The sequence below is a fragment of the Catharus ustulatus genome, chromosome 12 (genome assembly GCF_009819885.2).
Source record: "Catharus ustulatus isolate bCatUst1 chromosome 12, bCatUst1.pri.v2, whole genome shotgun sequence".
Lineage (NCBI taxonomy): Eukaryota > Metazoa > Chordata > Aves > Passeriformes > Turdidae > Catharus > Catharus ustulatus.
Window position 1 is genome coordinate 15,085,611 of NC_046232.1, and position 259,657 is coordinate 15,345,267.

The following is a 259,657-nucleotide window of genomic DNA, read 5'->3' on the forward strand; positions in this document are numbered from 1 at the left end:
CAAATCCCCGATTTTCTAATATAATAGTTAACAGAACAAAGCACTGATACCTAACTATTGCAGTAAAATTCATAAATTTGTTGGGTGCCTGAAGAACAGAAATAAGTCAGCCTGCTCAAGTTCATTCCCAGAATTCAAGGGAGTCATTACCACACTGGCCCTCTACTGAAAGCTGTCTTGAATCATTAGATTTATGTGTAGCCATACGTTATCTTGAAATTAATAGTTCTCCACTTTTCAGGATAAAAATCCCAAATCCTAGGCAATAAACATCAATCCATTATAAAGAAGGAATGTAGGACCATGTAGCTATGTGAGGGTCATGAGAACACTGCTTATATCAGAAAAAATCAAAGCTGTTACTTCCATCTTATTCAATCATGCCCATGAACTCAGAGATCCTTGAAATTCCCCTCCTGCATTTTTCTTGCATTGATTTAACAAATCATTCTCACTGGTTTTATTAACTGGAAGTGTAAATCCTGCCCTGACTGACTACATCCCAGTCAGTAGGAAATTTTATTTATCAGTTGTGAAATTAATGCTGGAAAGGACACAATAAACCACAAAGGAAGAGTGGGAGAAAGAGCAAATATCAGGGAAGGAAAAAACCCAACCAAACCCCAAGAGACAGGGTTGCATTAGGCTGTGTTTGATTGGAAATGCCTCTCTGATGGCAGCACTCTGCATATTGTTCTTCAAGTACTCATGCAATCAAAATGTGGGAGCTCTCCCTTTGGAATGGGAATGAACTCTTCTTCAGCTGCATGTGAAATGGATTTTTTCCATATTTCAAAAAGTTTGATTAGCTGTGCCTGCCTTCACATCCCTTTGTACCAGTGGTGTTTTACTGGTGCACTTGTTTGCAGGTGAACTTGGCCAAGAAGTGCTGCAGTCACTCCACAAGGGCTGGTGAATCCCCAGACCCCAAAGTGCCATTTCCTTTGCCATTCCAGTTGTTGTCAAACACCAGATTTCTGCAGAGAGCCCTGTGTGATAGCAGCTCCTGGATGCCTTTTCCTGCAGCTTGTCCCAGTAACACAGCAGAGCTGGGTTTCACCAAAGCCTGGTGATGAAGGGCTCTGTGATGTATCAACCAAGCCTTACAAAGCCTCATCTACAGTAGAATTGTATATTTACAAGGAATCTGATTTTAAGAGCAATGTATAAATATATGAGCTTGAAGAAATTCTCTTAAGAATGGCTGATTTCTGCAAACTTCTTCAGCTTTTATGGAACAATTCTATAGAAATCCAAGGGGAAAAATGAATGTCTTTGAAGAAGTTTGGGGTGAGAAGGTTAATAGAAAAATCATATCTCTGGTGTGGAATTTATTTTTTTTCAGTGCACCTCGGTGTGGCATTCTGTAGGCAGCTAAAAGGGGAAAAAAATCTATCAGAAAGTAACATTTTCTAATCTAGCTGGCTGTAGTTCAGCCCTGCAAAGAAATAAAGACTCTCTCATCCCAGGAATCTAGCAAGTGTGGAAAGCAGATAGGAAATAATTTGTCAATAGATTTGCAGATATCGAATGGATGTGAGAGGTTAGAGCAGCACAAACCTCTGCACAGAGCTACAACTTGTCTAACATTTTCTTCAGCTGCTCAGGGGAAGCAAATAGTTTTCCATGAACCTTTTCAGTGGAGGGCAATAAAGAAGCAGTCCCTCAGCAGCTGCTGCCTTTAATTGCTTTTCAGGTGTTCTCAACACAGGCACCTCTTCCCTGCTGCATGGACCAAAATCCAAAGGAATAATTCAAGTAAGAGACCAAGGGAAAAAAAAAATCTCCCCGGTTTAGAAGTCTGTTCAGTAGGTTTCCTGTTGAAAACAGGGTGTACTTTTTCAAAGTTTGCATTTGTAAGGCAACTGTGGGCATCCTGATGACCAAAATAAGTCAGTGTGGGCACTTAATTCCTTTGGCCCCTTGCAAATTCATTCTAAGATTGCTGATCCAACAACAAAGGGAATGCTGGGAGCTGATCCAAGCAAAGCTCTGATTTAAGCTACTCTACACCAAATCACAGCAAACACTCCAGTGATTTCATCTGCTGTGAAAAGAAAGCCCTAAACATCAGTAAATGCACCAGAAATTAGCTTTCCCTGGCAGAAAGGTTTTGTGGGTTTATTTATAGCCTATTAGTGCTCATGGAAGGCAAGGAACAATAATCTAAACCAGAGTCAGCAGTTCTGCTGCGAGTTAGAAAATATGCCATTTTAACAACTCTGTTTGCTCCTGGTCCAAACCCCCTTTGCCTTTCCCTGCTCTCCTGCCTGTTCACCCTCATGCACTTCACACCATTTTCAACTGGGCTAAGGGGTCCAGGCTCCAGGAATTTGCATCACTGCTGAGCAATTTTCACCACAGCACAGAGAGCACAGAACTGCTGAGAAGGCACAGAAGGTGATTGTTCTCTCCCAGAAACACTCCGGTAGAAGTATTTTGTTTTTTTCTCTCCCTTTTGGATCTAACTTTGCCTCACAAAACCTTCAACATTTTAGGTGAAAAGTGTTCTCTTCCCATGAAAAGGTCTAGTCTATCAAAAAACCCTCTTGAGAGAGAAGAGACAGGCTCTAAGAGATATTCTCTGGGTAGTGACATGGTATTATCAGAGCCCCACATCAGCCCCTAACTAAAGAACTCCCTTTCTCCATCCAGCAGCCTCCAGCTTGTTCCTTGGTTTGCCTGTGACAGAGAGCAGGAGGGTGTAGGGAAGCTATAAATAAAACTGCAGCAGGCAGCACCAGCCTTCTTTACCACAGAATGAAAGAAGAATGCAGTTGTTCTTGGTTACTGATAGAATAACTGAATTGCAGAGGCACCAGAAACCCCAGGGCTGGGTTAAGTGATGACCAGGTGCTGTGGAGGAGCTCTCCTCCTCTCTCTCTGCACCTCCAGAAAAGAAAGAACCCAAATTTTCAGCAGTTCTGTGCATGAGCATTGGCAGTGAGAACTAGAGGGAGAAAAAAGTTAATTTCTGCAGTCAAGGCTCTGGAAGTGATGCCACTGGGTATTTAGAGTCAGCTTCTCTTGGCAGACACTCTCCCCCCGACAGCAGGGATGGATGCACTTCGCAAACCACACTGAGCCTGGTTCTGGACTCCTGTCAGGGCACCAAGGCATTTTCCCAGGGATGGAAGTGAAGATGATTCCAGGCTGCTCTGAAACCTGCTGGAGAGCTTCAAGGAGAAAGGAGCAGCAGGGAAGAGCTGGCCCAGACCTGATTACAACAGGTTGGTTAGAGCAGAAGCAGAAGAAAGGGCAGGAAGATGAGTTCTGTGTTTCTGGAATAAAGCTGAACACCCAGGGTCTGTCTGCTTTTGGCTTAGAGGGGACAGATCAGCTGTAGGGAGCCGATTGTGGAGGGCTCCCTGTTGCTGTTTGAAGCTGCTGGATGAGAGGAGTGTCAGGGGTGCAGGGTGAGGAGAGGAGGTGGGAGGTGAGCTTTAGGATCTCATCCATGGTGTGGCAAAAAAAGATTGACAAGGATGGGCTGACTTGTAAGACCAGTTCAAACAAGAGTATTCAACATGGAGAGATTCTTTCCCTAGACCCCACTGTAGCAAACTATAAGTGGAAAAACTCCTCCAAGGCACAAGAAATGTTTTAAATTCATGCCAAGCAAACCTGCTTTGAGCATGTAAAGCTCCAGGCTCCTAAGACAAAGGCTGACACAAATTACCTGCTATACAGCAAAAAAAGCTGCTGTAGTCACCAGCACGCTGTGTCTCACTCCATGAATCCCAGCAGAGGCAGGAGGACACATCATGTCCCACTGGAGCTGAGGCACAGCCCAGAGGCTCAGCTGTGTGCCAGAAGACATTCATGGCACATGCCAAGGCCTCCAAAATCCTGTTGTTAACCTCAAACTGACCTCTTCCCTCTCCCACCAACAGCAATAGCACTGCATAGTTTCTCTTCTGTACCCACAATTTTTACTTTGCTGGAAATCTCAGGTTTGCATTGTTGTGGAGCTCTAAGCTGTCTGGCAGGTTTCATCATTGAGAGGGTAATTCTGAAAAGGGCACCTGGGATCCAGATTCTGATGAACAGAATTTATTGTCTGTATGGCCCACAGAAGAAAATGGTTTGGCTGTTCCCATTAAAGCAGCAGCGAGCAGCAGAGCATAAGGAAAGGAAATGCAAGGTCTTAAATGAATCCAATTACTCATGCCATTAATTTAGATTTACTTGAGTAGTTAGAGCATGCTAAATAAACAAAAATTGATTAGTTAGATCATGTTCATTTGAAATCTGACCATGAGTGGATGGATATTTATTTTCCAGTCTAATGGTAAAGGTTTGCCAATATGTTTCTGTGGTATTTAAAAGGAGGCCACTGGATTTTTTTTCATCTTGGATTTGCAATTATTCCCAGGATCATTTTCATCTGCAAGCCTTTTTTCCTAGATAAGTTCTGTGCTGATGACAGAAGTAGGTGATTTTTTTTGCATGTTTCAATCAAGCTAGACACAGTTACAAAAGAGTGTGTGTGGAATGAACCCTAAGGTTTGCCTCTAGCCCATGTGAAAATCAGCTACTGCCCACAGGAGCCAGCTCTGATTTTTAGTCTTGTGGGAAAAAAGCAAAATATTACTTGAAACCTGAATCAGTTACAGAGCTACAGCACAGGGAGAATGGAGTCTGAATGGGCTTTGAAATTAAATCAACCCAAGAAAGTGCTGGTGTAGTAGACATGCATGCTGAGGCCGCTGAAGAACAATATTTCATATTGACTGCATCCCATGCGTTAGGAGGTGGGGGAAGAATTGATGTTTTTATTTAGAAACAAGGAATATTTCCCTAGCTCCCATTTCCTCTTGATGAAATCACTGCTGGCCCTGTAACTCACACATATCTGGAGGTGGGGACTTTTCTTTCTCTCCATCACACAAAAAATGGATGCAACTTTATCCAAAACTTCTGTGAAATGTTCTACCACAACCTTTCCCTATGTTAAACTCAGCATGTACTATCTCCCCTCTGAATTGTTCTAGGTACTCGATCTCTGACAAGAAAAGAGTGAAAAACAATTTCTCCTGTGATTTAAAAATCTTAAACTGAACCCAGGTAAAATGATTATAATGTGCTTCTTAACCACATTACTATAGGCCAACATTTCCTGTCCATTAATAAGTTTCTGAGATTGCTTCATCGATAAAAAAGGAATTTAAAAAATAATTTATTATTTCCTTCACTGGAAACAGAGTTAGGAGGCATGTATATGTAAAAATAGAGTATTCACTTATGATTGGGGGTTGGGGGTGTCTGCATAATCTTCTCTGCAGAGGGTACATCTTGATTTTCATCAGACATTGGTGACATATTGTGGGTATTTGTTCTCTCCATGAATACTGTATTCAGTTCCAGTCAATCTGGTTTTTGTACACTGTTTTTAAGATGGAAATACCTTGATAATATTGAGATAAAACCCAGTTCTCCCAGCCATGGAATATGTGTAGGCAGAGCAGAATATTAAAATAAGCTCTGTATTGTGAATTGCAGTAGCATTCTACCCGTGGCTTGTAGAAAAATAACAAAGGTTTAGGTGGCAAAACTGGGCTGTTCCTTTGCAGCTTTTATTTGCTTATTTCATTTGGTGGTCATAACTGTTTTTCAACTCAGTTGGTTTTAACTTTTTCACTTTCCATGTCTCGTAGTGCCTGAGTCAGTCTTCCTTAAAAAATGCCCTTGTAAATGAAATGTTATCCTTGTCAATGTACTTTTAAAGAAATTGAAATACTCTTTAGTTCCTACTTGGAAAACAAAATCAGATCTGGCAGTTTAGGATTATTGCAGTTGTGTCAGGTTGTATTTCAAGAAGACAGCTCTATGTGCAATCTTCTAATTAAAATGAAAAGATATTATCAACTTATTAAATTAGCTTCCCATCTGGTAATTTTGCCATTTAAAATAATTTTTTTTGTTCTTCAAAAAAAAAAAATCTGAAACCAGCATAACAAGTGCTAAACTGATCTTAATACTGGCACTGTAACAAAACTCTTCCAAAGGATGAGGGTGACATTGGTGTAGGGAAAAGAAAAGTTGATAATTCTCACACAAAATGTAGAAATAGGAGATGAGGGCCACTAGTGGGGAAGGGGTGACAGTGATGAATGTTTTACTGACTCTAGATCAGGTTTTATTGTAAGGATTTTCTCTAAAACTCACAGAATCCCCCTTCTATCAACCTCTGTGTATAACATGAATGACTCCTGCCCCTGTTGTAAATACTGGATTTAGAAATAGAGGCATCTCATTAGTGTGTATCACGTGAATATTTGATATGCCAAAAAGGAGGGAAATTTCAACTAAGTAGTCAGTGTATTTTGTGCAAAGCCATTCTCACACCCCTCAGTTTGCTCTTGGTACCCTCCAGCAGTGGCAGCAGTGACCCTTTGGTAGGGGAGGTCCAGTGACCCTTTGCTAGGGATGTAATGGTTTTGAAAGCAAAACCAGTGAGAGACTCCAAGTCAGAAATACAACTTAATAGGAAAAAAGAGAAAAATAAAATACATGCAACAGTACAAAAGGAAAACCACTGACAGAGTCAGAATACAACCTGACACCCTGCTAGTTAGGGTGTTGGTAGCAGTCCACTCAAACGGTGGCTGCAATCCTCCTGAAGTGACAGATGTGGTTCAGTTGAAGCAATGCTCCTGTAGAAGGGTGCAGTTTTCCTCTGAAGGTCCAGTGATGATGTGGAAAGATCCCGTTTTCCTCTGGAATCCAGTGGAAAAAGGTGTTACAAATGTTAGTTTTTATCTAGGTAGGAAATGTTTGGCTCCTCCCCCTGGCTGGAGCATCTCCCAATGGGATGCAATTTTATCAGTCATGCAGTGGCACTCAATGGCCCATTAACAGGAGATATCTCCTGGAGGAAGGATGGGTTGTGAAAAGCTAAAGAACACTGCCCCACCTGGTTTTTAACAGATGTCCCATTAACAGAGGATATCTCCCACAGAGATAAGGATCACTGCCCCACCTGGTTTTTAACATCTGGCCCATTAACAGGAGAGATATCCCACGGAGATAAGGATCACAGCCCGACCTAGTTTCAGCAGATAGTGATGGAATACAATTTTTTGGGCACATCTTCACATTGTAACCCAGGACATGGGGTCAGGTTGTCAGGCCTGGGCTCAGCTGCCTTGCCATGTGTCTCCTCCTGACAGGGGTGTCAGGAATGTGGAACTTCCCTGCAAGCTGTGACACTGCCAGCACTCAGCCTGGGCTCACATTTGCCCCTGCCAGGGTCAGCACCAACAACACTCCAGACCAATCTGTGTCGCTATTCTCTCCTTCATCCCAGCACTAAGGGATGTGCTGAGAGCCACATCCTGGGAGCTGAGATGTCTCCAGATGCTTTGGGACCAGCATCCACCCTCCAGTGCTGCTCCCCAAGGAGTACAGCAAGAGCAATTACTTCTCAACAATTATTTCAGAGTGTTCTGATCCTTTTAACTGAGGGATTGGCTTACTCGGGAAAAAGAAATACAAACTTAAAAAAATACGAGGAAACTCCAATGCAGTCTAGCTACATGAGTTATCACTTTAAAAAGTCCTAAAACAAGGCTGAAGCTTGAATGCTCTTTAATTGAATTAATTCTTCTCTATTTTGTTTGTTTGCATCCATGGGAATTTGTGTGTGTAGCTCGAAACAGATTTTTTTCTTCTTTCTTTCTACTTCTCATCTGGAAAATCACATTCTGATGCCTTGCAGATTTCCCAGGACTATCCATGGCTTATCCAACAAGGTTCTGGCCAACCAAGATATTAATAAAGAAGACCAGCTCTGCAGTCATTCATACTTGTTTCCACTGCCAAAAGCTACACAGCAGGAAAGAAAGAGTTGACAAAATAGGAGTCCACAGTCCTGAATGTTTTATGAATCAGAAGAATTTCTGGGAAAGTAAAATCTAACAGATAGCATCTGCTGTACCTGGCAGCAGCAGCCTAGAATAGATTCAAGCCCTTCCAGGCTCATTGCTTGTGACTCAAAGCCACACTCCTGAAGGTGCAGAGGCTGTAGGGTCTCAGGGAGGAAGGATTGGAACCCAGTGCACCAGGGTGACAGAATGCAGGCCAGGTGATGCAGACAGGTCCATCATCTCAATATTCTCACTTTTCTTGGCTTTCCACTGCCTGGAGCCAGGAAACAAGGAGAAAAATTACAAAGGAACAGCTACAGACAAACACCTGCTGGAAGAGAAAGGAATACAACAGGAAGAATTACACATCTGGCTGTGAGAATAACATTTAGTCAAAGTCCCTCCCAACTGCTGTGTTCATGTCTGAGATGGAGATGCTGAGACAGGGCAGAGGGACAGAGTGTGATGGGTGAGAGCTGTCCCTGCTGGCAGCACAGCCAGGAGCCCTGCACTGCTCCCTGCAGGCGTTCTCCTGTGCTCAGCTGTCAGCAAGGGGCAAGAGCACAAGCTGCACCTTTGCAGTTTACACCAGTGACAATTTCAGCCATTTTTCCCATGAGGAAAACCCACAGGGATTTCTATGGCAGCTTAATGGCCCTTAGCTGAGCTGAGTGGCCCTTAGCAAAACCTTCACTGTGGCAGAAGAGCTGTTGAGCTGTGTTAAGGAAGGGATGATTTTACTTCAGCTCTCTGCTACACTCAGAACACACTTTTTTCCCTGTCGGTGAGTGCCCCTATCCAGTCATAGAGTGCAGATTCAGAAGAATGTGTTTCCATCCAGTAATGGGTCTGGGATAAAGACCTCATCAGTCTGATATCCAGTTGGGATTCCGGCTCAGTGGTGATAAGGCAGTAACGTTAATGCTGGATACTAAAGCAAGAAAGAGAATTTTGGCCCTTAAATTATTGTGTTCAGCTCCCTCCCCAACAGCCCCATCTGCACAGGAATGGAAAAATAAAATCAGAGAGAAGAATTCTGTTAGCAGACAAGGCAAGAAATTCAATACAGATGACATTTGCTTTGCAAAGCAATAAAATAAGCTCCATCTGTTTAACAGTTAGGTACTTTCAGATAGGATTTAGCACAGAACATTTAGAACACTTTCAAAACATTGCAACGTTAAACACTCAGCCCTGAGGACAGATGTGGGGTGGAGATGAGGAACTGGAGGCAGAGGGGTTGAACTGTGGCAGAATTCCAATTAGGACTCTTTAAGGTTTTATCCCAAGAGCAGAATGTCTTATTCTGGTTGCTGGCTGAGGCACCCAGCATGGCAAAGGGCTATCAGCATTTCAGCAGCAAACTGGGCATCTTTTGACTTGTATTCACCACCACAAGAGGAGTGGGAGCTCAGGGAGGTGACCCTACATGAGCCATGGTGCCTCTCACCTGCCCAGCTGTCAGGATTCCTTGGGCCCCAGGGCTGTGGACCATCTCCTGCTCCTGTCTCAGCAGCGCTGTGCTCATCACAGCCGATGTTTGCAGCCCTAGCCAAGGCTTCCCTGCACGTCACACTGATGTTCCTGTCTCTGCTGCTCATTCTTCCAAGTCACAAACACCAAAAATCTGGTTTTAAACAGGGAGCTCTTTCCTTATTGCAGAGGAGTGTGCCAGTGTTTAGCGTATCAGGGCAAGTCATCCCCACAGAAGTGCACATCTGCTTTCTGCTGAGATAACATGAGATCCCCAGCTCAGCCTTGTGCAGGAAATGATTCAATTGTTTGTAATTAGATTCAAAGAGCAGCAGTTCCCACTCTTCTGCATGGACAGGGAGGTCCTAGGAAGGGGTACCAAGGAACCAGAGCAATTAGCAAGAGGGCACCTAATCAGCTACTGCAAAATGGCCTGAAAAACAAAGCCTCAGCACATGCTATTTCTTACACAAACAAAAGCTTCAATTAATTTTGGAGCAATATGCAAAATACCTATCACAGTTTCATGGATATTCAGAAACAACAGCTGCTCTTTTTGTGGCTGTTTGTGGTTGAGACCTAACAGAGGTTAAAAGTTCATTGTTTCCATTATCCTCAATATATATGTATATGTGCTTAGCAATTCACAGAGGTATGGTGAGGCTGGGTGCATCTATTGGCATTTTCTTCCTAGACAGGGGCATGCCTGTGTATATCTGCATGATGGAAAGATCTTGTTCATTAGCTCAGGATGCTCATATTATGTATATTCTATTAAGCACATATTGAATATGCATCTCATTTTCATTTCAATTAGGATCTGAGGGCTGATTTCATTCATGACTATTGATTCCTTCCAGGCCATTTGCATTTTATTCTCTTCATTATTATTTATAAGCTCTGTGCTCTCTGAGGAATTCAAACATCCCTCTCGTGATTGCCCCCAGGTGATGAATTACACACCGTCCAAAAACCAACATGGCAAGCCCCACGTTAATCCCCTGCTCTTTCTGTGTATTTATGGGGCTTTCTGTGCTGGCTCTGGTGCCTTCTGTTGGGCTGGCAGCAGGTGATGCTCTGCACGGTGAACTCGATTTACTGCATGACAAGCTGTGGTACCACCCGGAGTTTTCCAGCAGAAAGGCATATTTCACCCCCAGCTCTGCTGGGAAGTATTTCCCTGCCCTGTCAGGGTTGCCAGGAGCGGTTGACAACGTGACAGCTGAATCACAGATACCTCCTCTCTTCAGGAAATCACTCCCGGCTTTTGTCCCTGACTCATGAACCAGGACAAGAAACACTTCACTCCCAAATCCTCTCTGTCCCCAAGGACTCCCTCCTGCCTGACATTTCACAGTGTCATAGGATTAATTACATGCACTCCCCCTGTTTTTATAGGAAGGCTGAGTCCTTTCAGGCAAGATACTGTGTTTTAGAGAAAGGTTTTAGTTCAGTGGTTTGCACACACTCATGTGTGTGACTGGATTTGCTGGTCCCTGGACTCCGTGGGGCGAGCGAAGAACTGGAGATTCTTCCTGACACGTGGAGGCTCCCCAATGCCTGTTGAAGATTTGACAGGTACTCTCTGAGATCAAATTTGCACAATCCCTAGCTTGGAAATGAACAGACAGGAAACTTCAAAGAGCCGGAATTGCAGTTTAAATTGAAAACAAGTTGTGTTTTCATTGGAAGAGCTATGCAATAATTAATTGCTTACTTAAATGTAAGCTTAGATCTGAAAGGTCTTTTGAGAGATTTAAGAAAGTCTACACATTAAATCTGATAGGAACATATGCTCCTAGATTGTTTTGATCTATGCTAACAGAGCTGGAAGGACACTAAAGTGCAATAGAAAGTAAAATACAAACTGTTTTTTTCCTGAGGTAGAGGAAAGCAGTTTGCTTGACAGAGTTTTGATGCAAATGGATAAAAAGAGGAGAGGAAAAAGACAAAGGGCATTAATTTTTCTTTCTACAAACTCTGTCCGCAGCTCAGGGTTTCACAGAGCCATCAGCTGAAGCAGTGGCATCACACCACTTGTGCAGTCAGACAGGAAAAAGGAAACCCTGGCTATCAGGTCTGCCAGTGTTTTCCTCCACTCCCAGGAGGATTCCTGTGTGATCATATCAAGGTGTAGCAGAAGACACAAAGTCCCAAGACATTTCTCCACAAACTCGTGTTAAGGGCAGGCTTAAGTTGGATGGATGTTATCTAGAGATTACATCCCTGACTCTCCAGTGACTGATTAATAATTACATCCTGGCTGCTCCTAAGGGGGATTAACATGGAAGGAAAGAGCTCAGTGCTGAGGATTCCCACACCAAAGCAGCTTCTCAGCCCACAGGCATACAGGATAGATGGATAGGAAAGAAGGGAGTAGGAATGTAACAAAGAGAGGAAATTAGTAAAGCCATACCAGGCATCATGTAATAGAACAGAAAAAACAAGATGTTGGCCAAACTTTTAATTTCTTACAGCAAAGGGTACATAAGAATATATGTGCACTTGCAAGGAGGGAGCAAGGGCTCCATAAGATGCCTCTGGTGTTTGCTATTTCTTATTTAAGTCAAGGAGAGTAAGTTTCTAGAATTTTCAGACACATCCTGCTCTGAAATCCCAGCCAATTTCTGGGGCATACTTGTGAAGAAATCCATCATATTATTTGAATTTTCAGGACGTTGTAAGCTGGGACACCCAGCCTTAATTACAAACTTCTATTATAAAAGTTGCTTATTCTTGAAACTGTGGGTGGGGAGGATTTATTTCCAAATAAATTATCAATTTTGCCTGTACAGAGCTGCATCTGAGAAGATCACCTCTTTACTGGCAGCTCCTATTAGTAGATACATTTCCCTATTTTATTGTAAAAGCAAAAGCCCATTTATATCAACATACAGAGGGGCTCTCTTAACAGCAGAGAATACTCTTGGTTGGAGTCAATTATGTTATACATACCCCTTAAAAAAAAAAAAAAAGTTTTGTGATTCTTTCATACGCAAACTGGGTATTCCCTAATTTGTCTTAAAATAAATGCCATTAATTTGTCTTGAAATAAATTCAATTTATCTTCAATAAATGCTGTAACGCATCAGAGTGGATCAAAGGGCTCTGGTCCTTGCCTCTCCACTGAAGATGCCAAAGTGGTTCATGCTTCCCAAAACCACTCAGTGTGGATATTTCACTCCTTGAGTGTAAGTTACCAGCACCCTGCACACAGGCAGGGCTGGGGGCTGTACCATGGAGATAAGACCCAGAACGAAGCACTCACAGATGGCAGTTGCCATAGAAGGTAAAAGGATTCTTTAATTAAGTCTTCTCTTCCCCTTATTAAAATTCAGGAGAGATTACCAAGGAATTTGTACTGTATCTGGAAAACAAATCATAACAATTACAGCAGACTGCCCCAGGCTGGCTAGATTGTAGCTTATTATTCCACAAAGGCTTGATAAATGTGTAAATTTATATAGAAGGCTTCTGCATGTCATCATCGCCGTGCAAAGACTTCCCGCTTGCTGTATCCAGTTTTAGAAGGAAGACCAGCTGGCTACAGTCCCTTGAATTATTTGCTGTTGTTGTTGAATTTTTAAAATACATATAAATTATGTCTCACATTTACAGTTTATCTCCAAGCTGTCAAACGGGGACTCATTCCTGCTCTTTTTGATGCCGGCTGAAAAAACATCCAATTCAGTTAACTCTCTGGCCCCACATCCCTCAAACATCACCAAAAACACTGGATTTAAGATTCTAAATGTGTGGTTTTTAAATGCCACAGGCTTCCCCTTAAGGAAAAATCAAACTTTACAGCATAATTGTTTTATACCTAAGAGCTTAATTGCTGTACAGTCATAAACCAGGAGATTTGCACATGTGCACATCCAGAAGGACAGTCTGCATTTCCCCCCTGACTGATTAAAGGTGGGTCAAGTGGCGTGGGTGAATCGCTCATTATATGCATTTCCTCTTAAAAGGGGAGCTTTGAACAAAGATCAGGGCTGGATTTGATCCTCTTCATCACATCCTTTGCCCTGTGATTCCACGAAGAAGGCTGGAGCACTGGTGTGATTTATTGGCAAGGCTTATGGATTATAGTGCCACAAGGGACTGTCAAGACGATCTTAGCCAACCCCCCTGCATAAAGCAGACCAGAATATTTCTCTGAATTAATATCTAGATGAAGGTCAGATGTTGGAAAACATGTCCACTCGTAATTAAAGCCTATCCATCAGCAGATAATCCTCTAACATCCCCAGGGAAAGGAAGCAGGAACATCGTTCTGGGACATGCACCCACCTGACCCAACATCCATGCCTGGTCCATGTCTCTGCTTTTGCTATTCTCCTGATTTTACACCTGAGACCTCAGGCTCCAGCATTGCTTAGGGAACTCCTTCACCATTCTCCTGGATATATCACTATTATTGCAAGTTTAAAGCCATTTATATGAAACTAGTTCAGTGTATGTTTGCTGTAGAAGAGAGGAAAATGTAGATTTTTGAAAGATAGTGCTTATGTATTCTGTTCCCCAAATGCAGTGAAATAAATGTGAGGTTCTTAGTCTGTCTCCTTCCTGGCTGTGGTGGCTTCACCTTTTCTTGCAAGATTTTAAATGTTAAGATACATGCAAATCCCATTTGCAAAGAAAATACCAGGCACTTCCAGAATGCCCGAGAGCTCAGAGCACTATGTGAGCACTTTGCAAATATTTTAAATTCTGCTCATTTTGCCAATGGCACCTTGAAGCCAGGACTCCAGGGTCTCAACCCATCATGTTGGCAGCCAAGTTTAGCTAAATCAAACAGATCCAAGGTACAGCACTCCACAGCCTGCAGGTAGAGGCATGGGCTGGAATGTGATGTGACCACAATGGGAGTCTTGGCAAAAAAAAAGAGAGGAAAAACTTCCCACAGGACAGAAAAAGACATAAGGGATTCTGGGCTTGTGGTGTTTTGGTTTTGATTTTAAACAACATTTCTCATTGCATTGCTGTGTAAATAATCAAAAGAAAATATATTCAGCAACCTTCTCCTGAGCTGGTCTTTATTCTTGCTTTTATTCAGAAACACTCTGGCTGGGCTTGTCCAATAAATCAAAGTCTTCAGCTGATGATGAAATTAATAAATAAGGTGACACATTTGCTCTCCACTGCAGATGAGATTTCCCATTTCATGCTTCAGTTGCCTGGAGTAAGAATGCAAGAGAGGGAGATTTTTTCCTGTGGTGGTAAGGAAAGTTGATGAAAGATTACCTTAAAATCCCTCATAAGGGACAACCAAGCAAGAGACAGGTTTGTTTTTTTCCCCTTCACTTTAAAAAGATAAAAGCAAATAAATAAATAAAATAGAAGGGAGCATATTTTATATTGATTTTTCTGCTCTGCCTGGAGGAAAGCATCAACTCTCAGGGACTGCAGGGAGAGAGGAGCTGGGATGAAGAGATGAGCAGATGTCCTGGGGATGTGGGCTGGGCACCAGCCCTCGTGGGGCTCCTGCTGGTGACTCCTGCCCACTCAGGTCTCTCCACTGGGCACTCACAGCCCTGTCCCTGAAGATGTGCTCATTTAAAAAATGGGAGGCCTCCAGTGCTAGAAGAAGAAGAAAGAAAAAAATATTTGTGTCGGTTCAGAGGGGGTTTAGATACTTCTGCAGCATCTGGAGAGTGTGAAGCACATTTTGAATTTCAGCTGAACAAAGAGCCTCCAGTTCCTTGGGTGAAAATTGTTCTGCAAAGTTGCAGGGTGGCACAAGAGAATGATGCACTTCAAGGATTTGGGAAAGCAATTCCAGCCCTGACTCATATTCATGAATATACATGTACATGACCCTACCACGTATTCTTTACTAAAATGATCTCATTGATAAACACTGAAATAAATAAATAAATAGATAAATTAAATAAATATCTAATCAAAGTAGCTACAGCATTTTAAAAAAAAATTATTTAATAAAGGGAAACAGGAGGAGGTCTGTGAATTCTGAAATATATTCTTTGCAGGGATAAAAGCATCTGGGAAAATACAAGACATCATTACTATTACTTAGAAGATGGCTTAATTATATTTTTGACAGAATGTTTGAAGTTGGATGGTGTGGTGCATTCTTCAGCAGCTAATGAAAGATTGCAGCCTTCCCTTCAGTTGATGGATTTGGAATGTCTGTCCTATTAGTACAAGGAGAGAAAATTTCTGTAAAGTCTTCTTAAGGCAATGGGGAACTTCAAAACAGAAAATATCTCTTTCATTTACAGGACAAAACAAATTAATATGGTCAGTGTTTCCTTGTGCAGAATACCAAAGTGTTCACTGGCACACAAATCTGTATCTCTCCAATATAATTACTTTTTTTATTAGTGTTAAGAAATAGTGTTTTTCTTTCAAAATATATGGAAGAGGAGGGAACCATAGAGACCAGTAAAGCCATGTTTAAAGGAATAGATTTGCATTTTGTCTGAAAAATAAGACAGGAGGAGAGGTGTGATTTTGGAGGAGCTTGGTCACTAGTGGTCATAACAGTAAGAAATGGTGCTGCTGACACACAAACCCCCAACCCTCACATATTCATTTTTATTTGCATAAAAGACCTTGAATGCTTGTTAAAGGCTAATTTGTAGGTTAGAATATGCACTGAGTGCAAAAGTTTTTAAAGTCATGACTAAGATAACCAAAGTGATTTTGAAACATATTTCCAAGATCACTGTCGTTTGAATTATTATAAGAATAAAGAAAAGATGTTGCTACAAATGAATTAACTAAGGAGTAAAATAAGCTATCCCAAAAGTTCTGTGAAATAATAGCAAATAAATATGCAAATTCAATTATTTGTTTTCTAGAAGAAATTGACTTGGAAGGTGTTCCTAGTATTTTGTTCTCTGTCCTGCCAGAGGAAAGACACTGTATGAAAGATTTAACAAAATGTTAGAAAACATCTGATTAGTCCTAATTCTTTGATTAACAGTAATTAAGTGCATCAGGTTCACATTTTAGTTTCGGTTTAAAATACTTTTACCTTTTAAATTTAATATGGTTAATTACAAACACTTAGCAATAATGACAAGGGTTAATTTATTCTTTCCTTTCTCAGTCTAGCCTTGGTATCAGGGACAGCCTGGATTCCTAATTCCTCCTTCAGCAGGAATGCAGGGATGCTGTAGGATTTGCATCCTACAGCAAAAGGCTCATTATCACTCACTGTGGTGATGAATTCGTGAGCTGAGCAGAAATTTCTCAGCTGTTAAAGAATGCATTAAATGCTCCCAATATATATTCTAGCAAGTTAATGAATATATATATATGCGTGTGTGTATATAAAAATGTTAACTTATAAATAAATCTTCCTCTCCTCTATGAGTTTTTATGGCATAGTAAGTTAACCCCATAAGCCCTGGTTAATATTATTTTATAGAATTTCTGTTTATGCCAAGGGAATTACAGGCTGGTTGGTGCCACCCCCGTGTCCTGGTCTGGGTGAAATCAGGAATTATGAATCTACAATTCATGGGAGCTTCTCAGAAGCTGAATGCAAAAGACAAAACTGTTGTTAACAAGCTGCAGATGAAAAAGAGACAGGAGTCTTCAGACATGGCAAACTAGCTAAACCTGGCCTCCTTGATTCATAGCCACCACTCATATTAATCCAGCTGCTCTGCATGAAGGATATTCCCTGTTCTCTTGGATGTCCAACCTGTACCAACAGCACAGCAGGACCCTTCCATCTGCAGTCAGGCTGGAGATCAAGAGCTCTCAGCTTTAGATAGAGCTGATACCACCCCATCTATCTGTATCTGGCATTTCAATATTACTGACTGAGCATTACTCACTGTATCATATTTTTAGTCTCCTTACAGAGGAAGAGACCAACAGCACATTCAGGCAATTCCCAAATGATGAAACCCAGACATGGTCCCTGCATCCTGCTCTTTCTCCTGGCTCCATCTGAACCTTTGTTTCAGGACAAGGCCATCTCTACAGAGCTGAGGCACTCTTATTTCACATTTCAGCTACTCAGCCTGGGGTGAGATCCTAGCAAAAATAAGCTGTTCTGTACTTTAGAAGTAAAGCTCCTTCTTCAGACTTAACTCTGTCTTGGAGTTTAACATGACTCTCTCAGACACCTGAAGCCAGCTCCATCCTCTCTAATAACAGAAAAAGTAGAACAGATGTCTTAGTTTATTACTTTTTCCTTTCCCTTGTTCTATTGGAACCTCAGTTTTTCAGAAAGTAGAGTGTAAATCAATGAGCCTTTTCCCTATAATTATCATCAATAGTTGTACACTACAATTTCCATCCCAGAAAGCAGACTCTGCCTTTCCTGTGGTTTGATCCCCTCTCCTCTGCATGCTGCTGCCTGTAGGAGATTCAGAGGGCAGCAAGGCTGTGAAAACTGTGTGGGATGAAACCCTAAACAGGAAAGGATCTGTTGTGCAAGATGCCTTTTGTCAGCTGAAAATTGCACTTGTAAAAAAACACAGAAACCCCAAAGCTTGTAGTTAAAGAGTAACATCTTTAGCCCTAATTTATACTGACAGCACAATGGAGCTATTGCTCAGGCTCTGCCTGCTCTCTCTCCATCACAGCAAGGGTTTTATTAAGTGATAAATCAATTTCTACAAGGCAAACTGGAGATTAAGTCCTTATCCAATGTTCATTTGCAATTGAAAGCGAACAGAAATACCCTGGGACAGGGGCTTGGTGACCCTTTTCAAGGGCCAAGCTTGAATAAACACCCCACATGCCAGCACAAGGCTGAGATCATTATTGCAAGTCCTAAGTGAATGCTGTTTCTCAGAATCTGATCGACTGATGATTTCTTCTTTAAATTAATACATTCCCTGAACAAATAATTTGGGTTTAAATGGTCACTGTTGGAAGAAATGTCATTCTTTGGTTCTGATGGCAGGTCTCAGCAGCTGGAAAGCAGTGCCCAAATAGCCAGATTGGCTTAGACCAGGACCTGTCTCATCTCAGATTTCTGCTGAGGGGCAGAGCCTGGTATTTCAGAAGAAGACACAGGGAAGCCTCTCAAGGAGCAGAGCTGTGAGTGACCTGCTCATGGACTCTCTCTCCAGGTCCAGCATCAGCTCTTTGCCATGTGAGGCAAGAGCATCTCCCTTTGGGCAGTCTCTGTGCTGGTTAAATCCTCTCCTGCATCCAGGGAAAGCTGGTGTGGAAAACTCCCCACATCTGTTTACAGTGCCAATAACAAAAACTGAATGGAAGAGCCCCCTATCCCAGCTTTCCCAGCAATTTAACTGGTGGTGCCATCCGTGGAACGGAGCCAGAGAGCAAAGTTGGGAAAAGGGAGAATTGTTCCATTCAGCCTGAAAGGGCCTCCCTTTGAGGGGGTTCTGTGTGCTCAGGCAGCAAAGAGGGGAACAGGGAACACCTGTGAGGCAGGAAGTGACACTTGGTGGAAATGCAATTGCTCAGAAGATCAAGGTGAGCTGTGAGGCAATGCCTGCTTTCTTCTCCCTGCCAATACCCCTTCAGCAGTGCTGCAGGACGTGGTGACAGCCTAACATATCTTTTTCCCTTGGCATGAATCCAGCTGCTCAAAACATGTGATTACCCTTCTCCTTTGGCTCCTGTGTTCTTTGAGGAAGAATTTTGGCACCATTTGTCACCCCACCAGTTGTGCTTCCCCAGTTCAGTGACCCCTAGCATCTCACCCAGCTTAGAAGTGAAGGACACACATCTGCAGCCATTGCAGGAGTTCAGAGATGACCTCTGGGTCACTTTAGCTCCAGGTTTAATCTTAGAATCTTCCACTAAGTCAAGTGAGTTTTTCACTTTGTATTGGGTTTATTTTTTCAAGGGAATCTATAACTGATCCATCCTTGAGTGTGGTAGAAAAGCAGGAGAGAAAACTGTCGCAGTATGGGAGAGTGGCACAGGGATTAGTGGTTTGCAGGCAAACTCATTTCAGAAGCCATCAGAGGAGGTAGGAAATCCTGCCTTTCAACTTCTTCCTTGGTGTGCCCCTTGCAGAAGGAGCAGGCTTTCAGTAATCCAGCCCTTGCTCGGTGGGATGGGTTAGGAAGGGCTGCAGTGAGCAGGGAGGTGTGAGGGGGTGGCAATCCCTGTGTGCCAGGGCTCAGTGGAAATTTCCACATCTGGCACAGAGGGTGGGAGCTGAGGGGCTGCTGGAGCTGCGGGTGCCCAGCTCCCTGCAGGCTTTTCCCCATCATTAATGGGCTCTGTGTGTTTCTGTGGTCTCATTAACGGTGCAGCAGCCAGAGCAGGGCCATTGCTGTAAATGGCACCACTTCAGATCATTACTATAGATTGCTGTAGCATTATCTCTCTCCCAGCAACAGTTTCATTTGAGTTCGACCAGATTCCATCAAATATTCAAATGCAAACAGATATTTAACTGCAGTGGATGGTGGTTTGCTGGCAGTGAGTCAAGGCTTTCAAATGTCTTCATGCTTTTTCAATCGTTCCCTCCATTCCTGAGGTGTTTATTGTGAATTACTAGGAGGGAAGACATAACTTAGGAATGAATGGGGGAAGGTAAAGAGAGCAGAACTCTAAACCACAGCCGAGCAATAAGCAATTCACTTCGTCCTCAGAAAACTGTTCTCAGTGTTTCTGTTTTCTTTAGAGCTGGTTATATTGTGATTTGAAGAACAAAAATGCCATAACCTAGAGTCCTGTGGCTGGCGCATTCAACCTCTTTTCATCTCACCCCATACAGGTTAACTATAGTTTAAATTAAAAAATTTACTGCTGTTCTGCACTTCATAAAAGCACACAAACCTTGAGAAAAATCTATTGCCTTCCTCTGAATCCTTGATGTTTACATGTTTTCCCACTCATCTGGGAGCTGCCCTTGCTGGACTTACCATCAACGCAAGGAGGACTTATTCTCAGGAACAAAAAAGAGTAGCAAAGGTCTAGAAAAGACCAAAATGACACCAAATCTCTATGAAACCCAAAGCACACATATATTTTCAGTGCTCGATACAAATGCCAGGTTATCACAAAACTGGATAGAAAGGCACACAAGAGATGGTGTCTGTGCTGGGACGGAGCTGAGGTCAGGTCCCCAGGGAGGAACAGGGAGATGGGGCAGGAGAAGGAGCAGCAAATAAACCAGACTGCACACAAAGTGTGTCCAAGTCAGACACCAGAGCTCCATGAGGACAGGGGTGGGTGGAAAGAAGGTCACCTGGAACAACTGAGCTCCTGCTCCTGCATTCAGGCCATGGTCCTTACACCTCCAGGTCAGCAGCAAAAGCAGGTGGGGAGGTGGCAGCACTGCAGTCCTGACCTCTCAGCACCACCCAGCCCTGCTCAGCTGTGCCAGCAGGGCAGAGTCCTGGCAGCTTCCCCTTCCAACCTGCTCTCCCTAACCTCTACACCCTTCACAGCAGTGTCTGAGACAAAAAAAGCTGTTAACCTGAGGCTGTTCCTGTTGGGGCACAAATTGTAGAACAAGCCAGCAGCACTATCTCTGCTCAGAGATCCAGTCTTTATCAGAGATCCAGTCTTTCCCATTCACGTAGCACAGCAATTTGTTAACCAACAGGTAGAAGACCATAAATAAAGAGCACACAAAGAGGGGAAGGGAGATGTGAACAAAGGCATCTGAGCACAGTTCACTGCTGGGAATAGCAATGTGAGAGCATTCCAGCATGCAGGAGATTTAAGTTTTACATCTTTGTGTTGGAGAATTTGTTGCACAAAAGACAACAAAAATAATTCAAAGCAGTTTTGCCCCCATTCTCTTCGTGATAGGAATCTGTTCCTTTTGCAAATAAGCCATGTTTTCCCCAGCTCATCCCTCTCTGAATGGAGGAGCAGGCAGAAACAAATTAATCATGCTTACACTGCCTATTTGGTTTTTGCTCATTGCTCTAAGCTCCTTTGTGATCTCTCTCCAAATATTTTCATCTATTTGTTTAGAGAGAAACTTTCCTCCAGGCAGTAATGCATAATACAGTAAAACAGGACATTGCAGGAAATTTCATGTGGTAAAAAAGCCCCCAAAAACTAGGTAGATTTGGTCTGGTCTCCCATTTGAATTCCCATTCACTTACCTAAACAATAATGCTCTTATCCCCACTGTGAAAGGAAAGTCAATACATTGCACTTAATGATGTTTTTCTGTGGTCTGTCTATTCTCTGCATTTTAATTTTCAATGTTAACTTCCAGACACATCTAATGTTTCATAAAAGGCAATGATCCATTTGAAATTCCTTGGGACATGTCTCATTTTCTGAAAGATGTGTGTTGTTTACTGCTGGCTGAGAAAAAAAAAAAGTCTTATTTCTTGCGGCTGGCCTTTATATCCCTGATTTTATGTCTTTTTAAATCCTGATGGAGAAAACAGAAAAGGTGTTGACCCCCATTTTATGGAATTTCTACCCAATCAGTTTTTCTCTCACTGATTCCTTAGGGTTAATTGTACATCCTGCAAGTGATGTTTTCCAATTGTTAAGGGCAATATTTTCGTAATTGTAGCATTTAGGTTGATGCTTGGGGTCTTGGCTGTGTTTAGTGACCATGTTTATCTGGTTTGCTGTCACTGTCTCAGTGCTGCTCCTCTGCTGCTCCACAGCTGCTCCGCTCCATTGATTTAATGAAAAATATCATCTCTTCCTCTGCATCTTCACTCACTCCTTTTCTGGGAAGCATTTCCAAGTCCTGCTAACTGCAGGAGGGATGCCCTTGGACTTTCTGCACATTATTTCCCAGTTAGATAGAAAAGCACCCCTTTTCCAGGGGCAGAGCTGGGCCTTCCCTGAGGAAGCAGAGTTTACAGCTAATACCTTCCCTGTGTTTTGATGTAGATACCTTGACCCACCTCACTTGTCCCAGTTGAGTCTGCACAGCTTTTTCACTTATTTCCAGGTCCTAGGGAATACAGCAGAGGAGAAATCAGAATTCTACAAAGTCCTGCTGATATTCCAGGAGATGGAGGGGCAGGGAGGGCAGATGAAGAATATCCCTGGGGGATTCCCACCAGGGGTGATGCTCAGCACACCTCCACAGCCCATGACCCCATGGAGCCTCTTGGCTTGTGCTGGCACAGGGGGGAAACCAGAAATCCAACCAGAATGACAGCTTTGCCTCTCTGTCCTTTACACAGCACAGAGAACGACCCTTGACACCCTCAGTGATGCTCAGGCATCAAAGTCAAATAAGTACCAGCTTTATAGAGGGTTTTATGTATTGATTTCTAAATAGACAAACCAATTTTGCCTGACTCCCTTGAGACATTATTGATATTTTCTGCTGTAAAATCTTCTTTTGTGTATATTTATCAAGGACAAGGCAAATAAATGACAAGATTGGTTTCATAAGGGTAGCTGTGGAATGGACTGTCAAGGATTTTGTTTCCTATTTCACTTGCTGAAGTTCAGTTTTAAACTGATATTATATCATATCATATCATATCATATCATATCATATCATATGACATTACATTACATTATATTACATTATATTATATTATATTATATTATATTATATTATATTACATTACATTACATTATATTATATTATATTATATTATGTTATGTTATGTTATGTTATGTTATGTTATGTTATGTTATGTTATGTTATGTTATATTATATTATATTATATTGTATTGTATTGTATTGTATTATATTATATTATATTATATTATATTACTGATACTATATAGAAAAGGGTAGAATTCTTTTACCCATTCTCTATTGGTTTGGTTACATTTTTAATTGATCCAAAGTTTTGGGAGTCTCTCAGCCTCTTATATGAGTCCCTTGCATTTGCAGATTGTTGGTTATTCACACAGAACTTCTGAGAAAATAGAAATAAGATTTAATGTACATCTTTTGATCTTTAATTCTCAGCAACAGAAGGACAATGCTTTGGTGAGGAGGGACATTCTGGTGCAGGACACCCAAGAACTGATGGCCCAATGCTCAACACTTGGGTGATTTCTCTGCAGGCAGGAACCACAGTTAATTAAATTCAGGGAGTATTGAAGGTACACATTTGCTCAAAAATAAGTAAAAAACTCAAAAAACCTTTAGTATATTAACAAAATCTATTGAAATCTGTTGTGCCTTCCACAGGTACTGATTATTCAGGTTTAGAGGAAAGTAAATCCCCTTGTGCTCCATGAGTGCAAGGCTGTGGGGGTATCCAAACACTCCCAAGCAATGGCTCACTGGATATTGAAATACAGCAGGGAGCATAATTCCCACTGCTGCTGTGTATTAGATTAAACCCTAGCCCTTTGTGATCCTGGCACAGAAGATTTTCTAGCTGAGAATATCCCAAGTGTTTTTACTAATTAACCATTTCCAGAATCTACCATCCCTAACACATGAGTCAGATTCCAAGAAAGCGTGATATTTTAACTTTTTTTTTTAGTGCACCTTCTGCTTCCTAAAACCTAGCACTGAATTCAAGCTTTTCTGTGGAATTCTGTAGCTTAAATTTCTATCTAATCGTGCAACTGCAGGAGATTCAGTGCTGAGAAAAACATGACATATCATAAGAGTCAGTGAGTTTCACTCTGACAGTGAAGAAAAAAAATCTGTATTTCCATCATTTTCCTCCAGGATGCAGATTTTGCAGTGCCATTCCAGGGTATTTCAATGTATGAAAAGATGGGAAAGACCTCTGTTGTAAGAGACGCAGACAGGTTATTTCAGGAATCTTGATAGAATTGTGCCACTGACTGAACAGGAGAGCACCAAGCCCTGTGTGGGCAGGGTGCCCATGAAAAGTCCTGGGCAGGGTCCCAGCCTGTTTGATTGGCTCCCAATCACCTGAAACAGCAGGGTGAGTTCTTTCCTCTTGCTCTTGCCTCTTCTGGCCCAAAAGCAAATGCAGTTACAAGAGCCCAAAGCAGCCAAACTCTTCACATCAGAGAGAACATCAGTTTGCACGATACAGGCACATCTCACTGCCAAAAACTCACAGACATAATAAAAGAAGGCATAATTTTTTATCTCCCTTTGGACAATATTAAAACAAGATTCTAAGGGGATGGAGAATTAAAATCCAAATGCAGATGTTCAGCATGGGGTGGGCTGTGCTTTTCTATTTAATTATCAGCTGCTTTCTGTTGGGGACAAAATATCTTTTCATCTCTTGAAGAGCTCCAGTCCTTTACACACCATCTCTTCAGCTAGGAAGGAATTAACAACTATTGTGGATGTTTTGGTGGTGATGAAAGCTTCAGCATTCATCATGCCTATTCATGGAGAAGCTGGTCTGTGCTGCTGGAAAACTCCACCAGCTACCCCTCTCTTGGGTGATTGTGAAGTGTCTGTGCACAAAGGCAGTTCAGCTCCATCTCCCTGCCCTGCCCTAATTGTGGGAGCCAATTTCTACTGAAATCAAAAGCAAAAGGCAGGAAATAAAATTTATTGTGGGGGGTGGTCCACAAACTGAAAAACTTCATTTAAAGAGGCATTTTTCATCCACAAAGGACAGCACTCAGGGTCACCCTGTGCCATCTCTCTGCATTAAACATTTTATTGATTTTATCTTTCTCGAGTCTGAAGAGTCTTTCAGATGATTAAAATTCAGGTGAAAGCAATCTGAGGGAGGGGAAGGTGTGGTGGAGCCAAACTTCCTCCTGCAGGGCAGCCACATCAAAATGCCTACATAATTGTCAGTTGGAAGCCGTTTCTTTGGAATCCTCGAAGCAGCTTAAAAAATAATGATGACCCTCTGTCCTTCTGCTCCATTACCCTCAACATACTTTTTCTTTCACATGGATACATGCCATGACATGGACAAATACCAGGGAAAGTGAGTCTGTGGAAGAAGTGCTGTTTAAATCCAGGGCTAAGCCATTTCCACATGAACAGGCTAAGAGGAATCCGAGATGAGGAGGATGTTAGTTATCCTGAAACATTCATCAGCACTGCCAGCACAGCTGTTTGATGGGAAAGAATCCACTGTCACTCTTGGCTGCCAGTTTGGAGCTCATCAGGTGGAGAAAAAGTAAAGGTGGTGTGTGCAAAACAGCACAGATGTACAGTGACTCCAGCACTGCCAGGTCAGGGTTTGGGGGGTTTGGTTCATGCCCTGATCCAAGCTCACAGGAAGGGGATGGCTGTGAGGATGGCAATTCTCCTGACAGCTGCTGCAGGGTGGCTCTTGCTGATGAGAGAAGCCTCCATGCCAGGGGTCACAGCAGTTTTGCCAAGGAGAAAATTGTCTCTTTGGGGTGCCAGAGGGTTTGTTAGGAACTCAGCATCTGGGCACCTACTTGTATTTGTGGGGAAAAGCTTCTTACGTGGCCTATTGTGATAGGAAAAGGAGAAATTGTTTTGCACTGAAAGAGGGTCAATTTAGGGTAAATGCAAGGAAGAAGGTTTTTTTCAGTGAGGACAGTGAAACCCTGGCATGGGCTGCCCAATGCCCCATCCCTGGGAGCAGTCAAAGCCGAGCTGGATGGGGCTCTGAGCAACTTGATCAAGTTGAAGATGTCTCTGCTCTCTGCAGAGGGGCTGGAATACATAGGCTTGAAGGGTCCCTCCACTCCCTGTGTTGATGTTCACAGAGAGACAGAAGCAGGTTTGGAGTTTACTTAACATTTGTTTTATTTCCATGAAAGATGCAGGTGTCCTGCTAATTGCTGGGATCTGTTTCCAGAGGGGAATGGAGACTAAGATGGATAGCTGCTGTTAGCAATGCCTGCTTCATTTCCAAAGACAGATTTTTGCTGTTGTTTTCTTTTGGTTGCCTGTCTAATAAGTGCAGAGCAAGTACCAAAGTCATTACACTCAACAGGAAATGGCTTTGGGCCACAGCAAGCTGGGGTTGTTTTTGAGCTGGCAACTGAAAATGAGATTTCTGTGTGCTGTTTACCAGCCCTCTGCACCTCCCACTCCCCCCCCTCCTTCCTCCCTGCCTTGCCCTCCGTCACACAGTGGTGTGGATCTGTCATTGATGGATGATATCCAAAACCAGGTCCTGTCCCCACCATCAGTTGTGAATGTTGGGCAGATGGTGACTGCTGCACAAAGAGCGGCCCCAATTTAAAAATGTTGAGCAAAAGCAAATTCTCATCCTATGAAATAATTACTGAAAAGGGAAGAAAAATAATGTTCTGTTGCTGCATGTTTGGCTCCTTCCTCCTTCTGTGGTTCCCAGCACTGGCTCACCATCATCCTGATGGTTATTGACAGCCTGGGGGTGCTGGTGCAGCCACTCTTCCCACACTCCTCCACTGGGCTCTCCATTCCCCCCCTACAGATCATTCCATCAGCCTGCATGAAGGGAAGAAATGCTGTCTCCTGGAATGCAGAGGGTCTTTGTGCAGCCAGAGGCTTTCCTGACCCCAGCCTGGGATGTGGGTTCCAGGAGCTCAGTGCAAAAGAGTAAATGCCCATGTTCCTGGATCGTAAGGGGGGAGTGGATTTCTGATGTTCAAAATCAAGTGGTGGAGGAGGAGAGGAGCCAAAGACGAGCAGGAAGAAGGTGGGGAGTGAGGAATGTCTGCAGACAACAGGAAGGAGTAATGGGGTAGTAATGGCTGGAGGATAACAGTGACATAAACCATGGAAGAGGACAGGGGAACAGTGCCCAGAGCAGGCAGGGAGCAAATGGACTGTTCAGAGCTCACTTGCTCCTTTTGGCTCATAATGCAGCTGATAATCTTTTCCTAAATGCATTTTCTCTTCATCATTTGCCCACACTAACAGCCCTGCTTCTAATCCACAGGAAGGTAACATTTGTGGATAATTTGCCAGCCAAAATACTTTGGGCGAGAAATTGAACAGGTTTCAGGATGGAGCTTGCTAAATGTATCAAAGATATTAAGTGGTGGATGTGCCTGAGAGATTTGGTACCCTTGGAGTCCCCTTTGGGCCTGTTTCCTAGGTTCCTATCTCAAAGCACTCTGCACACATTTAGCCTGTAAGCCTCAACAACTGGCAAGCTGATATTATCACTTCTATTTTTTATCTAGGGAACATTAGACACAGAAAAGAGTTGGGAAAATATTGTTGCCAATGAATTTACTGGAATTACTAACTCCTTAAAGAGAAGTATGTGCTTCAGTGCTCAGGGTCAGAGCTTCCCTCGTGCTCGCTTAGACCCATTTGTGCCTTACAAATGACTCCCTCTTAAGACACCAGCTGGCCCCTCTGTTTCTGAGTTGCTTTAATGTGTCCTGTCTTTCCACCACTGCCTTTCACATTCCCAGTCAGATGGCACTGGGCATTTTAATGCCTTTGACAGCTAGAGGGGTGTAGGAATGCATCACATGTTGTTCCTGATAGTTAATGGAGAACTAATGAGACAACAGCTGCCAAAAGGCAGCAGTGCCCCTCGCTGCCCCCCGCCCTGGTGGGCAGCAGGGGCTGCAGCAGAGCTGGGGTGCTGCTGGGGCTGGGGGTCAGCATGCAGAGCAGCCCCTGCCCTTGGGAGCAGAGCAGACCTTCCCCCCAATGCTCTGCTCTGCAGCTGTTGCTCCACACAAATGGGTTTTTCCATCTGCCTCGCAGGCCTTGTGCAGCTCTTTGCAGAGAGAGAACAAACTGAAGCAGGGAGGGAAAGGGAGAATCCCATGGAGCTCACTGCTGGTTCTACATTAGTCAGGAGCAGACAATGACATCTACAGCCAGAAGTGAGCAGTGGTTACTCAGAGCCCAAACATTATATTTTTTCCTTTCCTGCTTGCTCAGTTATTCTCTTTTTGGTTGTCATTCCTAACGCCCAGTTTGGAAAATACAGCCTGCAGCTCCATAAACGTTCAAGGCTCTTCACCTCCAAAGACAGTTACTGTATGCTGCAGGGGAATGAGCAGTCACTGCCCTCCATTTCTACCTTGTAAAGCAAGAATGTCTGATCAATAAATTTTACTGCTGTAGCAGTAACTGTGGTAGTAACTAAACTAAAGCACAGGAGCTGACAGAATAGCTGGATTGATATTCTGTCAGGAGGAGAAAGAATTGCCAGATTGGAAACTCTTTAAATGTTCATGAACAATCAACCATATGATATTTCTTCCCATGGGACATTTTTTCAGGAGAATAAATTAGCTGCATGAAAATATTTGTTGCTCAGAGCACCTGACTGAAATGATATTGTGTAGATGTGTTTCATCTTCTCAGAAGTCCTTTACTGCTTTTTTAAAGGTGCATCGTGAAAATCCTTTGCACAGGTAGCTGGAGTTGGCCCATCTGCCTATTCTGCATGACTGCATGTTCAGGTCCACTGCTAAAACCTGCAAGGAGATGCTGGAGATTTATTTCTGACAAATTTAAAAGCCAGCTGAATTCAGAAGGCTTGAAGGTAAAGTTCCTTTGTAATTGTTGCAAATATTGATTCAGTCTCCAAACCTCTCTGGCACCAGAGCAGGGAAGAATTACACTGAAAGCAGACCACTGTCTGCATCACAAGAGTTCCTTTCTGGGCAAAAAAATTGAGACTTTTGGAGGTGAGAATTCAGGAGACAAAGTTCCACTGAAGCACAGGCTTCTCAGAACCACATTTTGGCAAGTTCTGATAAAGGAAAAACACTCTTTGCCTGTAGCTGCTTATGTCTCTTGAATAATTCTCTGCAAACTCATCACCATTTGTCAACAGCACTTCAGCTGAAATAATGCATGACCCTCGTGCATCGATCCACTGGCTTGGCCAGGGTAAGCCCAAAGTACCAAGTTAAATTTCCATCATTGAAGTCTTAAATACAATTTACTTCTTGATCATTTGTAGGCAGCCTCTCTCCATGCAAACTGGCTGCTTGCTCTCAGAACAAGGAAAGGGTAACAACTTATTTAACACCCTCTCAATCTGTGTTCTCAAAGGCCTTTTCTTTTTGTATTTACTGCAGATAAAGGGCTCTGGGATAACCAAACAAACTGTTGGTACTTATCCAAATTGAATGAAATCTTAGGAACTTTCCCCTCTTTTCTTGCAAGTAAATCCTGGCCACGCTGCAATGAAAGGCAGAATTCCTGTCACTTAAATGGGGCTTTAGTCATTCAATCCCCATGTTCCCAGCAATTACTCCTGGGAGTGGGCTTGACCCTTCCCATTCCACATGATGGATTGATCCTTGCTCAGGACACTGAGGGGTCCCTTTGCCAAATGTGAAGGGTAGAGCAGGGCTGAAACAAGATGCTGTGCCAAGAGAGACAGTTTTTTCCAGCTGCCCTGCACGTGCCTGAGCAAGAAATCAGGGTTCTTCCCTTTCCTTTCCTTTCCTTTTTTTTTTTTTTTTTTTAATTTTTTGTTCTTTTCCAGAAACTGCTGGGTCTGAGCAAAGCTATTTGCAGGATGGGTTGGCAAAATTCTGGTCTGCGTATCACTACTGGGGGCTGGCATCCTGCCTCTCCTAACTCTGCTCCAGTGCATCACTCCTTGTGCAGGTACCAGAAACAATCTCACCATGGTCTGGGGAGCAGCACCTTCCTTTCACAGATAAATACCAGCGTTTATCTCCACATTAAGTGAAACAACCTAAAATATCTAATAAATGGTGGTGTGCCCTGTCTTCATAACATTTTATGAGCAGTAATTATTGATTCATTAAAATAACACGTGGGTCTCTTGTTTTTCCGCACAGTGCAACATGTGAAAGCAGCATCCACCTTGAATATAAATGGATGAATCATTTAAACAGTTTACAGCCTCAGTTCAGATCAACAATTAAGTGCAATCCAAGTCTTGTTAGAGTAAAAGGAATATTTGGGGAGGAAAGAAAGCCAGCATTTACAGCCATGACTAAAATGCAATCAGGGTATGGCAATAAGAAGATGGGAAAAGGGTTTTGTGAGCTTTCTGACTCAATCTGGGTTGTCAGCATCCAGATCAGCTGGGTGAGAGGCAGTCCTCAGCCTTTGCCTTTTCCTGGGTGCTTCAGTATTTCCCAGTTACAGATCAGACTCTGACCATCAGTATGGTTGTTCCAGCTGCACCAGTACCAGGTTGCCAGAGGACACCGACCCTGAGGCAGCTCCCATACCTGACAAGAGAGATGTCCAGAAGGCACATGAGTCAGGGAGACTCCAAGAGAACTGTGAGCCAGAGAAGCCCCAGGGGAGTGAACCCAGCAGAGAAAGCACCATGTCTAAATACCTGAGACTATACTGCTGTCAGCAGCAGAAAGGCCACCACATTATCAAGCTGTGATGATAAAATCTAGGGCATCCTGCTCTGAAAACTTTTTTTTGCTCTCCCAGGTTACAGGCACTTTGAGCACATGCCAGAAGGAAAAACACTCTGAATGTGGACACAAATCCTGCATTTCCAAGAAGTCCAGCCCCAGTCCTTTATCTGGACAGAGCAGCTTGAAACATCACTATATTCAACAGGCCTAAAGATAAAGTGCTCTGCTATAATATAAAGGCACTTGCAGCAATGAGCTGTGCTGGGAAACCTTGGGAGCAGACTCACAGCTCAGTGGATGGGATTAGCAAGGGCTGGAATTGCTTTTACAGCCTGGCTTCTGGTTAACCCTGTAGTGCAGTGGGTCTGCAGCTCCTCTGCAGCTCTTTGTGAGCAGTGCAAGGCTGGAGGCAGCTTTGGAGATGGAGAACCAGCCTGTGAAAACTTCCTGCTTGTTGGGAGAGAGGAGGCAGGAAAAGCCAGCTGGGGTTTTCCCAAGGTAAAGTATTTGCCCAGCTGTCTGGTCACAATATTCTTTCCTATCCAAACAAGGTTGTAAAGTGTCTGCCACCAAAAGCTGCCTAAAGAACTGAGTAAGGAGTGGATCTTTATGCACACACACAGATATGCCCAATGCTTTTCCAGGAACAATAAAACTTGTGGAGATTTATTAGTGTTTTCTCTCACCATTCCTGGCATACAAGCTGGATGTGGCATTTTGGAGTTTCTTTGAGTGAAAGCCTCTACCTTAGCTATTAAAAATATTTCATTTATTTCATACTGTTACAATGTCTAGGTCTTCAGCATTCTGTGCAATTGTTCCCCACCTGTTGGGAGGAATATTGGGACATCTGTGTTCTCACATGTGTGATGCCAGTTCCCAACAAATCTCACTGCATCCACACAAGGGGATGAAAACTGATTCAATGAGGGTTCTGGGTTACTCACTAACAGCATGGATGTTTTTCTGACAGTGAGCAGCTTGCAATAGCCACAGACCATGAGTTAGGACTTAGCAAATATTTTTATAGGCAGGAAACCTTCCACATGAGAGCAGTTCCATTAAACTCAGAGCAAACACTTAAGGAAGATAATTTCTTTATCATATTTTTATTTGCTGTGGCCATTTCTAAGAGAAGCATAAGACACAAATTGAAATAAATGCATCACATGTCGTAAAAATTGTTTCTAGAACTCATTTTGCTGTGTTTTGACATTTTCATTGGCCAGCATCCCTCCTGCAGAGAACAAAATCAGTGTTTAATGTGTTCCCTCATAGCTCAGTCCATCACTGTGGACATTCCTTCCCTATAACCCATTGGTCACGGCTAGGGTGAAAACTATGTTTTCCCTCTACTTCTGTTGTCCCCAGTAATAAACCAGAGAAGATTTATTACCAGATCAAATGGTGACCTGCTGTGAAACTTCAGACCCTGGCTATTGATTTGTGTGTGCTGCCTGCCTGCGTTAACAAGCCCAGCACAGACTGAGTGGTGTGCTCAGTCCCCCTGATGCTGCTGGGTGCAGCTTGCCCCTGGCAAATTAGACCAAAGCAGCCCCAGAGAATATTTTCAGACTGGATATTTTCAGACTGGAGAGCCAGGGATTGGGAAGGGGATTTCTGTGCCAATCTGGGCTGTCATGCTAGTGGGGTAGATTTTTTTGTGAACCCATTTTCACTGTCACTACTTTTTTGTCCTTCCTGTGAGTAGGAATGAGTTGGTGCCAGGGTTATGTTTTTATCATCTCCCCACTATCATAAAGCTCTGGGATCAGGTCTCATGTCCACAGTGTGTGCCTGGTGCTACAAGGCAATGCAGAAATTCCTCTTTTCCCTCCCTGCCTTCCTAGCACCAAAGCCTGCTGAACTTAACCTGTTTTCTTCAGTGTGAGAAAGATCTTTTAGATTTCTTTATGGAAGCCCTGTAGCTCTTTTGACTTGTTAGGAATAATTAAGAAAAATGAGAATGTGAGATTTGGCAAAAGGGATAAATCAGTGTAATGGGAAATACCTAATTTGAGAGAAAAGCAGAGACCTTTGCCCAAGTTATTCTAACGCTGTGGTTCTTAGGCATCAATATTTCTTTCCTCCTAAGAAGTTGCACTTCCCTGAGGAAGAGACAGGAAGGCAGGATTCTCCTGGGGCTGGCTGGTAATTGATATGCTGTCTGCTTTCTGGGCACTTGAGATGGAGGAGATAGGAAATATTTTCTTTGCTAAATCTAGGCTTGACCAACTTCTCTGGTGAGTGGCTGCTTCCTGTTATCCCCTTGGAAATTTTCTTCCCCAAGACTGAGACTTCAGCCCTCAAAGAGGTGATCCTCACAGAGCAGAGAGCAGATCCTGTGCTTTGCTTCCCTCCATGTGGAGTTGACAGATAACAGTGCCAGAATAATCAGCTGTGTTTATCATCAGGAAAAGTGACCCCGTTTTCCATCCTGAGTGGTGAAGTCTAGAGGAAGAATGGTGTAACACAGGTTTACCTCAGAGCACCCTGTTAGCTCTGCTGCCCCTGGACCAGGAAAACCCTGCATCTGTTCCTCTGAGACATGCTGCCCTCAAGGTTGTACCTTGGTGTGGTTGGTCTCCTGACACCAGAGCCAAGAGTTCTGTTCCACGTGTGCTAATTCCCCTGATGCTGAGAGCTCTTGAGAGAACTTTGAGGAGGTGTAAAGCAGCAGATTTTTTTTTTGTTAGTTTTTTTCTCTTCTCTTCCTCTGAGAATTAGGTTTTGGCAGTGGCAGTAGGCTCTTTAAAGCACATGCTGCTTTATTTTTCACCAGATACAATAGCAAAAGGAAAGACGGACCAGTGAGGGAGGATTTATTTGTGCGTGCAGTGTGGATGTGACAATCAGGAGTAGTGACAAAGATTTTGTCTGAGCAACTGTCCAAGTATTATGCAAACAGATCTATCCATCTCTGCAGCACCAGGCAGCTGACTTTGTGTTGTCTGGTGAGGGGCTTAAATGAAACACAGAGCAAAATGAGACTGAGAGCATCATGAGTTACACATCTCTGAAGAGGGTTTTGCTTTTTGCTGCTCAGATTCCTAAAGACTAAAGTATTTAAAAGCTGTGTGTGCCTTAAGCACATAAGGATATGCAGTAAAAGGTGGAAAAAAGGTGGGATTACTGCTTCTGAGGGGAAAAAACCACATTATTTTAAGGCTTTCTGGGAGAGCATCTCAGCTGGGTGAGTAACTGCAAACTGAGAAAAAGGCAGCATGAATTTAGATACAAGTTGGATGGACTAGAGGAGGTCCCCATTGCCTGCACCACCACATTGATGTGTAATTTCTGATAGGGGTGGCTCTTATGCAGTTCTGGCCTTTTGCAAGGCCATGATCCAGGGGTCCCCTTAGGTGCAAAGAGGACTGGGGAGCAAAAAGCTCCTGCCTGAATCATGCAACATCACCTTTTTACCACCAGCACAAAATTCTACCTTTCTCTCCCCCATTATTTTGGCAAAGGTTTAATATTTTTCAAAGGGAGTTGGGTATTAACTCCCTATTCCAGTGCCTGAATGTTCTACCTGCTCCTTAGTGCCTAAACCCAGCAGAGATGTCTCTGTGCCTTAGCTCTGCCTCATCCTTCTCTCAGGCTGGCCTGACTGCTTATTTTGTTCTTCTTCCTTTAACAATTGCCCACTCATCTGAGCAGTAATCTTTTGTCTCACTGCAAAGGTGTGGAGAGAGATAAAACAAAAGCACTGTAGTGAGAACAGAAAAGCCTGGCTGTGAGCAAGGGTCTGTTCTGTGTTTGCAGTGCATCTATCAGCCATGCTTGGCAGACCAAGAAAATCAGTCCCTTGCCTGTATAAATATGAATTATGTAAAAGGAGGATTAGATGCAATAAAATACCCTGGTTGTTTCTCCTGCTTTATTTACTTTGTTTTGTTGCTATTCACAAGTATTTTGTGCAGAGGATTGAAGTGTTGCTATTGCTCTACAAAAGTACATGTACAGGTTTAAATAAAAATAAGGGTTGTTTATCCTAAACTCTAGTGTTTATCCTAAACTCTAGTTTGCTTTGGCCTTTGGCTGAAAGCACATGTTTCTGATTTCATATTTCTGTGTGGGTATGCACTGGGTGTGCTATCCAGACATGAAAACTGGCATTGGCAGAGGTTTAGGGTGTGAATTGATGCTGCATCTAAGCAGGACCCTGCTAGAGTAAAGTGCAGCCATCAAAAGTGCAGCTCCAGCAGCTCTCAGCATCACCCTCCTCCTCCTTCTCCTTCATCCACTCAGTGCAAATTAGATCAAGAAACTGATCCCCTGGAAGAATTCTCTCATCTTTTCTTCCTCCTCATGTCAGCACATCTCACTGAACTGACTCAGGGGCTGCACACCCTGCAATGCTGGAGAGCCTTTGGAGGACAGCTCTGCTCACACAGCCCTGCTGCAGGCTGGAATGAGTGCTGGGAGCCCTGGAACACCCTGAGCTGGAGCAGCTCACTCCCCAGAGAGCAGGCTGCCTTCCCTGGAGCTAACAGGGCTGCTGTGGTGAGGCTTGCATCAGGCTGCAGTGATGTGCTTGGAGGGAAGCACAGATTCCCCTTGCCCCAACATTTATCACTCACCTTCCCCCAGTGAGCTGATATCCCAAGCACGGGCATTATTAACACATAATTCCTTGCTGGAATTGATGCATCTCCTCGGGAGCCTCATTTTGCAGTGGGGTGGAATCCATGAAGGAAAATCATGGGTTCAGTAACCCCCTGTGCTGGGGCAGTGGGGACCATCAGTGTGATGAAGAGGGAAAAGCAGGACAAAGTGGTTGCAAAATTTTCCCTGGCCACAAGAGGGTGGCCTAAGGTGGCACTTATTCTGACAAACATCGTGTTTCAAAGTTAGAAAAAGCTCTGTTTATGTGCATTTTTCTAATTCCAGCCAGAAGCACAAGTGCTGAAATAGGAGAAAAACTGATTTCGCTGTGATTTTCCTGCTGTGGCTTGAGGATTAGAGGAGTTTAGATAGTTTACTTGGGGGAGTTTTGCATAAACTTTGAGACTTTCTTGGTGCTTATCAGCATGATGTTAACTCCAGCAGGAATGAAGGATGTTCAAAATCCTAAACAGCTGTTGAGATTTTAACCTCCAGCTGAGTAACAGAGCTTAAGAAGCTGCATTTGTGATATGCAGAGCTCCAGAAAGAGGGATGGTTTTTCACTTCCACGTCTGGAAAAGAGGAAGCATAATAGTTTACTTTCTCCTCTTTGTTTCCAATGAGTTCAACTTCCTCAAAACACTTCTATCTTCTCTTCTGCCTGTATTTGGTTATTATCTTTGCTACCATGCTTTCCAGGTCTCATGAGATAAACCATCCTCACATGGCAGAGCAGTGAGATTTTGTGCACTTCTCCCAGCTGGTACAAGCACAACTGCAATTAGAGATGTCTTGTTTTTGTGCTGAACCAGGGGTTGAAAAAAACCCTTTTAATGGGTATTCTCTCCAAGATAGCTGATGTCAATCACATCATCACTGTGGGCTTTGCTACCTGTTCCTCAGCATCAAGCTGCAAAGAACATCCTGTTGTCCCAAGAGTTTTTGTGATGGATTGGTTGAGTAGAAATGAGGGGAGGGGTGTTCTGCACTTTGTATTGAAGTGGTACTTTTTAGTTTATATTTATCCTGGATTCTTTTCTTATGAAGAACAGTTATTATAGCTGATGGGAAAATCTGCAGAGATGCAGTTTAGCAGCAGGCAGTGAGGTGGCTTTGCAGGGAAGGGAGCTCCAGGTACCTGGAATCCTTGTTTCAAAGGGCTTTGACAGGTGGCCAAGCTGTGGTGTGGGATGTCTAAGGGTGCCTCAGGTGGGAGACAACAACAGGACTGTTGTCCTGGGGGGGAAATGGAGTCATTTGGGCACTGAACTGACCCTTGGCAAAAGGCAAATGGGAACTGCTGGTGGCTGGGGAGCAGGATGTGAACAGACAGTAGCAGGTTCAAAAAGGGTTCTAGTGTCAGCTTTGAGGGCTTCATGGGAGGATTCAAGTTCAAGTCAAGCAGCTTCACCCTACAAAGCTTCTGAGGCTGATTATGCTCATAACAGCACTTGGCTGCTTCACAAAGCATCCAAGGCAGATGTTAAAGCCCGGGAACACAGATTTTTCCTGCAGGGGGTTAATTTACCTTCTTATTGCTTTATTTTTTCCTTTGCTAGAAAGGTGTTTTGATTTGCAAAGCAGGCAAGCCATCACCTGCTATTGACAGGGACAGTCGTAGGGACTGGAGGCTTCACAAAACTGCTCCCCACAAGCAGCTGCAGCCTGCCTGGGATTTCCATGCCTGTCTGGAGATTAGTGGAGTACTGATGAAAAGGAGCTAAAAAGAACCTGGGAAGCAATTGTACCATGGAACTGAGCACAGATGACTGCAGTAGAATGGGTTCTGTTTCTGATTTCCCCCTTCAGTGCTTAATGATTACTAATGGAGAGGTATTCCTTGGAGCCTGGGCTGGGAGCACCTTCCCTGCAGCTGGCTGGGTTTGTGCTGCTTGAGCTCTGTTACTGCAGCTGCAGTCAAGCTTTGCAAGCTGAGCACTCTCATTAGTGTGGGTAATGTTGATGAGGAAAATGCCTCAGCTTTTCTTTGCTCCTGGGTTTCTTTGGAAAACTGAAGGAGGGAAGGTTCTGAACTTGCATCCACATCTTGGCAGCGCTGTCTCACACCTCGTGGTGGGATGCACCATGTGAAAGGTGCTCATCTTCACCCTCCTCACTGCACATCCATACAGGACCCACCTCAAGGTGAGTCAGAAGAGGGGTGAGGAGCTGATCCTCACTTGCCAATGGACACACAGCTCCTGTCCTCCATTGCATGACAGCTATGCACAGGTAAATGGACTCCTAAGACCCTTGGAATGAGGCTTTATGTTCACTCTTGTAGGCTCTTTGTAGCCTGTTACAGGGGCAGGTTCCATTTTTAGGAGGAAAGTGAGACATTGTCATAAGGAAGAATGCAAAAAAAGGAAATAATTACCAAAATAAAAAACCTTGCTCATTTTGGTTTTTGTCTGAGTGCCACCATAACTGCTGATGCTCTTGTATTCAAATGTGTGTTCATGCCCTACACTTCTGTTTCAAAGTAACAAATTCAAACCAGAAGTAAGCATGGAGATGGCTCTGAATTACATTTGTTTCCATGTGCTTGTTTCAACTGTGAATTCGTGTTGGAACAAGTGGAGTTTTTATTCAAATCATTATAAAATACCTCTGTGCTGCAAATGCTGGGTTCTTTCAGGCATCTTTTAAATATTATTGCCACTATCTCATTAATTTTATTCAAATTCAACATAATTGCCTTTTCCTATCCTATTAGTGAATATATAACAGCAAGTAAAAATCATGAGATGACAAAAATACGCCAGTGCCCAGCTGTCTCTGCTTCTCCAGCACAAAAGATCCTGCCTCTTTTAAGTACAGCTTCTGTTTGTCTGTAAGTGAACCTGCTACAGGACTACAATAATGGACTCTTTCAAGGGAAAACAATGAGCATGGTATCAGCTGACAGATGCTGTCCTTCCTGCCTGCAGTGTTATATCCATTATTCAATAAGATGGACATGATGTTCAGGAGAGTGATGAGGTGTAACTGGATCTTCCTGCACCAGGAGGAACCTCCAAAGAGATTAATGGAGGAGGAAGGAAGGGAGGATTTTTCCTTTGGATTTCTGGTGTCTTATGACTGCAGCTTTTGGTCTGCAGGCAGGGCTCTGGAGGAGTCCTACTGGATGAAGATTGAGATGCAGAAAGCTGCTAGTGAGTTGTGGTTTGGGGTTTTTTTTCACCACTTTGGCAGCAAAATGTGTTTTCTTTCTTAGTACTATTTTTTCCAAACTTTTCTGCAAAACCGAGGTCAAGTCATGTTCAGTTCAGGTGTTCTTGGTTCTGTGGATGAGCAAGAGGCACAGGGATAAATGTGTTATTACTTAGAGCTGAAGAAATAACCTTGGAGCAGCTCCATGCTGAAGGTACAGACTGAGGACATGGATCAGCGAGTGTGACTCACACACATCAGCTGTTCTGGTACACTGGGGTTTCCTTAGACTGGAAAGTCTTGGAGAAAATGAATTTTTGAAGCCAGTATACATATGAAATGAGAATGTGTGTTCTGAAGTTGGTCTTAATAGTTAATGAGTGGTGCAGGGACAATTAGAACAACAAGCAGAGTCCTTTTGACTAAAGAAGGTGCAGATTTTGGCTGTGCTGTTTTCAGCTAGATGAAATTTGGGAGGTTTCTAGGTTCTGGGGAAGTAGATCTAAGTCTCATCTCTAGGAATTGATTTGATACCAGTGGTTTTTTTTTCTAAGCAGTCTGCTAATAAATTCTATGAACAGGTGTAAAGTAGCTCTTAGATGTGAAAGATGATGATGCTCACATGAGAGACCAAACATAGCAGGTAGTCCATATGTCTAGACTGGAACAAGAAATGTATGTACACCAAACCCCTTGGTTCATGCAGGTCAGCTCTATTTCAGAAGCAGGCTTTGTGCCTGGCTGCTGGGATATAAAGCTGATCTGGCTCCCTGCCAGCAGAAAACAATCCCTAACCACCCCTGGCTTTCTTATCACAAGGCAGCACACCCCAGGCATGCTGACTCCCTCTGATCTGGCCGTAGGTGCTCAACTGTCAGCAATTAGTCTCCCTGAATCTCATTTCTTGGGTATTACAGTTCTAAGGAAAGGGCCAGTGCCTGATTCTTAAGAGGGCAAGGGGTTAACGTGCTTAATAAAAATACCTTGACACTATAAAAAGCTGTTTCCTTATCTCTGAGAGCAACATATTCTATTACCCTGGAAATGACTGATTGGCCCTAATGAAGCTCCATGGGGAGAACATACAGCAATATGGCTGGCTCTGGTTACCTTAGCAACTCTCTCCTTGAGAATTCAGAGGCTAAATTTGTATAAAATTGGAGGTCTAAAAACACCTGACAATATTCCAACAGAGAAAAATGTTACCCACTGAAATTAACCTTGATTAAGAAGGACGATGTTGCTCTAATTGACACTGTGTGTTCCTCCAGCAGAAGGGCTCTGAATGCCTATTGTTGTTGTGAGGCAGGGAAGCAACAGGCAGCTCTGAAAGGGCCCAAAGGAGCATCCAGGGGAAATCAGTGGGGAAGCTGTGGAGTTAAAATCAGTGAGATGGGGAGTAACTGCCTCCAAGCTATGTAAGTGTCCAGCTGTGAGTGCTTTTAGGGCTTGCAATCACTGTTTGTATACAATAATTTACGTTGGAAAAAGACTCTAAAGATCAAGCCCAGCTGTGAAGTTCCTATGATTTCTAGGATTGTTCTTTAGTTTAGAAATTCTCCAGGTCTCAGGCAAGGTCTGCTCTGCTCTGCCTGGTGAAGCACTCACTTGTCTCTCCAGCTAGAGCAGAACTGAAGTTTGTCAGTAGTGAATCTGTTCTTGTAAACCAGTTAGATCTATACACATATGACTGCTTGTATTACCAGGGTCCTGGTCTGATTTGTATTTCTCTGGATGTCAGTGCAGATAAAATCTTTTACATCAGCCCCAATAATGCTGGATAACCCTTGAGAAAGGATTTGGAGAATAGTGCTTTCAATTCCTCATCTACCTTTCAAGAACGTGCAGTTTGTGATCATTTCAATGGTTCTGCTTATTGTCTTTAATAATTTTAATGATAGTCTGGATGGATTTAGCTTTTAAGGACTGAAAGGAAGACTGTCTGAGGACTCAGTAGGGAAAGGTGAAGTGGCAGGAGAAACCCTGAGCTCCCATGGGTGAAGTTTAAAGAGATGCTCCTGGCTGGGATCAGGGACCAAGCCACTCTGGGCTGTGAAAGCTGTGGTTGATTTTACTTGTGGAATTTGTTGCTGGGGGAGGTCAGCAGGCCAAATACTCCAGTTGGGTTTTAAGTAGGGCTGGATAATTTCTTGATGTCTAACAACATTTGCAGCTCTGCAAGGCAAGCTAACGAGGTTAATCAAATCTTATGCTTCAGGGAACTGCCTTGCCATGCAGGCCTGCTTCTGTGTAAACACTGCAAGATGGTGCATCATGGGTGTTTGACCAAAAATATCAAGAGTCTGCATCAGTGAGCCAGTTTTGTCCTAAGCTAGAATGATCAAGGATTTGATCTAAGATAGAAAAATGGAATAACCCTCATTACTTCTCAGCTATTGCTCTCTGAGATGCAGCTGTGCTGGAATATTATAAGAAATCAGAGCACATGTGCAGGCACAAAACCTTGAGGAATTATCAGTTACACTCCATTGCTGATGAGTGAGGCTCTTGGTGATTGCAGTCCCTGTAGTACCTGAAGCCAGTGCTCCTAGGGCAGTGCTTTCCTGCTGTAGTGCAGCTTCTGCTGGGTCAGGAGCTCAGCAGCAGATCAGGAAATTGTGCTAAAAACTGGAAGTCCTGCACAGGTGAGGCAGGGCATGGCTGCACAGCCTGTCCTCCCTCACTTAGTGAAACCAGAATAATTTCATTTAAATGGCTTCTCTGTGAGTCTTGGCTGTGACCCTGGCAGGCTTAGCTCAGCACAGGCAGTGTCACAGAGCTTGGGACTCTGAAAGTGGAGCAGACCCTCTGCTGTGTTAATGTGGAGCATCATTTTGATGAGCACCCAAACTGTTTCTGATTTAGGGAAGAAATGGATGGAAGATCTCAGCCTTTTATTCCTATTTTGATCATCCACAAAAGGATTATACTGTTAAAAATCTATTGAGTCATTTAGGATTTATTCTCTGAAAATTGGTGGCAGGGTTTGGCTGGCTGCTTTTGTTTTTTCAGCTATTTGGCTCTTGGATGGGATACTTGTAATTGAGAGCTGAAAGCAAATGGAGTGAGCTTGGCCACCAAACAGCTTCACTTCTGGTCTCTTTATTTGCACAATGTTTTCACTGTCTTGAAAGGAATATGGAGGGGAAATGTTCCTGGCTTGATTGTGGCTTTAATCCAGGCTGAGCCAGGTGGGTCCAGCTAAGTTTGGCTCTTCAGCTGTATCTAACAGGTCCAGAGCCATGGGAGAGAGCAGAGCTGGAAGGCAGAACACATTTCTACATATTTACCGCATGGTGTCCTTCCTTTGCCCTTGCTGCTTAAAGTCCCTTCAGTTTCTGAGCATTGGCTGGAGTGTGTTAGTGAAGGCTGAAAAAAGCTCAGAGTTTTCAGGGGCTTTCCAATATTCTCACTGAAATATTTAAAGGCTTGAAAATCTGAAGCAAAATCTTCTGGACTCCCCTAAATTGTCATTTCCTTAAAACTCACAACAAGCCAGTATGTTTATAATTACCACGTGTTTAAAAGGGGAACCAAAAGATTCCCCTGTGTAGGGGAGGTCCAAGTTTCTCTGAACCTAAACAAAAAGGATTTCAGTTTTTGGGTTGCAGATGTTTTCATTATCACAATGATTAGTTCTTCACATATTAAGTTATTGTTTAAAAATAAACTAATAGATGCAATGTACCTTCAATTCATGGAAATATAATTTGATTGTAGCTTCCTTTTTTGTTTTACAAATAATTGCATGATGATCAGGCAGCAAAATTTTTTTGAGAATTAATTATGGAAAGAACATTCAATAAGAGCTCCCCTCTGCATACTTAAGCCATGCTTTGAGCTTCTGGAGACAGCACATGATGCTGACCCCTGCTTAAGTCAACAGAGAAATACAATAACTCCCATAAAATGACACTTGCATTGTGTGTGTTTATGTATATATAAGTGTACATACATTTATATGTAGCACATAATTGTTGTGCAGGATTGGATTACATAGTCCTTTCAAATGAACACTTTCTCCAGTGCTGCCTCTCAAGTGGTTCTATCCCAGAACTTGCATCTCAGCAGAGTATTGTCTGACAGTCAAGAGTTTCTAATACTCTGTTTTGCCACTTCAAAATAATCCTGAGAATATTCCTCTTGAATTAAATAAATTATTAATGTCTGTGGTACATTAAAGGGAAGAAAAAGTATAATTTCTAGTTAGAGTTTAACTGATGATTTACCCACCTGATAAGAGAAGGTGTTGCCAGTCAGGAGTGAAGAGGAAGGTGATGGCTTGTGTGTGTGTGACATCTCATGGCATTGCAGTGGGTGATGGTCTCCTGTCAACACCTCAGCTCAGAGCCAGGATCTGCCACAGGAATTTACAGAGGGAAACTTCCTGGTTGTCTTTGAGCCCAACACAGTATCCTCAGGCCTGGCCTGTCTGGCCAATAATGGATTTATGGATAGGGCACTGAATGGTGTTAATCAGGGCTGTTTCCCTTTTCCTACAGAAAGGAAGGAATTGGTCCCTGCTGGGGAGGGACTCTGCAGCCTCCTGTTGGGAGGGTCTGAAGCACCCCAGCCAAGCTGCACCAGGAGCTAAGGTCACACTTACCCTGGGACAATGCATGCTTTGCTAAGAAGGGTAGCTTGAAAAGGAAAAGCTCTGGAGAGGCAAATATCCAAGGAATGAATCCTATATCCCTATGCCATACTCCCCTTGCCCTGTCCTGTCTAACCAGGTGATGGAACTGGGAGGGTCACAAAGTCCCAGCAACACCATCAGCAGCATCACCAGCTCTGCTTCCTGCTTAATAAAAACTGGTTATAGAGTATTTATAACCTCCCACCTGACCTCTTGCTACCCTTGACGCTTTTGAGTGATGTTTTTAATCACATTTGACAGTGAGATGCCCAGCTGTATGGTTAAAAAACACAAACCTCATCAGACAATCCAGAAACTCATCAAGATCTTTCTGTTTGCAAAGCAGGTTTTGAGATGTTTCATTCTGCCACTGGCCACACCTGTGGTGTCTCTGTCACCTTCCAGTACATGCTTGTCACTCAGTAAAGGGTGTGGAGGAGCAACCTGAACATAAGAAGAAGCCCTGGATAAAAGGAAATTGAAAATGAAAGTCCCTGGCCTCTGGAATTAAAGGACGAAGCAATCTCTGGTTAGCTCATTCCCCCTAGGGAAGTCCTCAAGCCTCTTGCAGCCTGCACTGTAAAGAAGATTACAGTAAAATATGCATTTCATTTTATTTTGTTGAGAGGAAGAAGGGCAAATGAAATGGCCAGGGGAGAGATGAACAGAGAGTGGAGCAGAGTCGGCACTTCCCATTATGTTTCAATTTTCAAGCCAGTTAGTCTTGCTGCAGGAATAATCTCAAGTTCTCTGCCTTTTTTCCTCTGGACATCTGCTGCCCTTTTGCAGTGATTTATCTCCTTGCTCCATTCCTGCTTTCTGGGTGGGCAGAGAAGGTGGTTTGGGCTTGCCTCTTGTGCAAGCTCAGTGCTGCCCCTGAACCTGCCTCAGCTCAGAGCCAAGGTCTGCCCTGGTTTGGCTGAGGTTTGGGATCCTTGCTGCTGCTGTGGGGAACCTAAAGATTTCTCTTTTAGGGGGCTCTTGGCCAGCATCTAGGAAATATCTCCAGTTCTGTTTTGAATTGGGTTTGTCACAGCACATCTCTAAAGAACTGGGTGCACACCCCAGAAACTGGTTTAGCACGTTCTTCCCTCCTAAAATAACCATGTGATGTTTCTAGATGATGGAGTTTGTGACATAATTGAACTAAACCTCCTCCTTTCTCACTAATAACAGCATTTTCCTCTCACATGCTGCCCTCTGCTCACAGAATGCAGGCTGTGGTTGGATTCTGTGAATTCCTGCATCTCCTGTCTGATGCTGCAGGCTCTGCAATCCATCCCCCAGCTGAACTTCATGCAGGTTCAATCCTCAGCAGAGCTGAACTGCTGTGCTGCTGGGAGAACTTAGAAGCTGTTGCTTACACAAAAGCTGGCAATTAGCAGATTTTGGTAGGGACATGAAGTAATACTTGTACCTGTGCTCAACTCCCTGCAGGGGCCAGTTTACAGTCCAATTAAACAATTATGAGTCATTAGACTGAATCTTCAGAATCCTCTGGGCTCTCTAAATTCCTATTTACATAATTCTACAGCTAAAAATAATGAAGATAAAGTAATCAGGTGGCAGTGGAACATCATTTCAAGTATATGAGAAGTTAATTGCCTTCACTTTATTCCCAAGTGTGCAAACACTGTCTTGTTAGATAGTGACAAATATAATTTGGGGGGGGTATTTTACCCACCTGACATCTTCAAGAGGGTAAAGGCTGTGCTTAGTTGCAGAGTTATGATCTTGGAGAAAATATTATTCTATACCTGTCTATCACCCTGTAGTGTTTATTAAGAAAATATGAGATTGTTGAAAGATGTAACTTCCAAATTAGGCTCTGCTAGACTTGACAAATAAGGAAAAGCTGGAGTGAACTTTCCAGGTTTAAAGGCTGGTCAAAAGGAGGTTTGCTTTTCCTTTTTCTTTCCTGCTTTGAGGCTGTCCTGTGCAGCAGTAGGAATTGTGCTTTGATCCTTGTGGGTTCCTTCCAGCTCAGGATGTGCTGCAATTCTGGTTCATGTCATTCAGATCAGAAAAAGCCTTTTGTGCTCACATGGATAGCAGACTTTCAAAAGCTCCATTTGGAACTCTCTCGGTGCTGTTCTTCCCTGCCCTGAAACTTTGGGCAAGCCCTGCCAGGCTTACCATGCTTTCACCTATTCCCTTCACCACAGTGGAAATACAAGGCTGAAATGAAAAGATGACATTTATCTTAAAGGCCATGCTTGACTTCAATTGGAACTTCCCAAGTGCTCAGTGCTTTGGAAAATACATTCTTCAACTGACAATTTGATGGCTTATCCCATGCAGGACATCTTAAATGCTTTATGAAACAGAATGGCTTAAGCATCTCATTAAATGCCTTGCTGAGTACAGAGTTAAATAGCAATTATTTTGCATGACTCAGTTTCTCTACCCACCCAGAAGGAAGTTTTTGAGGACTCTGTACAGCATTACAAGGAGATATGGTGTAATATAAGTGAACTATTGTACAGATACAAAATCCTGCACTTAGCATTAGATTTGCCTTGCTGTGGAAAGCTCAGATAATTGTTCTTTGCAATTAATGATCATGTTTCTTCAGAATGACACCAGTTCAACTGCAAAACAGAAGTGAGTGTTTGGAAAAGAAATTGCTGTGAACTGAAAAATAAATGTTTTTTGTCCAAATACTTCTTGCCCAGAGCTCCATGTACCTTTCATCAAATTTCATGGAAATGAAACCAAATTAGCTCTAAATTACAGAGCTGAGGACTGGCACCTCAGCTGTGAGAATGGTATGTTTGTTCTCTTCTGCAGTGTGTTTTTAGGAAGAATAAAAAAAGGCATTAGGAAAGTGATGTGAAAAGGAAAAATCCCACTGTTTGCTTGTTCAGTACCTCAGCAATATCACGACATAACTTATCTTTGTACCAAAGTTTTTAACTCTTTGGAGTTGCTCTTGGAGCCCTGAGTTGTTCTGGATCTGTGCTTCTGTTCTACACCAAAAGAAAGGATCCACTGCAGGAACAAAGCCAAAAACCCCAGTTTTGAGAAAGAAGGAATTCTCTTATCCCAGTACAGATCTAGGGAAGGACTGACATGCATTGCAGTGATAGCTCCATATTTCCCTGATTTCACAGTAAGCTGTACCCTTGATGCTAACAATTCAGTTCAGTTGGTTGCAGCCCTGGTCTTAAAGCTCTTTGTTCCTTCACCCAAACTCTCCAGGGCAGCAGGGACCAAGGGCCAAAGACTCTGCCTGAGTTGTTATTCTCAGAACTGATATCCAGTCTGGGATGTGTAGGAAAAGCATGTGGTACAGGGCTGGAGCTGACTTCATTTCCAGCTCCCTTTCTACCAAGGGACACAAGAAGAGGCACAGATGTTGTGTTAAAGAAAAGTGGGAGTGACAGAGGTGGCCTCTGGAGATTCAGCAGTACACAATGTCTGTTCCCATCAAGGTGCCACCCTGTGTGGGTGGCTCTGGGACACTGAGCATCCCAGGAGCTGCAGAGCAGCACAGGGAGCAGTGGGACCAGTGCCCACAGCTCGGTGCTGCTGGGAAGGGATTCCTGCAGAACTGCATTGGAACTGTGGCTGCACACAGCTCTGCTGGCTGATGGCACCTTCAACAGGCACAAACACCTGCCTTGGTGACGCTTCCTTATCCTGAGCTCACCTCTGCTCCTCCCCACAAAGTGACAGACTGCTGCAATTAGAAGCACATCATCACTCCAAAGTGACCTTGACCTGCCACAGCCTGTGACAAATCTTGTAAATCAAAAGGCACAGTGGTTACCAGCATTGGGCAAGTGATTTGGGATTGTTTTGGGTAACAGCATCTCTGCAGGTTCTCCTAGGGATTTCTCAACTTCAGGAAAGTAAGACTTAAGGTTCTCTCTGGTGTCCTTTGCTAAACCTTTTATTGCATCTTTTGGGCACATTTCACGATGATCCTGCTTTTCTCAGAGCTTGTAATGACCATTGCTGGCTGGGAATGGCATCAAGGGGCTTTTTTGTATTGAACAATGTGATATTTTATTTACAGCATCCTTATGCTTGGCTATGATCTTGAGTAGAGGGACACATAATCTAGCAAGCTGGAGAAAGCTATGACTTGAAAAATGTGAGGTTTTCCTGATTTCTGTGCCTTTTCAGGAAGTATTGCTTACCTGACTTTAATTTTGCTATTCCTACAAGCACTGGATTCTGCCAACTGGGTTTTATCCTTTAAAGGATAAAATTTCCCCATTTGGTGGAGTTGAGAAGCCCATGAGAACAGAGATAAAATGAAAAAAGGACCAGAACTGCTGAGCAAATTTGCTGAACAAAACCAGAAACAGCACTTTGTATTTCACTGGTGTAATTCTGCTTGGTCTCACACTTCCAGGTGAATTAGAACCCTTGAGACAGAATATTACTTGTCTTTTTAACTTATGGAGAATTTAACCTGCCTGTGGAAATTAGTGTTTCTGAGTCTCAGAGATGTAAATGCTGGGGATTCCCTGTGCAGGGATGAGTCAGCCAGGGCCCCCAGCTGCTGCTCCCTCAGAGCAGCTCCAGCTCCCCTGTGATGTGCCTTCTGGCCTGACTAGGAGGATGAATTGACTCCTGAAGTAATAAATAGAGAAAACAGTGAGTTGTCTGGAAGAGGGATGGGAAACCCCTGTAATCTCTGAAGCCCTGCTCACCTGCTGAAATGCTCTCCTTGTCTTCATCTGAGCTCCAAGACACTGCCAATATTTCCACATCACCTAAATCTCATTTTTCAGTATGAAAATATCATCATTAGTAATAGAAGATATTCTAGCACTAATTAAGAAATGGCTTAAGCCCTCTTGCCAAAAGAAGTCCTCACCCCAAACAAGGTCCATTAGAAACTCTTGAACTCATTCAACCCTGAAATCCCAAATTCTGTTTAAAAATCCTGCACTGTGTTGTTTGCTTTTATTTTTTTTTCCTTCAGTGGATCTGTCTGAAGCTGTTTGTACACCCCTGGAGGATGCTCTCCCCCAGCTGGGGATGTCTGCACCGTGGTGCTCCTGCCCTCTCTCATTCCAGCTGTGCCTGCTGCTGGGCAGCCCCACTCAGCAGGGCTCAGGCTGCCCTGTCTGCCAGCCCAGATGCCACAGGCTGTGCCAGGAGACACTGCCTGAGCTGGATCTGTGTCTGAACTCACTGCCTGTGCAGGATGTCATCCTCCAGAGTCCTGCCTCTTGCTTGAGAGCAGAAGGCCAGGGTAAATCTCACATCCTGCTTTCCTGGTACAACAGCATCCTAAAAGAACAAAATCCTGAACTCTGTGCCTGACCTGCCTGACTCAGGATGTCTGCTGGAGAGGCCACAGGCTTTTTGATGGGGTTTTCCTAACAATAGGACAGCTTCAAATAAAGCCCTTGCTCAGAGAGATGTGTAGCTGAAATTTCTCCAAACTGTTCAAGGAAGGAAGTTGGGTCTTAGGAGGAAAAGTCTGTCTTTGAGTCATGTTTCTTCTACTTCCTAGGGCTATTTCAGAATTATATACAGAACAGAGAAAACAAAACCAAAAAAAGCAAGGTTTAGGTTGATGATTTTTTTTTTCTGCTTAAGCATCCCTTGTGTCACAAGGAGCTTTGCCATTCATTTCAGTGAGAGCCTTCCATTTCTTCAATTTGCCTCCAGCACTGCAAAGTAACCTGCAGTGTGTTTTGTCTTTCCTGGGGGGTGTATTGAACTCCACATCCTCTTTTGTTCTCCCCAAGAACTGAACAGAGACTTTTCAGTTTTGTTTTAGAAGCTGCATTTGTACTGCACCAGTGAACAGGGCAGGTCCCTGCAGTCCCTGTATCCCACTCTTGTACAGCTGTGTAAGGACAAAATGTCACTGTCCAAACATAACAGATCCCCTGCATGGATGTAAAGGACCCCAAAGCACTGTAGAGTCACTCCTGTGGTGGTGTGACTGTTCTGCAGTAGTAATCCAAAATCTGTAGGAGTGTTACTAGTACAGGAAACCTGCAGTGGGATGCACGAGGTCTGTGTTTGAAAGGAAGAAAATTTGCAGTTGTAAATCTCAAGGTGGTTGTTCTTTCCTGCCAAGTGTCTCCTTGTTATTTCCAAAACCAAAGAATGTCTGCTCTGCATTGCTGGATGTCTCTAGGTCATTCAGTGAGGGCTTTCTCTTTGATTGAGGTTACCAGAGCGGGAAAACCACAACATTTTTACCCTGAGCATTGAAATTTGTAGTGGGATCCAGCTCCTGGAGTTATCATACATAAAGAAAGCCAGCTCATATACAAAAAAAAAAAAAAAAATAGAAAAAGAAAGGATATTTTGAGCCCTTTTGGCTGAGGAGGAAAGCTCTCAGTGGTATCCTGAGGACTCTAAAGGAAAAAATAGAACTTGGGAGTTGAGTTATTTTTAAATTCCAGATTGCTAAGAACTGGAAAAACAAACAAATCCATGAAACTGCCTCAGAAATACAGAGCACATAAGGAGAAATGCTGTGCCCAGGCAGCACCCTTATCCCATCTGTTCGACACTGGCAGAGACAGCTTTCCCATTTTACCTGTGGGTAACTTCTTGCCCTCTTGATAATTTCCTGACTGCTAAGGACATGTAGGGAAAGCTGCAGGAATCAGCTCGTTCCCATGTATCATCCAGCACGTTTTTTTACCCTGCTGCAATATTTCTCACCTGTCCCATGCAGCAGATTCAAAGAAGTCAAACAGGGGCCAGGTCTGCAGTTCCATTTATCATTTCAGACAATATAGAAAATTGTGTTCCAACAGAGAAAACCACTAAATCACCCATAATTGCTCTGATAACGACTTAGTGAAGGTGACAACAACTAGGGAATTCTTTCATCTTCCAAGGTTAAACATCTTAGAGTTATTTGATCACCTCTTCATGTGAACATGCGTATTTTCATCCCAAATCTTTTCTGCACAAAGCAACTCACAGAAAAAAAAGACAAAAAAAAAAGAAGTTTGCTTATTTATCAGTGTGTAACTAAGGGAGGATTCCCTGTCTTATGGGGGGTGTGTGTGACACTGAGGTCACACTGCAGAAGGCAGGTGCAAAGTTGTCACTGTCCCAGTGCCACAGCAGCAGTGACACTCTGAGATGAAGGACCTTGCCCAGGACTTCAGGAAGTCTTTGGTAGATGCCATGGCTGGGTTCAGGTTGGTCCCAAACCCCTGCTATGAGCAGAGAAGCTCCCTCATCCCTAAGACAGTCTCTTTGGTTTCACTGATTTCAAAGTTAATGTTTTCAGTAATTGAAATCTGTTTGGTTGCTGGTGTGTGGAAAGCTACAAGCATTTTATCTGTGCAGGACTGGAGGAAAAGGCACTTTGAACCATTGACTGTCCCCCCCACCCTCAAAATACCCTTTTAATTGCCCTGCAATACTGAAACTTCAGCAGCTAGAAACTGTCATCAAGCTGCTAAGAAAATCAGAAGAATCTCATTGTTAGAGTTTTAATGAGACTTTTTTTTTTTTCCTGTGACACTCCAGCTTGTAGCAGCCAAAAATAGAGCTGGCAACTGAGAAGTGTGCAAGGAACTTGTCTTGCTGTTCACTCCTTTTCCCCCCTGGCAGGGTATGGGATGCCCAGCAAACACCCACTTCCACAGGCAAAACCTCATTGCTGAAAGGATTTCTCTCTCCCTGGACACCTAAAATCGTGTACAGCTTCCTCAGAGTGAGCTGTGCAGTGGCATTGGAGCAGGGAGTGGGTTCAGTGTGCTGGGATCTGGGGATAACTCTGGGATATTGCTCTGGCTCCAGTGCACTGGGGGTGTCTGAGCACATCCAGGTGGGGCCAGCCAGGGCTTGCTCCCTTGGGAAATGCCATTCCCAAAGGTCAGGGCTGAGGGCAGGAGGAAACCCCATCTCAGCCAGGCTGCTTTCCTTCATTGTGTCTGCTTCTGTGTCCAGCTGTGAGGCTTATCTTAGAGGAAAGGGTGGGGGTTTTCCAAAGAGCTGATTCACTTCTGATTTTCTCACCCTTGGGAAGATGCCATGCATCCTTGCTGCCTCTTTGCAGCTCTGACTGCTCCAGGAATTTCCCAATTGCTTGTGGGAAGGTCTGCAGGAGGCTGAATGTGGCAGTGGTGGGAGCAGGGTTTTCAGGCAGGTGGGGAGATCTGCCCCCTGTTTTTCCTAAAGAGGCATGGCCCACAGGTAATTTGTCTCACATGCAAAAAAAACCAAAACAAAACCCCACAACCAAATGACAGAAAGAAGTAGCTTAAGAAAACAAAAAGATGGCAAGAAGAGGTGGGGAGGGAGAACATGGAAAAAAATCCCATCATTAATTTTTGCTAGGTGTAATGGCAATGCCAACACCCAAATCTGTCACTAAACCCAGGGATGAGGGTCTCCCCTCCATGTACCAGTGGGTTTGGGGGATGCTGAGCTCTAAAAAGGAGCTGCATCCTCCTCAGTGCAAAGAGCAGATAAGATCCATACCATGATATTTTCCAAAAATGACAGCTACCTTCATCCCTGGGGCACCACTGAGTGCTTCACCCTGCCATGGGCAGGTCAGGTGGGGAATGTGTCTGCAGAGCCTCTGCTCTTGGGTTTTGACTCGTTCTCAGCACCAAAAATGCAACACAGGCATGTCTGCCAGGTGTGAGCTGATGTGCCTCTTCTGCCATCCGTGGGGAAGGTGTTCTCCCTTCTTCTCCTCCCCAGGTCACTGAGACACAGCACAGCTTATTGCATCACCATGGAGTATTTGAGCACAGCCAGGATCTGTGAAATGCCAGAGGAACAACAGAGGGGGTGGCTGGATGGACAAAAGTTGGCCTCACTTGGAAACACCTTGCCCAGTTTCAGGTAGTGTGGATATCAGTCTAAATAGATTTGTTGCTGGCAGGACTCTCAGTGAAGATGAATTCATTTTGGAGCAGTCTCAACCACACAACTCCTTAGAGGACACCTTTGCTTCTCCCCCAAGCAGCAGCATCCCCACCATGATGACACCCATCCCTCACTGAATATAACATTAGAACCAGCAAACCAGTGAGTTTTGTGTAATGCCACATCCTCAGCCAGGCTGCTGCCCCTCTGGGTAGTTTTTCTGGACTCAGTTTCCTGATAAACAAAATAAAACAAGTAACACTTCCTTCTCAAGCTGCTGCAAATCTTCAGCTTTGCTTCAAAGATGCTCTGGCCCCTTTAGATTAAATTCATGGATCAGCTGCAGTAGCCTTCTTGGAGTTATGATGCCATTCTTTATTTTGATATTTGCAGTTGTTTTTATGGTAAGATGTTTCCTCAGAAAACAAAAAAACAGGTGTGCCTGTGATAAAAGAATTTCCAGCAGTTATTTATCTGACCCTCTGAATTTTCATGCTTTATGGATGGATGGGAAATATTTCTCTGTTTTTGCTCTGGGCTTCAATGATGGGAACTGTGTTCTCCAAGGCTTTAGTGAGAGTTAGTCTCAAGTCCTACTTCAGTCCCAGAGGTACAGCAGAGCAGGTTATTAAAATATGGAATATTTTATGAATAGTTTACAAAACAGACTGTGTAGATTTGTTTTACACTTAACAATTTTACAAAAGCAATAAAAACAGTCTTAGAAATAACCTCAAGTTTGCAAGACTCAAAGTCTCCTAAGTCAAGGAGTCGTGTGGCAATTCAAAAACCTGTTCATCCATTTATCAAATTCCATTGTATATATGTTGAGAGGGAGGGTTGTTTTTGATTGGTGCCTTTTCTATGGGTGAAATACACTTTCTAAAAAATTTTAAACCTGCTAGGATAAATTGGGCCCAAGACCTGACACTTGCTTCCCCTTCTTTTCTCAGCCACACTCATTTATGCGCTCAGTGGGGTGGAGAGGTGAGAGGCACCTTCTGCTCCTGGAGCTCTTTCAGAAAGCAGCACAAATTTATACTAATAATGGTGGGGTTTTAAATCCAGTGCAATTTGTAAATGTGCATTTCCATGGTAACACGTAGGTAGTGAAGTAATCCTCAATTCATCATCTTCCATGAAATTCCAGCAACTATTCCTAAACATTCATCCTTTTCTAATCCCAGAGCTGTTGCCATGGAAATGATCAGATAAGATACAGGCCTTTAGGCAGATGGGTCTATAAAGGATGCTAAATCTTGCCCCATTGAAATCCTTATTTAAAAGCAACATAGCATAGTGATTTTTCTTCTGATTGTTTCAAGATTAATTAAATTAACTTCATATTACAAAAGGCTTCTTTTCCAGTGTTCCCTGGAAACTGAAGTGTCTCTGGCCACAGCTCAGGTCTCTCCTCTTTTCTGTGGTGCCAGGGGCTTCTGCTGCTCCTGCTTCCTGCTCCCATGCATTTCTCTCCACACATGGATAACTCAAATTCTCACTGGCTTTGCTCACAGGCTGGGGTTTAGGCCTGCTTTTCAGATAGTTTGCTCTGCAAAGGAGCTTATTTTTATTTTTTACCATTCATTGGAGCAGAGGACAGCATCCAGGAGATTACATCCAACACCCAGAGGATCTCTGCTTTCCAGTGCAGCAAATTCTCAATTTCAAAACCTGTGCAGCATGAGAGGTTTGCACCTGCACAGGAACCTTCTGAGCAGTTTTCCAAGCTGGACCTGGAGGTGTGTAGATGACTGTTAAAGCGGGATTTGGTTTCTATGTTCAGTGTTCCTAAGTCACAAAGGTGTGTTGAAAGTCTTCTGTCTCCACCAAGACATTTCAATGCAGGAGGACACAGTAATTTTTGCCTTCTCCTGAAATGTAAAGGAGAGAGTTTCAAAGGCATGAACCACTCTTAGGCATGAGTTTTCCTGATTTTTAATAAGGGCTGGGGATCCAATTCCCATATATACCTTAGGCATTTTTCTGCAGTGTTTCTTTATCTCTCCGCACAGAAAAAACCAAACAACAGCCTGCAAATTAATCTGAACAGAGAACATCTGAATGCCAAGTGGATTTCTTGTTATTTTATTAGACTTTAGGGACAAGAGTCAGAGGGTAAGAGGTACCCTAGGAAGAGAAATGCTGTAGAGACACCAGTGGTGGTTAAAGAGCCCTCCCTCAACCAGCCTGCTTCTTACCAGGTTTTGGGGGAGGTTTTTCACCTCCTGAAAGGTTGTGATCTGAAGGGTGGAGCATGAGTTGAAGAGTAGAGAGTGTTCCTCACCCAAGGTCCCACCAGAGTAGGTTTGCTTGTTGAGGGAGGTCAGGGGGTGTTCTCTGCCCTGAAGGATTAATGAGATGTGGAGATAAGATGTGAGAATTGGGAATGGAGGGCTGGAAACATCAGGCCAGAAGGGATGGTTTAAGGGGAGAGGAAGAAAGTGAGAAAGGAAAGGAGACAGATCACTGGGCCTGGAAAGCAGGCAGGAGAGGAGGAAGGGCTCTGCCAGAAGCTGCTCAGCACATGAAACTCCAGGGAGAAAAGCAGATAATGTTACAGCATCAGTCAGTGTCTGCACAGTCTGTTCCTCACCCCCTCTGCAAGGCAGCAGTTTTGTTTTCATTATGGGGGGGAAATTAGAGCAATTACACCCCCAGAGCCACTGCCCAGTCCCTGCCAGTGCTGCTGGCAGAGGCAGCCCAGGGCATGGAGCCCCAAAAGCTCTGCAAATAAAAGCTTCCCTATTTGCCTTCTTGCAGAGGGGTACTTTGGAAGATTCCCCCATGGATGACCTAATAATTCCCATTAAAAAAAACCTCCATGCAATTCTTTATAGAGCTTAAAAAAAATCAATATCAGCAGCTCTGCCTGTGTTTAAATCATTCACAGACACTGTTTATTGCCTAATAATAATATTGCATGGATTGCAGCTCCTGTGCCAAGCACATCACAGCCTGGAAGGAAAAAGGGGGAATAAATTCAGGGAAAATGGCATGTTATAGCCAGGAAGGGCAGCCAATGGCCTCCACCAGAAAATTTGGCCAGTTCAACTTCTCACAGAGGAGGTTAACAGCAATCATAGCTGGATTTATATTGTGCCCTGAACCCAAGGAACACATGGCCCCTATTTATATTTTTTCCAGCTTTAGCTCATAGATGAGGAAGAAGCATCAGAAAGAGGCTGAGTCACAAAAGCTCATGAACACTGGCAGGAATCAGACCCAGGTGTCTTGGGCTCTGGTCTGCAGCTGTAATTCAATATATGATATTTATCTAGACACCCAAGAGAGTTTGGATGGGAGATGCTGATGAAAACAGGAGAGCAGAAAGGCGAGGGGTGATGAGTGTGATGGGAAGGAAAAAGGAAGGGGAAAAGAGGGGCAGCAGAGGAGTGTGCAAGACTGCAAGGTAATTTTCTAGTGTCTTCAAGTTAGTAGGAGTCAGAGGAAGAAAGGAGGTTGGACCAGGGGTGGAGGAGAGATGGGCTTGGAAGACAGAAGAATCACTGAGCTGGTGTGTAGGAATGGTCTGTACAGCAAAGATTTCATGCTGTGGTAGCCAGTGGAGAGCTGCAGACTTTGCACCTGCTTGTGGAGCTAAGATGTGAGCTGGGCACCATCAGAGCCTCCCACATTACTGCAGGAACACTGAATCTTCTGCAGGGAAGCAAAACATCCATCTCCAGGGAGACAGCTTGGCTAAAGTCTCAGACAACATCTCAGTCTCTTTCATTATGCCCTAAGTAGCAAACTGCTGTGATTTCAGCAAATTCCCTAAAATATCCCCTTGACTAGGCCTGGCCACAATTGCCTTGATTTGCAGATCTGCAAAAAGTAGATAAAAGACAAGTGTGAACCATGTGCTGTCATGCAATCAGAAGGATGGGAATGTAGTGGCATTTTTGTCTGGTTCCTCTACCTCCCTTTCCCTTCAGAGACACTTTACCTGTTTGCAGCAGTCTTGTCCAAATGCTGCTTGGTGATCTGCTAGGACTTCCAAAGTGGCTGCAGCTGCTGAAAATGGAATATAATTTTTTTCTTCCCCTCAGTGCTTGTCCCTTTTCTCTCCCAGGGCTTGGAGAAAAGGGCAAAGTTTCTGATCCACACCTTTCTCTAACCTGCAGACACAAGTTTATCATCAGCTTGCAGAAAGGTTTGTGGCTTTGTGTCCAACTGGTGCCCTCTCCCTCCTCCTCTGGAAGTTTCAGGAAGAGCTGCTGCTCCCTTAGAACTTCTGAGACAAAAAGAAGGAGTGTCATGTCATGTAGAAATAGGGTTTGGGAGCAGCAGTGCTTTTCCCCATGAGGTGAAAAGTATTGACCTACAAATGCCACGACTGCCCATGGACTGCCAAGGAACTTATCTCCCAACCAGCCACAGAGCATCCAGTTCTACCGCCACATCCCTGATGTCAAACTTACTCTGGAAGTGAGGACACTCATTCAGATAAGCATTAATAATTAGGGCTGATGACATTAATAATTAGGGCATGGTCCCCATGCACCATGAGGACGCCCTGGAGGGTCCTGATTCCCCTCCTAACCCACAAGATGGAAGAGGTGTTGCAAGTACAGCCATTCCTGGGCAAAATAGGGACCCTTGGGTGTGGGTGGCAGCAGCTTCAGGACTGAGCCTCCCTCCTGCAGCAACACCTCACCTGGCCCAGAAATACCTGTGCTGGGAGGAGGGGGAAGTATCTCCCTCATCTCTTGCACCAGTGCTGTTAGCAAAGGTTCAGGGAGCTTTGCAGGGTGTTTTTCACTTGGAAACTTCCATGTAACTGGGTTTGAGGGACACAGGTTTCCTTACAGGTCTGTCATGCGAAGGGACTTTTTTACAGAAGGGTTTTTGTGAAGTGTTTCCCAAGTTTATCCCATTTTCCAATCATCATTCAAAAGCAGTGTACATTAAAGAGCCTCTGGTGCTCCTGATGTCACAAAGACTGGTTGGGAATGTAACATCAAATGGCATCACCAGCAGGGTCTGAGTCCAGAGCCTTTGGCACTGACTCCTGCCTGAGCACAGGGAACAGCATCTCATCTGGTAGCTGTTGGAAGTTATTTACTATGTTTAACAAAATAACAAAAGTCCCACTTTCTCCAAAGGTAAAACACTTTGAGAGTTTGATAAGGAGGTCTCACCACGTTATCTCTGTGCTCCAAAGCAATGCATCTGTGTGCGCTCACAGCCAAGTGCACCATGAGCTGCCTGCAGTGTTTCACAAGCTGGGTCTGCAAGCTGAAAACTCTGGAACAAGTAGCTTATCACTTAAGCTGCTTCGAGGATTTAGAGTGGTTTAAATTACTTAAAGTGCTCCAGGGACCCGATCCTGCACCCATTGAAACTGCTGGTGATTTTGTTGAAGACTTACAAGGGACAAGGATTTGGCACTAAAGGCTTAGAGAGCTGAAGTGGATAAAACCCCTACAGCCCTTTAGAGATGGCTAAACCATTCCAAAGCCTCAGACCTGCCCACAGCACACAGAGGTTGGCCAGTGACAGGGAAGCTTTAGGAGTGGTCCAAACATCTTCTGGTGTTTGCATTTGATTTACATTTACTTACATGATGTTTACGTTTTCAAGTCATCTGATTGCAGCAACTCGTCACTTTTCCATTTCCCATTGACAGCTGTGGTCCCACCCTGCTCACAGCAGCACCACTGGGCACAGAGAAAGGAGGTGCCTTGTGCAGAGTATTGCAGAATTGATTGGTGATAACCAGACAGGAGCAGAATCTGGGCCCAAGATGGTCAAAATGTTTCCTCCTTTTGGTTTTTGCATAAGGACTCTTCTTTAGTCCTTTTTGTTGTCCATTTCAATACTTTGCAGTCATTTGTTTTGATCCTGTCTTCCTTCCACATACCTCTTAGATTATTTTAAACTGTATTTAATGCTGATCCTTCCCTTCCTGTCTAAGAAAGTACCAGCATGCACCCTGGGGTTTAAGTTGTTAGTTAGTGTATTTCTCACAGGCAGAAGAAAAGAAAAATATGAAACCCATCCAACTTTTCACAATAGTAAAAGAAAAAAAAAGTGTGTTTATACCCATTGCAAACCTTGGAGATTTATTGCTCCCTGGAGATCCAACCTTCCAGTTATTCACAGGCCTATTTTGCTTTTCATGCAGAGTGGAATATGATCCCAGCTACAGTGGCAGGGAGTGTTGAGGGACCTTGGGAAAAGCTGACATGGCCTTGCAGGCACAGATTATCATCTGCAGAGGACACATGAGACCGAGGGACTGAGCCAAACTCCTCCAGATCAGCACCCAGGGACCCTCAGCAATGCCCAAAACCATTCACCCAACAGGATGTCTTCCCCTGTCTTTCCAGCTTTCTCCTACATCCCATCCTCATGGGCAATAAGAGTATAAAATCTTAACTTCCTAAGGGGAAATTGAACTATCCACAATATAATACACCAGGGGATGAATTCCTGAGAGGTCCCTTTTGGTAAAAAACCTAAGAGGAGCTGGTGTTGTAGATGATAGCATGGAGATAAGAAAAAAATTTAAAACCTTCTTGTGCAGCCATTGCCTGATAAGGTGTTCCTCCTTTTCCAGTTACCCTTCCCATCTCAGCAATCCCCTGGGATTTGGGTTCTCATGCCAAAAAAAGAAAGAGAAGAGCTGTAGTAATACCAGGAGAGGATTATATTCCTGGGGACTTCAAAAATTTTTTCCCAGCATCTTTCTTTCCCAGAATCTACTCAAACCCTGTCAGTGCAGTAAAAGTCAAAAGAGCTGTAGAGAAGCATCTAGGAACCACCATACCAATAGAAATGTTCTTTTGATATTAAAAAACCAAAACATAGTTTAAACATTTTTCAGCTCAGGAGATTTCCCTTGGTGGAACACAGTAATCTGGACAGACTGACTAGAAATATAAGTCAAAGAGACTAATCTATTTCCATATATACACCAACCTAGATGTATATATTTTAGATTTATAGTGAATAGCTCAACAGTGTCCCCTGAAGGATGCACTGTAAATAAGAGGTTATGAAAGAGGCAAAAGAAAACAACAACAAAAAAAGAGGAAAATAAAGAATAGGGAGAAGTTTGTGAAAACCTTTTCAAGAAATAATTCCAGCTACATGTAACATCTACACAATTCTGGAGTTCTCCAGATCAGTTAGACAGCTGTGCCCAAGAAACCTCTCTGTCTTTTCAGAGGGCATTTCTGTCATGGCTAGGTGAGGCTGGTGCAGGGAAGCAGTAGGTTTTGGTCAGGGTGGTCTCATTAAAATCCCCATCTCACTGTGCACAGGGAACGCTCTCAGTGACTGTCCATGGACACCACGATGACAATTTGGCTGGATGGATGCTGAAGTCATCCAGGCATGGAGAGCCACGTCCCTCAGTGCCACCAAGCACCTGTCTTGGAAAGGGAAGTGTCTGCAGCATCTTGCTCTGAGCACTGAGGTCTCTGTTCAGGCAGGACTGCTCTGTGCATCCCTGTGCAGCTCCAGGCCACAATCCTGCAGTGGTGCCTGCTGTGAATTCCATGTGGGAATGCAGCTCTCAGTAACAGCCCCAGCAGGATTAGGAAGTTCCCTCAATTCATTTAATACCACTGTGGTTTTTTTAAACTGCATCAATGAGGTTTTCTTTTTTTTTTTTTTTACGCAAAGGAGAAACAATCTGACCACGACGAGTTCAGCTCTGCAGTTTTCTGTAGGGAATCTATTTGCTGAGCCACTGGCTCCACTGGTGCTTTGCAGCAACACCAGCACTCAGTAAATATTGGCCACTGTGCCTCTAAGTACTATTAATGAAGTTAATTAGCAACAAAAGTTTTCAAATGTTAAAAAGCTGCAGGCATAGCCATGGTTCATTAAGTTTCTCAGAAGCTTCAAACCAATCTTAACTGCATTTCTCAGGGAAAAAAGAACACAACTTTTTCCAAAGAATTGAAAGACTTTAGCAGGTCTTCTCTGCTTTATGAAACCAGCATTTGATTCCTGTGGGTATGAGGAAGGTGGGTCCTGCTTTTCCTGGGAACACTTCCCTCCATGAGGACCCTCTTCCTATTCAGATGGAGCTGGTGGAGCACTCAAGAGGTGTTTAGGAAGGAAAGATCATAACCTTTTTAATTTGGTGTTTGCCTATGACAGTGCTGGCCAGTCCAGCATCTCTCTCACATAATTAATCAAGAACCCAGCACTAGATTTGCTGTGTTCCCATTTCACAGCGTTATGGAAACCCAAGATTCAAGCCAGTGCTTTAATGTCCCTGCCTTGTTTAATACCATTACTGCATTACAGATTTAAGGGAGCTCTTAGGTGGTAAATTTTCAAAGCAGTCTGTGGGACTGAATGTCTCCAGAAGATCCATCACTAAGTATTTTGTTCTGCTTTAAAGATGTTCCTCTTAACCTCTCACCTGCAGTTTAATACCTGGGCTAAAAGGAATGCTTTTAGGGTATTCCTCCTGTCAGTGTATTCCCTGGAGAATCACAGACTCTGACACAGATTTCATCCTGATGGAGAATTCCCCGTGGTCCAGATCTGGGGTAACAACTGATAAGCAAAGATGCAGTGCTCACCTTTTAATTTTCTTTGAACTGCATGGTTTCTATCTTAACCAAGAGAGAAGGGGTTTGTGGTAGGAAATGGGGAGAGGGAAGTATCAGATGCCTCTTCTTCCCTTCCCCATCCAGGAAACACAGAGTTTGCACAGAACTGGTGCTGCTGCTTCGTGCCAGTGTTTGAAGTCTTTCTGATTCAGGTGTCAAGATCCCACTGACAGCTACATGACAACATGTTTTCTCCTTGCTGCTTTCAAATTGAAAACAAAATGAGATTTCCTTTGCTGTGCCCTGTAAGTCTGTTTTTCTCCATTTTTAAGTCTAAGCTGGATGCAATAATTATTCCTTTAAAATCAAAGTTTATTGTACCACTTCCAGCTGTGCAGCTGAAATGTTACCTAAACCTCTTTAGCTGATAAGCAAGAATCACTCTCTAACAAGGAGTGAGACTCAATTTCCCAAATAATATCCCTCCTCAAATAGAAACCTAATCAAACACTTTCCACATTCTCATTGGTCACCTGAGCCTATTTCCCAATAATCTGTCTTTCTGTGCCAGAGTATTCAGTCTGGTAAAGTGAAAAAAGAAATTGTGGAGGAAATTAAAGTTGGTTTACTGTGGCAGCCGTCACTTCTAGCTCAGCCAGCTGCATCACTCTTTGCTGCTGTGAAATTGATTTTGGAGGCAAAATTCTGTTATTGCACCCTGATATTTCCTCAACAGTTCCCTGAAATATATGTGAATTGTGACAATTCACATCTGTGACAGAGTTGTGACAAGGGTTGCAGGGTCAAGCTAAAGATAACCATAAGGAGTTAATATAAGAAGCTATGCTATTCCATGGTCTGTATCCCTGGAGCACTGCATGGAGCCTCCCAGCAAATAAATTTTGATGCAAATGGAAATGTTTGTACCTGAAAGTAAAAAACTGTACATATTTCTCAGCCAATTGAGAGATAAAGCCAGTATTCTGTTGTCTACAAATCTGGCAAGATTTAAAACCCATGCTGATCTCCTTGCAGATGCATCACAAATAGTTTTCTCACATAGAATAAGAACAACACGAATCCTTCTCCAGAATTATTGACTGAATTACTTTCCATGACCAGTCATCAAAGGAGAAAGCAAAAGAGTAATGAATTGAGAAGGAGATGATGAGAAGCTAACAAAGTATTCATGTGGTTTTATTCCTTTGGGCAAAACCTTTATTCCACCAAAATCAATGAGAATAGAGTAGGATGAGTTATGATTTATTGGTACAGTCAGATCTCATTGTGCTGCATTAAAGAGGTTGTGATGATTGCAGGTTTTCTCTGAACATGCCACAAACAGCAACATATTTAGAAAGCATCAGATGTCAAACACCAAACTGTTTCTGAGAGAACTTTTAAAACATCACGCCACAAAATGGATCAAAATAGTGCCTTTCCCAGTTTTTACTTTGTTTCCTTTTGGCAAGCACGAATTCCTCAATGTGCTAATCCCAATTCTTTCTTGATGTGCAGCCCTTGTAATTCAGTTCTGAGGAGGACATAGTCACACTAGCCCAAGCCTGGCGAAGCATGTGGCATCTGGAGCATAAATCAACGTGGCTGTGCTTGTTTCCTTCCTTGATCCTGCACCAGATAATCAGTGATGACTCAGAATTACTCAAAGAGTAGCTATTGCAAGTTCATTTTGTTATCCTCAGTGTTGTCTCGCCTGTGTGTGCACTAATCAAGCTCCAGGGTAGCTGGATTTAATGACAGTGTCATCAGAAAGTGGTAGTGTCTTTCTTGAATTTTTGGTGACAATATAAGCCCAGCTGATGTATTGTTAGTGATATTTTTCTGCTTATATCCTTAGCATGGATGGTACCAAGATGAAAGCAACACTGTCAAGCTTTTTTGGCTGTAGCTAAAATTCCTATTTGCTATCAGAAGAGATTATGTTAAACCAGTGTAGTGGGGCCAGAGGTACCTCAAAGACATACTGCAGTGACAGAAAGCATTACCAGCACTGAGATGCAATTGCCTTTCATGGGAGCTTAGCTCCCAGGTATGACTGATTGTTTTAGGGCAGCACTCACAGGCTGGGCTAATTTTATCAGTTGGAATTTTCCCTCTATTTTTGATTTGTTTTATTGGAAAATGTTCTCAAAACGTTGATGCAGGGGGTTCTGTATATTCTGTATATTATATCCTATTTTTCTTTGCTGGAAGGGAAGTGTCAGGATGTCGAAGTCCATCTGCTTTTAAGAACCAAGCAGCGACTTTCCAAGGGAGAAGGAAGGACCTGAGCACTGTTCTCATCAGATTTCCTTGTCACCAAGAAGCGAGGGAGTCTGCAGGGTGCTCACAGTGAGTGGGCACAGGAGGCTTTGAGAGGAGCTTCCTCCAGGCTGGGAATCTCAAACCCTCACTGCTGCCAATCACCTCTGCTGCTCTCCAGAGCACCTCAGCTCAGACCACCACCTGCTGCCCATGGATGCTCTGCTGCCTCTGGAGAAGAGCACAACAGGAGCAGAAAAGGAAAATGATCAGGAGCTGATGAATACCAGAAGTACTGGATGTGAGCAGGGACTGCAGGGTAAGATCAGTGATGGTTTGTGAACCCTTTGGTGCAGCTGGGAGGAGCTCCCCAGCACTGCTAGAAATGTACCTCGTGTTAGTTGAGAGTTGATGATGCTTGAAATGATTCTTTGAGGCAAAATAAGTGCATAAACTTGTATAGAGGTTCAACCTGAAATAAATTAATGAACAATTTTATTCTCTTAGGTGATTATTTTATTTAAGAGCTGAGTTCCCTTCTTTTATTCCTGTAAACTGTTTATAAGGTGTTCTCAACCACCTTCCTTCTCTGATTCACCCAGCTATGTCTGGGGAACATCCTTGGTGTGTGCATGGCTGGGGGGAGGCAGAGCGAGGGGCTGCTCTCTGCTGCTCTCCTCAGTTTGCTGCAAAGCAGTGGGCAAAGTTCTGTGATGCACAGCAAGGAAAGGAGGGCTCGAGCAGTTCTTGGCAGAGATGTACCCAAATCCCACAGGTGTGCACACTGCTGTGTCACTAATGTGCTCGGTGGTGTCCCAGGAGCTCCAGACACACCTGTGTATGTTGAGAGTCTCTGGGTCCCAGCCCAAGCACCAGAGAAAGAGTCTGGAGACATCTTCTGTGGTTTCCAGATTGTTTATTTTATCTAATCTAAAAGTTCTTTCCCTGACCAGCCAAGGTCTGATCAGCAGGTCAGTCCCAGGCACACTGCCCACCCCTGGGATGGCATTATCTTTTTACACTATAAACTACATAAACATTATTTACAATTATCTTCCAATACCTATCACTTATATTGTACAGTCTAGTTCTACTCTAAACCAATCCAAAAATGCCAACATCACCCAAAAGATGGATGCAGGAAGAAGGAGAAAGAAGGACAGAACATGCCCAGATTCCCCCATCCTGACCCCAGACCCATATTCTAAAAAATCTTAAAATTCTCCTTTTTCACCTTTTGATAAACTAACTTATACTCTACTTATTTTTTGTGACTTGTAATTCTTCATGCAAAGGTGGTAATTTTCCCCAGAGGCTAAAATCAAAAGCACAGGGGTTTGGGCTGTGTGCCAAGGCTTCTGAGCCCCCTGCCAGGGTCTCAAGCCATTCAGGGTGCCCAGAGGGATGTCCTGAGTTCCCACAACTAATGCTCTGAGGAGGTTGAAGGTAAATATTTTTCCTTTCCCCTGAGAAAATTCTTCCAGCTCTGGTCTGGAACTTGGAACAGAGTGGGCACAGCCCTGAGGATGCCATCCCAGCAATGTCCACTTGCTGGAACTGAGGCCATATCCCTGTTGATTGACCATCTTTGAAATGAAGTGTCTGTGCCTAGGGTGGAAAGAGAGCTGACAAACAGAAGCAGCCAAGTTATGTTTTATGATCATGGCACTGCTTCCCTGATCTTACAGGAAAGTGTTCAGGCTGTGTTCCTCAAAGCAAGAGCTAATCTGCCAAAAGCATTTGGCATGGACTCACTGACTGTCCTCACATCAAATTCTGATCTTTTGATCTGCTCATGCAATGTCTCCGGTATGTGGTAGTGCATTTTCCATTGTTGGAAGGGAATATCTACTGATATTGTGAAGGTCAGATCCCCTTTGTGGCCTTTCAAACAGACCAAATATTCAGTAGAATTAACTCAGTGCTTCCTGAGCAAAGAAAATAGGCAATCCTGGGACAACTCAAAGCAAGGAAAGTTCATAGATCTCCAGTTATGTGAGGAGAGAATAGAGCCTGAGTGAGGAAAAATTCACTCATGCATTTAATTATCTGAGTCAGCCTAAATAAATTGGTCATCCTAGAAGGCAGCAGGGATCCAGGATCACAACCATCATCAGAGGTCCATCAGCAAACATTTGTCATCTTCCAATTAGTGCTGCTCTGCTGGCACAGATTCCCAGACTCAGCCTGAGATGGGGCCCTCCCTGGAGATCCCCTGACACATTGAGCTGAGAGTGATGGGCTGTAGAAAATGGAGCACAGGTATAAGGGCTGAATCAGGACTGCTTAGGCAAGCTCAACTTGGGCATCTCTTACACATGGTGCACTTGGCTGGACTGTATTAATGTCCTCCTAATGCTGTTTCTTTATCATTTCAGAGATGAAGAATGAGGAGAATGAAGAGTTGTGTTCACAGAAGAACAAAGAACAAGTCAACAAGAAAGCAAATGAGACAGCACGAGGCAAACTTTCAGTGAGAGAAGTCTCAAGATAAAGCCTGGCATGGTTCAGCTACAAAAGATATGCTCTAGTGTGCTGTGAAGAAAGGATAAACTTCTATGAAAAAGGAGCTGATTTTGCTCTGTATTGAGCTTGGTCTACTTAATACAGTGCCAGATTCAGGTCAGTAAATATCCTTAGACCCTTAGAAATTAATAATCTTGCTTTTTAGAGACAGATTAGTATTGAGAAGTAGAAGAAAGACATTGGCACAAAATTTCAAGGAAGGAGATGGAGTTTGCTTTTCCTGAAAGCATTATCTTCTGTTCTTCAATTAAGAATTAACATCAAGAAGGCTGATGATTACCTGTGGTTTGTAGTTCCCAAACTTTAGACAGCAAAGAAAGATTGATTGCATGGTTTTAGTTCCAAGACTTGGTGGGAGGTCGGTGAATTAAAAATTTGATTCTAAATTAACTGAACCATATTCAGTATTGTGCACTTAGCTGTAAAGCTCTGAGGTAAAGTTAACAGTAGAAAAGAGAAGTTATTAGATGAGCATGGGAATGAAACAGAGGTGTGCAACTTGCCTGTCCTTGCTGCTTTGTTTCATTTGTACGTTCATGTCTTTGAAATGAGGAGCACATCATTCCATTTCTCTCTATCTTGGGTCTCCATCACTAGGGAACAGTTAAAATTCCTTTTGCTACTCTGCTGGAAATGCCATTCATTTTCAGGCTGATACCCTAAAGGCACCCATACCTTGAATTTATAATTGCATATGGCTAAAGGCAGCACTAAAATCTCATGTTCTCTCTCCAATTCTTGCAAGTTCTTCTGCAGAGGAAATTTTTAAGGGGAAGAAAAGAAAGTAATTCAGCTTATCTCTTTTTGTCTTTTCTTTACAGACATTTCCAACAATGGAAAGTTTCACAAGAGGTACACCCACAAGAGAGCAAGAAAGAAGGAGAATATTCTAAATACAACTTTTGCCAGCAAAAAAGAGAACAAAGCATATCTTTAAAAAACTTGTATTACAAGTTTTCTTCTTGATCACACTGTAAAAATCTTATTAATTTCAATGGAATTGCCCTAGTGTAACTTCAAGGGGAATTTGGCTTATGTGGGATCAGGGCAGGAGACTCAGGGATAGAGGCTGGCAGGACTCCTCATTCCCTGTGCCTCCTTTTTCTGGGGAGGAGAGTGAAAGGGAGAAAACCCTACAGCACACGTACTCAAAACATTTCATCAAACAGATCACTCATGCCAGCCAGAGTCAAAAAGTTCATTCTCCAGCTCCTGTGATTAACACACAGAACCCTGAGTGAACAGATACTCTGAGCTGGAAATCTGGAGCTCCCCTTTCTCCAGTACAAAATGAAATCTAGTAGAGAGAGACAAGAAGTGACATTTCATGAAGGAGAATTTCTGTTTGGATGCTGGGGGGTCACCGTGCTGTGCTGACACACCAAGCATGGAAGCAGTGCTGCTCTCCAGTGCAAAGCACAGCCTGAGCTGCTGAACCAGCCCTGCTCAAGAGTGACTGCAATAATCCCTGCTCTCTGTGCTGTGTATCTCCCTGTGGATTAAACACTCACCACCAGCACCTAACTATAGCTTGAAGGTATCACAGCATGGCTGCATGTCTGGTTGACTAAACTCTCCAGTGTTTTGTCCAAAACTCCCCCTGACATCAGCCAGGCACAGTCTGGGTGTGGGGTCACTGGGATCCCCTGAGGATGAACAATTACAATCCGAGGGATTAGAGCTAAACCAGTGGTGCTTATGGCACTGGCTCCGTGGAAAGATTTATGAAGGGTTGGCAATTGCAGCCTGCCAGTGAAAATACATGTTTTAACAGTACAGTGACTAAAACTAATGTTGTATTTTCTAGCTGCTGTCTGGGAGTTTGCTGATGTATTTAGTTCATAGGTTCAGGGCTAGGGGACCTTACTCATCACAGCTCTTAATGCTCCTACCCTTCTGCACAGCCTGGCACCTGACTTGATGAATCGTTACTGGAATTAATCATCAGAGGAGACCAGTTTCTTCATCATACATTTGTCTGAAAAATTGCTCTCTTTGTGGAAGCTTTTAATGGATTTCTCAAGTCTTTCTGAACCGTGACACATAATGCCTGACATTCAATGGAAGCGACAAATGAAAGGGATGAAAACTGAGGTGGAAGCGTAATTACTGCATATCAAAATATAGAGCTTTGGTAACTGAAATTCACAGGTGATGTGGGACAGTTTAACACTGCCAGGGGCTGACAGTCCCCTTCTGCACAGCCATCCACGCTGCTACCCTGCTCTCCCTTCCCCAAACTTAATTGCCTTGCAATTATTGGCTGGGAAAAAACTGTAATCACTAGTGATTAATTGCCCGTCCCTGGAACTGACAGGAAGAATGGTCTCAGGGCTTCTGTCCATAGCATCATTTAGCAGTGAAAATACAGCAAGTTGTTTTGGAAATGTCAGGGGGAAGTTGCCAGCTCTGCTCTTGGGCTTGGATGGCTGCTGGAGCACTGCTCTGCCATTTCCATCACAATGGGGCACAAATCATCTCATTTTCACAGACAACAATGAGAAACCATCTCCGGGACTAAAAGAGATTCTGTGTTGCATCTCCTCCTGCAGCGAAGTGGAAACAGAGCTCACCTCACTCAGGAGTAAAGGAGGGGAAAAGTGATGCAGAGCCCTGACCTGCAGTGGGACTCTGCCTGTTTTGGAGAAGGCAGGAATGGGATTTTACTAAACCTGCCTTAGATTTTCTCACTTCCATCTTTTATACCCTGCATCAAAACCCCTGTGCCCTCATGATCACTACTCACAGATTCACCTTTCTCTCCTGAATGACAGGTTGTCACCATGAGCTCAGTTTGGAAGGATCAAAGCTGTCTTTTAGAACACTAGAGAGAACACCATTATTTGTCATCCAGAAATAAGGGGAACAGGATTCCTTTCAGGTTATCATACCCACGTTATTTCTAATTCCAGCAGAGAGGAGCAGACCATATCTCTGCTGTATTTCCATGCCCATGTAGTTTCATTTCACACCTCACAAACTTTCCTGTCTTGCTATATGGTGGAGCAGTATCCAGCATATTGTTAACTACAATCAGGCACTTAATAATTAAAAAAGAAAAAAACAACAAAAAAATCAGTGCAGGAAAATCATGTGTCCAATTCTGAAATCTCAAGTGATTGGGGAAATTCTTTACAAAAAATGTTACCAACCACACGTACAAGGATCCTGTTAGGGGAGTTAGAAAAAATGCAGCCACCACATCAGTGCAGCACCATAATTTAGAGGCTGAAATTCTCTTTCTGGGGTATGTGCCATAATATTTAATAAAAACAAATCTAAAATAGAGCTACTGCCAAGCAAAGCATTACCAGGGCTGCCAGAAGGCCTTCTGAGGAGCCAGCCCTACACAAAACCAGGCAGGGTTTGGACATGGCTGGTAAGGAAGGTTTGTTTGGATAGCTTGTGGATTTGCATGGGAATTACAGCAGACTGAGATGATTCTTTTTTGCTGAATTGGAAAATATTTGATGGGGTCTAACACCAAATGGCAACTAAGCCCCACATATCTTTCTTCTACCCAGTGGGATGGAAGAGAGAATCAAAAGAGTGAAAGTGAGAAAACTTGTGGGTTGAGACAAAGACAGGTAAATGGGTAAACCAGAAGCTGTGCATGCAAATAAAAAGCAAAACAATGAATTCACTTGCCATTTTCCAAGGGCTGGCAGGTGTTCAGCCATCCCCAGGAGTGTTCCATCAAATGTAATGATGATGTGGAATGACAAACACCATCACTCAGAATGTTCCCTCCTTCCCCTTTCTCCCTCCATCTCCACACACTGACCATGAGAGATGTGGAGATTGGTCTGGGACATCCCTTGGGTCAGTTGGGGTCAGCTGTCCTGGCTGTGCCCCCTCCTAACTCCTTGTGCCCCAGTCCTGCTCACTGGTGGGGTGAGAAGAAGAAAAGGCTTTGGCTGTGTAAGCACCACTCAGCAAGGAAAAAACACCCCTGAGTTACCAACAGCACAAATCCAAAACAGCCCTATGCTGCCTACTGTGAAGAAAACAAACTTTACTCCAGCCAAAAGTAGTACAGGGAAAAAAGGATTTCTGAAAATTCACAGCCTCTCCTACTATGTTTTACACAGCAGCTGGGAACAGCTTTTCCAGATGGTTTGAGGTAGGAAAGGAAAAGCACATTTGTTATATGACACTGGAAAGTTCACAGAGCCAGATGATAGACATGAACCTGGTTTGGGGACAGGACTCAGCAGTGACACATGGAAAACTTGGCTTTTCCCACAGCACTTTCTGGATCTGTTCTTATAGCTGTCTCTGTTGGGTAAAAAATTTTCCGTGTGAGCCTGTTGTACTAAAAGATATCCAGACAATTAAAACCAGACTATTACAGCACAGAAAATATATAAGTATTTTTTAAAAATGCAATAAGTGGGTTGTAAACCGTTTAAGTTCTGCAGTTTTTGTTCATGCCAAACCCTGAAGTAATGGAAACTGGATTTCAACTGACCAAAGCAAGACCTTGCCAAAAAGTCTTTTGCCTAGTACACTTGCTGCTTTTATTAAACACAAAGTCCCTTCTGGAGAAGATCAAGCAGAGTAGGTGGCAACAAATCCTGGCATCACTTTCTGAGATATTAGTGGCCTCTCAGATTGCCTTGTGCACTGGATTTTTTATCTCACTCGCCAGAGCACCACTGAAGCAGAGTTATTAAACAACTGATTGAGTCCCAAACACGTATGTGATAAGCTACAGGGCCCCCCTTCTGTCTTGATGTTTGTTACATGACATGATTTTTCTTTCTGCTCTGCATCTTGAAAAGGAAGTTCAATGTTGTGGAGAATTTAAAATTGGCTCACACCGCAGAGGAGATTTCATTACCAACATATCAGCCCTCAAGGTACCCAGTAATTCTCTCCCTTACATTACTGGAATTTTTTGTATCTTTTCTAGGAACTTGGTATTGATCCCTGGAAAATGAGGAACACTTAAAATAAAATACAGACAACTGCAATCCCAGTGGTCCCATTAAAGGATGAAATGCTTCATTAACACCTCGTAAGAACATTTGGAACACGAGGGGATGGCAACTTTCCTCTTTCATCACTGGGGCATAGTATCCACACAGGAATGGCTCTTAAACTTCCCAGGATTAGTCTACACACAAATTGCTATAGCACAACCAGCACAGATAGAAGTTGCAGTGCTGTTTCCTATCATATCAAGATAGTTTTTCCCTTAGAAATTGTTTTATCACATTCCAGCCTAAATCGGCTACTTAGCAATTTAATCTTAAATGAAATAGAGGAAAAGTAAACCTTCACAGAAACCATAATTAGTTTGACAAAACTAGGTTAAACTATCAATTAAACCAACACAACTTCATATATCCACATGCCCTTGAACTTCTTGAGTGTGAAGAACCTGTATCAAATTGCTGGACGTGATTTCCCTTGAAGTTTCAGCTTGTAGGTTTTGACTGGGAAAAAGCTCTTCACTCTAGCAGAGGTAACAAATCTGACTGACATTTGAGAAGTGTAGAAATGCTGAGTGTCTCCACATGACTACATAGTTTTCTTGTATTTATTTGAGCAATGAAGTGAAGACAAAAAAGAGCAATATGAGGTGTCCTGCTGATTTCCGTGGCACAAAGGTACCTCTGAAAATTAAGTCCCCAAGCATTATGCAAGTCATAACTTGCACATCAGGTGGTGCCTGCCTGGAGTGGCTGGAAGCACACACTAAATTAGCAGGCTTATGAGAGTATAATTAGTTTCCAGTGAGGGCCCCAAGAGAACATGTCTCCAACATGATTTCAGGTGCTAAATAAAGTGCAATAAAGCCCAAGAGAAGTACTCAATATAGGGACTGGATGCACCTGAGCTACAGTCTCCTATATCTCCCAAGCCTGCAAGAGGTTGTAGGGGCTGTCCTAAATCCTTTTCCACCCACCCAGCATGCAAAGGATGCCTGGATCACAGCTGAGGGGGTGAATGTCCCCTCCAAAACTCTGTCCCAGCCCACAGAGACAGAAAATGGATCCACCTATGGGTCTGGCTTCCTAATGCCCAGAACAATCTCATCCTGCATTTTCTGCCACGTTTCTTATCGATTATTTCATCCAGCTAGGGACTGATTATACCTGAGACATCAATGGTGTTATGTAAATATCTGTCCTATACAATCAGTGTTATCTACCTAGGGCTTCTGAGGTTTCTGGTTTACTTCTGACAGGTTCATGAAGAGTAACTCAAGCTAATGATCCACGTCAGTTGGCTTAAATTCCTCAGCTGGAAAATGCTCGGGGGGGCTGCAAATCCAAAAAGGTTGAAAACTGAGGCAGTCAATAGACAGATAGTGTCAGTCAGTCAGTCTGATACTCTCAGTGTCTGACAGAAAAAATACCAATAGCTGGCATGACTGATGAGGAATGAAGGAAATACCACCCACAAACAAAAAGTAAATAAACACGATCTGAAAGGGCGGTGTTGCATGTATTTTGAGACTTCTTCATTTTCCCTTTTTTACGCTGATTTGATTCCACTCCTTGGTGTAATCCTTTCATCCAAGCATACTTTATAATAAAGAATTATATAAATTCATACATACAGAGTGGCCCTCATGGCAGCACCTTTAACATGAGCTCCACTCCCACCTGAGTAGAGCTTCTGTGAACTGCCATGAAGAGGAATGGAGATAAATCTTCTTATATTGAGTGACCTCTGTGTAATTAATAGTGTGTTGTTTAACGCCTTGTAAACATATAAGTTAAAAAATTAAAGAGAGGAAATTATGAGTAATTCAGTTATTTTAAAAAAACAAACAAACCAAAAAAGGTCATTCTTGTATGTGTTCATCCCCTCCTGGTGTTTGAAATTCTGAAATGTTAAACCATTTGGAACCATAGCAGAGTTTTTGGCTGGAATCTGGGTGTTTGAATTCTGCCAGGCTATAAATAAACATAGATTGATTTACATATTTATTAACTGCATTTTTACAAGGTTGAAAGCATTTCAGGTCTTTCACATACTGTGGTCAAAATGCCAACAAGGTCATTCTGGGAAATACAGAAATTCGCCAAGACATTTCCCAGTGTCAGAAATGCATCAGTTTAGGAGCAAGGAAAGAGATGAGAGAAGGCATCACGTGGTGTCTGTTACAAGTACAGGTGGGGAGTATCTGAAGGAAATTCATGGAAGTGTAATATCATTAATAGGCAAGATATTGATGGATATCTTCCAGTTGCTGGCACTGGAGGAGTGTGACCTAGATAAATTTGTGGAATAGCATCCACAATAGTTCAAACAGATCAAATCACATGGAAGACCATGCATGTTGCCTCAAGGAAGCATGAAGAAATTCAGGGTGGAAAAGAATAGAAAGAAAAGCATGTGATTCCAAACATACACTGCTATTGTTTAAAATGAGCCACTTCCAGGCACCTCTGAGGAAACAAAGCCAGGTGAACTGTGATCTCAGCTCTTGGCAGAAGATCAATACCAGTTGCACAGAGCATTTCAGCAGGAACTCAAAGTGTGATTTCCAAAGAGGCTGGAGTCTCTTTCCCAAGGACCCATATCTCTTCTCATGTGGAATGAAGTGTTCTGATTTTTCAACCAATACACCTAGAGACTGTTTGTACCTTTATCTGCCTTCCATCCAGCAAGTATTTTGAGGAATCATCTCAGACACTCATCTTTTTCAGCCAGTCCTCAGTACTAACCCCCTGTCTGCTTGGTGCCTTGCTCTAGGCTGGAGCAAACTACGTGGCTGGCACAAGTGAAAACAATCTGGGGTATGACAAGAGGAGAAAAAGCCTGGCTCAGCCTGGCAGGCCAGCTGTGAGCAGATTGTGCCACACAACGTGACAAACTCAAGTGCACGCTGGCGTCTTCAACCAGGACAGTACACTGCCAACACATGTTGGGAATGAGTGATGCAACTTTTTGTTGCTACTTTCCTTTCACACCTTCAAGTCTTTTGTCCAAGCACATCATTCTCTGGAAGGGTGAGGAAATACTGCTATTCTGAGCAGGAAAGAACAAAGTCAGTCCCTGAGCCAACATGTAGATCACTGAAGATTTTACGTATTGTCATCAAGAATAGAAGCCAGAATCTGATGTCTTTGATGTCCCATCAACAGTCTAATCATCAACATAAAGCCATCACAGAATGGAAATTATTTGTCACACTCTGAAAGAGTGACACTTGACATCTGGTTTGGCAGGTTACAAGGCACCCTTGTAAATGAGGAAATTCAGTTCATTCATCAGAGTGTATAAATAACACTTCTGTCATCCAGAGGTTCTGGGATCATCAAAGGTGAGTTTGGACCTCACCCTGTGAGGCCACCTGGCGTGCTGCACCCCTCCCTTCACATCAGGAAAGAGAATTTCTAATTGCCTCTCAACTCACACCTCTGAGAAGACCCTGAAGCCAAAGGATCAACAGGCATAGAAGATACAAGGGTAGACAGAAAATTGACTGGAATGTCCCATGAATAACCTACCAAACACAATGGTCGTGTGTTAAATTGTTGGGACATAAATCAGATATTAATAACCATCCCACTCACTGCAGGATGTTCCTAAATACTGATGCCTGCAGAAGAAAATGTCCTTTCAGCAGCAGTCCTGGTGCAGCTCTCCATCTCTCAGGGATGTAGGGACAGACAAAGGTTAGTATCTGGTACTACTGCGAAATGCAGAACAGTGCAGCACTTCACAGCAGTTACAAAGAGATAAGGTACCCTGCTTAGAAGCTGTAACAGAGCAACAAGATCATGCCAGCAAGCTCCAGAACACCCTAACTGAATTATCTTTTAAAGAACGAAGCACTTGTGGCAGCCTCCTGGTTTTGTGTGCAGAGTTTCACAGCACTGCAACGTGCAGAAAAGGCTCCTTCCTCAAGGTCACTGCTGATTCTATGCTCAGTGATGTTCAGGAGGGTTTTGATGGGCAAAGTCTGCAGAGTTTTTTCCTCAAATCAATTGTCCTGATAAGAACTTGCACAAATGGCTGCATGGGATCAGAGCAGAGATCTGTCTAATCCTCTGTCCCCTTCCTCATCATGGTCAAAAATCAAAAGATATGCTGGACTCCACCTGATAGCCTTCCTGGAACAGAGTCAAACTCAAGTACATTTGCTTTGCACTTGTGCATCAACAGGCTGAAATTCTGGAAAAATAACAGGGGACATGTATTAAGAGCTGGGGGTTTTCCAGTAATAACTCCTGTAAACCAATCACACCCATTGAAATCAACCAGGCATGCCATTTATTTGGTGTTTTGATAAATTATAGCCCCGGGGGGCACTGAGGGCCAGATTTTAAAAGCTGTTCAGCTGTTTAACTCTCATTGATTTCAGTGTAATTGATTTCAGTGGGAGTTAGGGGCCTGCATTGCTTCACACTTTGGGCCAGGCCCTCCTATGGTAACTGCACCAATTAGGCAGGAGAGCCATTTATCAGGAGTCCCATTAAACGGAATCAGAGGTGCCCAATTCCATCTCAATTACCAGTTCAGCCCCCCAATTTTCGAAGGGGAGGGATGGTTGTTGTGTAGCACAGGCACCATCACTGACAGGGGAGCATGTCTCCCATTGAATCCCACTTAGAGCAGCACTCATCCAGGGAAAACATCCTGCAAACATCCTGCTTCCTCCATTAACCCACGAGGTATTTTTACCCTCCCACCGGGTCACTCTGTCACTGCAGCAGCCTAATGGTGTAATGGATACCAGCAAGAAAAGCAGACTGAGTCCAAGCCTAAATGAGTGGGGCTTACATAATTAGAGGGTGAGAGAAAGAGAAGCTAGAATCAGAGACAGGGCCTTTTCAAGGTTTCCAAGGCAGCAAGTGACTGCTTCTCACGCAGCGTGCTCCACAATCGTGTTCTCAATTCTACAGCGTCACTTTCCCCTATGAGGAAGAGAAAAGAAATGCCCACTCTTTTGAAATGTGAGTGCTTTTGAAATAATAGAGAGAAGGTCTGGGACATTATGCTCCACATGAGTAGTTGTGGTGATATCTTCATTTATTTGATATCATCTTCTGACATTTCGTTCCATTTGCAGGCGAGTCATTTGTACAAAGGATTCCGGTGCCATGATCTTTAGCTTCTACCCTGCATTTAATACTAAAGATCGCTCAACCATGATGAAACCAGCTGGATGAAATTCCTCTCCTGCAGGACATGAAGGCCAATGACAGTATGAAAGATGTGGGGCTGCTTTGTCATTTATTGCTTCATATCCCATATGTTTGTCTGATTGGTGAAGGGAAAGGTCTGGTTATTAATACAACAGTTCATGTGAATTGCAAGCAGCTGAATGAAAAAAAAAAAAGAATAAGAAAAAGGAGGAAAAAAACCAGCCAGGAAGGTAATACAATGACAGCAGGACAGCCTTAAGGGAGTTCCCAGGAAGCTGCTGGAAACCACATAAGAATGGCAAGTTTGGGTGGCTAAGCCTTCCCTACCAGCATGTTGGGAAATAATCTTGGGGGAAAGGGTTCTAGCAGGGGGAAAAAATATCCTTTTGGTAAAAACACTGAAAATTTCTCTCAGAATACCAACAGGTAAAGCAGGGGAAGAAGATGACTCTAGGAATTATAGAAATATTTCCCTGGACAGATGGATTGCTCTATATAGGTCAAAAATTTGTTTTCTGCCAGCCTTCTTTCTCACTCCTAGGATGACACCAGCTGCACCACATTGTGCTGCTGGTTCCTCATTCCTGAAAGCAGTTATTTCCAGGTGCCAAGCCAATCAGAACAATGCAGGTAGCTCAGGGGATGACAGGAACCCAGAGCCAATGTATTGGGAAGAGTAAAATCCATAGAGAGCACTCCTAGAATCGACACCATCAGGAGAGAGACCTCCTGGCCTGCCTGTACCACCAGGACATCCCTCCCAGCTCTAAAGAGTTGCACTCCCAGGAGTGTCTGGAAAAGGTAAATGCTGACTAGATCTGCTTCCTTTTTAGATCAGCTGTTAATGAAAGCTCCTTGTTACCCACAGCCTTGCCCCAGCATGAATGAGCCAGTTAACACACTGATGGAGTGTCAGTGCCTCACTGTATTCCCAATTCAAGATTTAATGCTTACTACTGTTAAGGGGAAAAAATATGAATAACTCATTTAGCTAGATTTAATTTCCTTACTCTCTGCAAAGTCTACAAATTAATTCCTCAGTGTATTTCTGTTCCAGCACTTAACCTGGTCTTTTCAGACACAACAGTGATCATTTCTCTTATTCTGCCTTATTCTGCAAGAAAATAGCTCCATAGTACCCTGCCTTCTCTGATCTAGCTTTGGTAGAGCTCTCACACTCCTATGCCAGAGAGAACAAAAAATAATTTTATATATTTGGGTGAAATGTCCAATACTACAGTGGTTGTTTATTATCAGAAAAAACTCCTTTTTCTTCATGGGACCAAGATCAAACACCACCATTAATTTCCCTTACTGGGTACCCAATCCAAGCACTCATCTAATTTCAGCTAATGCTGGGAAAAATAAATTAATTTTGCTTTCCTCCACCATGTTATCCTGATCCATTTTTTCTCTGTTCTTTACCCAGCTAAATTGTTCATTCACTGTTGAGTCCAACTCTTTTTATAACGTGCTGGTCTTCATAGGTGTGGGAGGGAGGGCATGGAGACTAATGAGACTCGTAATAACTCCAAGTCTGTTACTTGTGGAATCTGGCACTTGGGAAAAGCTTCAATGGTATTTTTTCTTGTGATGATGAAAAAAAAAAAAAGGTGGTGCCGCTTGGCCAAAGGTTTCATGACTGAAATCATCCGTAGCTCAGGGTGAATGCTGGCTTTCTGCTTCCTGATGAGCTCATGTTTTCACACATTAGGCTATAAAAGTGTTATGTGGAGTACTAGGGCCTCTGGTTTCTCACTGTGACTGACACAGAAGGGCACTTCCTTGCATGGTAACAAGCCAAAGACACAGCGTTGTAGCCAGGGAATGCACACAGGTAAAAGCATGGCAGAAACAGTGAAGGGGTTGGTTTATTCATCAGGACATGTTTTTAGAAAACCAGGTAGGGGGAAAAAAGACAAAGTCACTGATATTGCCTGTTCACTGCAGAGAATGTGTCAGGACCTGGTGCTTCCATAGATGTTGGAGTGGATGCAAAGTGAGGCTGGGATTGCTGAGTGCTGCCATGGGGTTATCTCAGCCAGGAGTCTTGAGGTCTTCTTTCTCCAGATTTTTTTTTCAATATATTTTCTTTCACACTTGTAAAACTTTCCATCTATTATTCTTACTTATGGAAGTTCTCTATTTCTCAAGTAGTTTTCTCTACCCCATCCTCCTTAAGACAAGATTCTCTTGAGCCATAAATGCCCCTGCTTAGCCCTGAGATCAAACTCCTGTTTCAGTTAATGAGTCCTTGGCCCAAATCAGGAATGATGCCAGGATCTGTGGCTCAGGAGATCTCTGAGCAAGACTTCAGCCCAGGTTACCACTTTCATTTTTAAGTAAAACATCTCTCCAGTGCCTCCAACAGAGAAGTGTGTCTGCTAGCCAACAGCTTTAATCCTTCCCAGAGGCCTTTTGCAGTTGGTCCAGGCTGGCTAACAAGACTGGAGCTTGTGCACAAGCTTTTAAACATCTGCTCTAAGGGCACCATTTTAGCCCTTTGAGTTTGGCCTTACACATGCTATTTTTGGCTTGTGCTAGTGACTGACATGTTGTCCTGCTGACTGTGTTATTTCACATCCTGGAAACACTGCAGGCTGCGAGCTACAGGACTCTTGGTTTGGGAAAAACACAGGTTTCTTTAAATCTCCATAGTCTGAGCGTGTCCTAGCAAGAGTCACCTAGCAATAACAAGAAGGGAAAGAAATTAAATGGGTGCTGCAAAGCATTAAAACATAATAAACAAAGTAATGGCATAACAGACAGAATTTGATCAGCTGGAATGTCAAATATTGGTGTAGAAATGGAGTATTTATAGATAGAGGCTGCTCCAGCCCTGTTTAAAAATACTGGATGAAAAACCCAGATTACTGTGTAGGGTGGAAATGGCCAACCAGTGTAACATTTGCAAGTCTCTGGAAATCTTTGGGATTTCAAGCAGCTTGGGGCAAAGTATTCTGCACATACATGGTGCCTGCCATGGCTCAGCCCTCTTCACTCAGGCCAGCTGCCAGGATTTGTGTAGCATGTGTGAGGATGTGTTTGGATAAAGCATTACTGGAAAGGGAACTTATGCAAACTTCACTGAGCTCACCTGAAAAATTTCCACACGCACCTCTAACACTGTAGTTGTTTAATAACTCGAGCCCAAATGACGCCACTATAGAATTTTTAACCTTTGTGACTGTCCCTACCTTTCCAGACAGGGAGGGTGTTTTTCTGTACTTCACCAGCTCAAAATTCATACATCACCAAGTTCAAACATCTCTTGCATCTTTTTCAGGTTCCCATTCAGGTGACTCCAACCTAGAGCACACAAAACCTGCAGCAATGTTGTAGAGATTGTGCCACGTTGCCACTAAATAGTTCCCATTTCCTCAGACACAGGCAGAGGTAAAGTGCTCAGGGTATTGGAAGGACAGCTGAGTTGGACACAGGTTTCATTAATTCAGGGGATAACAATCCTTCCTCTGGCAATGCAAATAGTCTTGGCGGTGCCCAAAATGTCTTTGTGAGTGCTGAGGAGGTGCCAGCAGCTGACATGGTGGGAGATTGAATTCAGCCTGGGGAAGGGGGAGGAACATTTCTGGTTGTAGCTGCAAAACAATAAGGGGTGAAAGGAGAAGGGCAGGAACATCACTCCAGTTATGTGGCTTTACCCTAAGTTGACCCCTGTGGACCCATTTTTTCTGATTTCTTTGAATTTACCATTTGTTTGCTGGCTTGTATTTATTTATTTTATTATGATTTTGTGTTTGCTTCTTGCAGAGCTTCTGAAGGTTCTTGAGACCATTCTGTTTGCATATCCTTATTCCTATGTATCTAACCTGACCCCAAACTATCCCCAGGCTTGATGGGGCTCTGGTGAAGGTCCCTGCCCATGGCATGGGGGTTACCAGATGGTCTTTAGGTCCCTTCCAATGACCACTCTGGCTCTTTGGGTCAGATTCTGCCAGATGTCAGCTAAATCCAAGTTTCAGCTGAAGAAAAGGCACAACCATGGTTTTAATATTTATTAGAGCACCAGGGAGTGTGCTCAGAAAAGAGACAGCAACAAACTGGAGCAGAGTTCAAGTCTCAAAATACAACCAAATCCAACTGCTCAGCACACTGTCGTAGAAAGCCAAGCTCCACTTTACAGTGTTTGACTTTATTTAAAAATGCAAATGGCTGCAGCCCCCCATCCATCTGATCTGCCAGAGAAGAGGAGTTTGAGGAGGTACAGCAGAGCACACAAAAGTGCTTTCAGTACATCTTGTTATGCTGCAGCAGAAAACTCCAAAATGAAGCCTAAAGACTTAATATTTCAATGAACACTGATTTTGCCTTTCACTGAAGGTACAGAAGAATCTATAAACACTTCTCTAAATCCTGTAGAGAGTCCCTGCACAGTTGTTTGCAGACACTGTCTCCCCAGATGATTAACAAACAGCAGTAATGGGTCTGTATTTGAGCACAACGCTGCTGGAGTTAATATCCACATCCTTCCCTGTTTGGGAAAGGCATTTTCTAGGTGTTTGAAAATGGGCTGGTTAATCATCAAAACTGGAGTCATTCAGGCAAGAGGTACTTCAGAGATGAGACAGCAGGGATAAAAAAAGGCTGCTCTGTTTGCTAAAGGTGACAGATTTGACAACATTTTGTTTCTTCTGGAAGACAGATGCTTCATCTGAGTTGACATCAGGGAGTATGGTCCTGTAAGATTGTGTAGACTATGTTACTGATACTGAATACAGGCAAAAAAATGTGGGTTATTATATTTTTTAACAGCCACATTTTGCAAGACTGTGGATAAAAAGAAACACTGCATAAGCAACTCTTAACAATTAACCAGGATTCTTGCACCAACAGTGCGACAGGGCACAAAATCTCCTCTCATTATACCCAGTCTGGATTTTCCACACTTGATTTGGCTTTCTGCCAGCAAGAGCACTGGGCCAACACCATTTTCTTTCGACCTTTCCTACTAAAATTGCCAGACACAAATTTCTGTCAAAGACCATTTGCTGGCCTGGAGAGGCGATGTGTGTTGGTGTTTGTGAAATGCTGTGAAGGTGCAGAATGCTTCAGGAGGGCTGCTAGGTGTGAAGGAGGGCCAGAACAGGTGGGGATGCACACTCAGGAGGAGGAGGAAAGGTGTGTGGCTGCACAGGAGGCAGTGCTGAGGTGTGGTGAATTGGAGGGAAGAGCTCCAGGGCAGCGTGCTGAGGCGTTTGGGAGAGCAGAGCTGCTGTCAGCCCCCTCTCCAGATCTGAAGGCATTTGTTACCGTGACGAGGCTAACACTTTCTCTTTTGTGCTAACTTTGGTTCCTTGCAGTGCACATCCTCCCCCTCTCCTCCTCAAGCATCTGCTGAGGTCACATCTTCTCCTCTGCTCCCCCTGCCTCCGCATTTTGGGGATGAACACTCATTGCTTACCCCATACAGCACCCAGCCCGTGCCCAGCCTCTCCTCCAGGACTGGGACACACGGCACTGCTGGGACAGAGTGGCACTTACCCTGGGGACAAGGACACTGTCAATGCCAGCACAAGAAGAGCTAAAGAAGCACCCACACTGTGCATGCTGTGCCCAGGCAGCAAGGCCAGCTCAGGACACTGCAGCCCTTCCCTGGGCTGGGCAGGCAGGACTGGCTGTTTGCTCAGGGTCTGTAGCATCTCCACATGGCTTTGTTCATCTGGCCCCTCCTCAGCACCTCCCTAGGGGGAGGAAGACATTGGATCAAGAACTGCACACAGTTGCTGGGCTACATCCTATTTTCTCTTCTAAATTCAGGATGAAGGGCCAGAAGTAGGGAGCCAGAAGATACTGCATGTCCAATGGAACAACCGTCAGTATTTTTTCTCTGCTACAGGTTCTGGTCTGCTGGACCTTGGGCCACCAGCCTTTCCCTGCTGCTTCATTTCAGATGCCTTATGTAAGCCATTCAAATTCCTTTCAGTACCTGCTTTGGCACCCATGCAGCAGGTTTTCTCTGTTGGTATAGGCACTCAGTTTGGTGACAACAGTGGAATTTCTGTCCTGCACATCATTGCCTGGCTTGTGCTTCCATGGTCTATATGTACCACCTACAGACAGGGATGGGGAGCTGGCATGCTGGTGAATCCTGCCCTGGGAGCAAAGAGAGCAGGAAGAATCTCTCCAACAGAAAATTCTCACCAGACTAACTCTAAATTAAATCCTTCTTTGTTCTTCCCAAAATCTAAGTAGCCCTTGCTGAAGCTTTTATTTTTCAGCTTAACTCTTCGGGTATCTTACATATTCTCTACCTAGGGAATATCTACTAATAAGGTCTGAGCACACTCCAATTTCTTTCAAAGCTAACTAACACTAATCTATCCCTTCAGGACTCCACCTTAATTACTATAACTCTGCTGCTACTCCTGGCTTATATAATGCTGGTCTGTGTTTCAGATTGGTGCATTCTTTCCAGATGGGGCAGGTTCTGGGATTTGGGGGAGTGGAAATCGTCTGTGAGATAGGGGGAGAGGAGGAGGAGCAAGAAATGGTCAGATAAGTTAGAAAATTCTGCCAGTCTACCAGCCCCAAAATTTCCAAAACAAGGGAATAAAAATGAAGACAAAACAAAATTGGAACCTCAGGATTTAGGGGATTTAGGAGCTCCAGAGGAGGATCCAGCTGATTTATTTTCTGCAAGAAAATTTCCCTAAAATAGCAATTCAGGTGGAGTGAGACAGTGCACGTAAGCTGACTTAGGCTAACATTACAGACTGGAAAAACTGAGTGCAACAGTTTTTATATATTAACTTCCATGTACACATTTTAAAAAACAAAATATTTCAGTGCAGGCATGCCAGTTGCAGGGGTATGTTTTCAAGCTGAAAAGGCTGGTCTCTTCATGCTGAGACAGGAATTTTTACTGGAAAATTGACCTAGAAGTGTTTTTTTTAGCAGAGAGAAAAGTTTATAATGGTAAATAATCCAAAGTTGAAGAAAACTATTTTTCTGAAATATCCATTTTTACTTCTGCTAAACTGATTTTCTCCAACACTCTTATTTTCTATTTCTGCCATTAAATTCCAAAGTCAGGGTTTTACTGTGCTCAGCCTTTCAGGCTGTGCTATTCTGACTCCTCAGCACTCCATGGGCCTTGCAGGAATTAAGTGCCTCTCACAATAGGACACATTTCTAGGGTGAAGGTTTAATTTGGTTCTGGGCTGTGTGACTAAGTGGATGAAAAGGCAAACAAGAACTTCCCCACGTCTCTCCATCAGTTCTGCTAATGGGAGCTCTAAGAGTAAATGAGTTGATTTGCTCGGTTATGGGTGGGAAATGAACTGAAGCAATCCTCCACCCACCACATGTCCAGCCAAAAGCAATTTAGCCAGCTAGCAAATAAGGAAAACTGGGATGTCCTGCTGGTCCAGGGCAGCCATATGTTGTTATCCTGCCCAGGTGGGAAGGCAATGCCATGGAAGTTCAGATCACTGGGACTCCACGGCCCCACACTTGTGCTAAAAGAGCTTTTATAGTGAACACAAGAGTGTTTCTAGGTTTAGATGGGTTGGTCATGGCTTTCTGGGGCAGCATATTCAATTTATCATTTGTTGAGCACAGAGCAACAGTGAGCTACTTCAGCAACTCAGTATCCCACAGACTTTCCCTTTCCCTCCTGGGGAATCCTTCAGGGATCCTTGGTATGGGCCTGTCCAGTGGTAGCCCCCAGTTCTGCCCCTGGAGGATGATGCCCAGAGCTGTATTTTGCTGTCAGCTCTGCAATCCCATGCACAGGTAAGGGGACACCAGGAGGCATTCTTTCCTAAAAACAGGGAGGGATTGTGTTGCCATCCTAGCCAGCAGCCTCACAACACCCACCTGAAGCAGGGAAACTCCTTTATTTAATAGAGATGTGTTAGCTGGGCTGATGTGACCATCCCCAAGGCACATCCAGGCTGGGCTGTCCTGCAGCACAGAACGCAGGGCAGGGATGCAGGATGTGACTCCCAAATTTGTGCAATCACTTTGGTGTGTGCCATGCCCAATCCACCCTGGGAAGCAGCTTGGACAGCACCTCTTTGGGGATCCCAAGCAATGCACCCCTGTCTGGGGCTCCCATTCCCTTAGACAGTGAGCAGCACGGATAGCAGCACTGCCTGAATTTCCTGCTTTCATCTTTGTCAGCAAAACTGTGCTTCTGTCCTGGGAATACCCCAGTGATGCATAGCTTCTGCTGATGAGCTAGGATTAGAAGGACTTTACATAAGGCTGTTTGATTAAGTGGCTATTATCAACGAAAAACTTAGTGCTTCCCATTAAGTGCTCTCAAATGTGTGTCCTCATTTTACTTACTTTGTGCTTGCATTATGCTTCACAAGAGGCAGCCTGGCCTTTTTGCCTCATCCAAGCCCTTTTGCCAACACTAATAAGAGGTTCTGTCTTGCTCACTGCTAGTTTAAGGAATGCAGTGCCCTGATGGAGCCCTTCCTTAAAGGTGTTTCTCTAAAATCAGCACATCACCCTGTAGTTACTGTGCAAATTGGCCCAGCCCTTGTGAACTTTCTGCTCCCGAGCAGATCCTTCAGCACCTCTCCCCGAGGCAGCTCTCTGCTTCCAGCAGATCAAAGCCTGCACCACTGACAAAGGACTAAAACAATAAGGCTCTCACCTTTTGTCTTTGTTTCTATTGCTGTGCCAGTGATTTGATTTGCTCTTTTGCAGCATCTGTGCTCAGGCTTCACTGATTTCCCATAATAGTCCAATATACTTTTCACGACCCATGTTCAATTTATACCCACACCCTACTTTAATCCTTCTGTCCAGATCAGTTATTTCATACTTTTGTACATCAAATTGCTTTCACCATCTGTTGGCTCCATTGCCCTACATAAGCCAAACCCTCTGAAGGTATAATTGCAATATTGTTCATTATTTGCTCATTCCCCTTCCTCCCAATATACATAATGACAGCAAAATGAAGAAATAACTTAAAGCTAATTTAAATTCTCTTCAGGTTTTTTACACTGTGCTGATCAAAATAGTAGCTAGGGTCTTCAAAAGAAGAAGCCATCCATCTCAGAAGAGCCTTGATGCCCTTGGATAGCTATCTGTGAAAATGAGTGAATTTCTGTGGGACTGGAGCACCATGTACCAGCATTTAACTAAGCTGATGGCAAATGCTATCAGCACATCAGCATGCTGTTAAATCATTGCACAGAAGAATTCCAATCTGGTTAAACAGGATCTGATTTTATACTGCCACTTCCACGAAATAAATGTACTAAAAACATTATTTCTTCTTGACTTATCTATTTCCATCTCTGTTTCAGCTGAAGCTCGTTGTGCTGGGGCTGTGCACTGTAAATCGTGCTTGGGCACTTTTTCAGGCATCTACAGAGAAAACCTGTAAGCACCAACCCTCTTCCCCAGGGATAACTATTCCTTGAGCTTTGATTTAATTTTTCCTACAGTCAGGAGGCCACCCACAGAGCTCCAGTTCTGCCTGACCTGTTTCATTTCTGCCTCAGCATTAACAGCAAGGGCACAGAGGGGCATCAGTGTCTGGCAAGATTCATAGGTTAATTCAGACCTGGGTTTGTATTTACCTTTAGGACTTTCAGTGGGGAGGAAACTGCTGCAGAGCTGGGGGAAATATCCCTGACCAGCACAAGACTCACACTCCCATGCAATGCATTCCACCAGCACCCAGCTCCTGCAGGAGTAACTTCAGTGGAGATAAATAAGACATGTAATTTCTTGTCAGGCTGTTGCATTTCCCACTGCTCGTTTTAACAATTACACTCTGTGACTTTTTTTATTAAACAACCGAAAAGAATAGATTTGTGTAACCCAGGAAGAAAAATTGCCTGGAGAAATGAAACATACCCAGACTTAATTTTCTCTCCTGCACTTTTTGAGGTGTTGGAAATGAATGTGTTTTCAGTGCAGCAGTCAGTAACAAGACCTGTGGTTTTGGCACTTCTTTGCCACGCTCACCTCTTCACCAGCCAGTTTTGTTACAGATGAACCCAGGTGGAATGAAAGAGCCCATCCAAGCCATGGCACAACTTTCTCCTCCTGAAACCAATGGGAACACTGCCATAGTTTACAACAGAAATCCCAAAATCCCCCCATTATTTCATATGCAGCTTTCTCCAAGCCTTATTTTTAAAGCAATTAATAGAAGGAGTGCTTGACCTTTAGCGAGCCATATCCCAGTGGGATTTGTAATCAATGCTTCTTCCGAGTGCTTCTTTGCATTGACATCTGTACCAATTAATGGCTTCTTCTACAGAAAGGTTACACAATTTTATTTCTTATTATTAATTATTTTTCAGACAGGGCCAGGTTTTAAGCGACTGCCTGGACTTAAGCTTCAATATTGGATTTGCTCTTGTAAGAAGCAGGCTGCTTTTAAAACTGACCTGGAAAATAGATATTCAAAGATCAGACATGCTAAAAGAGCTGAAGCACTTAGTTTTGCTTTCAAGACCAGAAGGTTGCACATAAAACACACTCCAATGCGCATTACTACAACTTCAGTGTTTTTTTAGACAGTGATGATTCTGAACTCAAGAACAACCTGTTATAAACATAATCAGACCAGTCTGAAACCCTCTTTGTTTGTTCAACTGGTGCATCTTTGAAACAAAAATAAAATGTAGAGGAATAAAACTGAACTTTATCTGAAGACCAAATAGAGAAGATACCGAGACATCAGCCTTTCCTCTAGAACATCTCTGTTTATTCCAATTCAACAGAATGCAACATGGTATCATGGTCTCACCCCATCAGGACTGGGAGGACAATCAATAAAAGGTAAAGCTGATGGGCTGAAAAAGGAACAGTTTAATAAGTGAAATAAAATAAAATATGCTAATAATACTATCTACAATAATAACAATAATAATTGTAATGAACCTTTGAAAAATGGGGAAGATTGGGAAAGGAGCTTTTGTTACATGTGATGTCCAAGTCATTAAAATGCATCTCACTCTACCTGGAATATTTCTCTTGTGACAGAATACAATCCCCTTGAAACAGCTACAACAGTTTTGTTTTGTGTAATTTTTTTCCAGGCAGAACAAGCTGAATCTTCCCTAGTATGATTATTTCTGTTGGAATTGGTGCCTGGCAGAACACGCCCCACCTCTTGGCTGGGGCAGGATGGGTCAAGACCTCCACAGAGGAGACTGCTGCTTCAAAAATCAAGGACATTGATGAAGTTGGAGAAAGGCTTGGAGGAGTAAGTGCTCAGTGCTACTACTATTGAGTTTCAGGGCAATTTTTAAGGCAACATCTAGGTTATAAACATGAAAATATGGCATTCCAGAGTCACAGCCATCTGAACGTGGCTGACGGTAAATGCTCATTTCTCCCATTTCTCACCAGGGTGAGTATTGATTTCATTTCTCACACTACACTAGTCACTTGACCAAGCTGCAATCCAATATTTAACGTGTTAGTCACACTGGCTCGTGGGGGCCTGTGGTCTATCATATGGTGACCTTTATGGTGACTGGCATAGCCTTAATCATGATAGAAAACACTGATATAGAGGTATTCACATCATCATTTCTAGCAGTGGCAATAGGATTGTTGAAGAAGTAAGGTAGAGTAGAGTGGCATTTACTACTCCCTGTGGACAAGTGCAGTGATTTGTTGTACAGTTTAATATTGTGAGGGGTTTTTTTAAGGACAAGGACAAAAAGTTGGCTGCATAGGCAGCTGAGAGGAGGTAAATGCTCTGCTTTAGGTGAAGGAGTGCTCAGAACAGATGTATCAAGGCTGAAATTCCTCACATTAACTGCTTGCACAGCTTTTCCCAGCAACCTCATTCCCCTCCAAAAGCACTGAGCAGAGAGTTTGAACCTCAGAATGAGTGACATAGTTGTGAAGTCCTGTAAAAGCTTCATGTTATGCTCAAGATGCAAGATGCTCAGATACTCTGGGAGCACACAGACATTAAAAATGTCCAGGAGAGCCCAGCCCACAGGGGGTTTGCAATATTAGCAGCTGACCTATGAGCTGCAAGGTCTCTGCTCCCATGAGGGGCCCTGACAGCAGAAACTGCTTTTCATTCAGACCAGTCTCACCCCTCAGTGTCCTCTCCCTGTAAAAAATAAATGAAAGGGATCAATACTCTTCTATGCTAATTTTGCCATTTTCTAGCCTTCCTTGTAATATTTGAACTCTTTCCACCTCCCAAACTATCTTTCCCTTCTATAAACATTATCATCTGTTCAAAACATTTTGCAGTTATTACATGAGCTGGATCAACATCCTTCAGAAGAATAAGAAGCTGTGATTGATGGTGAGATCCTCACCACTGTGAAGGGTTAACCTGAATCTCAGGTGCTACTCAAGCTCCCAGGCTGACCCTCAGTGAAAATTAATAGCTGGTATCTGTTTAATATTCCTTTCCAGTACATTGTTAAATCGTTTCATCTGTGCTTAAATGGATCAGTGGTTTTCATCTTCAGTGCTTCCTCATTCTTCTTTTGGATTTTACTAATTCTTTGTTTGTAGGTATTTTTAAGATCGTAGAAGAAAGTTCTTTTGTTCATTGCTTTTATTTTTATATCATAAGGTTTTCAAAAAATTGGAGGTAAAGTACAGACATCACATTAACAGATCTGTGTTGTCTTGCTCCAGCTAAAAAAGTGGACCACATCTATGCCTTTTATAAGTTGCATTACAGACATGGCAGTGTCATCATTTGCAGCTAATCAAAACATGCCAGTTGGGCTCAGATTTTCTAAACACATGTATCAGTCTTATTTGTCATGCAAGTCATAAATTTAAACTGATGCATCTGTTACAACCATTGGTGCAGGAGATGGAAAAGATCCATAGGGAGGCTTTCAGCTTTCCATTTAGTGCTAAAGTGGAACAGAACTCTATCAGATGTATTATTATTGTCATTATTATTTAATATCCCCCTCTGCCTCCCCCATGCATTAGCCACTTAACAGAAAGCAGGAGCAGCCCTTGTCTCAGTCTGCTTGCCATCCAAGTGACAGACTGGTGTCCAAGGGACAATAAACCATATTTCAGAGAGGATGGCCAGGATCCTCCTGGAATGGCTGCAGGAGAGGGGGGCCAGCTGGCTGGTGGACACAGAGGGATTTGGGGGTTGGTGTTGCTGCTGAAGTGTAAACATGATGGTTCAGCCATGAGGTTTCAAGAGTGGCACGATGATGAATTAATTCAAGGAGTGGTTGTGAGCACTGATTGTTCATTAGCATCACACCAAAGAGTGACAGAAAGAAAGAAGTATAAAGAAATACATTGCAGATGCTGATAACAGAGAGGTGATAAACTGACCCAACTGCTGCTGTAAATCCAGTCCATTGGCCTGGGTTCAGATGCTCTGCAAGCACTGGGCAGTGCCTGAGCCTTGCATGCCCTCAGCCTTGCATTAGCCATGCTTCCAAGCTCAACAACTTCTTTCTTTCAGCATGTTCCTGACAACTCCAGCTTGAAGTCTGTTCTTGTGCTGTTTCTGCAGAACTTACATGCTTGACTTGGGGAAAAAAATCCTTTCTTCATCACACTTTGCAGGTCACGGAGTTACCAAGTTTCCAAGAAAACTTTATGTACATCACCCTTGGGCAAAGGCAGGGGACATTCTTTGTGCTTCCAGGTGACCCCTGGAGCCCAGTGATGGCCACATTCATCACCCAGATGAGCTTTCCTCGGGAAAGCATCCTTTGAATTTGTTCAGACCTTAACGAGTTATCTACAAACCATCAAATATTTCACATTCCATATGGATCATCCAGGTTTCCTCAATGACACCATCAGCTAGGGTGGCTGCAAGGATCATAAATAACTCCCTCAGTTTAATGAGTTACAGTCTGAGGAAAGGCTGCTCTACCAGGTAATGAGTCACAGCTTCACTTTGTTGTAGATGAGGCACTTGATTTACTGTGAGGGCTTCCTGTATTAAAACTAATCAGAGGCTATCGAGGAAACCCAAACAGACCCAACCTACCACAATTTCATCTCCCCACAAATAGAACCGACTCATAAATCAGAGCCAGCATGTAAATGTGTCCCTCTAATGCTTCTATTAGGAAACCTAAAGCCACAAAAAGCTCAGTAGGATGTGAAAACTGTGGTAATGTTGGTGGTATCAGGCTAATCATAGCACAGAAAGCGATGTAAGATACATTCTGATGGCTAAATAATCAAGATAGAGAAAGTAATTTGACAGATATGTTAAAGTATCTGTTTTCATTTTGAAACGTAAAATGGGAACATTTTTACACTTTTATTGACCTTCCCAGAAAAACAGAGAGAAAATTATAGATAAAGGTATTAAAATTGTCATTGTAATTTTTACTTACTGAAAGGAGAATTCTAATAGAAAATCCAGTAATCAAAACATACTGCTTTTAATAAAAAATGACATAAAAAGCTGAGTTTCACAGAAATATGTTGAATTGAATATTATGGTTGAAGCATCTCTCTAGATCAGCTCTGGTAATGAGCTTTTCTCAAGCAAACAACAGCAACAGTTCATGGATGGAGTTCTGCTTGATTGAGAAAGGCATGTTGATACAATGGAATGACTGGAGTGACAATCACTCTCTTGAATAATAATTATCATATTGTTTTGTCCAGGTGGTAAAACAATCTCCACAGAGGAGAGCTGAGACTGAGCCTTTGTTCAGGAGCTTTAGTTCACCTCCAGAACTTCAGTCCACAACAGACCAGGTGGGCACTACTGCAATTTATGTAAGTCAATCAAGTTGAATATTTAAAAAGTCACATCTTTTGTAAAGACCTTGATTCTCATCCTCTCAGTAGATGTACAACTTCAGTTCTCTGTTCCAGAATGGCACTTACAATTTTGTACAAAAGGAAAGAATAAAGATCCTTCTTGATACACGTCCACATGGAGGAAGTTTTGTTGAGTACACTGGTTGTCTTAAGGTGCCATGCTCCATTTTGCTTCAACGTGATGTGCACAGACTATTAATAATAGTAAATTATTGCATTTGGGATAAAAATTCAAGGAAATAATTGACAACAAAATCTGCATTCAAGCCATCTCTCAGCTTTCACATACTGGTCATAAATCACCAGAGAGACATTTATGATTGATTCACAGGAGAGTTTTATACTACCACAGAAAAATAAAAATAATAGTTGCCTTCTGAACAGCTGTCCTTCATCCTAATTATGCAGCCAAATATATCCTTCATAATTGACAGTTAGGATGTTTCAGAAAAGAGACTTTGGAAGTCAGAAAGGGAGCTAAGGTGTGGGTGCAAAGTTAGAATCTCTGAATGATCATTTCAAAAGTTTGTTGTTAAGCAGTGGGAAAATGCTCCCATCTTTGGGGTGTCCATACAGGTTGTGGTGTCTTTGTGGCACCAGATCCCACTGAGCTCTAAGGAATATCGCTGAAAACAATGTCTCAAGATGATTTCTTTCTCTAGATTAGATCCTGTCTGTAACTTTCCTGGGTAAGTGCATATGGTCTGCTCTGGGAAGATGAATAATTTTGTGGCAGAGTGAATCCCATCAATTCATGCCCCATCATAAATATAAAAGGCTGGAATTAGTTTCTCAATCTAAAGGGGAAGGACATTTAAATGAGTAGTGAGAGATTATTTATTTTTCAATCCATTTGAACTAGGCACCCCATTCTCTGATGTGAGATGATAATTATCATCCAAACCTGCACTACTGCACCCTCAGCATTAGCAGAATGTCGTTCTTGGCTGAGGGACAGCCCTTCACACCACAAAAATGTAGGAGATAGAAACTGTGTCTTTTTCTCAATGAAAAATAACTGCTGAGAGCTCACCTGCAGGCCACTCTACCCAAACAGCAAGCTTTCAGGATATTTGAGAGCTTTCAGGATATTTCCTGTAACCCAATTATTTTCTTTTTAAAATAGCAATGAAAAGTGGAGCAGGAATGTAACGCTGTTAAGAACCTGTCAAGCTTTGCCTCTCCTTGTTGCTCCATTTTCTCCATGCTTATTGAACACTCTAGAATTAGCATCAGGCGAGGCTGTGTTTGAGAAGCGTCAAGATAACAAGCTCACAAATCTCCTTTAAGGACACCTTCCTTTCCCACACCCTGAGTGTTTGTTACAGGAGAGTTGTTCTGTTACACCAACCAAAATATGGGCTCTGTCTGCTCACAGTGAGTAAATGAATCAGACATTTTTCTCCTTGAGGGCCTTGATTATTTCAAGGTCAGGCACAGCAACTCTTTGCTGCCTTACTGAGGCACTGTCAAATAACTTGGTTTTATTCTCTGCCTGCCCATTGCACTGCCCTGTTTTCATGTTGGAGGTCAGGCCAAGAGCAAGTGAATTCCTTTATCTTTCACTGACTGAGGTAAGTTCCACTGAGGTCAACAACTCCTCTCTCTCTCCCCTGCATTCCTCCCTCCTGCATTTTTATCATTGCTTCAGAGTTATTACACTCCTTCATTCCAAACACTGTAAGGATCCTGCGTAAGGGGAAGTTCAGCCTCCAGGACCAGGGGGATGAGAAGGTGCAGCAAGACTCTGGTGCTCTTTGGATAAAGTTTGCCTGCAGACCCTCAGGAATGCTCTGCAAGAAATTCTGCAGTGACTTCAGGAAAGGCTCCCCTCACAGCTGAGTCTTTACATCAGATGACCATTGCCTTAAATATCAGTTTGTGTACTCAGAGATTATGTACTACAAGAGGCTGTTATATTCCAATTTCACATAGGCATGAAATAATTTAGGGATTCTCTTAATTCTAAAAGCTTGAACCAATAAAGCACAATAAACCCCTAAATCCCCAATAAAATAAGTTTAAAAAAAATTCAATTCCATTCTTGAAGTTCCTGCTTGCTTCCATTAGTCTGTGTGCAAACCTTTGAGGACCAAATGTTGTCAAGAATGCTGAAATTCAATTATAACAGGCTATTACAGTAGAGTGCAAGACAGAAGAAAAACATTTAATTTTGGCCAAAATGCTCACTATATACTCGTATTGCTGCCATTTTTCAAAGGCACATTGTTACTTATCAACATGAACCTAAAAGATTACAACTCAACTCAGGGTTATGTGCCCAGCCAAAAAAGATTGTGACTGACCTTACAGTACCCTGAGGCATCAGGATAGCTAAGGTGACAAAAAGGTTTTCTTTTACATCAAGCTCACCCAACTGAAATTACATAGGTATATAAGGTAACACCCAACAACACTGTTAGCTGCTCCTAAGATGAACTTATTTAATTGAACTGGGGTCATGCATCAGTTAAGGGGTGAGAGAACTCAGTTCTGGCCAAAAAAAATTAAAAGTCTGATTTTGAGGAACTGTTCCACAACATCTCAATGCCATCAGTGAAGTTCCTCCCTTTTCTGTCTGTACTATCCTATTATGTATTTGCAGATTGCCTTGATTCTTTCCTGGACAGCATAGGCCACTATTTTAATTATTATCTATAATTATTTAGCTTCCCACTCCCATGAACAGCTTTGCCTCAACCTCAGAGATGGAACACCCTTCAGAGTGCTCACTTTATCTGTGACTACAGTGTGTCCTAGAGAGACCCTGGTACTACAGATTCACCACAAAATCCCACAGGAAACTCCCATTGGGAAGACACAGCTAATCCAGAAAAGCCCTAAGCCAGGTTTTTACCAGCTCAGAGATGTTAATAAAATCTATTCTGCAAAGAGATAAAACAGGCATTTCAATAAACCCAGGAACTAGTACGATGAGACAAATACAATGCTCTACATCATGTCTAGAGAAAATAATAGGACTGGGCTGAAAGCAAGCAATGTTTGATTGAAAGTGTTCATGCCAAGCTGCAAGATCCACTGGGAATGTGGTCATGGACAGTAAATAAAAAGCTTCAGGGGAAGTCAGCCCATGCAAACCTGGCTGGATTTCAAGATGCCACTGAGCATCACTGTAAACAACTTTGTTATTAAGGGGACAGTCTGATTTACAAGTACTGGGTCCATCAAGTCATTATCTAGCAAGAAGTGTCAGGGCACAACTGTTAAGTGACTGGGTGGAACTCAACTTGTTTACAAAGTATTTATAGCTCCCGTGGTCCAAAGCACTTCACAAACTTTCATATAAAAGCTCTGCTACATTTTGCTATTAAAGGAAGTTACTTACAAGGTGGACACGTAGAAGGAGCAAATTGTGTCTAACAAACACCAAAAAGTCCCCAAAGGAAGTGGTCAAAATGGAATCACAGCAATGAATTTGGGCTGACTGCTAATACTGATGTTCAGAGTTGGGCAGATGTGTCCATGTGTCACCAGCAGCTGTGTGAGAGCTTGGTGTGACTTCCTACACAAAAGATGTCACCATCACTCCTCATGCTACCCCACCACCTGGAAGAAAAATTCTTGCAGGCTCCAGGGAACATTGTCTTCTGCTGCATCATCAGCCATTGACAGGTCTGGCCAAGAATATTTTCCAGAGTGTAACAGTGACAGGAAAGCAGAACATTTGTAATAAGGTGTATCTTAGTTGTTTCACAAATGCACATCAATATATAAAATACAGATGACATTCCTTTTTTAGATTGACTAAATAGAATTATCTTCTAGAATTAATTTCAAGGTCTCATCCTTACAACAAAGAAATTAAATATTTTTATTGTATATTAACTTACAGTTTGGAACCAACATTGTTTTACGAGATGCTGATTAATAGTCAGGAAAGCAGCAGTCTATTGTCCAGTGATTTACTTTTCATTTTCTGATTCTGCAAATTAACTTTCCTACTAAATGAGGCGTTAGGCTGATATCAATATTTGCAGGTACTCCACAATTATGCTGTGTTTGCTAAATGACATTGCTTTAATTCAAAAGTCATTCAGATTTGCATTTAGACCGTGATCCTGATGGGTGCCTAGTTCTGCTGTGAAAGTGTTGCATGCCCTCAGGTCTCGTGGAGTCAATGGCACTAGAGATTACTCAGCTGCCTTTGGATCCAAGTCTCATTTATTTGGGAAACCGTAATTAGAGATTAGGAGCCAGGTTTATGAAATTGTAGATTGTAGACAAGATGTGCAATGTGGATTGAAGACAAGACACCCAATTCTTGCATTCGGGAGTCCCCTCTCTTTTTAAACTCTTTTTCTAGATGGAGATTTCAAGGTGAAACTTGACCTCTTGTTAAACTAATGTGTCCTAATTTTCTGCATTTTTTAGCTTCAGTGAGGTGTTCTCCATCCTTTCATCATCTGGGGGGAGGAACAGCTATCTAATCTGCTTGTCTGAAGGAAATGCCTTTTTAATGAGTCCTAGTCTCCAGCAGGACTCAAAATAGCAAGGCAGTAAAGTCAGAAGTGTTTATAGAAAGAAATTGCTTTAAAACTGTTAGTGTCATGATATCTTGGAAATGTCAGCTGCTGATACATCCACAAGCTGTCCCAGACCCAGTTCTCCTTACTACCATGAACCCTTGGCTGGTGGGCACGGTTATACCCCCATTCTACACTGGTAGGTGATTAAAATCCCTTCCTGTCTCCTCCCTCCTGTGCCAGCTGGTCCACAGGAGAATCACAAACGTCATTTCAAAGCCATCCCAAGGAAAAGCCTCTTGGCTAAAGCCCTGGGACCTCATATTTATTTACATTTTTTCCCTTGTCCTTTGAACATATCTGAAGTTATTCCTTATTTTCTTAATATGTAAGCCTACCCTCAGACAAATGCACCAAGCAGGACCAGCCAGGGGTGCAGAGCTGGTGCCAAGGGGATATGATTTACGTTACATGCAAATCTGTTTTGGCAGCACATGAGCTCTCCTTTCATCCAAATGCCTTAAAGCAAATGAAAACTGGCCCGAACATGGAAACGCTGTCCTGGAAAGAAACCCAAATGGGTGTAGTCTGAGACTGGTGTCTGAGAGAGCTGTGCCTGATTTTTAACTTCAGTGGTGGGATTTTGAAGGGAGCAGAGTGCAAACCTCTCAGGACATTATTTTCCTGCACCTAATGCAGCGCTGTGACACACTCGCAGCCAGGTGAGAACATCTTCACCAGAGCAAGGGGCAGAGCAAACCCGGCAGACTGAGGCTAGCACGCCTGAGGGCAGCTCTCACGATGATTTCCTCAGTCACCCTTGCAATTATCTCAGATTAGCAGCGATTTACAGCCGGGCTGGCACCCAGGGGCAGGAGAGCAGCCCCAGCACTGCACCAACACCTGTCTAAAACCATAGCCATGGGCAGGGGTGAGGATGCAGACACTCGGGTAGTGTCAGACCGCAATAGCTGCTCCTGACCTACAGCAGTGGAGAGGAGAGCAATGAAGTGCAGTCACCCTGCAGTGAATATCCACAGCAGTTTTGGTGGCAGAAGTCAATAGTCACGGTTGCAGCACTGCTTTGGTTGGGTATTTTTTTTTCTAAATATGTATCACAGGTCTTCGTTTTCTCTTAGCACCTGTTCTTGGCTTTCCCTGCTGCATCCTCAGCAGGAATAGGTGCAGTGCTCCAGTGTGGCTGTACCGGACATTAGTTCCCTGGACTGTAAAATATGTCTGGAAGGTTTGGGATGACAATTCCAATAGCAATTGTAGAGATGCCTAATGATACAGCACATTTCACAGGAGTGGTTTCCACCAGCTCTGCTGAAGGGAAATCATCTTCTCCTGTTCCTTCTCCTGTTACCCACACTGCTGATGGCCAAGCTTAGATTTTCAGTTTGCACTTTTGCCCCTTGGTATCTTACACCAGTCAAGCACTTCACTAAGGTCCTCACCCAGCTCTCTCTCAGTTCCTCAGTGCCACACACCCCATACACCACAGGCAATGACTACACATGGATCCAAGAAGTTATGCCTGCCTAGTATCAAGACACAGGATTATACAGCTAATTTGCAGTAATATTGTCACCACGTACAGTAACCATGAACAGGAAGCGGGCAGGAAGTGAACTAAAGCAGAAATTGTTTCAGCATGGTGACAGATTCAGAAAACTCTGTTTGCTAAGGTTACCCAGAGGTGAATGTTGACACAAGCCCAGAGGTACTCAGCAAGGAGATGTCCTGAGACAAGGTGTAAGAGATGGGCTCAGGGAGCTGGCTTGTTTGAGATTGGAGTGCCCACCCTTATCTAGGGCAGCACGCTGCCTCCCAGCAATGAATGCTGGAGTGTTTGTTAAAAACCTGACAAGGTATCTGCAAGATGTTTTGGTACAATTTACTGTGGGGGAAAATGCTTGCTTTGGTCGTGGAAATAGCTGAGAACTGTGTTGGCAAAACTGCTGAGCCCTGAGGAGAAGGGACTATTGCAGCTATAGAGTGATTTTTCATTCTAGGCTAATGATACTCCAAGAACATTAGTATTCCACACATTAGTAGTTAAAGCTGAGTCAATTTAGGCCAGAAAAGCTGTTTGGGTATAGCAATAATTAACTATTAAATCCAACCAGGTCACTTGAAGCATTCTACTGAGATCTCTCAGGAATGTGGTCTGTTTATAGGTGGCAAAAAGCAAATTCAGGTCCACCAATGCACTTCAGTGGAGATGCAAGACCCTCACTCTTTCTTTCAGCAGAGCAACCCAGGAGGAATTTTTCGAGAGGAAATAAGTGTGAGTATACAACATCAATAACAGAAAAAAAATCCAGGCATTCTGTCTCTTCTGAACAGAAACTGAACTGAAAATTGTATTCTGCTGCAATAAACCAAGCAACCAGATGTTTCAGATAATTAGTATTAGAGTCAAATTTTTGTAGCAGCTGTTTTCCTTGTGAAAGACAAGCAGTGCATCAGCCTGGACAAACTCTTCCAACAGGATGTCTAAGACGTGATCGAGACACAAGATGTCATTTGCATATATTAGATATATATATATATTCTCAAGAGCTTCAAATCATCATCTTGAATATTGGTAACTGCAGTAGCACATGCAGAAGTTTACTTCTGCCTCCAGATACAAACTTTGGTGAGTTAGATGAGTTTTCAGAGCTTTATTGCCTTTAGCATCTAACCTAGAACAGGCAAAGGATGACTGGAAAGACCAGAACGCCCCAAAAATGTGTATTGGTTCTGTTGGATGGGTTTTTTCCCCAGGAAATTTTAAGGCTTCCCCTAGCATAACTCTGTATGTTCAAGTATTTTAAGAGACACCACTCTGGTTTCACCTATTTAAAAATCTGTGAGCTTGTCCATCCTGTTTATAACGCACTACAGCATCCACCTGGAGCAAAGCATCTGTCTAGTCACGCTAATTGAATTAGTCTGTGAATTTACCCAACTAGAGATAGAGACCTTGCTGGCTTCCCAACTTCAGGATTTCTATAGAAGAAGTGCCTAAACAAACATTTTAGGAAGGAGATGAGCACTTTTGTTGTCTAATGAGATTTCTGGAAAACTTGCCTTTTTGGGGTTTCTTTGGTGGAAGAACCAGTTTTTTCAGGACAGAAAACAAACACCTTATGAACTGGCAGAAACCTGTATGGAAGAGCCAGTTTCTCATGGCCTCATGCAAAAACCTTGGCAGTTGAGGCCTCAGGTAGCTTCTAATGTGCACCTTGTGAGGCTTTCAATGTCTGGAGGACTGATCTGTATCTCATTAAAATGAAGACCACTCATCTACAAGCACCAGACTGTTCTCTTCACTAATATAAAATAAATAAATAAAATAATTATTTGATAACGATGGCCCAGGCCATTAATATTGGAGACTGTGTCCCTGAGGTGGACTGGACTATTGACACCTGTTGATGTGGCACAGACCTGCTGGAAAAGATGTGGCAAGACAAAGTTCAGCATGGGAGGAACCTGTTGGCAGCTGATGGTTGGCAGAGCGAAGGGCAGCAACTGAGCCTGCCAGGTCTCTCCATTTTCTTTCCAGCAATGGTTTGCAGTTCCACAATGTGCACCAGCTAGTCTGAGAAAAGATTTGTCAACCTTGGTGGAGACTCTGCTCAGAGATTTTCAGCATCGTGTTTAATATGGTTACTCAAGTAAAAATAGGCCAAAATAAAAAGCCCCCAAGAGGTGATAAAATTTTGGGAGAAGGGCTCAAAAAGTGCACGGGAAGAAGAAAGGGCTCATTCAAAATATCAGTTCTCATGACTTCCTGGTGCTGACTGGTTTATGCCCTGAAAATTAGAACAGTCCTAAGTTCCATATTTAAAGATGTCTTCTGAGGTGTTCAGGAGCTTCAACTACCTTTGAAAATGAAATTTAGGATGCAAATCATGGAGTATTTCTGAAAAATTATTTCCACAGAGAATTCTTCCTCTCAGAAGCCATGGATCATGGATTTAAAGTTCCACTTAACTTGGAGTTTAATAACACAAGGAAGCAGAACAGCCCCCAGTGTGGATCCAGAAATGAACTAGGAAAGTGCAGGCAAAGAGTGAAACAGATCAGGTTTTGCAATTACACCAACAAGGAATGTGATCTGTAATAGTAGAAGCGAAGATTAGTGGTTTTTAACAGAAGATATCTCTTGAAATTAGAACTCGAGGTGGGGCTGGCCACAAAGCGCCCCAGGGAAGGCAGGTGGCAGGGACACGGAGCATGGCCAAGGCTGGCGCACGTGGCAGCGGCAGCGCGACGCAAGTCACCTCCTGCTGGATTTGCGGAGCCTCCGTTTCCCTGTGTAAAGGGGCCCCTAGAACTGAATGGAACAGGGGACACACACCGGCAGGGAGTCGCCGGCCGGGCCGATGCGGGGGCAGCCTGCCCTCAACCTGCGGGGGGCATCCCCGCTGCCAGCGCCGCCCGGGAACATCCCCGCTTCCCACTCCCTGCTGGAGCATCCCCGCTCCCCGGCAGAGCATCCCGATCCCTGCTAGAGCATCCCCACAGCCCGGCAGAGCACCCCCGCTCCTCCCTGGAGCATCCCCGCACCCCAGCAGAGCATCCCCGCTCCCTGCCGGAGCATCCCCGCTCCCTGTCCGAGCATCCCCGCTCCCCGCCGGAGCATCCCCGCTTCCCGGCAGAGCACCCCGCTCCCTGCCGGAGCATCCCCACTCCCTGTCGGAGCATCTCCGCTCCCAGCCGGAGCATCCCCGCTCCCTCGGCCGGCGGGGGCGCGGCCGCAGCCGGGGTAGCGGTGTCGGGGTCGGGGCGGGCGCTGCGGTCGCTCCCCCCGCCGTGCCCGCAGCCCGGGACGGGGACGGGGCCGCCCCGCCCGCCGCCGCCGCGGAGCCTCCGCCAGCCCCGGCCCCAGCCCCAGCCCCAGCCCCGCGCCTTCCCCGCCCCTCGCCGGCGGGGACGCGGATTCGGCCTGCGCGGAGCCGGCGGAGAGAGGGAGCGCGGCCGGGCGAGGGGAGGAGAGAAGCGAGGAGGCGGCGGCGGAGGCGGCGGCGAGCTGGCCATGGCAGCAGCCCGCGGGCGGAGAGGCAGCCGCGGGTTGCCGCTGTGATTGGCACCCCGAGCGGGAGGAGGAGGAGGAGGAGGAGGCGGAGGAGGAAGGCGCGGAGCAGCCGCGGGCCCGCCATCCCGCGGCGGCGGAGCGGCGGTGCCCGGGAGGATGCCGGGGAAGCGGGGCTCGGCGGGCGGCGGCGGCGGCAGCGAGCTCCCGGGGGCCGGCGCGCCGCGGCAGCGCAGGCGGCGGAGGAAGGTCTCCTGCTTCTCCAGCATCCAGCTCTTCCTGGTGTCCGAGTGCGCTCTGATGCTGGCCCAGGGCACGGTGGGAGCCTACCTGGTGAGTGCGGCCGGCCCGCAGCCCCCCGCGCCGCCGGGGCTGAGCCGCGGGCGGGGGTGCGCAGGGGAAGTTCCAGCTCTGCGGGCAGCCCCCCAGCCCGGGGGAGGTCAGGGCAGCCCGGCGTTCGGCGGCTGAAATGACTCAGCAGTGCCGAGGGGTCACCCACCCGCTGCCGCCCAAGTTGTGCGGCCGCTCCGCGGGACTCCCGAGCGGCCGGAGCGCGGCCGTGCCCTGCGCGGGCTGGCACCAGCGCGGCTCCCCGGCCGGCCGAGCGCTCGGCTCCAGCGCCAGCCTTTGCACTTCGCACCGAGTAAATACCGGCACAAGCTAGTGGGGCATTTATTTCGTGCCTCCCGCGTTACCGCTTTTCCTCATCCTCTTAAGTGATGCAGCGGTGCAAAGCGCAGCAGCCCCGAAAGTCCCGGTGTCGGGTACAGAACAATCCAAATAAGACTTTGGCACTAAATCTGCATAGTGAGATGTTGGTGTCAAAGGCAGAAGTGTAGTAGAAGAGTTGGGAAGATGTCCATACGGCTGTGCTTGTGCCTTGAAGTGTACAGCCTGTGGAAATGTTCTGCTTCCAGCAGATGTAAGTGTATAGTTGATTTAAATTTCTCAAAATAGCTTCTTGGATTTGAGAATTATAGTTTCCATGGAAAAGAAATGTATTCGTAATCTCTGAGGCTTTTTGAGGCCATACACATAATATATTCCACAGTAAATGTACGAACTCTGCATTTGGTACTTGTATTCAGTATTTAGCATTGCTTCTCTCACATGCTCAAACTACTTATGCAAATTTGTACTGAACGTGATCTATAATTTTTCAAGGTATGTGACTAAACTAACCATGGTTAATATTCCCTCTTAATATGAAATGGAAATTAGAATTCATCTCCATATAATAAAACATAAGTTTGAAACATAGTTGTACTTCCAAAGGAAACTGCATCAGATCTGATGAGATAAATTCAGCAGTTCTATACCCTAGGTGAGTCTATGTGGATATAACTTAATTTGTAGGAGCCTGACAGGAACATGCCTGTTTTATGTGAGTAACACCTTAGTAAGTAAATAGATTGTTTCCGATGAGTTACTTGCAAAATGAGCTGTCAGTGTGAATGAGTGTAGGATAATCCTTCCTCAAAGTAATAGCCAAGGAAGAGCCCACGGGTGATGTCACCCAGTGGGCACCTGTGTGCCAGGAATGCATGGATCTGCTAGAGGGGTGTACCAGGGATGCATGGATCTGCTAGAGGGGTGTACCAGGGATGTGTGGAGCTGCTGGAGGACTGTGTATCAGCATGCTTCACTGGCATGTTTGAGAGTAGGATCAGCAGCATTAGTCCCTAGCGTGGCATTTTCCTCAAACTCCTTTGCATTGCTGACTCCTCACCACTTTAGCATTCCTTTTCCTGTTTTCCTTAACTCCTGGGGCGTGCTTTGTACCGGAGCAGTGTTGCGGCTCCTTAGGAGTGTTTCACACATCCCAGCTCCATTCTCTGGAAATGAGCACTGCGATTCACAGAGTCCTCCCTCCTCCAAGGGGTGAACTCCTCTGAGGTGCTGCTGTCTCCACTCTCTGCCTTTCTCCAGGGCTGTATCCTGAGCAGCATGACACTTGCCTCATGGCCAGCAGGATCCACAGGCAGAAACAGACAATTGGGCAGTGGGGGGAAAGAAAAAAAGGCAAATTAAACTCAAAACAATCCCTAGCATGCATAAGCAGCGGCCCAGCTGCAGTGGGCAAGTGTTCCTCTTGTTCCCTGTATAATTTATCCGCCGTCGTTGCAAATACCACAAAGCTCTTCATACAATGAACAGATGCAAATGTGGAATTGTCATTGCAGGGTGAATCTGTGCTTAAAGCAAATCTGCCCAGCACGGTGCTTACAGGTGCTGCAGGGGAGTGAGAGCAGGAGCAGCAAAGATGCTTGGTGGAAAGGACTTAATGGTTTTTGCAGACCGAGTGTCCCGTGGGGCCAAGTGCTGTTCTCAGGTGCTGCCGTGGGGTGGAATCCGTGGAGGCACTGCAGAGTGGCCCAGCTGTACCTGCAAGTGGATATTCATTTGCTCAGGCCCCTGGGATGAGTAGGGCTTGGTGGTGGCTGCTGGGCTGCTCCCCGAGGGACAAATTAGCAGGCGAGACGAAGTGGAGAGCAAACAGAAAGACAGACAAGATGCTGCATAGGACAGGCACAGGGTGTAGTTCTGGGCAGTTGAATAAACTACTAATTTTAGCTTGTCAGCAGCGAGGGAGTTCTGTATTCATACTTCTGCTTTCCTTGGCCACATGTGTGACTTTCCCTAGTTATTTGTAACTCAGGAAGAGAAACCTTTTTTTGCCTTATACGGCGACAAGTTGGTTTCCTCCGATTTTTGTCTTGTTCGGCACAGGGAGACCATGAGAGCAGAAACTCAGCTTGTTGAGAGAACAAGCCAGGGGCTTGGCTTCTCAGGAGTGATTGAAGAGCTCGGTTTGAATTTGGCTTGGCTTTCATGTCAGTACATTTGGAAGTGGCTATTGTTACTTCTTTTCAGAGATGTAAAAAACCGCCCCTTTTCCATGTTCACTGTGCAACAGACTAGCAGCAACAGCTTGAATGTATGTACAAAGTATACATTCATTCATTATGTGGTTTTTAAGCAAGAATCATTCACTTTTATTTGTTCATAAACATTGTGCTTGCCAACAGGGCTTTATAAATAATAAATGCTGATAAAAATCTATATAAAGTCCAATTCTTTTCCCACAGAACTCAGCAGTGAAAATACCTCAAGGTACCAGCAGTAGATGTCTATGTTTAAATAGTGTGATGTCTCTGAGGTTCTTCATGTGAAGTTTTAGGGAGTACTTGATCAATGTCACGTTCCAAAATATTTGTCTATTATTATGCTTGCTGTTTGCAAAATGCACATGTTCCAGAATTACTTGGTGCCATATCCTGCATAGTTTATGCAAATACAAGCCTGCGCTGCTGCTTTAATTTCTGGGGCTGCTGAATACACCCTATTATTTGCATATTCGTGTAAGGTTTTGTGTACACATTTATTTGGCTTCATCTAATTACTCCTGCGTGCTTTTGGAAACTTGGATTTCCCAGCAACTGCAGTGGAGAAAATGCTGCTTGTAGTCTGCAGGCATTCCTGCTGCAGAAGTTACTCAGGATTTTCACAGCAACTTTGAAAAGCCCAGCTGATTTCCACCTGCAGTCGCTCTCCTGCAGCGCTGGGCAGTGGATTAAAGAGCTGAGGGTGAGTGGTGCAGATGGCACCAGGAGGGAAGGGCTGGAGCCCTCCTCCAGCTGGAGCCCTGTGCCTTTTGGGTGGATGCAGCAGTGTGATCAGTCATGCCAGCCGTGCAGCGATGAGGATTTCGATAAGGCTGATTCACATACCTTGGCAACACTTTCCTGCCTGTCTGCCTCCCTCCCCATGAATTCCTACGTGCACTATATTTTGGAATATTCTTACTGGTAATAGCGTTCCAAGTGTTCCTGATGGTTCATCGCTGAGGCATTTCATCACCCTGCCAGTCCAATCTTTTGCCTAACCAGTGGTGAAATCATTGCTTGAGCAGAAGGCAAGGAGACCTCAGTTTGACAGTCACAGTTTGTGGAGCAGGAGGAGAGTTTAATTTCTCTCCCTAGCCTTTAGCCTCGACTCACTCTGGTTCAAACTGACCTAGTTGCAAGCATCCAACATCTGCCAAAGTCACGGGCTTCTTTAGATAAAGGGCATGCATATGGGAAGCACGTTGGGAACCAGTTCTGTGGTGTGCTCTGGGGAGCTGTTTTTACAGAGCTTTACTGAGCTGTCTCTGTTTGCTACAGCTCTGAATGCAGCTATTCATGTGTTTTATCAAGTGATAGAGGATGACTGGCCTGAGCATGGGATGGAAAGGAAAATAATTGGTCCCTCCCAAGGAGGGTGCATTGGTGTTTGCGTGGGAATGAAATGCCAAATTGTTTCTTGTTTTGCTGAATGAAAACTTTTGAGCCATGCTTAACTTTCTAGGGAGAGCTTTGCCCATGCAGCGGTGTTTGACTGCAGCCTGTAAAAACTCTTTTAACTAAGTGCCTGCAGTAAAAGTGTGCAGTGTGACTCCAGGTGAGAGAGTGTGTGTATGTGGTCTCTGAGACTGGCTCCTTCTGTGCAGTTTTATTGCTGCTGCGGTTTGAGATATCAATGCAAATCTTGAAATTTCATCTTCAGGAAAAAGATAAGTACCAAAGATAAATACAGAAGTTAATCACCAAAGGGTTCCTGATGGAACAAACAGAAATAGGGGCCCTGTGTGATGAACAACTGGGAACTGAAGGGTTAACAGCAGAATCTGACTCTTGGATTTTTAAAATTTGTTTTGCTGTCCAACCCTTTCCCTTCCCATGCTGAATATAACAAATACAATCCTGTGTTCTGTGGTACAGATTTGAGCAAACCCTCCTTGAAATCTGGCAAGATCTGCATGGAGGATGTCATTAAAGTCAGTTTTTGGAATGCTGCAGTGCTTCAGATCTTTCTGTTGTCCTTGGTGCTGCACAACTGAATTTGCCTCTGTGTATTTTCAGTCTGAATGGATGGGGTGGGAGAAGTGTCACAGGTGGGGAAACTGAGGCAGAGATTAAGAACTTGATTCTGTTTCTGAAATGATTGATAAAGAATTTGATTGGTTGGCAGCAGCAAAGCCTGAATAGCTAAGGCATGGGCAGACTTAATGCAAGAGCAGTTTTTCCTTTTTAATTTATTTTTGTTTTTAATGAAGTATTTGTTTTCCTAGAACAAGAATCAGTTTGAAAATACTGCTCTTTTTTTTCCCCTCCATCCTCAGTAGTGCTGAGTAATAAATTAGCTGTAATGTTCATAATTTATTTGTCACTAGGGTAGTTAAAGGGGAAGAAACCCATGGAGTGAAAATAAACGTTTTAGTGGGGGTGAATATTGCCAAGCATTGGCTGGTTATTGCTTACTGTTCATTTTCCCTTAATGTATCTTTGCTGGCAATGTTATTTCTGGAAAGTTGTTTCTGGTGTGCCTTCCCCTTAGAGAATATTGTCTGTTCTGCAGCTGAGTTGCACAGAAAGTTGTTCTTAACTAGGTCTTTTGACTACATTCATGTTTCTTTTTGAAGAAGCCTTTTGATATTTTTGGGGGTCTCTGACTGCAGGGTGGAGCAGAAACCAGATCCAGCTCTGGGTTCTGATGCTTTCACGCTCCTGTGGGGTGTGCATGGAGAGTGTGGCATGGACACATTAGCATAAAAACTTTATGTTATAGAAATAAATTCCAATCTAAGTGTGGATTTTTGAGTACCAAGAACACTTTGTAACTGGCATGTATGTGTCGATTGGGAGAAAGGTTTTTTATTTGCTACTAATAGATGAAATGGTGTGGAGGTAGCATGCTTATCTCTTATGTATTATGTGAAATTTGCAACTTAACAGTTTGATGTCTTCTTGGTTAAATGCATTTAAAGGCAAAATGCACTTGATGTCTAAATGTGGACTAATTGATTTTAGTGTTTTTATTATTTTTTAGCAGAAAGTTTGGCAGTTCTTCCATTTCTCTGTAAGGCCCAAGTGATGTTTGTAAGCCCTGAAAGAAAGAACAGTTAGAAATGCTATGGTCCATCACAAAACCAATGTCTCATTTCTTCTGGCCAGCCTTTGCTTCCAGAATCCCTCCAGCTCTTGCAGGGTGCCTGTGTGACTGGCTCTGGGTGGTTTCATGGCCTGCAGTACTCCTGCAGCTGAGGTTTAAAGGGATCTTGGACTGGAGCAGAGAATGCACTGCTCTGAAGGGCTCCATTCGTGCTTAGGAACTTCATGCAGTGTCACTCTAGTGGTCCTGCAGCCCCAGGGAGAGCCCAGTGGAACTGTGATCCCTCCCCTTCTCTGCAAGGCAGAGCAGATACTCCCTGTTACCCAGGAAGGGGTGTTTATCAGGTTTTCACCAGATTTTTTTCCCTTACTTTCAGGATATTGTAAAGGACCAAAAGCCAACTTCTGTCCTGCTGCAGTAGTGTAAATGTATTGCTTCAGAAGGGTTATTCTGCAATTCATCAAGAAGAATTTGTCCTCTGTGTATTATAATCCTTATTTGTAGACTCCTTGGTCTCCCTCTATTCCTTCACAGGAAGATCAAACAGTGACAAACTATTTAGTGGGTGAGGTTGCACCTTGGATGAATTAGTGTAGCTTTGTCTCCTGATCAACACCAGATGAAACTACAAGTGTTATATTTTAAGCATCATCCAAAGAAGTTTAAATAAATGTGATAATACCTTTTGTAGTAACTCCTTTAAGTGCTCCAGTGAAGTTTGGAAGACTTAATTTTCCTATTGTACAGAAAAATGGGCCACTGATTTTGATTTACAAGGCTTCATTATAGCTCTGCAGCAAAACCAGGACTAGAACCCCATGAGTCTCGTCTCCAGGTCACCTTGGAACAGCCACTAGACTCTGTCTCTGCAGACAGTCAGGGCAAAGCAAATAGTGGAGATTTCACACTGCCCTGCTCCATATGCTGTCAGTAGGATCAATAGTGATTGCAGGCTGTTGAGGAAGCTCCTGGAGTGTCTGTCACTCCTCCCATCCCTGCTGGGAAGGCTCTGCCCTGTTATGGGAAGCATTCTGTAGTGTTCAGAGAGGTGGTCCCTGCATCCACACTGTTTCTGTTTGAGAGGATGGGGAAAAGCAGCGTTCCTTTTCCCAGATGTTAAGCAGGTATGCAGTTGTAATCAGAGGTAAGGACTTACAGCACAGGTCTGGATCTGCCTCTCCTCACTCAGCAAACTAGGAAACATTCAGAACTAAGATCAGATTTTCTAAGCTCTCCAGTTAGCAACATTTTTTTTTCCTCCCAGCCTTATTCTTGATGTGCTTGAGCATTTTGCCACCTTGCTGAGGTGCAGGCAGCCCCCTCCTGCTATTGCCCAGTGCCCACCGTACTGGAGATCTTTCACTGAGCTGCTGTTGCAGCAGTGCCTGAACACAGTCTGCTATTTTAGATGACTGCATTGTAAAAGCAAAATATTTATTTCTGCTTTCCTTCAATGTTTACCATCATTGTTATTTTCAAGAAGAAAAAGAATTTGCTTCGGTTTCTATTTTTCTCCTCTGTTGCCTCTCCCTTCAAGTAGCCTTTTGAAACCTCACCAAGCAGCCAGCTGATTTCCCTGTATTTTTTAACACCATCTTGGTGTCTGCAGCTATCACTTGGATGATTTCTGCATGTTTGCAGGAACAGTGGCTGTTAGATATGTGGCTGTGAGGGCCAGTGTGGGAGCACAGGAGTTGTTATTCCATGCTACATCTGTTTCCTGGGCAAGGATTTCTGGAACTGGCTTATTTTTAATATTTAAGTGTCCTTTTGAAACACTTACCATGCTGTTCACTGTATAGTTCATAATTCCTTAGTTTACTGAAAGTGAAAAAAACCTTAAAATTTAGTTTATGGTAATCCATCAAACAACAGTGAAGTTTTTGACAGAACCTGGATAATTCAGTTGTATTGAGGTCTTCATGACTCACCCAGTTTCTGAAGCAGCTATGGCAGGTTTGTTTTTTGGTGCTTTGATGTTTGCATCTGAATCCAACCTTTTCTTTAGTTATTTTTTTTAAGGGCAACGACAAACTCTGCCATAAGGAAACTGAAAGAAAGCTCGGCTGTTGAGATGTGTGGTGTGGGTGTGGAAGAATACAGAAACCTTTCAGAAATGTTTCACTTTTCATTTTCAAAGATGAATAGTGGTGAATTTGTGGCATGCTTTTTTTTTTCCCCCCACTGAAAGACTTTTGGCTGAATTGAAATCAGCATTGGGTTTATGTCAATATAGAAGAAACAGCCTTGAAATGCATGTTGCATGTGTGTATTTTAGGATGATACCTAACATTTTAATACCTGCAGAACTGCATGAAACAATGTGGAATTGCTTTGTAGTGGAGGGTGGGTAGTGGTGCCCTCTGCATTCCTAAAACAGAGTAATTCCTCTATGAAATGATGTTTAAGGTGAACAGTAAATATTTTTCCTTGAGTCTTCTTGGTACAAATATTAGATGGAGCTTTTCATGCTTTCAGCTGGCAGGAGCACCTGTGTTCAAACACAGCATGGCCTGAGATAGCAGTGGTGGACCTGTTTGCCACAGCAGCACAGAGTTCTGAGTTTTCTGTAGTTTCAGATGTGTTTCATCCTTTTAATTCTCCAAAGGAATAACAAGGAGTGAGTAAGCATCATAATTTAATAGTTTTGCAACCTGTCCTGTTAAACAATGAACGGTATTTGTTTTCTCTGGTGGAACTTTACCAGGAAGGGCTGCAGAAAGATTTTTCTGGAGTTCTTGTTTTTTCTTTCTGAAAAGGAGGATATGAAATAGTTGCTACCTCTTTCCACTTCTCAGCTTCATGCAAACATAGTTTGGCACATCATTAGCAGGAGACCAGAGATTTGCTTGGGAGAGTTTTTGGTGCTGGAATGTGGATTAAACCTCACACCTTGGCTTGAAAGGAATCTCTGAAGGGAGATGCAGGAGGACTGGCATGTGCCTTGCTTGGGACAGTGACAGGGCAAGTCCCTGTACCTCTGAAAAATACCAGGGGTGTATGTGCACATGTGCCTGTCTACACTGAGAAATGCCAAGAGAGAAGAGTACAAGCATTTAAAATTTTCCAAGAGAGAAGCTAAAATACTGACTGGAAGAAAATTATTTTGAAAAATATGAAAGGGGAATGTCCCAGTGGTGTCTTGCTGCTTCTTGTGCCCTTATAATGAGTTTCATCTGCTGGAAACATGCTCACTTCTCAGCCTGACATGGTCTGAGTGTTGTATAATGATGCACTGAGGTTTCAAATTTGGGATGGATCCTTTCTTACCCAGTAATTTGGAAACAACAGAAAAATATCAGTTTATAACTAAGGTTTGATTTTTAAAGAGGAAGAACTTAAGACCTTCAGTTTTTCAATCCTACAGCTTGCTTGTCATCATCTCACTGAGCTCAGGAAGAGCTGTAATTGTTGTGATTTAGGAAAGCTATTTTCTCCAAGTTATTCTTCAAGCTTTAACTCCTTTCTTGTTAAAGGGTGTCCACTTTGCTTGGTGAGATGTTGTGGTGTGTTAACCTTGGTCTGCAGCCAGATCTCCACCCAGCTTCTTTCTCACTCCCTCATCAACACAGTGGGGGCAGAGAAAGAGGTGAAAAAGCTTGTGGGTTGAGATAAAGCAATTACTGTCAGGGATAAAGCAGGCTTAACCTGGGAAAATTGATTTTCATTGCAAGTTAAAATAGATTTTGATGTTCAAAACAAAGCCAAAAATCAAAGCACCATAGCCCCCCATCCCACCTGTTTTTTCCCCTAGGCTCTCTGGGAATATCTCTCTGTCAGATCCTCACTGTGCTGTGCTGGGAGAGCATCCACCCTGGCCATGAGCTAAACCATTAATCATGCTTGAGCACTGATGTGCTCTTTGCAGAAATGTTGGCTGCTGTTGGGTAAATGGTTTCCCCTGTGCTTGGGTCCTGTCTGCACTTGGTGATCAGTCACTGGTTTTTGTGGTGTCCCACTGGGCAGCAAGGTTCAGCCCAAGGAGAAGCTGTCTGTGACCAAACAGGGTGGTGTTCTTTCTGTCCTGCAGGGATTGTCTGTAAAATGTGGTTTTTGTGGGAGTTAACCTTCCCATAGCCTATGCCAAATGCTCCAGCTTGTGATACAGAAAGTGCTGGACCCTTTATGAGAAATTGTGGGCAGTGTTTTTAGGGCTTACCAGCACAGGAAAACTGTGGGTTTTGTTTTTGTCTTGTCCAGCGTACAGGGCTGAGTGTGGTTAATTACAATGGGCCTTTCAGCCTCTGCATGAGATGCACACTTTGTTTCCTGCTGCCTATGGCTAGTTATAATGCAGGTCCTTATGTCTGAAGTCAGTGCAGCTGCTGGCTGAGGGACAGGAGCTTCAGCTGAAGGGATGCCTTGTCTGGGGGTGCTTGTTTGTGATGGCTGTTTGGGTGATCCTGTAGATATCTCATCCGAGGTGCTCAGTGCAAGGAATGCCCACTGAGCTCAGCTGTGCTCCTGCAGGAACCTGCCTTGCCTTGTGTTCTCCAGCTTTTCTCCAAAGAGGGGTGCTTGGATCACAAATTTCTATTTTTGATACCAAAACCACATGGCTACTTGAGTCCTTGGGTAACAATTCAGTCTAGATGATAGTCTAGGTTGGGTTTTGGGTTTTGTTAGTTCTCTTTTTATAGTCTGTGGTATTTAATACTATTAAAACAATTGTAGCTCAAGGGAGCTGCTGAGGGTTACTGAAAAGCTTTCCCCCAGTCTTTGGGATTCAAACCTGCCAACTTCAGAGGGCTTGAGAGCAAAAGCTGGAAGTATTCAAGTATTCTATGGAGCTAGATAAACCCTTCACTTCCATGAGTTAATTTGCTTAATTGAGGCTGCTTCTGCTTTGACAAACCACTGTGTGAGTGAATGGATTTCAAAATCAGCTTGGGAGTTTTTTGATGGTTATTGAAGTTAAGCCACACTAGCAAGCCATGTGCTAGAGGCACAGTTTTGTGGGTTTGCTGTGTCATTTGGCAAAACTGCACAAACTTTCTCAGATGCTGGCCCTGTAAAGAAGTTCTGTGTTTTCCATGGATCAGGATGCATCAAGACTACTGTTTTGCACTTAATCTCAGTTCTTGCTCTTTCTCAGCAGGAAGGCAGAAGTTTCAAATTTCTTATTGCTGTTTCTTGTGGAAGCATTTGGGCCTTATGGTGTAGCCTCCCTTATTTAAGATGGCATTTATTGATTTGAATTATGCAGCTTAATTCAATGCTGGACAAGCTTTATGCCAGAATTTTATTTTGCCTCCTTATATAAATTGATCCCTGATGGATTACTGTAGTTGTAAGATCCCTAATGAATTACTGTAGTTGTATATAATGACTCTTGGGAAATACTGGATGCAGCTCTAGAATCTGTTCTGTGTGTTTCCAGATTGCAAACTTTTGAAGTCTATCCCTGAACAGTGCCCAGGGTCCCTTGTTGTTATCTGAGTTTTCCAGATACTCCCACACTAACAGACTGCATCTTTGGTATCTGTGGGCAGGTATCCAGTGAGGAATTGGTTAGCAGGAGGTAACTGGGTACTGGGAGGTAAATCTGGATGCAGAGTTCTTTCTGGGATTTGGTGTAAGGGTGTATGGTCTCATGCATGGAAATTTCTTCCCAGGCTCTCCTACAATGTTTCCAGCTCAATATTTCTGTACCTCTATGTTCAAACCAACTTGCTCTGAGTTGCCATTACAGTTTGGGGGAGTAGTTGGCCATAATAGACAAAAATGTTCTGCAAATAGCTTGTGGCAAAGTGTGGTCTCCTGGTATAGCTAACATGAATGGAGTGTGTCTGGTTATTCCAATACTTGTACTCAGGTTACTGTTGATCAAATCTTTATAGATTTATGTCAGGCACCACACTGAGGCCTCAAGGAATGGGATCTTTAAGAGGTGCACAGAACTTTGCTACATGGAAGTGCAGATGAAACTAAAATGACATTTGCTTTCTTCTTTATTTGCCCCCTGTAGTGCATAGTGCATAGATTCAGACACTTTCAATTTCATTCTCAGCATCCTGATTGTGTTCAGAACTCTTGGTATCCAGACAGTGTCACAAAATATTAGGTTCATGGAGTGTTTCCAGGAGTCCTGTCACTGTGCTTTTCCCTGACCTCTTCCTTGCCCCCACTGTTCAAGCAAGTGAGAGATTAAATGATGGAGGAACAGCAACTTGATTCCTCTGAACCAGTACTGGAGAGGTAGATTCTGTTGATGGTGGCATCTTGGCAGGAACAGAGGAACATTCCTACCACATGTGGGTAATGTTTTCAAGTCAAGCTCTTACTTTGCATCTGGCTGTCCCGACCTGTCATGTCCAAACCGACTCCCTTCATCAGTCAAGACTAATATTTGTGCCCAGAGAAATCTGGATTTATTCTTATTGGACAATGTGATATGTGGCAGACTTGGGAGAGGACAGCTTAGCCCATGGAGCTGGCTGAGGAACAGCTACTGTTTGTATTTCTTGGTGAAGGTGCAGACCAGGCATGCTTGGGCTCATTGCCTGGCTTTGCCATAGACATGTCTTTGGCTTTCTCTTTCAATCAGCAAATGTGCTACTGTGTTATTGTCGGGTTCCATGGCCATCTTGTGGTGTAGAATAATGGGCACTGAGCTCCTCCAGTGATGCTGACTGGGATGAAAGAGGCCCCCAGGCTTGGGTCCTGAACCAGGTCTCTAGCAGTTATCATAACAGGCTGAACTAAATTAATCAATTAATGGTAATTGGGTGCTATCATACCTGTGATGATGCAGCCTTTTTGCTGAGTGTTATCCCTGTTTCCTTCACACCTGCCTGAAATGTCAAGGCTGAAACATTTAGCCTTTTGCTGTTCGAGGCTTCACTGGAAAAGACTACTTGGGTCTGCTTTACTCACTCCTTGGTAAGTGATGGATTTTAAAAGAGCCTGAGGGTGTTATTTTCAAGGATGTTTTCTGAGCTGTACTGTCATTGACAGACGGGACTTACTCCAAGTGTCTCTTTGAAAATGGGACTCTTGTTCCAAAGCCACTAAAGTGCTTTTGAAAAATATCCTTCCTTGTTACTGACTGCAGTGGACTGTCTCAGTGGTGTCTAGCTTCCTTTAAAGCAGGGCAAAATTAGAGTCTAAATGTTATGTGCCTGGCTAATAAACTGTATTGTAATTAGTACCTTGGGGAGGCAGGAACCAGGGAGAAGCTGAGTATAAAGAGAATTAACTTCATGTAGAAGCTGTCTGAAAAGGAGGAGTGAAGAACTGGAAGGAGATGAAAATGTGGGATTTGAAATGGCTGTGGAGGTTGAGAGAACCCAGACTGGGGAAGTTCAAGGAGAGGAGAGAGAGCACTCCTGTTGGCTGCAGTAACCATTACTTAGAGGATGTCTCTGGCTTTGTGTTGAATGCTGAATGCAAAACCATTCCCACTCTCTAGTGCCTGAATGATGGATTCCTCCGTTATGAATTTTGCCTGTCTCTAGGAACAGTGATCCTCTACAGGAACCCCTCTCCTGTTGTGCTTTTGCTCATGTCAGACTCTCTTAGGTAAATAGAAGAGGTGGGAACTTGTTTTCCTTGCGTGTGCTCATTAAAGTTTTTCAGGGTCTGGTGATTCTACAGTAAATAAATTTAAGATCCCCTTCAAGCCCTGACTTGCCTATTTGCACCATGGCCCTCCTTGCTCACCTCCCAGCCTGCCTCTCCCTTTAGTGGGAAGTTTGGCAGCAGCCAGCACGTGGCTCCTGTTTGTACCCTTAGTGCTGCACAGAGACAACGTGGAAGGAGAAATGAGTTTGTGAACAGCTTTGTAGGAGGGTGTTACTTAGCAAACAAACAGGATGACACGGACAGTGCTTGTGTGGGCTCAGGGTGTGAGGTGGGGATAAGCAAGCAGCACATGTGGCTCTGGGGCAAGCTTGGGGTGTTGCTAGTTAGGTGCCAGAGAGACCTCAATTCCACGTGCAGAAGTTTGTAGTCATTCAGTATTTATTTTATGAGTTCTTACAGAGTGGTATGGCATCATAATGTGGCCATTTTGTTGTTTCCCTTTTAAATGGCTCCTGTGTCCCAAGGCTTGCTAAATTAAAGCATTTGATGCACTGGTTGATGAGAAAAGCCTCAAACTTCTCCCTGAGCCGAGTTCCCATTTGCTGCAACCTGGCATCCTTTCTGCTGGATAGGGAGGAGAGCAGGAGAGATATCAGCAGAGCCAGAGCAGGAGAGGAGAAAAGTAGTAGGACTCGTCAGAAAAACTAGAAAAGCTCCTCTCCCAGTATATAGCCTTTATATAATCTCTGCTGTCCTCCAGCCGTGAAAACTGAATTCAACTTCCTTCAGAGCTTTTATTAATGCTGCCTCAGAGTGTCCTGCCTGTGTCACTTCTGCCCTGCTTCACGCCTGGCAGCTGGGAATGCTTCAGCAACCAGCTCCACAGGCCTTGCTGCTTCATCTGCACAGTGCCATAACTCGGGAGAAGCCCTTAGCCCCGAGTTCAGCTCTTGATCATAAATTAAGATAACATGAAGCCCTTCGCACGACCGGTTCCCTCGCCAGGCTTGCATTATGGTTTCTGCGTGGTAAGTGCCCTGTTTGTAGTAGAAAGCCTTCTCTGCAGGCATGGAAGTGTTGTGGTAGGAAGTGTTTTATTAGATGAACAAGCAAACCAGCATTCATTTGTGGAGGTGGAGAAGAGAGCTGTTGCAGTGTGACAGCTTGGGATTGTGCCTCTCCAGTGGTAGTACATAGTCTGTGTAATAGTATATAGGAAGGGGTTTTTCCTGTTAACATGAATTTAATCTTCTCCTCTCAGCTGGAGCCTAGCATGGTGGTGCCCAGTTTGCAGAGTTCCAGACCCATGTATGGATCTTGCTGACAGGTTTGTATGTGGCCAGGAGTGCTGTGGGAGCCTATGTTTAAATTATACACTTTGGATTCCTCTTCATCTGGCTTTGTACACCTGCTTGCTGGCCATGAGGACAAAGAAAGAGATCCATCCCTGAATGTGCCAAAGATGTTCCAGCAGCTTTCCCTTGGCTGTTTACTTTGACACAGAGATTGGCTTCCCCTGCTCACCAGCCCCTTATTCCACATGGAATTCTTCATCCCCCAGGTCTGAAATGTGCCAGCAGTGCTGTTCTGTGCTACAGTTTTTAAAGCATGCAGAAATGCAGCTACAGGGCTGAGGTTTGTTCTTCTTTGTGTGTTTATGATGTGTTATTTGGCTGCCAGTGAAGATGACATAACATTTAAAAATAAGTAAGGATTCACATATCTACTGGCTTTGTTGTAAGTGCGCTACTCAAGGAAAGTTTGTGCTAAAAATGGATTCTGGCACTGGGTGTTTTTATGTAGATACCTTGTCAGGGACTAAAATACCACCTGCTGTCACACAGTGAGGTCAGTATTGAACAGCAGACTTGGAAGCAGAAAGCTGGTGTGGACACAAGGTCTGTGGTTGTGATTATAATATCACTGTAGAGTGGGGCTTTAAAAGGTTAAAAAACTAGATTTTTGGCTGTGGTGTGCATCTGTTTCAGAGCAACAGAAAAAGCCTTTCAAGCTCTGCTTAGGCAGTTCTGTGTGGCCTGGCTCTGTACCTGGGTCTGCTTTGAGCTGTTGGTGACTCAGGCTGACTTTCCATGATGAAGGTGAGGGGGGAGCTGCAAACAACACCCCAGTGATCTTTTTGTTGACACGGCTGTAAATGGGGCACTGCTCCCTCCCTTCCTCAGGGAGCTGGGAAAGGGGTCAGCCCACTGTGTCCTGTGCAGGATCTGCAGGAAGCAAATGAGGAAGGTATTGACAGCCCTGCCTGCATTGCTGTTTGCTGCAGTGAGGGTTGGAGGTTAGGTTTTTATGCAGCATATTTGGCCAGTGTGATCCCAGTTTCACCAGAGTAGTGGAAAATGTGTGTTTACCTTTCTTCTGGTTTAAGCTGTTTTGGAACAAACTGTGGCTTTGCACTGATATATCAGCTTCTGACCAAACAGGATATCTTCCATGGGTGCTGAGTACTCTTTGCTCTGTTTGCAGTGTGCAACAGCCTGGAGCATCACTGTGTTTGTGGTACAGCTGTGAAACCCTGAAAAGGTGCCCAGGTACCCTTGTTTGTGCCTTGTGTGTTGGCCAAGAGGCACAGGATGCTGTGGCTGCTGAAATGTGGCGAGGAGATGCACAGTGGGCTACAAGAGATGGCAGGAAAGTTTTCTGCTTGATGCTAGAAAGAAGAATGTTGCCAAAAATGTGTGCCTTGCCTCATCTAGGAGTGTGATGTTCTGTTTCTCTTGCTGTGTGGTGCAAAACTCTCTCTTCTCAGGACCTGAAAATCCTGACCTTGAACATGTGCTTAATTTGGACTGTGTCAGTAACCTCAGAGCTGGTCACTAGAATATGAAATGAATTTTTCACACCAGTGAGGCACAGATCCAAGCTGCAAACTCCTCATGGCAGCAGTACAGTAACTTGCAGATTTTTCGAGTGCTGGCCTAGAAACAGCACAGGCACATGCAGCAAGTGCCAAGCTAATAACACCCTACTTTCAGCAGGGGTTCAGCTGTGGCATCCATTATCCCTGTCACATGAATGCAAATTTCTATGCAGAGTTGATTTCCAGATCTTAAGCAGAGCCAGCTTGGGTGTGTTCATACTGCCACTTTTTTTTGCTTTCCCTTATGTTCATGTGCCCAAAGCCAGCACAGGTGTTGGCATCTGCACTGAAAATGTGTTTTAAGTTTTGACTGCACTGGTCCAGGAAAGGTGTTCAAACAAGTGATCAACAGCCCGAGACAGGAAGTCCTGATGCCCTCACTACTTCAGTGGGGTGAGGAGCAGCAAGAACTGTTCCCTGGGTTTGGGCAAAGGGTATGAAGGTTGTTGCCCCCTCCCCAGCCATCTGATGGGGAAGGAGCGGGCAGAATGCCAGGGAAGTGGCTGCCTTTTTAAAAGTTTGGCTCGACCACAAGTGATCCATCTCAATTGTGGAGCAGGAAGATGTCAGAGCAGAGGATCAGCATCATTCCCATGGGCTTGAAGGCTGAGCCTGGTGGCTGTGGGAAGGAAGAACCAGCTCCACAGGAGCTGTTCAGAGTCTCCCAGCAATGGGATCACATTTGCCCCATCCTGCACAGCTGCTGGAAGAGAGGACGAGGTGACACCTGAAGAAGTGGGTGAGACACCTGGAAGGAGTGGCACACCTGGCATGGTCCCTTTGGCTCTTCAAGGAGCCTTGTGTTTCCCAGCTCTGTAATGGAGACTGTGGGAGATGGTTTGGGTTTGTTTTCCTTTGGGAATGTAGTTGCCAGGCAATTATTTTACACCCTGTAGCACTGCAGACATGTCTCTTCAAGTCCAATCTCTTACCACATAACTGAGAAAATGTATTTTACATTAAAAAGAAGCCTTTTGAAAAGGCCCTTCAGGCATAAAGTCAATGTGTTTTCTATATATAACCCAGTATTATTAATACAATGAACTTAACTGTAGACTCTGTGGGTGAATATGACTTGATCATTGGAGATACGAACAATATGATATTCATTTTCAATGTACTGTGTCTCTGGCTCCATCATGGTGCTCCAGCCTTCAGTTCATTTCTTAGTGATAAAGTGGGGCAATAGGGTGAAGCAGGTTCATGGATTGTATTTTTGCTGAGCACTAATATAAAATAAACAGCCTATAGAGAAAACAAATTTACCTTGGTTAAGAAAGGCCAAGGTCTGTAGATTTGGGACAGACAGGAATGATGAATGTGAGTGTGTATTATTGAAATAAGTCCAGAGTGCCATGGCATAAGCTTCCGTGGATTTAGGTACAAAAGTTGCGGTACAAATTGCTTTGGCTGGAAAATTTTAAGGTGGTGATTGATTTCTTTCTTCTGATGTGGGTCATTTATCACTGTGTGCATTATGTGAGACATTTTCCTTTTTCAATCACTGCAGAGTGTTTTAGGGAGGTGTTAGGAGGCCCCTTTAGCCCAGACCTGTTTGATGTCAGTTATCTGATCCAAATGTGTGTGTGCAGCCTGCTGTGGCAGTAAGGGGAGACAGTGCAGGCATGCCAGAAGTTTTAATCATTTCTAGTTCTTGAATGTTGCAGGGTGTTCACAGAAAGCCAGAAGGCTGGGTTACTGTGGGTACTGGGTTACATAATCTTTTCTAGATGCCCAGCCTGCTCTCTGCATGAGCAAGGTGTGCAGGTGCCCAAACTGATGCAGTTTTCAGTGGTCCAGCTGGCTGATCTGCTATAGACCCAGTCTGGAGGAGCATGAACTTGTGGAGTAACAACAGCCACACAGCTGATCTGCCTAAGAGCTGCATCCTAGTGGAGCTGCTGTTGAAAACAGGGTGGGAGATATCTGGAGTAGGTGAAATGGGAGTCATGGAAGAAGACAGCAAAGCTGGCTCGACAGAAGGCTGAGCACAGTGCTGCAGTTCAGGTACTGGCTGGTCAGAGCCCCAGTGACCTCTAAGGGACAGATGTGAGCACACAAGTGTGGCAGGCAGGCACATGGCCATAGGCAGCTGTGGTTTCAGTGCTGTTCCTATTTTCCTGACATGAGCTGGCCCTGCCTCTGTCCTTGTGCCTGCCCTGGACCTGTCTGGTCCTGTGGGTGATTTCTTGGGGTCAGACTGCATAATCTGCTCTATCTTGCCTACGTGGGTTTTACTGGGTGCTGTCTTTGCTTCCTGGTAACCATTTTGATCTTGGGTTAGAAGCTTTTTTTAACTAAAAACCCTCTTAGTTGATTCTTCCCATCCCTCACTAAACAGCTGTGTAGGTTGACAGGGGTCAGGAAGTAGCAGCTTCACAGCTGTGGGCTGCTGGTGTTTCCCTGCTGTGCTTTAGCAGGAGGTTGTCCATCTGAAGCTGCTGTGCTGCTGCACCATCCCATGCCCACGTCCTGCTCTGAAACAGCATCCACGTGGGCTGTACTCTGTGGGATCAACCTGGCATCAGCACAGGGGCTTCTTATAATCCCCACAGCCTTTTCACATGACATTAGTATTTTACAGGGACCTGTGGTGTCTTTTACAACATTTTATGCAACTCTGGATAAACAGAGTTAGTGTCTGGGAGTGGTGATGGTTTGTCTGCTGGGTATCAGGATTGTGAAAGGAAATATGGGCTGTACACTGTTTTTATCCCACAGTGACAAGGGGGCACTGGGAACATCCCACACAGAAACTGCAAATTTAGTCAGGTTAAACCTTATATGCTGGGAGTCCCATAAAGGTGGAGCATGGAGGGTGGGGAAAAGATTTTATTCATGGACAGGAGTTTATTTTGCATAAATGTAGGTAACATCTCTGCTATGCTAATGCTGATTTTGTAGCTGGTCTTTGTAAGGTCACAGCCAATGTCACAGTAAGAGTTTGGGGTGTGCTGTGTGGGCTGCAGACACCCTGGATAAAATGCAGTTGTGTTCCTGTTGTTCTCTGGCTAAGAATCTGCATGTTGACAGTTTATTTCCCAGCCCTATTTTTATTTTGGGATTTTTTTTTCCCTCGCTGTGACTGTCAGTTTTGGAGGCTACTCTGCTGATGCTGGTCTCAGCATTTTGTACTTGGATGCTATTTTCTTCTGGATGCTCAAGGCTGGTGTGATGGATTTGTTCTTTCACCACACCCTCTGCTCCTCATAACCCATTTAGCAAAAGCAGAGCTGGGAGCACTGGGTAGCAGTGCTACAGCCAGAAGGAGCAAACTGGGAAATGCAGTGTGGTCTGGCCAGAGGAATAAGGAGAACTGCCAGCTTTTTTCAAGAGGGTTGGAATTTACCTTGTGTTGTTGTCCTCTTCCTGCCTTTGTTTCAGTCTTTTCCCCAAAGTAAAGCAAGGAAGTATTAGGGGATGGTGAGATGCTTTTTCCCTACTGTGAATGGGTTAGCTTTTACAAAAAGGAAAAGAATGGCTGAAGTCCCACTGAAATAAGAGTGAAATGAGAATTGGGACTCTGGTTTTAGTTCCCTGGTTTGCCACCAATTGACTGTTGCTGTCACTGTGAATTGCACCTGGAAGTGTGCGGGTTTTTGTGTCTGAAATCCAGTTGTCCAAAATCTGACCCTTTTGAGATCTGGCACCCACGTGTGTCTAAACACCATCCTGTTTTCTTGTATATATATGTATGGGAAAAGCCTAAAATTTGGCAGCCAGGTCAAAATGTGGGAGACTTCCATCCAAAGCTAGTTAATACCAGTTGGCCTTGGGGAATCCCTTCTGTTGGCTTTCAATCTTCCAGCCTAAATTATTCCATCAGAAATTAATTTTGTTGACTGTACTTGACTCATTAATAGTTGGCTCTCTACCTCAGTTTACTCAGCTGTAATGAGTAATCATGAGTTTCCCATCTAGGTACAGCTCAGAAATGATCACCACAGACATCATTTTGCATATTCAGAGCTATATATTGATCTTGGAGAGATTCCCCATTCTGTCAGAATTGGTGTTCATGGGCCCCTATTAGACCACATCTTGCAATAAAACCATGGATGATAAATCCTTATCCATGGTGGAAGGCTTGGAACTATAGATGCTCTTTAAGGTCCTTTCCAACCCAAACCACTCCATGGTTCCCTGTCCCAGGGGTGCCTGGTGGATGTGCCTGTGGCTGTGGGATGTTGTCTGTATCCCCCCTCCTTGGCTGGAAACACCAGTGCAATGTTTTCTAGCAGTGTCTGTGCTGACCTGCTCAGCTCCCTCAGAGGGCTGGGAGCTGCAGTGTCCCTGTAAATGTGAGCTGCAGCACTGCTGGCCAAGGCTGGAGCAGGGACAGGCTGTGCTGTGCCCTGCACAGAGGACACTGCTGTCCCTCCTGAGTCACAGAGCTCTCCCATCCCAGCAGGGACCTGCACCTGGTGTTGCAGGTGAAGTGGTGATCTCCTCTCCCTCTGACATGCACACCTGCCTTTGGCATGGGAAGGGTTACTGCTCTTGCACTGCCTTTATTAACAGGATTTAATATTTAGGTTTCTTTCTCCTTGCCTTCCTGAGCTCTTTGCTCTTTAGCTGGTGAGGATTTCATTGATGGTAGTATAAAATGATTGCTGCCTGTATGAGAAGAAGGCTGGATTTTCAGAAAACATCACAGTCCAGTTTTGGAGATCTGACTTGGACACTTACCACAGTCAGGTTTGGGAGCTTTTGCTCATGCAAAGCAACAGAAGTGGGTTGTTTCCATTTTCCATTTTGTTGCCAAGGGGGCTGTCTTTGTCCAACTGTGCCCTGTGTACCCTAGCAGAGGCAAACTGCCCCCGGAGAAGAACTGCTGTCAGAATACTTTAAAGTCGGTCAGGCTGGCTCCTGCTTCGTGAGGTTTATCAGCAAAGATTTTCAGTGCCTCCAGTGGGAGGCTATTTTTATTCTATCCAGGGGCTACCTTCTTCTCTGAGGTCTTTATCACTTTTTTTTTGGAGTAGAGAAACCTGCCTCTTTTAGGACAACCTTAAATACCTTCATCTTTTGCAGCCTGAAAAACCAGATAGTTTTTTATTCAAGGTAAAAGTTTTTGGCATTTCTGTGACACTTTCAAGATTTCTTTTGTTGCTTTTTTACTGTAGAAGAGGGACACTGCCATAGACATGAGAATACTCTGTTTTCTCTCTTGAGCAGGGCTGACAGCAAGTGAGGTACTTAATGGTGCATCCTTCATGCTTTGATCAGTGCCGTGACTGTTGCAGAAAATCCACATTGTGTTTCACTGCACCATGTAATCAAGATTGGAAGAGCTCTCAAGAGATGATCTTGTTCATTTTCCTGCCCCATGGCAAGATCAGTCATACCTGTGTCTTTCCTGACAGATACTGGTCTGTGCTCTAAGACCTCTGCAGCCTTTCCAGGCAGCATATTTCAGTGCCTCACAATCCCTATCAGTTAAATGTGGTTTCCTCCCACCTTTTGTCCAACCTGAATCATCTCTGCTGCAGTTTAAACTTGTCACTTCTTTCCTGTTCATTTTGAATTCAAAGAACAGGTCATTCCTTTTTGCGGCAATGTTAAATATTTGAAGACTATTCATGTGCTTCTCTCTTCTTAGTGTTAAATACCCACAATTTGTTAAATCATCCCTTCTTCATGGTGGATTTAAAACTTCTATGTAAACCTTAATTGGCCTGTCTTCTCAAAAATACTCTGTGACGATCCCAGTCATTAACTAATCCACAACAGTTTAAACCCTTTGATCAGCATTTTATTTATATACTTGAGTAAAAGCATTCAACGCCAACTAAACTGCCTGTGTGTACATCACTGTCTCTGAGTGGCTTGATGGCCTTGTGCTGGTGTGCAAGCAAAGCATCTGCAGGGTTTTCTGCTGCTCCCTAATTGCAGTTCACTCCAAGGGAAAGGCTGGGTCCTGGCAGGATGTGAAGCTCGGTGTGGTTTGTGCCTTGGTTCCGTGGGACTGTGCACCGTGAAGGTTGTGCCTTCAAATAGAAAGGAAGCCCAAAGACAGACTAACAAATCATGGAAACATGGGTGTCTGCAGGCATCCAAAATACACACTGATGGGCACAGGAATTCGGAAGTGACATGTGCTCAGACAGGTGGTAGGCTGTGAAATGTCACTTGGCATTAGGACCTTCTGCTGTGGTGGTATTTGAGCAGTCAGGTCGTGCTTGGAGGTCAGCTACTGTGCTGTGATTTGGATGTCCTTGGTGGATATGGTTTCAGCTCCAAGAAAAGTCAAGGAAATTTACACTTTAGTACATGGGGAGAATGGAAAGCATGGAATGTAATTTTCTCTGGATTTCTCTGTTGCAGGTGAGTGTTTTAACCACCTTGGAGCGGCGATTCAATCTCCAGAGTGCCGACGTGGGCGTCATTGCCAGCAGCTTCGAGATTGGCAACCTGGCGCTCATCCTCTTCGTGAGCTACTTCGGAGCCCGAGGACACCGGCCACGCTTGATAGGATGTGGAGGGATAGTCATGGCCCTGGGTGCCCTCCTTTCTGCCTTGCCTGAATTTCTGACCCACCAGTACGAGTATGAATCGGGGGAAATACGCTGGGGAGCTGAAGGGAGGGATGTGTGTGCTGTCAACGGGTCCAGCAGCGATGAGGGACCAGACCCGGACCTTATCTGCAGGAATAGGACTGCTACCAACATGATGTACTTGCTGCTCATCGGGGCACAGGTCCTCCTGGGCATTGGTGCTACCCCTGTCCAGCCCCTGGGAGTTTCCTACATCGATGACCACGTGAGGCGGAAAGATTCCTCCCTCTACATAGGTAAGGCTCTCTGAACATCTCACAGAAGGCTTTCCTTGTGGGCTGGCATCTGCCTCTTGTTCCCTGTTTGATGCCAGTATAAGGGATGCCTCAAGGCCTCTTCTCCATGTGCTGCTTGGCATGGGTCTCTGCAGCAAGCAGCAGGGAAGTACAGTAGTGTTTGCTTATATTGTGGCAGTGGTAAAGGTTGACAGCCATGGTGACTGGGCAGATGCTCATTCCTTCTTTTGTGTTTGTCCAGATTGCTCTAAATTCTTATACTGCTGGCTTATGGCTCAGTTTTAGCTGAAGAATTTTGAAGTGGTGTGTGTGATGATGATTGTTATTTTTTTGTTGGGTTTTTTTGTTGTTTTTCCTCACATGATACCCTGGTTCTCTTCCTGTTCCAAAGCATGTGTCTGAGTGATCACTGCAGACTAAGGACACTGAGAGGACACATGTGTTGTCACTGCCACTGCCACATTTTAGCAAGGAAGTGCCAGTTCAGAGTAGGTGCTGTGACCCAGGATGCTGTGGCAGGACCCTTGATAATGTGATCCCTGTAACGGAATGGGATGTGGAAGCTGGTGAGGTCTATTTTGAGATACAGTGAGCCTGGAGTAGAACTCATGGTTCTGGTGATCATGTTGCAAAATTCTTCCAGATGGTTACGCTGTGAAATTTGCCTTTGATTCCCCAGTGAAACATCTCAGTTATTGGGGTAAAGTGCTTTTGGGTTCCAGCAGTAGTTCCCCTCCCAGCAGGTTTAAAGAGGATGTTGTTGGTTATGTTTTCTTTGGAAAAAAAATGTACTAGGAATGTACCATTCCTCTTTCAGCAGGTCTTGTCGCTAGGTAAACTGCTCCAATGGAATAATTCAATGGAGTGCATGCTGCCATTAATGAGATCCTTCTGCACTTATTAGTATAATCCTGGTAACCAAAACTTGTCCCACTTGTCCCATCATTGTCACCTTGGTGTGACTTTCAGCTGAATGGGTGATCCTGTTCCTGTTGGGTTTTTTTCCCAAAGACATTTGTATCAAGTTTCCAAACTGGGTGTGGCCACTGACTCCAAAGCTGAGTGGTCCTGCTGACTTTGCAAATGCTGTTTAATGTCTTGGGATAGTGCAGAAACCTGGTGGAAAGTGGCATTCATGGATTTATTGCTGCTTCACCTAGAGCTTTGTCTGTGTATTCAAAACATGTCCCTGCTTCTCTGTAGCTGGCCATAAAATTATAGTATTTCAGGTTTAGCTTTGTCCTTGGGTCATTATTCATCTTCACTTGGTTCTGTAAGTGTTTGTGAGGGATCCACTGGACAAAGAAAGATGATGTATAAAATGCAAGATAATGTACAACCCAAAGGTGAATAATGAGACTGAATTCACTGGAGCAACTGTGCCAACACCATAAATGATGAGCCGGAATTAAGAGTGATTCTAAGATTATCTATTATAAATAACTATATAGAGGAGCAGCAACTTCTTTCAGTCTGTTCCGTGGGCATTTTTTAAGCAATGCTTCACGTCTTGAGAACAGGCTGGAGGAGGGTGCATGAGAGGAGGATTAGGAAGAGTGATTCTTCTTCCTGAGCTACATTCATCTTGTATGCTAAAATAACGTGTTTAAAGTTGGCAGTTCTACTGAAGCTGAGAAAACGCTTCCAGAAAATTATTTCTGCTTACTATATGCTGCTTTTTTATTTTTTCTGCAGTGATAAGGATGTTGTCTAACCATATTTGTTACTACATGTGAAGTTTAAAAACAAACAAAAGAAGAAAAAAACCCCACAAACCCACCACAAAACCCCAAGCGTTTTAGGGTTGTTTGGTTTCTGCCTTTAGCTATGGAAATCAGAACCTGAATTTCTACATCTGAACTGTGGATTACAGAGGAGTCCCTGTGTATGCACACTCAATCACCAATTAAGTTTAATTTCTGCCCTGTCCTAGCCTATCCATCACAAGTAGAGTTTCAGCTATTGGATGATTAATTCATCTATCAACTTGCAATCAATTTGACTAGTGAAAATAAAAGCTACCAGGAAAATAATCTATTCCATGAATGAATATAAATGGAGAAGAAGCAACTGGAAGAATCATCTTATGTTGGTGGATATTTGAGAGTAGGTCAGATTGCTCGGTTTAAATTTTGTTTGAGAATTATTTGCTCAGTTCTGTCTTTAACTGATTATTTTTGTTGATGTCATCAATGCAGTTTTCAGTGGCCTTAGAAGAAAGCTGGCTGAGCAGCTTACCCACTTCATTCTGCTCTGTTTTGCAGAGGAAATAACTGCAGAGTGGATACTGTCACTGTGCTATATTTATATCAGTTTGCTTTCTCATAATAGCACACTCACTCAGTGGGGGCTGTGTGACCAGATGAAATGTTTTTGGGAAAGTTCCCTTAGTTGAAATTAGGGGCAAGTCTGGCATAGGTCATTCTCTCAGGATAGGAACTAATTAATAACAGTCTGGCTGAACTTTCTAGAATGACTGGGTGCTGCTGAGAAATGATCAGATTGACCAGTTTGTGCTGTCCTTACAGTATTGCTTATGTTGAGTCTGGGTTGGACTGTAGCTGAGGGTTAGAAGCAGTCTCTCAACCTGACAGCTAAGGACTAGTCATTGTTCACCTCTGCAATAAAAACCCTCATGTCCCAAGGCAGTGAATTAGATAGAAATAACTGTGTGCACTGAGAGGATTTTTTTTCTCCTCCTGAGTTGAATGAAAGTTAAGTGGAGTAATAATATAATGTCTAATATAGTCACTTTGCAGTGAAATAACAATACAGGATAGCTTCTCTGGTTACTTTAAAAAAAGTCCAAACTCTGAGAACATCCCCTCCCCAAACCTTCTTTTTTGTGTGTTAATACTCATGTGTGTGCAGAAGAATGCAGATGTGATACCATATGGAGTTTAAAGTGATGCTTTGGCTTAAATCATTAGTGGAACTAATAGCATCTGTGGAGTCTAATATTCTTGTGGCAGTGGAGCCCATCAGATTTCTCCTGTGGTTCTCTGCACACAGGCACACAGGATGTTGAGGGCAGTGCACCTCTGTTGTGCATCCTTTGAAGTCAGAGGTTGCTCAGGCCTGCCAGGGAGGTGGGGATTCTTAGAGTTCCTTGATTAGAGAGGCAGGGGTGAGATACTACAGCAGTATTTCTCTGCATGGGCTGCTGACTTGCAGCTTCATGTTTCTTGAACTAATGGCAGATTTCTTTTGGTGCCTGCAATGTGTTGCTACCAAACTCAAAAAGATTCTGTTGCTGTAGTAACCAGGAAAAGGGGCTGTGTTTTGGTAAGCCAGGGCAAAATGAATCAAAGAGATGAGTGTGTGAAAGTACACACTGAAGTATGTTCCAAAGGGAACATATTTGTGCAGAGTTACAAAGATCATGGCACTATGCCTGCTCTGGTTCATCATAAACAGTTTGGGTTGGAAGGGTCCTCAAAGATCATCCAGATCCTACCCCTGCCATGGGTAGGGGCACATTTCACTGGAACAGCTTGCTGGTCTTGTAAAATCTAATAATGGGGAAGAAACTCTCCTCCTGTTTCAGCATCTGAGCACCTGTTTGACTCAAAGGTGGTAATGCTGAAAGTAGCAACCAAAAGATGGAAAAAATAAAGGAATTTTCTTAGCTGTTTGAAACTGGGGAAAATAGTCTGGTTTGGTGCTGGTTTGCTTGTTTCTCTCTGAGTATGATCTTGTATTTAATACTGGAACTTCCATCTAGAAGTTTCCAAACAAGTAGGTTAATTTTACCTGTGTGCTTATTGGCATCTGGCATAATTAACCCCTTTGAGTGGAGGAATTCATCATTCCTACAGACTGTGCAGGGCTTGTTACTGCTCCATCTTCACTAGTGTGAAGATTCCTTCAATTTGTGGCACTGTTTATTTTAAAGGAGTAAAAGTTGAAAACTACTTACTATATGGTTCTTTTCTCCACCCACTAATGACTCACTTGGCATTTCCGTTTTTAGTTCTTTTTCTGCTCAGTCTTGCTGAGTTCTCTTGAAATCAGTGAGGACTTTTTCATTAAGAGAGGGATCAGAGGCATCATGCAGCTGATACAAAGCAGGGAAAAAAACCTGATCTGACAGTGGTTTTGTGGATGTGCTGCCTCTCAGATAAGCAGGAGCTTGGAAGTGTTTTCTGGTCACTGGAGTGCCCGTGCTGGTCCCAGCAGTGCTTTGTGAGTTCCATTAAAGCCAGTGCAGAGATGTGGTTGGTTAATGTTTTTAGCAGTCATGAGACACACCTTCTGGCCTTCCTGCTGTGTTTAGCATTTGCTGATAAAAGTTCTTGCATCTTCTCTAGGACACAGTTACCTATAGAGCAGAATGAATAGCCTCTGGGAGCCTGTATTTGATCTGGGACAATTAAGGGCTGTATTAAACAGAGGAAGCTGCTATTATTCTGTCTCCTGTTGATGGAGGAAATTGATATTGATGTTGGAAGGAGCCCTGCCAGATTGTGAGGCTCATTCAGAAGAATGCTGTGCTGGTCTTTAATGCATTTGAGAGTTTTTCTTTGCGTTGTTGAAGCTGTCTCTGTGTTTGGCATTGTGGGCACACACCCCACACGATCAGGACCTGTGACTTGGAGCTCCTTGCTGAATTGCAGTAATGTGAAGACAAGTCTTGAGTCAAGAAGTATGTGCTGAGGAGTGATGAGTGCTCCTGAGTTATTGGTGTGCAAAGATGTATCTGAGCACAGCATCCTCTGGGGCATAGAGCTGTCCTTGGCCTGTTTCATGACAGGGCAGAGGAATGGAAAAATGGATAACTCAGCTCTGCTGGATGTGTCTGTTTAGCTGCTTTCTCCTGTCTTGTCCATTTGGCCTTTTCTGTGTGTATTTTGGTTTTATCATATGGTTGTTCCAGCTCTCACCCTTGGTGTAAGAGGAGAACTCAACAGAATGGTGTGTTCTTACATCTGCCCTAACTCACCCTGTAAGAGGAATGGGACCCTACACTGCAGCTGCTGGCTTTGACCTTTGTGTTACTGTGGGGTTATTTTGCATCAAATGTGTAGAAGCATTTTGGTTTTGTGATCACAGAGAGAAAGCTCACTCTCACTTCTGGTGCCTTCTCTCTTGCTTTAAGCACCAGCTCAAGATTTGCTGCAGAGGAAGACAAACATGCCCTAATTGGAATCTTGCTGTCTCCAGGGATAAATTTGTCCATTTGAAAAATCATTTATGGTAGCTTACGTCAGTCAAAATGATAGCAGCCATTGTGCTTTGGAGAAGCAGAAACATTTTCTCAACTGACAGAAATTAACTCTGAGAGTTAGTATCTATGCTGGTGAGTTAATGGCAAGTTAGCAGCATAAGCTGCTGAAATCAGAATTTGAGTCAACACTTTGTATGTTTGAGGTTTGCTGGTTTTGTCTCTACCTGATGAAGAGTCTCTTACATGGAGGATGAATGTATTTTGATTAGTCTTATCCTTTCCAAAACTCTCAAATTTCTTGATATGTATGTCTGAACCTACATTTCTAAACCACAGGAAGTGGAATAATTGTGTGTTTATAGCATGCAGGTTATATCATCAGCCTTTTGAGGCTGTCTGTTGATGTGTATTGATTGGAAGGCCTTTAGAACCCACCTGAGAGGTCTGTACAGCTCTGCCCATTTCCCACATGGCCACTCTCCTTCCTTTTGTGCTTATTTGTGGTCTGCAAGCAACATGGGTATTTTATTCACATTAGCCCTTCTTGCTGGAACATGCTTCTCTGAGCTCACCACCTAAGGCTGTGCCAGCCTTGTGCATTCCTTACCCCTTTTTTTTTCCTTTTAAAGCCTGTTTTATGAGGTCTTCTGTAGTGGATTTTAGCTGACTGCTATCTGTTGTATTTACTCTGTGCCCACTCCATACCCAGCAGCTGCCTGGTGAGTTTGTCCACCCCCACGCAGGCACAGAAGCGAGAATTGCTTTTCTCCTTGCTGGTATAGGCAGTTTTATAGGTGTGTAATATTTTTAGCCTGAAGACAGAATTCTGTAATGCTTTTGTTCAGTAAATGCATCCTCCTACGAGTGATTTGGAGAGCCTTTCCTTCCTGTCACAGTCTCCCATGGGCTGAGAAAGGCGCAGTATTAGCTCTGAGCTGCGAGCAGTGCTGCTGCCAGCACGAGGGCTGTGATGCCTGTTCATTACTGAAAGGTGTCTTTGCATCAGCTTCACTGGGCTGTCTTCCCCGTGGACTGGCTGTGATCAGATTAAATTACATGGCTTCATGTGGATATCCTGGTATTAACCCACTGATCCATCGATAACCTGCAGCCTTTTATAATTATGGCCCTTTGGGGAGAGATGGCTGCTCTCATTTGCTGTGTGTCAGCAGGGCTGGCTCGGTTACACATGTCCCCTTCTACAGGGCTAGTGGTAATACCCTGGAAAATTAAATGGAAACAAAAAGAAGTGTGTAGGGTGTATTAGAGCAGTAGCAATAATCAATTAATGGGAATAACCTTTCCCACTGCAGGCAGGAAGGCTGTTGTAAAAAGCAGTAGCTGAATGGATGTATTTATTCAATTCAATAAATATATGCACAAAGTCGTAACTGCTATGGGCTCCATTATTTTACAGCAATTGTTTCAGTTACTTTAACCTTCTGCTAATTGCTTTTTTTTCCTGTTGTTATGAGCTGAGTAAATAAAGCTTGGGCTCAACCAAATGATTTTATGTGAGAGCATATTGAGGGTGGGAGCTGTTTCCATGTTACTCTGTGCTCTCTGTGTACTCTGCAGCTGATTTTTGCCTTAATTGGGATTTGCTGACTTTGATGTCTTGTAAAAATCACTCCATTTGTTGAGTGAGTTGGGTTTTTTCTGTAGTGTGCTTTAAATAGTCGTCATCTGGGAGAGCCTAGTGAGGTACATAATTCCTGGGGCAGCCTCTCTAGTGCAGTGCCCTTGCCATTTAAATGGCACATATGCAAAGCCCTGAGGTTCATAAATTAATTAAATAGATTGGAAGGTGGTGAGTTGCCCATGTCAGAAGCTGAAGGCTGCATTGTGCCTCCTTGATGGCACAAGCAGGAGTGCTGTGAGCCAATCTTGGCCCTTCCCCTGGGAACTTGACTGAGACTCCCCAGCCTGTTGCACTTAAGGAGTGTCCAGATGTTTTGGTCTCAGTTTACTGAGGACTGCTGGGGCTGTTTCCTGTGGTGGGACAAGGGACAGGACTTTCCCCATTTGCCAGCACAATTCAGGGCACTGGCTGGGTGTTCCTTGCTTATCTGCAGCACAAGGTGCTTGTATGAGTGTACAGGGGAATGCACAGCTCTTTCACACAAGTCCCTGCTCTCCCTCTTTCACAACTGCCCCTGCTGTGCCTGGCTGAGATGCTCAACCAAGTTTTCTTGCACTTTGGAGAAGTTGCTGCAGGTCTGAGCTGGGTTTTGGGCAAGCTTACACTTAGACCCTTTTGGTGCCAAATAAATGCTTTTTGAGTAATCTCCTGAATGTGTTTGCTTTGCAAAGTCCCAAGCAGTGCCATGGCACAAACATGCAGCTCTGTTGACCCACGGGGCTGGCAGCACTCTACTGCCAAAGCTGTTGAAGTGTGGTTTTGTCCTGGCTTTGCTGGACACTGGGGACTGTGCAGGGCACTCCACCACTTCTCTGTCAATGTTGCATGTGCCACAGTTTCATGGCCTTCCTCATAACACATTTCTTCTGTATATCTAGTGAGAATTGACCCTCTAGTAATTTAAAACCTTTATCCCTTGTCCTGTCATGACAAGCCCCTTTGACCATAAAGGATGCCAAGGAATTTTATTTTTGTTTTACAAGGCACCCATCACTTGTGGCCACACTTTTTCCTGGTGCATGTGGAGTAATCAGATGCATTAATTAGTGAGGCTGCACTGATGTCCCCACAGCAGCTCTGCCTCAAGCCCCACACTGCTGGACCATCTCACACCCTCACTAAACTAATACATCTGATTACTGCTCATGAACCAGCCTGGAGGAAGAAGTGTGGCCACAAGTGATGGGTACTTTGTAAAACAAAAATAAAATTCCTCAGCATCCTTTGTGGTCATCTCAGCAGCCAGTGGATTGGAAGCTCTTCCTTGGTTGGGTGAATGTTGAAAGTTTATAACTGTATGATTTGTTTGCTTCACATAAGTGATAAGTTTGCATAAATCTGGGGTTATTAAGCTACACACTTTCTCCTTGACTTCGGAAAAATTCTGGATTTGCTTTCTCAAAATTTGGTTCTTTGGTTTTAAGTTGGTGTCTGCTCCCAAAATGGCTTCTTTTAACTTTGTTCTTTTGAAAGGACTCAGCCTTTTATCAGATTTCTTTTTGCCAGAGTATGGCCATTCCATTAACTGTGCTGCTAATGAGGTATTTGGCTTTTCCTAAGAGGGACGCCTGCTCCCACTAAGCCCCCTTTTGATTTCAGTAATAGGGATTTTGTATGGAGGAGACTATCCACATTTGGCCCTTTACTAACCAGTTAAAATGTGAGATTTAGTTTCTTGGATAGAAGTTAACAACATGTGACTTTGCTCTTTGATTTAATACTTCAGAGCTCTTGAGTGCAGCCGGACAAAGCTGTGTCTGTGAAAAGGAGCAGGATCTGGCTAAAGGCAGCAGATCAAAGCAATAGTGAACATTCTAGTGTTCAAACTGGTAGAAGAGCAAGATGCTCTGTGCACCAGCTCTTTCCTCTCTGTGTCCCTCTGCTTACCTCACTTTTTCCCTGTGGTATTCTGCACATTCCTGCCCTCAGTGTTAGACAAACCAGCCCCACTGTAACTGTTTGTACAAGACAGTGATACTGCTTATTAGAGTTTGAAAGAAATAATATTAGGGGGGAGAAAAAAGACAACTGGGACAATTTTGCTGTGTTAGTAATTACTGCAGAGACCAATTACCCATGTGTTGAAAAACCACCTCTATCTTGTTAGCCATCAGCTACAACATATGGATGTCCTAATTCCATCAGACCCATCATCAAAAGAATAAGACTTGTTAGAGAGAGCTTTTTCTCAGCAGACAGTTACAAACTGTGCTGGGGTTGGAGATTGAAGGGGTGGTGGCATGCAAGAAGTGAGCTGCAAAGTCTCCTGGCCGTGCTTCTGAGGTGTCTCGAGCACTGGTTAATGCTTCACTGGCCTGAGCTGTCAGTTCCCTCTGAGCTTTCTCAGCACTGGTTGGTTTTGTGGTGTAGACACGTGTGTGTGTGTTTTCAGTATTCCCCCTCCCCATTTTAGATCAAAACTCACACTCCTGGAAGGCATGCATACAGATGTTTTACTGCAGTTGTGTTTTATCTGCATGCACATCTTCGTGTCCTCTGTGAATGTGCTGCTGTGGTACTGGTGGGAGAGAAACATGCTGTGTTGTGAACCACAGGAAGCAGCATTTCAGAAACTAAATTACTTGCAATAGTTCTGGGGAAGAGTTCTGTGAAGAGTTTCCCACAAGTGCCAGAGGGTGAGAGGTTTGTACCTATTTAATACACACATGTTTGTGCTTGGTTGATCTTGTTCTGATCAGTGTGACTAATCATACTGAAGAATATTTACATTTTGTTTCTCAGTTGTCACCTGATCTGGTAAAATAACATCTTGTCTCTTCAAAGCTTGCTTCACTACATGTGCTGGTGAGACTTCCCTATCAAATGGGAACAGTGTCTTCTGTAATTGTATACCCCACCTCATTAGGAGCTTAGAGTCCTGGAGGTACTTGATTTATAAGTAGGAGCAAAATTTAAATTAAGCTTAGGTTAAGCAAATACTCCTACTCAGCAATGTCTCAAGGGTTATAAAACAAGTTAGTAAGAGGGTGAGAATAGACCCCAGGAATTCTGACTCCAGTGCTCTGCAATTACTCTGAGAACTTAAGCATTTCACTGCATTCCTGCAAAGCAATGTATCTTCCATGGGTGCAAACATTCCTTTCTTCTCAGTGTCAGAGGGGTTACAGACCCTGGCTTTTTGTCTGCTAGCACTAGGCTGCTCCACCTCGGCCAGCTATGTTTAACTTGCCTCCAAGAGCTGGGTGATTAAATTCAGACCAGCACTGTCTTTGCATAGTGGAGAGAGACTATTTACAAGAGCATGTAGTGACAGGACAAGGCTTCAAACTCAGGGTAGGTTTAGAGTAGATATAAGGAAATAAACTTGACTGTGGGGGTGCTGAGGCACTGGAACAGGTTGCACAGAGAGCTGGTGGATGCCTGGAAGTCTTCAGGACCAGGCTGGATGGCAACCTGGTCTAGTGGAAGGTGTCCCTGCCCGTGGCAGAGAGTTTGGAATTTAAGGTCCCTTCCAGCACAAACCATCCTGTGATAACAGTTGGTGAGCTGCAAGAAGCATTTTGAGGACAGTCAGACACCTCACTCCTCTGTAAAACATTCCAAGGAGCCAGCAGCACAGGGATGCACATCCCAGAATTGTCCAGTCACCTTTGAAGCTCCCTTACAGCCTGCACAACAAAAATGGTAGCAAATTCCACAGTTCCCTGGGGCTTTTCTCATCTCCGAGTCAGGTTGTGTCTTTTTCTTCCCGAGATTGCTGCTTTCTGGATTGGATGTTTAGGATTTTGGCTTTAAGGCTGTGAAGGTGCTGAAGTGGGCACAAAACTTCTCTTGGAGTAAAGGTATCTTAGAAGTGGCATCTGCTGAATTAGCAGTTGTACCATCTCCCTGGTCTTGCAACATCCCACAGGTAGGAGTGCACGTGGAATTCCTTGGACTGGTGAGATAAGGCACAGGCTGGCACAGTTGACAAAAATCAGGACAGGCAATCCCATTAGGTGAAAAATACAGTCTTAAATGGGTTTTGCTGATGAGTAAAAGACCTGTTGAAGTGAAAATTTCAGATAAACAAGAGAAGTGAAAGTGCAGCTGTGCTGCTCTCCAGCATTGCTGTGTAAAATGCTCCCATGTGTGAACTCCCTGAGTTCATCTCACATTCTGCACCCTCCCAAAAGTGGTAATGTGGAGATGAGAGCAGCTGACTGAAGCTTTCTGAATAAATTAGTCTCGTTGTCCTGTGGTATTCCAAGTCTGAGTAAACAGATGAGACTTACTCTGTGCCTTAAAATCAGCAAGTTCAGGTTTTATTAGCCCTGGAGGGGCAGTAAATTCTAGAGCTGAGCCAGAGGAGCAGGGGAAGGAGGAAGCAAGGAAGGAGGTGTAGGGCTGGCTAAGGATATGCTCCAGAAAGTCCTTTCTGCTTACTGCAGCCCAGGAAGGCAATTGGAAATTGAATCTACAGTGCCCTGGGGAGCTGTTGGAGGTGGCTTAGGATGGGGTGAGGATTTGGGAAATCTGCTTGAGCAAAGGCTGCATTCAGCAGAGGCAAGGATAAGGATGGTGGCAAAAGGGAGGTGGAGTGTAGATGTGAGCAGCAGCATATTAAAGCTGGGGGGAAGGAGGGGCAGTATTTAAGCAACCAGAGTTGTGACAGGAGCTCAGCCAATATAGAAGAAACACAGTATGGGCCATCTCCATTAAATCTACAGAAACCTGGATCCTCACATCCGAAAACTCCATTTTTTATTAAAATTCAGGCTCTGACACCCACCAGGGAATCAGTCCAAGTGGAATCTGTGTCTGGGTCACAACTGTTGCACAATTCACCAGGATATTGGTGTGTGCCTCCTCCTAGACCTCAGGGTGCTCATGGTCTCGGTTCTCTCGCAAAGCAAGAGAGAATTTATTGGTGAATAATCACTGTGTTTTAGTGGTGAGTGTGGGTGGTGTCAGGAGAGGAAATGAGTGTGACAGAACCCTTGTTCCCAGAGAGAGATCCAGTGTTTACTGAAGATGCTAATTGCTGCCTCCAACCCTTTATTATTTGTCTTCACCCCACAGCACACTGATCAAAGGTGCTGATAGTTCTTTCACTGGGTAAAAATGTTGTAAGAAGAAAAAGAGATGCTCTTGAATTTCACAATTTCAGGAGTACCACTGGCTGCTGCTTTACTGTGGCTTTTTTTTTTCCTTCTTTTTTTGGAGGCATTTTTGAGACTGAAGGTTGCAAAGGAAGGAAATGCTTTTGGTTTTTTGGTTTTGTTTTTTAGTGCCCCATATGGCCATTTTATTAACTGGAAAACCTCCAGCTGAGAATTGGATGATGTTACAGAGCAAAACTCATTCCCAGCCGTGTGGCAGAGAGTACTTGTGCCTCTGAATGTGAGCCATGCCTCTCCCAGCTAGGGTTAGGGTGAAAAATAAAAGCTGCATTTGCCCTGTTTTGCTGACCCATGGCAAACATTGTTGTTTTTCATGCTGGGGATGTTGAGCTTTTCAAACTAAATGCAAACCTTGAACAAGTGAGTTGTCAGCAGATCATGAAAGAGTACTTTGAGTTGAGGTTGTGGGAGTGACAGGTACAGCAAACCCATAAGTTTGGGGGTTTTATGATTGCAGTGAGTTTATCCACCACAAAGAATAGGTACATTTTGACACTATTCCCTGCTTGTGTGAGTGGGTTTTTCTACTATAATATGAAATAAACATTGCAAACCAGACTTGTGCATCAGTGATCTGCACTTTGTTATTCAGGCACTTCCCAAGGATTGACTCTGATTCCTGCCTGAGCAGCATTTCTTCACATTGTCTACGGATTTCTGTCCTGTCTCCCCTGCTGAGACAGAGAAATTACTTGCTGTCTGTAGCATCTCAGTTGGCAAATGAGACTGAGAATTTGGAAATAGCTTGTAGACATGTTTATCATCTTCTGTGAGTGTGTATGTTGAAGTTACTACCTCAGTTTTCTGTCCAGGAGACTTGGAAACAGAGCATTTCTCCAGACCTGCATTTTCACTTGTCATTTTCTGTTGTGCAAAGAGAGGAGAAGGAGGGTTGGGACCTCAGCCTTTGTTCTGAGAGTGTCTAGAATTTTCCACAATATCCTGCAGACTTTGTCTCAGAGGAATGCAGGAGAGAGGAATGGAATTTGTTTAAGAATAGATTTAAGGATTTGCTTCCCTGTCAGCTGCGAGTGCAGAAATGGGTTTTGATGTTTGGAAGCAGCCCTTTCCCACTGCACATCCCAGAAGCTGTGCCTCTGGTTCTGCTCCTCACAGCCTGCAGAGCTGTGCCCAGCACAGCAGAATCCACATCACACTGTCAGGAGTTGAAGTTCAGCAGATTGTTTTGCTGCCAGCATCACTCTGGAGCTGTGCTAGGTAGCACAGAGCTGCTGCCTGCTTGCCAAAGGTGATGTTCAGGGCTGAGTGGGCTGGAGAAAGTTCCCCAGTGGGTGGGCAGAGCTCTCTGTGCCTGTGAGCAGTGATTTGGGGCTTCTGCTTCTTTTGCCTGAGATGCCTCTGGATGGGAGACAGCCTGCCAGAGACAGAGTGAATAAATAAGCTGTGCTCTGGTTACAGCAGGTGGATGGTGCAGGGTCCTCACAGCAGTGTCCAGGGGCTGCTGCCAGCTGGCCAGAAGCTGAGCTAACCTTTTGCTGCAGGAGCAGAGTCAGGGCTGTGTCACACCACATGCTACCTCTGGGGACAGTGACTGTGCTTGGTGGCATCACTGGGGCAAGGCTGGTGTGCTGCTGCTGTGGGGAGCTGGCACAGAGCAGGCACAGGCTCAGTTCTGCACCTTCTGCTCCTTGTCTAACCTATGGCCTTCTGTGGGAAGGCACTGGAAGAGAAGGAGGAGGGGCAGTGTTGTCCACTGAGGTTTATTGCCTGCAGCCCAGAGAACGGGCATCTCAGTCACAACCTGTCTGTTCATCACAGGGGATCTCTCCTTTTCTGGGGGTCACAAACATGATCTGGTAGAGGCTGTGTGTTGTAGCTTCACTGATGCCCCAGGCTGTTTTGCTGCACAGGAATGAGTATTCCTTTTTCAGTCAGTTGTGTTCATAACCCCTGTGTTACAGCTGAAAGAAAGGGGAGCTTTGGAGGTGACACTGAAATTGTTGTTGAACAGACTCCTCTGTGCAGCAGGAGGATGAGCCACCTCCTGTACAGAGATCAAATCAGAGGGAGTCAAATCTAACCTGCATGACTGCATGGAGGGTCTGTGTAGCTGAGCCTTCCTCCCCTATCAGGTGCACAGGGAACAGCTGCATGGCAGGGTTTGGCCCCAGGTTTGTTTCTGGTGTCTCCTTCTGCTCTTCCTTAATGAGGCTTTTGGGGTTTAATTACAGTTACTGCCTAACTTCAAGTCCCCAGTGCCCTTAGGTTTGCAGTAGTCGAGGGAGAGTCTGGCTGCTCTGGAGCTGAGCTCGGGGCCTTGGGGCTCATCCCTGGAGATTCTGCTCTCCAGGAACTGCTCCTGCATCCAGGGATGCCACTGCCTACACAAGTCACTGGCTTTGATTTTGAACATAGGTGGTTAGAATATCTGCCTTCCACACACACTTCAAACCCAGATTGTGCAGGATTACTGCTGGATAACAGCCAAATCCCAGGCAGTAGAGACTGTTTAATCACACTCCTCTGTCTCTACTGGATTAACATAATTAATGTAAGCCCTTTTGGATGGGCGACCTGTTATTTGTCTGGTGCAGTTCTCCATTTGTGCAATGCTGTGCATATACCCAGGATGCTCTAGAAATGGTGATGAAGGTCTAATTCCACTTGAATACAACTGTTAACCAAGTAAATCTCCATTGACAGACAAGTCTACTATCCCTTCAGGGGAAGTTGCAGACTACTTTACAAAAATCAGAATGCCAAGGTTATATTGGAATGGTAATTTTCCAAGTTTCTTCAAGGGAAATTAAAATGCACTTTTTTATTTTTAATGTAATTTCGCTAGGGAGCAGAAAAAATAATTAATAAACCAAAGGTTCATTGGTGCCCTCTGGTCCTGACCAATTTCAAGGGTGACACAGAGCTTAATGTGCAGTGGAGATAATAGTGATTGAGTCCTCACACATCCAGCCTGAGCACATGGAGCAGGAGCTGTGCCTTTATCTTCTGCCTTCTGTGGTATCCAGAATCGTGGCAAGAAAGTGAAAAGTGTTTCTCAGACATGTGACATCCATCCCATGGGCCCAAAATCCTGTTGGCTGAATTCCTCCCTCCTGTTTATCTACACTTCTTATGCAGCTGGACATGATCTAAACCTTAACAGGATATGCTGGCTCCCTTTTATTTGCACCATTTCAGGGTTTTCTAGCAGCAAATTGGAGGGAGTCTATTTAAGAAAGGAAATAAACCAAATAAAACAAGCCTTGCAAAAAATAAGTCTAACTACTCAAATATTTAACTTGAATATTAATTTCTGAATAAAGGAATGCTTTTAGTAGGCTTTTTGTGTGGCAGAAGTAATTGCAACATTCTGGGTTAAGTTTGTTTTTTTTTTTAATTGAAAGTCAAGCTCTGCTTTCATTATCCCAAGTTTTAACCTTTTATATTAAGAAAAACCACAGATATAATAATTTCATAAGGAGGAAAATCAACTCTCATCAGTTCTGGTGGATTGTTTTCTAGATCTTGGCTGTACCCATCTGAGCAGAAGGCAGAAGCTTTCTGGAGCATTCCCTGGAAAACAAACACTTGTGTCCAAGCTTGAAAATTAGTATGAAAGTGCCATTTACTGTTTGGCCATGAGCTGCAAAGCCTGTTATTTATCAGTGGGGTTAAGAGGAGCCTCATTTGGGCAGCTCTGGCTGCAGGGTTGGTGCCCAGGTCCCTGGGCAGGCCGTGGGAACTGGCAGCGTTCCTGCTGGGAGCTCTGCAGTGGGCAGAGTGTCCTGGGCTGCCCTTCTCCCCTCCTGCTTCTTCCAGAAGCAAGAAGCCCTTTCCAGGGAGTGCAGGCACGAGCTGATCACTTACCAGGCGATCCGTGCTTGGGTGTTTGCTCTGATTTGTATTCAGCGCTGGTAGAATGCACTCATCACCCAGGCTGTGCTCACAAGCCTTATTATAACTAATGTAGAGGCATTTTTCTCACTGGAATTTGGGATCCTGTGCAAGCCCCAAATGCTCTGTGAGGGAGCACAGACTGGGGGAGCAGACGGCAGGAGCATCAGTGTACCTGGGCCAAAACCTGGGTGTGTGTGGAGGATGGGGTGTCTTATTTTTCAGCTGCAAGAAGCCCAGTCTTTCAAAGTTCATATGAAGCATCATTTGCAACAGAATAAATATCTTGGCATGCCACGTTTTACACAGCAGAAATGCTTCTGACTTCCCAGCCCTTGGTGTCTGTAACTCGCTTGAAAGAATTGCTGACGTCTGCCCAAATGCCAATATCTTCTCAGCCGTATGAACCTTAATATCACAGCTTAAGCTTTAGTCTTGGAGCTGTGCAGCACAGCTAAAATCAAACTGTGTTCCCAGCACTGAGGGAGATCCTGACTTTCAACCCACTGGCTTTTTATTTGTCTTCCTTCTGTGCTTGCTGTTGAGTTGCAAAGTCAATTTAATTCCAGGGTTTCTAAATGGCACATGATTTCTACACCGTGGTGGCAAATCTCCTCTGGGCTGTTTGTGCCATCTGATGCTGGTGGCCTGAGCAGGGGCAGGTCAGCACAGCACAAAGCAGGGCACTGGTGTGTTTCCTTTTTCCCTTTCTTTATTCATGGTAAAACAGGCAGGTCACAGCAGTGCTTAATCTCCACCTTCCTCTTCATCTTTACATTGCTTTGGCTCAGCCTTCTTTCCTTTTTGCAGCTCCCTGCTGTCAAACTCTCTCATTTTTCACCCCGAGTGTTTTGTGTTCAGCCTCATAGGCTTGGTGGCTTTGTGTTTGCCTTCCTGGTGCTTCTGAGTAGGGATCTGTTCTGTGTTTTTCTGGCTGGGGGTGACTAATGGGGGATGTCCCATCCCACCAGGACTCCCAGCAGACATGGTGGTGTCACCATGTCTTAGTCAGGCAAAACCATCCAGCTCCAGATTCGTTGTTTAAATGATTAAAGCTGGTTTGGCAGGGGGCTCACAGCTCTGAATGCTGTAACCATTGCAATGAGACCTGTACTGGGGGGATGTGGGGATCAACCCTTTTTAATTTTTTGCTTGCATATGGTCCTCAGAGATGCAGCTTTTAGGACCCAGCCCTTGAGACTGGGCATATAGTGGGAAATGGCAACTTTACCTAGTGAGAGCAAAGGGGTCTGATACAATCACTGCAATTTATTCTCATTTTCCTCTCTTTTAAGTGGACAGTTTGTTTCTTGTGTTTTATTTCTAATGACTAAAGTACTTTTTTACCTAGTAATTAACCTCATTAAGCTCATAAGCATTTTTAAGACTTCCTGAAGTCTTCTGCCAGCATGCTCACATGTTCTGAATGTCACTCACAGAAAGTTCCTGGCTGTGACTTACAAGTACTCAGGATTTGGGATTTGGGGCTGACTAGTGTGTACCAGTTCACTCCAGCATCCTCTGCATGTCCTGGAGGAGAGGGCAGAAGTGATCTGTGGGGTTTGGTCCTGGTGTCTGAGGTGTAATTCCCCTTAAGTCATGCAAGGAATTGTTGCTGCTGTTCCTTCCCATCCCACGCACTTTGTTCAGTGTCAAAAGTGAGATCTCTGAAAATGAAATTAATTTTGTCTTGGTGCAGCTATTAATGTTACACACTGCAGGAAAGCTTTTTAAGGAGGCCATCGACCTTCATCCATGTGGAATAAGTGCTGAATAATGGAGAGCTTTCATATTTCCACAAAAAGAAAATAGCTTTTTAAGTCAACTGGAGATGTTACAGACATGGAGGAGGGAAAAAAAAAAAACCAAAACCAAACTGCATTAGGAAACAGTGGGCAGAGTGTGCATGAGGACAGAGCAGCAGCTTCTGCTATCTGGTAGGTGCTGCTTGCAGCCCTTGTGAGCCTGTGGAGCTGCACTGACCTGTCTCACCTGCTGCTCCCATGGTACCTGCAGACTTTTATAAATCACTGTGCTCAGCTTTTCCTCCTCTCCAGCCCAGAGGCTTTCTTGGTGTCTGCGCTGCCAAGTCCTGCCCCAGGTTTTTCTCTCTTTCCTTGAACTGCTTCACATTTTGTGTTTCTCTGATGTCCTCTGGTAACCTGTGGTGTGCTTCAACCATTTATTTAAGGAAAGAAATTCATCCTGAACAATTTACAGATAGCCTGTTTTGTCTCCCCACCTGTTCTTGCTTTGAGGAAACATTATGTCCTGGGAGCAAAATCCTTGTTCTCTGATGGTCTCTTAGTGAGGCTGTTTAGAGTGGCTGCTCAGGAGGAGGATCCTTTTTCCTCAGCCTGTTTTGTGGGGTTTGCCTGAGCTTCACCATGCTGTTGATGAATGGAGTGCTCGTGAGCTGCTCACAGAGAGTTTCCAGATTCAACCTCTGCCTAATGCATCATCAGCTGAATAATTGGAAATGCCCATTTGTGTCACCCTGTGAGGTAGGAGCCTGTAAGAACTGAAGATCTTAGATGGAAGTGGTAGTTTTGAAGTGAGGACACAGAAAAGCAAAATCCACTAAGAAAGGATGGAAATTAAGACTCCACCCATCCCTTTGAAGCCATATTACTTGATATGAGACCAGTTTGATTTGGGGATTATAATATTTAAGCTTTGTGATATCATTTGGTCCTTAGGCACTTCCCTGTATATTGTAGTTGCCTTTTTTTAGCTTCATGTTGGATGGTGGGACTTGCCTTTAATCTAGGAAAAAATATGAAAGCCAGCAAACAAAATGCAGTTGTGGTTTTTTTCTGTGTGGCTTTTTTGTAGTATTCACATGCTTCTGGCAGTGCAACAAGAGAACAAACAGCTTCCTTAGCTCACAGTCGTGCTGGAAAAGGTCTGAGAGAATGTAACAGGGTTCCTTGAAAATGCTGAGTGAAGGTACAAAGAGAGGTTCTCATCACATGAGAAGAGGAGCTGATGTTTGAGCCTCGGACAAAAGAAGCTATTAAAATTTTGGCTTCCTGACAAAGCAGCAACAGCTACTGTGTCTTTGCAATACTTAAGGACTAAGCAGGCACATCCCAGTGCTCCAGAGGGCCACTTGTCAGTGCCTGGCAGAGGGATCTGCTGCTCCTGAGCCTGTGGGGCTGGGGGGGACTGGTACATGTGGAGTGGAACAGGGATGTTAGAGATTTGGAGGTCCTGGATGGACAGACAGATTCTGCACCACTAACAAGGTAACCAGGAGCTGTTCCTGTGACTCTGCTTGTTTGCAGCAGCAGCAGCAAAGCTGGGTTTGGCTCGCTTCCACAAGTCACTGAACTTCATTTTGCATCTGTTTCCACAATGTGCAGAAAGGAAAGGCAATAAATATTTATTACTCTGTAGCCTGGATCCAGGTTTTATTCCTCTTACTGTCCTTTCCCTGCTCCTGTTTTTCTCGTGGCTTTGGAGTGGCCCCAGCATGGGGAAAATTGAAGAAGGGTTTAGAGGAGGTGTTGAAGGGGGCCACTGCCACCCCAAGAAACATGGCTCAATAAACCTTTCTAATGTTTATCTCCTGGAAGAGAGGCAATTACTTGCCTCTGCCTTTCTGCTTTGCTGGTAATTACAAGCTCTCCTCTAGCATGTCAGATGCTAATCTGCCATTTATCATTGCACAGCTCTGGAAAGCACCTGGAAGGGGTTTCTGAGACGGGAGCAATGAATGTCCAGCTGTGACCCCTGTGCCCTCTGCAATGACTCACCCTGTCCATGCTCCTGAAAAACCCTCTCTTGCAGAAGTTAAAGGAGGGGGAAGAAAAACTTCATCTTCCATTACTTAGATAATGAGTCATTCTTATGAAATTCATGGTGCATTAGTAGCATCAGTGTTCTCAGGAGGGAAAACCAAGAGAAGTGAGACTTTTTATGCAGTGTTGACCTTCTGTCTTTGTTTTTTTTTTCATGGAATTAAAACACAGTTTCTTTGCATCACATGAAAAATTAGAAAATTGAATTGATTGCAATGAAAAGGAAAATAGAGAGTGCCATATAGCTACCTACCCTTCATCTGTGTGTACCAGTGGGGTTTATTCGTTTGGGTCCAGACCTCTGCTCTTGGTTTGAGTCTTACACTTTGCTTTCTAAGTTTGAAAAGGAAGGCCAGTATATTTTTCTGAGTTCACAGAAGCTGCTGCACACCAATGTTTTGTGGAAAAGCAGTCATAGATTCTTGATTCATCTTGTTTTTTTCCCTCTGGACAGCATCAAGCAAGGAAGTAATTAAATGTTGATTTTATTCCTTTAAATTGAGGGGAGTTTATGTCTGTCTTTGGTGCTTCTGAACTGCCCTTCCTCTCACACACCAATATTTGTGCCATTGGTACTGGCAATAGTTCAGGGATTTCTGTGCTACATGAAACCTGGGGACAGCTGTGACCAAAGTCCCTCTTGCCCTCGCTCACACAGTAACCAGCAACAAATGTTCCAGTGTGGAAAAATGCAGGATGATCCTCTCCTGAGTGTTTGAATTCAGTTCTGGCTGTTTTGGTTTGGTTTTGGAGGCTCCATCTGGCCCATTCCCGTATTTAGTGAGTCTGTATTTTCCAAATTCACCTAACCTGACTTTAGGCTGATTTGTATTTCAGGCCTTGCAATACCTTGCAGCAGCAAATTCCACAAACTAAATTCTTCTTTTTAGATCTCTTTTACAGCTTCTGCCTGGGTACCCACAAGCCCTGACAGAATAGAGATATTTTGTTCATCTCTTCCACACAATTCAATCATCTCTTGTCTTCATCTTAAGTTCCCAAAGCTTGATTCTCTCCTTACATATTTCCATTCCATATTTCTAGTTGCCTTGTCTTGTCTTGTCTGTCTTTTCTAGTCCTGTTCCTTTCTGTTATTTCTAAAGCTGGACGGCCAGATGTTCACATTTGATCTGGTACAGCTTTGCTCTGGGGTTGGACGGTGACATCATGATGATTTCTTCCCTTTTTCATCCCCCCCTCCTCGTCCCTCAAGTTTTGCAGAACACATTCTGAGAGATTTTTTTTTTGTATCAGGAGGGATTTGTTTGCTTGTTTTCCTTATGACAGTGTAATTAACACCCTGAGCATTGTCCAGCACTGAGACATTCAGGGACATCCTCACAGCCCCTCAGCTGTGTCACTGGGTGGAGTTGGTTGACAGGATTCCAGGGATGTTGTCCTTTCTTGCTGGACCCTAAGTTCAACCCCAGGTTCTACAGCATGACTCATTTCTTACTGAGACTGTGATAAGTACTTAAGAGTTGCTAAACTGGGATTTTTGAACAAAGGAAGAGAAATGGGGAGGGAGAAGAATGCTGTTGGCAGAGGCATGGTCTGCGTGGAGGTGTCTCTGAATGAAGGTATTAAAGCATTGTACAGTATGAAATTGGTTATTATTTTGAAATCAATGCACTGAAAAGACAGAGCCTCACAACTCAGCCTTCCACCTGTATTCCTGCTGCAGTAAATATTTTTGTAAAAATCAATGTAGGGAGCCTACTCAGCAGTGTAAATTCTGTGTAATTATTGAGCAGAGAATTACAGTTGTCGCGTATTGATTCCCCCCTGCTTTGTAAGAGCTTCCTCTTTTTTACAGGGCTGGATTGCAGTCCCAGTGCTGGCATTAAAGAACTGGAGAAGGGCAGAGCAGGCTGCTGCTAATCAATGTGTGGGCAAGGGGCTGCGTGTGGAAATGCACATGTGTACACAGATCGCTTCAAGAGCATCTGACTCACAGAGGCAAAACTGCTTAAGGTCAGAAATTTCCTTCTGTGACCCCAGAAAGCTCAGCTGCTGCAGCAGCTCCTGTGAGCTAATCTTGAGCCATTGCTTCAGGGACAGCCCTAGAGATGAGCACTGTGCAGTTCTCCTCTGCTACCCCCCTGTCAGAACTGTTGGAGCTGTGTTTTTCCTCAGAGTCACACCAGGATGCTTCCATGGGATTTGAGTCTGCTGCTTCACTCCTTCTTAGAGGTGTTTGCAGTGCAGAAGTGAGTAAAACATTTCCTGGGCTGTGTTTGCAGAGGATGACAGAACCTGAAGGAGAATGTCCCCTTTGTGCTTCAGTTTGCTTTTGTTTTAGAGCCAAAGGATCACATGTGTCATCTTGGGATGGGTTGTTAACATCACAGAATCACAGTTCCAGTGATCCATCCTGAGGAGCTACACAGGATTATTCTGCTTTTAAACAAGCAACTGCAGCTGCTCAGGGGAGCATTTTTCCTTCAGCTGCATTGTGTGCCAGAGCAATTTAAGTCCACTAAAATGAAATACTGGTTAGGGATTTGTGACAGAGTAGCAAAGTCATCCTTATTTTCAAATTCTCAGAAGAGGCAGGTGTAGCTTGCTCAGAGAACACCCTGTCCTGAGATTCAGGTCACACCTTGGTTTTACACTGTTCATTTGGAACATCCCAGAAACACTGGTGTAGTTTCAAACTGATTGGGAACACGGTGATTGTGGATAAGGAAGGATTATAGCTGGGGATATGTGCAAGATCAAGCACTCTTACTGAGTAGAAAGTCAGTATTTCAAGGTTAAAAAAAAAAAAAAAGAAGGGGAGGAAAAAAGCTTCTAAATGAAGTATGTCAAAGTTTTGTTTGCTTGGAACATTCCAAGGCAGCAGCAAGAGTTTTTCTGGTTTGTTTCAAAATTAAAGCTATTAAGAAAAGGGACAATCTCAGTTCACTGCACAGCAGTTAATGAGGTGTATCTTCAGTCATGGGGTGGAAGGGCTGCGTGGCTGCTGAGCTCCTCTCACCTGCATCATCCTCCACGTTGCAGAAATGTCACATCTCCCATCCCTGTGGTGCTGGAGCTGGAGAGCTTTGCCTCCCAAAGCTGCCCTGGTGCCACCTCATAATCCAGCTGCAGGAGTTTGCTGTGCCTGGTGGGATGGGGACCTCAAAGCCTTCCTGGTCCCTGGGGTTCCAAACAGCTGCTGGGGGCACTGCTGCAGAACACAGCAGCACCCAGCCTTGTCCTGCTGGGATTGGGATGGGGAAAGGAAAAGGAGTGCTGCCTGAGGCTGTCTTGCATGCCACAGCTTAAAAAACACCCCAATGTTATCACTTGACCTTGCAAGTTTAACCTGCTCTGAAGAAGTTTTGAAGTAGCTGCTGTCTCTGAGGCACTTGAAGCAAAGCTGGTTTATAGTTTGGAAGGTACACAGCTATTCCAGGCAAGCTGTGCTGGTCCAGGCTGCCAGCACAGGGTGGGCTGCAGCCTCTGCTGCGAGGATAAATGCAGCAAACGCCCTGGACAGGGGCTCAGCTGAAAGCCAGCTCCTGCCCACAGTGTCTCATCCTGGAGTGTAGGATGAAGTGGTTTTTGATGCAGCTTCTGTCTCTGAAAAGGGGCTGGGGAAGGGCAAAGCCTCCTGTTGTGAATGAAAGGATGGCAGCAAACTTCCTAGGGCTCGTTTCTGATTCATGTGCGTGTTTCTGAAGTGGCTGAGAAGAAGAGAATCTTTCTTCATAGCACTTTCTGCAGCTCTTTGTTTTCAAATGTAAATCTTGGATGTGTGGAGGATGTGAATTCAAAAAGAAAAAAGGGAAATTTGTTTAGTTTCCCCTTTATTCCTGAGCAAGTGGAAGAAAATGTACAAGACTTGGTATTGCAGCACTGAGTGCTAGGTGTTTCTGGGAAAGGAGGCAGGAAAAGCTTTTCTATAACTGCAGGAAACTAATTTTAGCTTGTGTACAGTAAAGCATGGATAACTTCCTTCCTTCCTCTGATTGTGCCAGAGCAAAACTGTATCATTTGTCTGCTGGTTTCTCTTTAGCCAGTGTGTTTGGGTGTAAGCTGTCTACAAGAGAGAAAGCCAGGTCAAGGATAAAAATCCCATACTAATCCACTGTCTATTTAATTTCAGCTAAACCCTCCTGCTTTTCTGCCTTTTTACCTCTGTGGGGTCAGCTGGGAGGCTGCTGCTTTACTGTCATACGCTGTCTTCTGCTGTTTTTAACCCGATAAAATACCCTGCATTTCCATGACAATCTGGACACAGCATCTCCCCATAACCCTCGTTGCTTCTGGGCTCCTTCTGTAGGGTCACTCCAGGTAACTGGAGTGTTGCTGCAGGAAAATCAACATTTGTTGGGTATTTTTGCTTTGGCTCCACATTTAAATTCCTTTTTCCTTCTGTCTCCTGGCCTCAGCCTAAGGCTGCTTTGCAAGCCTTTTGCAGTCTCACCTGTGGCAAGAGGAACACTTAGTTCTTTTTTGATTGTGATTCCTATTTCTTCTGCAAATGTTATTTAGAGATCTTGTTCCAGTTTTTGAAATTACAGGTTTTATACGAGGTCACAGAATTTCCAATCTTGTCTCTGTCTTGCACAGACCAGTGGGACTTGCCACCTAAAAACCATTTATTACCCTTTTCAGTTCTTAATGCACCTTTTACTGACTAGTAGAGAATACAGATTTTAATGGTGTCCAAGTCTAGAAACCTCCATTGCTATTTGATCAGAGGAAAGAAATAAGGATGGGAGGGTTTTGTTGTTTCAGTAAGCAGAGCAAAGCAGGACTCTCTATATACTGAGCATTAAGGGTTATTGCTTTTAAGAGTTAAGGGTTACCTTTTTTCAAGTACAATATTTAAATGTTTATGCTCCAAGAGCAGAACAGGCTGAAACAGAGCTTTGCTACCAGGTTTCCATCCCTAAGAACTCTGAGGCTCTGTCCAAACTGCTCAGCAAGAAAAGTGAAAACGTGCTGATGTGTATGTGCCACCTTGCTACAAAATGTAAGGAAAAATCTGAGAATAGCACACTTGGTGCTCATTTACTGAGCTCTCCTTCCCACGCAGACAGTCATAATGAGCTGAAACAAAAGGATCAGGTGAGTGGGAACAGGCTGGCAGGGAAGGAGCTGCTTCTCCATGGGCAGTGAGAATTGCAGGGAGGAAAATTAAATAGCCAAGCTAATGTGTTTGGAGGACAGCAAGGCTGCACTCCAGGAAAGTGAGAGGCAGGGAATTGGGAATGCAAGCTCTCCTCCTGTCTGGTAGCTGTTTTCTAGGGCCTCTGTAGCCCCAGGGTTCAGGAAGAACTTTTGCTTGTCTGTCAGTTTAGTTGGCAGGGCTGGTCTGTGGTGCTTTTACAACTGCAGGAAGCTGTACAGCCACAGGGCAGGTCCTCCCTGCAGCCCTCCCATCATCCCTGCAGCTGTCCTTCTGTCTGGGGAGAGGAGCAGACCTGATTCAGGTCTTTCTTGCTCACACACTGAACAGCAAAGCTTTTTCCCTGGCATGCATCAGCTTTTACAGCAGCCCCAGGGAGGCTTTCCTCACACAGGGACTATGAAGCACTTGCTGCTTTCTCTCCCCCTGAGGTCCCATCCCTGCTTGCAGCAAGGAAACTGAGTCAGGGATGCTCCAGGCTGGGTTTTTGGAAATGCTCTCTGCATGGTAGCTGTTTAAAAGTGGCTGTTGCCTGAGCAACAGCTGAGATTTATAAAAATCTAGGTCTTGCTCTGTGTGCTTCTGACAGCAAATCAGTGTTTGTTACTTTGTGTCTTGACTCTCAAGATAAATGTCATTGTCATCAATTTAATATATCTAATCTCTTTCTATTTCAGCAGTAAAAGCATATGAGTGACTAAGTTCTCACTTATAAAAAACAACCACAATTAATTTACTCTTCTCCTCCCTGTCACTGCAATATGAAACTTTGGCTTAACTCAAAGCTTTGTGTACTTGAAATGCAGGGATTTTTTTCTCTGTTGAAGATGCTTAGCCTTTGGCTCTTCACCTGTGATTTTCTGCAGCACCCTCTTGTAGCTCGTGCCTGTGCCCTTGTGCTATAATGCAAAGTCATGCTGGATAATCACACACCAGCCCAGGAAACTCAGCTTGGCCCAGGATCAAACCTGCTCTGTATACTCTGTACAAAAGCTTTTTGCATCATATAAATTAGCCTTCTTCTGAGGTACTGTTCATTTTGGGGTTTTATCCTTTCCAGCATCAAGGACTTTTGACATGTTTTGAGGTCTTAACAAAAAGAAAATAAATTCTTGTTTGCTCATGTTTATATTTTTTGATAAGTAATCAATTTTTCTAGCAGGTGTGTTGTTTATTTGGATTTATAAGAGTAAGACAATAAAATTCCTGGCTCAATTACTTCAGTGCCCTCACATATATACTCAAAATAAATAGGAAGTTTCCAGACAGGAAAACAAGAGGTGACCACCTCTGCTGTGCACAGCAAAAGGCAAATGAGCTCCCCTGCCCTGGGGAAGAAGGAACCACTGGAGTCTGTCCTGGAGAGCACTGCTGGGTGAGATTCAGACATCTCACCCCAGCCATAACTGGTGTATCAACAGGCAGGAACTTGGGTTTTGAGGGGTGAACCATTCCCAGGGAGATTTGAGGTGGTGTTTGTTGGAATAATTTTCAGCATTTCCTGGAAGCAAGATTGCAGGACCCACCTCTTGCTGTACTCACCAAGCAGTTTCTTGCTTAATGCCATCAAATCCAAGCAGAATTTACCTCCCACATGAGGATGAGTGTGAGGTATCACCCTCTGCATGAAGGTGTGCTCCTTCCAGAACCTGAATATCTAACCACACTTGCAAGTGATGTGACTGTTTGGAAGAAGAGATCTCTTTTGAACTTTCAGGATGCTCTGCTCATTCATTCCATTCATTCATTTATTCATTCATTCTGTTCATCTGCTTGTTTGGAAATAGTGCCTTGAACTTCCTTTATGTGTTTTAGCTTTGTCATCCATGAAATGGAAATGATAATACTCATTTGCTTCCCTCACAAATTTGTTGAGAGGATTAACTGATGTTTGGACAGAGTTTTGAAACCTTATGCAAATATTAAGGTTATTCATAATAAGCCATGTTGAATAACAGAACTGAAAAAAAAAAAAAGAAAAAAAAAGAAGCTCAGAGTTGAATTAATGCTTTTCAGCAGGCTGGGTTTCCAGGCTCACACAGTGTGTGCTGCTCTGGAGTGGGATTTGTAGGGCTCCCCTGTCCCTGTTCAAAGGTGTGCACCATGGGAGGCTCCTCTGCTTTAAAATACCCTTCACAACCCAGTTCTCATGTCTGTTGCCCAGCTTGTCAGCTTGCAAACAGCTGAGCTTTAGGCATTTTGAGGAGCTTCAGAAGTGTTTTGAAAATCCTCAGTTACAAGATTGTTTTCAGTTTTCCTAAATGAAATCTCAGACTGCACTTTTTAGGGATTTTCTTTCTATGTATAGGTTCGAGGGGGTGAGTTTCCATTTCAGAATTCAAGTTAGCTTGAAATGTGGTGGCTCTTTGGAGCAGCCTTTCTATTTTTTTTCTCTAGCTCTGGTAATCTAGATATGCCAGCCTTCAACCACTGGCAGTGTATATAATTTTCTGTAAATTATTTCTCAAACCCAAGATGTGTTTTCAGCTTCCATGCTTCTGTCTTGGTGTTGTCTTTTCAGTGTGGAAGTTGTTCATCCTAAAGGAAGGAGCAGGTCAACATCTGTTCTGAAAATTACTTTAATGTCTTGTTGCAAAGCCGTAACAAATGATTTGAAGATGCATTTCAGGTCCCTGAAATGAGGCAGAGAACACATATGCCACATCTCTCCCCCTTCCAAACATGCAGGGGAAATTTTTTTTCTGGTTTTCTGTCTTTCTCGCTACTCTTGGCCTATTAAAATAGAAGTTGCTTCCACCCACCATGTTCTGGAAAAAGCTGTTGCTGTTCTAACCATAAGGCTCTCATTAGAGTCAATGGGAGGTACATGACTAACCCTTCGTGTGGGCCACTTCAGGAAAAAAAATTGTAATTAATAACATGGCTTTTGTGTGGAAAACATTTTTGGTGTTAAGAAAGGACTTGGTTTTGTCCTTGATCTATAGCATATTTCAGGGGGAGTGTGCATGTTTCAGTATGCTCTGTATATCCTGTAAGGGAGATACACGGATCTCTTAAAATAGCAGTGGAGTTTGGCCAAAGTATGACAGCTCTGGAGCCTCCTCCTGCTCAGAATGTTCCAAACAGAGCTCCCCTGGGCACTACCTGCCTCCTGAGGTGATTGGGGCTTGGTTTCCATGTCCTGCTTGGGCTCCCTCTGCTCTTTGTTTGGTGCCCACAGGGAGAAACCCTCCCCTCACCTGCAAGGTGTGAATGCTGGTTTGGGTTTGTGTGATTCTGCAAATCTCTGTCTCTTTATTAGCCAGGCAGGCTGATGATGTGTGAACAGACTCTGCAGATGTTGGGATTTTAGCACTGCTGGTTTTTCTCATGGAAGTTGGTGGCTGACTGGCTTTTTAAATATCTCAGTACATCAATATCTGGCACTGTTGGAGGGAAGAAATAAGGCTTTCTGTGAATGTGAAGTGTGCTGAACTAAAGCCAACAATCTTCAGAGTTTTTAATTACCAAGCCATTCAAAACCTGCCACTTTTGAGAGAGATGTTTTGACACCACTTGAAGGTTTTAACATCTGCTCTTTGTACAGAGCTGAAGGCATTTGGTAGAATCTCTTTAATTTTTCACTGGATATTTTCCTTTGCATTCCTACAACAATAATGTAGCTTGCAGAATGTGAGCCCTGTCAGCAAAGACAGCTAGGTTTTTGTTGTGCAAAAATTGATTGTTACTGAATCCTCAGCAACCAAGTAGGAGCTCATACTTGGGGAGGAGGGTTAGAGAAGAATTGCTTGGATTATAATCCAGTTGATGCACTGCTCCTCCAAGCCCTGGCTGAATTATTTCAGTTAGGCTTTCCCTGTTCATGAAACTTTGCAGGGTGTTACAGGTTTTAAGTAATATTTTCAAAGAGGTAAAAGCAAGGGTTGAAAATAAATGTCTGTCAAACCACTAATTGTTTGTCATGGCTATGGCTGGACATTTCCTGTGTTCAGTGAAGGTTTTGTTTGTGGTGGTGAAATGAACATTTAGGATGCTGTCAAATGCTTTAATGGGTGTGGCAATGACTGTATTCAGTTTATCCATATGCTTTCTTCTTTGGGTCAAGGAAAAAAAAACCTTAAGTGCTTGCACTTTTTTGAAACCAGGGATGTGCCACTTCATGTGATATAGAAGATTTGTAAAAGTGGCAGAAAGTCCAAAAAGTTGGTCCTTGTTTTACAGCTGACCCTTCAGCTCATTTGGTCCAGGAAGCAGAAGAAAGATGCTCTGCTTTCCCCTGGGCTGTCCATGGTTCTAGAGCTGGAACCTGCCCTGAGGAGCAGCCAGTGCCTTTCCTGTTCTCACCTGCCCAAGAGTCACAGGGTTAGTGCCACAGTCAGCTGGGCACCCAAAGAGGCATGCAGTCATATTTACTGCTTTGAATTCTGTCTTTGTAGCACTGGCACAGAGGATGAGGTTGGTGTAGCATTCCTGCATCCTGCCTGGGCTTAATGAGTTACTCTGTAAAACTCCGAGATGCTGTAGCTCTCCCTAAACAGGGTGTTGTATAAATGGGTTTTTTTCTCTCCTTGGCTTCCTACAACTCTACCCAGAGCTGCCAGCCAGTTTGGTTTCACACGTGGGAGGGCCGGCTGGGCTCTGGGGTGGGATTTGGGGGGGTTCTGCCATCCAGGCTGGAGCCTTCCTGTGGTGCTGCCTGCCTGTAGTGTCACAGCAATCCTCTGAAAGCTGCTCTGCAAGTCTGCTATGGAAACGTGTGGGAAAGGATGCTGATCAAGTGGGAGATGATATTCTCCAAAGTTTTGCAGAGCCAAGCTATGTCTAACTCCCCAGGCTGCTTTCTAGGAGGAAAATACAGCCATTGCTTCTTCAGCTGTCTTATTTTTGTACGCAGGCTGCTTGCTTGCATGTGTTGTCCTCCAGCTCTGTCAGTTTGAGAGTGGCTTACTGTTTGATTTTGTTCTAATCTTTTCAGTTGAATGAGGGCTGGCCTTGAAAAGAAGCTTGTAACATTTTTTCCCAGCTGTTGCACAGAAAAAAACAGCCCCTTCTTGCTTCACTTCCAGGCACCTCTGCTGCACTCAAGCTTTTGGAGAGACTGCCAGCTTAACTCTGACCAGTTTTCCTTGGTGGTGTGGCAGGATTTCAGTGCTGCTCTGTGTCTCCTCTCCTGCTGTAAAAGCAAGGCTGTTTTTTCCCAGGGATCTTGTAATAAATTAGGGAAGTAGGATAGTTGTCCACACTTGTGCAATTAACAGCTGCTAATCAGTATTTTATAGCCAAAATTAATATAACCTCCTTGAAAATACAGGGTCAGACAGGATATAAAAGTAAGTTCTCTAATATTCAAAGTTGAACTTGAGGAACATCTAAATTGACTTTTGTATATACAACCAAAAATACTTCAGCTATGCAAACAACCACACTCCAGAACACAAAAGCTGATGTTTATTTTCCTTTTTTCAACTGCATTCTTCTCTGGACAGCTCTGTACAGCTCTGGAGCCATGAGAGCAAGGCTGAGTGCCTTCTGTGTAGATGAAGGTGATGACTTCTCCTTCCATGACAGGAATTCCCAAATGTTATTCCCATTGACAAGGGCAGAATTTGCAACTGCTCAGGGTCTTCCTTGGCATCAAACAATGCTCCATGGCACCAGCACAGGTTTGCAATCCACACTTTGGGAGCACTGCATGACAGAGGATCCTTTGTCTCAAAATTGAGGCTGGGCTGCTGCTTTGATGTGGTGGCTGATCTGTGACTTTTCCCTGTCCTTTGTCTTTTCTACCTGTCTTTATCTCCTGCATTGGCTTTATCATCCATCTAAAGCTTTTTGGATAAAACTGCTACCTACTGTTGTCTTACTCCTAGTGTAGCATATAGGGCTTGATACCAGCTGGACAAAATGTAGGACAGAGCTTAGAGCTCTGGAAAGGCTGTTCTACCCTGTTGTGGAGCCTCTGTTTTCAGTACACTTCTTTCCAGAGATAATTTTTATCAAGTTTTATCAAGCCTGGCCCTGATCTCAGTTTTATAGACTGTTCCCTGTTTCCTGCAGCTCATGGACAATAATCACATTTAGGCATGAGCTGGTTATTAGATTTAATTTGGTCAGGGAGGCTGCAGTTAGGATGAGCATGTGGTGAATTTCTGTGGAAGGCAAGGATGTGCAAAGTCAGGAAGGTATGAAGCTTCCAGAAGAATAAGGGAGACTTGTGGCACCTGCTGTCTACACTGAACTGTGCTCAAATGTCACCTCCCTTTGGGATCTGATGCCCATGGAGTGATGTCCAAGAAAGCCAGGCTACATCTATTTACATCTTTAGGTGTCAGCAGAAGAATGACAAAGCGTGACAATGAACGCAGTAACTTCTCAAACACCATTGTAAAACATCCACTTGCAGGACACAAATGTGATTGTTGGAGATTGCTGGATTGGGAACTGGAGCTCTGCAGCTCCCCCTGATCCCAGGGAGCACCTTGTGAGGTGGGGCATGGTCTGGGGATGGGAGTGTGCAGAGAGGAGACATCCACCAGTTCTGTCAGCAATTAAAGCTGACCTGTAGAGGCTGAAGAGGAGAAGCAGATCCTCAGGGCTGCAGAAGTGCCTTGTTGTCACAGCAGCTGTGGGAGAGAACTGCTAGGGATGTATCTGGAAGGAGGGATAACTTCAATGCTGGTCAGAACATGGGGAGGTAAAAGAGTTGTTTGCACATATTTCTGCCATAACTGACTTTCAGTTATGACAGTAAAGGAAAATCTCGTTCCTCTGGGTCTGCAGGTAGTCCTGCAGCTTAACTAACCTTTCCTTTGAAAAGTCAGACCACAGTCATTCTAAGAAGCTTTCAATTTGATTAGGCACAGAGCTGAAGTAAGCCAGCACAGGTCCCAAGTATTTGGGCAGAGAGCACAGGGTGGAGCCCCTGCAGGAGCTGGAACAGCTCAGGGCTGCACAGCAGTCCCTGTAAGGACCCTACAGCAGCAGCATGGGCTGTGTTTGCATTGCTTCATAGACCTACAATCCATATTTCTGTTGCAGATTTGACCCATTTGTGGTTTAAATGCTAAACCTGATGCAGAGAAGACCCATCATCACCCTCAGCAGTGCTCTCCTTCCCCTGGGTGGGCAGATGCAAGTGCAGGAGTGAGCTCTGCTTATTGCAGCCATCACTGCTTGTGGTTGGTCTTTGTCAGAGCAGCACAGGAGGCCACTTTGCTTAATCTTTTATTGTGTTAGATTCAACCAAAAGGAGAATTTATAAGGCTGGGCTGAAATTCTGCATGTCCCAAGCTTGTGAAGAATTCTCAGCACCAGGCCAGTGGGTCAGGTGGATCCTTGTCCTATCTGTGTTTGATCTGCAAGTAATGAAGCTGTTGGAAATGTCCATTCTGCACCAAAATCAGTGGTGATGAGGAGGCTTCAGACTGTCAGTGGTCAGGCACAAGGGGAGGATTTCTGACTGGGTTCTGGGCTGCTGTGCAGCTGCTGTGCTCCTCCCTGCACATCACACTTCAGTGACCTGTAAAGGATGTGTGTGCAGTTATCATATCTGAAATAGGTCATCTGAAGCCAAGTATTTGGGTCAACTGAAAATGCTGCTTATTCTCCTTTTGAGGTTAAAAACCAATTTGAAACAAACAATTGTTTCTGCCTCTGGTGGGACACCCTGCAAAGCACAATAGACTTTACCTCCTGTGTCAAGATCAGCTGTAACATATGAGTGCTTAAATATAACTTTAGTTTTAGACACAGGCTTAGAAATATGCCCAACTGACATTACCTTTCTGGGCCATAAACCAGCTTCCATCTGCCTTTAGAGGCCATCATATTTTCCAGCTGAGTCAGTGTGGATGGAGTTATTAATAAATCAGAAAGAGCAGAGTCACCGCGAGCGCCCCTTGGCAAACCACCTCACCTCCACGGTGTCTCAGGTTTCCAAGCCCCCAAACTGGGAAATGATAGAATTTCCCCTGAAGATGCACTGCTGAGAGCCATCTGTTGTTAATAACAGGCCATCAGCTCCTCCCTTTGGCTTTTCAGGCTCATCTCAGTGTTTTCCTCAAAGCGTTTCTGAGCCTTGGCTGCGAAGGTGCAGTGGGGAGGGTCCCTCTGCCTTCCCCAGCCAAGGTTCCTCTCCCACCTTGGACATGTGAAAACGTGGAGACATTGTGAGGGAAGAGAGCAGAGATGAAGCAATCACTAATTCTGATGTAGTAGTTACCAGAAGGGTTTGTTGAAGTCATTCTGGTTATCAGAGCAGGTGCCCAGTTTGTGATTCCTTGATCTATGTGGCTGTTTCTTCTTTGCAGGGCTACAAAACTTCTGCATTTTTCAAAGTTATATCCAGCTTCAAGTATAAAAATTGGTCAAAATTTGCCAGAAAACAGTATTCTGTGAGAAATACCAGATAAATAATTCATAAAAATATGCTCTGTCTCTGGTTCTTAAGAAATTCCAAGAAATAAAGTAACTTTGGTTACTTTGCAAGCAAGTGTGTAATTCTACTGCTCTTCAAGATTGCTTATTTCAAAAACATCTTGTAACTGAAACCAACTTCTGGGATGAATTTTAAGATTTAGGTGGCATCTCCAGATATATGCAAAGAGTTCCTGTGTTTCTGAGGAGATATATAAACCAAGAATGACATTTTTGTTCATTGATACTGCAGAAGGGGAGAGAACAAAAGAAAATTCATGTCCTGGAGGTGATGCAAAAATGTGAATTTTTTTTTTCAGCTGAGGATAAAAATTTGCTTCTGTGTCCTGACAGGGACAGAGCTGCCCAGCATCTGATAAAACACCTTTTTAATTGGTTGGGTGCATTGTACACCTTTCAAACCCTATTTTAGGGCTCTCCTGATGTACTGCATTTGAAAGCCTTACTCACATGCATTTGCCTAGGGTCAATTTTGGCTTATATGTCTCTCCCAAATCCCTATTTTCTCTTTCTTTCCAAGCTGGTAATAAGATTTCTTATTATCTTCTTGCTTATGACTCCTTCAAGGCTGCTGACAAAGGGGCCTCAGCTGCTCTCTTGATATTATCTGGGCAGATATCAGTTGAATTTGAAAGGGTGGATTAAATAAGTGCTTCACTAATGTTGCCAGGCCTAACTTCATTACTGTGATCTTGCAAAGGAGGGGAACAGAGGGAAGAGAAATGAGCTGTCTGTAGAAATCCGAGTGCCAGGATAGCAGTGTTGTGGGTGCATATATATTTCTATACATAAATATGTGTATGAAGGCATATGGTACCTAAATTTGTAAGACCTTGCCTTCTTTCTTTCAGACACATAAATTATTTATAGATACAAGTAATATACACGACATTCTCCTTTGGGAGGAAGCACTGAAATGGAAAAGAGAAGTGGCTGTTATTCACATATATGCTTTTCCACACATTTTTTCCTGGCATTTATGGTGAAGCTGTCTCTGTGCAGGAATTTGAGCCTTGGCTTATCCAGGAGATATCTGGGCACTTTCTTTAGAAGTGAGGGAAATAAATGTCTATTCTTTGACTTCCTGTGCTTCCTGGAAAGCAGAGTTCCTTTGGCCTCTCCTGCCTGTTTTATGAGGATATTCTGCCTCTGGTGTGGGGAGCTTGGCTGTGATGTTCAGTCTGATCCAGTGAGTAAGGCTGAGGCTCAGGGCAGCAGAATTGGCTTCCTGATCATCTCAGTGGATAATTGTACAGAGGTTCCTTTGTTTCATTTCCTCTGATGCACCTGTTCTGTCCAGCCTGGTCAGACCACAGTCTTCAGCACAGGGATGATGCTGCTTTGTCTGTATCAATTTCCTAATGAGGCCTCCACTCTCCTGGGTCCTCTAAACATTAACAAAACAAATGCTCAGTGTTGAGTGTTTTGAAAATCTCAGATGAAAGGCAAAGCATTACCAGGAAGAATTAACATCTCCTTTCCCTCTGCATTTATCGAAGGGGAAAGTGGTCCCTGTGGAGGCTGGAGAATGGAGACAGCCTTGTGGATGTGCTGATTTGTTCTGCATGATGATTTCTCTTGGACTAATCACACTGTCAGAGTGTTTATCAGCTAATGAAAACCTTCTTCAATAATACAAAAAGCCCAAACAGGCTAAGTGAGCCTTGGCTTGTTTTTCTGATGTTTTTTTTTCCCTCTCCTGGGTGTCCGTTGTTCATGTGCCACTTCAGTTCTCCACTCCAGCAGGTTGCAGAGGATAAGAAAACCTCATCCACCAGCCATGTAGAAATGGATATCTAGATAAGGAGAATTGCACTTACCCAAAAGCAGATGGGGTGTGAGGAGAAGCCACAAAAGGAAGTTTAGACTTGAGCAGAGCTCTAGTTGTGAAAATTTGAATTAGCCCATTGTCTGAGCTGTGCCAGGGTCTGCTGTGGGGGCCTGGGCTCTCCTTTGTCCCAGCCCACGTTTGTGCACAGGGCAGTTCTGCCTGGTGAGCAGTGTGTGACTCCAGCTCTGTGGCACAGGCAAGACTTGGGTGCTCAGGAAGCTTGGATGATTTTTGCATGTTTGAGCTTGCCCTGGGACTGAGCCTGATCCGAGTCCCCACACTGACTGCAAACTGTGTGTTCCCTGATCTGTGTTGTTATGCTGCAGACTAATGACAGTGCTGCAGATGCAAACAGCTAATTATGTTATTTAATGAACAGGGTGTTCTGGATCCCACAGACACACAGAGCAGTTCAACAACAAAGAAGAAAGCTGAGCAGGATGGTGCTCTGAGAGCTGTGTATTGCCTGCTGGCTGGGGATGGGCAAGAGGGGTTTGCATGGATCCAAGAAGCCACAGCAGGCAAAAGAAATGGTGTGGATGTGTTTGGAGAGGGAAAGGCACTGTAAAACTAATAAGGTAATCAGCTCCAGCACAGAGATTGTGATGGCTAATAAATGTTTTTAGATGTGCATTTGGGCTAGGCAGTGCCATCCAGCATTTCTGTCTGCTCCTTGAGAGAATATAGGAGCAATTTAAAAAATATTTCCAAACAGTATTTAGAAAGAGAAGGGACTTGAAACTGTCCCTTCCAGTTTGCACCATGAGAAACCCAGTTTTTCTCATGTGAAAATGGCTCAAATAAATCATTATCTGGGACTCTGCTAATGTGACATCCTGAGCAAGGTTCAAAGCTGCATGAAGAGTTGGAGTTATTGGGAATCCTCCTTTGCGCCTGTGGGTCACACCAAAAACATTAAGAAATTGGTGTAAAGGGAGCTAGTTTATATTTAAAATTACAGAGTCTTGAGCTAGAAGACAACTACGAGGAAAAGTTTTATTTGCTTAAGGAGCGAGTTTATTTCCATGTAGAACTAATTTGAAGGTGATACAGCACAGGATGGGAAAGGTAGTGGGATGTCAGCCCATTTCCTCCTTTCCTGGGGGAAAATACACTGAAACATCACTGCTGGGGCACTAGTAAATCCACGCAAATTGGAAAGGAGGTGTTTTATCTTTTTATCTATCTTCACCTCTTCTCTCTGCAAGTGTTCAGGTATTGGCCTGCTAGAAAACACAGGGTCACCACAAACTGTGTTGTCAGAGATGGGATTTTACTTTTGTGGTTTTCCCAGAGCTGAGCTGAGGGGAACTGTCTTATTTGGAACAGTTTATTTTGCCTAAAACAGCAAATAAGCCCTACAAATGCAATTACTATTACACGCACAACTGCACCCATATTGAGGCATGTGCCTGCCTGAGCAGGATGCCACTCTAACCACTGCAGGCAAGTAAAAGCAGTGAACTTCTAGCATAGGCAAACCCTTAAATTGGATTGTCTGATCCATGAAATGCTAGTGCTCTGTCTAAAATTTCCCTTGAAAGCCTTAAAGCCTTGTATAAGTTTCATCAGGGTCTTAACAATGTGTTGGCAGTGGATTAGATTTTAAATCACAGTTAAGGTTTCCTGACTTTTCTGGGAATCTGTGGGTTTTTCCCTATGTTCATGCTATCCTTTCAGTATTTGAACCTTTAGATATTTGGATATTATGGATATTTCTTTTCCCATGAAAATGTAGTGGAAATAGGATGCTTAAACCAAAGTTCACACTTCTAAATCTTTTGCCTTTAGTTGGCCAGCTTATGTCTCAGTATTCTTCCTCCCTTGAGTTCCTCCTCCTCTGTCCATGCTGCTGACTTGTATTTGCATGTCCTGTTATATATGTGGGACTAAACAGAGGGACAAAGTGTCTAATTAAGATATTTAAATAAGTTTTCTTAGTCTGAGGACAGTTTGATCACTGCCTGGTGTCAGGGAGGACTGATTATGTGGTGCTGCATCCATTTCCGCATGTATTGAGCAGTCAGTATTCTGCCAACACCTCTGGAATACAGCTCAAGATCCTGCTTTAGCTCATTAAGATGTTTTTAAATGTATCTAGTCAAGAAAATGTTGTGAAAAAGCAACTTTTTTTTGTACCTTTCCCAGCAGTTGGGGATTTTTGTTGCTTTGACTTTTGGCGTGAAGAGGCACTATTGTCAGAGCAGCAGGGAAAGGGAGGATTTGTGTGTTTGAGACTCTTATCTCAAGATAACACTGAATGCAAAGGACCAAACCAGGGTGTCCTACTCCTACTGCTTTGTCTTCCAGTGATGTGTCATCTTCCAGTGCTGAAATTTATGGTAAGAAAAGAGGCTGAGGTGGCAAATGCTACAAGGTTGGGAACAAATTCAAACTAGAAAACTTGCAGTACATAGTGTCACAGAGATCTCATTTTAGCACACAAAATCAGGCAAATACTTAGGATTAGGACCTGACTCAGCCTCATCTCCCTTGTAATCCTCCAAATCTTCAAGTTTTTAGGCCTTTCATTTAGCTGTAAGCAGCCTGCCTCTGTGGCTGGGCTGGTTGATGTAGGTCAGTGCACAGCCCTGGACTGTGGAGGGTGTCCTGGGGTCTGGGCACGTCCCTCCTGCCATCCTGAGCTCAGGCAGCAGCCTCATCTCTGGACAGTGGGGTCAGGAAATGCCACCTGCCAATTCTTGGGAGCTGCTCAGGAAGTGGAAACTCTTACAGCAGATGTGGAGCTTGAGATATGAATGGAGCAAAGCTGGCTGGCGTGGCTGGGACTTTGCTGCTGTTGGCCACCACCTGCTCATGTAACACCTGACAGACCATAAATCCCTGACCCTTCATCTTTGTCATCATCTGTGCATCACCACCTATTTATATCATCACTGCTGCTGTAATCTTAGAGCAGTAATTTTATACAGCCCACGTGACTGTGGTGTCAAGCTGGAAGTTCTGCCTGGGATTTTTGGGAGCAGCAGCCCATTTTAATGTGCTGTTCACTCCTTTCCCAGCAAAGGGGATGAAGCTTTGGGAATTCTTGTGCAAGGTGGGATAACATTTCCTCTGTGCATGAGGAGCAGTGATGTATTCCCCACTGACTGGCTGCAAATGTTTTTCTTCCCATACTGAACTTGTTTTTTGAGTCAGTAATATTTTTAATGATACACACGAGTTGTGCAGTGGGTTGATTCTGGAATTTTCACTTACAGCCCAAATTTGTGTACATCAGGGCAAAAACCCTTGTTCTATTGTCCTCAGTAGCAGAGGCTGAGAATTTGACCTTGGGTGTGATAGGGTAGGACAAAGTAATATTTTTGTATCACAGATCCTGTTGTGTGGAGGGAGTTGTTCTGGTGACCCTGTATGTACAGCTGTGTAAGTTTGGTCTGACTGGGTCATTTCTCCTGTTATTCCTCAGGATCACAGTGACTTAAGATTTAAACAGGGGTTTTCCTATGACCTCCAAAAACTTCAGCATCAAGGTCATCAGAAACATCTGCCTCTGACTGCCAGTGCTTAAGGCAGTTATTTTAGGCAGCCTGGATCATACCATGCTTGTTTGCACAGATATATGGAAGGAAACCTTTCCCATCCACAGGAACCAGGCACCTGGCTTCTCACTGAGGATGTGACAGAGCCTATAGAATACCAGAATCACCAGGACACGATTGCAAATGGCTTATTTAGATCCAAACTGCAAGGTAAACACTTTATTTGTGGGTGGCTGAGAGCCTCCCCTCCCCATGGCCACTGCAGCAGCTGGGCTCGTGCATCATTACATGGCACCAGTGTGGGAGGACCAGGGTGCCAATATTCATCAACAAGACCCTGGACAAGAGTGGATTTTGCACTGACAGCAGAGCTGCTCAGAGGGCAATGCTGTTATCCACAGCAGAGGCAAAACTTTGCTGTGTAACCATCTGGCACCCCCATCAGTCCCCACCAACGCTGTCCACAGGCTTGGGAGCCTTTCTGTCCGTCTGTCTGTCTGTCTGTCTGTCTTCACTGCAGTGCTTGTGGTTGCTGCTCTCTGTGCTGCTCCTGATGCTGGCTGTGGAGCAGCACACCCCCAGTCCCATGGACAGCACCCACCTGTTTCGAGAGCTTAACTCAGGTTCTGCCTCCAAAGCCCAGTTTTAATTCTTTATATCTGAGCTGGGGGTCACCACAGTGTCCTCAGACTGCTTCTGGAAAGTGGCATCTGCGCTGGGCAGTGATGGTGGGACTCAGTCCCACCTGAAGAAGGGAGCTGCCTCTTCCAGGAGGAATTCCCTGCTTGGGAAATGTGGGCATCTTGTGAATGCAAAGCAGAGATGGGATATTGGTGATGCCAAGCTGAGAGCCGAGGGGTTGGCACCTGAGAGGGAGGTTTCTGCAGATGGTGCTGTGGGGAAGGCTGAACTTGGGTTTCCTATTGGTGATTTTTCAGTCATGACTGTTCTTGGTGTGCACAGTTTCCAGGAGATGAAAGCCCTCTGGTTTATGATCTCTGTAGATAAGCTTTTGTTTTCCGTTTTTCCAAAGAACAAAGGATTAGCAGAAGTGGCCAGGTGTTACCAGAACATAAAAAGGCAGGGACTGGAGTTTGGAGTTTGCACATAGGCTGCTTTTATTATTTTACCTATAAAAGGAGGTTTACCTGTAACCATGGAGGTCATACCTGTAGGTTACCCCCTCCCATCTGCATTTGCTAATGCAGTTAATGTCTCTTGGCAAGCTTGAGAACTGAGCCAGAGCAACATCTGTCAGTGAGGTGCTGCTCTGATGTGCCCTAGGCCAAGGCTGTCAGAAAGAACCTGAACAGAGGAAACTAAGGACCTACTTTACAACAAAGCCCTGCAAGAAGGTTGTAAATTCCTTTTTAGCAAGGATCTCAGGGGAGAGCAGAAGGAAGGGGGAAACATGGCAGTTAGAAGCCTTGGTGGTCTTTACCCAAGTGTACATTTGTACATGTTTCCTTCCTCGTGTTTTTCTGAGTTATAAAACCATCAGTACTTTTTCCCTTTCCATTTCTAAGTGATGCTTATTCCCCTCCTCTGCCATATTTCCTCAGACAATGCAGTGCATGTAAGGGGTTATTCTGCCTGGCTTGGTGGTCACTGCTTGGTTGGTCTTGCTAAACCATTCTGTTAATGGGGTGTCTCTGAATATATTTGCCGAGTAAATTATTCTACTTGTGAATTCCTACTTTGTTTAGTTCCTATTTTTCTTCCTTTTTCTTGTACCATCAAGAAAATATGGGGAAAAAATACCAATTTATCAGTAAATCAGGCTTTTGATACAAATATTAATTTACCCTTTAACTGATTCTTATAATAAGATACCAGGTAATTTCCTCCAAAAGGACCAAGCTGATTCCTGCACTGTCTGTTCTGATGCTCTTCTAGCTACAAAATCACACAGAGCAGCCACTTTGGGGAGCCTGGACTCACAGGTGGGAGCAAAACACCTTTGTCTGTACAGTTTGCAGCATCAGTTATTGTAAAAGACTCAGTGTTACTGTACTTCTGATTTGGCCCAATGTGTGCCCATCAAAACACGAACAAGTATATTTTTGTTGATATTCTTTGGAAATATGTGTTATTCCTTGGAGTTATAGCTATATCAGTAGGGCTTTATTCTTTAGTATGAACTGGACTGGCTGTGTGTGTGTTTAGCACCTGCAGTTTTGCAGGTCTGTGGTCATAATTTAACATTTGGTGTTGCCCTGAGCTGCTCCATTTGTGAAGAGGCTGTAATAAATTTGCTGGTGCAGTTGTCATAGCTTTAAATTAAAATAAACACAAATGCCGTATTCAAATTGATTTTTTTTTTCCGCTTTTAACAAATAATGATTTATTTTCATTATTCTTTGTTTCTTTGGCTTTCAGTATATGTTTGTACTCCAGCTGGGGGTACAGCAGGCAAAAATACCACAGGAAGAGTCTGTTATTCTTATCCAGTGAAGTCAACTGCAGCAGTGCCACAAACTTGAGCAGAGATGAGAGCTCCACTCTGCTGCCTCACCTCCTTTTCGTGTGGTTTGCTCCCACTTTTGACTTCACAAAGAAAAAAATAAATGTTATTTTAGGTCTATGGAAAAGTAAAATTCTGCTGAATTTTTGAAGCTGTGGCTGTTGAGTCTGTTACAGCAGTTGGGTCTCCAGAGCTATTTTTGCTTATAGTGAGAGTTCCTGAAATGCTCTTTGTCTGCTTCAAAGTTTGAAAAGACTTTGTGACCTGCCAGGGGATTCTGAGTGTGATCCATGCTCCTGCTGCTGTGAAGGTTTGGCAGATGAATTCAGGCAGTTCCCTTGTCTGCAGAAAGCACTTCTGGTGTGAACAAAACACGAGACCCCAAGGTTTCATATAATAAGGATGAGAAGCAGAGAAATGAGTTGTCTGTGCACAAATGGCAGAAGGAGAAAAAGAAGTCCTTTTGGGTAAGATGAAGTGTGAGGAGAGGTAAGGTGTGGGGTTTATGGGGCAAAGAGAAGTGAAGAGACTTGCTGGCAGACTGCAGTCAGGGCTGCTGAGGGAAGTTTCCCACCTGAGCAGAGGTGCTGTGACACCTCCCCAGGGTCCCTCAAATCCTGGCTGTGGGCTTGACCAGCTGGCCAGATTAGGGATGCACATTTCCCCTGAATCTTCACAGTGTTGCCAGGCTGGTGTCACCTGCTCTGTGAACTGTGAGATGCTGATACAAGCTGGATAACACTAATGCTTTGCATTAATTTGGCCTCTTGGAGAAATCAATCCATCACACTAATTGAGTGCAGTGCTTTGGTGCCAGGTGGCTGTCTTGAGTCCAGAAAGTTGGATCACATATGGTCTGCACTGTCTTCTAATAAAGAAAAGAATTAGTGCTGAACTCTCTTTATTATTTTTTTCCACATGCAGAAGTTTAAAATAATATGCTGAGCCACAACTTCTCTGATGTGTATCCTTTGCAGTGGTTTGAATTTGGGATGGAGATTTAGGCTGTCTTATATTGTCCACATCTCAAAAGTTACATCTGTGCCAGCTGCCAGCACTAATTACTTGCCCTGATTTCTTTGTCCAGCTGAAACAAAGACATCTATCCAGATCTTTGTGCATCAGCTTCATCCTCTGTGGTGGAAGGAGCACTTGGGACACAAAGAGGAATCTTGAGCTTGGACATTCTTAACAGTGGTTTATGAGCAGGCATCAGTGGGGCTGAGGCCTCCCAGTGAATTGCACTGTGCTCCCACAATGGCAGTAACAAGGGGATAATCTGAGTTTCCTTTCTGCCACTTAAACAGCTTTTTGACAGTCACTCAAATTTCCTGATAATCACTTTTTGTCTCTTAGAAAGTTTTTATTAGGAAACAAAAGTTTTGAAATTATTTTTTAACTTTTTATAGGAAAACGTCTTTTGAATTAGATAGGATATGGGAAAGTTTTGCCCAATGTGTAGCCTGGTTTTCACACACTTTATTATCAGTTGTGGTGTCTGGCTCCAGTGTGGCTGTGGCTGGGAGCAAAAAGAGGCTGCTCCAGCATCCTGTGCAGGTGGTGACAGAAGCATTTGGATCCCTGGAACCTGTTCACTGTTTTATAGAGATGCTGCCTGTTGATGTATGACTTCCATACCTTCCTCTGTGCAATGGAATTCCAGAATATAATGGTGTGGGACAGCTGTGAGTGTATGGAGAAGTCACTCTGAGGAATCCTGTTTGTTGTGAATAACCCCTAAGCCAGGCATTCCTTGGTGTGTGAAAAACAGGCAGTTGCAAGCAGCTTGATGTATTTGAAAGATGAATCACCCCTTGTGTTATTTGACCATCAGCATTTTAAACCTGACAGAAGAGTGTTGGAGCTGATTGCTTGGTCACAGCAGTTCCTGAGTAAATAAAAGCTAGGAATGTAATTTATCTCTGCAAAGTAAAACATTTGATTAGAGGGGAATGACAAAGAAAAGAGATTCTAAGCACGGTGGCTGCAGCCAGAATCCACTTCAAGGGCTTTCATACTGGTATGTCTAAATTACTGGATTGAGCATCTTGGACAGGGATCCAGGTTGTTGTTGTTGTGCTCCTGCTTTGTCTGTGGCCACATAGCTCACCCTCTATATATTTGTGCAAAATTACTAGTGCTGCTTTATTCCTGAAAGTTGTTTGGGGTCTTGCTGGGGTTCTCTAGTGCCTGTCAGAATCATGTCAGCAAACTTGATCACCAGGAGGAGCACACCTTTGTGTGCTGTCACTTTTCTGTGGCTGCACAAGAGCTTCTCCATGGTGGAACATCCATGGGCCAGATGTTGAGCAAATAAAAAGCAAAGAGTACACTTGGGTTGTATAAACTGAGTGTCTGTCTCTTCAAGTTCCTGTAGTGAGCAGGGCTGGGATTTTGAATGCTGGTGGTTTGGTGTGATGTTAACTCCTCCTTGAATTGCCTTTACCCCATCTCAAAGTGGGGGAAGTGCAACCCTGCTCTCTCCTGTCTACTGTGTTACTTGGCAGGAGAGAGATTTCTTATTTTGTCCAATTGCATTCTTAATCCATCTAGACTTTTGGCACTCATTACTAGACAGCGAGTTCCCCAATTTCAGTATTAATTGGGGTAAAAAGGTATTTTCTTCCATTTGTTTAATCTCTTTGGGAATATAGTAGTATTAGATATACGATAAATATTAGAATTGGCTGATTTGTTCCCTGTGAGCTACCTGCAAGCAGCAGCTGACTCATCCCTGCTTGGTTACTTGGTCTTTGGTCTTCCTCTTAGTTAAGTGGCCTGTAATGCATTGCCAGATACACACCTGGTGTTTCTGTTCTTGGGAAGGCATCACTTGGGTTGGCCCCAGGAGGGGGTGACAGGCTGTGTGATCACAGGTGGGGGGAAGGTCACCTCCAAGGCATCACTTCAGCAGATGAAAACATCTGACAATTTTCTTCGCGGGTCTCTCCTTCTGAATAACTTCTTTGATGAGGGAATATGCATGAGAAAAGTGTAGATCTGAGATGAAATTCAACAGATTCACTCAAAAGCTGCTTCTGCTAACTGAGGGCACTGCTTTTCCAGGGCTTATGTAAAGGCACCTCTCCTAGAGAGAGAACGACACACTTGAAAACAATCAAGTCCATTATTTGGTAGCTTCTGTTGCATTGTGTTTATGTTCCAGGATCCTTGACCTGGATGGATAATGCTAGGCATTGCCTGCAAGTGGCTATTTTAACTCCACTTGTTCCCTTAGCTTTTATCTTTTTAACAGAAGTATGTGGAATGGAACCACAGAAATGAGGGTTTGGAAATATTTATTACAGCTATCCTCTCAGGGTTGAATGCAAGATGATTTTCAGCAGTGTGTATGCTCAGGGCCCATCTACTCCAGTAAATGACTGGTGTGCTGAGGTTCTCTAGGGAAGCTGGGGCTGCAGAATGATATATTGTGATTGACAAAGTGTATTTGTCCTGGCTTTCTCCTGGGACCTGAAGAAGGTGATTACTCATTTCAGTAGTCAAAGTGCAGAAGAAAATGGATGCTAACTTACAGCTGTCATTTTAAACTATTTGAAATTAGTTTAATGCTCATGGGTGCCAGATTGTCTGACCTGAAGAGTGTCCTTCTCCATGTGCAGCTGCTGCTGTTCCTCTCTGTGGTCCTTCAGGGGACATCCCAGGGCAAACTCAAACTTTGCATTTCTTCAGATTTATTCTGGCATTGCCACCAAGCTTTCAGCTAAGACTCCAGTTAAGCCATGGTGGGAATGGCACACAGGGCTGTGGCAGGAGCCCTTCACAGGCATTTGTACATAAATCCATTAATAGCCCTAGGATGATCATGATCCCTGGTGTTTATTGATGATCAGGTTCTGAAATCTGAAACTCTCCATCTTCTATGATTTTTCTGAGGCTCTAAGAGTCTTCAAGCTGTCTTTTCCCCTCTTATTATATGTACTCATAATTGTTTGTCAAGGGACACATTCTTGCTCCAATTGCAGATTATTTGCTCTTTTACAGTGAGGTTACATCAGATACTTCACACAATGAATGGCTGAAGCTAATTGTTGAATCCCAGAGCTGTCTAATTGGAGAAACTTCAGCCAACTTATTTCAAAGTGCTCATGCATCACTTCAGATGTTTCTATCTCTTCTCATTGATTTAAATCCATGAGTGAGTGCCAATTTATCCTAAAGGGTTTAACAAGTATCTTTGCTAGCTTTTTAGAAGAATATTTCTAGCAATGACACTGCAGGTTCTATACTGCATTTTGGTTCAAGAAAATAAAATACACTGTTGCAGGTCTTGAATGTTCATCAAATTCATTCCAGCTCTGTCTTTCCTAGCTAAGAAAATACTGTAACTTTCCACTTATCCACATAGATGATCAGTAATTTGAGGTTTGCATCTTTTTCTGAAGCCTCAGTTTTATCTCTGAGGAGATAAAATGATCAAAACAAATACATCTCCTTTTCTCAGCAGTGCAAAACCATCAGCTTAGTTTTATTGAAGAATTTTTTTGTGCTACCAATAAAATTTCATGGTCAAAGTCCACTCTTAAAGCACAAGATCAAGAGTGATGAAGCACAATGTGCACACTCCAGAGCTAGATATCACTTGGTGCCATTCCAGCTGAAAGGACTTCATGGATCTCTGGTGTGTAAAATAATTTTGGTATTGTATCACAGACAGAGTCATCTTCAGGGAGGAATGAGAGTATATTGTTTCTGACATCTTTTTTTTTCTGACAGTTTTACACTTTGACATTTCGCTATCCCAACTTGTTTTCCTACTCACTGACCCAAAATATCGTAATGGTCTGGTTCAAAGGCTCCAACTAGCCTCAAATTTTGTGCTCTGTTGAGCCTTCATTTCAGTTTAGTTTACTGAATTGTCAAGTATCTACCTATGAATGTTGGAAAGAGATGGAAAGACACCTTTAGAATTCTGATGATTGAGAAACCATGGTGGGGGCAGAAGGCACGATGTCATACTGCTGCCATTGCATTATTCATGGAAAAATTAAACAAAATGTTTTGACCTTGAAATTTTTTTTTTTCTTTAAATATTTTTTCTTTTTATTTTTTTTTTCTCTCCTTGCATTTAGAGTTAGATATATAGACTGTAATCAAGGAGCCATTAATGGGATTTGAGGAACTGCATAAAACTGTCTTTCCCAGGCAAAAACTTGGCATAATTTTGGTGTTGCCAGTTTTACTGAGTTCTAGGGTCACCCCTGAAGGGTTCTGGGGTCACCACCCTCACCTCATGGAGAGGTGGGTTCATGGAGAACTCTGTCCAGCCAACATGTTGCCCCTTGAAGGAGAAGTGTGAAGGTCAGAGTAGTCAGGGTATAACTGGCTCTGCAGACAATAAGATTGAAATATCTTTCTGTCATGGTTTCTGGTTGTTTTAATAGACTTCCTATAAAAATGAGTTCTAGGTTCAAGCAGAAGCTTGCAATAGTAGAGATACTGAAAAATGATGTGTGTCCATTGCATTTTTAACCCTGCAATTTATCAGCATGAGATGCTGTTGCATTTAAAATCCCTTCAGAAAACAGTAAATATGTTTTGAACCACAGCCTATGAGGCCACAGACACAAGTACAAGGGTTGAGGTGTTGACTGGGACCACCCTATTACCCTCAGGGCTGCGACATGGGCCCTTGGGAAGAGCAAAAATGAAACTTGTGGCTTAGAGAGATGTTGGAATTTGTGATGGAAGGACATGACACTATAAAGGATGTTAGATAAATGGAACACTTTATCATAGACCTGTACCTCGCTGCCCTTACACACTATATATCTTGGCTAATAAATGCATTATTTTTTTCCAATCAAATGCAGGGACTGTGGCCCAATAATGTGATGTTCTGTCACGGTCAGACAGTTGAGCTCAGAGTAGCAGTCTCAGCCACTCTCCTGGAAGCCAGGCTAAGGAAAGCACAGAGCACACACCCACAGCGACGGGGCATGTGTCAATCAGCAGTAAGCATCTCTATTTGTGTCCTCCTGATGAAGCACCACTTATCTCCAAGTGCTGTGGTGCAGCACAGGGAGTGGAGCTCTCTCTCTTGCAGGTGGGTGGTGGGTGAGCTCTGAGAGGGAGCTCCCCCTGCCCACCCATGGGCAGGGTCAGCCCAGCGATGGGAGACACGGAGGCAGCCAGCGAGGAATCCTTGCACTGGTGGGAGGGAGCTTTTCTCGCCTCTCAGCTCTGCTCTGCTGCTGGCAGGGAAATGTGCTTTCAAAGCACAACTTACAAAAGAGGAGCAAGAAAACAAGATGCAAATTAGAGGAGAAATAAACTTCAGAAGAGTTTCCTTTGTGATTATGACTCAGTTGTTCAGAGGCAGACAGCACAGCTTTGGAAGCATCAAAGGCACGTCACCATATCCTTTAATGAATTCCTTTCTTTCAGAGTTCCTTTGGATGTATGGGGAGGCCACAGATTTGCATGGCACCACAGCTGCTTGCTCAGACACTTGCCTGTTGCTGTAACTAAGGCAAATAAAATTCAGAAATCTTCTTGCTGCTTTTTACACTCTGCTGGGTATGGGCGCCTTATGGTCACTTCTGTCTCGGTGGTGACTCTGATGGGATTCAGTCAGTGTTTGTGCCCACAGGTACACTACACCTGCTCTGTTTTTCAGTCTCAAAATACAAACATGGGCCCTCAGTTACACCCCTATCCCAGCAAGCAATTATTTGTTTTAGCCAACAAAAATTCCCTCTGATTCTTTCAGCCTATTACACAGGATAGAGGAATTGCTAAATATCTCCTCCCACATGGAGCTGATAGCTCTGGAGTTTTTTCCAACATAAAGCAATAAGCAAGCTCAATTGCAAGTGTCTTCCTGAGACCTCCATTGTTTGTTGCTCCTGAGCAATCTTTCACTCTTGGAGGAAGTTGCAATGAAGTTCTAGAAAGTGCTTTGCCAGACTGCTCACCAGGAAGCCAGGCCATTGCATAGAAGGAAACCTGCTCATCGTACATCAGCTTTGCCAGTGCTTTTCCTTTCAGTGGTCTGTCATTAGCGTGTAGACAGACTTGTGTCTGAAGCTGCTCCCAGGCCATTCCACCCTGTAAAATGCTAAAGCTGAAAACAAAATCCCTGAGGCAAGTTCTACCAGGTGAACTGTTTGTGAGCTACCTCCTAGAGCTCATGTGGGATGAACAAAGAGTGCAAATGCATTTCTTGTCTACCATGAGTGCAAACCTCGAGTCCTGGCTACACAGCAGCTGTATCACTGTATGTAGTTTATCTCTATTTGTCGCTTGAAGGAGGCTGTTGAGAAAATTGAGGCTTTTTCAGGTTATTCCTACAAAGACATTTGAACCAACCTGTCAGCAATCTGTGTGGCAGTATAAATATAGCCAGCCCAGGAGGTAGGAGGGAAAGAAATGCTTATATTTGTCTTTCCTTCCTATTCTGCCAAAGGCTAAGTCAAAGCACCTATAAAAAGAGTCTTTAGAGCTATGTTTTGAAAGACACTAATTCTGGTGGCCTTTATACCCTGTGTTTTCTGGAATCCCACCTGTCTTGTAGTCAGGGCTGTGGAGCCTGCTGAGAGAAAGTCAATATCCTTTGGGCAGTCTTTTCCTTTTGGAAATCTGTGGTGCCCAGCACTTTTGTCAGATGTTAGTGGTTACTGCACGGGCTTAAAAATAGATCAATACATTCAATGCTCTTATTTCATTATGCCCAAACCAAGGGAAAAACCAAACCTGTAATTTTTAGCTGTTGCTGTCAGAGTCCTGTGGCAGCCTGCCAGCATCATGGATCTTTGGTTACTGTGGACAAATGAAAAACTGGAGGAATTCCATTGACTCACAAAAAACTCATTTTGTTTGGGTGGTTCCTGCATCTTTCTTGGCCCTGAGGCTTTGCTGCCCTCATTCTAGAAACCACTCTTGAGCATGAATTCTGAAAGATCTTAACAGAGAAGCCTGGCTTTGGAGTTTGGGAAATGAGAGCACAAAAAGGCAGGTTTCCTTGTGCAGGGATGGGCCAGTGGCAGGGCTGGGAACAGCAGCTCCATTGCTAGTTCCATGCTGTACCTGCTGGGTCACAGTCCCTTCCCTTCCTCCCTGCCCAGCAGGGCAGATTTGGCTTCCCGTGCTCCTGAGGAGTAACTCTGATGCTATGCATTAACATCAAGTTTAGCAGGGATGCTGGCAGAGCAGTAGAAGAAGGCAGGAATTGGGAGAATCATTTCATTTGACCCTGCTCATGCCACTCTGATTGAGCTGAGGTCCTTCCACAGCAGAATCAACCCCATGTTAACAGTGTCACCCACTGATCACTCTGTGCTTTCCATAAATACCCAGTCCTGTGTCAGTGACTGCCCTGCAGACCTGCTGTCAGATGAGCCAGTTTTGTACATGCTTTCAAGCACTGGATATGTGTATTTTAAATGTGAGCTGTGTGTTTTGGTGGCACAACAGCTGGAGACCATTATGGTGTGACAACACTGCTCTCCTGCACCTCGTAGGAAATTCAGTTTGGTCGACCTACATTTATCCCAGCCTCCACACAAACCTGCTCTGTAATCTCTCCCTTCTGTTGTTGCAAATCTGAAGCACTGAATCAGGAAACAGAGGCTCGCCAAAATTGTTAAATAAGCAGAGGCTGTGTTGTTTGGAGACTGCTGCTGTGTTTCCTTGCTCACATGGTCCTGAAATGTGTCTCCTGGTAGGGGGAAGGGAGCATTTGTGAATGTAGTTCTCAGAATGAGTCATTATGGTAAATATTTTAAATTTTTTTTTAAATTTGTGAGTTAGGATTTCATGTTTCTGAAATACTAAGTTAGGACCAGGCAAAAATCCTGATATAGCAGCTGATAATTGCTGAGAGGTCTGATACACATGTGATGTGTGAGCAAGGTAAAAAGCATCCTTTTAGGGAAGACTATTTTTAGACATTACAAATCCTACCTCTTCCATGCACTGTCCTATTTTTAACCAGGAGCGCTTCCAAGCTCGCAGCCCTGCTCCCAGCTGTGATCTGCAGGAGCCTTCTGTACAGCATCACTTTGTTAAGAGCTTGTTGCCTCTTATGGAACACGAACGTTGTGGTAATTGCTCTGTGTTAACCACTGACAAAATGGCTACACATTAGTTTCATCTTTCTTTTAATATCCCTTAGTACAGATCTTGAGGAGGTGGCCAACCTGTGAGCAGTGGGTAAATTTGGATTAGCAGGTAGTTAGCACAGAGCAGCTTGGCAGGAGCTGAGATGTTTGCAGAGCAATAGAAAGGAGCAGATGCTACACAGCCCTCCCCTGCTTCTTCCCCACCTTCAAGAGCTTTCAGCCTCAGAAGCAGCCCTGACACTTCTGCTTTTTAGGCCCAGGAAGGAGCATCCCACAGACTCTAAGGGCAAGGTTTTGATCAGCAATGATGTGTGGGACAGGACAGCCCATGGGCATGAAGATTTGCAGAGACAAGTGATGCAAGGTCCTTGACTGTTGGCAAAGGAAGGGAGGCAGAGACTGGCAAAAGCCATGCAGAAAGATTTCTGACCAGAAGGGAGCTTTTTGTACATAATGACTCCTTTTTACACATACAAGAGTCACAGCACAATGATGCACATTTTTGCAGGCAGACAGATGTTGCAGGCTGAGAATTGGGTCAGAAAAGGTTGCATCTGTAATAAATGTGTGATTAGTAATTACCCTGAATTGGGACTGTGTGAAGAACTTGCTGATTCCCCACAACTCCCTATTTACTGGGTGCTACTGAATCCCACTTGTGAGCTCTTGGAAGCCTGGCTAACCCTGCAGGGGTGATGGAATGAGCATCTTTGTAGTGTTGGGGTCTGAAGGGGTGGGATGAGCACAGAGCAGGTGAACAGGCTGTGTGAGGGCTGTGTGTCAGAGGAAGAAGATTGAAAGCAGTTTTGCTAAAAGCAGGAGAGGAAGGATGTAAGATAATGATCTTCTAAAGGCAGCTTTTAAATTTACACTCCAGGAGTGAGCAAGAACCGCCCCATCAGTCCATGAAATCCCATCTGTGTGGATGCTGTTCTGTTCTTCCTGATGTGTTTGATGCCCCTTCTTCAGTTGGACTGGATCTCTCCCTCTTGTCCTCCCTGCCCTTTCTCTTGGGTTTGCACAGATAAATTGCATCCATCCTTTTCTGGAGACGAGGTGGGATATTCACGCCAACATGGATGAATTTCTCAAATCTGATTTCACTTTTAGGTCCTCTCTGTGAAATTGTCCTCAAGAGAAGTTCTCTGAGGATAAAATGAGTGTAAAAAACTTTCAAATGGTATACTAGGAAAAGAAAAAAGAGTGTTTCTGAGGGTGATAATGCCAAAGTGTTATGCTTTTTTCTGCTCCATTCACTTCTGCTTTTCCTTTGCAGCATGGCCTGGGAATACAATATGCTGCTCTGTGATGGCAGAGGCTGTTCTTGCAGTGTTTCCATCACATTCAGAAATAGGAAGAACAAGATGTACTATGAAGAAGATTATTTTTGTGAGACTTCAATCCAGCTTTGCAATTCCAAGTGCCGCAAATCTGCGTCTGATCTTTGGCATGTTTGCATATATCAAACAAGCTTTGAGGCTCTGCCCATTGCTGGCTGTGCAGTCTTGCACCCGGTTTCCCACCTTCTTGTTCTAAAGGTATTTTGCTCCTGATTTCCACCAGGAAGTTTGGGTTGGCAGTGTCCACTTAAGCTGGTGTATGGGGTGGCTTTGTGACATCCTCCTCTGGAGGGACAGTGGCACTTTTTTCACAGCTGGGAGGATGAGTGTGGAGCCTGTGGGAAGGCTCAGGCATTGCCAGAGGGTGGTTTGTGTTTCAGGTGGACTGATTTGCCTCTGAGCCTGTTTCTTGGTCCTTGGAGCATGGAGTATCTAGGGATATATTGTTTACATGTCTAAACAGGAGGGATGCTAGAGAGAGCTAACAGATATTTGTCCAGTTCTTGGGTTAGTTTTACCAGGGGATTCAAAGCTCAAAGTTCTGTTCAGCAGCAGTAATTACAGAAGTGCTGTGGAGTTCTTTGGTTTCAAATTCTCCAAGAAGGAGGTTCCTGTATAGTGGTATCATCCCTCAGGAGCTGTGGCTGTTGTCCTTTGCATGCAGCTCCCACATTAGTGATATATTTCAGTGACACCTCAGCAGAGATGCAGAAGGGGGAATGTTGGGGAAGGGGAAGGTGGCCTCTTCTATTTGATTGTGAATTATCTGCCTTTAATGTAGTTCAGGCACACAAAGCTTTATTTTTAGATGCTGATTCCTTTTTGTAATTGAATATAATAGCTGAAATAGCTCTTCAATGACCCAGTTCTCATCAGGAGTGACACTGACACCAAAAGAAATGTTCTGATCCTCCTTTGTGTTTCTCTATTCCTTTTTCTAAAAGTCTGGGCTGAGCAGATACATGAACATTGTCCAAAAGCTGCAGTGCAGGAGCTGGAGCCACTTCTGAGCTGCTGCTGCTGTCCCAGGCCAAGGCAAGAGCAGAGCCTTGACCCAGCCTTGGCAGCCCAAGTGCATGGTCATTGTCATCATCATCATCATCATCATCATCATCACCATCCTCATCAGAGGTGGCCCTTCAGTGCTCCCCTCCAAGCAAAGCATTGTTTCTACTGCCCAGTTGCATCGTGCTAATATTCTCCTTAATTAAAGTGTTGCCAAACTCATGACTCAAAGATGAAGTCTAAGAAGGAGTTTGTCAGCCCTAATGTTTTCTGACTCTGTCTGGTGACCTAATCTGTAAGTAGGAACCTGGCCTCCTTGGTTATAAAACATTGCAAATAATGATGCCAGGAGCTAAGCTTTATCAGCCGCCTCTTCTTAAAAAAGATTTGTTGTATAATGGTGTGTCAGGTGTTCTTTTGCTGTGATTTAAGGGTCTGGGTCTGCTCGTTGATTTAAATATTTTCCAAGAGCATTATAAACCTGGATTTTGGGTCAAATTTCTGGCTTGGAAACCTTAATGGTTCAGTAACTCACAGGCTCTTTTTAATAAAAGCCCTCAGGAGAAGAGACGTGCCAGGGTGCAGTGAAATATATGCTCTGTTCACAAAGACGGCAGCAGCTGCATCAGATGATTAATATTTTGTACATCCTGACACTGAAATGCAGGGTTTGGCTGAGGGATCCAGGTATTGTTGTGTCACAACAATATTTTATTACATTTTAAGCTACAGCCACTGAAACGGCACCGTTGCTTCCACATGATAAATAATGGAAATAAAAGCTGATTAAATAACAGCCCTCCAAGAGGGGAGAAGCTGCTGGGAGCTGGTTTGCTTTGTCTTGGCCTTCTTTTTTCTTGAGGTAGTTTATAGTGGATGGTAAAATGTTCCCTGGGAACTGAATTATATAACTTTTAGCAGTGTTAATGCGTGATGAAATGAGCACTCAGCCATTCAATTAGCATTGCACTATTGCTTACACTGATAGACACAGACATATTAATGGCATCTGCATTCATAGGGGGTGACCAAAAAAATACTGCCATTGTCAGCAGTAGGAATTGCTGGGTGGTCAACAAAAGATAGAATAAACTCCTGGTGGTGCTGGTGCATTCCCTTCCTGCCAGGGGACCTGCTCCATGTTCACAGTTCTGCCAGCAGGATGAACCTTGGATGGGAACTTTCTGTGTTCTTCAGCAACTACTGAGTTCTTCTGTTTGCTTTTTTTTTTCCTTTTATCTTTTAAAAAGGAGGAGTCAAACCCATCATCAGTCCAGTGGTCCATCTCTAAAGGCTCCACTGCTCAGACTTCAGAGAAAGCACAGGGAGAGCTCAACATTTGTATCAGAGAAAGCAGGAGCTGAACAGGTAAAGAGAACTCCTGGATTCAGCAGGATGAATGGGAAGAGAACCTCAAATTGCCTGTTCTTTCCAAATTTCTATGTATGTCAGGAAAGAATGAGATCTGTGTTAAATACACATGGGATAGCTTGACCTGATACTTGGTTCCCTGGAACACACAGGGATTTAAGGACAGTTTGAGTTAAGTAACCTCTGCAGATTTTTCATTTATCATTAAATTCTAATACAAATTTTGTCATGTCTTCTTCCTGGGAACAAAGAACAAATTGTCCTTCTGCAGTTAAGTACAAAATCCCAACACCACAGACATCTGAAACTCCATACCAAAGGTCTTGTATGGCATAAAGAAATATGCTCCCAGTGGCTGGGTGGTTATAAAGGCTGAAATCACAAGTGCTTGGCAGATGGAGCAGCTCTGAAACAGCTTTAAAAAACATACCAGCAGCACCAGGAGAGGAACAAAAGGTAGGCTCCCTCCAAACTCCCCACTGCATGTGTTGTGTTTGCATAGCTCCCACCAGCAGTTTATGTTAGCAGATTTATGGAGCTGCCTTAGATTTATGGCAGGGAAACAGAGCATGGAAGCCCCGGAGGACAGCATCAGTTCCTGCCCCTGAGCAAAGTCCTGCCCTTATCAGCAAGCCCTGAGGCAGGTGCTGGGCTGCAGAGAGCTCCTGTGGGGCCAGCTGCTGTTTGTGACCCCTCCAGCAAGAGCTGGGTGTGCTCCTGCCCAAGCCCTGCTGGGTTACCTGGGCTCCTTGGGGTGCATCCCAGCAGGAGAATCCATTCCTGCCAGGGATTGCAGTGCTTCTCTTGCAGCCCCACCTGCCCATGATCCTTGAACCCTTATAGGAAAACTCTGTGGTTTTGTTGAGGCTTTTTTTCCTCCTTTTTTTCCTGTCTTTTGAAAGTGTTGTAAAATGAGAAAAAAAGGGAGAAGTTTGCAGGACAGAGGTGAGTTAACTCAATGTCCAAAGTGCTGGCTTTCATCCTCTCTGATCTCTTGTGAGGGGTGAGTTAGTTTTCTAGTTTTAGCAATCCGTTGATTATTGGGCTGGCCCCAAATCAGAACTTTACACTTACTAGTGGTTTATGTTGAAATCCATCACCTCAGTTTCACAGGTTAGGTATTTTAACCCATGCAATGCATGGATGTTCAGCACAGTGCATTTCTCACCAGTGCAGCACCAAGTGCCCACCACATAAACCAAACACTCCACATGGGAAACCAGTCACCAGCAGCTCAGCCACCTTCCCCTTGTGCATTGATCACCTCTCTGTTTGAGGTCTGGGCTTAAAAAACACCTTTCAGGCTTTGCAGGAGGTTGGTGTCTACCTGCTGTCTGTTAAATGTTGGCTCTGCAGTGTTGGAGATGGATCAAGCAGCATTAACAGCTGACTGTGTCCCTCTGCACTGTGCTGGTTTTAGTGCTTACAGCTTTGAGAGCTTTTTCAGAGCTTGACCCAAGGTTTTCCATGCAGAGCATCTACCTCAGGGTGAGATTTTAGAAAGAAATTCAATTTTCAGTGCAAACAGCTGTGGCTCAGTATTTTTGGTTGAACACATGTTACTTTACTATGTTCAAATAGAAATATAATCCTTACAGTTACCATGTACTCCCAAGCCTTGCAGGAGGCTCTCTGGGGAGAGAATTTTGTCACCTTAGAAGAGAATTACTGAATCACTTAAGTCCTGAACTTTATGGTCTGAAAGACTTTATTTTGTGATGAACCTCTGAAATATTTTATATTTTATATGCTCGGTGAGAATCTGAGTAATGCATTTTCTCCAGAAGCTTCATCTGAGGTGGGCATACACATGCCATGGCTGCAGGAGCTAACGCAGAGGTTTCTTGCTCTTAGTCTTTCCACTCATTTCTCAATGGCTTGGGGACCAGGAGTTGAGTCAAAACCCCATTCATCTCCTTCTACAATTCCTTTAGTCTTCAGTTTTGCATATCGATCTAAAAAGAACTTTTCTTTCAGGTCTTCTTCATGGTAGGATCAACTCTTTTGAGTGCTGACTTTTGAACCCAAACTGGTCTTGTTTAATATGAGGCTTGCCTGACATAACCTAGTTCTGACTAAGCTACATGGGGGATTTTTTGTTGCAAAGAACAGAGAGAGGTGAATTTATTTGGATTTTTTTTCCTGATGGAATAATGAACTGTAAGCTGACGTGTTTGTCTGGACATTGTCTCTGCCATACTGTATTTTTTCTTCCAGTACCAGCCTGGCACCATGCCCATGTAATTAAGTCAAAACGAGTAAGCAACACGTGCTTTGACTGTGCCATGTGGCTCCCTATTGTATGTGTTACAATGGAGCTCCTCAGAACATGAGGGTTAATTAACATCTTTTAGGGACCTGAATAATAGATAATGGTGCACAGGGCTTTTAACGTGTTGGGCTCTAATCAGTTTATTAGAAGACAGATGAAGACAACACAGCAGGGCTGTATTATTCTTGCCTCTAGCCTTGGAAATTAAATTGCATAGCATTTATTTGAAATTAACCACGTGTGATCTGTTTAAAAATGTACTAGGACCCGTTTTGTTCAGGTCTATACTTTACTTGTTTGTTTGTTTTCCCTGTTTCATGGAGGCGGGGAAGACAACCATGTTCAGCCCTTCCAGCACAGCGTAGCACTCACCAGTATTGCTTTTGAAAAGTCCCCTTTAGCTTAATTAACAATACAGTCTGTACCCAGGCAGCATTAATTAATCACTTGCAAATGGCAGTTTTGAAGATGGCAGTGGTGACTACAGTTAGCAATCTGCAATCAGCTTTTGCTGCCCACACAACAGGGATGGCCCAGAGGAGCTGTGAGTAAGCAGCAGGCTTTTTGCTCTTTTTGTCATGTCAGAGGTGAAACCTCCTGCTTTGTTCTGTACTTACAGAGCTGTGTCTCCACAGGGCAGAATCCAGTGGTGGAAAGGACAGCTCTGATGGTTTGACACTCTTGCATGCTGATGAGTGAATCTCCTTTTTTCTCTGCTACCTTGCAGCATCCTCTACACAAACCTCTACACACTGCCTGCTCTCCCACATCTGCAGAGCATTTCACAGCCAGATGGAGATACCTGAGCACTGACCCACATCACCTGTCATTTTAGGACAGGCTGCTCTGCAGTGTGACAGGTAGCTGATCTGCCTTTAAACTTTCCTGATGCAAGCCAGGACTCACAAGCTGAGAATGAGGTTCTGCTTTCATCACTTGGGTTGCTCTGCAGATCAGCTCTCTGACCCTTGGCAGGCTGCAAGTGCAGGGATACAAGTGCTGGCAGGCTGGCAGCCAGCTGGAGTGACGGTGCTCTAGTCAAAACTTTGTCACAGCCCTGTCTGTGGTGGCAATCCTGAGCCTGTGCCTTTGCCACCCCACCACTGAGATGACTTGCAGAACCTGTGAAGTACATGGTGGAACCCAATGTGTCCTCATTTACAGTGGCAGCACTGAAACATGAGTCTATACTCCAGAGGATAAGAAGGAAAAGTGCTTTCCCTGCAGTTCTTTGAAGGGCTTTACCAGCTGACAGTCCATTTTTAGCCTTTTTTTATTGGTACAGAGCCTCTGTGGATCCCCCTCTCTCCCTCACCTTGCTGACACCTTAGACAATGAAGTCAAAGCTTCTGCTCAGAACCCTGGTGCTTGCTGGCTTTATCAGAATGCAGCAACCTCCATTCTTGAAGGGCTTTAATGGGTTGAGTGGAAACAGGAGCTTTCATCCAGGAGAGAGAGAAAGCCTGGCTGGAGGGTAAGGAATCTGTGATGGGGGCAGATGGACCCTCAGTTTGGCTGCTGCTTTCATGTCCTTGTAGAAGTAGAGGGAAGATACAGCACAGCACCTTCCCCACAGGAAAATAAAGGTGACAGCAGGATGGTACCCAGCACAAAGTGAGTGAGATGTTTGGTGATAGAGTATGGGAAAAACCCCAAAAATCTTGGCTTGTATTGTCTCCTCCGCTGTTGGCCAGCAGTGGAAAGCATTGAAGGTATTTTGCTCTCAGTTTGTTCTTTCTTCAGAGAGAAGAAAGGCAATATTTTGACCTTTTTATTCCCAGAATAATCTGAGATCAAGGACTGTGGAATGTGCAGTCCCTGAAATGAGTGTTGTTACTAAACCAAGGGCACAGAGATGTGACCTTTCTAGCCTCTGCTGTGTCAGCTGCAGTTTATTTCTTCAGCTGGTATTTAGGAGATGCTGACCCTTGATCCCAGCAGGCAGAGTTGCTCCTCTGATCCATCCCTAAACCAAAATGAGCCAGGTGACTGAGCATGTGAGCAGGTCTTTGCTAATCTGGCTCCTCTTGACTGAAGGAGGTAGGATGCCTTTGCACTGACAGCTCGGCCAGCTGCCCTGACTGCTAGCAAAAGACATAATGAGAAGGAAAAAAGAGGTCATGGCTGCACTTGAGAGGGAATATCTGTCTGTGGCTTAACCCTTAGAGCAACATCCTGGTGCTGTAGGGATGGACAGCCACCCACAAACTGTTCTTAAACAATCCAGAGAGTTTCAATGCGACTCATCTGCTGTAAACACAGCCCCAGGTAGCTGCAAGCAGAATGTGATGGAACTGCCTGATCTCTTCTTTACTTGTGCCAGCTGGAATTTTTCTTACAATGACAGGTAAAGGGAGAGGAATTTGCATTGCCTCTGCCCACAAAGATTACACGGAGCCAACAGGCAGCACAGAGTCACTTTTCAGAAATGACAGTGCCCTGTTCACATATATTAACTTCTTTTGCCTTCTGCCTCTGGATTATTCACAGACAGTGTGCTGCCTAAATACCAATAGTGAGTAATGAGGATTAAGTGTTACCTCTAATTCCATCATTATGAATATTTCAGAACTTCCTGTTCAGGCTTAACTGCTATTTTGGTGCAAAAAAGGCAAGTCTTGGGAATTGAGCTGCTGCTGGCCGTGACATCACAGCTCTGTGATTTGGGTCTGGTGTGACACATATTCCAGAGAGCTAAGCTCAGTCAAGCCTCTTATGCAGATGTGTCTGAGAACCTCTGTGGAGAGAGAAGCACTTGTTAGTGAAAGGGGTAGATTTCGAGTGTGTAGCAAATGTGATTTTTCTGACTGCTCCTGTTACTTTTTTTTTTCTCTCTCTCCCCAGTTTACTTTCTGAGCGATAAAATTCAGACCCTAAGCCAGCATATGAGTTAGGGAGAAGTCTGGAAACCTCTAGCTTGGTTCCAGTTCAGGACTAGTCACTTGTAAAATCTGGGATCAGACAGAGAGTGGTGCAGGTACATCGCTGGCAAGGGAAATAATTGTGATGTGGTCTCCTGGAGGCAGATGAGGCAGAAATGCTCTAATACCTGGGCTAACAATGGTAAAGGGGCCTCTTCATCCTTTGGCAGACTGTAAGAAAAGTAGTCCTCACTGTGAGTTTTTTCTGGAAGTGCTGAGTGAGCAGCATCCAGGAGGTCTGGAAGTGCAGTTGCTCAGTCTGGAGAGTTTTTCAGGTCTCATAATCACCCGTGACAAAAGCTGTGAGAACAGTGAAACAAAAGCAAGCTCCCCCATGCACTTTCTGTGCCCACCTCAGGGGCAGGTGAGGAGTAGGTGTTGTGTCTGGGATGTGCAGCATGGCTCCCACCAAGCTCCATTTCCCCCTTTTAAACACATTAAAACCTCTCTCCAACTCCTGCACTTCTGTGCAAGCCCAGAGTTACTTCAAACACCAGTGTTAATGGGCTATAGAGGTTTGTGGAAGGGCTTGTCTCCTCTGTGTACCCAGAGGTGACCTGCTTTCCTCCACATCATCTTTTCTTGCTGTGACAGGACCACAGGCACTTTTTGAGCTGTGGAGGAGGAGTGGCACAGAGTGGTGGTTTGGGGGGACAGGGCTCTGTTCACTGCCTGCCATGGCCAGATGGGGAGGTTGCAGCACATTTCTTATCCAGCAGTGTGTAGAAAGCAGGATCAGTGCTAGAGAGCACTCAAAGGGCAGGATTAAACACACTGTTTGCAGCAGAGCCTGTGTAGTGTTGTCACTTCAGGATGGATGGAGGGTCCTTTATAAACAGCATCATAGATCTCTGTGTCCCCAGAAGGGTTTTTGAATTTCAGACTGTGTCAGTCAGCACCTCTTCTTGTATTGCAGCTGCTGCTGAAAGGAATAGTGGTTTTCACATGCAACATCAAGCACATTTTTTCCATATCTTCGTTTTCTCCCCTTGCTCACTAGTTCAGTATTAAAACTGAGCATGAGTGCCCAGTGCTGCATAGTAAAATTGTACATCTGGACACCTGAAAATAATCCCCTGGCAAAAGCCAGGAAGAGCAGTCCTACATTGACTGTGGTGATAAAGTAGATGTGACCCAACAGCTTTGCCATAATGCTGCAGAGCAGTGATACACTTACTGAAGTCATGAACTAGATGGATTCTAACCTATTTAGACTGGGAAAATTGCATCTTTCCTAACTGTCCTTCGTGGCACACACTTCAATTACCATTCTGAATGGTTACTGTCCCCTATTAGTGTTTCGTGCTTAATGGTCATTTAGTGTCAAAGAAAAATTTTATCTTTCCTAAGTGGAGAGGTGTAATAATTTGCCTGAAGGCTTCAGTTTGTCACTGGAGATGAAAACACTCTATGACTGTAGTGCCCAGGTAATTTCCTTTAAACAAATGCCCTGCTAGAGTCTTGTGCATAGTCTTGCCAAGATGCAGTGATTAGAATTTTCTGCTACAAACTCCATACCTAAGGATGTTCATAAAGGTCACATCCAGATTAGAAACCTCCTTGTGATCCTTGCACCTTGCTGCTGGGAAAACAAAACACATCAGGTTTGCAGAGGGAACCTTGCAGAGTGATCACTGGGTTGTGTCTGCTGGACACTTCCCACTTTGTAAGGTAAATTTGTTCAAATTGAATGTTTTGCATCAAATTTGTCCAAATATTCAACAGAAGATTGTCAGCATTATGTATTTGGGTGGAGACAAAAGATCTCTTTATATAATATGTAGTATTAAGATGAAACAAACACTAGGTAGTTTTTTTTCTGCTCTACCAACACATAATGTTTCAATAATTTCAGTGAAGTGTCTTGGGAATGTTTCTTTTGGCAAAATAAATCACAAGGGTTGATGATTTGTCTCGACATTGGACTAAAGGAATTATTTTCACAGGGATGGAAAAATCTTTTCTTTTTTACTGTGCTCCTTTGCCAAACCTTCCAGAGAACAATCTAAGCCTCTAAAGCTGTGAGTGGTGGTGTGCTTTCCTTCTCTTGGCAACTCCTTGTGCACTGAGGAACCTCCAAGGTGTCTGTAGATGTTTATCTCCTTATTAAAACATGGATTTGATCAGGTAAAGGAAAAAAGAATTAACTTTAAATGCTTTTAGAAGTGAAAAAGGGAGCAGAACCTGGATAATGTGAAAAACCAAGTCACCCTTTTCCTCCCCACAGTTCAGGTTACACTGGCAGGGGCAGAGCAGGGAGCTTTCTGGCAGGAATGTGCCTGCTTTGCAAAGCTGAAATCATCACAAAAAATGCAGAGTGCCTTCTGTGTGTCTGCTCTGGATCCTTACAAACATAGCACTGGCTTTATTACTAAAAACCTCTGGGAGATGATAAAAGAATAGAGTGAGTGTGAAGGTGGAGTGTTCCCCTGAGATGGTCATTCCATTGGTGGGGCTTTATTACAAAACTAAATTAGTAGTTTTCCTGTATCCCCTGCAGGATGCACATCTGGTGGCATACAGCAGAGTTTCACAGTAATTTTTATCAGGATCCTGTGGGTAGCTTTATTGAGATCTGCTCAGAGGGAAGCTGCAAAGCAGCCCTGGCAGCCTGAGAGGCTGGGAGGGATGCCATGGAGAGCCTGGCTGGAGAAATCCTGATGGCTCTGAAGGAGTGAGAGAATTGTCAAAGAGCTGATACACCCTGGACAATACACACTCATGACCAAGTCTACAAAGAAGTCTGCCATTAAAGTGGGCCTAAATCAGGTTTAATGGGGATTTTTCTTGAGTTTTAGATGCTATGCAGGACATCAGCAATGTTGTTGGTCCTGTTCCCTTTAAAATTTGGTACCTGTGAAGAATAGAAATTCCTGTTGAGTGTAAATGTGATTACTCACTTGGGGACTGCTGCTTTGAGAAGGTGCCAGGCACCTGTGTCCTTTGTGCCTGTGATGTGTGCCAAGCCCTTGACTTGCTTCTGTGCTTGATGAGTGAAAATAAAATTAAGATTTGATTATTAAAAGGAGAAGGACATAGATTTCAATGGGTGACTGCACAAACTGTGAGAAGGGATCCACCACAGCAGATTTTAAAGTATATGATGTGGAATCTGGGCATTTCTGGATACCAGCTTGGTTCAAAAGAGGTGGGAGGTTAGGATCCTCATTCCCTAAAGCCCTGAGCAAGTCCTTGGTCATATGCCTTAGCCTCTTGGTGCCTCAATCCTCTGTCCTCTGTGGTTTAATGAAGAAAATACCTGAAGTGTGTGATATGCAGTGACAGGAGCCTCTTACTTCCCTTCAGCAAGAAGCAGTGTGACTTGTCCTCGTGCAAGGCCTGATCCCCATGTGCCACTGAACCATCATTTCTTTTTTTGGAAACAGGGAGATGGTAAAAATTAGAAGGTAGAAATTAAAATGTGGAGGAAATTAGAAGTTTTCTTCTGACTGAAAGACCAGCTTTCCTGCCAGGGTGAACTTGCTACATCCTACCAACCCACAGATGAACTTCTGTGCTTTGATATCTCTCTGTGATACCCCATAATAAGCATCTACAATGCCTATAAATACAGACAACATTTGTGGCCAGGCTGTTGCTGCTTGGGAGCTAACACAGAGCTATTCCTGGATGACATATTCATGCCAGCCATAAGAATTCAGTGTGTTTGAGACCCCTGCTCTCTGTCAAATATGAAGGAGCCCATGGAGCTGGTGTTTGTTGGGTGCAGGCTCTCAGAAAGTGTCTGTACATCTGTAGAACCCAAATGCTTTCAAGCTTCCCATCCCCCAGAGTCAGCTAAAACACAAGAAGAAAACGGGAGCCTGATATTAGTTGGGTGGAAAAGACCCCAGAATTTTCACAAGTTTTGTTTCTATCTTTAGGTATCATTAGCATTGGGTTGCTTGTGTCATATCACAGCTGCTCAATCCCAGCTGATGTGGGAACAGGGGGACAAAGCCAGTCCTCACTTACAAACTGATCCCCACTCATGTACCATTTACAAAATCTCTGTGGTTTCTCTACAACCTTCCAAATTTCTGTCTTTGTTGCTTTTGGTATTTCCCTGTTCTCCTTTCAAGCCTCCCTCTCCCTGAAGCCAGCCTGCTAACACAACCAGAAAGGCTGGTTCTTGCAATGGCTTTCCACAGCACATTAATAACTAATCAAGGCTGGAATCGTAGCAGGTGGTTAAAAAGGGCCTGTTGGTCATCGTTTCGAGCTCTGGCAGGAAGCCTGCCCTGGAAAATGTAATTACTGTCCAAAAGAATGCGACAAACTCTGCCAAAAATAATGAAAGTGGATCATGGTCCAAAGCCACACCAGCTGAAACATGTGGCAGTTTGTGGGGGCTGGCCAAGCACGGCTCTGCCTCCCTCTGCGTGCAGGGAAACGGGGCAAGCGCTGAAACTTTCCACACTGAGTCTTTAGAGAGCAAAGTGTCTGAGAGATCAGTGGTTTTGTTAACTCTTTGGGGTTTTTTTAATTTGGCTCTGTGTCACACGCTCTGAGAATTCATCACGTAGAAGTGACAGTGTTTTTTCAATCCAATTTGAATTTCTAGGGAGAATTTTCAATATCCTGTTCTTTTTTTTCCCTCCCCTCCCAAAAATTAAAGTAAGGATAAGCAGCCACGGTCTCATAAAGCCTTCAGGCTTTCATCCACTGCATTTTTCCAGTGGTGCACTGGTCCATCAAAGGCTTTCTGACCAATTCCACATACCAGGACTTTGCAGTAGAGATAAACCTTGTGAAATGACAATAAAAGAGGCAGCTCTATTTGCTGGTTTGGAAATTGCTGTTTCCAGCTTCCTGTCACAGACTCTCTAGGTTTCCTCCCTGCAGCAGTTTTTTTAGCTGGATTATTTTTAGCTGGATTATTTTAAAAGTACGAGTATTTTAACTTGGATTGCTTCACAGGATTGGGCTTGGAAATGGCAGCAGTGGCAGTTCAGCTGGCAGGATGTGCAGCATATGGGTGCTAACAAGTTCTATAAACCTCTGAGTCCAGCTCAGATCCAGCCAGAATAGCATGGCTGTCTGAAACTTGTTTCATTTTCTGAGCAGTTCATTTGTCTGTGCAGTCCTAAGGGGTTAACATCTTCCAGGAGGTGATTGCTAGAAGAGGGGTAATAAACAGTCAGAGAAATGAGAGAGTTGACATGAGTTCATTAATGGAGCCACACTGGAGATGAGCAGGAGTGACAGCACCAAAATTACTCTTAGAAATACTATTCAAAGACACTTGCAGTTACTTGGTTGTTTGCTCCTCCATTTTTGTCTAACCAGGATGAAGGGATGTTTGCAAAAAGAAGCCACTTGAAGCCAAAAATTCAGGAATTAAGAGGCTTGTATTGATTTATTTTTTTTAACCAAGCCAACCAATAAAAAAAGGCAGAACAAATCCATACTTTCACCCCTCTGAAAACATAAAGCCCATCAACAAGTAGCAAATTCAGAGGTGGACATCTCTGAACAAAGTGGAAATTAGGTATTTATCATTAAAGCCATTACTCCCAGAAGAGTGACCTTGCAGAGTCATACTAGCTCCTGAAAGGTCACTGAAGAGGAGTAATACAAAGAACTTTGAATAATCTGTTCAGTAATAAGGGCCACCATGGACCTGCCTATGTTCATCCTACTTGGACAACCAGGGTTGATTCCCTAAGGCAAGAGCAGCCTCCCACTGGACACCCCTAACTGTTCTGATGTGATTGATTTTAGGTGGGATATTCAGCTTCTTTTAATTCACTTCTCAACTTAAAAGGCAATTCCAGGTCTACTGTGGCAGAATTGCTGTCTTCTCCCAGAGCCTCCATCCAGCCCCTGTCCTGGAGGGCTGGAAAAGGGCTTTGTTTCATCTTTCAGCTGTGGCTGTGGATGCTTAATTAAGGGAGACAAGGCCATAATGATAGCAGCAGCTGTTCTCTCCCCTGGGCAGAAAGAGACTCTTCAGGGACAGGGTCCTCCTTGGCACAAAAGAAAATATTCTTGTGAAAGCAGCACTGAAGAGGCTGGCAGCTCCCCATGGCTTCTGGCTTTGCAAGAAGCCTCAGGAAAACACCCATGTGCCTGCAGTTTTGGCAAGAGGAGGGATGAGATGCTGAATAACTCTCTCAGGAGCACAGTCCTCTGGATCCAGTCTGCAGGGTTTGTGCTGATGGTGCAAGCAACTGCTAAACAATTATGTTGGAAGTAATCTTAGATTGGGGGATTATCCTGCATCCAGGCTCCCCATCCCCCAGAACAGACTGGCATCTGGCATCCCTCAGACTTCCCCACATGGGGTAATTGAGGGGATATTTGGAGGGGGTGGCCAGACTGGACCACCCCCATTGCCTGCCCTGGAAGGTTTTGTGGTGGCATGGTGCTGTCCCACCCATAAATAATATATATTTACACTTCCCAGATTTCTCTTGCTGAAAAGTTTACATAGAGCTTGTTGAGAAGTAGCATTGCCATGAAACAAAGCACAGCTAGAGCCCCAACCCCACAGTGACACCCACAGATGCTTTGGGGACACCTTGTCCTGCTCCTGCCACTGTCAAAGGAAGCAGGTAGAGCTGCAACCTGTGCATGCCAGGGGCTGAGCAGCCTCTGCAGTGAGGCACCTCAAAGGGAGGAGGGGGGAAGGAGGTGTGAGACACCTGTGTCAAGCCAGGCCAGCACCTTGAATGTCTGTATGATCAAATATTTACCTGCTCTAAGCAGCAAATGGTGGATTTGATCCAAAGCCAGTTAAGGTTTTGTGCCTTACTCGTGCAAGAGTTCCCCTAAACCTCAGTGAGATTTGGGTCAGGGCAAAGAATGACTATTGTCAGGAGCAAATGCTTTTTTCTGATGGCGTTTGCAATATGAGGAAGCAGAACAACACAAGTTTTGTTTTCAATTTCCTTTCCTTCCTGACAGCTCAGCCATTACCAGGGTAGATTTAATCTACTGAGCAGAGGAAAGCACGGCACTTTCCTAAATGCTGGGTACAGATAACTCTTATCAGCACTGGCTTCCCAGCAGCCTGCCTGACGTCATTGGTGATTCCCAGGCCTCTCCTTGCCTCAGAAATTTAGGGTTTACCCAGTGCCAGCTGCCTGTGAGTCATCCTCCACCGTGCAGCATAGTCTGTACCTGCACAGCAGCCAAGCAAAGCAGATTTGAAGAGACATCTCAAAAAACTGTGTGAAAACTGCTCTTGCTAACAGTGAAAGTTTTGCTGATGGCTTTTGGAGGGCAGGAGCTGCCCTGGCAGTTCTTAGGGAGCTGCTGCTTTTTGGACACTCTTTTCTTCCTGCCTTCCTTCACAGATGGACAAACCATGTATTGCGTTGCTCTTTAATTGTTCTGAGTTTTTCCTCCAAGACCAATAAGAAAGCATGAAACAAAAGAAGAAAAATAAATTAGAATTGCTTATGTTCCCAGGAGCCATCAGCTGAGCTGGAAGCAGGGAGCAGGGGTGATGTGGGGCAGTGGGAGGGTGTCCTTGGCACAGAAATGCCTGAACAGCAGGAATATGAACTTTTCACCCATTGTTCAGAGCGTCACATTCTGCAGCAGGTGCTGAGTTTGGGATGGAGGATTACTCATGTGTGTTTGTGTAACAGCTGGATCAGCTGGGAGCAGAGCAGGATTTGGGGAGCTGTGGGCTCTTGGGGTATCCACACCATACCTGACCTGACTGGGTGAGTCTGTGGCATCTAATCCTGGAAAATCCTTTTTCTGGACGATGCTGAGAGGAAAGGTCTTGAAATCCCAGGTGCTGTCAGCACAAGAAAGAAATGGCAAATGCTTTTAGAGGCATGAAAAAAATTCTGGAAATTCAGTAGTGGCCCTCTGCTGCAATCAGGTGAGGAGTGGGAAGGAGCAGTGGGGAAATTTGCAGGGAAAAGTTTTTCAAATGGTGAGACAGGCATATAGGAGGTCCAGTAGGGAGGATAGAGCTGAGCTTTTCTTCCTGACTCATCATTGCTTAGAAAAGCAGCAAGCTGCCTGTATTGACATAAAACCTCAGTTTGAAATTGAATGTGTTCTCATTTAAGGTGTGTGGGTTGGGAAGGGATACCCCAAGACTGAGGTTAGAGAGAGAGAGAGAGGCACAGTTCTGGCAGATCTTTGCTCAAAAGAAAGTGTTGTGTCTGTTCTGAACTCAGTATACAGCTGAAAATAAATAAATAAAAAGGGAAGGTAGTGTTGCACCAACCCCCAAATGCCAAAATTCACATTTTACAGGCTGTGAGAATCATATGTGTGAATAGCTCATTGTACTCTCAGTTGTATGAGCTGTTGGGATTTTTTTCCAGTAGTATTTTAGAGCGTAAGGAAGTGCTGACTTCTGCAGAATTCAAGTTAAAATGTGTGAGAGCCTCAAAAGAGTCTCATGTCTGTTGAGCAAACACTGGCTGTGCTTGCAGGTGGGGTGGACAGCTCATCCAAGCAGGGGAGAGAGGGCTGGGAAGAATTTTGTGCAGATATTTAATGTACCCCTGCATTCCTCTGTAGGATCAAAACCACCCAGTACTAAAGGGGACATCAACCAGCAAACTCAGAGCAGAGTTGCAGTCCTTTAGAGAGAGAAAGAAAAGTGCCCTAAAAGTATATTTCCATATAAACCTACAGCTGGCACAATTCCTGGCCAGTAACACAAGGAAATCTGCCTGTCTGTAGCTGCAGAGCCATGGTGGATTTGGTGAAACAGGTGTTTGTGTTTAACAGCTGTGGGGAGATGAGCACAGCTCGAAGGCGTGTGCCTCAGCCCTTCCAAAATCCATACTTGGTGTTGGAGCATGTGGCTTCTTTTTCCTTCCAAAGCCTCTTTGGTGGCTGCCTCCCAAGGTAATTAGCACAAGGGGAAAATTGCTTGCAAGGTGGAAATGGCTGGTTGAAGCCCACGGCTGTGGCTGGTGTGTTTGCAGCGTGTGTTGGAGGTGTGGAATGCGTGGCTGTGGGCTCCGTGTCAGGGTGGAAATAGCCTGCCCTGGATTTGCTATAGTTAGGAACGTGCTTGTACCCACTTCTTCAACTGAGCTGACTCCTTCTGATGTGATAACAAGCAAGTTTCAGGGACAGGAATGTGAGCCAGCAGGGTAGGTGGAACAAGGGGCTTGTCCTTATTTTTCAGAGATTGCTCAGCATCAGCTTTTTGTGACACACCTGACTGGACAGGACATGGGTTCATACTTTGTTTGTTTCTTTGGGGTTTTTTTGCAGAAAGTGGCAGAAAAAATTGACTATTGAGCTTCTTTCTCTGCACTTCTCCTAGCTCAGCCAGAGTCTCTAATCTCTTGCAATGCGTGTCCAACCTGTAAAACCTTTGCAGAAGGAGACAAATCTTCTGTGAGGATTAAGCAATATGCCTATCTTAAGAGATGCAGGTTTATAGAAATAGCCAGCATGAAGGTGAGCATTTTGGAAAAGGGTGGAGACAGCACTAGGTGCTGGGAGATACATTAAATCACCAAGTGGTGTGAGTGTTTTCATAGGCAGTGTCTGAGCAGGGTGTTTGCATGCACTGATGTGATTCTGCACGCTGTTTGTGTGTAGAGTGTGTGTAAATATTAAGAGACAGGGCATCAGAGTGATTGCAGCTTAAGTAGGAAAACACCGCTACAACAATGCCTCTGCGTTGATAATCCTCTGTGAGTGTTCACTGCTTTGGTTAAATATGCAGAGACTGATGGAGATTGCCAGTGGATTAGCTCTCCTGTGGCTGGTGCCAGGGATTGATTAGCATAAGCAAATTTCTTCTCCAGCTTCCCATCAGTAAGGAGGGAGATGCAGCAAGAGGTCCCTCCAGTGCCTGGGAGGGACTGAGATGGTAGGGAGGAAAACTGGAGTGGGGAACAGTTTGTTCCCAGTGTTAACTGGTGGGACCAGATTAATCCCAAAACTTCTGTAGTGAGCACATCCCCATAGTTTACCCTGCAGAGCTCACAAATTGGCTGCTTTAATTTTTGTTTTGCTTGCAAACACGGTTTTGAGGGTTGTGGAGTGTTTCTCATGGTGTGATTTGTTTCTCTGCCATCTTTTTGGTGGCACATCCTGTTTCAGCAGCTGGATAAAGAAGGAACCTAAAAACCAATAAACATAGGGCTCTGGGTTGGGTTTTTGGTTGATTTGGGGTTATATTTTGTTTTGTGAGTTTTGAGGTTTTTTGGTGGGGGGTAGGGTCGTTGTTGGTTTTGTTTATCTTGAGTTTTCCTTATTTCTGTGCTCATCAGAATGAGGGCACAAACCAGCTAATGAACGTGTTTTGAGCTGCTGAAAATGCACCTAATCATCATGGAAAATTTGGGGCTGGATGCTGAGCTTGTGCTCCTAATGCAAAACTCCAATCGCCTCCTGTGCCACTGTGCAAACATTCCGTGTGTGCACCAGGATCCCCTGGGACTGTCAGTGCTGGTATAACACTGATCCTTTCACATGTAGCCTTGATAGTGCTGGGGACAGGGATTTGCTGATAAAACAAACCTAAGGCTTGGTAATAATTGAAAATGCAGGGTGGTTCACCAGGCAGAATGCCTGCTTATTGAAAGCAGATTTCATCTCTAAGTCAGCAGACATTTCCTCAGAGAAATCCTGAATTCTGATGGAAATCAATATTTAAAGGGACCCTGGTAGTCTGGGGGGAAGCCTCCATGTAAGGTGTTTTCAAGTCCAAGCAACCCCTTTAGGGATTAACATCTGAATGCTAAATACAGGCTAGAATAAAAACTGTCCTGGAGTAGTGAAATAGTCTTTTCCAGCAGGCAGGAGGAAGGCCACTGCCATGGGCTCTCCCCAGCCTTGGAAGAATCATATTAGAAATTTGTTATATCTGTAGCATGGGTGCATGTTTTTATTGCCTCTTGTAATTAAGTAAAACTCCCCAACCAGCTTTAGCGACCATTATTCAGTCTTTTTAAAATTTGGGGGTAAATAAGTAATTCTGCAGCATTTGCATACAGTGGTGAGTAGCTTGAATTAAAAACCCAAATCTTCATGAAACCAGAGCAGATTTTACAGGCTGTTGAAACTGATTTGGTATATTCACATAAAGGCTTGATCAGAGAAGGGGGGAGGATGGGAGATGTCCAAGGCTGTCTGATTTCAACCTCTGTAATAATTTATTTCACTGGCTGAAAGAACTAAACCCCTGTATGGCTTTCCCATCACAAGAGGTTGCATGGAAATGGGAGAAGTCAGATTCAATCCAGTGCTTTTGCTCTGCAGGCCTCCTGGAGCTGCTCTGCTGGCCCAAAAGCAGCTGCAAGTCTGTCAGTGAGAAATAGGATGTCTTGGGACAGCGCTGTCAGATCTTTCTCCCAGTGTTGTGTTGCACACACAGATGCAGGCAGTGATCTGTAACAGTGGAATCAATGAGAATTTCTCAGAACTAAAACTCAGTTTGTTCTAAAGCATTTGGTGTTCCTGATTACTAAAGCAGTGCATCGTATTTGTGCATCTTATAACACATCACAAGGAGGGACTAGCTTTTGTTAAAAGGTAGAAAAGTGACAAGATGCAGTGAATGGTCCATGGGAAGGGGATGGCTGAGCAGGGATTTCAGCCTCTCACTGCCTTGGGACTGCCAGGACATCCATCCGTGTCTTTGGTGTTGCTTAAACAACCCTAAATATGTGTCTGAGGGGTCTGCTGGTCTTGAGCTCCTGAAGGCAAAACTAATAAATAATGTGTGGGCTACTGCAGAGATGGGATGAACCCCCAACCTCTTCTTTCCTCCCCACCTCATGCCAGGACAGGGCTGGAGCTGCTTTGATCCCCATCAGAACAAAGACTGAACATTAAAGTGAATTATCCCAAAGTTGTTGCTCATTAATCAACAGCTGCAGGCACTTGGAAACATCTGTCCAGCCTGTTTGAACATTCCCTTCACTTCAGTGGCTGCACTGAGGAGGCAGAACAAACCAAAACACGCTGCTGGTCCAACACCACCTCCCCACCTTTCCTGCAGCCAGAGCGAGTGAGCAGGAGCCATGAGGGAGCTGGAGGTGGTGATGGCTTGTGTAGACAGAGAGCTGAGTGGTAGGAAAGATTTATGTCTTTCCATGGTAAATGAGCAAAGCTGGGCATGAGGCTGAGCAGGAATGCAGGCATCCCTCCACTGCTGTGGGCACGCTGCCTGCCAGAGAGGCTGGGCAGTGCTGGCTGACTCCAGCAGGGTTTGCTGTAGGAAGAAGCCATCTGGGGAGGAAACAGCCTCCCTCTACCCTTACTGTGCGTTTTTGAGGTTACATCACCTGATAGAAGTCAGAGCAAACCCATGAGTGAGGAGCTTTGCCCACCAGGTGTGAGTGTGGAACCTTTGTCCCAAGCCCTTGAGAGGCACTGCCTGGTGTGCAGGAGGATGCAGCATCCCCAGCCTGATCCAGGATGCCTTTGGTTCCCACAGGCTGTGCTGGGCTGGTGTCTCTTTAAGGGCAGGTCCCAGAGCCCATGAATTACAATATTCCAGTAATCCCTTTACATTGGCCTGCCCGGCCCTCCACGCAGCAGGAAATGTGGGACAAGCAGGGTTTTGAGATTATCTCGTGCTTTGCAAAGCCAGTTCCCTTTGTGCTTTCAGAAAGAGCTTGCTCCTGCACAGGCAGGGGGCTGAGGGTGGCATTTCTGGCCAGATGCTGTCCCCTGACCCCAGCAGCACTCCCAGCACCATGGCAGGAGGGGTCTGTGCTGTGCCCTCCCCCACACACCCCAAAACCTGTGCTCTGGGATGGTCACTGAACCACCCAGTTGCTGACAGAGATCACATTCACCTCCCTGATGCAGTTATTTGATGCAAGGACAATGTTTTGCAATTTTCCCACACCTTCCAAACTGATCAGCTTTTTGCCCACCAAAGCTGTCCCTTGGGGTGGTGCAAGGGGGAGGAGGTGTTTCACTGAACATGCTTTGCTGCTCCTTAGGAGCACCATGAATAATCCTCTGCACTCTTTAATTTCATGGAAATACCAAGGCAGGAGCAACCTGGCTCCAGGGCACCCAGCAGACACCAGTGACAACTCCATAGCTAAATAAAGCTAAAGCATCCTCTGCTTCACCAGGGGCTTGCCCATGGCTGGGAAGTGCTGTGTGAGTCACTGCTGATGGTTCCTGCTCTGATAGCCAGCCCTGCTGTGGGAGATGCTGCTTTTCCTCCTCCTGGCTCACTTCCCCAGCTCACCTTTGCCTGGCATGTTGGCAGCTCTCCAAAAGAAATTTCCTCATGTCCTCAGCCCCTGGTGAGGCTGAGGCTTTGAAGTGAAATGACCTGGTGTTCTTTAGCTGCCCACACCTTTTTCCTCAGCCCATGGCCGTGCTGAACCTGCTCTTGTTCCTCAGTGAGCTGTACCTGGGATGCCTCACTGCCCCTTGGTGGGACTGGCCAGCCTTGCAGTGTGTCCCTTGATGCCTTATTTCCAGCCAGGAGAGCTCCTCCTGGGAGTTACTGTCCCCAGCCAATTCATTACAGGGATTGAGCTGATGCTTCACCTGTTTTACCCTGCAAACAACACAGGCTTGCTCATGTTTCAGGATCCTGTTGCTACTTGAAAGCAATTGAAACACCAAGGGACAGCTCTTTATTACTGAAGCACTGGCAGGATCCCTAACCCTTGATCCCTGCCTTTGCAATTTGGTTTCTGTGCACTTTGCATGACTCAGAGCATCTCTGTCTCTCCACAGACGTGGTACCTGCTGCTGCTCCTTCCCTTTGCTCTAATGGAAAACTGCATTATCAGTCTTGGGCCTTACTAGTGATAAAGTCTCATCACAAAATGTCAGATCTAATACTCACCTCTGTCCCAGTCCTTTCCTCTGCTCTGGGAAAATATTCTTTGACAGCACAAAGTGGGATTTGACAAATTGCTCCATTTGAAAAAGATGAGGAGTAAAACGGTTCTGATTTCTCAGTGCAGCCCACTTTGCTGCCTTTTTTCCCCCTGCCTTTTTGAGATTAAGAGAATAGAGCAGGTAAACTGAAAATTATTAGCTGTTTTCAAACTAAGGTGTATTTGTGCTCTAAAAGGACACAAACTGGAAGGAAGTGTTGGAGAGTTACCAAGAAAAGTGTTTGAATTATCCCAAGACAGAGTTGCCTTTTTGTAATTCACTTCTCTGAAGTATTTCTAAGAACTGCCATAATTTGGTAAGAATTTAAAAAAATAACTGAGATTTAAAATAAAATCGAATTTCAATACCTTTACTGATCACTGTTTTTATTAGCATCAGTGGGAGTTTCCCAAGAACCTGGTGGAGCCAGGATGGGACCTTTGATCTGTTTGCTCCTGGTATTTAGAGTTTCCCTCTAAAAATTACAGGGAAACATGGGAGAAGACCAAGCAAGTGCTATTAAAGCTAGGCACAAATTTAGCACATTTTAATCCTTAGCAGCAACCCCAGCACTGGGAAGACAGCTTTTGCAAGACCTCCTTCTCTACTAAGCAGCAGCTTTGTGGTTGCATGGCGAGGTGGGTGATGTGGAAAGTGTTCTCCTGATAGCAGGGGTGATAGCAGTTGTGAAGGATTTCTCAAAAGAGGAAGAATGTCTTTAGCTAATTTGAACTTGCCTAATTTCCCCTTGTGTCCTCAATTCTGCATAAATGTTCACAGGCTCTATCCCAATTGCTTAATTGGCCTATTTTTCGTGCCCAGCAGCATGCTTCATTGATCCTTGAGCATGGTCCTGCTCTGTACAGACCTTGGACTATCCATTGTGACAGTCCATGCCTTGGGTTTTTCCACAATCTGCTTGATTTGTGAATTGAAGTGTAAAATACTGCTATTGCAACCCTAGAATTTTGTTGGAGTCTCAAAAAAAGATAAATAAAGGGCATGGGGGTGAACCAGTTGTTTTCTTGATTTTAGAACAAACTACAGAAAAAGAGAAAACACAATTAACATGGGGTTTTTTAAAGCTAGCCTAGAGGTGAATAATAATTTAATAGCTTTTGTAAGATGTTAGATAGGTGTTTCAGTGGATGTTCTATCCCACATTGCCCTCTAGTGAGGACATGGCAGAGCAAATTGTGCCTTCCTGCAGCCACCAGGATATGAAATGTGGTATTTTAATAACTGAGGACAGGGCTTGGTTCTGCCAGGGTGGTTTTGAGATGCAATAGTGTGGGGAGGGGCAGTGTTCATCTGTCACCTGTGCCTGTGCCTGCGCTTTCTCCATGTTTGCCTTTTTCTGAGATAGTTCTCTCTGCAGGAATCTCCTGCTGCTGCTGGATCATGAGCCACAGGTCCCTGCTCTCTTCTGCTTTTGGAAAAGGGGAAAATACTTCCTGTTTACTTTTGGTCAAGGATGATCTTTTTCCATGTTCTTTGTCTTGCACTTTGCTTCATGAAACAAACACCAATTCTGTGGCTTTCCCTGTACACACATGGTCAGACAACTCTGTGGTTTGGAGATGATCACAGGACAAAGTTCCATCCCTCCTCAACCCAGCCCTGATGCATCCAAAGGTGTTTCCTAGAGGGTAGAACTGGCTGGCCCTTGTCATTCTGCCTGAGTAACTCCATTTGTCATTGCTCCAGCTGCTATGGGGCCCAGTGTGTCCTTATGTGCTTGAACATATTTACACAGAAATTCAGAATTAGTGTTCCCTTTTCAAATTTATTTGAACACTGTCTCATTCATCACAGGAGTAGCCATGGCAATCTATGCTACATGCTGTCTCCTTCAGCTCTGTGCCTGAAAACTTGGCAGTTATAGAGCAGTTTGTCCTGAGCCCTGTGATTTCCTGCATGCAGACAGGGAAGGGGCACAGCCTGAGTGTGTGTATGGCAGATCTGTGGGTGCTGGCAGTGCCCTGTGTCACTGCCACCCTCCATGGGCTGCAGGACCCCAGGAGCACCATCGTGTTTTGGGAGCAAGGATGAGCAGGATGTCACCAGGGGCTGAAGGACAAACACTGATGCCATCTAGTGACCAAAAATAATGTGACATGGATATTTTATAAAATCCTGTTGGAAACTCTATAGCCACAAGTGGGGCTGGCCTGGGGCTGGGAAGGAGGGGAGATGGGGTGAGGTGTGCTGGGGAAAGAAATCCCTTTGTTTCTGCTCTCCCAGCCTGTCTCTTCCCTCATTTCACTTCCCACAAAATGTGTCTGCAGGTAACCAGGATGTCCCCTGTGAGGCTTTATAGATCCCCAAAGGAGCAAGGCACAGCAGCTCTGCTGCTCCAGGAGCACAAATTCCCCAGTGCACTGCTGGATCATGGAGCCCAAACCCACAGCCCAGGACAAGGTGGCTGCAGAGGAGCTGGCTGGTCAGCTTGTGACATGGGACATCACAGGCAGAGACCCTGGGGACAAATGTGAGCTGGCAGCACGGGCTGTGACACAGTGCATTGCTGCAGCTCTGACAGAGATGGGCAGGGGCTGGCAGCTCCTGCTGCTGCCCTGACAGCAGTCACCCCTCCCTGCAGCCCTTACAACCTCTTTTCCTCCCTGCACCGTCGTTTGTCCCTCGTGCTGCTGTAGGTGAGAGCTGTGAAGGCTTTAACACACCAGGTTTGTGTGAACAGCTGGCTGCAGGCACCTCTGCTTCATCCCTGGTTATTAATCCAGCCAGTCCCAGTGCAAATGACCTGGAGGAATTAGTTTTCACCCTGCATTTTAAAAATGAAGTTGCTTTGACCATACCAGTTTATTCTGCTTGGCTAAGCCGTGCTTGGCAGGTGTGGTTTGCCTTGCCTGGGGATGGCAGTCTGGGAATTCTTTTGGAGCTCTGATAATTTCTCCAGCTCCTGAGAAATGCACAGAGAGGGAACTTGGGAATTAAAAAGTTTCCAGATAAGGAACTTGAGGGCTGAGATAGCTGTGCTGAAATGCATTATAAATGCACTGAGATGCCAGGCAACACCCCCAGAGAGATGAGGAGAGCGAGCAAAGCGCCCAGATGCAAATGAGCTCCTTCATGTGCCATCTCTGAAGTGCAGGGACACCAAGAGTGGTGCTGGCACGTCCCTGCTGAGGTGCCCCCCTCACAGGCACATGGGTCCATTAGCAATTCCTTGCCCCAGAGGGAACAAGAAGGCTCTTGCTCTGCTCCACACTGCTCAGTCTATCCCTGCTCCCTCCAGAAATCCATTCACTAGGGTCCTTGGGGGATTTTTTTGTTGTTTTTTTCCCCAAATGTTGTTGTTATCCCAATTGTGAAAGTACCTAATATGTTCTTATTGTCTAATTTACAAATGTTTTGTGTTATCATTGCTGCTTCTTTTTCTGGATTATGCTTGTGTCCCCCTGCCTTTCTGCCCTGGATAATTGAGAGCTGGCGCTGTGCCTGTAGCATTCCTGTTTCAGGGCCAAAATGGGAGTGAAAATAAACGCTTCTAAATACTGTATTGAAACAAATAAGTAATTTACTCATAATAGCTCCCCTCCTGCCATTCCACTGGCAATTTCATGCAGGTTTTGCTGAAAGAACAAGCAGTTGTGAGAGGCTGGAAGATCCACACAGCCTGAATATTGGGTCTGATGGGGAGAAGGGCTTCACAGATTTGGAAAAATGCTCCTGTGAAGGGACTTTATCCAGCAGTCTGTGGCAACACTCCTTTAAAATATTTGCTGTCCCTAATGTCTGAAAATTCTGTCTACCAGGATTTTAGCTGGAGGTGGCATAGGCAGAGCTGCCTGTGAGGAGAAGGCAGGTCTGCTTTACCTTGTGCTGTTGAATAAGACATCTTTTAGAGCAGCCAGCCGACCAAAACACAGCATATGTCCACACTGTCTTCTCAGCTCACGAGAAATCCTTCAGCATTATCACACCTCCATCTGTTCATTTTCCTGAAGAGATATGGAAAAGCAAAACGCATTTAGGGTGCTCTTTTGCCTGGAGCATTCAACACAGAGATTGTCCCTATCTATTTGGCATCACTGAGGTAATGCCATCTTACAGCACACAAGCAGAACAACTCGCAATGAATAACCAGAGCCTGGTACTAATCTTCTCTTTTCTCTCTCCTTGTAGGGATCCTGTTTACGATGCTGGTATTTGGACCAGCCTGTGGATTTATCTTGGGCTCCTTCTGTACCAAAATCTATGTGGATGCTGTCTTCATTGACACAAGTAAGGAGAACTGGGTTTGGTTTCAAATAATTAATTTTTTATCATCAGGACAAAAATGTTGATGCTCACAAGCAGGAAACTGTCATTCCATCTTCAGTGCCTCTTGCATGTATGATTGTCACTTTTAGAAGGGTTTTAACACTGGGATTCAAGAGGTTTCAGCTCTGTTCTGATAAACAGCAGATTTGTAATGGTTAAAATCTGTTCCCTTCTATGTTTTCTACTGTGAAATGAGTTTCATCCCAGCTCTTAAAGGACACCTTGAAATAGCAGCGCTAAACTAAATTGTCATGCCGGGGGAGCTGTGTCCAGAGCACAGGATGAAATCTGGGGAGCTGCCACCCCAGGCTGTGGGGGAGCCATCCAGGGTGTGGTGGAGGCACACCAGTAAGATCCATGCCCAACCTTGCTTGGATGGGCAGCATCAGTCCCATTATTGCTTTTTCTCCAAAGCATTAAATAATTATTGCTCACCTTGACTTCACTCGGGTTGAAGCAGATTGTTTGCCAATTGTCCTTTTGTTCATTTAGATTAAATTCTGCTTTTATTGGTGCCTGCACTGTGTGTTCTCAGCCATGAGAGGGCAACATGTACCAGGCTGTTCTCTGCTGCTCCTCAGCCCTCTGCCTGCACACAGCAAACCTGACTCCTTTCCCTCAGTTGTTCAGATGCTTTTTCCACAGTTCTCAGCTCCACCAGGTCCCACAGACCCTTATGCAGGGGTTTTGTCCCTTACAGGGTGTGTTGCAGCCCTGTGATGTTGCAGATGCATTGTCACAGAACACATTTGGATGGAGTTGAATCTTGCAGGACTCAGAACAGAATTGTGCAAATCTGCAAAAGCGTTACTGCCTTTTTTTGATGTCACATGCACATGACAGCTGAAGAAATGTAAATAATATCAAATGAGAAAGAAGTATCTTTTGGGATGGCTGAGACATTTGGCTGCAGTTTGGTCAAAACACCACATGGCCCCTTTTCATTCCTTGGCTTTACCAAAGCCTCGTTTGGCAGAGGAGCTGTTTGAAACCTGTTAGATATTTGACCATTTAGTATAATTTAGACTAAAATATGAATGTAGAGAAGAAAATATTTTATCTCCCAGTAGGTGAAGCTGTGGAACTCCTCACCATAAGGTGCTAAAAATCTCCAAATGGATTTTAAAGCAATTGGACAAGTTTATATATGAATAAATGAATATGACACCAAATTTAGCTTAGAAAGCCCCCTAGCCACAAGAATAATATATGCTGACTTTATTTTTGTAGGCTTTCTGGGCAGCTGCAGCTGGTTACCATCAAAGACAAGACGCTGACCTAGCTAAAAAGTTAATTTGGTGTCTTCTGGCCATTTTTAACATAAGACATTGCTCAGTATTTACAGCTCAAAAAACCCCAGATAAATACTGAGCCACAGAGAAGAACTGTAGAACATTATTGCTGAGAAGCCTGACAGGGCTGTGGCTCAGCCACTTTGCAGGGAGGGTGCAGTGCTCCCAGCTCCAGGCCCAGCTGGCTTTGGCCATGCTCAGTCACTGGCATGCAAAAGCTGGGGCACACATGGCCTCTGTTTATTTTTGTATGGGAAAGAGTTTCCACTTTGCAGCTGGCTCTGCCTTGCAGCTCCAGGCAGCACAAGGAGAACAAGCTCCAGTGGGGTTGAGCCCTGTCCTGCTGCCTGTTTTGGGCACATGTGGGATGCCAGGGCATCACTCCCCATCACCCAGCTGCTGTTGTAGGAAGGGAATATGAAGAAGACTGATTTACCTGACTCTTCATGCTGTTGTGTTCCCCAGAACCTGAAAAAAATGCAGGAGGAAATAACAGCAGAAGAATCCAGTCCCTCCACAACACTATTTTTCAAACTTTATCTGTATTTGAGAGCTACGTGTTATTTTCCCTAAGGAGAAAAGAGTTTCCTTCTGTTTCTGCTTGAGAGATAGTTTGATTGCCTCACTTGAGACAGATTTTTCAGAGTGGCAGTAACCAGACAGTCACCACGAACAGAGGAGCTTGTTATTCCAGCCGTGTGGACCAGGTCTCCCCCAGGAATCAGCTCCAGCACTGGGCATTCTTGTGGCTGTGGTAGCAAGGCAGCTGTTAGGAAAACTGTTTTTGTTCTCCTGCTGACTCCAGACCCTTTTTAGGCCTTATCTCTGCTGAGTGATCACCTACAGCATACTCCTTTACTTTATTTTTCTTTCTTTTCTGATTATTTCTGTACTTTCCTAAGCCCATTTGATGCTGTGGGTGGGTTTCTTTTCCAGTATTTAGGACTGGTTCACCCTCCACACAGCCACAGGTGTCTCTAAAGCCCAAATGCCAATCTCTCTTTTGCTGAAAGGGGCTGTGAATTCAATGAGCATTGAGCTCCTGGGAGAATAGGGTGGTAAGCAGCTCTGTGCCAGAAGTGTCAGGTGAGTGTGACACCCAAATCCTCAGTGCCAGCACAGGGGCACTGGTATACAGCAGCTTCCTAGAGCTGACAGAGCCAAAAACACTTGGGAGAAATTCTGATTACAGGGTGCTGCAGAAGCTGGGTGTACCATTTAGACAGAAGGATGGGAGCTGGTCCTAAGGATCTCTTGGCTATGGAGGACACTGTGCACTGGTGGCTCACACACTACACTGTGGGGTGCACTGTGGGCTCCCACCTCGTGTCTCGTGCCCCTCACCACCCAACAAACATCCAACAATCCCCCAACACCCACCTTGTGCAGGATCATTCCCACCATTGTCCCAAGTCTGACTGCTGTTTGCTCTCCCCACAGGTAAGCTGGACATAACCCCGGACGACCCTCGGTGGATCGGAGCGTGGTGGGGAGGCTTCCTGCTCTGCGGTGCCTTACTCTTCTTCTCGTCCCTGCCCATGTTCGGCTTCCCGCAGTCGCTGCCGCCGCGGCCGGAGCGCGCCGGGGAGAGCGAGCAGGCCATGCTCCCCGACAGGGACTACGAGCGCCCCAAACCCAGCAACGGCGTCCTGCGGCACCCCCTGGATGGGGACAGCGGCACCAGCTGCTTCCAGCAGCTGCGAGGTGAGGCACCGGCTGTGCTCAGGCTCTGTCCCGCCAGGAGTCACCCAAGGAATCAGTGACCTGGCATTTCAGCTATCTCTGGTTCCTTATCTCTGTCCGCGTCTGAAAGAGAGACTTTGTTGTCTTTGTGACTTGAAAGCATTGGGGTTTTTTTTAAGCATGATAGTCCTAAGGTGTTGCTAAATAAATGAAGGGGAGCACAGCTGCCAGAGCAATTTGGGAACTTCTCTCCAGTGTACTGTCCTGCTCCCCTCTCAGTACAGAGTGAGCCAGCAAGGGCGCTCAAATCTCTTAAATCCCAGCACCTCAGTTTCAGATTAGTGGAATCCCGGATACAAAGCAATGAGCGCTCGGCATCACCACAGCTCTTAGTCTGAAATGGGAACAGGGAGATGCCAGCCCAGAATAGCAGCAAAATGGCAGGACAGAGCATGATTTGTAGCAAATTAGAGAGAAAGCCTCACATGATGTCCTGCAGTGATGGAAATGGAGGTGTTTCTAATTAAAATCAGCTGAGGATCCAGCATTTTGTGGGAGAGTGTGGGCAGATACCCTTTCTCTAGGCTGTGCTGGAAAATCCTCCATCTGAGAGGGTGTTTCTATAGCACTGGTGGCTGCTTCCCACTCCCTGTTGCTGTGGTAGAGCAGGTTTCATTACTGCCTGATGCATTTAGATAAATGAGGACAAAATCACTTACTCTCTGTGCAGTCACCTTAATTGGGAGTTGAATGAAATGCAGGTGGGAAATAAAAAGAGACTTTGGGGAAAAAAAGTGTTGTCTAAATATATAAAAATGCCTTGAATAGTAGATGTGGTTGCTCATTAAGGGGAGGTCAAAGATGTGAAATTTTGACTTGATGAGAAATTCAGAGGAAAGGTAAATGGATAAATTTTTGAAACTCAGTCAGTAAAATTCATTTCTTTATCCTTGCATCCTTGTTGCAAGGATTTTCTCTTGAATGGCTTTCCCCATTTTATGTCCATATGGATAGTTCTGTGGCTTTTGTTGTGTACACATCTCAGCGTCTGCTTCTGGCCACAGAGCTTTTGGAGTGGACACTGGAAAAGTTTGCAGGTTTTCATAGAGAAAAATGAAAGAATGTGATGTATCCCTGCTGCATGGAGGGGCAGCAGTTCAGCCTGAGGATGGTGCTGAGCATCTTGCACACAGGGAGGCCATGGGGGGTTCACTGAGCATCTGTTGCTCATTGAAGTAGAGAAATTAAACTGCCACATCCATATGCTTCAAGTATTGATTACATCAGGAGGCACCACAGGCCTCCACGTTAGCCCTGTCACTGCAGGTAACCCCATTTCACATCAGTCACTATTCCAGGAGCCTCTTTGTAGATGGACTTTGAAATAAAATTTACGTCACATCTCATAAGACAAGGAATGACCTTTTTAGTTATTCCTTTGAGGCTGTCACAGATGACACGGTGTTGGTAGCTGACATCTCCTTTCAAGTCCCTTGCCACTGTTGTCACAGTCAGAATGTGGTCAAGAGTCGTGTTGCTGAAGTGAGGCAAACACCTCATCATTCCTGATGAGCAGATGATGGTTTAATATTTCTGTGGGTATACATTACTTTGGTAGCAGCTGAGATATCTGTGTGCATTCGTCTGTGGCAGGTCCTGGTCTCATTAATCCATTTGTTGATTCTCCTTTGGAGAAAGTTAAGACTGTTTAGGCTTTTTCCTAGGGCAAAAAAAGACTCCTAATTATATACAAAGTTTAAAAATATGTGTGTGCATGCATAGTCATGTCTTCTGTCCTGATATGACCTTGGATTTTGCATGAATGTGTGAGGCTGAACAGAATCCATGGAATCATGAAATGGCATGAGTTGGAAGGAACCTTAAAGATCATCTAGCTCCAACCCCCTGCCATGGGCAGGAACACCTTTCACCAGAGCAGCTTGTTCAGAGCTCCATCCATTCTGGCCTTGAACACTTCCAGGGATGGGACAACCACAGCTTTACTGGGCTACAGCAGAGGATTTGCCTGTACAGGGGTTGGGACTGGAGATGCTCCCTGGGGTTTGTATGGCCATAACTCTGACTCATTTTTAGCAAACGTCTCTGCAGCTTGTTCCTGCTCTAAGTCCACGTCTGCCTGGAGGTATGGGTTATCCATCTCTTGTGCAGGTGTGAGCAGAAAGAGCTGTTTCTCTGGGTTGATTATGCAAACACCCTCTGTATCAACAGCATATCCTTAGGGGATGAACTGCATCTCCTTTTTGGCTACTGAAGGAGCTTTATTATTTTTAATTACATTTTTTTCCAAGCCTTGCAGTGACTGCCACAAGAGAAAGGGCATGGCAGGGCAGTGTCAGCTGGGGACACGCTCTGAGCTGGGTCGTGGCTGTCAGCTAGGGACATGGCATGGCTGCCACGGGGGAGGATGCTCCAGACACCACAAGATCTGCTGAAAGTCAGTGTGATGGAGGGCTGGCTGAGATTCCTTGGCTTTCTCTAGCCTTAGCACGCAAAAAAAGCCAGGACTAATATAAAAGGAACATGCTCAAAGTATCGATCTTTTACATCTCTGTCAAAGTCTAAGGAGGGAGGGCCCAGCTTTTTGGGAAGCCCTGGCATCTCTTCCTGTGGGGTATTCTCATGCCAAGAAAGAAACAGTCTTAAGAGGAGCTCTAAACTTGAAATGGAAGTGGTGCCTTTGAACAGCACGAGGTGAAGAGGCAATCAAAGGCGGTGGAGGCAGCAGGGGCTCTGCACAGGGGCAGGGCAGCTCAGGCAGGAAAGCTTTGGGACAGTCCTGGGAGCTGCTTCCCGTGGCTAAACTGGCACATGAATGCTGCACCACTTTGCCTGATTAGTATTTCAGTTCAGCAAAGCAAATCCATTTGGGAGCGCAGAGAAGTGAAGGATTAACAGCAGTGGAAGTCTGAATAAATGCTGCCATTGCTCTTTGCTCCTGCCTGGCAGGGTTGTTCCAGCCCTGTGCTCTCCCTGTGGTCTGTGAGAGCACTTCAGGCATGGGCTGGGTAGTCCTTGCTCTTCTGGGGGGCACAGCTTTGCTTTCCTACCTCTGCTCTGCCTTGGGGACCTCTCTGCTCCTCGGGGCCAGGGAAGATGCTCAGCTCTGTCAGGGCACCTGTGCTCTCTGCTCGAGTCTGTCCAGCATCTGCCCTCTCACTCGCTGCCTCTCACACACCACCTGCTCTGGGACGTGCTTGGAAATAGTTCATTAAAACACTTCTTTTTTTTTTCCCACACGGAAATGTCACATCTATTGAATTGAGCGGCCAGTTCTGATGAAATTTGATTTCAGAATGCTTCCTCGGCATGATCTTTAACACCTCTCTGAAACATTCTGCCCTAAATGCATTCTGTTTTGCAATGATTTAAACCAGGAATTCGTTACGTTCTGCCGCTCTGTCTAGCAAGAGAGATTAAAACCCTAAAAGGATTGAAATTGATATGGAATCCTCCAGGTTTGGAAAGAGAAGCTCATTCACAAGGAATTAAAAGAAAACTCACTGTGGAATTAAATGAATTTCAGAACTGCAAATTCCCTAGATTTGGAAACATTTTGGTTTCTTTCCAGGTTAATTTTCAGGAGTGTAGGAGAGCTGGGATGTACAGCTGACAGCTGCCTCGTCTTCTGCTCAGTTCCGTCCTGTCCGTGTGCCAATCTGCTGAGTACCTGGGGAGGGAGCCACTCTGAATCTGGGATTTCTCTCCCAAAAAGTGCTCTCTGGGGGCAGACACACAGTGCTAGGCTAAAAGCTCCCAGCTGTGCAGGGAGGGCCTGGACCATGGGGAGCCTGTAATCCTCACTGGGAGTTCATAGGATTGGGCAGGATTAAAGGCTAACAAGAGTAGTTTTTAACTCCTGACTTCTCATGACTGATAGTTACAACCTTTTGGACAGGGCTCCAGCTATGCCTTCATTCACAGCCACAGTGGTGAGGCTTTGGCCCAGGTTTAGACTTTAATGCTTTTTTGGATTTGGGTCTTGTCCCTCTGCAAACACCTTAAAGGCTTGCTGAGACATCCAAGTCTTAGGTGAAAAGGTGGTGGTCATAAAAGCATCAGGTCCCATCAAGTCTTTTCAGTTACCTTTGGATTGTGTTTCATGAGGGTGCAGATATTGTAGTCAGGTTTTTCTTGGCTGTTTCAAGCCAGCATCTTCTTGTCAGCACCATTAAAAAATTCAGAAAGGCCTTCAGCCTGCACACCTCAGGGCCAAAGCTGAGCAGCAGCTGAAGGCAGGCAGAGCCTGTCTCCAAAAAATGCTTTTCCATTATTTCTGTGTCACAAGTGAGGGAGGTTTGTGTCCTCCTCACAAATAGAGTAAAGGTGGTTCCTGCAGGGAAGGTGATGGACTAGAAGGACCTGCTTTTCATGCTCAAGTATGTTACTGCTGTTTCAAGCTTCATCTTTTCAGGAAGACTTTTTTTATTTATGTGTCATCTTTTTCCCTCATATCCTCTATGATAACTTTGCCAAGGCCCCATGGAACTTCAGCATACTAAACTCACCTGAGTTCTCATCTCCACCTCATCTTTCAGCACCTCTTGCCTTACTCCATATTCTCTTTTACAGGGGCTACCTCTTTACAGAATGTGTTTTATTCTTGCTGCCTGTGCTCTTTTCTTCATCCCTTTTTCCTCAAGCCAGGTGGAGATTTTGCCTTTTGTTTTCTCTTCAGACCTGAGGCTTGCTGCAGACACAGGTGGTAGAAAGTATTTTGGGTCAATACTACATTTTGCCTTTCCCTCACCACACTGTCCTAGGTGGACTGGGCTGTAAACCTCCCTCTAATTTATTACTTAGCTTTCTGTGTTCTTCATCTTTACTGCAAATTGAAAACATGTCTCTGTAGGGTGCTCCAACCAGAAACAGGGGCCTTGGTGATTGTAATGTTCCAAACAATTCATTTCAAGCACCAACGTGATGATTATAGTTTGTCGTTTCTGGAGAGTAGTTAAACCTCCTGTAATGAGGTTGCCAATTATCCCTGGTACTCCCCGATGTGCAGTGACAAATCAGAGCTACTTGGTGTACATAAGTGTGTGCATTTGTCAAGCCCCTGGCCTGTCACCCACAGAGGGAGGCAGGGAGGGTGTTCTGATGCCTTGGCACGGGTGTTGCTGGAGTGTGGAAAGGTGGGAACTCAGGGGGTTGGTGTGGGGTATGGGAGAGCTCCAGGACATCCACCAGCTCCTTCCCAGCCTGTGGATGATCCTGTGACTTGCACATGGATGGTCTGAAGAGGTGGGATTAAAGTACTTCAGCAGTGAAAAGAGGTGTTGTGTTCTCAGTGCATTTCCAGGGCAGTGGGATTTGTTTTCCTGCCGTTTCTGGAGCGCATCGGGTGCATCAGGATGAGGATGGTAAATGAGCTCGTCCTTCTGGGATGGGAGGCTGAATCTCTGCTGTGTCTGCTGCAGCTTGTGCACTCTCCAAGTAGATTTTTGAGACTCTTTGGACTCCAAAAGACTTTTCCCACTTTGCAAATGGACTTCAGTTGAGATTTACAGATGCAAAGGGCTGCTCCAAAGTGTTCAGGCAACCTTAGGGGCCATAAGGTGCAGGGCAACATTTCCCATGACTTCTGCTGAGTTGACTACAGTGGAGAAATGCCATCCATAGCTGTTGTGTTCCCCAGGGCTCACTGTCCCCCATCAGGCATTTCTATTCCCACTCCATACCCAGCACCATATGCCAGGCAGCTGAAAGCATGTTGCTCCAGTCCATTGAGAGATTTTTAAACTTCACTGCTGACTTTTTGCCTTTTTCCCAGAGGTATTTCACCCCAAGAACTGAGACAGATGAGGCAGCAGCCGATGTCAAATGATTGATCTTAACAAATGGCAGTAGCAAGATGAAAGGACATTCAATTCTACAGGGAACCTCCTGTCATTTCCCTTAGAAGATGAAAGAGAATGAGCTGGCCCTGGCTGAGGAGATGGTGGAGGCTGCCAGACACTGCTTGAGTTGTCTGTGCTCTCTGCACTGGGTTTTGTGTCAAGCCTGGAGTCCTGTTGCAGTAGATAGTGACCAAACATGCAGCAGAGGACAGGATCTGTCCCAGAAAACTCACAGGAAGGAGAAACAATGAACATGGAATCACAGAAAGATTGGGGTTGGAAGGGACCTTAAAGATCACCTTTTTCCAGACACCTCACCATGGACAGGGACCCCTTCCACTAGACCAGGTTGCTCAAAGCCTTGTCCAGCCAGGCCTTGCACACTTCCAGAGGCATCCCAGCTTCTCTGGGCAACCTGTTCCAGTGTCTCACACCCTCACAATGAAGAATTTCTTCCTTACATCCAGTGTAATCCCTCCCTCTTTCAGCTTAAAGCCATTACTCATTGTCCTGTCACTGCACACCCTTGTCAAAAGCTCTCCTGCTCTCCTGTAGCCCCTTTAGGTGATGGAGTGCTGTGACTTGGAGCCCTGCACTGCCAGACAAGGCACTTATGAGGGGTTCCTCTCTTGTGTGAGATGCTGCAATAACTCTGCAAATTTTTTTGTTGTCCACCCCAAGCACAGAAGATGGATTTTGACCTTGGTAGTGTGTGATGGTTGGGTGCTGACTTCAGAAATAAATGTCCATGATCTTTAACTCCCTCCTGCAAAAGGCAAGCTGTCATCACTGTTGTTGGGTGGATAAAGTTAGAGCTAGACCTTAGTGTCTTTGGATTTAAATTGGCACAAAGCTACATCTCAAGGTGTCCATTAATCTTGAATAAACTGAACTCCCAAGGCACAACAGTCATTAATACCTTAAATATGGCTTTTCAAGCTCAGTACTGCCAAGTCCACCTTTGCATTTTCTATATTTTTCCTGGCAAGAAGGGGAAATTCTGTAGGTGGCCACCAAAGAACTGAAGGAGGCAGCAGGTGGTTTCTGAAATTTATCCATGTCTGAATTCCCCCATCCCCGTTCCTCCCACACAGTATTTTTTTCCTCTTTTTTCTTTTTTTTTTTTTCCCCCTGTTCTGCTAAAAATTGCTATGCCTCTTGCACCTTAATTATGTTCAGTAAATCTTCAGGAAGCAGGAATTTCATACAGCTTGGAAAAACGTTTCTGATCTAAAAGGATCAGAAACTGTGGAGTGACCTCTTTCATAAAGGTTAGATCAAACCTAATTATTACCCCTTTTTCTACTGTCCCCAAAAATGAACCAAGGACACCCAAGCAAAACCTTGACAAAGAACTCTGCATTCCCTGCTAAGGCCAGTGCAAAAAAAAATCCCTGAGGGAGAGCATAAGCCAGCACCAGAGAAAATAATCTGCCAGCCCTGGTACTCCACAGGGAATGTGGAGGATGTATTTTCAAAATGCAAATAGGGGTCCATTGAGGCTTCACTACACTACATCAAGGTAATTTTCAAACTTAATGATTTTCACATTTAATTCAGGGAGAAATTAGTCATCAGTTATTGAGACAAAGCAAGGCTCTCCTCTGTACTGGGATGCTCTCCTCTTCAAGCTGTGTTATCTCGACAATAATTAAAACGTTCGCTGGAGTAGAAAACATGAGATCTGATTCATTAGCCAGATTTCCCTTTGTAGGGTAACTTGTTTGCTTATGAGAAATTGAGAGGAGAGAGGACTCTGGACACTGATAATTTGGGAGGGATCATGAAACCAGAGCCACGTGTGTGTCCCACACAGTGAACACCCCAACACATCCTCTTCCACCCTCTTTGGGATGGGAGGGTCTGCATGGAAGGTGTTGGTTGGCTGGAGAAGTTTTAAGTTGTGGGAACACACAGACTTACAAGCCTGTCCCAGGCAGCAGGACCCTTGTGCCATGGGTATCCATGGGCCAGGCTAAACCAGAGAGTTTCAGCTTGCTGAAAACACCCACAGGTGCTGCAAGAAGGTGACCACCAGTTTGGAATAGGAAAATGAAGCAAATCTGGATGGCAGGAGAAGGAAAAGCCAGATGTGAGCTGGGTTCATTTGTGCCTGAAAGCTTGCAAGTATTTATGTGAATACAGCACTGATGGTACCCATTGGCTGGCTCAGCAGGTACAGAAAGGAGAAGGGGAAGAAAGAGCGTACCAGGTTTTGATTGACTTCCCTATGGGGGGAAGCAAAAAGCAATATTGGAAGTTTTTCTCATTCATCCAATTTTCAAAATCATCTATAAGAGTAAACAATCACAGGTGATTTCTTTTTGCACCCTCTTGGTTCTGAAATCTTTAGATGGCACTGTTTGGGTGTTTTCACTTTGTTCTGGTGTTCCCACATGTCAAGCAGCTTGTCTGTGCAGAACAGGAGATCGCTCCTGATGTGAAGTGAGTTAACCCTTCAGAAGAGGAGAAAGCACCTCAAGTAAAGCCTACCCAAAACCACCTCTCCCTTTCTCCTCTGTTCCAGTGATCCCCAAGGTGACCAAGCACCTGCTGTCCAACCCCGTGTTCACCTGCATCATCCTGGCAGCCTGCATGGAGATCGCGGTGGTGGCCGGCTTCGCCGCCTTCCTGGGCAAGTACCTGGAGCAGCAGTTCAACCTCACCACCTCATCTGCCAACCAGCTCCTGGGTGAGTCACCACGGGCACACCATCCTCCAGCATCCACAGGGGTTTAAAGGCCTTCAACATGGCTGTAAATGCTGCCAGTCTCGCTGGTTAAGCTGCCCCAAAAGTGACTTTTCTGACATGTGGAAATGGGTCTGTGGGTGAGAGTTGGGCTTCAGCTGTGCCATGGCTGCAGGGCCCAGAGCAGACCTCCAGCACCCTTTCTCCTCGACTGTGCTCTCCACTAATATAATATAATATAATAATAATAATAATAATAATTCTCCTGTGACCAAGCCTGTTGTGTGGGAAGCAGTGTGGGACAGCCAGGAGAGGAGTCTCTGGATGCAGCAGAAATTGGCTGTCGGATTGCCTGAGACTCTCCAAGTGATAGTGTGACCCCAGGAACTGCTTGTCTCATGGTTCTGGTGCCCCACAGCCCATCTCAGTTTGGGTTAGGAAGCCCAATTTCTCCTGTTAGTCACTGCTTTCCCCTTGGCCTGGAAATGACAAGATTGCAATGAGCAGTTCAGGTACTGAGCTATTGCAGCTTGGTGTCTTTCAAATGTCACTTCTCTCTGACCATTCCATGCTGCTGTGATTTCACGTTCTACATTTCTCAGTGTTCATTTGTTCCCTGTCAGGACACTGATGGCAGAATATTCATTTATTTTCTGCTGCTGCTCATCCCAGGCAGGCCCAGCCATTTGTTTATGACAGCCCTTCTCTCAGCAGCACCCAATTAAGATATCTGCAAGTTGATCTTGGATGATCTGCGACCCCAGCTCGCCAGATGGGCAGCTGGCAGTGATCTGTCAAAAACTGGGACATCAGGAAATGGGTGGATCTTCATATCATAACAAGGAGTTTGCAAGCTGCTCTTCTGACAGTTGTTTATTTCCCTATTCAACTTATTGATATCTGCTGCTTTTGGCCTGGTTCTCCAAAAGAAACAATCCCCTGCAGTCAGCCTTGCCTCCCCCAGCAACCCAGGAATTTGCTAGTGAATTTTAATACAGTTTGAAAGAAGGCCAGAGGTCTCAAAGTTGTTAGGCTATTCCATCTTTACTGAAAATTAAAGGCTTGGCAAAGAAAAGTAACTTCACTGTTGACCCAGTGGGAGAAGAAAAAAGGTGTTTGGTGGGGCAGTCAGTGTGTGAGTACAGCTGGGTGACCATCAAAGAGGGGATCACCCATGAGCCAGAGCACACCCTGCTCCTCACCTGACAGTAGGAAAAAAGACCTGGATACCTCCATGTTTCTCACAGCAACTTGTTTAAACAAAATTGTGATCAGATTTCTCACGTGGCATTTAAGGGAGTCTGGAAATGCCAGAACTGGGATTCTCTCCTCAGCACAGTTCAGGCAGGTGAGATCTGGAGTGTAACTGGCAGCAAAATGATTGCAGTGATCCCAAACAAGCACAGTGTGGGAATTTCTGTCTGTGCTGGAAAGGGAGTCACTGCTGGCAGTGATTTTGCATTTCACAAAAATTCTTTTAAAAAAGCAAATTCTTTTAGGGAAATTTAGTATTTTCAGGTGCTGCTCCTGCCTAGTCTCTGAAGATCAGACTTCTGTGAGTTGCGCCAGCAGGGCTCATCCTAAGCCTTCAGACACCTCAGAAAATTCTTGACTTTATTTACTGCTGCTTAGGTCAGGCTGGGCCAAGCTCAGCAAGTCTGGCATCCCGTCCAGCATGGATGAGCACTGGCAGAAGATCCTGGTTCCTCCATGCAAGGCAGCATGCCTGTTTGCATCTGTTCCTTTTTTTGGGCAGCCCCAGCTTGGTGCTGCTCCAGCAGCTGGTCACTGCAAGGTTTCTCATGCCAGTGCACAGACCTGGCTGCTGTCAGCCCTGTCACAGTGTGTAGCTCACTGGCCTTGCTCGTGCCTCTTGCTAACTGTTCTTTCCTCTTGCAGGGATGACAGCAATCCCATGTGCATGTCTGGGCATATTCCTGGGTGGCCTCTTGGTGAAGAAGCTCAGCCTGTCTGCTCTGGGAGCCATCAGGATGGCCATGCTGGTGAACCTGGTGTCCACAGCTTGCTACGTGTCCTTCCTGTTCCTGGGGTGTGACACTGGACCTGTGGCAGGGGTTACTGTTCCCTATGGAAACAAGTGAGTCCACGGAGAGTTTCAGGGAGCTTTACCAACAAAAATCCATTTTAATGTCCTCAACAGCAGTGCTGACCTTCAGACAAGCAAGCATAAGGAAGGCAGCGTTGTGTGGGCTCTTGGTCTGGGATGTTTCCATGCCCCTCACCACTGAGAGAGTTCAGTACCTGCAGGTGACAACAGAGTTTCACTGAAATATGAAATTCAGTCAAACTGAATCAAAAGGTGCCAGACCTGTAGCATTGGGTCTGGTTTGTCCTGGCATGCACTGCTTTGTACGTTGATTTAAGTGCCTGAGGGGAATTTGTAGAACCAGGTTTTAGATGCCTGGAAATACAGATATGGTGAAGAGAGAATTTTTGTTTGTGGCTGCAGGCCCATTTTAATATGAGAAATGAGGCCCATGTAACCCTGTTATGTCCTGCACTTGCAGGACTTGGAGAGACTTATTTGGTATTTTCTTACTGAGTGCTCCTGTACGCAGTGGCAACTCTTTAGATGACAACTTCAGCCTGTCAGCTGCTGCAGAAAAACACAGAGCAATCTCTTTGTGTTTCCTTGAGGCTTCTTGTTGAGGTTACATGGCAGTCCAAGCCTTGCATTATATTCTCTTTTGCAGGGAGATAGTGGCCATGGCATTTCAGTCTCCAAGGAGAGGCTGTAGCCTGGATTTCTTAGAGCTGGAACCCAGCTAGCCTTACAAAAAAGCCTCCACTGCTTTTTGGTAATGTGTTTGCCTTAACTATCCCCCTCAAAGTCATCCTTGTGAGGCAATAATTGGAAAAGCTGGCTGATATCACACTGTCCATTAATTTCTTTCTCTCTTTGTCTTACAGCTCAACTCCAACCTCATCTCTGGACCCATATTCCCCCTGCAATAACAACTGTGAATGCCAAACTGATTCCTTCACTCCAGTGTGTGGGGCAGACGGGGTCACATACTTATCTGCCTGCTTTGCTGGCTGCAGCAGCACGGTGAGTGAGCTTTCCTGGGGTCCTGTCACCTGTGGGAACAGCTCTGGGAGCTCCAGGAGTGAGGTTCCTGCGTGGCTGGTGGAGTAGCTTACCCACAGCCAGCACCCCCAAAAGCTGACCTCACACCTCCAGTGGGCCTGAGCCCCTGCTGCTTTTCACTCTGTTCCATAAATCCCACTCTGTCCAGCAGCAGCTGCCAGGGTCACCCACACAGCAGGATGGGACCTCACAACTCCTGCCCTGGTCTTCCTCCTCAACATGGAAGTGAGGAATGTGCTAGGAGATCTGCACAGGTGTGCAGTGGCAGAACACATCCTCTGCAGGAGATTCCTCGCCCAGAAGGGACCAGCTGAGGAATCAGCTTCTCTTTCTTTCCTGCTGCTCCTCATCTCCCCTCTTCTCCACCTGCCCATGTGTGCCCTGCCCAACCCTTTTAGTCTTTTTCCTCTTGCTCTTTCCCTGAATCTGGTTCTTAGACAGTTGTGAGCAGATCCTGGTTTTATTCACCCTTGTTTAAGCTTTTCCTTAACTCCTCTTGCTTCTCTCTCTCTCCTTGCTTTGCTCTGAGGCAGCAGCAAGAGCAGTTGTCAGGGGAGCAGAGATTCCATCCAAAGATACTCTGCATTTTTCAGTTCTCTCTAAGAGAATTTTTTCCCTTAGAAAACTCTTAAAGACCAAACTATCTCTGTATAAAGATGTGGGGAATTTTTAACAGTATCTTAAAAGCCAGCTTTTTCATTTTTTGCTGCTGAAATGTTAAAGTCTTCTGGGTTATGCTGAAAATGAGTGCCTGCTGCTGCTGTGGGTGGGGACTGGTGGCATTCCTGCATCCCTGCTCGCTGCCTGGGGCTGTGCCAGCCGTGGTGATCACTGCTGTGTGGAGCCTGTGGGAGGTCAGCCTGGTCACAGGGACTGTTTGTGCCTACAGGAACATCAGTGCTCACCACATGCAATTATCCCTCCATGGCTTCATCCTTCCTCTTTGAGGGGATACCAAACCTCCCTTCCTGCCCCAGAGACAAAGTGTGAGTGCTGCTGAGCAGACACTTACTGCTGGCAGTGCAGCCTCCCCACCCAGGTCCCCTGTGAGCTTGTCCTGCTTAAACATCTCCTCCATTCCCTCTCCAGCCTCAGAGATGCTGGCATCCATTTGAAACACCACAGTTTTGAGTTTTCAGCAGCCCTACAAGGATCTACATCAATGTGTGATACGTGAAGGTGTGCCCTCCTGCCCTCCTCTTGCTCCTCCTCCCAGTAATTGAACAGCTGAGATGGCAGCAGGATGATTTTCACAAGAAACCAGCTTGTTTCAGGCACACAGAATTGTGTCTCACCCCTTCACCAAGCCTTCAGCAAGTGTGCAGCTGGTGTGGTCTGTGGCTGGAGCGTGGGAGCAATCTCCTTGCAGTGCAGGGCAGGGCAAAGCTCTGGCTCCTCTGGAAGGAGCATGGTAATGAAAATTCAGCTCTGCCCCTTCAGTCTGCAGCTGCCTGACCTTGTGCTCTGCAAGAGCAAACCTCTCAGCAAAAACATTCCCTCTCCCTCATGCTCTCTCTTGCTCATTCCTTCTTATTTTACCTTTTCGTTGTCATCCTTGGGGTTCTTCTCATCTCTTTGTTTTGTGGGGGTTTTTTGCAGTAACATTTTGAACACATTTGGTGAAGCAATAGCATCCGCTGGAAAGGGCATTATCAAGAATTATCGACCAGTTTGGCCATGCAATAGCCTTGAGGCAAAGCCAAATTGCCAAACCAAGTTTTAAACCCATAATCCAGGTAATGACCTGTCTGGAGGGTCTTGTGAATGTTACGTGCTTGTGATGAGCCAAGAGTTGCTTTTTACTGGGACATAAAATTCTCGGAATGCTTTATTTAACTTTACTACATTTTACATTTCTGACTGCTTCTCTTCACTTTTCCTCTGTGAACAATTTCTAAAAGCAATGTGTAGCTCAGTTATTTTTTTTCTTTTTCATTCTTTCTCTCTTACTGAGCTGATTCCAGAGGTGCACTTGTCCAAAAAGCCATAGGAGTATCAGTGCTGGTAGGCAGAGCTCTGGCACCCCCAAGAACTTTTCTTTCAAGCCATTCCTGGAAGTGACCCTTGCACACCACATGTTTTTTTGTTTGATGCCATTGACTCTCTCAGCATTTTGGCTGGAGACACATGAATTCCAGGCTGGAGTTACTGTGCTGGCACCTCACAGCTTTGCATTGAAGTACCACTCAGAGCCAGGGTTTTAAAAATGAGTAATTAAAACCGTGGGTAATTTGCATGGATAATCACACCAAAGTCAGGTTGCTGTTAAAGGTGTAAACTCTGCATCTGTGTAACCTCACAGGCACACATAAATCTGGGTCTGCAGCTTGCTGGGCAGCAGAAGGTTCTGATAACAAGTGCTTGAATGCAGTGGGGTTGCAGACAAGGGGATCTATAGAAGTTTGGCACAGGTAGCAAAAAATTGCCTCTCCACAGGACAAAGTCATAACTCCATCTTTGATGTTTCCTTGTTTGATATCTGTGAGTTGCATACTGTGTCAGTAATAAAAGATCAAAGATCTCCCAGGTAAGGATGAGGTGCAGTGCTAACCAAGCTGAGGTAGCTGGTGCAAACCACTCACACTACTTTGGACCAGCACCTTGAAGCAAAGTCGTGGAAAAAGCAGATTGAGGGACAAATTTTCAGGCAGGGAAGGTAGAATCTGCCTTGTGCTTTGTAAAAAAATTACGCCAGTGTGAGGACAGTCTGCCCCACCACTGCCTGAAACAGGTACTTTCTGTCCCTTGGTGAGAGCCCATGGGAAATAAACCCCCAATTCTGTGTGTTTGCTGTGATGGGAACTCTGTCCAAGATTTATTCAGTGCAGGTATATACTTTTCCAGACTTACATGGGTTTTGATGCACAGGGCTGGTGGCTAGCAGTGCACTGCAGTAAGAGCCAGGAGCTACAAATTCCTGTTGTCTGTGCAAATACCACCTCAGTGGTGCTAATTGTCAGCATTCTGGAGCCTTCAGGTGTCAGCTTCTAATTCGCAGCACAGGAATTTGCTATGTTAATTATTGCTTGCCAGCAGAAAGGCACCTGCATGTCTGCTCCAGCTCTCCTGGAGTTCTGCACCACAGTCTCTCTTGCCCTTTGTGCACTTAGTTGGAAAAAAATGATTTGACTCCTGTGCAGAAGAAAGAGATTGGTGTCAGAAAGGTTGGAGTAGTATCCCTGCTGAACCTTATCTTTGGAGGCAGTGAACCAGAAAGTGCGCTTTTGTATGGTCCTAAGGGGACCCTTTTTGCAGAAAATCAAAGGAATTTCTGCTTGCACATGGTAGAGGGGAAGGGGAGGAGATTGAGCTGCTTTTCAATATGTTATATTTTATGACGTTACTCCTCATATAAACATGTGACCTGCAAACCCAGCGGGCTTGCGAAGACAAGCCATGAATCATTAATGACTGTTTCTTTCTGTATTCGTTAAGGGATTTCTTGGTAGTATTGTGTGCCTTAATTGCACTGACATCCCCACTCAGAAATTCAGGAGGGCGAGTTGGAAAAATAAGGAAAAAAAAGTAAACCCTGAAATCTGTGACTGGCAAACAAAGCTGCTTTTCACATTCTGTGCTTGCTGGAGAGATCAAAGCAAAATGCAGTCATTCCACCCTGCTTCTGATCACATATTGATAAAGTTTATCTTGCTTGACTTGAGCTTTTAGCTCAACACAAATCCCTCTGAACCAGCTGTCATTTATTAGCCCTGGAGTGCACTTGAGTCCTGCAGTGCTGGTTCAGCTCTGTGTGAGCTGCAGCACCCATCGTGGGTGGCTCCTTCCCAGGGTTTGAGGTGCTGGAAACAGGCCCTGAATCTGCAGCCAGGGCTGCAGATTTTCCTGCATTTAATGTACTTCACTTTAATTGCAACAGCCAAGAGGATGGAGGTAAATAAGAAAGTAATTAGAACCATAATGGGGGGATCTTCCTTGTCACAGAGACACAGATTGTTTCTTTATTCTCCTCCAAAGAGGTAGAACTCAGTAATAATTTTGTCACAGTGACATTTATGGGAGAGACTTGAAAGGAGCAGAAGAAAAGAAACAAGCCAAGGGACAGCTTTCCCTTGCTGGCAACATGCATCAGCCCTGATGCTCCTGAAATTCTTTCCAAACCCCCCTCCAACAAGCACTTAGGAGTTATTTAATTGACCATTAGAGGATTAGGTGTTGCTGCTGACAAGCCCTGTTACAGGTGGGGATCACAGCTCTCCCTTCTCCTGACTCTTTGTGTTCCTCTGCAGAACCTCAGCGGCTGTTCGTGCCTCACCTCGGTCCCTGCCGAAAACGCCACCGTGGTTCCTGGCAAGTGCCCCAGCCCTGGGTGCGAAGAGGCCTTCCTGACATTCCTGTGTGTGATGTGTGTCTGCAGCATGATCGGGGCCATGGCACAGACACCGTCAGTCATCATCCTCATCAGGTACGGCCTCAGTCATCATCTTCATCGGGTGGGGCTTCAGTCATCATCTTCATCAGGTGGGGCTTTATTCACCATCCTCATCAGGTATGGCACAGTCCCCATCTTCATCAGGTATTGCTTTATTCACCATCCTCATCAGGTATGGCACAGTCCCCATCCTCATCAGGTATGGCTTTATTCACCATCCTCATCAAGTATGGCTTCAGTCATCATCCTCATCAGTCAGGGCCTCAGTCATCATCCTCATGAGTCAGGGCCTCAGTCCCCATCCTCATCAGGTGGGGCTTTATTCACCATTCTCATCAGGTATGGCCTCAGTCATCATCCTCATTAGTCAGGGCTTCAGTCATCATCCTCACCAGATACGGCCTCAGTCATCATCTTCATCAGTCAGGGCCTCAGTCCCCATCCTCATCAGGTGGGGATTTATTCACCATCCTCATCAGGTACGACCCAGTCACCATCCTCATCAGTCAGGGCCTCAGCCACCATCCTTATCAGTCAGGGCTTTATTCTCCATCCTTATCAGGTATGGCCTCAGTCCCCATTCTCATCAGTGGAGGCCTCAGTCCCCATTCTCATCAGGTGGGGATTTATTCACCATCCTCATCGGGTAGGGCCATCGGGTAGGGATCAGGGCAGGAGGGACCCTAGGGCACAGTGGGGAGCTGAGGGTCCCACACAACTCCTGGCCTCTGCCTTTTGCACAGAGCTCACTGTCCCAGACCCATGACTTCAAACTGAACCTCCACTCAAGCCATTTTCTCCCTAACACACTTTTTTTCACTTGTTCTTCTGGGGGTAACATGGAAATACAGATGTGCAGTTTCCAGTTCAGGTAGTAAGGAAGTTACAGCTGCATCAGGAGAGGGGCAGAATTGCCACCCCATGTTCTCAGCATGTAATGGCTTAGAGAAATGCTTAGGCTCATTTTCTGAGATAGTCTGGAGACCCTGGAACCACAGAAAAATGAAAAGCTGTGGCAAAGACTAGCTTTGGTGAATACTTCCCTGACTGGAGTTTACCTTCTCTCACTCTGGACCAAGTCCAGGAACATAAGGAACTTGGAAGTCTGAAGGACATGTCTGAGTTAAACCAATGTGAATCGGTGGGCAAAAGTAGCTTATTCAAATAACTGACCTTGTATTATTTCCAGACATGTGGAACACTTCACCTTATGATATACATATATATCTAAGCCCACATTTATCCAGAATTACTTAGCTGTCCAAGCTGTCACTTACTGAGAATAATAACCAGAGGCATAAATAGCAGATCCATTCTGCTGCCTGGAAAATTCCAATAAAATTCAATCAATAAGGTCTGTATTAGAAACACACTCTTGAGTGGATTTTGGACAGAACAGCTCTGTGAGGGCATGTCTCCCTGCAGGATACAAAATGAGATATTCCACCTACCAGTTCATTTCTCTCTTTGCATCTCCGGTAGCTAAAGGGAAATCAAATTCCTCATGATAAATATTGTGACAAAAGCAATTTGAAGTTTGAAGAGTTCTTTGTTCAAGGAAGCTGCCAGCACCTTTAGGATCCTGCATGGAGACATCTTTGTGTTGCTTTCAAATGAGATAAACCCAGCACCAGCCAGGAAGAAGAATACCAGGGAATAAGAAAAGCAAAGGGAAGATTAAACATACTCAGTTCAGAGCTGTAGGAAATAAACAATTCACACATCCAGATTTGTAACTTCACTCAGAATCACTGATAGCTACCAAATGTACAGCAGAGAGCTCTGAGCCAGATTCCACCGTGTGCTCTCTTGCAACTGCCAGAGAAAGTTGTGGCATATCAATGTGTCCTTGGTGTCCAGAGCAGTGACAAGTGACACTGACAGCTCCCATGGTTATTCAAAAATGGACTCAGTGCCTACAAATTAAATGTCTTGTCTAAGCAAGTCATTTGGTCACTGCTGTAGTCAGTGAGAAAAGGAGATGTCTCCAAGTGGCAATTTTTACTCCAGCCTAAGGTATGAGGATTGACTTTGGTATTAAATATAGAAAAGTGGATGGAAGGACACCACCACCAATTAAAAGCCCACTGTGAATACTCCATGTGATAATCTATTTTTTCATAAAAATAAACTTTTAATGCTTTGTTTCCTTCATTTCCCACCCAACTGTAGATTCCTATTTGAGGATTCCAAGCCACTGGAACATTTTTCCAAGGTCATATAATTCCTGGCATAAAAGCTTTATATAAAGCATGGGGGTCTGTCTGAAAACTGCTGGAATTCATCCTGAGGTCACAGGCTTCATGCAGAAGTCATGGTGTGGTACTATACAGCCCATGAATGTGTGAGAGGAGGGAAGGTGATCAGAAGAGTCTTCTCCAAACTTAAAAGCTCTCACTGGTTCTGTTTTATCAGTTTTGGCTGATGCCCCTCCAGTGTATTTATACAGAGAGCCACCTCTGCCATGAGTGTTTTTTTAAAGCACCTTTGAAGGATAACTCTCAATGCAATAGTGGTTGTGTTCATAGCAGAAGATTCTGAAAACGTCTTCCCAAAATAAAAAAAGTGGCATGCTGAAGTCATGTGCATGAAAACTAGTGTTGAGCACTTCCTCACGGAATCACCAGGCTGACTGAACCTCTTGGTCCACCATCCTCCCTCCCTCCCTTGTTCCCAGTAGTCTGAGAAGTTTCAGAACCAAAAGTTTTCTCTCCCTCCAGTTCTCAACATCTGGAGCCTTGAAAACCTCATAGAGAGCTTGTAAACAATGATTTAATGAGATGGGAATTCCATTTTTCCCCTTCCAATGACAACATTAGCTGTTGTTATTAATGACTTGGCTAATTCCTGAACTTATCACCAGTGCAATTACTTTTGGGGCTCTAGGCAGTTCAGGAGAAGGCAGAAGAAAAGCCCCATTAATGACTTTTTTGCAGAGGTGCTGGTGGCATCCTGGCTGACAGCACAGAATGGCCTCAGGGTGTGTTAATCAAAGCAGAACAACAGGAATCGATTTCTCTCTGTGTCTCTCTCCTCCCTGCAGAACCGTGAGCCCTGAACTCAAGTCTTACGCTCTGGGGGTGCTTTTCCTGCTGCTCCGGTTGCTAGGTAGGTACAAAAGTTGTGTGTCCTTCCCTCCCAACCTTTGCTCCCTCATGGAACACTCCATTTTTAACATGCAGAAGTTGATTTCTACACCCTGTAGTGCTGTGTTTGTCCTGAGTGGGGTCTGGCACGCTGGGGTCCAAGCCCTGTCCGTGAGGGATGTCACATCAAGGCTCCTGAAGGCACTTTTCCTGCCATTTGTGTTGTGCTAATGGAAGAAAATGCAGCGTTGCATGAGAAATTACTGTTTCTCCCATGGTTCCACACAACCAGTTTCTCTTCTGTAGCTGTTATTAATGTGTCAGCAGCTTGCAGAATTACTGCTGTATTGCATATAGCTGAAGTAGGGGGATATGGATTTTCAGCCTCCTTTGAGGGACAGGACCTGTGTTATATGGTGGGTTTGCCCCTTCCTTGGGGTGTCTCGGGAAGGAAAGCAGGAAAATGAGACAAGCTGAGTCCTTGTTTCCTCCTGTGGGTTAATATTCCATTAAAATGCACATGGCTCCTCCTCTGCACTAGTATGTGCCTCTCATGTGTGAATTAAAGGGAGCACCCCAGGCTGCTGTTTTTCTCCCCTCTGGAAGAAGTGGCTCCTATTTTAAAGCACTTCTACTTCAGCTCATTAGTCTCAGTAATTCAGGGCAAAATCCTCTGATCCATCATTGTGTGGGACCATCTCATGCCCAGGGTTTCTGGATGATGTGGAAATGGAATTTTGCTTTTTTTAGCAGGGCACAGGGAGCACCTTCCCTGCATAGCTCCCCCTTGGTCCCAAAGGAATGAACTGGAGACTAAAGTGTCATCTCTTAGGCTACAGCAAGACACTGGGAAGTACAGGACTGAAAATCCAGCAATACCAGGCACTGCTTTGAGTAAATGACCTCATTTTTTACTGAATTTTTTAACATCTCATTCCCCATAAGCCGAGCAGGAAATGGTGCTCCTAGACCAGTTTAAAATAAAGTCAATTAGATGTCCATTGGTTTTGGTGGAGTAACTGCAGTCATACAAAAAGTTCCATCAAGTTAACTTACCCAGAGCTCAGATAACTCAAAGAGAAGTTTCTGGGATGACCCTGCCTTGCAAACACAGCATTTTCTTTAGCTGCTGGTGCTGCTCATGGGTTTTGGCCTGACTTCAGCTGTGACTGGCTGAATGTGGAGTGTCAGCAGGCAAGTGTGCAAGGAGGATGGCTGTGGGGTGTTGTTTCCAAACTTAAGGGGAGGGATTTTTAGCTTTTCTTTTTTCCTTTCAAAAGAGAGGAGCCTCCTGAGAAAGCAGCATCCTGAATTCCTCTATAACCAAGCTCAGACACGTATGCTCAAGTTGAACATATTTTTTTTCATTCCAGTAAAGAAACCATAGTGAGAATTTAAACTCAAATCTTTATATGTTGCTCTGTCACTGAGGGATTCCCATGAAATAAGACAATACCTCCTGAAGCATATCAGCAGTGTAGCTGGAATGCACAGAAAATGAAGAGATACTTTTCCATGTGAGCTCGGGTATCCAAATTGTGCCTCTATCAACCTGAGGTTTGAGAATAGCTTTACTGATTTATTTTAAAAGCTTTTCGGTTCACCTTTAAGCTTTGACTTAAGAAGACAGTGATAATAGCTGCTTCTTGAACCAAAGGAGAGAATTAAATGCAGGAGGTATGAGACCCGAAGGTGCAATCCTAGCTAATAGATTTCAGTAAGACAGAAGCACCTTTTTTATGCAGCCCTACAATTTCTGCTGTGAAATGTATATATAGAGCAGAAATTCTTGCAACACTTTGCAATAAGAGGTAGGACATGATTGACTCTCTTTAATATTCACTGTAATAACATGAAACATGACTGAATTCTCCCGGTATCCTCCTGCATATATTATCTCATTTCTTAGGAATTCTGCTGTGAGAGGGCAGCCTAACAGTGTCTTCATACAAAAGCATTACTGCAGTTTCCCAGAGAGGAGGGTAAAGCAGTGCCATTGGAGCCAAAGGTTCAGAATGGAATTGTCTGGAATGGCAAAGAATTAATTTCAGACCTTTAGGATCCTGGATGCATCCTTTCTGGGTGATGTTCACCATGCATCCTAGAAGAGCCTCTGCTTACCAGGGCACTTCCTTAGATTTTTTTCCTCCATGCTCATGTTGTTTGCCTCTTATTCTAACATGACAAAACCCCACAGTGTTTCACTGTCAGGAGGAGCTCCTGCTGTGCAGTGTGACCCCTCAGCTCCCTTGTCTTAGGGGTTCTGAGCACCAGCTTGCTGCTGTCAGTCTCTTGTCCTCTCCTGGGCTGAAAACAACCTGAAATACTCACTGGTTGCTAAAGGTTTTTCCACATGCCTGCATTCACATGGGAGTTCAAGGGAAACAGGTTCTTCCTCAAGTCTTATGAGGAGCACCTTCCAAGCCAAATTATTGTGGACACCAGGCAAGCCAGCTGAATCCAGCAGGTGGGGATGGCAACTCCCTCTGAACTTCAGCCTGCACATCCCCAAAGCTTTGTGTCAACATCTCTCAGCATGTTAACAAGTAGGGACTCACACCTCAAAATTATGATCCAAATGTGGTTTTCTGTTATTCCAGAAAGATGTGGCTCCTCAGTCACTGCCACATCTGGATGTTACCCCTGAGGTGCCATCCAGCAGCACTGGGCACACAAACTGCTGTCAGCAGCACAGCTCCTGCTTGTTTGTGGCAGGAGCCCAGCTGAATTTTTAAAATCGAGGTTGAGTGTGTAGTTGTTCACAGGTTTCAAATAAAAAAGCTTCTTTTAACTTAGAAGCAGATCCAGCCCAACCTGGATTTTCTAGTTATTGAAATGAACAAAGAGCTGGTGCTGATGCTTTTTTCCAGAACATAGACATATTTTTAGATATGATGACTGGAACTAGTATTTCTAACAAACAGATTGTCTTGCTTTTTTATCATCTGGTTTTATTTACTACATTTGTGCTACTAATGATTGGTTAAAATGAGTACCAAAAGCCCATATAGCCTTTCTTAATTCCTGCATTTATCAACATATAAGGAAGATCAAACAAAATGTGCAGAGCTCCAGTCATCAACAAAATAAAATAAAGAGATCTCAGTTACCACAGGGAACAGTGAAGACAACCAATTTATTTGTAGTCTTAGGATACATGTCATGAATGTCACTACTTTGCTCGTGACAAGCTGAAGGAAGGTATCTTTTTTAAGCCTGGAAATCCAGGTTAATGATGAAACTGGATCCAAGATTAAACACTTTCCTGTCTAAAAACTGCAGTTCTTGTGTCTGCCTTCACAGGTATTTATAGTCTCAGGCATCACAGCACCTACGGATGCATTGATACTGTCAGGGGGTGTTGTGCCTGCCTGCTGTTGGATTTCAGTAGATGCAATGCTCTCCTTTACTCACACTGACTTTATCAATCAGGGTATTTTTCAGGGTTTATCTGCTTCTAGCCTATGCCCATTAACACAGCAGAAGGTAGAGAAATGGTTACATTATGTAGAATGTTCACATTTTCTTCCCAGTGCTGCACACTCAGAGCTCTGGCTGGGGAGCACAGAGCTGGAACGTGGCCGTCCTAATCACTGTCAGGCTAATGGGAAATGGGGGCTTGCTGCAGAGTCCCTGTAGGATGGGGGAAAGTAGAGAAGAAAAACATTTCCTTTATTACTTAAATGAGATTGGAGTGATTACTCTGCTTTAAGATTGCAGCTCTGCTGCAAACTATGATTGAGAAACACTCATCGGTGGTTAGCTGCAGTGGCTGTGGGAGAATCCTGCTGTGATATTTCATTTAATGGCACTCTGAAATTTTCACTTCTTTTCAGATGGCATCTTTGACATCTATTAGAGGCCACTGTATCTTTTCCTTAGATCCAGAGAAACCCTTTTGCTATGTCAGGGTACAGTCCAAAACTGGATCTCAGTGCCAAGGCTGATTTTAGGTGCTGAACTGGAATGCTGTGAGATCCTTCAGGTGAACACCCTAAAGTGCAGAATTGCCAGTTTCTAGAGCTGCAAGGCTGTCCTCCTCCTCTTTCATTTACACCTCTACTTAGTCTCATTAGGCAAACAAGGAACTTAATAAAAGCCACTCAAACTTGAATAAAATCCTCGCTGCATCTTGATATCAGCAGGAATCTCTTCCGTAGACGTTAAGTCCAAGCTAAAAGCTCATCCACAAACTTCATTCAGGTTAATTTCGAACTTCAAAAATTAGAATCACAGCCTGCAGCTGGGACTATTAACCTTGATAAAGTACCCTCTTTCTACTCACTGCAGTCACATCCTCTCTCTTTATCACAGGGATCATAAAAGCATGATTTGTCTCCCTTATTTTGGCAGGTTTTATCCCACCTCCGCTGATCTTCGGGGCCGGGATTGACTCCACGTGTCTGTTCTGGAGCACGTTCTGTGGCGAGCAAGGAGCCTGTGCACTGTATGACAACGTGGTCTACAGATACCTGTATGTCAGCATTGCTATTGCCCTCAAGTCCTTTGCATTCATCCTGTACACAACCACCTGGCAGTGCTTGAGGAAAAACTATAAAAGATACATCAAGAACCATGAAGGTGGTCTCAGCACTAGTGAGTTTTTTGCCTCTACTCTCACCCTAGACAATCTGGGGCGGGACTCGGTGCCCCAAAATCAACCACATAGGACAAAATTTATCTATAACCTTGAAGATCATGAGTGGTGTGAAAATATGGAGTCTGTTTTATAGTGACTGTGGAAGGGTGAACTATATTAATAATACAAGGGTCCTTTTTAATAAAAACAAGGAGAGAGCACGAATGAAAGAAGAAACAACTGCAAAACAGCAACAGCAACACAGGAAACTTTTGTCTTTTTCTCGAAGTCAGACCCAGCCAGGATTCTTGAGAACAGCATCTTTTAATGGGATCATTTGTGACATCCTGCAGGGTGATGGAGAAAGGGGGGAGCCCTTGTGGTTGGGTACCAGCCCCTTTGGTGACAGTACGAGCTTCCAAGGAGGGCATCTGCAGAGGTTCACCGGAGAAATGGGCACAGAGAAAGCAAGCTGATAACAGCAGGGTGATAACAGCAAGCTGATAACAGCAGGGTGATAACAGCAGGGTGATAACAGCAATAGGTTTGTCCCAGCTGGGATGGGGTGTGTGGAGCCCTGCAGGGCTGGCCAGGCTGGGTGCTGCTCCACCCTGCTGCGATGGCAAAGAGGGAGCGGTGCTGGAGTCCCTCCACCAGTCACACTCTGTCACCAGCCACGAGTCCACAATAAATACCTTGAAAGCTGCTGGAAACCTTCCCAGTGGCGAGCAATGCTGTCAGGGGTATCCAAGTCCTTCCAGCCCAGGCTTATTCACAGATTGCAGCTTCGTGGCTGTCTGTGAATAACTGTGCTCAGATCTCAAACCCAGTGGAGTTCAAGACATTTGCTCACACTTGCCAAACGTGCTGTCATTTTTAAAGGGGGATGAGTTCCAAATACTTATCTGTGTAGTCCTTTAATAAGATGGTTTTTTTGAAATTATTTTCAAATCTATGTTAACCCTTAAATCGCTGACACTTTTCCATGAGGAGGATTTATTTATGCTAGTTTGGGTAAAGGATCCTGTTTAATTCACCCAAACGTAATGTGACTCAAGGGGTTTGTTTAATCCTCTGCATTTTTTATCCATACGCCTTCATTCTAATATGCTACCAAGCCAATGAAGACACATAATATGTTTTTGAAAAAGAGAATGAATGCACTGTGTCTCTATAAAAACAATTGTCTGTTGGAGAATTATAGATAAAATGACGATTTACATAATATAGTTTTTTCATATTCTATGTGACTCAGTGAATACATATATATGTGGAGAGGCTGTTTATGTTCTCTCCAGTTTTTAAAGATATATATATATAATTTGCAATCTAGAAATTGTGTGGTGGATGTTTTCTTTAAAGTGTGTGTGTGTGTATGTGTGTGTGTGTGTGTGTGTGTGTGTACACAAGATGAGAGAAATACTGACCTTAATCCTTCAACCCTCACAATTGTTATTTTATTTTTCACCTGAGAAATTCCACTGACTTTCAGTGGGAAGCCATGTGAGAAAGATGAAATAATCTCTCCTGGACGCCGCATTTTGTTTGTACATGTGGGAATAGTGTTCCTCTGGAAGGCTGGGTTATGGGAGCAGAGGCTGGCCAGCATTGAGCAACTCAAATTTCCATTCAGCTCCCCACAAAGCTTCCATGCAGGAGCAGATTTGGCTTGGCTCTTGCAGTTCAGTCTTACCTAAACCTGCAAACACCGTGGGGAAACTTTCATCTGATTATGAGAAGCATGGGGGTCAGACTTATTTTGTATGCATATTTTTGTTTTCTAAAACATTCCTGCTGAGAAGCAATGCAAATTGGTGGCATTTGATGAGTTTTTCCCCAGGAACCAGACTTGTTTCCGATGGACTAAATGTCAGAAGGGCTTTAAGGGTTAGCATCATAATTAAAAGTTCCTTTTTTTGTGTGAATTTCGAAGCTGTTGTGAACTTGAGGATGCTTAGAGGAGTAACCTGGCATGTTGAGTCAAATGCTGGATGTCACTTCCATGCAGGTGGCAGAGGGGCTGACCTTCCCCAAGTCCATTGCTGCAGTGGACACCCCAGAGCTGGCACAATTACAGAGGGTTGGTAACTTGTCACTCATGTTCAACACCTTTTTAGCAGACTTTGATCTTATCCAGGCTTTGCAACATGGGTGTGGGGTATCAAACTTCCACTTGACCAACTTTTCATGTGTGTTTGCAACTTGTGCACAGAATTACATGTTCAGCAACAATAAGGGCAGGAAAAAGGGTGTATCAAATAAACTCTATCGTGCCAAATATTCAACAAATATTGTAACTGCAGATAATTAATTCTTGGGTTTCAGCCATGTTAAGAATCACTCAATTGATGAAGGAGTTGAAGGAAAAAATATTAAGCTATGCAGTGCCATTGTTACATTGGGTGGTAAATGATGCTTTTTAGACCATTACATTGGTTTAGTATATCCTATCTGCTAAAATAGAGATACTGCATCCATAAAACAATTAATTCCAAAAAGGCACAGGGTGCATAACTGTCTCATCAAATATATATAATTGTCAAGTATAAGCCTCTGAAATCATTCTGTACAGTTCTCTTCATTCTGCAGATTTATTACTTAGACTGCTGTCTTTCCAAATGTTAGCTCATAATTTTTATATTATACACACACTTTCAGACTCGAACACAAATGTCACAGAATGGAACCTTTATAAAAGCCTGATTGCTTGAAATTTCATAACCCCTTTTACATTTCATGATTTTCCCCTCTGAAAGACCAAGGTGAAGGAGAATAGCATGCTGATTGATATGATGTAAAACAAACTCCCAGTGTTCATGAGCTGTGCTTTGTTGGTACAGTCAAAAGTCCCCCTTGACCAGTGTTATAGAAACAGGATTCCTGGGCACATAACATTTTCATTTTTGTTTTTCTTTACTTTTTTCATTTGATCTCTTCTCTTAGTATGTGTGGGAGATGCAGTTGAATGGGGTTACATTATTTTTAAGCTGTAAATTGAAAATCCTACATGATTGTTATTTTCTTTTGATAATGGAACTTTTGAAAAGCTTTTTCCCCATCCCCCTCTTTTTTTTTTCGTTTTTTTTTTTTCACAGGGTTAGGTCTGCATGGTGAAGGGCTTTGCTGCCAGTGCTATGGTACAGATTTAAGAACAGAGCTTTAGTTTAAAGAAAACACACAGACTAAACCCTTCATCCACACCAGCAGGCTTTTTTTTTTTTTTCTGATTTCAGAACCACAAACCATTTTTGCCTGCAACTCAATTTTTGTTACAGAATAACAGATGAAGAGCATCAGACATCCTCCTTCTTCCCAAACTGCGTTATGGGCTTCACTTGTCAGCATTCACCTCCATCCTGCAACTGCCTTAACCATGCAGGAAACTTAAAAAAACAAGGATGGAGTTAGAAAAATGCCATTCCCAGGAACAGAAACAGGGGCATGGTCTGAGCTGTACAGTCCAGATCCAATGGTGGAAATTATTTCTTCAAATTCAGGGGTTTGTTGAGGCCCCAATCTCAGCAGAAATGTTCTTTTGGCTTTTCCAAACACTGTGTACTCCACGTGGCTGTCTGCTAAGGAATGGGATGCTTGGAAAAACAAACTCCTTGAGATTCTGCAGTCTCTCTGGGATTGACCAGTTGCCTTGCATGACTTCAGGTTGGGGTTTCCTTTCCCTTGCACAGATCCCACTCTGGAATAGCCCCAGTGGAATCAAAAGGGAACCCCAATCTAAAACTGCTGCAGATGACACTGGAATCGTTTTCTTTGCATCCTTGTTAATAAGGTGATGCATTTCCAGAAACTTCTTTTAATACATATAGAAATCATCCATTTTTCTGACTTTGCCCAGCACATCTTGGATGTAGAGTGAGACTGAAAAGTCCATCACTTGAATTATCACTTGAATATCACAAGCCTTCCACTCTTGGCAGTTCAGCTCACAGGGACCTCCCTCTGCCATTTCCCTGTGAGATGCACTAAACTCCTGGGTGCTGCTGCTGTTAATCGTGCTGAGGTCTCACCTTGCTCAGAAGGTGAGAAGGGAAAGATGCAGAGAGGGATTAGCTTCCATTATCTGACTGAGCTACGCTTCAAAATGCTTCCAAATTGAACTGATGGTCTGCAGACATCTGGAAAGTGATTGGAGTATTTCCAAATGGCTGAGATGCATTGACTTCTTTTTCCTTGCAAAAAAAAAAATAAAAATTAAGGGAGTGACTGTGATTTGGACCCCCTCCTATACCCATCAGAGTTTGGCGTTCATCACGTTACAGAGGAGGAAATGTGCTTAAAGTTCACCTTTGTGTCTCAGACAGACTCACGTTTTTTCTCACTAAATGAGGTCCTGGGACAGAGAAAGGCAACTCCCAACTCCCTTTCACAACCAGCAGTTTCACTCCACAGCCAACCCACAAGAGCCTGAAGCCCACCAGCACTGTGAAGCTTTAGCCCCCAAGTCAGCCACAGCTGTTGCTGCCATGTGAGAGTTTGTCACAGCTGGGTGTGTTTGGCTTGGTATTTTCTTCAGACTTTGACATTCTTGGTGTGATGTTTGCTTTATTCTTGGCAGGTGGTGTGGGGAATTGTCAGTATAAAAGACACATGCAAATGCTTCACTGGACTGATGTGATAACAGCTTTGGTTTTTTATTCACAAGGGTTTCCAGACTTACTCCTGCTCTGCCTTTAAATGCAGCCGTGCTCATCTATCCCCCTAATTTCATGTGAACTGTGTTTGCAGACAGGAGCAGGTTTGTTGTTGTTCTCTCTCAAGATCTGATTAATATGTGCAAAGCTCACAAGCTTCCTGTGCACAGGGCAGAGCACCCCTGGTTACAAGCAATAATCCTGACCTGCTCTCATTTGCAATAAGGGTTCTGGCTTTTTTTACCTAAATCTGGATTCACCTCTCCCGGCATCCCACACTGCTGCTGTGACTCACCTGTTTTGTTGGCAGCCAAGATACAACTGGTGAGAATATAGCAGCAGTTTATTAAGATGGGAACCTTTGGTGTGAGCCAGATTCAGCCATGAATTCAGCTTATCTGATGATTGAGACTGATCCAAGGAGGAAAGGACATTGTAACTGAGCCACTCTAAAGGGATTATCCACCCTTCTGTGCCCCTGGAGAGCCCTACCTCCACCAGACCCATGTTTGTGTGTGTTTTCTTCCAAACTTCCACTGTTTTCTTCCTTTCTCTAGCCACAGTTCTTCCTTCCCTGATGGCAAAGCACAGCTTGGCCATACCAAGGCATCCAGAGTTACCGAGAGGCATTTAAATTTGCCTGGGATGCCAGCAGGTCTCACTTAGTTTTACATATGTTCAAAATGTTCTAGTTTGTTCTGCTTATATCCCCTAAATCTATAACTTCTAGGCTGCAAATGATGTTTTCTATCATTCCATTGACATTTCTAGCCAATCTAAGTCTTAATACAATTGCTTTGGTGAAAAATGGCCTTTCAGCAGTTCTTAGACATGAGGTACTTCTTTATTAACTAGTGATGCCAAGTAAAATCTTCAGCCATTGTCTGTTCCCTGAATTCAGGGGAGCAGAAGGAAGCTGTGCCTGCCCAGAAGCAATACTGATGTTTCCTGTGAACATGGACTGCTTTTCTTTCAGCTTCAGTCTTGCCTTGGCTGCTTGGCTCTGAGCATCTCTTGGCCCCAAATGGACACAGAGAATTCAGGAGAAGCTGTGTGGACAGAGAAATCCATTTGTAGTGTTTATGTTGTTTTGCTTGCTTCAATCTGTATTTGTTTGATGAATGAAGTGACCCCAGGGATGGGGTCTTTGGGACGGGGTGAGTTTGTGATGTTTCTCTCACTTTATTCAGATTAAGTGTGGCAGAGCAGGATGTCCAGCCCTGAGAAGGAAGAGATTTGTCATACCCTGAACAGTTTGTAGTGCTGGAGTTGTTCTACACAAAGTTGGTGTCTGCATATGGCAGAAAGCAATAAGAAACTTGTCAGCTACAACTCAGCAAATAATTTATAGCAACTTCATACATGAATTTTCCCTTTTTTTCTTCCTTGCAAATTGCTGAGAAAACCAAGAAAATGCCTCCAGAGTATTTGCAAGGTCGTTTCTGCATATCATCTGTGGTCTGGAGAAGCTGGAAAAGCTTTCTTGTAATTCAAGGGGGGTTGTTCTGGATGGACATAAAACTCACAGGGCATATTTCTGCTCCCTGAGTTCCCTGGGCTGGAATTTTCTCACCAGTAGGAGTATTTAGTTCAGAAGTCTGTGATTAGGAATTGAGTAAGAGGATCCTCGCTCAGTGCCAGTGGGCTGAGCACTGCTGGACACACAGTGCTCCAGGACAGCCAAAGTGCTGGCTTCCAACCCAGTCCACTTTCCAGGAATATTCTCTGACAAATGCTTGAAATTCTCAGCCTCTCCCACTATTCCTACTGGTTAAAACACTCATTTGAGTAATTGCTGAGAGCAAACACCAGAAGGGTATGAACCTAGACAAAACCAAATTGGTATTGAGGTGAAGCAGGTGGTACAAATTTTATTTGCGATGTTTGCACAGCTCTTGGATCGGAAGCAGAAACCTCTCGAGCATCAAGAGAGTTGCATGTGGCCTAACATATCTTAGTTCTTCCCAAATGAATTGCCCATGGGTGGGGTAGCAAAAGGCATCTTTCCCTGCCATGGGTGTCTGAGCCCCCAAACCCGTTTGCTCTTGCAGTACGGCATCGCACAAACACCGGTGCATTTACCCCTCGGTGCAAGCAGTGCAGTTTTTGGTGCCTCACAACTCTAACTGTGAACTTGAAAGGAAGAAACGACCCCTGTTCTTCACCTGTGACTCTTCCTGCCAGGTCAGAGGATGAGGATGATCCCTCTTGGAGACTCACAGCCGTTTCCCTAAAGCCTGGCTGCAGCAGGACCAAACGGTGCTCTGTGATCACGGGTGGCCTATTCCCTGTGCTCGGGGCTTAGCTCAGCTACAGCCCCACGTTGCCTTCACAGTGTTTTGGTGCAAAACATGGTGAGGAGGCTGCCAGTGACAAGTGCTAAGGGCTGCCAGTGGTCTGTGACCACCAAAGTTTTGGCGTCTCCACGCTAGCACATGGGAGCAGCTTCCCTCACCTGCTTTGGGGAAGGAGCCACCCCAGAGCAGGTCCAGAGGGAAACTGGAGCAGCGCTGGGACCGCACAACAGGGAGCTCTTGGTGCCACATCTCTAGGGAGGAGGGGGTGGGATGGAGCAGGGGAAGAGCTGTGACATTTTAAAACCCATAGTGCCTACCACTGCAAATGGAACGCTGTATTGTATTATATTATACGTGACTACCATGTAAATAAAGTACAATAAATGTGGTGTTCGTTAGGATTTTGATACAAGTCAAATGCAGTCTGCAGAAATGTTGGTTTTTTTTTTTCCCCTGCTGTATGTACTCATATCACATTCCAGGCACAGGGACATTTGGAGTCGTGTGAGCTAGCAATGCATAAATGGCATTAGATGGGCATGTTTGCAGTAAGGCTATTTTAAAATTCCTTTTGCCCTGTGCAGGTGAGACACGAGCACCATCTGAAATCAGAGGGGAGGGAGTGGGGCAGTTTGCACAGGCAGGAGGAGGGCAGCTCTTGGTGTGGTGTGTGAGCAGAAGAGACTGCCCAGCCAGTCCTTGGCCATGCCTCATTCACAGTGAAGCATCAAGGTTTCAGTGGCTGATCTCTCTTTGCTTGTTTTCCTGCTGCAGAGGTCAACCAGCAGCACATGTCCTGCCTGTGTAACCTGGTTATTCCCCACCCCTGAGAGTCCTTAGTGGCAGCTACAGATGAGCAAACTCAAAATTCAAAGTAGATTGGGAAAGAAGTTCTGTTCTTGAGCAGCTAGCTCCTCTGTGCCTCTGGCAGAGATTGGAGGGCTTGGTAAGAATATTAGGAAGCTACATTGTTCCTTAATCCACTCCCTTATCCATCCTTCTCTTTCTCCAAAGTGTAAATAAAGAAAAGAATACATTTTCAGGAGGCAGGCCTGCCATGTCTCCATGCCCTCCAAACCCTGATGCATCTCTTAACTGGGTTGTTGGTAGGAGTTTCTCCAGGCTTCAGAAGCTCAGGGATTCTCTGACAAGTGTTTGCAGCTGGTGTGTGGATGTCATCCTCCATCAGTGCATGGAGAGTGCTTCCACACTGATTGTCTTGGAGAACAAGACCACCCCATGCAGTTTGTCACACCTTTGGTTGAAACTCACTGCAGAGCCCTGTGCAGGGTCCACAGCACTGGAGGAGTATTTACCTCTCTGTACCACACCAGTCCATGTTTGTCCCTCATACCATTGCTGTCCTTCAGCTGGGCAGAGCAGCATTTGTGGGTTGTGTTCCTGCACAGAACATCTCCACAAATGGTCTGGAGCACTGTGTGGGACCTGGATGAGCCCACGTGCCACTGCCCCTTCTTGGGCTGGGGTTACTGTTCTGCAGTGCCCAAGGAAAAGTGGTCCTCAGAAAGGTCTTTGAACTGTGCTGGTAATTTGATTGCTGGTAATTTTTCAGATGTTTAGCAGTACTTCCAAAATAAACCAAAACCTGGTTTGGAAAAGGAAAATGTTTCACTGTACAATTGACTTTAAAAATAAAAAAAAAAAAGAGAAGCCACATGCTCGATATATTTTGAGTACTGTGTTCTGTATTTTTGCAGCTTATATTTTCCAGATGAGCAGTTTAGAAATATGTGATGTGAAATACATACTGTAAGTTTGCTGTAAATGATATTAAAAACACTATTTTCATTCTTGTCCTGTCTTACTGGATGATCTCTTGGGTTCTCCCAGGTCAGCTGGTGCTCTGACTGTTCCAGAAAGTTCTCTGCCTCTGTTAAAAGCAGGGCTGAGAGTTCAGGTTGGAGGTTCTGATGGTGATGTTGAAAGTTTGCTAGAAAGGAGAGTGGGGGTGAATGTGTGTTCTGTGCATGTGCAGGGGTTGTGGCAGAGAAGGTAAGGCAGGGTTTGGGGAAGGGCAAAATGAAGTTGGATGAATGGAGAAAGGAAAGAGAGAACAAGGGCATCCTAAATTCTTGCAGAACAGAGGAACTTGAACACCTGGAAGACACTGAAATGAGGAGGAGCTCAGAGGGAACATGATTTGAGCAGGGAAATGCTGGATGGTGATGAATGTCACACTCTTTGTGTCAGTTCAGCTGTGGAGGGAAAAAAACCCAGAGCTTTTAGCTGAAATAGCAGCAGCTGAGGGAAGTGGCTGAGCCCTGCCATGCACCCTGAGCCCTGCAGCTGCAGAAGCTTCTCCATCTCCATCAGTGCTCCTGCTGCCCTGGGATCAGGCCAGAGGGTGACACACTCCTGAGCATTCAGTGACACACACTTCCTCTTGTTCCAGCTGCTGTACTGGCCAGAATAAAAGTAATCACTTCTTTGACCCATTGTTTTTAAATGCTTCAAATCTGGTGTATCAAAGGGAAGTTTTCTCCTGAGCTTCTGCAAAATGATGCTAAATGAGGCAATTGCATTCCAACTGAGTTGAATATTCGCTTATTCCTTGTTTGTTCCATTTTTTATCCTTTCCTGTTCCAATTCCCTCTTCTGAAAGGCAGTGAGCAAAACAAAGATTAAAAGTCAGAAGAAAAAAAAAAAAGAAAAAAAACCCACCCAATTTTGTTGCACACAAGTTGAATCCAACCACTGTTGCTTTGCATTCACTTTCCAATAACAGGAGTTTTGGAGAATAGTTCAGGAGGAAGTCTGGGAAAAAAATAGAAAAATGTTTTGTTAAATGTTGACAGTGAATAATCTTTTTATTTCTTCCACTTCAATGCTTTTTCTCAGCCCAGCTCCTGGTAGTGGTGAGGTCTGTGCAAGCTCCCTCTGAAAGGATCACTCCTGCTTGCTCCCCTGGGCCATTCCTGGCAGGTCCCCACTGTCCCCCACAGGGTGACACACCAGCACACATCACACCCAGCATTTCAGCATTTCTTTAGCCATCCTAGACCTTTCATTTTTGCCTCTGACAGAATCTGGTTAATTGGGTATTTACCGAGCTGAATTCTGTTGTGGATGCAGACTATTAACCTTTATGTCACCTAGAAGGTATTACACCGGGTAAAGGTAATGTTTTGAGACTGGGAGGTTAATGTGTCAGTGCTCAGCCCTCCCTAATTAGCAACAGGGCTCGTGTGTGGCTGTGCTGTGAGCCCTGCTTCCATTAGAAAGGACTCAGAGTTGGGTCACATCAGCAGCACCAGTTTACCTCCCCTTTCAGCCTCCTCTGATCCTTCTCCTTGATGTTCCAGGACCTTGGGTAAGCCTTGATGGGTGCCCATCCCAGGGAGGCTGTGATGCTGGAAGCCTTCCTAAGGCCATCCTGAGCTGGGTCTAACCCCTCCTGAGCTGGGTGTAAGCCCATCCTGAGCTGGGTGTAAGCCCATCCTGAGCTGGGTGTAAGGCCATCCTGAGCTGAGCCCAAGGTGATGAAGTCTGAGAGCTCCAAGTGGAGAAGGTTGTGGTGTTCCAGGCAATGTGCTCTGCAGGTCTGAGCTCTGCCCCAGCTTTTCTCAGCTCCTGAAGCTTTGGATGATCTGTGTGCTCCTGAGTGGCCCTGCAGGCTGTGAGGACCTGGGAGAAGCTGTTTGGTTTTGTTTTGGGGTGTTCCCTGTGCTGGCAGCAGCCCAGGGTTGTGTGTGTGTGACTGCAGAGAGCAGTCCAGTGGTCTGGAGTGGGGAATGTTGGAAGGATAAAACACATCATTAGAGCTGTGTCTCTGTACCACAGATCCCCTCTGAAGAGCCTTTCTGAGCCAGCCAGAGGAGGGACAGATCCCATGTTCATGGCAGGGCAAAGTTGGGTGCTCATCCCTTGTTTCTCTTTTCCTGCCATTCCTGTGACAAATAGGTGTGCTTCCACACAAATGCCTTTGGCTCTGCAGGCAAAATGCAAAACCAAAGTGCTACATACAGCCAGGCAGAGTATTCCCAGTGAGGGGAAAAATGTAATTTCCTCTGAATTATGACTTTTTGTGGGAATATCTCCGTTTCTGTGCTATTTCATTGAAACAAAAGCTGATGAGCTCGCAGTATCTTGTTGAAATTGGAGCATTTAGAGTTTTCTTTGAGAAACTGTAGCTTGAATTTTTTCAGCATATAAAATAAATTGGAGTATTTGGGCTTTTATGAAATGAAATGTTTTGATTGCCTTCAAGCAATATTTTCTGCTTAACGCTACACTTCTGTGGAAATTCTGAAATTCAGTGTTTTGTTCTATTTTGAGACACAAGCACACATAAACATTCTGGAACTTTTCACAGATGCCTCTTGCCAATCCAGACCCCACCAGAAAAATACTTTGAGTGCCTGACTGGCCTGGTGGTTGCTTGGGACATGGGAGCAGGCACAGCTGCAGTGAGGGAATGCACACAGGCAGTGTGAGGATGAACCTAAGCAATTAAAGGTTTATCCAATGCTCAGTTTCCATTCTCTATTGATCCAGCCTTTGAGAGAATAACTAATGTATTTAAAAATCAAAGCTAATGGTGCAATTTTTTTCCTGACAGCTTGAGGCCAGTTGGTTTAAAATTGGCTTTGCATCTGCTCTTTTGCAAGTTTGCATCTTCCCTCCCTGGCAGGGGGAGATGCTTGAGCAGGGCTCATCCTGAGACTGGAGCATCATGTTCAGGGCTGAGCCTGCTCCTGTCCCACTGCCTTTGAGCACAGCCTGCAGAGCCCCAGCCTGTGTTTTTTGGAATGCAGACTTCTAGCAGGAGACTCCTTATCTTGGGAGTGAAAATCCACGAAGCTGAAGGGCAGCTGTACAAACAGGGTGTTTTTACTGGCCTTGCAGGTGTGAAAGGGCTGCTTGAGGAGAGCAAAGTGCAGCTCAGGGGCTGGCTGGCAGGAGCATCAGCTCAGCACAAGGACCTTGCTGGCTGCCACAGTTCTTTTCTGCAGAGCCTTTCCTCCACCTCTCAGGCTGTTTAGTCCATTAGTCACCTCGCTGGCCTTAAATAAAGGAATCTGAGGTTTTCATTAAAAGCCTTGAGCCTGGGAAGCTGAGGGCCAATTTTCGCCTTTAGGTGATGGCCAGAAAGAATAAAAATGGTCTCATTATACAGCAAGTTAAGAAAATTTCTGGGAGAGGTGAGAGAGCAAAGGGGATGGATATTTTTATCTTATTCTCAGGACTCAGGATGGCACTGAGGAGTGAATGTGCCCCAAAGGCTGCAGGGTAGCCTGTGAACAGAGGCCAGCAGATGAGTACAGAAATTCAGCAAGCAGAAATCCAGGAGTCTGAGAAATGCTTGGGATGGAGTGGAGCCTCATCCTGATTTTCTGTCTTAGAGATGGTTTCTGGAATTAAACTTACCTGTCCAACCTCCCTTCATATGCAGGAGGAAAGGGACTGCTGAGCCAATATGAATGATTGATGTGATGATGCTTTTGTGGCAACCCTTGGAGCATGCTGAATGCTGCCCTTCCCCTAAGATTAATTTGGAATGCTTTCACCTGAAATCCTGGAGACCATTTCCTGCAAGCCCTGGGTGTGTACAAAGCCTCTTCTCCATTCAGGACATGCACTAATTCTCCACTGAAATCAGCACTCATCCAGTGCTAACACCCACACGACTTCCAAATGTGTCTGGAAAGGAGCAGAGCAGCTTGAGAAACAAGCTTTCTGTGTGGAGCCAGAATGTAGCCCAGCCCTTGCTGAAATGACTAAAAGATATTTGACTTATTTTATTTTTTCCAGTATTGTGGAAACATGCTGCTGGACCACCAATGCCTCTGGAGATGCAGAAGAGGGTGCTGAGCTGCAAAGCAAAACCTGCTCAGCACAAGAACACTCTTTGTAGCTAAAGATAAGGTTTTAGGGGGCTCTTTTTGCCTTTGTATTATTTCTAATCTGTCTCACTGCAGGTCATAAAGCCTGGTGTGCTGAGTTTTTCAAGTACCATTAGTTTATGGGCCTTTATGGGCCAGAAAAGGTTTTTTTGGTCTTTCATGGTCTGAATCTCACTGAACTGGAGATCCCTTGGTGTAATTTTGATGGCAGAGGAGAATCAGGTTAATAACATTTAGGATCATCTTTCAGAAAATATTATTTGAGCTGGTTCCCTTTTCCCTCCCTCCTTTCCCTGCCCTCTTACTGCAATTACTGGTGTTAGCTACCTGGTATCACTGTAGCTGTATTTATGTGGGCATAGCCTGGTTAAAGCTTTAGAAACATGCAGGGCAGCCCCTTTTGGGGGCTGTGCTCAGAAGAAGGTGAAGGAGTCTGCAAGAAGCATGTTTGTTTGTTTTTTTGCTTGTCCATCTCTGTACAAAGCTGCAGATGGGAGTGGCAGGATGTTTAAAAACCAGGGGAGAAAAAACAAGTTAAGACTTTTTAGAGCATTGTTAGAGCACAGCAGGCCCAGTGATAGCAGAGATGTGAGACAATAAAAGGGTGAATCAGTTAATTAGGGTGTTTGCTGAATATACTGCTGCAGTCAAAACTCTTCTGCTGGCAGTGCTGCCTTCCAGTGTGAACAGAGGAATTGTGAGACCTGAAGAGGACAAGCATGTTGTGTGGGTAGGAAATAGAACTGTGTGTTTCTTCAAGGGCAGGAAAAAATATCCAGAGGAAAGTCTTCAACAAAGAGTGTGGCTTCCAGAAGGGCTGGAGTTTATAAGTAGCTCTTGATCCTCATAATACATTCTGTCTTGGATTTTTCATAATGCTCCTGCTGCTGAAGGAGCCTTTTGATGGCTAAAACTCAGAGACAGCCTGGTCTGGCATCATTCACCTTTTAGTTCTTTTCCAGTTTTCTAGGTAAGTGCAAACAAGGCTGCAATGCACCAGGAAGAAATGTTTTGGGTTATTTCTGGGGAAAGCAGTCTTGGAAACTACTGCCTGCTTTCCTTCATCTGCTTTCTCATAGGAGAGAGCAGAGACCTTGCTGGTGTCAGTAAGGCAGCTCTCTTGAAAGGAAACAACCTTTGCAGCAGCCTGGGTTTTGATGGGACATCCCTGAGATCCAATGCACAGACACCTGAGAGCTTTCCTTTCTTTAGAGAGGGGAAAATGAGGCTTTGCCTTCTGGAAGCTCTGTATAACTAAATAACCTATTGACTTGCCTGCTCAGGATGTATTAAACATGACAGACACTCCTCTAGTCCCAGGCAGAGCAGCATTAACCACGTCTGTGCCCTGACCAGTGACCAAGCTGACATGAAGGAGCAGGGGGACACTGCAGCTACACACACTAGATAAATAGGTCAAAAATAAATGCTTTTGAGAACAGAGTAAGTGACTTTGCTCTCATCCATGCTCCCTCACACACCACCAGCTCATCAATATCTTCCTCTCTGTGACAACCCTGAGAAAAACAAGACAATTGAGGAGTAAAAGAGGTTATTGAAACAAGAATGCCAAGTACCTTTCTGAAGTAACTCTTGTTCATTATTGGTCTGCTGGGATTTTTTTCTTTTTTTTTTTTTTTTGGAAGCACTTTATAGAGCAACAGGTTAAAAAAAAAATTAAAAAGAAGGAAAAAAAAATGAAGCAGAAAGAAATGACCACGCTGAAATCCTGAGCAGCTCAGCTGTCTTCCAGCTCAGGGTGCGCAGAGCTGCAGTCACCATGGAGGGGCTGACTGGGGTGAGGTGGTGGAACAGGCTGGGAGAGGCATAAAATGGCATTCCAGAACCCAGAGAAATGTATTTTAGACTCCTTACAGTGCAGGTGTTATTCCATCTTTATCAGCTGCTAGTGCTGGGTGTGAATGTGCTGTGTTTTTAAGAGCTGCTCTCACCAGCTCTGGGTCAGACTGGCTTTGGCAGACAGGTCTCCATCCCACCCTACACAACCAAAGTTCTTCTTCACTTATTCAACTTTATCTTTTCCTTTTTTTATTTAATGGGCTGTGTTGCAAATGTTGCAACAAGTCCAGACAGGTGGCCACTTCATAGTTACAGTAAATAATTTACATGACAAATTCAGACCTGTCCCTTGGTCCTGTATTATTCATGAATGAACAGGCTTGTTTTTTATGACAATGTTCCTTATTCAAACACAGTCTATGATGTATCTCAGTCCTCGAGTTCATTTCTATGGCACCTGGCTGCTTGCCAGCCTTTTGTTGCTATTTTCTGGTTTGCAAAATGTATTACCTAGATTGCATTTCTTCAATTTGCTCTCTGAGGGACCGAAACTTTCATACACCACAAAGATTTCTTTGTAGTGAAACCTCACTCAAATGCATATTTCTGAGTGTTTTCCTTTGTACAATTGGTCTTGCACACAAAAATACCATTTGTATGAAGATTCGTGGCAAAGGGCAGGAATATCCCCAAGGAAAACACTCAAGCATCATTTATATAAATCCTCACAAACACTTCACCGTTGTTTGCTCATTTTGGCTTGTGCAGATCTCACCCATGAGGTTTATAGATGTGAGGTTTGGCTCCCTGGTGACCTCTGGGCCACCTGTTATCTCTGAGCATCTCTAATCCCGTTCATTTCCTTGCAGGTGGAGAGGACAGAGCTGCAGTTTCCCAGTGCTCACTGAATTTCTGAGGTGCAGAAGACACACACTGTGACTGGAGCACAGCAGTCACTTCTCACTCCTTTACACACTTCCACTCAGCCTTGTTCCCTGAGACCTTCACTCTTCACCCATAAAATGGAATAATAACATTTCCTTTTCCTCAGAAACCCTTCCCTTGCCCTATCACTCACCCTGCAAACGCTACAAGACACAGATCCAGGGTCATCTTTACGCCCATTTGTTCAAATAATCCCTCATCCCAAGGGTGACAAATAAATATTAAATACCCTGTGACACCAGGCAATGTGAGAGCACTGAAACACAAATCCAGCCTTTTGGATTAATTTATATACTGCAGAAATATCTTATATAGGGGGATAATTGACCCTCGTTGCTCATACCCAGCTGATTTGCTGCCTCCACACTTGATTGAGTAATTGATGGTGCTTTCTGTTTGCATTCATCCCCTGAAATACAGTGTGTATAAAAATAAATTATATCTGCTCCATCCCCTGAAAATAAGCCCATTGTAAATTAGTGAGAAATTAAAGATAACATTATCTATTTCTTCTTCTGGGAATGTGTGATCACAGCCTTGAAAAAGTTCAAATTCAAGTGAGAAAACTGGTCAAGCATGTTATTAATGCCCTCTATGTCTTGAGAAAAACATTGATTAATTTGCTACCATGATCCCTTTGGATGAAAAGGGTCATGGGTTATTTACAAACAAGTGTTATTTCTCCAGCTGTCATTATTCAAAATTGTGATGGGGGAAGCTCTTTATTTTCTTTGCATTTCTTTCTGTATTTGAGGAGGTTCCAATTTGTTGGACCTCTGCTTTGGATAGAATTCCTTTAAAAGCCAGAGGATATACCAAGCCCTCTCAGGAGGGGATGAGACTGCTGATCTAATTAGGACAGGATTGGAGCATTGCAGTCTCCTCAGATGACTTCACCAGAAATTGTGGGAGCAGAGATGCTTTTGAAATTCAGTCTGTGCACCCTTTATGTGTCTCTGGTCCACAGACCTCCAAGGGAGCCCCAGGACACCACAGAAAGTGGCAGCATCAGCACAGGATTAGCAGAATTTATGGTTTCTGAAGATGGTTTCAGCTTTCACATGAGACCAAAGCAAGTGCCTTGATCATTTAACATCATGAGCCATCCTCTGCCATTTCTGACAAGTGCCAGGTGCTAATTCTGCCTTAAAATGCCCTGCAGTGGAATCTGAATATTTTATCTCTGTGTACATTCTTCTTTGTATTTTTGGGCAGTGAAGTTACTTTGGTTACATTGGTTGCAATTTTTTCTCTTTTCCCCCAGGGAGCTACTCACCAAGAATGATCCCCAAGAAGAAATTTAGGATTGTAATGTTTGGATTCTTGGAGGAAACATTTTCTGAGAATCTCAGCTGCAAAAGGCAGAGCATCCTACCCATTTAGATATTCTGCAGATCAGGACAGCCATGCAGGGGAGCTGAACTCAGCAGCACTCTCCTTTTGGGCCATGAGGCATGGGATAGATAATAAAGATAACGCAAGCCAGGAGTGAAGGGTATCAGTGGGGACTTGGGGAATCAGGTCTGGAGCAAAACTAAGGTGTGACGACAGAGGTTTGTTTGGGATCTTGGAGCTGAATGAATGATTTTGCTTTGAACTAGTGAATGATCAGAGCTGCTGTGGTGCTGCAGGAGGGAGGAGAGGCACTCCAGGAGAGCAGGAGGATGGCAGGGACAGCCAGAGGGTGCCTGCTGGGAGCCAAGTACATCTGCAAGCTGTGCCAAGGGCTGGCTTCACACACAACTTTATACATTCCAGCCTGTGCTACCTCTCCCTTCAGAAACAGCATCCAAGCAGCAGGATCAGCAGGAAGGTGTGTTTGCCCAGGGCCAAATTCAGCTCTGCTCTCATCACCAGCAGTAAGGACTGCCTGCCGAATTTGTACCCAACTGTTTATCCACAAAACCAACGCTCCTGTGGATTCAGCACAGGAAATCACAACCCAGCGCTGCACTCAAGCAGCTTGTACTTTCTGCTGCTGCTCTGCTAACCAGATTAGGTTCCCCTGCTGCCTTATTCATTTTGCACTCATTAAATCTAAATTTAGAAATTAAGGCAACTCTTCTCCCCTCTGGGAAAGGTAGTAGGGAGAGTCCTTGTTGCAACAAGCTGTGAGGAGGAAAAAATAGCGTCTAGATTTTCTCTCCTGTGAGATGGAAACATAAATTTTTCTGCTGAGACAGAGAAAGGATCTTGTGCCCATTTCCCTTCTGCACAGAGCACTTGTTGGACCCTGGGTCTGAAGAAATTTGTGCAAATTGTTGCAAGCATGCAGCAAAAGGTTTATTTGACCCAAATCAAGGCATGGAGCAGTGGCAGGAGATGTTGTTTACTCTGGCCAGATCTAGAGGAGTTGTAGCTTGCTGCTGAGTTTGGGTTTTGGGCTTATCTCCAGCACTACCCTGGCAGATGGGCAGCAGCTCCCAGATTTCAGCTGAAGAGGCAAATGCAAAGATATTTCTCCCTCTCACTGACCTTTAATAATCAATGATGCCAGCTTTTTATGGGGGGAAAAAAAAAGTAATTGTGGTGTAAAATTTGCCTTCAGGTTCTTAGGAGCAAGAAGTGGTGGGCAAGAGGGCTGAGCTCCTCCAGCGCCCATCCCAAATGGGCACCCCTCCAGATGTGCATTTGCTCACAGCACAACTGGAGTGAGGAGGAAGAGCTCAGGTCTTCTGGGCAGTCAAATGCCATCACAATAGCAGGGAACATCCAAAGGAGTTCAGGAATCTGTGTGAATAGGTAAATCTGAGCCCCAGCGTAACTGACCATAATGAATGTGGAGAGAAACAATCTGGGCCATCTCTGCACGTGCTGAGCTTGGACTGGGCATGGCTGGATTCAGTTCTGACAGTTCTCCAATATTGTTAGCTCAATGTACAGTGGCAGCCAAAAAAAAAGCTTGCAAAATATCAGGGATATCATTGAAAATGAAAGACTTGTTTTGCCTCCATATAAAATCTTGGGATATCCCCATTCTGGGGTGGGATGCCCCTGCTTTGGGGTATATCCAGATATTCAGCTGTGCCTTGCAGATCTGGGCAGCTGCTGAGTGCTGCTTTCACATGGAAAATTGAGAAAAGGATGGGTTAACTCTGGCTTTGAGAGAGAGAGCAGCCAAGCCTGAGATGGTGGCAGAGCTTACAGCATTCACAGGGGCTCTGACCAGCAGACATGAGCTGTCACTAGCTGTTAAACCCAGAAGGTGGAAGAAGCTTGTCAAAAGACAAGCTCTGTCTCTGCATCTGTAGGAGATCCTGTCTGTGTGCTGGAAGCACTGCTCCCTTCCCCAGAGGCATAGACTGAGCTCCAGACCCTCTGCCCCTGCTGGGGTCTGTGTGATGCAGCTGTGCACTGCAGGATTGCAGGCAGCATCTTTCAGGAGCAGCAATGATGTGTTTGACCATAATGTGGGGGAAAAAAACCCTGTGAGAAGGATTGTCAGCACTTGGTTAATAAAGTATTCCCCTGTGGAAGGATCTGTGCACAGCTTTCTGCCAGGGACCCTGGCAATGCCAAGCATGAGGCATGGGATCAGCACCTCTTCCAGAGCTGAGAAATACAAATCCAGCCCACAAACAGAGCCAGCTTCACTGATAACTGCCAAGGGAAACTGCGTTTACCAGCACAGCTTGTTAGGCAGCAAAAGTTGGAACAAGAAGAGTGGGTGACACTGGGTGAAGTGTCTGAAGGTTTTAATAATTTCCAGTTCATTCCATGGCTGTGGTGAGGAGGCTTGTGCAGGCCATCTTGTTTAATTTCAGCCCAGCCTGAAGGTGCAGGTTTTGACTGAAGTGTACAGATTTAAACAAAAGACAGCAGCTGGGTCCCCTGAGCCCTGTGCCTGTCCTCCCTGGAGGGCTGTGTGTCTCCAGGCAGGGACAGCAGTGCCACATGTCCCATCTGCCAGCACACCATGGCTTTTGGCCACGTGCTGGTCCCAGCTCCAGCTCACCCTCCCAGTGAAAGTTTCCGTGGCTCAGGAGCTTGGTCTCAAGGGGATGGGAATCCCTGGCTCTGCTCTTGCTGGCTGGAGAAGTAACAGATTCCACCCACCTGGTTTGGATCTGCTGCTGCACGTTGCTTTCAGCATCCTGAAATTCCCCCTTTGTGCAGTGAAATTCCTCCTCCTGCTTCATTTCCACTTGGTTGGCACTGGGGCTGCACGATGGGCTGAGAGTGCCAATGCAATTCCTTTGGAGAAAAGAAAAAAAATCTGCTTTGACTTTCAGGCAGAGATAGTGATTTTATTTCTAGGAAAATAGAGCTGTAAATTCAGCTGTGCCAAACAAACACTGTGCAATGTCTGTATTGAGGTGGGGTGGGGGAGTTCTATCAGGAAAGGATGATATTTGTCACTCACCTGTCTGAGTGCTGAAAATGCTCTTGTCTTCATGTACTGACTTCTTGATTTTCACCCTGCCTGCATCCTGGCCTCACTTTTTTCTCAGGTGAATTCTGATCTTAAGACTGCAAAGCTCAATAGAAAAACATTTCCTTTTCAGCTCATAAGTTTGTAGCAAGGAAGAGTTGTGGGGAAAATTGCCAAACGGGCAAATAAAGGAAGGTGCTTGAGGTGTTTTGTGGCCTCAATAGAGCGTGTATGGCAAAAAAGAGAAAGATTAAAAATCGTATTTTTAACTGTCCATCTACCTGACAGACCCCTGGATGGGGACATTAGAAACCTGATGGATAAAATAGGCAAGGCAAGAGTAGCAGGCTGCAAAATTACATAAAGCGAGGACACAAATTGGAGGCACAAAAAAAAAAAAAGGGAAGGACAGCTCAAAAATTGTAGCTGAAGTATCCATTTCTAGAGCAGTACTTGTGGTGCTAGGAAACAGATATATCATTTGGGTCTGAAGGAGATGAACTATTTATTTAGCTTGAGGATTGCCCCCAGCAATTGTGAATCGAAGGTTATCTAATGTCTTTGCCATAGGCTCTAAGTGTCTGGACAGTTAGCATATGCAAGGGAATTACTCACAGATAAGCATCCAGTAATTTATACAGAGCATTCCAGATAGAAACCACTCCCGTATCAATTTCTGCCTGCTCTGTAAACTGCTGCCATTTATCAAGCTGGATAAATTCACAGGCAGGCTGTGAGGGGTGCTGAGACCTGTGTGTGCTTTATCAGTTAATACTCACTGAGGTCCCTTTGACATGATTGGAGTAAATCTTTCTCTCCTTTTCTTTGGTTATGACCAGTCTATAATCTTCCAAGCTAAACACCATTCCCATGAATGAAGAATAATACTGAGAAGTAGGGGAAAAAATAATATGTACAGAGAATGCATTTCATCTCACTTTGGAGGTAATGAGGCAGTTTAGTGTGACATGTCATTTAAAACCAGGCTCTTCTTTTTTATAGATTCCATATCCACGAAGAAGTGACTGACAGATCAGTGCACAACATATTTTTCCCAAGGGAAAAAAAATTGAGGTTGACACAAAGGGGAGGCAGCCGAGTCGTGATGATCTTCAGGAAGACAAAGGGATGAGTCTTTCTCCATCAGGTAAATAACACAGTCCTGAAGTTATGCAAATTAAGCTAAAAAGCTTCAAAACCAGAGTTTGTTGGGTCAGGGTGTGGCTGTAGTACCTGTGTCTTTCAGCTGCCACCTCTAAGAAGTTCCCTGGCCAGCTCTGCCACGGAGGCAGCCCCAGAAATGAGCCCTGAGCAGTAAAATCACAAATTCCCAGGGTGGGTAAGGCTGGAAGGGACTGGGAGGTGACCTGGTCCAACCTCCCTGCTCAAGCAGGATCCCTTGAGCACTTTGGTCATGATTGTGTCCACACAGTTCCTGAGTATCACCAGGGAAGGAGATTCCAGGCTCCATTTGCCCTTTCCTTGGGCTTTGCTGCCCACCTGCTGCTGTTTGCCACAAAATCCCTGCTCTGTGCCGTTTTCCCGTGCTGTGGCTGCCACAGGAGTATCAGCTGAGGGAGCATTTGAGGTTTGCTTTGGCTGGGAGGATCTGCTGAGGCTGGGAGTGAGCTGAGGACTGGATGGATCCCAGCAGCTGCATTTTGTGCTGGCTGCCAGCAGCTCACTCCAGGCTACCCAAAAGGAGAGCACAGCTGTTTGCTCCAACCAGACAGATGTTTCTGTCCCCTCGAGTGTGAGTGAGGACTGTGGGGCACATCACAGACGAGACACACCTTTGTTATACAAGAAAGGAGCTATCACCATGATCCCAGATGTGAGAGATGTTGCCACATACTTGGACAGAGTCCATACACAGCTCTTAAAAAAAAACAACGAAAAAAAAAAAAGAGAGGTGCATAATAAGTCCTGGCACGCGTGTCCTCGAGGCCATCTGTTAATGTGATCCGGTGCCAATTTGTGGAGCTAGGAACCAGTCTCTGCAGGTCATGGATGCCAAGAAGAGATGGGCTTAGAAAAGGCACTTGCAGGATGTGCTAATGGGCAGTGTTTATCAGAAAAATCTTGCTAGCAATGAATGCCATCAAAGGAGACAGTGCTGCTCTTTGGTGTGGGGCACCACAGCAGCCCATGCAGATGGAGTGTTCCTGACATATCCTGATGTCTCTGCCCCTGCTGTGAAAACAGGAAAGTTCTAAACCTTTGTAAACACAGCAAGAAGTGAACTTCTAAACAGCCTGCTCTGTAAGTTGTTTCATATTTATCCCTCTGCTGCATGACTAGGTGCACAGGGGGAGGCTGGAGACAATTGATGCACATGTGAGCATCCTTAGGAGAAGGAACACAGATTACTGGGTGCATGAAGAGCCATTTCCCCTGTGGCAAGCACAAAACCCACCCCAGCCTGCTCATCAGCCATGCCTGGAGCCTCACTTGCAGGACACCCTGAGAGCAGGAGCCTTCCTTCCTCTGCTGATTTCCAAATGACTGGACCTCACCTCAGGGGACAGCCAAACACGGAGGAATGAGCCAAGGTTACAGCCACCAGACACCTTTTAAAAAACAGTGGATTGTTGATAAAAAGGGCCCTAAGCAAATCAGATTTATTTTCTAATCAGCGCCTGGTAATGTCATCATCATACATTTGCATAAGCAGGATGTTTTATGCATTGTTTTCCTTTGAGCAGGTACCTTCTCATTTGTGTGCACCTGCTGATGTGCTCCCTTAACCTGCCACAGGCTTCCCCAAAGCTACTGTCTGTGAATGCTGCTCAGATAATAATTAGGAATATTCCCCTTCTCTACATCCTTTTTCCGACAAAGACTTGAAAAACACAACATGATTTTTATATAATTTTCTTTTTTTCCGTTTTCTGTCTCTTTGTCCTTGCTCAGGTAGCGGCTGCATGGAGGGCAGGTGCCTTTTGTCGAAAGACAAGGAGTCATCTTCTCCTTAGGAAATGTTTATGTGCCTTCCACAGCACCAAATTGAGAAAACAGATTACCTCTCACAAAGCCATCTGTTTCAGCACCATGTGAGCTCTCAGGTTGGTTCTTGTGTTTTATGAGACATTTGAATCCTCCTGTGATTTCTCCCTTTCACCTGTCTGCCTGTTACAAAAATTGTTCTGAAGGCTCAGCACACCCATTCAGACTCGTCAGCACCTGATTTCCAAGTATTGTTTTAGGATTGTGTTGTAAAAACCAAATCCCACCCAAAAGAACCCTTCCTATTATGCTTTAATATGGATGAGCACAGACTAACAGGAACTGGATGAGAAAATAAGAAGAGGTGGGAATTTGGGTGGTTTTTATTATTGTTTTATAGTAAACCAACCTTTCCCCACCCCTAAACCACAAATTATGAGAAGAAATTCATTTCCATAAACAAAGCTGTGGCTTTCCAATGAAAATTTGAAATCTTGAGGGGATGGCTGACGTGTTGTGTGAAAGGAGATGTTTACTGAAAACACCAAGGATTTTCCAGAGAAGGGCTTCATCCTGACACAGCTGCCCTGTGCTGCTTTGTACCCACCACTAGCTGCAGACCTACAGCCTTATTCTGGGTGAGCATTACTGTTGGGAAATGTGGAGATTCTCCAAACTCTTAGAGTGGTTCTTCTCAAAGTCCTCTTTGAGTCTTGAAAAGTTAATCTACTCCAGTTATGCTTCTTCCATTTGCTCATCCTCCTCTACTCATGTCAGAGCCACTTAGTCTCTCCTCAGAATCCAAGTGGTCATAAGATGGACTAATGCCAGAAAAGCACTCATTTCATACCAAAAATACCTAATAAAAAGCCCTCCAAGCTTTAACACAATAAATTTTTCTGCATAAAAATAGGGAGCATGTAAAGACTGTATGCTGGAAAGACAGTTGTCACAAAGCACATAGAAATTACTATTAATTTAAACATGTTTATCTTTGGAGTCATTAGTTGATGCAAGGGATATGGTAATGGGATACAAAACTTTTCCCCACTGGATTGTGGGCTGTACTGTAATACAGAGAATTAGTGACTGAAATAATTAGCAGCCACTGTCTGGTGGCATAACTGAAATGGGATTAAGCTTGTCCATCCCTCTCCAAACAGACAAGTGTCTCCATTGCCAGGGCCACCAGCACATTTAGCACTAATGGACATCTCCTCCTGAAGAGATATGGCATGTCTGCAGCAATTTCCTCTGTAGAAAAGTTGTTTAATTGGTAAATTTTCATCCTGGGACTTAAGTGGATCACTTTTCACTGCACGAGAGGCTCAGACTGATGTTCTGTAGTGCTGTGAGGAAAACAGTGTGGGTGGAGGAGACATGGGGAGCTTTTATCATCTGGGGTGGTCAGTCCTCCCAGGAGAGATGACACTGTTCCTGTCTGCAGTGCACAGCCCTGGGCAAGCCCCATCACCACTCTGGGGCTGTTTCCCTTGGTGGCCTTGCTCTTCTCACATCACACTGGCACTGTTTGCAAGGGAGCCCCTCACACCCCACACACCCTCCCTCCCAACACGAGAACTTTGCAGTTCACCTCCCTCCTGCCTGACCCAGCAGCGACTGCCTAATGGGGCCATTATTTTCATCCCTAATTGAATTCTTTCTTCCTCTCCCTCCCTCTTTTGTTTTTTCCTCCAAAAGAAACGTCCGTAAAATCAGCTCTTAAAAAAAGAAAATCAGATGAACTGCAGCATCCAGAACAGAAATGCCAGCACTGCTATTTTTAGCAGGGTCTCCCACGGCTCAGAGCCACAGCAGGGAGGTGCAGGGAGGTGACCCAGCACATCCCAGGGTGGGCAGAGGCTGCTGGTGGCCTGGCAGCTGTAATGACCAGTCAGAAGCAGCGTTTTACCTGGCTTCAGATAAAGAACCCACGGTGCCTCTGCGGCCAGGGGGGATGCCAGCACTTCGATTAAGCCATGCTGGGTGGTGCCCACATGATTATCTGTTTTACAGGCAGGGAAACTGAGATGCAGGGAGATTAATTGACTTGCTCAGATGAGGTGAGACGAGAGAAAAACCCCAGAAGTGTAATTGTCTGTGCTAACTCTAATTGCCAGCACATGCATTCCTGTCTGGGAGAGGCATCCCCAGAACAAAGCACAAAGCCATGACTGAGGGTACCAGTGAGGCAGGAAAAGAGGTTCCTCTTTCTGTATCGTGCCATAAGCTCTGGGACTGCCTGGTATCCTGAGCACTGTTTAAAGTATGGAATTAGCAAAAAAACAGACTGATTTATTTATTCATTAAAATTAAAACCCTTGGAAACTATCCTCCCTCCCCCACTGCCTGCATCAGTCCCTTTCCCTTTCACTGTTCTCATACAGGGTATTGTCCCTGTTACCTTTCCACTGATTTTACAGTTCCTGCTTTTCAGACATCATTTTTTAACTTAAAAGAAAGTGAGCCATCAGTGGAGCAGGCAGCCCTCACCCCATCCTGAGCCTGTGCTCTCCAGGCTGGATGCTCTGCTGCATCCCTTCTGCCCCTCTGGAGCAGCTTCTGAGCCATGTCAGAGTTAATCTTTTGACTGGAGTGTTTTGCCTCCTCCCAGGTAAAAGAGAGGAGGTGTTGTCACAGTGGCAGCATCCCACTGAGCCTGAAGTGGCACGAAACCTGCTCTCTTTGTACAGGCAGCACAGCAGACTGCTGGTGTCCTTTTGGGAGAGACCACGAGCCCCCCAGCACTGCCCCTGCCACCAGCCCGGTGTGCAGGGCAGGTTTTAGTGCTGCTGGGCAGGATGAGGAGCTTTTGTCACCACGATCAAGCAAAGGGAATGGCTGCAGCGCTGAGCATCTCGGCAGGCTTCAAACGCGCCTCGGAGCCCACGGGGTGCCCACGATCACACCTCCACTCAGGGAAAGCTCTGCTCTCCTCTGCTGAACTCAGCTACAAAGAAAGGAGAGAGAGGTTTGCTCTTCCCAATCAGCAGCAGGTGATGGAAGAGGTGGAATTGGACCTGAGTGCCCTGTGTGCAGCAATCAGAGGTGATGGAGGGCAGCCCCTCGGTGTCCCAGGGCAGAGCTGGAGTCACTGCGAGTTCCACAGAGGTTTGTCCCCATCTGAAACCCGAGTTCTGCTGTGCAAAATGGATTTGGAGAGGGCTCTGTTGCTGCAGGGGCTGTGGCAATGCAGAAGTGTTGGTTTTCATTGTAGAGTGTTATAATGAATGAATAAATCGATACCAATTAAGGCAGATAGTTTATTGATTGACATCCCAAGGCAAGCACTACATTTATTGCCAGGAGTAAAACACACTGCACCATATACCCCAATGGCCACAGAGCCAGAATTTGATACTATTAATGTATGACACAGTAAATCATGGCCCTGTGTCCTGCTCTGTCCAGCTCCATCCCAGCTGATACAAATATACAACACAAAACCTCCCAGATGATGTTTGTTTATCTGAACACAGCAGCTCAAACTCTGTATGAAGCTCCTCAGGGATTTTCCAAGACGTTGAAACATTTCATTGTATCTTTGATTACAATTTCTGAGTACAAAACTTTGTAGAGGAACTTTCTTTTCACCCTTGCCAGCAATTCTTCCTTCTGCTTCTGCCAGCACTCTTCCTTTCTTTCCCTGTTTGTCAAATAGGATTTTGTCTCTATTCCCTTCAGCTTCCCTTTCCACTGGTTTCAGCTCTTGATTTTCAGCCATCACTTTGTTTGGACAATTCTCATCTCTATGTCTCCATCTCCCCAGTTTCCCATTGATTCACTTCAAACACTCAAATGTGTTGTTTTTGTGTGTAGCCCCTGCTCTGTCCATCTGACACATCACACAGTGAATGCTGTCTTCTTTTTGTATTTTCTGCCCACTCTCTTTCCTCACTGTCCATTCTACTTAGCCTCATCTATCCACTTGACAAGAAAATGGAATCTTAACATGGGTTTATTAATTGGAATTAGCCATTCATGTAAGCAAGCAGTTTTCAGCTCCAGATTACTCTGCAAACCTCTCTACCATTCTGTCATATTCTGTTTTTTTGTTGTTTGCTTGTTTATTTGTTTGTTTTTTAAGTAGAGGAAGTCCTAGCATTTCTATTTTTTATCATTTACATTCTATTTAGTGAAACCTCCTTTTTCTACCTGCCAATACCCTTCATTTACCACAGAATTTTTTCCCAAAGACTATTCCTCAATCTGTTCTTCCACTGTTCTGCATCCTTCTTGCATTCCTTCTCTGGATTTTTTTTCCTCCATGGACAGCAGCTTTGTTGATGGATGCTCCTTGCAGCCGTAACTTCTTTATCATGTTGAAGCAGCAGGGTTTTTAAAATTATTTTTTAATGGACACACTTTATTTCTAACTTACTGCTAAAGCCTGGTGAGTCAGAGATCTTTTGGTAATTTCTTATGTTGTGGTCCCACAGCAAATGCACAATGCAAAGAAGAAATGCAAAGAAATTCAAAGGCTTTCTTAACTAATGTGTCAGCAAAGAATAGATGTGGCGTACACCAGTGAAATTCAGTTCTCCCTGCTCATCTTCTCCCCTCTCTGGGTATCCCAAACTCATCTGCCTCTGGATATATTTTGGTTTACTCTCTCAGGTCAGGGATCCTCCTTACATTCCCATTTCAGCAATAAAAGTTTAGAATAAATGTCTGCAGCATTTCCCCTGTAATTCCCTGAGCTGGTTTTTGCTCAAAGCCACAGTGAAGGAAAAAGAATAAAGCACATTTCATAAGATTAATGCCAGATTCAATGTGCTCCAACAGCAAACCCCACCTTGAAATTTAATTCCAGTCTCCATCCAGGGTATCCTTTCAAGTCTTGGTAGAATAACTCCAGCTGTGAATTTGACTCCCTCTCCAACTCAGACTGACTTTGGGGCACTTGTTACACTACCTTAGATCAAAATATCAAGTTATTCATCCTATCCTTATGTCTAAACATTGCTCAGGTTGTAAAACAGGTATTCTGAGAGTGTTCAAAAACTCTATTGGAATAGAAATAGAGCATCACAGTAGAAAACCATTCAAACATGAACTCTCAGCACAAAGCTGTAGCTAAAGGGACAAATATGAGCCATGAATGAATAAGGAAAGAGATTAAAAGAAGTGCAGAGATGTTACATCTAAATGAAATGTCAGTGAGATGAGTTTGGTTCTTTCTTCGATTTGGGCATCTAAAACTCAACGATAGATGCCGGGAAAATTGGAGAGAGTTCCCAGAATGATTTAAGACCTTGAAAACCTTCTTTATTGTGAGTGGCTTAAACCCTAATCTATTCAGCTTATCCACCAGAATGCAAAGAGCTGGCTCAGTCACCGTCTGCAGCCTTCCACTTGGGTTGGAGATTGCTCACATTTACGGCTCTTTAATCCCATCACAGTGGGAGCCGACCCTGGGTATGCTCAGACTGGCAATGTGTGTGTTACAGAGGCTGCAAAATAAGCCTTTCCACAGCAGACCTGCAGTTGTGATGAAGTCTCTGTCACTTGAGATGTCTAAGTCAAGACTTTACATCTCTTTAGATGCACAGATACAACTCACAGGCATGCCTGCAGTGTAGATACTGCTGGAAGAGCTTCTGCTGTCTGCTTAACAAATGCTATATAAATAAATTAGCAGAGTCATTGCTTCAGGCCCTAAAAATCTATTAATACTTTCAATTCCTGATTTTTTTAACCATCATGCCTCTTACAAACCACATGCCCGAAACTGCGGTCAGATCATGAGTTAATTATGCTTGAGAACAGCTCTGGATTGTACAACTGAGAAATCCAAGGCAGCAGAACTTAATTGGCTTTTCCAAGGGCATCCAGCAAATCATTGGCCAGGCCAGCCACGGAACCCAGGGGAGCTGGTGCTTTCTCAGTGCATCTCACAGCTCCAGCTGCTCAGAACAGCGACAGCATCGGGCTGGAACTGGAGTTTGCCGTCTCCTGAAGGCTGTGCCTTTGACTCAGCATTATCTGATTCTGTGTCAAGGGGAATATCTGCTGCTGTGACAATGGTAATGGATGAGCCTGGCTCCTGACACAGATGTGCCATCTGTGATGGCCCCTTCCCTGAACTCCCTTTTATTGGATGGAGGAGAGAGGGTCACGTTCTGGCCCCTTGCCCTCCATTTCAGCAGCTCAATGGACCTGCCATGAACTCTGCTTCTTTTTGACCATATAATTTGTTGTGTTTAAGATTGTTCAATCTATTTCCCCATTCTGCTCAGTCATCAAAGGTTAAACAGCCCTTGGTTTATCCATTAAAGGTGGCAGCAATTAGTTCCCCCACGCTGACTCTTAGTGAGAGCTGGGAATCAGCGAGGCAATCTTATCCCCAAAACTGCTGTGAGAGGATGGCACAAACCCCAGTGCCTTTGTACAGCTCCACAATGATCACCCACCTTGCAGGAAGGGGATTTTTCTCCCAAAGTGCAAGAAGTGGAGTGAACATCCCCTAAATGCCCAGCTAAACATCTGCTTTGGATAAAAGCTCAGGGAAAAAACTGCAAGTTTGGCAAACGCTGCTACAGCCCAGGCAGGTGCCTGGGGGTTGCTTTGTGCAGAGACAGTGCTGGGAGCTCGACTAGAGCATGTTGTGTCACCTCTGCCTGGCAAATCCAGCAAAGGAGAAATGTCAAAATGACAAAGCTGGAAAAGCTTCCACGAAGCCAGAACAGCGCAGAAATTCAAGCTGTTGACAAAATGCTTGAAGGAGCCTACTGGAAGTGGAGCCCACGAGCAGGTTAAAACCTGGGCAAGGAAAACACGGGTCCCACCAGCAGCACCTAGCCTGGTCTGGCCTGGGAAGTCCCTCCCACAGATTTGGGGATTTGTTTGGGGTGTGTTTCCAGAGTGATTATTACAGTGAGAGTCACATGTTGGCTCTTTTGACCCCTCTGGAGACCATTCCTCAACTTCCCTGCTGAGTGGTGAATTCTGTCGTGAGCCCACACTCCTCACTGCCAAGCACTGAGACTTCCATCTCTGCCCTTTATATTTTATACTTTTTCAATTAGATATGCATTGATTTGAAATTAAACAGTATTCCAGGAGTTTTAACCAAAAGCATCAAGCTTTACAGAGAGTCTCCATGGCTTGGTGATGGGATGGGATGGGATGGGATGGGATGGGATGGGATGGGATGGGATGGGATGGGATGGGATGAGAAAGGACAACATCAGTCCTGTACAAAGAATTGAGGTGAGTGCTGAAATGTCCTGATCTGTGTTAGGCTGGGTGGTGCAAAGTTCCTGTCTGGCTTTAAGCACTACTCCTCTGTGAATCTGCAAAATGGAGCAGGCAACCATCCCTTCCCCACAGGGATCTGGGAAGAATAAAGACTGGCAGGCAGTGGATGGTAAAGCAATCAGGGCTGCTCTAGATATGTGAGATGGTTGGATTGACTGCCCTCGTGAAAGCAGCAGAATCTTTCTGTGCAAGACTGGTGATAAATTGAATGAGAAGGCTCATGCAGCCCATCTATTAACAGCTGGCCTCTGCAAGGGCTTCAGCAAACAAATGCTGTCGCAGGATGATCTCTTTTCACAGGAAAACAACTCATGTCTTTCCCTTTTTCCCCTCTTTACATCGAGAACCACCAAGCAGCAAACACACCACCAGCTTTTTTAAAGTGGCTGCTTTTCAGAAACACTCTTGGCTCACCTGTTGGCTCTCCACCTTGCTGGAAATGGGGTTAAATCTAGGAGGTGAAAAAAATAAAAAAAAAAACAACCTGAGAGTGCTCTGCCAGGATGAATGAGGAGAATCAGATGGCAAAACAGACGACATGCGGTAGCTCTCGGCTCTCCCATCCATCCTCTTTCTGAGCCAACCAATTCCCTCCAAAAGACAAAAATACATGCTATTTTTTGCCTTCCTGATTAGTTTGTTTCAGTAAATCCCACTTCACAGATAGACCCAGCTCACTTTAATTAGCTTTGGCACGTTGACAAGGAGAGGAAAGAAAACACCACAGGACAGTGCTGTCTGGACACACATCGCCAAGCAGTGACAAAAATAAAACATTTTGCTACATAACAGCTAAGTGCTTCCTGACTGCCTGCTTTTATCCCTGTAAGCTTCTACCTAGCTGGTGAAATCAGTCTGGCCAATCCAATTCTTTACCAAACAAAACCTATTTTTCATCTCTTGCTAGTAAAAGGTTCTAAGCCCAGCAAAATCGGTGCCCATTTGGAGTGGGTTTTATTTTGATTCATCTCCCCCACCCTCCCCCCATCTCATAATCTCTCCCATAGTTCCCACATCCCATAGTATATTTTATCTCCTGCCTGTTCAGGGCAATCTGGTCATTGCTAGGCAACATGTCATCATAAATATTTCATCGGCAGAGGAGTGTTCAGAGATGCAGCCAAAAATCTTTGTCTGGAGCTGCCTGCACGGTCTCCTTTGCTCACATTCCCTCAGGGGTGCAGCAGCACACCCCAGCTCTGGATCCCACACAGAGAAGGGATGGCCAGGATCATGCAGGACAGCCAACATCATGCCTTGACCCAGTGCTCAGCAGTTTTTTCAGGCTGCCCTTTAGTTGGAGCAACTGGAGAAAGTTGCCCCACCCTGCCCTGTCCACCCTCCAGGGCTTTGGACTTAGTACCATCCCTCAGAAGCAGGTTTTGAAAATTTTTAGAAAATTTTTGCATTTTTATGCATGGTTGGGAGAAATGGGGTGGGAAGACACAGGATGGGTGTTTGTAGATGAACACTGTTCCTGACCTCGCTGATGGTGCTCTTGGTATCTTCCAAAAAAGCAAAATACAAACCCTAACAGATTTCACAGTGCCATGGGCATGCTCATCCTTATTTCCAGGACCTCCAGAGCTCTCTACCCCAAAATAGGCACATCTCTCATAGCTCCCACTCCCTGTATCCTTTTGCTTGGAGAAGAATCCCACTGGAAGGTGTGAACTGAGGAACACCAGCAGATGAAGCTCTGGGGCTGACTGAGCAGCTCTTGCTGGGGAGTTCCAGCATTTTGTCAGTAAAGCCTTAACTGTGTGAAGAGCTCTCCCTCGTGCAGTTGTCTGTCATGCTGTCATTTTTCACAGTTCCCTTATCTAAAATGAACCTGGCCTGCCTGTCTTTCCAAGGCTCTGTGGCTGATTATTGCTGCTGTAAGAACTAGAGATTCAGCGTTAGGAGCCTGACATAAAGGTGGAACCACTCTACCTGGTGGGCTGCCTGTTTGTTAACCATGCATTCAGGATGGAGATCCAGGTTCCCTGGTGACCCCCAAAAGAGTTTCTGTTGGCTGGCCAGAGCTGTCTGGGACTGTGGCAACTCTTTTCTAAAAGAAATCAGAGGTTACCTACAAGTGCCAAAAAATGTCACACTGGGAGGCTGGCAAGGATTAGCCTGGGAGTGAGAATTATAGTATCATGGAGGGCACTACAATGAAACTGCAGCTGTTTTCTCCTACTGCTGATTTTTTCAAGCAGTAAAGGGACTCAGCTTGGGTCCCACTGGGCTATGACCAGCACCTTACACAGCTATACCCTTTATAACATTTGTAAAGCAAAGTTTTGCTGCCCTAAAAAGCAACCTATCCATTCACACCAGCTTTAACTTCACCAGTCCTTTAACTCATGATTTGAAGAAAGGTTTTGTGCTCATGGCATCCTGAAAGGTCTCAGCTCTGCTCCAGAGGAAAATGAGCTCCTTCCTCCCCTGCTTCCAGAGCAGTCCTGGCATGGTCTGCCAGGACCTTTCCTCTGGGCTGCTGTGCAGCAAAGCCTCTGCCTCAGCTCCCTGCTTCACCTTCCAGGCACCAGCTCCTCCAAGATCTGCTCAGTGCATGGAGGAGCAATGGGAATTTGACAGATTAACTGAGTGCTCTTCTGTCTAGACTCCCTGTCAAGCCAAATACGATCTTAAAACAAATGACCTACTGCAACAGGCTACTGCTCACGCCTGGATGTTAACAGGAGGAAAGGCATGTGCAGGGAGATATTTTGAGTTTATCTATTTGCTTTCTTTAGTCTAGTGACGTGAACTTGTGGCTGTTTATGTAGATCTATCTGATGGTGCAGAATTTTGCCTGCTAGAAGAGCAACCTCATCACTTGGTACGTGCTGTGCCTCCTGTGGGCGTGGGAAACCCATTACTCAGGCACCAGTGTTGTGCCTCTGATTGGAATGCTTTCATCACGTCTGCCTGAGCATCATCAATCAGGATTTTTATTTCTTTGCAAGCCAAGAAATAGGTGATGTTGGAAGAACCCCTCTGGAGATACTATTAGCTGAAAGAAGCAAGCAAGAAAAATATGAATATGTTACTGAGCATGTAGGGATGTAATGATTTCAGATCAAAACCTCGGTGTTTTGTAACTCTGTGATGTTTTTATTTTAAATGCTTTAAGAGAATTTTATTGCCAGATGAAAGTGACCAGCACTGGAAAGGTTCTGATGCAAAGCATGTTTCAAATAAGAGATATGGAGACAGGAAATTCAACTTTTCTCGGTTTTTTTCTTAAGGAAAGTGCTAGTGTTAGGTACTGGGTGTCCCAAGCTAAATGGCACCAGGTGATCTCAGTAAGAAGGGCCAGCTCTTCACTGTATTTCACTCTTGCCTACAGTGAACACAAGGAGAGACCTGAGGCTGTCCCAGTCTGTGACTCACCTAAACTACACAACACTGGTCCCAAGCTT

At 44.5% G+C, this 259,657-nt stretch overlaps 1 protein-coding gene across 1 annotated transcript; it reads left to right on the plus strand.

Moving 5' to 3' along the window:
- Positions 1–99,463: 99,463 nt before the first annotated feature.
- Positions 99,464–234,872, plus strand: SLCO3A1 (solute carrier organic anion transporter family member 3A1). The gene is made up of 10 exons (XM_033070607.1): positions 99,464–99,643; positions 121,974–122,439; positions 199,288–199,386; positions 202,158–202,421; positions 210,786–210,950; positions 212,847–213,045; positions 213,879–214,017; positions 218,304–218,479; positions 221,490–221,554; positions 225,886–234,872. Exons 1-10 carry the CDS (start codon positions 99,470–99,472, stop codon positions 226,263–226,265), a joined length of 2,127 nt encoding a protein of 708 aa, XP_032926498.1. The 5' UTR covers positions 99,464–99,469; the 3' UTR covers positions 226,266–234,872.
- The last annotated feature ends 24,785 nt before the right edge of the window (positions 234,873–259,657 follow it).

Coding starts and splice junctions, on each gene's coding strand:
- SLCO3A1 (XM_033070607.1), top strand. CDS start 99,470: ATGCCGGGGAAGCGGGGCTCGGCGGGCGGCGGCGGCGGCAGCGAGCTC. Junction 99,644..121,973: donor GCACGGTGGGAGCCTACCTG/GTGAGTGCGGCC, acceptor TCTCTGTTGCAG/GTGAGTGTTTTAACCACCTT. Junction 218,480..221,489: donor TCAGTCATCATCCTCATCAG/GTACGGCCTCAG, acceptor TCCTCCCTGCAG/AACCGTGAGCCCTGAACTCA.